General features: G+C 38.7%; 6 protein-coding genes across 8 annotated transcripts; 5 read left to right on the forward strand and 1 right to left on the reverse strand.

The window, feature by feature from the left end:
- The first annotated feature begins 33,134 nt into the window (after positions 1–33,134).
- Positions 33,135–82,030, forward strand: Ranbp3l (RAN binding protein 3 like). The gene is made up of 16 exons (XM_051182686.1): positions 33,135–33,543; positions 54,106–54,164; positions 56,341–56,380; positions 56,668–56,745; positions 57,252–57,326; positions 59,529–59,600; positions 60,379–60,518; positions 64,023–64,117; positions 65,476–65,560; positions 69,638–69,740; positions 70,523–70,647; positions 71,964–72,084; positions 73,674–73,816; positions 75,871–76,051; positions 80,293–80,693; positions 81,755–82,030. The coding sequence occupies exons 1-16, from the start codon at positions 33,411–33,413 to the stop codon at positions 82,028–82,030; spliced, it is 2,127 nt and encodes a 708-aa protein (XP_051038643.1). The 5' UTR covers positions 33,135–33,410.
- Positions 82,031–82,312: 282 nt separating this feature from the next.
- On the forward strand, positions 82,313–121,458 carry Nadk2 (NAD kinase 2, mitochondrial). 3 transcript variants are annotated; one of them, XM_051182525.1, is made up of 13 exons: positions 82,313–82,684; positions 96,600–96,688; positions 97,442–97,530; positions 98,395–98,476; positions 103,558–103,641; positions 104,957–105,093; positions 110,454–110,532; positions 113,400–113,465; positions 114,712–114,807; positions 115,840–115,895; positions 116,028–116,081; positions 117,928–118,051; positions 119,476–121,458. In XM_051182525.1, the coding sequence occupies exons 1-13, from the start codon at positions 82,427–82,429 to the stop codon at positions 119,612–119,614; spliced, it is 1,353 nt and encodes a 450-aa protein (XP_051038482.1). In that variant the 5' UTR covers positions 82,313–82,426; the 3' UTR covers positions 119,615–121,458. The 3 variants fall into 3 exon arrangements, with proteins under 3 accessions (XP_051038482.1, XP_051038483.1, XP_051038484.1); XM_051182526.1 differs by lacking the exon at positions 113,400–113,465; XM_051182527.1 differs by lacking the exons at positions 113,400–113,465; positions 119,476–121,458 and having other exon boundaries at positions 117,928–118,055.
- A 3,634-nt stretch (positions 121,459–125,092) lies between these two features.
- Positions 125,093–151,383, reverse strand: Skp2 (S-phase kinase associated protein 2). Its single transcript, XM_051182528.1, has 10 exons — positions 151,171–151,383; positions 150,399–150,670; positions 140,487–140,598; positions 137,760–137,903; positions 136,315–136,449; positions 135,013–135,111; positions 133,994–134,124; positions 130,934–130,985; positions 130,671–130,778; positions 125,093–126,913 (listed from the first exon to the last, which is right to left on the reverse strand). Exons 1-10 carry the CDS (start codon positions 151,176–151,178, stop codon positions 126,700–126,702), a joined length of 1,275 nt encoding a protein of 424 aa, XP_051038485.1. The 5' UTR covers positions 151,179–151,383; the 3' UTR covers positions 125,093–126,699.
- Positions 151,384–151,516: 133 nt separating this feature from the next.
- Positions 151,517–197,619, forward strand: Lmbrd2 (LMBR1 domain containing 2). Its single transcript, XM_051182530.1, has 18 exons — positions 151,517–151,728; positions 164,854–165,090; positions 165,329–165,426; positions 166,572–166,667; positions 170,271–170,438; positions 171,254–171,464; positions 176,229–176,303; positions 177,121–177,234; positions 177,874–178,057; positions 180,722–180,903; positions 181,408–181,541; positions 182,977–183,082; positions 183,957–184,054; positions 187,743–187,846; positions 189,465–189,511; positions 191,235–191,340; positions 196,152–196,278; positions 197,177–197,619. The coding sequence occupies exons 2-18, from the start codon at positions 164,917–164,919 to the stop codon at positions 197,235–197,237; spliced, it is 2,085 nt and encodes a 694-aa protein (XP_051038487.1). The 5' UTR covers positions 151,517–151,728; positions 164,854–164,916; the 3' UTR covers positions 197,238–197,619.
- Positions 197,620–207,047: 9,428 nt separating this feature from the next.
- Positions 207,048–216,778, forward strand: Ugt3a1 (UDP glycosyltransferase family 3 member A1). Its single transcript, XM_051182688.1, has 4 exons — positions 207,048–207,104; positions 213,413–213,644; positions 214,871–215,090; positions 216,502–216,778. Exons 1-4 carry the CDS (start codon positions 207,048–207,050, stop codon positions 216,776–216,778), a joined length of 786 nt encoding a protein of 261 aa, XP_051038645.1.
- A 3,900-nt stretch (positions 216,779–220,678) lies between these two features.
- Capsl (calcyphosine like) lies at positions 220,679–242,874 on the forward strand. Its single transcript, XM_051182703.1, has 5 exons — positions 220,679–220,735; positions 233,281–233,417; positions 238,377–238,554; positions 238,827–239,036; positions 242,589–242,874. Exons 2-5 carry the CDS (start codon positions 233,281–233,283, stop codon positions 242,688–242,690), a joined length of 627 nt encoding a protein of 208 aa, XP_051038660.1. The 5' UTR covers positions 220,679–220,735; the 3' UTR covers positions 242,691–242,874.
- Positions 242,875–262,154: the final 19,280 nt, after the last annotated feature.

A 262,154-nucleotide genomic window follows, 5' to 3' on the forward strand; every position in this document is an offset into this window, starting at 1 on the left:
CCCAATGGTACGATGGTACAGCATACACTTGAACACTTGGGATGCAGCTGGATAGTGAGGTGATGTTCAAGGAAGAAAGGAACCAGATCCCTTTGGCTCTGAGTATCCCACTTCCAGCCTGGAGAGGGGACAAAGGGAATTTTGCAAACATAAGAACAAACCCAACCTTAGGGACAGGCTCAAGACTATTTTCTGTGGACAAGTTCAGCCATGACTTGGACTATCTTCAAGTTCAAGGCGTTGCATCCTGGAACCAGCATGGTATGGGTAAACCATTGATGAAACCGGCTGTCAGAATTGGATCCAGAGAGCAAAGGACAATGGTAGAGGGGAGGACAGATGGAGCAGCAGGTGATGGACTTTGAGGGAGTGACTGGAGTTCAGGGCAGAGATCTAGTTCAGCAAGAAGACATGGAAGAAGGGTGATGCGGGGACCAAAAGTGACATGGAAGCTGGTGTACATTGTGAACTGTGACACCCAGAGGTGGAAAGGATGAACTTTGGTCTTAAAGTCCTGGCCACACAAATTCCAGGGACAGCTAGCACTGCCCTGTGTGACACCTTATAATTAAAAGCCAGCTTTATTTCACAAAAATAACTTCAATATCCTTTGAGAAACAATGTGACTCACTAAAAGGTTCATCTCCCCAGATATGCAAGTGGGTTCATTCATATATAATCTGATTGCTGGGGCAACTGTAGGGAAAGTTGTTAAAGGCCAGTTCTGTGGGCTTAAGTTTTTGTTCTCCACCCTTTCTCCGGTTTCCTACTCACAACTCATACAGGATATGGAATAGAAATAACCATTTAGTGAATATGGAACCCACCAGGAAAGACAGTCTTTGGTTAGTAAGCCATAGTTGTGGTTCAACTTCATATACACAAACCTGACCCTAACAGGCACACATCTCTCTGGCAGGACACCTGTAAGGGTCAGATACACCTGGGGACTGGAGACACAGAGGCTTGTGGCAAATCCAGCAGGCAGAGCTGAGATTCCTACCTTGGGGACTTTGTCCCATCCTAAGCCCTTTATGGTAGGAAACATAATTTTCTGTCTGATACACTGTCTGTCCCATGATTAGCTCAAGACTTAGGGTGAGGGGAATCCTGGAAGCATGATGTAGCAATGTCAGTAAATCCAGTTTGAAGTTTTTGGTGGGAAAAACCCATAATACGCCACACAAAGGGTGACATGGTAGTTCATGGGAACTCCAATTGTACTTCTGGAAACATTTCCCCTACTTACGTCTTATCAGTGGGTGGAGCATGGCCTCCTTCACACTTCAAGTACATATTTCATTCATTTATACATAAATACATCCACTGATTCATCTAGTAAATACCTTTTGGGTACCTGAGAATATCAGGCACTGTATGAGATGTTGGAGAAACAATGAATAAAACACACACATCTTCCAGTTCTAAATTCTTTAGGAAATGTTTGCTAGAAGCTGAAGGATGTATTGGGGTTTAATATGGGGAAGAGAAAAGGCTCTGTGTTGTATTTGCTGTCATTCTGCATCCTCTGACTGACCCTGTAAAAACAACGTACATCATGTTCCAGGAGATGGAGGGATACTGAAGTGGAAAGTTACTGGTATGCTCAGAAATGAGCTTACATAATTACTGGCTGAGCTCAGGCAAACTATAGTCGTTAATTTCTAGAATTTACTTGGGCTGTGAGTAAACTGCCATTTGGCCCAGGTAAAATATGATGCCTCCTTGGGTGGAAAACTACACAGATGGTGGAAATTTTTTGTTATTTACCAGCAGGAAACTGAGACCTCCTGACTTTCTGACCAGAAGGTTGAGCAGTTCACCATTTTCCTAATAGCTCCTAGCAGAATGGCTTCAGGCATATAGTGCACAGACTATGCTTTGGAGGTCAGCCACTAGAATCAAAACACGGGTCTGAATCTGATTCCAGTCTTCACCAGCTTATGAGAAACAAACAAGAGCTGGGCATCACTGGGTCTCAGCCCTATCAACAATCAACAAAGTAGAAGTGATAATACATCCTACACAGGGTTGGAAAATTTAAAACATATTTTGCAAAGGGTGTTCAGTTTGGCACAGGGTTAGAGCTCAGAGCACATTGACTGTGTGGGGGAACAAAGCAGGAGTGGAGTGCAAAGTGAGACATTTTTCCTCGGGTATTTCTGGGCTGGAGTCACTTAACCTCTGGTTGACATCCTTGTGTCACCTCTGTCCAGACACGGCCTTGGCCTTATCCTCAGCAGGCTGAGCTAGTTCAGTCTGCCTGTTACCTCACTCTTTCTCAGACACTTGCAAGCTGTTTGAGAACATGGAGATCTTCAATTATTTAACCAGAGAGCTGCCCACTGGTAGAGTGTTCATAGTTGAGGATGAGCTGTGTGGGGGGCTTGGGCAGCTCTTGAGGGGCTATGAAATAAGCAGATCTGGGTTCTCAACGGATGAATCTGCTCTGTGAGGCTAGTTGAAGGTTGTTCATAGAAGGTACCTCTAGCTAATGCCATCTTCTCTTTGGCATAAGGAACTACACTGAACTCAGGTGGGATCCAAACTAGTCAAAAGCACCCAACAGCATTGGGGGTGAGTGGGGAGGGGAAGCAGGAGCTCAGTTACTTCATCCTTTGTCTTGGTCCTGCTCTGATGATATGCTGTCCTAGCCCAAAGGAGTAATACTGTTGATATGCTCAAACTGACAGCAGAGGGTAGGTAGTAGAGTCACTTTTCTTTGTAGGTGTGGCCACTGATGGGCTGGCCCTTGCAGTCATCCACTGCCCTGGCTCTTACCCTCTTTCTATGTCTTCATAGGCATAATCCCTGATCCTTGGGATAAGAGGGATGAGATGTGCATTTTCTATTAGGACTGAAATGTTACTGCCCTAACAAATAGTTTTCTAAGCCATACCTCCTGAAACAGCATATACAGGTCTGGGAAACTTGCAGTAAAACTCATATGTTGTACTAAGATGCTCCACTATCATTCTTTACACTGCTTATTATTATTATTATTATTATTATTATTATTATTATTATCATCATCACTGATGCTATGTCATTGCTCAAATATAAATTCACAATGGTTACAACAGCATGCACATGATCTGTGAAAGCCTAAGCTAAACCAAATCCCTGCATGGAGAAAGGAGTTGGTCCCATAGCCATAATGGTACTAACAATGGAGGGCTGTTTTCCTAAAGAGTAGCTCCTGGTAACTCAACCACTCTCCAGGGGAGGGTTATTCCTTCAAAAAAAAACATTTAGGTGGCATAAATTGGTCTTGAGAGGTTTTAAAAAATGATATTGACTTATAGGGAAGAGGAACTAGATCTGGGAAGAGTTGGAGGAAGAGGTAAATATAATTAAAGTGCATTGTGCATAACTTTCAAAAATTTTAAAAATAAAAGGTATGTAACAACTGAGCCCAAATGTGATCACCTCTTAGCCTGGAGGAAGATTGACGAATCATAATAGTTGTCAATCATTAAAAAGTATAATTGAAATCTATGGAAAAGTATGATACAGAAGAATAAAAGTCAAGCATATAATACAACCAAATTGAAGAGTAATCCAGAATGAATGCTGAAAGAAAACAGTGTGCTTGGTCAGCATAGACCAGGAGTTAAATATTTAGTTTAATTAATTAATTTAACTAAATTCTTTACTGGCCACTAATTTGACGAGGGTTGGATTAAAAAGCACAAGTAGAACTGAGATTGAAAGAGACTCTGGAAGGACAAAGGAAGTGAGGAGGTGTAGATGGGCCAGCAAACCACATAAAGTTTTCCTCAGACGAAGATCTATGTGATGAAGAACTCACCTTGCTGATATGTACAAGTTTTGTTGTTACTGACCTACTTGGGATAGGAGAATGAGAAATAATCAAATCAGGTCCCTTGCTTTGAGAAAGTGTTCAGATGACAAAGCATGCCTACGTAGATCCTTTAGTCAAATGCATTGTGCTACCCTGTGAGGATAAGGTTTTTGAAAACTTCCTCTATTGCAGTCCTTGCCCATAGGAATGGATTGGCACTGCATCCTTTGCAAGGTAAGATTGGAGCCTACTCAGACATGGAGCCCTATGAAGACCACAGTGGTAGGGAAAGAAGACACTGAGTTGTGAAACATCAACCAGAGGTAGGAGAAGGGTCTCTTGATCTGCCCTGCAGAGACATGTGTTGCTCTTTGGGTAAATGGAGCTTCAGTTTTACAACATGAGGTCAGGGGCTATGCAAAAACACAGAAACACCCTGGTGATGTTGGAAAGTAGATCTTGCCTTCTATTAAATAATCACAGCTTCAAATTTTTCATGCAGATCAGTTATTAAAATGCCAAGAAAAATATTTATATGATCATTGTTCTATTTCACAGAGCCAAAAGTCCTAGGCTATCACAACACCTGAGAGCTTTCACACTTTTAGTTAGTACTAAGTCTTTTCCTGTGACCTAACACAATCACTGTTGTGTGTGTGGGGGGGGGTGGACTTATATGGTATCTTTTAAAAGCATCCTAACTGATTGTAGTTGCTGCATTAGAGAAGTTTCTACTATCTCCATTTTACTAAATAAGACTTCCCATTTATAGTAAAATCCCCCTTTGTACTAATATTTAGAAGAAATTGTTTAATTGAGCATAACTACACATTCTTGGCACTCCTTTTATCAAAAGATAACACCAGCTTTACTTTCCTCTTGGACCCAGGCTGGCCTTGAGTCCTTCTTTGACCAATAAATGCAGTAAAAGTTATATTGTGCTAGTCATAGGTCTAGGCTTTAAGGATGTCAGCATCTTCTGTCTTTGGTTCCTCATAAGATTCAGCCACTTTATAAAGTGGGTCCAGATGCCTTGTTATAGGGACTACAGGAAAATTGATACATATATATGGTTTAACCATCCTAAAGTTACATCATTTTTAAAAATAGCCTTAAGATTACTGTGGAATGAAGTTCATATTGGCTGTGAGGAATCTACGGCATCATCGTCAATAATCTTGGATCAGCTTCTAGATGAGTGCAAACTCATGGCTGACACAGGCAGACTAGTAGAAGACCCAGTCAATTGCAGAACCATGAGAAACAACATAGTTTTCATTTAAGCCAATAAGCTTTAGAGATGTTTGTTACACGGCAAATATAACCGAAATAGAAAATGAAAGCAGAGAATATATGCAGTCGGCTTTGGATAAGTTTGTCTCAGGCCCTGGGAATGGCAGAGACTGATCATCATGGCGGCCGAGAAAGCAATGAAGAGTAAGGTAGAGTAAGCAAAATTCCTGCTGTGATGCCGAATTATTTGACCACACTATTAACCGTGGTAACTTATTAATGCACGTATATCTATACATATATCTAAGGAAATGGTCAGTGAACACACTAAAAGTGAAACTTGGCTTCTTTGAGTGGCTAAACAATGGAGGACAGAGGCTGACCACAGGAGAAAACTCTTCCTTTTAATTAAGAGGAAAGGTTTCAATTTCAGGGATTCACTGGATCTGCTAGGGAGAAATAAGGCCATGTTTATTTCAGGAGGCAAAGGGATTGGTCCCAGGCAAAGGCCAAATTCAGAGTCTCCAATAAAGATTGACACTGGCTTGTTATATGCAGCCCTTTGCTAAAACCTCACAGGCCTTACGAATGCTGGATCCAAAAACATCAAAACATTTCTCCACAGCACCCACATGCAGTTTTTAAAAGTACAGTTGTATCGAGGGAGTTTATGCCTATGACTTTAATTTAATAAAGTATTAAGAATTTGATGTTCAAAAACATGCAAAAAAAGGAGTTTTGACAAGGACTAAAAGAGATAGCATAGGAAGATGGAGAGATTGCTCAGTCATATTTGGTATCCTTTCTGTGAACCCAAATTCTGTTCTCAATACTCACATGGTGGTTCAAAACCATGTGTAACTCCAGTTCCAGGGGATCTGTCATCCTCTTCTGACCTCTTCAGGTACTAGACACACATGGGGTACACAAACATGTATGTAGGCAGACCACACGTAAAAAATCAAATAAATAAAATGTAAGCAAGACACAGGGTAGTAGTACAAAGTAAAACAGGACTTGTGGTGTATGGACTTTACATGAGCAAGAACCAGGCAGGAAAATCTACTCAGCTACTGAAGGAGAAAGGTGCACCTTGTTTTACGAAAGAGGATGAGGGTTTCTTTTGTGAAGGGTGTCTGGTGATGGAGTGGGGCTGAGTATAAAAACAAGAAAAAGAAGGTAGAAACCAGGGGCTGGAGAGATGGCTCAGCAGTTAAGAGCACATGCTGTTCTTTCAGAGGACCTGGGTTTAATTTCCAGCACCCACAGTAATTAAAGGTAGTCACAAATTCTATACTTACTTTATAAATTCGTTTATCTAGTAGAATGTGGCAAGTGGGGTACAAGCTTATCTAGCCTAGTATAGACTTTAAGAATTAACCGCTTTGATGAAAGTCTTGGGACACTGTGTAAGCAATCTAGCTATCTTGACAGAGAGACCAGATGGCCAGTCCCAAGCTACTGTGGCTATTCCAGCCAAAATGCCAGGCTGCAATTAAGCCACCCTGGGATGTTTGCCTTGAGGCTATTATTTTGTGAGGAAGCCAGGATAGCCATACCGAGACGTCATATGGAGAGAAAGCAGGTGTTGCATTTGTGGGCTGACCCCAGATGTAGTTATAGGCCTGATCTTAGAAAACATTGTAAGAAGTATTATTCATTCAACCCATAAATTCATTAGTAATATTTGTTATTAATTTAAGCCACTTCATTTGGAAGATATTTGTTTTATAAAAATGGATAGCTGACAAATTATGAGCTGCACTTGGCATATTCTAGATGTGCAGTCTTAGCTGAAATGCCAGTTAAAGTGCTTTTGTTTATATTACAAGGGCTTTTCCCTGCATTTCAGGATGACATTAACAAAATTAAGTCTCAGATTTGTTTGTTTTGTGTAAGTGTTTTTGAGACCAAGATGTCCTGGTGCTCTCTATGGAGCTCAGAATGTCTCACTTCAAACACTGGATCCTCCTGCCTCAGCCTCTCAAGTGTTGGGATTACACACTGGGAGGTCCCATGATTCCAATGTAGTGTAGAAAGAGAACTTTCATTCTACTTATTCTATAATAAGGCCTGGATGGGAAATTTTACTCAACAGATATTTACAATATTACCAGGTTTAGCCAGAAGTTGGTGGTGCACACCTTTAGTCCCAGCACTCTTGAGGCAGAGGCAGGCAGATTTCTGTGAGTTTGAGGCCAGCCTGGTCTACAGAACAAGTTCCAGGACAACCTCCAAAGCAATACAGAGAAACCCTGTCTCAAAAAATCAAAAAAAAAAAAAAAAAAAAAAAAAAAAAAAAAAAGAAAAGAAAAAAGAAAAGAAAGAAAGAAAGAAAGATTACCTACCTTATATAAGCAAACAACAACAACAACAAAAAGAAAAAAGAAAACAAAAACAAAAAAAAAAATCACTAGTTTCAGTTTCTCAGGAAAGGTGGGTTTTGATTCTTGAATAATCCAATATTAGCCAGTTCAATGATATACATAACCTCAGATATTAGTGAAAGGGTCTTCTTCCATTTTCTAGAAGACGTTATGTAGAATACATAGTAAATCTGCCTTAAACATATGTCAGAATTCTCCATTGAAGCCTTTGGGCATGAGGATTTCTTGTTCGTGAGCTTTGAGATTATGAATTCAATTTCCCTAACAGTGTTAAGATTATTCAAATTGTACCTTCCATGTTGAGTGAGCTCTTTCCTTTTGTTTTACAAGGAACTGACCCATTTCATCTAAGCTGTCAGAATTTCTGTATAGAGTTGTGGGTGATTTTTCCCAGTTACCCTTTTTTTTTTTAAGTGTTCACAGGGTCTGTAGTTATAGTGCCAACTTTATTTCGAGCACCAAAATTTCTATTTCTATTTTCTATTTTTTTCAGTCTTATTAGAGTTTGTCAGCTTTATTGGCCTTTTCAGAGCACCAACTGTTTTCACTCAATTTTTGTTAGTTCTTTGAGAATTTTGTACAATGTGTTTTGACAACATATATCCCCTCTCCAAATTCCTCCTAGATTCCTCCTTCCCTTTTCTACCCACCTTATCATGTATCTTCTTCCTTTTTTTTTTTAAGCCTATCAAGTACAGTTGTGCTGTTTTTATACTCTAGAGTGTGTGGCCATCAACTAGAGCATAGGTGATCTACCAGGGACACACCCTTAAAGAAAACTGACTTTCCCTCTTCCATCAGCAGTCAATTGTCAATAGCTCCCTGGTTTATGGCCAGCATTTCATGTCCATATCCCCCTGATGCTGGCATTCTGTCCACCTGGAACTTGCATGTCTTGTGCCTGCTAGCCTAACTGCTGTGGGTTCATGTGTGAATCTGCTCTGCTATATGTAGAAGACTCTGTTCCCTTATATTTATCCAGCACCACTGGTGGTGGATGATCTTCAGTCTTTCCACTCCCTCTTCCACATGAATCTTGGGAGTCTTGGGAGGAAGGAATGTGATGCAGATACTCCATTTATAATTGAGCATTCCAGAGTCTCTTATTCTCTTATTTATTTATTTATTTACTTACTTACTTACTTACTTATTTACTTATTTATTTATTTATTGAGTCTTTTATTCTCTACCCCAACCAATTGTGAGTCTTGGTGTTGATCGCCATCTACTGTAAACAGAAGCTTCCCCGATGAAGGTTGACAGAGGCATTATTTTTTGGCGATAACAAAAAGACATCAGGAGTTAGCTTAATAATATGTCCATTTAACAGAATAATAGTAGTAGTATACTCTCTCCTGAAGCAATGACCTGTCTATTTAGACACAGGTTCTTGGCCCAGTAATACTATCAGGTATTAGGCCCATCTTGTGGAGTGGGTCTTAAATATAATCAGAAAGTAGTTGGTTCCTCCCTTTACATCCATGCCATTATTGAACTAGTGGGCTTACCTTGTCATGACGGTCATTATTGTAGCTTGCAGGACTCACAACTCAGTAACTCTAATGATTACTTTCCCTCACTGGCCAACAACTCCAAAAGAGATTGATAAGCTTTTTATTAGTTAGTTTATATTATCTTTTGGGGGCATTGTTAGCTCATAGGGTAACTCCATTTAAGCTCTTTGTGCGTACATATGTATATATTTTATGAAGCTTCTATGATAATAGGCATTTGTAGAAAAACATATATTAGTTATTATAGGTTAATATTTAAGACAGAGCTAGCCTAATAAGAAATGCTAGTAACCGGCCAACAGTTTCATAATTAATATAGTGTCTCTTGTGTGTTATTTTGGGACTGACGCAGCTCTGGGACCAGGATGGGAAAACAGCTTGTAACAAAATGGCGCCTGGAATGGGGCTACTAAGAACTTCCACTTAAAACTTAACAAAAGCTTAAAAGGGGATTTTAGAACAAAAGAACAGAGATAAGCAAGTCTTCTTGGTAGCAGCATTTTTCTTGGGTGGGCTCTGTTTTGCTAGAGAAAAGCAGAGACTCATGCGGCTCCTTTAAGGGAGGTTTCCTGACTCAGCATAAGCAGAAAAAAAATGCATGGCTCTTTTAAGAGGCCTGCTAACAACTGAATGGTGTGTCTGAGCAGCTGGCAGTGGCAGTGCCCACATCTCCAAGCAGGCAGTAGCATAGACCAAGGCGGTGAGCACAGCTCTCAGTACTGGCAGTAAATATACCCCTGTCATATTGGAAAGCCAGCCACCAAAACAACTGTCGCTTTAATTTTAGCAATGCTGTTTTGCAGATATAATACTTGTGGCTAGAAAAAGATAGAGATATACAATAAAGACAGAATCAGATAAAGTAAAACCTAAAAGGTTTTTACAGTGTGTTTAAAAATATACATAGGCTTGGGAGAGAAAATAAAAAGAGTATTTGGTTAAAAGAAAGAAAGAATACCTGGGTGTGGTGGCACGTGCCTTTAATTCCTGCACTCAGGAGGCAGAGGCAAGCAGATTTCTATTATTTCAAGGTGTACAGAATGAATTCCAAGGCACTTAAAGTTACACAGAGAAACCCTGTCTCAAAAAATGAAAAAATAAAAGGGAAAAAATAGAGTATTTAAAAAGCCACGTAAAAATGGAAATTACACATAGAGTCTGGATACTGTATATTATAATGCTGTCTTTACATTGCTTGTTTGCCAAGGAAAGAGCAACAGCTGCTAAAATACATTTGATTATCAACGCTGCTAAATTAATCCACTTTATGTATTTTAAAAATGTTTTGACTTCTAAATTTAAGTCTAAAGACAGGTTACTGGGGAAAAGAATTTCTATTTTTGTTTCCACAGAAAATGAAAAGCTGTGGATTCCTTCCAGACTGACATGGTTTGATCAAGTAAGACCCCCTAAAACAGTGTCCCAGGTGATCCAACATTCAAAACAGCTGGGACAAGGCAGCCTTCCAGAATATAGCCAGGATTTCTGTGCCTTCTTTAGGATTCCCAGCATCCGCAACCAGCAGGAAGCAATTGGAAAGAACAACACCCAAATTCCCAAATATTGTCTGTGTTTGTTTTCATCTAAATGGGGTTGGTTATAAATGGTTAATGATCACAAGCAATCTTTTTTTAAAGGTAAAAAGGGGATTATGGTATAGAAATGAATGCTTTGTTCAGAATGGATTTTCATTTATTGATGCAAATTTAATTTAAGGCCAATTTTGTGATACATATATATTTCTCCTCTTGTTTAGGTATTGTGTTTATATAGCTCATTTAAAAATGTAGTGTATAATTAAGTACAAATTATAGATAGTTACCTATAATAGTCAAAATTTATAGTTAGGTTTGTTAGGTTTTTATAGATACACAGAGATATATTTGAAATGGATAGACATTCTTCAAACCTTTCAAAGACCTACAGAATATGGCATTTAAAATAGTTTAGGGTTTTTTTCTTGACAGTAAGACATAACTGCTCCTGGCAACACCACCTGTGTCACAAAGGAAGATGAACATCGAAGAAACTATAATATGGCAAGACTAACCATTTGGGCAAGATACCACTCTTGTCTAGACTGTTTAACTATATACTTTATAAAGTAGACATTCAGGACCCACAGGAAAGTAACTTTTGAAATAAGATGGGCAGTGCTACAGGGTTCCTGCTTCATGGAAGAGTATGACAGACATTCTACAGGACTACAGAGAAAAATGACTGACAAACTGCCAATAAGGTGGACAGTTTGAAGTTTCCTGTTTTGCTGAGGGGTCTGCCAGATATACCGTGGCCTATGGGACAAAGATAGATGTGACAATTTACAGAAGAATTTTGGATGACTGTCCAGGTAGTGAGATGTCTTTTTCATTTCTAGAGTTTATATACTATCCTTCTGTGGCCTTTGATGGAGTTGAAGGCAGATAGTTATGGTTATAGTTTTACTTAGATAGGATTAAAGATAAGCTACATATAAGACTTTAGACTCACAAAGATAGAATGATGGAATATTTTTTCTTTAAATCTTGCTAAATGTTAATTGACTAAATATTGTTAACTATAGCTCTTACTTGATAACTATTTTGTTATATATCTTACTATGTTGAAGTTAAAACCCTTCTTTTTATTTAGACAGAAAAGAGGAGATGATGGGAGATGTAATTCTATAAATATGTTTCTCTTATTGGTTAATGAATAATACACTGTATTACAGAGAATAGAGAAGCAAGATAAGTGGGACTTAGGAGAGGTGAAGGATTCTGGGAAATGTAGGACAAAGTCATGATGTGATCTCAGGAAAAAAGGACTCGAGTCTGGCATTCTCAATAAGATAAGACCATGTAGAAATACATATATTAGTGATTATGGGTTAATATTTAAGACATAGCTAGCCAAAAAGAAAGGCTAGTAACTGGCCAACATTTTCATAATTAATACAGTGTCTCTGTGTGTTATGTTGGGACTGACAAGGCTTTTGGGCCAGACTCGCAGGAAAGTGCTCATAACAGGCATTCACATGACTTTTGACAAAAAAAAAAAAAATTGACAAAACTAGCCAGTACCATTTTCAAAAGAAGAAATATGAATGACTAAGAAATATTTTAAAGTATTCAATATCTTATCAATCAGACATGTTCAAATTAAAATTGTTTGAAGTTTTATCTTACCTCAATTACAATGACAATGAGAACACATGTGGTGAGGATATGTTGAAAGAGGACCCCTTATTACTATTGGTAGAATGTGAACTGGTGTGGCCTAGGGGATTCAGTGTAGAAGTTCTTCTAAAGACTAGAAACAGATCAACCCTATGCCCAGCTACTCCGCTCCAGAGCATCTCTCCAAGGGAATCTGTGTTGTCCTGTAGAGGTACTTGCTCATCTGTGTTCATTGCTTCTCTATTCACAACAGTTGAGAAATGGAAACAACATAGATATCCATAATGAAAATGTGGTACGTTTACACAATGGGATATTATTCTGCTAAGAAAAATGAAATCATGAAATTCTACAGTAAATGGATAAAAAGTGTTGCATGTTTCATCTCATTTGTGGGTGATAGCTTTGAATTTTCAGATAGGTGTATATCATTCAGAATACTTTAGAGGTCAGGAAAGGGGCCATGGGAGAATTTCAATAGAGGGGAGATTGAACACAGTGATATAAAGGGTAAAATGGGAAAAATGACATCAACTCTTTTATTGGTTTTCTATGTTTTGTTTTTAAATTTTTATTGCATTGTTGTGTGTGTGTGTGTGTGTGTGTGTGTGTGTGTGTGTGTGTGTGTGTGTTCCTTTCTGTGTATGAGTGGGGGTGGAGTTCAAGGACTATAGTTTCTACATATTGGGGCCAGAGGACAACATGCAGTAGTCCATTCTCTTCCTCTATCAGATGGGTCCCAGGGACTGAATTCTTGTCACCAAGCTTGGGGTTAAGTATGTCAACACACTGAGCCATCTTGCTTCTTTCTCTTTCTTTTTTTTCTACTTTTAATTTGACTTATTTATGCTCTTATTTTCTTCCTTCTATTTGTTTTGAAGTTATTTTAGTCATATTTTTATAGTTTCTTGGGGCTTTTATTCTTCAGAAATATTATCTTAGTTAAGCATGTATAACTGTTTCATTAAATATGGTAAGCATTAAATATTATCAAACAAATCATTATTTAGTGACTATGTGAATATGATCCTTCCCACATATTCATGAGAAGCTATATGAGTATATTCAAAAATAATAAAACTTACAAAATGTATGTATATAGATAAAAATGAATCATACTAGCACTTACTTGTGTATCTGTTGTATTGGGAATGCCATCAACACAACTTACACAATGTTAACAGTAGCTCATCAATCTTTTACCCACTGCTCTGAAATTTTCCCCTAGGCAGTAACCACACAGTGGAAAATCTCCAGCATAAAGGTTCATAGATGGTGTATGAAAACATATGCTGGTTTCTAGATTTGTCTGTTGATGGTGTTTCCAATAATGAAGAGCTCTTGTAACAGCAATGTAGCTGAATGGGACAAGCCTCAGCCCAGGGGCCCAGCTGCATAAAGAACAAAAAGGAATGTTTGGCCTCCTTCCTTTTTAAATTTATATCCATGGTTATTTAAAACCATTTGGGCAGGTTTTTAAGACAAAGAATAAACCACTCAATTTAATTTTAAAATTATACTTACTCTTTTGTTTTTAGACACAGAGAACCTGAAAAGAAACAGACAACCAGAACTATGAAGTACTTTCTTTAAATTCATTCACCTGGGTGTAAGTGGAGTATGAGTTCAGAGTCCCAACCTTGTTCTACTAATACAATACTAAGTATTTATTAATCCTACAATATTGCAGACACCAAGTTGCAGAAGAAAAGCTTTTTGAGCCTGTCAAACAGGGTAGGGAGAAGCAATAAATAAGGCATTAATGATGGTGTGTTTTATAGAATGGTGTGTTTTGAATGTTAAAGAGAATGTGTAGCAGAGGGAGGGAACTGGGTGTCTATCAGGGAACTGGGGATCTAGCAGGGGTGGTGAAAAGGGAGGATTCCAAATAGAGTGATACGCTTAACCCAGGAGGGTGCATGGGAATTATATGGGAGAAAGAGTCCTTGAAGTTCCTGAGCTATACCTGTCTTGTTTGAGGAATAGAAGTCAACCATGATACCTTCTGCAACAGGTTATCTAAAACCACAGAAGTGTAGCCTGTAGTGCAGGGAAAGCCTGAAAACTGGTCAAGCCCAACTTCTCAGCTGAATCGTGAATGCTCAGAGAAGAGTAAAGACCCTCCTCTCAGCTGATTCACAGGTGTCAAGCACAGACCACAGACCACACTCATCCCAGCTTTCAGGGAGTGTCCCTAGCCCCACATCACACTGTCTTATACATCATCTAACTCCTCCATCTTTATTTGGCTACAGCTAGTGGCTCAAAATATTTAATGTTTAGTGCAAAGCTGTTTCTTTTGGCCTCACTTGTGATTCAGCCTCTACCCTTTCAGACAACACAAAACTCTGTTCAACCACCATCCATTATCCCTTTGGGAAGGGGCATCTCTGAGGCATCTTGCACAAAGTTATGAATAGGGCTGAAGCTTCATGGGACTGAGTTCAGGTGTATTTGGACATTATGCAGTCTTGAGCAAGCTACTCAATCCCCTCAAATTTGAGGAAATTTTCATCCCAGGGGGCTATTGGGGGTATCTGAGAATGTACCTGAGTTCAATAACTGTCAGCTATCTGTGCATTTTTTTCATCCATCAGGTAATGTAACTCTTCCTTGTGTTCTCTCTCTACTATCACATTTATCCATGGTCAATAAGCAGTGCTAATTTAGATTCAAGAGTCTGGTGCTCTTCCCGTCTGTTCTCTTGATAAAATGATTTCATCAGTCTGGTCTCTTGATTTCATTCAGATACAAAACACTAATAGCCTTGGCTAGCTGCTGGCTGGTTTTATGATTTTCCCACCACAGAATATCTGCTTCATCGATTTGTCTCTCTTTCCTAGAGAAAAGTAGTGAAGAGAGAAAAGGCTTCATGGAGTGAAAAACATCCCAGATAAGCTGCTCTGTTATAAGAACATACTAGGAACTTCCAAAGGGGAAATATAGTCAATAAACCTCTCTTAGTCAGTGTTCTATTGCTGTGAAGAGGAACCATGATCAAGGCAACTCTTATAAATGAAAGCATTTAACTAGGGGCCTGCTTATAGTTTCAGGGACAGTCTATTATTTTAGCAGAGAGCATGGCACAGAAGACAGGCATGGTTCTGGAGAAGTAGCTGAGAGCTACATGCTGATCTGGACAGAGAGAGAAAGAGAGAGAGGCAGAGAGAGAGAGAGAGAGAGAGAGAGAGAGAGAGAGAGACTTGGAGTTTAACATGAGCTTTTGAAACCTCAAAGCCCACCTACAGTGACATGTTTCCTCCAACAAGGTCACATCTCTTAATCCTTCTAATCCTTTCATACAGTGCCCCTCCCTGATGACTAAGCATTCAAACATATTAGTCTATTCAAACAAACAACCTCAACAACTAAAGTACAGACCATGAGTTAGAAGCACAGGGTGTCTACTCAGATGCCCAGAGAAATGTTACATTCACTGAAGAGTCTTGGGACCATCCTGCTGCCTAACTGAATTCCCAAGAATTTGGGGATGAAGACCACAGAGTTTGACAGATATTCTCAAACTAGTGATTATTACAACTGTGATAGCAGAAGTAATTACTACTCATTAAATGCCACCTATGTGCCAGGCACTGCAGATATAAGGAATGTTTCTCCTTGAACATATAAAATGCCCAGTACAGTGCATCCTTGATCAAATTTCCCTTCAAAGAAGCATCCAGCAGAGCAAAGATAGAACTACCACTGGCATCTCCACTTCCTCTTCTCCAAAATCTCTCCCATCTTCACATCCTTCTTTTCATTGGGAAGGTAATCAAGATCAATATAATACATCTAATTCAGGTAGAATTTACACATGTAAAAAAAACCCTCTTATCAATAATCATTGCAAGCCCTTCTCATTATTGAAGCTAGAATCCATGTACAAGAGAGAATACATTTGTTTTTCTGTGTCTGGATGACCTCACTTAGGTATGCTTTGTTCCAATTCTACCAATTCACCTTCAAAAGTCATAACTACACTTTCTTAGCTAAGTAACTTACCTCATTTTCATTACCCATGCATCAATTGATGAACTTCTAGGTTGTTTCCATTTCCTAGCTATTATGAATAGAGAAGCAGTGAACATGAATGAGCAAGTATGGCTACACTACAATACAAATTCCCTTAAATATTTCCAGGAGTGGGAAAGCTGGTTCATAAAGCATATCTATTTCTATTTTTTAAGAACTTCCAAACTGATTTCCATAAGTAGCTGCACTGATTAATATCTCTATAAATACCAAATAAGAGATCTTCTTTTCTACATCCTCATCAACACTTATTGTCATTTGTTTTTTTAATCTTAGTCATTATTGCTGAGGTAAGATAACATTTCAAACAGTTTTAATTTGTATATCACTGATTACTAAGGATACTGAACACGTTCAAAAATATTTCTCAGCTATTTATGTTTCTTCTTTTGAGAACACTGTTCAAATCTGAAGCCCAATTTTTATTTTGTTGTTTTCTTGATACTTTGTTTTATGAGTTCTTTGTGTATTCTAGGTACTAACCTTATTGGATGAATAGCTGGCGAAGAGTGTCTTCACTCAGGGCTTTCTTTTTACTCAGTCTATTGTTTCCTTTGCTGTGTAGAATATTTTTAGTTTCATGAGGTTCCATTTGCCAATTATTGGTATTAACTTCTGAGAATTTTAACAAATGGTTTTGGGAAACTGCACTTCTGCATATAGAAGAATGAAATTAGACCATTACCTCAACGTGAAGCCTGAAACTCTGAAAGCACCATAGGGAAATGTAGGGGGTATTGCAACATGAAGAAACAGGTTTCTGAACAGGACTAGCTTGATAATTAAAGAATAACTTTAACCTAATCATCCATTTTAAAATATAATTAAAGCTGAGTCCCCACCTGCCTGATCTTTGACCCCCATTGACGGCCTCTTCAAGAGCACTGGGCCTCTGCCTGAGACCAGCCTATCCACGTGGGACCACCCTGAGTCCCCACCTGACTGATCTTTGGTCCCCATCGTCCCGCCTCTGCCCGAGGTGGTTCTAGGACCAATTCAGGTTGAACACCCCCCCACCACACACACACACACCCATCCCTGGGAACTCCCTGGGTTAGCCAGAATCTTGCTCCCCCCTAAATCCTGCCCCCAGACAGAACAGTCCTAGTACTCTGATCCACAAACCACCCCACCAAGAACCCTCCCTCCACCTCCAGGTAACTTCCTGGATCTGCTCTGAGCAAACTAGACCTGCCTATACACACAGGACCACCCTGAGTCGCCACCTGCCTGAACTTTGACCCTCATCACTAGGCCCCTGCCCCAGGAGAGACCTCCTAGAGAGCTTGGATCACCCAGAGCTACAGACATTGAACTCCTGACCCACCTACGCCCACTAGGAGAGTAGCATAGAGAGAGAGACTCCACCTGCACCCACTGGAAGAAGTGATGGGAAGACGGCAATACAAGAAAACACCTAACAATATAAAGACAAACACAACACCACCAGAATCTAAGGACTCTACACCAACTAGAGCTGAACACACCAAAGCAGATGAAGCAGAAGAGAATGACTTAAAAAATAACTTCATGAAAATGATAGAGTCCCTCAAAGATGATATGAGAAAATCGCTTAAAGAAATGGAAGAAAAAACAAAGAAATGGAAGAAATGAACAAATATCTTAAAGAAAGTAAAGAAAGCCAAGAAAAAACAATCAAACAGATGAAGGAAACAACTCAAACAGTTCAAGACTTGAAAACTGAAATAGAGACAATAAAGAAAGCACAAACTGAGGGAATGCTAGAAATAGAAAAACTGGGCAAATAATCAGGAACTACAATCAGATGCAAGCATAACCAACAGAAAACAAGAGATGGAAGAGAGAATCTCAAGTGCTGAAGATAAACTAGAGGAAATAGATTCAACTACCAAAGTAAATCTTAAATCTAACAAATCCTTAACACAAAACATCCAGGAAATGTGGAACACTGTGGAAAGGCCAAGCCTAAGAATAATAGGCATAGAAGAAGGCAAAGAAGGCAAGCTCAAAGGTGAAGAAAACATATTCAACAAAATCATTGAAAACTTTCCCAATCTGAAGAAGAATATGCCTATGAAAGTACAAGAAGCATACCAAACACCAAATAGACTAGAACAAAGAAAAAAGACCCCTCACACATAATCATCAAAACACCTAACATACAGAATAAAGAAAGAATATTAAGAGCAGTGACGGAAAAAGGACAGGTAACATATAAAAGCAGACCTATCAAAACTACACCTGACTTCTCCATGGAAAATTTCAAGGCCAGAAGGTCCTGGATAGATGTTCTACAAGTACTAAGAGTCCATGGATGCCAGCCCAGGATATTATACCCAGCAAAATTCTCTATCATTATAGACAGAGAAAACAAGATATTCCAATGCAAAGCCACATTTTCACAATATGTATCTACAAATCCAGCCCTCCAGAAAGTTCTGGAAGGAAAACTCCAATCCAAGGAAGTTAACTACACTCACAAAGACATAAGCAATACTTCACCAAAACCCAAAGGATAAAGCAGGGCAAATATATTCACAATACCATTGCCAACAACAAATCTAAAACAAACAAGAATTAACAATCAATGGTTCTTACTTTCCCTCAAAATTAATGGTCTTAACTCACCTATAAAAAAGACACAGGCTAACAGAATGGATAGGAAGACAGAATCCATCCTTCTGCTGCATACAAGAAACACATCTAAGCTTCAAAGACAGACATTATTACCTCAGAGTAAAGGGTTGGGAAAAGATCTTCCAATCAAATGGACCCAAGAAGCAAGCAGGCGTAGCTATCCTAATATCTAACAAGTTAGACTTCAAACCAAAGTCAATCAAAAGAGATTAAGGTCATTTCATATTCATCCTAGGAGAAATCCATCAGCACAAAGTCTCAGTTCTGGACATCTATGCCCCAAATACAAAGACACACACATTTGTAAAAGAAATGCTACTAGAACTCAAAGCTCACATAAAACCTCACACACTCATAGTGGGAGACTTCAACTAGATAGGACCACCAGACAGAAACTTAACAAAGAAACAAAAGAACTAACAGAAGTTATGTCCCAATTGGGTTTAACATTCCGTCCAAATACAAAAAGAATATACCTTCTTCTCGGCTTCACATGGAACCTTCTCTAAAACTGACCACATTCTAGGCAACATAACAAATCTCAACAGATATAAAAAAAAATGGAGTATCCCCCTGTATCTTATCAGACCACCATGCTTTAAAGTTGGAATTCAACAACAACACAAATCGCAGAACCCTACAAATTCATGGAAACTGAATAATGTGAAATTGCACCATACCTGGGTCAAAGAAGAAATAATGAAAGAAATTAAACGCCTTCTAGAATTCAATGAGAATGAAGGCACAACATACCTGGATTTATGGGACACCTTGAAAGAAGTGTTACTATGTGCCCATATGAAGAAAACAGAGGATAGTCACATTAGAGAATTAGCAGTGCAACTGAAAGCCTTAGAACAAAAAGACACAAAGTCACCTCAGAGGAATAGACACCAGGAAATAATCAATTTGAGGGCTGAAATCAATGAAGTAAAAACCAGGAAAGCAATATAAAAAAAAAACAATGTAACAAAGAGTTGTTTTTATGAGAACAATAACAAGATAGACAAACATTTATTCAAACTAACCAAAATTAACAAAATCAGAAACAAAAAGGAGGACATAATGGACACTGAGGAAATCCAGACAATTTTCATGTCATACTTTGAAAACCTGTACTCCACAAAATTAGAAAATTCAAAGGAAATGAACAAATTTCTGGATAACATCACTTACCAAAATTAAATCAAGAACATATAAGCAACTTAAATAGACCTATAACCCCCAATGAAATAGAAGCAGTCAACAAAAGCGTCCCCCCCCCAAAAAAAAAAAAAAAAAAAGCCCAGGGCCAGATGGCTTCAGTGCAGAATTCTACCAGAAATTGAAAGAACAGCTAATACCAAATACTCCTCAAATTGTTAAATTGTTCCACACAATGGAAGCATAAAGTTCATTGCCAAACTCTTTTTACCAGGCCACAATTACCTTGGTACCCAAGTGACACAAAGACACAACTAAGAAAGAGAATTAAAGACCAATATCCCTCATGAACATTGATGCAAAAATACTCAATAAAATACTGGCAAATCGAATCCAAGAACACATCAGAAAAATCATCCACCATGACCAAGTAGGCTTCATCCCTGGTTTGCAGGGATGGTTCAACATACAAAACTCTATAAACGTGATTCACCATATAAACAAACTGAAAAAGAAAACCACATGATCATCTCAATAGATGCTGAAAAAGCCTTTGACAAAATTCAACACTCTTTCATGATAAAGGTCTTAGAAAGGTCAGGGATAACAGGAACATACATAAACATAATAAAAGCAATATACAGTAAGCCAACAACCAACATCAAACTGAATGGAGAGAAGCTTGAGCGATTCCTCTAAAATCAGGAACAAGACAAGGCTGCCCTCTCTCTCCATATCTCTTCAATATGTTACTTGGAGTTTTAGCTAAAGCAATAAGACAACAAAAGGAGATCAAGGGGATACAAATTGGAAAGGAAGAAGTCAAACTTTCACTATTTGCAGATGGTATGATAACGTACATAAGCGACCCAAAAAACTCTACCAGGGTACGCTTATAGCTGATAAACACCTTCAGCAAACTAGCAGGATACAAGATAAACTCAAAAAAAAAAAAATCAGTAGCCCTATTATATACAGATGACAAAGGAGCTGAGAAAGAAATCAGAGAAACATCACCTTTTACAATAGCCACAAACAACATAAAGTATCTTAGGGTAATGCTTACAAACAAGTGAAAGACCTATATAGCAAGAACTTTGTGACTTTAAAGAAAGAAATTAAAGAAGATACCAGAAAATGGAAAGATCTCCCATGCTCTTGGATAGGTAGGATAAACATAGTAAAAATGGCAATCTTGCCAAAAGCAATCCACAGATTCAATGCAATCCCCATCAAAATCACAGCACAATTCTTCACAGATCTTGAAAGAACAATACTCAACTTTATATGGAAAAACAAAAGACCCAGGATAGCCAAAACAACCCTGTACAATAAAGGAACTTCTGGAGTCATCACCATCCCTGACTTCAAGCTATACAATAGAGCTATAGTCCTGAAAACAGCTTGGTATTGGCACAAAAATATACAGGTAGGCCAATGGAATCGAATTGAAAATCCTGATATTAACCCACACACCTACGAAAACCTGATTTTGAACAAAATAGCTAAAAGTACACAATGGAAGAATGAAAGCATCTTCAACAAATGGTGCTAGCATAACTGGATGATGGTGGTAGATGACTTCAGATAGACCCATGTCTATCGCCATGCACAAAACTAAAGTTCAAATGGATCAAAGACCTCAACATAAACCCAGCCACACCGAACCTCTTAGAAGAGAAAGTGGGAAGTACTCTTGAACAAATTGGTACAGGAGACCGCTTCCTGAGCATAAATCCAGTAGCATAGACACTGAGATGGACAGTTAATAAATGGGGCCTCCACAAACTGAGAACCTTCTGTAAGGCAAAGGACACAGTTGAGAAGACCAAATGGCAGCCAACAGACTGGGAAAATATCTTCAGCAGCCCTACATCTGACAGAGGTCTGATCTCCAAAATATACAAAGAACTCAAGAAACTATCAACAAAACACTAAATAACCCTGTTTTTAAAAAAATGGGGTACAGCACTGAGGAGAGAATTCTCAATAGAGGTAATCAAAAAGGCTGAATCTTAACACTCTAAGATACCATCTTACTCCTGCCAGAATGGCTAAAATTAGAAACACCAATAAGAATTTATGCTGGAGAGGATGTGGAGAAAGGGGAACATATCTCCACTGCTGGTGGTAGTGCAAACTTGCACAGCCATTTTGGAGATCAATATGGTGGTTCCTCAGGAAAATGTGAATCAGTCTACCAAAGGACCCGGCAATCCCCCCCGCCCCTTAGGCATATACCCAAATGATCCACATCCATGCAACAAAGGCATCTGTTCAACTATGTTTGTAGCAGCACTATTTGTAATAGCAATAACCTGGAAGCAATCTAGATGCCCCTCAACTGAAGAATGGTTAATGAAGATGTGGCACATCTACACAATGAAATACTACTCTGTAGGGGTAAAAAAAATGGAATCTTGAAATTTGCAGGCAAATGGATGGAACTTGAAGAAACCATCCTGAATGAGATATCCCAGTCACAAAAAGAGGAACATGGTATATACTCACTCATATATGATTTTAGACATAGAGCAAAGGATCACCAGCCTATAATTCATACCACCAAAGGAACTAGGATACAAGGAGGATTCTAAGAGATTCATATAAGGTCCCTCACAGAAGGGGAGAGGAAATTGATCTCCTGAGCACATTGGGAGTGGGGGAGCTGTGAGTGGAGAGGGAACTAGGAGAAAGAGAAGGGGAGGAGAGGAAAGCACATGGGACTAGGATGATTTAGTTAGGGGAGGAATAGACTAGAGAAAAGAAAGAGAGAGAGAGAGACCATAAAAGAGGGAGCCATTATAGGTTTGAAGAGAAAACTGACTCTAGAGAAATGTTCAGAAACCTACAAGACTGACCCCAGCTAACAATTTGAGCAACAGTAGAAAGGCTACCTTAAATCCCCTTCCCTGATAATGAGATTGATGACTAGCTTATCCACCTTCATAGAGCCCTCATCTAGTAGCTGATGGAAACAGAACCAGACACCCACAGCTAAACACTGAGCCACACTCCTGGAATCCAGTTGCAGAGAGGGAGGAGTGATAAGAAAATGGGGGCAAGACCATATTACAGAAACCCACAGAGACAGCTTACCTGAACAAGGAGGAACTAATGGGCCCCAGACTGATAGCTTGGAAACCAGCATTGGACCGACTCAGACCCCATGAACATGGGTCTCAGTTAGAAGGCCTGGGCAGTCTAAGGGACCTCTGACAGTGGAACCATGATGTATCACTGGTGCATGAAAGGACTCTGGGAGCACATTCCCCGTGGATGGATACTTCCTTAACCTAGAGACAGGAGGGAGGGCCTAGTCCCTACTCCAAATGACTTGACAGATTTTGTTGACCCTCCTGGAAGGCATCACCCTCCCTGTGGAGTGGGATAGGAGGGTGGTCGGGGGGCATGGGAGGGAGGAAGAGAAGAAGGGAGGGAGAGGGAACTGGGATCAATTTGTAAAATAAATAAATAAATAAATAAATAAATAAATAAATAAATAAAATAATTAAAAACCAAGGTATTTAGTTTTCATTACTTTGACAGTCATGCCTTGGTATAAAGAATGAATTTACCAATAAATTTCAGTAGTCTGTTGAATTGCCCCCCACACACATACTCAAAATATGCGGTGTCTAAAGCAACTGAAATACAATCACCTGCTTATATAGTCAAGGACTTTTCCAGGAGGACAGGTAAAATAAGAAGTAGTACACTGCTGTGAGTTATTCTTTCTTTTGTCTGTCTATCCCCTCTTCTGTACTTGTCATTTGCCTGAAGTATACTGGGGAAACGAGTATGACTCAAGCCCTCTCCTAAACAAACCAAACTTCTTCACTGAGCTCTAGATCCTTTCTGCAACTCCTAGTCTCCCTGTGCCACTCCCCATTTCACTACTGGCAACCATTGTAACAACTGGCTTCACTGGCAGATTGATTTGGAAAGAAGACAATTCCATTTTTATTATGCAATTGAAGTTTACTGAATATTTGTGGAATAAGAATTTAAAGAGAAGACAAATAGCAGTTAAAAACAAAACAGAAACCAATTCTAAATTACTATTTTTAGATATTGTTCTTATAAAACAAGCAACTTCCTTATTTCTGGGAACCTTTCAAGCTTGGACTGATGCTATGTTGTTTGAAACTACCTCTTTTCTGGTCGTTTTTCCATAGGCAAGGACTGGTATGCAGGGAAAAAAGTGGAATGCACTTAAAAAGACTGCATAGGATTTATTTGTGAGAGCAGGAGCCCAGATTGCATGTAGTGGTGCCTATCTCTAACAATGAAAACAACATCCAATATTCAACTAGAGTGCTTCTACTTTCTAGGTCTTTCCCCTTTACAAGGCCCCCCTGCTTCCAAATGGATGGGTGCATCCCTCCAAGATTCTTATGCGGATGCCTAATCTCAAGTGTGCTGGTATATGGGGATAGAGGCTTTGAGTGATAATTATGTCACAAAGACAGGTCTCTAACCTACCCTGTTAAAAGGAGCATTAGAGAGACAGTATATTTTCTCTGATGTGTGAAGACTCAGTGAGAACACAGATATCTGCAAACCAGCCACTCTCATCAGACATTAGATTTGCTAGCACCTTGATGTCAGACTACCAGACTTCAGAACTATAACAAATAGTTGTTGTTCTACCAGCCAGTCTATGATGTGTCTATTATAGATGCTTAATTTGACTCACACATCTCCCACAAATTGAATGAATAAGTACTACTCCCTTGCAGCCATGTTCTGGTGTTTATATTTGTGCTTCAAACGCATTGTTTGCAATAAACTCCAAAGGGCAGGGGCTCTCTTTGTTCTACTGACTGATGTAGTCTCTGTCATAATAGCCCCCAAATATATATATTTTGAATATAAGATTACATAAGCAAAAAACAAATCCAACACCCCAGGATTCTGTAACCAGGAAATATGTTGTTCCAAGCTACAGGCAGTAAGTTCTAAGAGAGACAGCTGCAAAAATATTAAGAAAACCACGGCAAGGTAAGCTTTGTTTTCTTATTTCTGGAATGAGCACAATTTGATATACAATTTTTGTATCAAAACATATCCCAAAGTAAACTAAAACTAGAAAATAGTTTTGCTTTGAATGCCTTCATTTGGTGAAAATAAATATCACAGTGATAATATTTACTTGAAAATTGAGCTTTATAAAGCACAGCAGTGATTTATCCAAACACTTTGTCTTCAGAGATTTTTCTAATTGTGTTAGCATTGCCTCTTCTGGAATGTATCTCTCAAACTTCTTTGAGAAGGTGTATGAGAAAACTTTACAGATGAAATAAGAATTTGCTATGTAGTATTTTTGAGTAACTTTCCTTTATCACTAAAATGTATTATTTTCATTTAATTATATATTTCCTGCTTCTGGTCAGCAGCAGCCAAACTGACCAAGATGCTATCATTTTTTCTACTGAGAATTGTCTTAGCATTTCCCCCAGGATATATTTCAGGATAACTTAGTGTATATGTAGATCTATTTATCCACATTCATTTTGGTCTTTCCCTGTTTGGTTCCTACGCCTATAATGAATCTTCACCAAATAGCAACAGTTCTCTAATTTTGTTCTTCTCAAAAATAAATTTGAGACATATTCTATGTCTTTCTGATTTCCACACATTAGTCAAGCTGTACAATCTGTAGTGAGATCATCACTACTGTTGTTTGTGGTTGAAATACATTCATTTGGTTGTCTAATTTGAAAAATTAAAAACTGGTAGCTCACTCAACTAAAAAAAAAAATTACTGGCCTATCAAATTCCAAAGTCTACAAAACAGTAGTTGAAATGTCAAAGCTAAGAACTAGTAAACTCCAGATGGTTAAGAAATCATTAATTTCTGAGATGACCAAAACAACAGAACAGTTGAAGCTTAACATAGTATTCATATCCATCATTTTTATTTCCAGATCCTAAAACATATTTAGTGCCTAATATCTATTTGTTGAATGAATGAGTGAATTTTGTACCTAACCACATAATAGCCTAAGGCTGCTAGTCTGCCAGGCTAAGGAATTTTCCAGTCTAGCCTCTTCCAATAATTGATCTACTTCATTAAAATGGAAACAGTGCAACTAATTGGCTTTGATACAGTTTATCTTCCCTGGTCATTGATAGGGCTGCCTCACAGTTCTCAGGAAGAGAGGGGGGAGGGGAAGGAGGGAAGGAGGGAAGAAGGAAAGGAAGGAAGGGAAAGAGGGAGGAAGGGAGGGAAGATTGGGGGAGGGAGAGAAGGAGGAAAAGAGGGAGGAAAGAAGAAAGGAAGGAAAGAAGGAAAGAGAAGGTTTTGTGAAAAGCATCTGAGGCCAAAGGCCTAATCAGTAGAACAAAGTGGTGAGCATGCTCAAAGCTGAAAACACAGACACAAAGCTGTCAAAGAACTGACCAACCAGATGCCTACCCCAGGGGTTAAAACTGTGATGCCCATTAGAACTACCTGAGCTACTTTTAAGACATGGATGCTAAGCCACATACCAGAGCTCCAGACTCTATATGGAGGTAAAGAAACTGATATTTTGAAGTTCTTAGGTTATTCAGTTGCACAGATATCATAGATCAGTGCTAAAACAATAATAACTTCTGTCTTTCTTCCTTGGTCAATATATGACTCAAAGGGTCCTATTTTCTAGTGAGGTGCTATCAGTAAGTGGTGGGCCTCAGAAAAACTCAAATAAGATGTGAACAAAAGGACATATCTTTATTTTGCTGTGGTTTTTCAGTTCTCCTTTACAAGCCCTGCTCTTGCTATCCGGCTGAAAAATTAAAGCACACTTTGGTTAGCATTTGTCTAATTTCATATATCTGGAGTCAAATTTAATATTTTCATTTCAGTGACTATCCAGTTCAAAACTCCCTTCTCACATCTCACTGGATTTCAAGGGATAGAGTATCGTTCGTATTTGAAGGAAAAGAGCGAGCCTCAGGCCAGTGAAGGAGAGAAAGTGGGACACTGGGCTTTAGAATGATCTCTGCGGACTCCAGCTGTGAATGTCATCCCATCAGGTCTGTGATTATCTTCATTCTGGCTCAGAATCCCTCTGATGCCTCAAGCGTTCTGGAGCAGTCTTCTGCTCTCTACATTTTCAGGATGGTGGCTGTCTATCCTGCACCTCTGATGGTGGGGTTCTTTGATGCTTGTCTAATCTTTAGGAGGTTTGGGATGATGGAAGCATACATTGTAAGTCTATATAAGTAAGTGGTTCTCCCTGCTCCACTTAGGGGTGGGGATCAAATACAAAACTTCATGAGCACTAGACAAGCACTTGACCACTGAGCTATATAGCCAGCCCTGCATTTAAGAGCACTAAATGAATCTAGCAAGTAGCTAAGTGAAAGGTATCCTACTGTCCTGACTTCACAAATACATTTAAAGAGCATTAATGGGAAAAATACATGAAGCCAAGTATCATCAAATTACCAAAGATTATTGAGCTTAAGTATGGTACATGTAATCCCAACATTGGGAAAATAGAGGCAGGAAGATTGAAGATTAAAATGTAATTATATTGCTATAAAATGTAAATGTGTTTTGAAGTAAATTTTATTTATTGTTTTAATTGTATTCTTTCTTTGAGAATTTTTTACATATTTTACTCCCCCCACAATGCTTCCCAGATTCACTTTCCCTTCCCTATCCACCCAACTTTCTCTCGGTCTCTCTGTCTGTCTGTCTGTCTGTCTGTCTCTCTCTCTCTCTCTCTCTCTTCTCTCTATCTCTCAAATTGGTACTGCTAATTCATGTGGTTTTATTGGCTTGAGTTGATTATGTTAGATTTCTTCACCCCCTATTGATGCTAAGGGTTTTAATGGTTTGCTGCGCTGGACATGAAGTATTTCTTCCTAATTCTCCTTTGTTTATCTATCCCTCTTTGGAAGTATATTCTCCTGTACCTGTGAATGTGGTTACCTATCTCTTCCTTGGTGTATAGAGTTCCTTTAAGTATTTTTCATGGAGCTGGCTTGGTTGTCTTAGTTTTTTCATGCTTTGAAGTGTTCTTCTTTCTCTATCAATTTATTTGTTTGTTTGTTTGGTTTGGTTCCTTTCGTTTGTTTGTTTTCGAGACAGGGTTTCTCTGTATAGCAGCTATACAGAGAACTTTTTCTGTAGACTAGGTTGCCCTTGAACTCACAGAGATCTGCCTGCCTTTGACTCTAGTGCTGAGATTAAAGGCATGCACCACCAGGCCCAGCTTTCTCCATCAATTTAAAGAGAAAGCTTTGCTGTATATGGGTAGTTTGGCTACTATTTACTCTGTTTGAAATATATCATTTTATATTTTCCTGGATTTTAGGGTGACAACCTAAAATCCAAGCAATGTGATATTATTCTAATATATTCACTTTTATAGGCAAATTAACATTTTTCCCTTAGAACTTTTAATAATATCTCTTCACTTTGTATTATTGACATTTTGATTGTGATATTTCAGGGAGTGACTTTTCTCTGGTCATATCTATCTGTATTCCTAAATGATTCTTGGTTTTGGATGTTAGGTTTTTTTTGGAATAATATTTTGAGATTGTAATACACTACATAATTTCCCCCTTTTAAGCTTAGGGGATTTTCTTCTAGAATTTCATAAAATAAACTTCCAATGCCTTTGTACTTCATCCCATTTCTTCCTTTCCTGTGGAGTTTTAGGTTAGGACTCTTGAATGTGCCTCAAACTTTTTCCAAGTTTTGACTATCGTCACTTACGTATTTTTCTTAATTTTTTTTTTACATTTACTTATTTATGAGGAGAGAGGGCACATTAATTCCCTATGATATAACTTTGTTCTCTTATAGATGAACACAATTCTATCATATATATCATATATTATATTTCATATCTTCTGTATCCACTCTATTGTTGTTGGACATGCAGGTGGTTTCCATCACTTAGCTATTGTGAATAGTGCTACAATAAATACTGATGTACAAATATTTCTGAGATGTGTTGACTCAGCATCCTTTGGGTTAATATCCAGGAGCAGAAGAATTGGGTCATATGGTAAATCTATTTTCAGTTTTTTGAGGAACATGCATATTGGTGTCCACAGTGGCTGAACCAGTTTACATTCTCACCAGCAATGTATCATGATTCCTTTTAACCACACCATTGTGAGCATGTGTTGTTTGCTTTCTCAAACACCACCATTCTGACTGGGGTGAGATGAAATCTTATCATAATTTTCATTTTGCTTAGCAAAGGAAACAGTTAACTGAATCAAGAGGCTGCCTAGAGAATGGGAGAAAATATTGTTAGCTATACATCTGACAGATGGTTACTATTTAGAACATACAGAAAAACTCAAAATAACTATACAACTACAAGTGAAACAACCCAATCAATAAATGAACTAATAAAATGAACAGTTATCAAGCAATAGATTACAAATGGCCAACAAGGCTATGAAAAAAGCACACTGACCACCAGAAAATGCAATTCATTTCATTTTTAACACATTAATATCATTCTAAACTCAACATAGTTAAAATAAAAGAAACTGAGTATGAGAAGGAAGGTGTAATGATTCAGGCATTATGCTGGCCTGCCCCTGTCACCTGGCAGAATGCACTCAGGCAGTGCCCTGGTCAGCCCAGGTGCAAAAGACCTCTTTAAAATTAAGACCTCTGCCCACTTATATTCTTTCCCTCTCTCTTCCCCTGTGGCAGACAGGACTTTTCCTGTCTCCCTCTTCTCTTCTGTCCTGTCTCTGTCTCAGATAATGGTGGGAATCCAGCCAACTGTACAACTTAGGAAACTCTATGAGCTCAAAACAAAACTGAGAATAACTTAGAATAACATGACTCTCGCTAGACACAGCCCACTTTCATGGCTATTTTATTATATGGGATATACCACTGTAAGATTCTGAAACTCAGAATTACCATCCACAATGTCTGTGGCAAATATACTAAGAATGAATTATCTGAGGGAAAACTAGTATTGGCTTACATAAAGGAACAAGGATCTGTTACTCAAAATCAATAGGAAGCCTAAAGTCGCAGCAGTAATTCATTATTCCTCAACTACAGTAGCCATTTAAACATTCCTAGAGTTAGGAGATCATATGGAGGCCAGACCAGGTTCTCCAGCTTTCATCTTTACAATCTGTCTTTTATCCTATCCTTTGAGGATGAACATGACAAATTTCATACTACTGCTTTCTGCCATGTAACACCTTTCATCAAAGACTGTAAGAGGCTGAGGTGGTGACCAATCCTGGAAACCGGTGTTTCCTGGACAGCACAAGGTAGTGACCAAGTGAGCTCATAGTAATTTCAAGTCAGACCAAATCCCAGTTCTGACAGGGAAGACTGACAGGAAGTCCCACTCACTGCTAAAGAACTACCCACAGCTGATGGCTGCTGGGAGAGGGAGAATCAATTATTATCAAGAGCGTTGCCACTACTAGGTTGACCATGCTGCACTGGAAAGCCACACATCCAACAGTGCAAACAGCAGCACAGATAGGGTATGATGGGGGAAGAAAGAGGACAACAAATTGGATGGGAAGGGAAGAGAAGGAAAGGGAAGGGAAAGGAAGGGAAGGGAAGAGAAGGGAAGGAGTCAGAAGGGAAGGGAAGGGGTAGGAAGGGGAGGGAAGGGGTGGGAAGGGGAGGGGAGGGAAGGGAAGGGAAGGAGTGGGAAGGGGTAGGAAGGGGTGGGAAGGGGAGGGAAGGGGTGGGAAGGGGAGGGGAGGGAAGGGGTGGGAAGGGGAGGGGAGGGAAGGGAAGGGAAGGTGAGGGAAGGGGTGGATTTGAAAAAGAAGGTCGGGGAGAGAGTGCGCATGGTCGAAACTCACTGTATTGAATTCTCAAAACGAAAACTAACAATATATTCATAGACTTGCTATTGCAGATACATTTGAAATAAGGCAAGCTATGAATTAAACAAGGAACTTACCTGAGGTCTAATGTCAAATGAATGCATTTCTGCTTTGTAAATTTGGTTCAATTAAAAGGATAGAATTCTCCAGTGAACTTGGGACTATTTGTATTGTCAAGTTTCTAAGCATCTCATCTAAGAGTGGGAGCTGACAGGTTGCTTACCTGTAACAACACACCACTCCACTCTACCCTTCAGAGAGCACAAAGATGCATGTCTCCAGAAAGGAAATGACAGGACAGAGGAGGAAGAGCCCAAATAAGATAGTTTGTAGGGTCTGGGAGAATGTGCCCAGGGTAAGTACTTGCTGTACAAACATTGTGGATTGAGTTTGAATCCCCACCTAATCCTGGCCAAACACACCTATAATGTCAGTGCTGGAGGCAGGGATAGATGGATCCCTGTGGCTTGTTGGCCAGCCATTCTAGCCAATACAGTGATCCTAAGATTCAGTGAGAGACCCTGCCTTAAAATGTCAGGTGAACAGTAACAGAAGTTTAAATCAAGCCCTGGCCTTCGCACATATCACATCACATCACACACACACACACACACACACACACACACACACACACAGAGAGAGAGAGAGAGAGAGAGAGAGAGTTATTTTTTGAAGAGAGGGGTTCACAGCAAAGGAAAATTACTTTTATGACATTACAACATATTTTTAATCAAATTATAAATAGAAACACCAATGATTATTCAGTTTCTTGACCTAAGCAACATTGCCATTCCAACATCTTGCTTTTCCTTATAAGCAAAAAGCATAGTAAAGCATGGCTGCTATAAAGTTACTTGGTGGGTGTTTATAAAAGTGACTGAAACAGGTGTCTGTGATGAATTTCCCATGCTGCAGCTGTGCTATGCTTTATTCACTGTCACAAGCAGAGTTTATCCATGCTGGATTCACACCAATAAAGTGCATAAAACCAACTCCACAAGAGCAGAAATGTAACTCAACATCCACGGAAAGAACTCAGGCATCCCCTCGATGCAGATGATTAGTTATAGGGCCACTACCCAGGACTGCACAGAGATACCCAAAGCAGACCCTTAAGGGTTCTCAACATCAGCCATATCCTCTAACATGATCGTCCTTGGAACAGGTCTACAGGAAAGCTGTTGTCAATCAAAGAAGGCAAAACCAGCTCTGTTTAAGAAGGCTTCTCTTTATCTGGAACAGAAGAATTAAGAAATACATACATTTGTGTGCATGCACGTGTGTGTGTGTGTGCGCGCGCGCGCGCGCGCGCGCACGCGCACTTGTGCATAGATTCCATGTGCAGGTCTATCAAATAAAAACCAAAACATAGTACAAAAGTTTCATTTTAAGTAGTCATAGGTATTTTAAAAAGAGAAACCATACATTTCATGAGCTTTTAGAAACCAAAATATGCTTGAGAAATTGTGAATTGCCTCATTGAGAGAAAAAAAAAAAAAAAACACAACAGCAAGAGACACAATCTCCCTGCCCCCAGATATGATGAGGAGGGAACCTTACTAGGGCGCTTAATACCTGTCTCCAATCATTAGCAGGAAGCCTTAAGCATCCAGACAGTTCTGGCCTCCTTAATTCTGCTTGTTAGCTGTTTTCTGACTACAAGGAGCGAATGCTGCAGGACAGGACCTACAGTATTCATTATGACTTCGTTGAATTGAAGGTGTTTGGGGTTTGGTTTCCAACAGTAATGAACTGGCCCGCACGAGGAAATTCACCTTGACTTAGAACCTAAAGACAGCAATGGAGGCTATACTGGGAAGCAAAGGTAAGGTTCTGGGTAGTGTTTCATGTGTTTATTTTTCTTGCAGAACTCTAAATAGTTGCTTTGGCCCCATAACTGTCCTCGCCTCGAGCCTCAGAGCTGTTTACAGAATCCAAGAGTTGCAGCAGTACATTTCCATGAGCTCACGAGCAGCCAGCCCCAGCTGCACTGTTTCCATTTCACATGTGCCGGAGAAGATCCGTGCCGCTCAAGCCCTGCTTTGGGCTTGTGCTTTAATGATAAAGCAGCAGAAGTCAGATGGTTAATTACCCCGCTCTCAGGGCTTCTTTACAATCCCTGCTTTGGCCACTATATGAAAGCAATCAGAAGGCCATTTCTTGCTGGACTCTTTATGCTAATTAGCTAGTTCTCTCAGCTCCTCCCCCTGCAGCCTCCCTTAAGAACTGTACACATCCAGCTGTCACAGGGGTAACCTCTGACCAAGCAGAGAAACCTTGACTTAATCCTGCAGTACTTTCCCCCTCGCCTGTGAGTTTCTCTAGCCTTCCTCTCTATGCTTGAGGGACTGGACTCCAGATGAGAGAAGAAATCAGAAATAGCTATAACTGACCAGTGGAGATAGTTTCTTTGTAGGATTTTACATTATAAAAGGAGAGTTTCTCATATGCTTTGAAACAAAGTAAGAACGAAGTCTTGTTTCTAGCCAAGTAAGTTGGCATCTTTGTAGGCAGGAGACATAACACTGGTAAATATTTACTGCAGGATTCTTAACCAGGGAAAACTCTGGCATGTTCTTAGAGGAGTAAATGTTTTACATGTGAGGCGAGATCTTCGTGGGCCTCTGTGTTCTTTCCAAGTGACTTCTGGAGACAGTTTTAGACAACTGGCTAAGACAAAATGCCCTGTGATCCCCTGAGCTGCAGCCAAATTGTTGGTACCATGTCTAGCGCACAAAGGAAAGACGACAGCCACCTGTTCACCAGTTTGGGCGCATGTCAGCTGAATATGCAGAAGGACCAGCAACAGCAAGGTGGGTCTAGTGGGCTAAGTCCTGTGTTCTGTGACTTTCTGACCATTTGCCTGGCCGGGGAAAGGGTGGGTTGCAGAAGCACCTAGGAAGTTCTGATTATAAAATGCATTTTAAACTTTGAGGAGAGGAATAACAGTGAGGCTCAACAGCCGGTTAACATGGTCTCACTTGCTTTGAAGGATTATCAATAATTAGAAGAGTATCAAGAATACATATTCCTTGGAAATGTGCACTTGAACTTCTAGCCATTGTCAGTTGTGTAGTTTGTTAAGAGTGTGTAAAACTGAACACACCCATTGGGGCAAGGCTGACTTGGCTACTGAAGGAATTTAGCAGAGAACAAATTTGCTAGCCTGGTACTGTTCCCCATGTCCTACTACTAGTAAAGGCTTTCTTTAAATATAGTTTTGTGGGGACTTGTAACTCATTCATTTGTGGAAAATACATATTTTTTACACTCTTTTTTTTATAGTCCAAAATGTGCTGGAACTGATAGTGTGGCATTTCACCTGATGGGCAGCTAAACTCCCATGCAAGCAGCAGATGATTGACTTGAATAAACCAACTATTACCCTAGTCCATTGTTAAGGACAGCAGAGGACACTTGTGGAAAGGCGGTGTGCTGACCACATCAGCTCCCCTCACCCCAGAGATTAACTTCTTGGCAGCCTGTGATGGATCTATGATATATGGCACATGAGCTCCTCATTTATTTCCCTGTAGACTTAGCTTTAGCTTTCACTCTCACAGAGAGTAGCAGCTAATTAACTTAAACCTCCTGTATTCCAGGTGGCATCTGTGTGCTAACATTTGGTGAATGTCACAAGCCACCTCCCTGAAAGAATCCTGAGCTAAGCCAAATGATCTCATGCCACACAGAACTTAATATAGCATGGATAGGAGAGGATTCCTGCAAAATGACTACAGTGCAGACATTTCAGAACATTCTACAACATGTTCTGAAAAAATAAACTGTTTTGAACCTATGTATAACCTTATGCAGCACTGTACAAATTGCTCCTCTTCTACTAGAAAGTCTTGGTTTATTATGGTTTTGTCAATGTCCTTATCTGTTGCTTTTTTTTTTTTTTTACTTGAAATGTGTAAGGTCTTACCTCATTTAGATGTAATATTTATAATATAACATTTTGTGACAGGATCCTAAAGAAATCAGTAAAAAGAAAAAAAAAATGGCTGGTAACTTACTACCTGAAGATAGGTGCTATCAACATTTTACTAAGTAGTCTAGCCTATTTTTCTATGCTTATACTTGGATTTTGGATTGTTACTTTGCTTACTTTTTAAAATAAAAAAAAGACTTGTTTGACACATAGTACTCTGTGAACTGCCTTTTAATTAACAATGTATGATGTCCATCTCATGTCATTATATGCTCTCTAGAGCGCTATTGTTTAGTGGTCAGTGTCAGAAATTTTTCACTAAAGTTAACACTGTTGAATGTAATTAATAGTAATATCTGTGCACAGATGATTATTTTCATTAGATAAGTTCTTAGACAAGCATATGTTTAAAATATTACTGCATTTTTAAAAACCTTCTTTCCTGGCCAAGTGGTTTTCCACTTTCCAATAATGAATGAAAGAGTATGATCTCAGTAAAACTGGGCATTCATTTTAAAATTTGTTTCCAATATTGTAAGTAGAAAATACTATCCCAGTGTTGTTTTAATTTAAGGAAGGCTGCCTTGATGGTTTCTCCTTTATTGGCCTTATCCAGAGAAGGCTGGAAATATCATTATGACGACACACTTCTCCAAATAACACAAAGACTGGCAGCCTTCTCTTGTTTTCTCAGCCTGAAGCTCTTTCCTTGGAATGTTTTGAAAGTAACCACATTCTTCCATGGCCAACTCTCAAAATATCTGCCCACAAAAACCATAATCCATAAAGCTGTGAGGTACGCTAATGAAGTCCAGACTAGCCATTGAGTACCACAAGGCATGTCAGCTAGAGGTCTGAAGTGACAAGTGGCACTGTGAAACGTTGTTCCAGTTCCTAGAATCTGCAAGCTTACATTTATTGCCATCTTGGGTTTAAAGGTGACCATTCACTGCAGTTGAATGGTTTTCTGCAAAGCTATGTTTGCACCTTGATATTATGCAAAGTTCAGCAAAGGTTCAAGGAGGCAAAGCCTTAGAGTGATGCCTGGCTACAGAACTGAACATCAGCTACTCGAGTTCATGCCTTTAGCCTCATTTCATCCAGGATGATGTTCTAGCTCTCTCATTTACCATGTACACTGTGATTTATTAACCTGTAACTCTGCTGAAACATGTACAGCTTTAATATACATTCATATTTTTAGTCCTCCATATAGTGTGAGAATTTATTTTATTGTAACTGGTATTTGAGTCTATCTAGGCACTCATGAAAATGTACTCTTTTGGTTGACTGCAGGGATAAAAGTCATTTATTCTTTGACTATTTGGGCAACAACTGTGCAAAGCTTGTGTCAGATGCTGGGCAGATAAATGAGCTAAGCTAATTCAGCTACAGTTTCCTGTCCACCCTGACTTGATTCTCAGTGGCACAGACACTACATTTTTCCAGAACAGAAATTTAACACCTTCCTCTTTCTTTTTCCATATGTCTCAAAGCTCCTTCTAATTTTAATTCATTTATCTGTAATATTGACCTTGTTGGTAAATGTTAATGTTTATATCTGTGGGGTTCATTATGAATTACTTATATTAAACAAACAACTATTCTTATGTTTTCTAGTGCTTTAAAATTTACAAATGACTTCATATATGTTCTCATTTAACTGGTGCAGCAAAATACAAAATAGTGCACTAGTTGGGGTGAGAGGGAGGACAATTACAAATGCTGGCAAGACCAGGTATGAGCTTGAGCCCAAGCAGAGACTGATGCTGTTCTAGTTGATGTCTGTCCCTTGTTGTTCAGGGGAAAGCAATCTTGTTTTATTCAAGCCTTAAGGTAACTGGGGGGAGCCTGCTCACATTGTGAAGAGCTGTTTACTTAACCACACATTTGAATGTTACTCAAAGCACTTGTAGACATGTTGACCAACTGTCTTGGTACTATAGCCCAGATAAGTTAATGCAAAAAAAAAAAAAAAAAAAAAAAAAAACTCTGCTAAAAACAAGTATATTACCTCATACTACCTCATTTTACCTCATTTTAAAGGTGTGTAGAAAGGCTCTTCAAGGTTAAATTACTTTTCTAAGGTTATATAATAATTAAGGGCTATTTTAAATGTTATTTTTGTTCTCTATAACTGTTTTACAAAGTGTATGCCTTAGAGTTACAGTATTTGATGTTTTTTTCATAGGTTCATATCAAAAAAACTTCCCGACAATTATTCAAAATGCCTTGGAATGCCTCTTGATTTTCTTTGTGTGTTTTGATACCAGTTTTATGACATCGGTTCTTTGAATATCCTGTGATTCACTCCAATTCTGACACTACTGAGAGTTAGTAAAGATTCCACAAATTGGCCTCATAATCTCACAAGGATGCTTCATTTCAGACACCCATCACTAATTTCAGGAGTCTGCAAGCTGCTTGCACCTCTGCCAGATCAAGCACAAATTCAAAGTTTCCCAACATTCCTCCAGACTTGATAATTCACTGGGATGGCTCACAGAATTCTGTGTTACTCTACTTGTGGTACTGTTTCATTACAGAGGGTACAGTTGGTTAACCAGGTTAGAGATGCAGACTCAAGGTCTGGGAGGACTATGAGTACAGGAGCTGGTCTCCATAGAATCAGGTGTGCTTACTCCTATATAGTGATATATTCGTCAGCCAGGAGACCCCACTGATCAGTGTCTGAAGTTTTTATATGAGTTTCATTATGTATGTGTGATTGATGATGTCATTGACCATGTTATCAGCCCTTCTCTACATCCCTGGAACTCAGTGGTTCAATCTCCAACCAGAGGCTTAGTTTTGGTTGTGAGCCTAGCCTTTAATGGCTGAGCCATCTCTCCAGCCCTAGTCTTCTTGATGTAGCCAGTCCTACCCTTAAAAATATCTAAGTGTCCACTACTGGTCACTTCATTCACATAAAAAGACACACCTATCACTTAGGAAATTCACAGCTTATGAAGTTCTGTGAAAGGAATACACAGAATACATATATTTATTATATAATATTCGGTAACTTTCTGGATGTGCTTTATTCTCAACATTAATTATTCAGTTTCCTAACAATTAAGAATTGAAAGATATCCTAAGATGTCTGTTTTCTAATGAGAAACAGAAAGGGGTGTGGATTCCGATGAGAGGGGATGTATGGAGAACCTGGGAGGATTTCAGAGAGGGGAAAACATAATTAGAATATATTATATGAAAAAACTTTTCAATGAAAGAAAAATATACCAAAATAAAGACCAACACCCTTAGCTTTTAATTTATAATCAACACATTTTAATTAATACCTACCATGGAGTAGATGAGTATCAGACACTGAGAATGCAAACACTTTTTTTTTCCTAAGGTTGCTTTCAAATGTGTGTTTTCTAAGGAATTAAATATTAAGAACTGAGCAAATATTTTTCCAACCCTGTGGATAGACTCTAAACCATAAAATACACATTACATTTGGATTATTGTGAATGTGTTGTTTTCTTCAAATGTTTCCTGGAGTTATGTATGAATGCCCCTCATTTATTACCTAGAGTACTTATGAAGTAAATGAAATAACAGTGGCACAGAGAGAGCCTTCAGTAGTTACTGCAAGATTGTAAATATATAATTTCTTTTAGACGAGGTTATCATTAAATACTGTTATGGTTTTCTAAATAGATTTGTACTTTCCTTTTGTGAATTTGAAGCACTGATGCTGTCACACAGAGTGTGACATCATGAGTGATACAGTCAAAATGGACTCAGACCTACACTTAGTTCTGTTCTCCTGCAACCAAAAGGGAGCCTTGCAGAGGCTCAAACGACCCTTGTTCTAGCTTTGCAGTACCATTTGCATCTAGAGCCATGGATTGACAAAGATAGGTGGTACTTTAAAAGAGTCTGGAAAGGGAGACGCTGAAAGCCATGACTCTTGTGTTTAAGCTTGTACCTAGTGTAGGAGTCCTTTCTTCAATTAAGTCCCTAGTAGGTGGTGAGCTAAGGGATGGCTGAGTGACACAGTTTCTGTTCTGTAAGGTAAAAAGAGCTCTGGGAGTGAGCTGAACATCAATATTAGTATCATTAGTTCTGAACTGACTGCTTGTCACAAGGATAGACATTGTGGCATGCATATTTTACCTCATTTTTAAAAAGCCACAGTTGCCTAAGTCCATATTAATTACATATTTGAATGGATATTTAAGGAAAGCAAACAAATGTCATTTGTTTCTCTAGTCCTGAGAATAAAATGTCCAGGCAGTAGTCCACATGTCCTTGGTTCTCAAAGGCTGTTTATTTGAAAACAAATAATAAAATTGATAATCTTCCAACTAACAAAAAAACTACAAAACTCATTACTAATACCACGAGTGTCATTAGTACTTTTTCTAAAACAAAACATGTGAAAAAACAAAGTTAAACATTAATTGGGAAAATGGAAATAAAAATATTTAGAAAATAAATGAGCTTTCTGAACCTGATGACAGCAGGACATATATAAGATAAGCAACAATTAATGTCATTGGGTAGAAGACAAAGACTTGGCTCCTGAAGAGCCAAGGGCACTCCCTATCATCACATTTAGTCAACACAATACTAAAGAGTCTAGCCAGTGTACCGTTTCTTTAGGAGATGTAAAAGGCTCACATACTAGAAAAAATTTAAAGTGCCTTTTTTAAAGAGATGACTAATAGAAAATACCCAAGGAGAATCAAGAATATCAAGTCAACACATAAAACCTACATTTTAAAATATATATTTAAAGTATATGCATGTTTAAAATATAATATGTACACTTAGCTATTTAGCCAACAAAATATATATCAAGTCTGTGTACTTAAACTGGCAAGAGAAGCAATTGCTCACTGAATTATGAGAAATATCTGTCCTTGGGGACTGGAGAAACTGCTGAACGGTAAGAATTTTTGCTGTGAAAATATGAGTATTGAGTTCAGACCCTAGCACCCACATAAAAAGTGGGGTGTGGCTTATAGGTGTACCTGTTAACACTAGTACTGTGGTGAGCTTTCTGATCACCAGCCTAGTTCAGTGAGAGAACGTGTTTGAAGGGAGTAAGTTCATTTGCTCTCTCTTTCTCCTTCTGTGTGTGTGTGTGTGTGTGTGCATGCATGTGTGTGTCTGTGTGTGTGTCCGTGTGTCCATGTGTGTAAATTTGGTAAAGGGTGTGACTGCAAAGCTAAGTGTATAAAATTTCTAGATGGAAGTGTAAGAAAGTATCCTTACTATTGGAATGGACAGTTTTTGATGGCAGACATGAAAATCACTAAGCTATGAAAGTATATAAATTAGATTACCAGCATAGAAAATATCTGTTGTCAAAAAGATACTATGAAGAAAGGAGATTGGGAGAAAATGATTGTGTCGCGTATACATACACAACTTGCAGCCAGAATACACTGAGCACTCTTACAATTCAAGAAAAATAATTTGATTTAAAATGTGGGCCAATGGTCTGATACATACTTCTCAAACAAAATGGCCAATAAGTATATCTAAAATGCCCAATACTGTTCTTTCTTAAAGCAATACAGAATAAACCCACCACAAGGCATCACTGTGCACCTGTGAGTGCCATAGTTTGAATTTGGGACATCACCACAGGTTCATGAGTTAACGGCTACTAAGCAGGTGTGGTACTCCGGAGAGGTGTTGGAACCTTACCCAGTGAGGCCCACTGGAAGGCCTCATGGTGTGAGGCGCATGCCCTTGGGGTTAGTGGGTCTTCTGCCTTTTCTCTTCTCTTTAACTGTCCAACCATGGACTTGGTGGTTTCGCTTCCATATGTTCTCCCACACTGCAATGCTGCAGGCCCAGAACGGGAACTGACCACAGAGTTAAACTTCTCAAACTGTTAACCAGAAGACAGTTCTCCTTTTTCTAAGTGGGTTATTGGAGATACTTTGGAAAGATGACTAATGTAACCATGATGGTTAAAATGTAAACCACTGATACTACCATGTTTGAAAGAAGATGAGGAGGTCCCTGAGCTGAGAATTCCTATGCATTGCTGTGCAGTAGTTTAACCAGTTTGAAAATTGAGTTAGCAGTTTTGTTTTTTGTTTTTTGTTTTTTAGTTAGCCCTATAAACCATCACTTCCATTTGGGAAGTATGAAGTAAATGAATGCAAGTTTTATTTATAAGTGGATGTACACAGATAAACACACTGTGTATATTCATCAGCTGGAAGACCATTTATTAGAAAGGAATGAATCACTGAAATATTCAACCATGAAGGTGAGTCCTGGGGAATGCTATTTTGTGTCAAAATAGGCAAGCACCAAAAAGTATATGATTTATTATTCTAATTACATGCAATTCTAAAACAAAACTAGGCCAAGGTGACAGAAATCTTAAGAGTTGTTCCCAAGGTGGCAAAAGTATTCAAACAGGACATGAAGGAACTTTTTGGGTAGTGGACATGTATTAGGACAGAGGTTTGGTTACTTGAAGATACACAGTTGTCAAGTCTTACCCATGCATTTTATTGTATGTTAATCATCCCTCTATGTTTACCCATGCATTTTATTGTATGTTATTCATCCCTCTATGTTTTTAAGTGTGAGACTGCCTGGGAGGCTTTGCTATCTCAAGGTGGCTCCAGGCCTCTTTTGGCAACTTCAGTGAATAATAAAGGGAGCAGAGGGTCTTGGAGAATTTTAAGTAATTGCTGAAGAAGCAAGAAACATAATTGGTGTCTCATGGGCAGTGTAGCTACAGCTTGCTCAGCTCAGGAGCTATCAAGCCTTCCGTATGAAACATGAATCATTCACCCCCTAGATGAGTTTAATAATCAGTACTACTCCTCTGTTTAAATGATCCCTGAGCTGAGAACTCCTATGTTAATAGCACAGTAATGTAAAATTAGCAAATCAATGAGAGTAAGACATATAATTGAAATATAAAAGTCACTATCTCACAGCTTGGGATAGGGCAGGGATTAGTGGTAGATTGTGTGATAAGCATGAACAAAGCATTAAATTTGGTGCCCTGAGTCCCCCAAAGACAGGGAGAGATCTTAGCATTTTGCTTCTTTAGGCCTCTGTCTGGCATGGAACATCATTTGAGTTAATGGATTTTCTAAAGTGTCTTCAAAATTCAGTTTATTTTTCATTAAACCCATGGTATCTCATAAATATGCTTGGTGTAAACAGCAAAAATGGACTATTTCATGAGCCTGCCCATTCTTCCCCTGGCTTAAACTCATGAAGTGCTGCACTCATCCTATTAAAGAGATGTTTTCTGAACCTCTGGCATGAATACCTGTATTAAGGTTCTAGAGAGCAAAGCACTCAGAACGTCCTGCACACGAGACAGCTCTTTCTAACAGGCTGAAGGGCACACAATATAGAAAAGAAATAAAATATATAGTATAGTGTAAGTGGCTATACTACAGATGGAGAGAAATTGAATAGGAGAGATAGAGAGTGCCATAGTTGAGGGTGCCCATTAAGAAACCAGGCAGGCCTCATTAAGAAAGGAATGTGCAGAGGGACCTGCGGGAAGTAGGGAAGAAAGCTGTACATCACTGAGGTCACAGCTCTCGGGGGTTAGTTCTTTGCAGCAGCACAGACGGGGAGGCTCATGAGTTACACTCTGCATGGGATTTTGGTTCTTGATTCTCTTGCGTTAGTGCAACATCACTACACTGTTACTTCATGTTCAAGGGATGACTGCACACTTATGATAAATTTTATTGTAAATTAAGTTCAGTGTAGGGTTAAGATCATTATAAACAAAACTGAATACTCATAAGAATATCTGAGAATAACTTGGGGGGCTGAGAATTTTCCTTTCTAACTTGTTCTCATCTGCTGTTTGTGGCTGCTGCAGGTCACACTATGGTACCAGTGTTTTGAAGGACCAAAAGAGGCCCAAGTTGGCTTTGGTGTGTTAAGGACCCAGTGAGAGCTAAGAGAAGGGATAGAGGGCACTTACATAAGAGCTTTGGTTTTGACTCTGCATGAGGTGGGAGTGACTACATACTAATTTGGCTTTTTGGTCATTTATAGCGTTGGCATTTTTGTGAGGAAATAACCACCAAAAACTTAGAGATGGGGGGTAAAAACTGTTATTCCCTGATAATTGCACTGTCATGTTAAAAATAAAGTCTTAGGCAAAGCTCATTTTAACTGACAGGCACTTATTAAGCAAACATTTATGTGCAAACAAGCATGAAATAGTTAATATGATCCTCCAAACTTCCTTTGCTTTTAGTAATCTGATTACATCTTTCCTACCAAGTTTGCTCAGACAAAACAGCATTCTGCAGATTGTGTTCTGTGTAGTCGGTCATCAGTTAGAAAGTCTTCTGTTTACTAATGGACACTGGACCTTTCAGTAAAAACCAGTGGACATTAAACGGGTACAGTGCCTATCCATTTGTGCAAGACTAGGAGGCAATCCTAAAATATTTTAGATAATCTAAGATTCTTGAATGTCAATAATGTCACCACAAATTTATTCCTAATGCTTATTGCAGTAACTCTCACATTTTTTTTGATGTTGAGATAGATAAGTGAGGAGCTAGTAGTGAGAGTTTCCTGGTGATGAATATAGCCTCTTGGGCACAAATCCCCAAGTGAGCCATCAGATACCACCAAAGGTCATGAACTTTGGCTACTTCCATGCATAAATCATAAGCCTTTGCTGGTATCTCATGAAGCCATTTGCAGACAGATGTCATAGGGAAAAGTGCATTCTCATGGGATCTGAAATCAGGCATATGTACAAGAGTGACAAAGTATGCGCAGCCCTCAGAGGTAGAGTCTGAAGGCTGGTCTCATGGGATGGACAGGCAAGACCTTGACATACCTACAGCCCACGTATCCATGTACATACAAGTGGGCTAGGGAACGTGGTACTAAATCTAACTGCAGTCCTTATTTTCTGTTCTGTGTTATGTAAGGGTGATACCTTCAGACAGGGACTTACAAGATTCTGTGGTTTGAGGAGACAACCACATGAAATAACTAATGTTTCACAACCTTTTTGAGAGCAGAAAAGTAGGTTTGTATCTTGGGCCACACCACAGCACTAGCATGCCATTTATTAACAAATTGTGTTTATAGAACATTTGTTATATGCCAGACAGCACTAAGCACTTCATAGATTTATTTCATTACAAGAGGTAGCTAAGATAACCTTGAGTCCAGCCTGAGTCTGGGTTGACTGAGCCATGCTCACTGCCTGTTAGATACTCAGGAATATTTGTGAAAGTGTTCCCCTGGTGGCTGGTGCCCTTGAACTCAATCTGTGGTTTGGTTGCTTCAAACAGGCTGTTACTGAGTCACTGATTAAATTCTGTATGGATTTTGAACCACATCCAACTGATATCAGTAGTGTAGTTTTTAGTCTAAATAAAACTGGTAAGAAAATGTGTCAGTGCACACCTATGGGCTCTATGCCAGCAAGTTGCTGGCCAGGCTAGCAGCCTTGTTTAATGCTGAGAACCCATGTCTTTTACATCTTACAAAGTATTCAGCAAAGTAATGCAACATTAAAAAAAAACCAAAAAAAAAAAAAAAAAAAAAAAACAATAACAACAACAACAAAACCTGCGCTGAAATGGCTTGAGAGAAACAGTTTGAGTTTTCAGTTAATCAAAGCTACCCATTTAAAGGGAACTAAATAATGCTCATTGTTATAATTCACCTTTTGTTTTTGACCATGCTACAGATTGAACCCAGAGCCTCATACAGCCTCCACCACAGAGCTGCAGCTCTAGGCCCAGCTTTCTTCTTTAATTTAAACAGGAGACTCCACTTCAAATGCTGGGTCAGCTATTGTATTAAATAATTAACTTGGTTTGAAATCTTAATCAACATTTTGGCAAAGGAAGTTTCACACCTGAGTTGCTGTTTAATGAAGTCGATGGGCAAATCTAGCAACATACCCAAAAGTCGGGATTTAAAAGGTACTAAAAACTCCATTCTGGACACTTCACCTGGTGGGGACGGCAACAACCAAAAGGTCATGGGAATATAATCTAGACTTTCAACCAGGGACAGTGATCTGAAGGGATTTGTACAATGGTGTGATTAAGTACTTGGCATCAAATCTTCTCTTGTCCCAATACAATTTGCAAGAAGCTAGGATATAATTGGCATGATGACACATGCTTATGATCCAAGCTGCTCCAGAGACTGAGGCAAAAGAGTCACCAAGCTCAAAGTCTTCTGGCCTAAGAGCAAGTTTCATCAAGGACAGCCTGGGCTGCTTAGTGAGATCTTGTCTGAAAGTGAAAATAGAAAAGAGAACCTGCAAACACATCAAGGGGAAGAGCCCCTGCCTAGCAAGCACTAGGGCTGTGGTTAATCCGCAGAATGGTCAACAAAAACCATGCAAGTTTTAAAAGCTGTGGGAGTATTGCCACTTAAAGGAAAAGAGCAAAATAAGGGGAAAATCTGAAAATGTTAGAAGTAGATCATTTTGATTTGGGGTTGGCTGTGTTGCCCTTTAGTCATCTGCAGAGAAATATGGTTGTAGATAGAGATGTGTGTGTGTGTGTGTGTGTGTGTGTGTGTGTGTGTGTGTGTGTGTGTGCACATGTGAACGCACGCATGAATGCTCATGTGTGTGTCCATATGTGTGTTAACAGGCCAAGCACAGGAAAAACATACTAGCACTGTTGACTCAACTTGATAAGGTGCTTCATTCTCAAATATGGGTAGAGTTAAGGTATTTTTTGCTGGTTTGCTTTTGTTTGTTTAAGAACAGAATTAAGGTAAAATTAGTGAAGGAGTGACAATTTTGATTGTGAAGAAACAATAAAGTAGGTCTGGAGGGAATTTTAGAAACAAGTGTAGCTACAAATTTAAAGATGCAGAAAAATAATGAAAACAAATCCTGTGTGTCCCCTAGAGTTCAGGGGCTGCAGCCTTCTGGGTAGTGAAGTTAATGGCAGGTTGGCTTCCTTTTTGCTGGCTAGGCCTACAAGGACCTGACCAGAGCAGAACACTGTTATTCCCGCCAAAATGGGGAATCAGGGAGTCTATACCCCTTGCTCACTCAAAGACTCAAGATAGAAATGGATGGGTTTTAGAAACTGGAGAAGTCAATTCATTATTTTCATTCTGGTCCTGTTTTGTGAATCATGAAGGAATTTAAAAACAGTGTTATCTTTGTGTTGAAATGGAAGAACGCAAGTTTATCTGAATTCAATGCATCAATTTACAGTAACTTATCAGTAGTCTTTTAGAAGAGTGATTTAATTCTTATGAAGGAGATATTTTTGCATCAAATTTACCTCCTTAATTTTAACAGTAACACTGATGAATGATTAGTTAAAACGAAGATTAAGAATAAGGCACTCTTAACCTATGTAACTGCTCAAGACACATCTTCAGTGTCCCGTGATGCCCTAGATCATATTTCTGCTCCTTCCCTCCCTCAGCTAAGTGAGGGCCCATTTACAGCATATGGGAGATTTTTCACACTGCGAGCTATTCTGAGGGGAAAATATGTGCCTTACAAATGCTGTCAAATGAAATATGTATTTTCAAATGGTTCTGGCTGACCAAACATATCCAGAGATACAGTCTGCCTCTTTATTAGCCTTCAGGCCCAAACAAGGGGATAGGGGTAGAGAAAGAGCAAGCAGGTCACCCTGGAATCACTGCTCTAGCAGGCCACACACACCCTGATAAACACATTTAAACAGATTCCAGGCACTCTTCTTACAGCACACAACTGTCTTATTAATAACAAAATAGCACTTTCAAATTATGGAGAAATGGGCATATTCTTGCAAAGGATAATGCTTTCTTTTGTTACTGTTTTGCCTGTGGCTCAATACATTGACCTGAGACTTAGAGTTGCTGGAGCCACCATGTCATTTACCTGCAGACACTCTGGGACAAAGTTCCTTACAGTCAGAATATGAACATGGAACAGTAAAAATAAGACTCCTTTTGCATAACTTAATTCGTAAAAATTAATATGTAGGGACTCACATGCAGCATTGGATCATTTCTCCACCAGGCCTGTCCAGGTCCATGGGAGCAGGAAAGAGCCATTCTACCCTAGCCATGCCACTCTTCAGAAACAACTGTCCAATCATCATAGACCCTACAGTGGAAGCCCAGATGGAGGTTGGACTAACATGAAAGCTGACAGATTCGGGGTCAGCTGTGAGTGTTTAGAACCCGAGGTACTGTCTGGCACATGATGTGACTTTAAAGCCTTGACTCCTTTGTGGGTAAAGGGTATACTAACTCATTCCTGAAGAGCATATCATGGAATAAAAGCTGGAACTCCTTTCCTATAAGCTAGGCACTGTGCTCAGTGTTCACACAGTAACCTTCCTCAATCGTTAATACTCACTGAGGCAGGTCTTGTGATCCCCATTTCACAGATGAGGAAGTCTTCTCAGAGAAGTTAGTGACCTTCCAGAACTCACATAGCAAATTACCTGTCTCCTCAAAGCACAGGTTTCTATAATCCATATATTCTGGCTCCTAGTAATCACTTATTTATTTGCCAAATATGAATGCATTTAAATGTTTTGCAAAGCTAAAGTATGAAGCAAACATGTAAGTCTTTGTACTATGCCAGTGCATAAAAGCACAACCCAGAGGACTAAGCCAGCTCTAACGTTCACAGTGTTTATTGGGGCCATATCTAGTTAAAGGCTCCAAAAGGCAAACAGGTGAAGACAAGTCAGGACTTGCCTAGGCATTTCATATGTTAGTAAATGCTTTCAGAAGGGAAGGAAACAAAGAAATTACCAAAAAATAGTTACTCGACATTGAAACATGTGCAGTTTGTTGTGAAATCCATGAAAAATCAAATTTATTCATTTATTGATAACAAGTATTTTTTTTTTCAAAATGAGGAAGAAGACTTAAAGAGATGATATTTTTCCCTTTTTATTGATTCATTGCTGGCTCTTTTGCTTTCATATTTTATTAATTGAAAATAGATTTTTAAATACAAAATATAATATATTCTGATATGATTTTCTCTCCCCCACTTCCTCTCAGATCCTCCCCCATCCACCCAAAGCTTTCTTTTGTCTCTCATTAGGACACAAACAAACATTTAAAGAAACAATAAGAATAAAATAAAATTAGATAAAACAAAACCAAACAGACCAGAATAGGACAAAAAGGGACAGAAGAAAAAGACAAAACCCTCAAGAGACAGCTAGATGCAGAGACACACATTGACACACACTGAAACCCATAAAAACCCAACACTCAGAACCATAATATATATTCAAAGGTTCTATAAGGAAAACAAAAACAAAAGCAAAAAACCCAAAGCCCTGACAAAGCATTATGAGAGAAAGGATCTCCAAAAAATGTCACTGATTTCATTTTGTGCTGGGCATGGGGTCTGGCCTTAAAGGTGGTTTGTATACCCAGTGAGACTCCATTGAAGAAAACTAATTTTTCATTTGTAAGCAGTTATCAACTGGAGATAGCTTCTGAATTAAGGATGTGGCTTGTGTCCATATCCCTTTTCAGCACTGGGACCCCATCAGGCCCAGATCTGTGCAGGCAATGTGCACACTGTCACAGTTTCCGTGAGTTCATGCATACACTAAATCTGCTATTTTTGGAAGGCCTTGCTTCCCTAGGGTCTCCATCCTCTCTGGCTCTTAAAATCTTTCCACCTCCTTTTGCACAGGGTTCCTTAAGCCTTGAAGGGAAGGATTTGATGGAGACATTCCATTTAGGACCAAACATCCCAAGGTCTCCTACTCTGCGTATTGTTCTGTTGTGGCTGTGGGTCTCTGTATTTGCTCCCATCTGCAGCAGAAGGAGGCTTTTCTGATGATGACTTAGTGAGATGCTGACATACGGATATATCAGAATTCTATTGGGAGTAATTTTATTGCTACATTTCTTTAGTAGAACAGTAGTATCTGGTTTCCCCTAGGTCTTTGGCTTATCATAGGATCATCGCTATTTCAAATCTCCAGATTCTAAATGCAAATAAATCACTGGCCACAACCATGGGTACAGGTGGCTCATGTTTTGTCTCAGGTGAAAGCATGTACAACAGAGAACTCTCAAGGGTTTGCTGTATTTCCAGAATCATAGCCAAGGAGGTGTTTGACACCATCTGATACTTATGGACACCATCTGATACTTATTGTACAAATAAGACATATCCTTATTCCTGTGCTGCTGTTTTTCAAAATGGGCCTCTATGTCATGACCAAAGAACAAAACCATGAGGAAGGGACTGAGGGTCCCTGGAACTTATGTGGATGGATCCCTTGAAGGCTGTCAGTTGGAGAAGCAAACAAGTTTGAGAACAGGATGAGCTAGGCAGGCTTAGGGTAGTGCTGGTTGCATTCAACGTGACATAGAGTTCTCTCATCTCCCATACAGTTTTCTACTGTGAAATTATTTTGTTTTCCAAAAATGACTTAGTAGTCACAAGGAAAACAGTGTTCTTCACTTTCTTCTCTCTAGTATATTCTCAGATAAGAATACAAACTAAAAATTGCTAAGTTTCTTATATTTAGCATGTGACAAATCCTTTTGAAATAAAAATGGAAAGTAGTGTTTAAAGCTGCAGAATTAGACAGGAGAAAGGGCTTCCCCATTTTGCTTGGCATATTTCTGTATGTCTTACAATCAGCTGATATTTGTAATATACAGCTTGCTCATAACCTCAGCAGGGATGGCCAGGCTGCAACGACTGCAGGGGACCTACTCACTGAGTGTTTTGAGACAGGCTGAGAACCTGCCCAATTCACTCAGGGTCCTATTTTTGGCTTTCAAGCCAGAGCAAAGCATCTCATAAAACAGAAGTAAGAATGCACTGTCATAGTAAATCATGACATGAGACTCTGTGACCCACCATCATCACGAGAGTACACTGTCATAGTAAATAGTGACATGAGATACTATGGTCCCACCATCTTCATCTATGGAGGCATGTCCTTAAATATTATCATAAGCAATTCGCTGCTTATTTAATTCTGTGTGCATTTCACAGAGTTCTCCCTGGTGTGGCTAGAGATATTACAGAAAGTCACATGTGAATTGGCACCAAGTTAGCTATGTTTTGTCTTTCTCAGAATATCTTCAGGAGATTTTAATAAAGCTTTGGGGTTTGCTTATTTTGTTTCCACTTCAAACAAACAAACACCCAACCCTTTCCAGGGGCCCATGCTGTAATTGAGGTCACTTGCCAATTGTCTATTTTTCCTAAAGATATGACCATTTTTCACACCTGAACTTCAAGCGATTCAAACTCCTTTTGAAGACCCAGAACTGTGACAAATGCTTTTGTGATGTGCATGCTTCCAGGCTAATTTTATAGAAATGAACATTTTAATTAATGTTTAATAACCTCATGCAATGACATCTAAGTTTCTTTTTCATGAAAAATGGGCAGATTCCAGACAAATTTTAAAACAGCAAACAAACTTCTACATCTCAAAGGAAACCATCCAAATCTGAATGATTAGTTTCAATATCAATAGTGACATTCCAATATCTGTAATATAGAGATTCCTTTTAAATTGATTAGAATGCCTTATGAATTCACATTGAATCATAATCAGTCATAGTATATAGTTTGAATGGCATCATTTCCTCACTAATTGCCAACATTCTCAGCACATCTACCGCTATCTTTATGAATTTGATCTTGATTGACAGAAATCTACTGTTTTTCAAGACTCCTTGAATGGCTAACTCACCGAGAAAAGGTGTAGAATATAGATTTTAATTCACAGTCCAAATCTCTAACAACCTCAGATCAATGCTGCTGGTTTATCTCAACTACACTTTGTGTGTGTGTGTGTGTGTGTGTGTGTGTGTGTGTGTGTGTGTGTTTGCACGTGCTCATGTGCATATGTGTATGATGCTTCTGCAGAGTACCTATACACATGTGCGCACACACGGAGGTCAGGGGGACAAGTCCAGGTTTTGGTCCTTGCCTACCACTGTGGCTTTGTTGTTCACTGCTTCGAACATCATGTTAGCTGGCCCACAAACTTCCAAAGATTCTCTTGTCTCTGTCTCCCATCTTGTCATGGAACTGCTGGGATTACTGGCTTTAAGGGAGTCTTCAGGATCCAAACTCTGATCTTTGAGTTGCAAGCATTTTACCCACTGAGCCCACCAGCCCAAGGACTATTTTTTGAGGAACAAGAATTTCTAAGATTTCTTCTGGCTACAGCTTGAATATAGGACCATACTGATATTAAACTGTTTTAAAAGACGGGCAGCGGGGGAGAAGGTAGAAGAAAACTCAATATAAGAATAAGGGAACAAATGAAAAGAAAAAGCCATTTTGAGGACAAGTGACCTACTTCCACCAGAGCTACCACAAAGTAGCATGTCCATCATTGACAGCATAGGGCCCAAAGAAGGGGGAAAGGAATCCAAGTTTTAATGAGTTTCTATGCAACTTGTAGCCTGGTTTGTTGCTACACAGAGGCAGGTGCCATGTCTGAGTATGTAAGGAGATCTATGCATACAGGGAGGATCAAGGAGTGATAGATGTTAGACATAGAAATTCTCCTTTGTTTCAAAAAATGGTTTGAAGATGAAGCCGACTCTACACACAGGACTTGCTTCAGTATTCATAACAACCTTTATATGTACAAAATACACACACATACACACACACACACACACACACACACACACACACACACAAATACTCACACAAGCCAGGTGGTGGTGCATGCTTATAATCCCAGCCATCAGAAGGAAGAGGTAGGAGGATTAGTAGTTACAAACAAGTCTCTGAGATATATGGAGAGTGAGACAGACAGACAGTCAGACAGACACACACAGACAAACACACACAGAGACAGAATTTTAAAAAACAAGACAACAGGTCTTGGACTCTCTTCAAGCTTTGACAGTGACAGAAAAGGATGGGGTCACAAAGGAAGGTATTAAAGAACAGAGGATGCCCAAGAAGAAAAAGAAAAAAAAAAAAAAACCAAACAGAAGAAAAAAGGCACAGACACATGGAAAATCCAGAAAGAGGAGGAGAGGAACACACAGAGCCCATCATGGATGAAGTCCAAGGGGAGAATTCCAGTCCTGGTGGCAATTAGAAGAGACCCAGTTGGCAGGGATGGCCTTCTGCAGAGAGGTTGCTGCCACCCTCTTTCCTACAAGGGTTGTGTGGTCATGGCTTTCCAGGCCCGGCTAGGGTAGCTTGGTTTCGGACTGTACAAAGAAGTCAGTTTCTATATCCCCTCAACTACCAGGCTGCAATAAGCAGGTAGTTCCCAGGTGGGGAACAAGCAGCAGAGACCCGAGAGTCTCTAGGCTCTCAGACTCAGGCTAAAGCTGCTGCACTCTTGGTCTCTTTGTCTACCTTCAAGACCCTTCTTTTGGTTCAGTGGATCCTTTCAAATCTCTTCCTCTAAGACGACTCATCAACAAAACCTCCAGCTACTTTCCTAGTGGAGACAGGTGTATTCAACAGATTGAGTGTCAACTAAATATATGGAAATAGAAAGTAGAAGCAAAAACGTATGAGTCACCCTAATTTTTTGGAATAGGCAAATTGGGGTGTGTATTAAAATAAAAAGTTGCATATTTGTGGTGAACACTGGTACAGCACTTGAAGACCCTGAAAAGCATACCCGTAACTCTGAGCTTAACTCTTGCCAGGGGATTAGGTTGGGGGTTCTGGGTAAAGGTGAAAATCTTGGACTTCTGACAGGCTAGGAGTAAAACAACTGGGTTACTTTGCTATCAATATACACAAGGTCTTCCTATCTTGAGTCCAATTTAATCTCTTGTAGGCGTTCTTAGTTCTGTCAGTATTTGAATTGTGGTGTTCCTGGGGACATGGTGCATGAGGATGTTTTCCACATCCCCATTGCTTGCAGCTCAGCCTTCCTGGTTTGCTAATCTGAGTACCACCTGTCTTTCTGTTTCCCAGCTTCCAAAATCTTGCTGCTATTATTTTTCTTCAGTTTTCCTCGACTCTGTGGCCTCATACCACCCCACAACTGCTTGAAACACTTGTTATGTGTTCTGATTTCTGAAGGGAGTGGCACAAGACCTTGGATGGAGTTGCAAACACTGAAAAAAGAAATAAGGAAGGGAGGGAGGGATGGAGGGAGGGAAAAGAGAAGAATAGAGGAGAGTGAATAAGGCTGACAGAGTTTTATTGCTTTGTAATATTGTGTAAGACTAATCTTTAACCTCAATATTGAATATATGGTTTGGTATGTAACAACAATGAAGAAAGTGTGATCCTGAGGGATTGTCTCATGGATGGAATGTAGTGCATGTCTGCCTCTTCTGCAAGTGGGCTGTGTGATTTGTTTTGAGATATTGTCTCCAGTCTCTAAATCCCTCCAATGGAGCTTCACTAGGCTGAGAAATACAATTTGTGCACCTATGGATGCTAAGTGTGTGCCAAAACAATATACTGATAAGGACTTTGTAAGCCTCTTGTCTCTGCCTCCTAAGAGCTGAGAAATAGGCTTGCATCACTGTGTCTACACTCTTGTACCTTAAGGTAAAATGCAAATACAACTGTTCTCCGATGAGATTTCTTACCCACTGAATTTTTATTCTTAAAGATTTCTTAAGCACTGTTGATGAGATTCTAAAAGCAGGCAATTCTGTTTATTTTCTTTAAACTCTTATAGCATGGCTTTGCTGTTTTACTGTACTCAGGTTGAACCTACAACCTGAGCATGTTCCTTTAAAGAGATTATCTTTTTCCTTACATACATACTACCATCATTTTCCATGAGTATTATGCCTATTATCAACTGTATCCATTGGAAATAGTTTATATTTTATCCAAAGGTAAATGTTGTGGCTACTCTTCTGATGCTATGATAAAATACTGTGATCAAGGCAATTTAGAAAAGAATGAGTATACTTTGGTTAATGGCTTCAGGTTAGAGCAAAGAAGCATCTGAGTGCTCACATCTTGATGCATAACCAGAAGGCAGTGAGAGACATGGAAGAAGAGAGGGAGGGAGGAAGGGAGGGAAAGGGAAGGGAAGGGAAAGTCTAATAATGGCACCATTCTCTTGAAACCTCAAAGCCTGCTGTTTTCATTGGGTTCCTATTGCTGTGAAGAGATACTATGACTAAGGTAACTTACAAAGGACAGCATGTAGTGAGGACTTGCTTACATGTTGTCACTGTAGGGAGCATGGTGGCAGGGAGGCAAGCATCTCACTGGGGCAGCAGCTGAGTGCTCATACCCTGATCAGGCAGCAGGCAGACATAGACAGTCTCAAAGCCCACTCCCTGTGACACACCTCCTCTAAGAAGACGGCAGACCCCTCCTAATCCTCCCCAAACATTTCCACCAACTGGGGACCAAATATTTAAATACACGAGTCTATCGGGGCTATTATCATTCAAATCACTACAGCAAGAAATGTGCACAACAAAAAATCTTCAAGTAGTTTCAGGTGGCATTAGAGTTGTCAGTGTGCTTTTAGTTCTTGAACATTCCTTTCTTTTGCAGAAAAATATGTCATTGCTCAACCAATATTTGTTTTTGAGAAAGGAAAACACACTTTCAAGGTAAGATCAAACTATTTTGGTTTTGATAAATAATACTTTAAGGACATAGTTATAATAAGATAGTAGCTGCAGGGTATTATGTTCTCCTTCTCCACTAGCTGAATGTTCATGTAGTTGGGACTCACAGACATCAGTTTGGTTGAAATTTCCAAGTTCAGGTAAAGCAGTTTATCTAAAAGAATATGCTTATTTGGAGTGACTTTAAAAAGGTGACTTAAAAAAAAAAAAAACCATCACCACCACCAACAAAAAACCCAAAACAACAAACAAACAAACAAAAAACAGAACAAGATTAGGAAGGTTAAGGATCTCCCCACATCCCCAAGTCCTTGATACTGAAAGAGACTAAAACTGGGTATAAAAATCTCCAGCAAACAATGTTAGTTTGAAAAGGTTTATCTCATGCTGAAGCATCATCCTGGAACCATAGGAGTTGGGAGGTCAGCTAACCTACTAATTGCCTTATTGTGGCTGTGAGAATTCATTCTTACATGCAGTCATTAACAAATTGTTCACAAAATTAACTACACCTTTGTCCAAAAAGCAGATTCTTGCTCTAGACCAACTGCTTCAGAATCCTGAGAGCAGGTACCTCAGAAATCTACATTTTAAACAAGTTTTCAGAAATGATTTTACAGTCACTGAAATCAATAATCACTGGACTAGACTTCTCTGTTGACATGTCCTTGGTGAAACTGTGGTGTGTCCCTTTGTCCTTTGTGAGCTGAAGAACCACTTATATGGAGGCAGGCTGGAAAAGTGATGCAATGATATCAAACACTCAGCTTTCACTGGCAGTCTTGTGTATCGCGGTAAATAAGGATCAGGATAAACAAATAGGCCAAGTAGATGTTTATTCAGGGAGAAATAACTTACGACCTAGACAGATGAACACCAGGAAATTCAACCCGATCCTCTCCTGTCCGAGTCACGCCAGAAAGAGAGCGCCTTTCCTGGCCCCCTCCGACCTCCTTCCACAGGTCACTTCCGCCCATGGCTCCACCCCCCAATGGGCGTGGTCAGTGCCACAGAAGGACTATCTCACTACAATTCCCCTTTTAGTCTAAAGAAAAGATTTAGGCTTAATACAAAACTATATACAAAACAATGAATAACAAGTGTGCTCTAAGAAAAGGAGAATCGAGAACAAAATGACCTACATATCTAGTCCTAGGGTGAGGGCATAATGGAGTTAACAATAGAGTTGTCCTAAGCTGGAAAACGTAAGTCTAGTACCTAATATATCTAACTAGGAAGAGAGAATAATAGTTGTGATAGTTTAATCTTCAACCTCATCAAGACCTGAGAAGGAAATTAACAATATTAGAGTAGACAGGAAATGCGGATGGACAACTTCCAAAAGGTGCAGCAAGGACAGAAACAGCAAGCACCTGAACAGTCAACCTAGGTCTCACAGCAACGTTGGTACACCCAGATTTGGCTAAGGCCAAGAGAACTTGACAGACCACAACAACAGCAGGGAGGTAGAATGGCTGTCTTACCCTGACTTGGCAAGGTCAAGCAGTCTTCTATATTTGTCTCCTGCAAGCACATAGGACTGCATGTCCAAATCAGTGGTCAAGGTGGGGGCAATTCTATGCCCAACAGGCCATTAGCTGAGGCGAGATTGAACTCCAGCAGGAGCAACAACAGTGTCCAACATATTTTCGGGAAAGTGCACGATGCTGTCAGGAGCAACAGTGTCTCATATCAATGGAGTACTAATATTAAAACATTTAAATGCCATGTTCTGCATGTCTATGAAGTGATTGAAGATTAAGCATCTATATCTGACTAATCTCATAGGTACAGGAAATGTGAGTGAAGATAATCTGTAATACTCGGGAACTTAGCTAAAAAGACTGATTAAAACTTTCCTGAGTAAAGCAGGAACAAATACTTAAACAATATAACTATTTACATATACATACATGTAAATGCCTAAAATAGAGGTAGAGTATAAGTGTCAAGACAAGAGGTAGAACTATAAAGGGCAGCAAGATAAATATCCCAAATTGTATCAATATACAAAATGTCTTGAATACAAGAAAAGTATACATACATAGAATATGGTAAAAAATAATGTGCATAAAACATTGTAAGTGGAAATATTTAACACAATATAACAAAATATAAACTTAATTTTACATAGCTTACCACACTTGTGTCTTTTCAGAGACCTGCAGAAGACAGCCTGGACGAGACAGCAGAACGTGGTAATGAATGCCATTCTGTGTTGCAAAGCCCCAAACCCCAATCGTTATACAAAATAATAATAATAATAATAATAAGTAAAGCACAGTATTTGGCCTTGTGGCACTGACTCTGTAAAATGTAAAGGGTTTCCTTGTTCTTAAATGTGCACATGGATTGCCCTTTGGTTTGAAAGATTTGGGGGAGCTCCATGAGTCAGCACGTGAAGTTATGGCCTACATTCACAGAAGGCTGATTCTAGTCCCGGGCTGTGTGTTATTGTAAACTATTCCTGTTGAATTTCTTTCAGAACTCGGAGGTTTCTCAAGAAAGCGTGTAAGGTCTTCATCTGTCACACTCCATACTACAGATTCTCACTCTCCAGGAGGTAGGTATAGTTTTGACTATTATTCTATATGTGAAATCACTAAAAAGCTTTCCAACCTGCCATTGAAAAGTAAGCTCCTACAGAATAAAAACATGTGGGGGCTTTAAGAATTTCATCATTCGCTGTTTTCTGAGCCAACTGAGAATGAGTTTGCCCATATGTGTATTAACACACCTCAGCGCTGCTCTGCCTAATGGGTTTTTACTGCCTTTGGGCTTTGAAAAGCAGCAGTTTATGTACAAATATCTCTACCCATTATGAATTTACAAGTGGCATTTTTTGTGCCTAAGAGAATGCCTAATACATGGTCAGCACTGAAGAAATATTTACTAAGTTGAGTGGACATAAAGTTAATTTATGATCATCAGTTTATTTTTGACTGATAAGAATAAAAAAATAGTTTTGTTTGAATTGGAGATGTAAATTTTTCTTCAGACAACAGAATCCTAGTCAAACTAGACAGAAGACACACTTCTTAATGACCTGCATTTGCAATCTGCTTTTAGTGACAGCTTTGTCTCAGATGCGCCTGAGGTCTTCATCATTCACTGATGTCCCAGCCTTCCCCCCCTCTGGCCCAGGTAATGATGAACTCATAGAACCTCAACCCTGACACTTTGATGTCTCAAAATCATTCCTATCAATGATGTGTTTTCTTTCTCAGACGATGTAATAGTTTGAGCAACAAATCAGAGAGAAGTCTGAAGAACACTAACTCCACCAGTCCAGGCAGTCAGTGTGTCCTTCATTTTTGGCAAAACTTTCAAGCTTGGAATGTTTTTAGGTCTTTGTATATGAAATAAACAGATGCCCAAATTTAAATTAGAATTTTGACCTGCACTGGATACGCAGTCAGCTGGGAATTTAGTTTGCCTTGTTTCTGTACTAAGGGATGTCTGGAGTTCTCTTCATAATTGGTCTTACAGCCTTTAAGTAATAAGCAGCACTTTATGGGAGGTAGATTTACAAAGTAAAAATAGCTTATTTGTTTCATTCAGTATTGTCTACAGATATAGCTTGCATAGTATTCAGAACATAACCATGCTTTCAAGTAATATTCTGATATTTACAATATGATTCTGTTAGAGATTTCACTAACTAAAATAATGCTTTGCCAAGTAACATGACTTTGTGATGAAATGTTTATCACAACAAAATGGTTGACACTACCTTCACATTAAACAATGACTTATATTCCTGACTATTTTTATTTGTACTGAACAATCAACTGCATTTTCTAGTTTTATCAATATGAAATTCTGTTATCTATCTATCATCTATCTATTTATCCTTTTTATTTCTTTTTGATTGTCCTCTACCCCAAACCAACCAATAACATTTGTAACAATAATTATAATCACAACTGAGCAACAGTGTATCAGACACTTTTGGTCACAAAAGAGACAGTAGATCCTCTGAACTCACATGGCAAGCTGTACAAGAAAAATGGGGAGGTGGCCAATCCCAGAGGCAAAGCATTCTGCTTCATTATGTTTTTGTGTAAAGCAAAGGGACAGCTTTATTTTTATCTACATAACTACTTATTTAAAAAAAATCAGATACACAAAAGATGAACAAGTCGGAGGACATTAATCAGTAAGCAGCATTTCTACTTTATGCTATGCAGAATCATAAATGGTGCTGGAAATGAGAAAAAAAGAACAACGTATGTGTCTATTTGTTGTTATGTTTCAAGAAATAATGATAATAAAGACTAGCAAGTCCAGCTTGGTTAGAGCAGCAGCAATCCCTTCACAACACCCATGGGATGATACGCTGAAGAGCACCTTAAAGACGTGTTTCTATTGGCTTGTCGTCTCCATTAGTCAGATGCTGGCCACTGCCATACCAAGGCAGTGCACTCCCTTTGAAAAGGAGAGAAACCCTTTGCTTATAGCCACCATCAATAGTACCCAGCAATACATCTAGAGGAAAACAATCTGGCATCATTGTTGTCAAAGCTTGGTCTGTTACTGTGACAAAACACTGAGAAGCAGCAGCATAGGAGAGAGGAGGGTTTGTTCACAGCTTATACTCTGTCACAAAGGAAAGTTAGGGCAGGAACTCAAGCAGGAGCATGGAGGCAGGAAACTCAGACCATAGAGGAAGGCTGCTCCCTGGTTTACTCTCTTTAGCATGCTCTGCTTGCTTCTTCAACAGCCCAGGACACTTGCCCAGGGGTGGCACTGCCCATAGTGTGCTGGACCCTCCTACATCAGCCACTAGTCAAATAAATGTCCCCACAGACTTGCCTAAAGCTAAGTTATACAGATATTCTTTAATTGATATTCACTCTTCCAGTGTGGCTGTTGCTTGTGTCAAGTTGACAAAAATAAATAGATAAGTAAACAGTTGCCATCTTTAATTTTCGCTTAAGTATCACTAAAAGGGGAAAGACTTTGTTGCGAGTGTTAGAGCAGTCCATGAGAGTTATATAAAAGCAAGCACACAGGATTCATTATCACTTCAGTGTTTGTGATTTGCAAAATTTCTTATGGCACTACTCTACTTAATACCTCTTCTATAAAATTACCTCTTCTATAAAAGATCTGATTTAGAGTTTTGAGAACTGAGAAGTAGGTAGCAAAACTCACCTGGCAATCCCATTTTTAACAGGACCAACCCTCCCATGAACACTGCTTTCTAGTGGCATTAATGCCAATAGCGACATCTACTGGTCATCTCAGAACAGGCCTTTTCTACAAAAAAATGTAAAATTTCATGCGGACTTTAAAGGGTTTTGTTTTAATGTTTTTTTTTTTTTTTTTTTTTTTCCCTTATAGTGAGGAAAAACAATGTTTTTATGACATCAAGTCTGGTGCAAAGGAATATTGACATAAACAGTGTAGAGCAAGGTATGACTCCAGTTTCAAGAACCCCAGACTTCCTATCTATCTATCTATCTATCTATCTATCTATCTATCTATCTATCTATCTATCTGCCTCAAGGGAAATTGTGTTAGAATTTAGAAGAAAAACACTGGGCAAGCAAGCTATGGAACCCCAGTAGCTGCCTGACGAATAGAAGGGATAAAAGCCATGCCACTGAGGTTGTCACAGCCATGCCACTGAGGTTGGCAGGGAGGTCAGACACGTGGTGGATTTGAGGCCTCAGGTAAGGAGGGGATTTTGTCAAAAGAGTAAGGAAGCTCAGAATATCGGGGTGAGCCTGAAGTGTCAAGGGAGGCATGCTTAGGAAAGAGATGGAAAGAAATAAATGAAACATTAAGCTTTTCTAAAAATTTAGAAAACTAGGCAGACTCAGAACTCTATTGACTGCAGTTTATAAGCTGCATTTACATGCATATTTTAATCTCTTTCTCACCCCACCTCTGTGGTGTGTGTGTGTGTGTGTGTGTGTGTGTGTGTGTGTGTGTGTGTGTGTTGGGAGAAGGACAGAGTGACAAAACATGGGGGATAAAAATATTTGATTAGACAAGTCATGTAATAAAAAAAAGCATGTATTTGGCTAAAGCTAGGTAAGAACTGAGTGGCAGCCAATTCATGGGCTATGTTGACTTCGATTAATCTCTAAAAACTTAATTGTAGTATTTTTTAAAGAACACTATAGTGAAAACAGGGACAAAGGAGTATTTCACCAAAATATTGATCTTTTCATTCTTCTTCTTCAAGGTCCTGTGAGACCTTCCGAGCACGTTCTAAGGCCTGCTATTCTGCAGCTCCCTCAAGCTCAAAGCTGCGAAAACATAAGCAAAACATCTGGGCATGGTGCATCAAAATCCTACAAAATTAAGGGAAATACTAAACACAAGGTAAGTAAATCCCCTTTGGTAGGAGGGACATTGAAATGCTCTTGATGCTCTTATTAAATTGGAGCATGTTCCCTGAACCTGATTGTGTGGTTGCTGTCACTCCATGTGGGAGAGCTGTGCAGCAGGCAGTGGGACTCATGAGCATAGTAGGAATACCAGAATGCTGACGGTATGAAACTTGGGGAAGCAATGAGATGGGCAGGGGCCAGAACCTATAGTGAAATAACAGACAAGGGTTCTGCATCCCCGCTGGCCAACATCACAGAGAGGCTTCACCAGTCTAGGTCACACCAGACATCTTCACAGATTACAGCAGCAAAGATTCCATGCACAGAATCACTGTGGGTAGGGTAGGGAACTTGGCAGCTTCCAGGGACAGATATGAATTCTCCATCCTAAACATGGAAGGGCCTGAATCACTCACTGCAAAGCTTTCCTAAGGCAATCCTCTTTTGCTGGGACATACAGACGTGGGCTTCTGGAATGTTCTATGGCTGCATCTGTAGCTTTGACACTCTGAAGGGATGGGACAGGACTTAGGCGGCTGGAATTTGTGCTATTCCAGCAGCCATTTGTTTTTCAAACTCCTGAGGCTGTTCAACTGGTTTGCTTTGGTTTTCGTTGAACACAATGACAGTAACACATGGAAGTGAAATATATCAGTCATTTTGATTAAGGGAAAAAAAAATCAGAATGGAAGCAGTCTTGACCTGCAACTGCCTGTGCTTATCCAAACCAGGCACTTTCCTTATCAAGGAAAAAAAGGAAGGTGAACTTGGTCATCATTTTCCAAAATTGTTATGCTTCCAAACAATCTTCTTCATTAGATATGATTTTGTGAGGCACATTGTGAATTTTAATAATTTAATCAATTATGTATAGCAGATGATAAGTGGTTTATAAGGTACAACATATTCTTAATTTCAGATTGATATATTACTAAAGTTTTAATTAAATCCAATCTAGTAATTACTTTTATTCATTTAGGAGTGTTGGGGAGAATGGTGTTAAATCAGTCTTAAATTTTGTAAGGAAAAATTGGCTAACTTTTGAACTGCTACATACCAATTTGGGTACCATAGACCAAATTTTTGTTGTTGTTATGACATCCAAAGTGTAGTGATATTTCTTTCTTGTCATGACTTTTACAAATCTCATCCATGTCTGTGTATACATGTATGTGCATTTGGAAGCCAGAGAACAACCTTGGGTGGCATTTCCCAAGAGCCCTCCACTTTGCTTTTTGACACAGGGTTTCTTATTGGCCCAGAGTCTGACAATTAGATTACCTGGCCAGCAATCCCAGAGATCTGCCTTTATGTCTGCCCAGGCATGGAATTATAATGTTTGCTGCTGCACCTGGCTTTCTGGGGATTGAAAGCAGATACTGGTGACTGTTCATTTATTTTTTTTTTTAAATTCTGCTTAAATTACAGAACAGAAAATTTCCAGCTCTAGTTTGAAAATATTTCTTCATAATTTAAAGGTCTAATAAATAGAGATTACTCCAAGTTATAGAGAAGCCCAACTAGGTATGTTTTTTGTTCCATGATGGTCTTTGAAGTTCCAGAGATAACATAATCTATGAAATTTTATGGCTCAAGTTTGACTAAATGAATGTAATCTGTATATAATGTGAAAAGTATCCTTAAGTGAATTATATAGAATTATCATCTTATTGTCTTTAGTGACCAGTATCAGAGTAGATAAATTAGTGTCCACCCAGCTATTTTTTAGTCAAAAATATTCACTGTCACTCATAATTTAAAAACTACAAACCAAATGGGCTACCATTTTAATATACACATTTAATAAAAATATAAAGTTTAATGAAAATATAAACTTTGGTAACACTGTTTCTTATAGTCTTTAAAAAAGTTTCCTTTTGGTATTAGATAACCACATGGTGTGCTTTTCCCCATGGAAGACTTTTTCTTCAGCTCTCAGCAGTCCTTAGTTGCCTGTAGCTCTCTGTGTAGGATTGAGGTCTCATGGGCTTGCCCGCCTACTTTCCCTGACCTAGTCCACTTTAGTATGTCTACTGTTGTCGTTGTTCAGCTCATGTTTAGGCAGTTATGTTGGTGAGACTTTACAGGATGATCAGCCCTGAAAAATACATGCAAGCAACAGTATCCTGACTACATGGGTTATATTTAGGAACTTCTCTCTCCATAGACGTAGATATAGGTACACATATGTATGTAACAACAATTAGTGTAAATAGAGGCTATGAATTTGAAAAAGATCAGACAGGAGTATATGGGAGGATCTGGAGGGAGGGAAGAAAAGATAATTATTATCTCAAAAGGTAAAAGAAATAGTTTTAATTTTCCTTCTACAAGGTTGAGGATTTGGCTCAGTGGTAAAGCACTTGCCTAGCAAGCACAAGGCCCTAGGTTTAGTCATTGGCTCCTAAAAAGCAAATTCCTCTTACTTAGCATATAAGACAATGGGACTCATTATGGCATTTCATGGAGATATAGCATCTTACTTTGCCCTTCATCCCTCCTCCTCTCCAGCTGGTCCCCTTCCTTTTCCCAAACAGTGTTCCCTCTGTTTCCATGAGTCACATATTTCAAAATAAAACTACATTCTGCAGACAATGTCCACTTATTGTGTATAAATTAAACCAAATATACCTAAAACTATTTTAGGCAACAAAGACTTAAAGCAATCATTTAGACTGAAGGATCAATTATTTGAGTGATAAGGTCATCAGCATATACTTTGACCTTAGATAACCGAGGCACATGATCTCTTGTAGATATTTGTCAGCTTTTAAGTTACTGTTATAAGAGGGAAATATTATTACTTTTATTGATTAGTATAAAAATTCAAGAGGAAACAGAACACATTTATTTGCAAATCCCTACAGTGGGAAAAGATGAGTTCTGGTCCCACCGCTGGCTCCACTCCATCTCTGAAGTCCCTCACGCCCACATTTATGGCATCAGTATAGGCCACACACATTATATACATAATGGTTTTGAGCCCACAGGAAATATCAGGATGAGGAGATGAGCTGAGTTTCCTCTTACACCAGGTGGTTGCGATAGCAAAGCTCTTAGGTACTCCCAGACTGAACAGCCCTGAAAAGTCCCCACTGCCGAGAAGTAATCACTAAGCCCAAATGGATAAAACGGGTAAAAGTATCAAAGGCAACAAGTTTGTGAGGTTATAATGAAATACGAAGTCTCTGGAATAAAGACTTGTACTTAATGTCACTTCCACTTGGTTGAGTGATATGGGTGAGTTCTCCAAGTTCTTTCTGTAAACTGTGGGCAGAAGAAGAAAATGCACTGAATTGTGAGGATCACGTGAGATGAGGCACATAAAGGGCTAAGGGGTCTGTTTTCTGAACACAGGATAACACGTGTGACTATAACTGGTTTCTGTCTCATAACACAGGATAACACGTGAGACTATAACTGGTTTCTGTCTGAGATTTCTAGACAGGGCAAATCGAATGAATTTTCAGATGGATTTCTTTTCTCCCTTTTTCAGATATCTGAGTTGAACTCTAGTTTGAGAAGTGAAAATTTACCACGTGCCAGATGTTCAGTCCAGCTGTCTGCTGACACCTCAGAGGCAACATCAGGGTAAAATATAAAGCTCATGTGTTGCTTCTCCGAAGTGTTTGGGACTAGAAGTGTTTCAGATTTCTGTAATATTTGAATGTACATAATGTAATTACTATCTTTGGGAGGGAACCAAAATCTAAACAGAAAATGCATGTACACAGATTCACCTTGATTATATAACCTGAATATAATTATATACAATATTTTTAATGATTTTGACTCATCATACGAAGCCAGGAATTTTCTAGTCATGATCTCATGCCAAGTGGTCCAAATGTTTCAGATTTGGGAAAATCTTATACCTCAGATTTCCTAATCAGGGATGCTTAAGCAAATGGTTAATCAAAATGGAATCAAAATGGTTCCTTTTCATTTTTGTTTTCTTTGACCATTTTAACTATTCATAAGCTGTAATTTTCCTGACACTGTCTGAATAAATTGACAAGATTCTCATTTGAGAGCACATTTTATAAGAATGGTAGTTTAGAAAGCTCTTGAGAATACATCAGCTATTTCACTACCATCATAATAATACTGGATTGCCTTCATTGCCTCATGGACTTGGCTCAGAATATTTAAAAAAAGATATGACTAAACTTCACATACAAGTTATCTTGCTATTAATCTTCCTTCCTCTTTTTTGAAGTGTTCTCTGCCCAACTTTCTAATCCATTTTGATGCTATCTATGATTAATTAGCATTCATTGTTTAGGTAAAAGGAAAGCAGTATACACCTGTTAAGTGAAAAGCTCATGTTACTTAGTATTACTGGTGATGATTCCCTGAGAGAATACTGGAAATGGCTGTGGACAAACACTGGCTCACATGAACAGGTTCCATCCAGGTTGAGTGCTATGGTGTCATGGGAATATGCTGAGAACTGTTAAAACATCTGCCTACAAATGGCTGCATGTTTCATTTTCTCATCTTGTGAAACAATTTTAATATAAAAGTCAATTTCTTGGAGTACAAGAATTAAAACAACGCACATTCAAGTATAATTGATAAGACACCCTGAAGATCTTTGGAGGGCTAAAAGCATCATTGGCCACTTAGGACAAAGAAAATGGTTAGGGATTGCTGGAATGCAGCAAGATAAGGGCTGGGCAGCCCTCCAGCTGGTCATGCAACCCATATAATGAATGGAATGAGGGGTCATCCATGCAGGTCAACTCCAAGGTCATAACAGTAAGCAACAGTATTCTGAACATTATCCCCGGAAGTCTTTAGCTCATGTTTTTCCTTCACTTCTCATTCATTTCATGTGAACCAAGAGGAATGATTATGCTTGAACCACTGGTTTATTTTGCCTGCTAAGGCTTAAAGTGGCTTCATCCATGAATTTAAAATACCAAATACTTATTTCTGTTTCATAGATGCCAACCAAAGGAAGATAAGTGTTCTTTTAAAAGCTGCAGTTCTGACTTCGTTTTTGGAGAAAACATGGTAGAAAGAGTTTTGGTAAGATTGTGGTAAATTATCTTAGAGAAACCGTCGTTTCACATTTCTCAAGGCAAATTAATAGTGTTCAGTTCCAGAGTGCTTCATAGTTCTGGGTTAAAAGTCACAATTTCTTTCTTTAACTACAAAAGGCTTCTGGGAAGCAGGTCCCAGCAGTTTGAATAACAGGTGTGAAGCCTATATTGCAGTGGTCCTCAAGCTTCCTAGCGCTACAACTATTTAATACAGTTCCTCATGTTGTGGTGATCCCCAACCATACAATTATTTTGTTACTACTTCATAAATGTAATTTTGTTACTGGTATGAATTGTAATGTAAATATCTGTGTTTTCAAATGGTCTTAGGACTTCCCCTGTCTGTGACAGGGTCATTTGATCCCCAAGGGGTCACAACCTACAGGTTGAGAACCAATGTTGTAGAGGAAGGAAACTGTACATTCATTTCATTATTACTGACCTTAAGTGTCAAACAGTTCTTTGCCTGTGTTAAGCCCAAAGTACCCACTGAACTCTAAGAAATATGCAGCAACTAGATAAGCTCAATTATTAATATTTTAATATAGTGTTCTCAGCAGGGGTTTAATTTCACACAGTTAACAGTATGAGTTTTAGTCATTTTCACACACACACACACACACACACACACACACACACTTTCATCTTCCTCCCTTCCTCTTCCTTTTCTGGGTGGTCTAATGAATTTAGAGTTTCTTGCCTGAGCATGAGTGGGAGGTTATTTACTGGCTCAAAGGCAACTTCTTAGTGGCTACACCACTAAATGAGTGTTACCCTGTTAAAATAATAAACCAATATGCTCTTATTAACTACGGCCAAACCTTTACTTTGAAAAGAATTATAACCATTTGCATTTTAAGAGAAAAAAATCAGGTGTTTTACTTGTCTAGGAGAACTGCTAACTGCTATTGCTACCATTACTTCCACTGCTGCTGCGCCTTGCCCAGAGCTTTGATTTCGAAGACAGCGTTACCATAAGGCAAGGAACAGTCTAGTGAAAGCCATGACATGCCTGGACATTGTCGTGACTCACATGGTTTTTCAGCCCTTACTTTAACTGGGCTGAGCTTGGCCTAAGGGGGTTGTCTTAGGGTTACCTGTTACATGAGGCAAGTTAATGAAGTGTCAGAGATTTTCATGATCAAAGAGCACGATAAACGTGCATCACAACATCACAATGAGGGCTGGGGAGATGACTCAGTGGGTATGAGCACTTGATATGCAAGTCCCAGAATCTGAGTTTGAATCTGTAGCTCCCATGTAAGAACCAGCTTAGTTAAAATGGCAAGCTTCTGGGTTAGTAAGTGATCCTGTTTCAAGGAAATAAGGTAGGTTAGTGAGTGATCCTGTTTCAAGGGAATAAGGCAGAGAGCCATCAAGCAGTACACCAGTGATGTCCTCCTCTGGCCTCTGTATGTCTGCACCCCAAGGATGGATGCACCTGCACACTCACATGTGCACAAATACCATCCTTGCTAAATACACATATACACACACAGAAAGAGAGAGAGAGAATGCCACAATGAAATGCATTATTTTGTACCAATAGCATATGCTAATAAAATGAAAAGAAAAATTCTCAAAACTAGTTGATTTCAATATTTTTTGAGTTCTCCTGAGTCAGCTGTGTGTGGATCTTGCTCGTTGCAGACATTCCTCAGGGCTGTCCTTAATTCTAAGGGTAGTTCTCGCTTTTCAGCTGAAAGCATGCTTCTGTCACTGCCAAGAAGGCCAGGCCCACCTGGAGGTGCTGCTCAATGCCTTGCATCCTAGCACTGGGGGCTGAGGTAGAAGGACACAGTTTGAGGTCAGCCTGCACTAAACAGTGAGACCACGTCAAACATACAGTCAAAAAACAAAACAAGAAAACATGATGGGCAACTGGCAACTCCACCAATATCGGAGATACTGATCCACATCTTTGGATCAGAGATAGAATGCACCAAGCAAGCACAGGGGAAAGCCTGTGCAATATATTTAAACAAATCTCTCTCTCTCTCTCTCTCTCTCTCTCTCTCTCTCTCTCTCTCTTCCCTCCTTTTCTTTCCTTTCCTAAGTTACCTCAACAATCACTTTACTAACCATTTACCGCATCCCTATGGTACACAAGATACTGAGTTCATAGACTGATGACCTTGTTACTTAAAACTTATGTACTTTATCCTTCAGTTTAAATGATAGTTTTTCACTCTTAGTTGCTTAAAATAATTTTAGGCATATTTGGTTTGACTTATACACAGTAAGTGAACATTGGAGAATGTAGACTTTTTAAAATATGGCATGAAAGCAGAGGGAGCACTACTTGGGAGAAGGAACTAGCAGGAGAAGAGGAGGAGCAAAGGACAATGAACGTATGAAAATGTCATAATGAGTCTTGCTAAGTAAGAGAAAAGATTTTTTTCTCGTGTGTGTGTGTGTGTGTGTGTGTGTGTGTGTGTGTTTCAGGTTTATGCATGTGTGTGCATATCCCATGCACATACATATGGAGGCCATGGGGCCTTTCTTATTATTCTCCTATTCATTCCTGTAAGACTGGGTCTCTCCCATCCTGCAGCTTCCTGGACTGCAGAGCTCTTGTCTCTACTCCTCTCTGCCCCCTGGTGCTGGGGTTATATGCCCATGTGGACACGCTTAGCATTATGAGTGAGCTGGGCATTTGTTCTCAAGCTTTTACAATAACCACCATTACCTCCCCATCTGGGGAGCTTTTAAATGAGATCTTACAGCTGGATCTCACCCAGACTCATTATATTAGAAATGCTGGGGGGTGATGTCAAGGGTCAAGTCATTTTAATGTATAGCTAGGTTTGAGATTCACCTAAGTAGTTATGCAAAGTTAAAATAGACAGCACTCTAGAGAGGTTTGAGATGTAGTAAGAGAGACAGAGAGAAACCTATGAGAACAAAGCACAGCTGGGACCACAGAGGTTTGGTGTGAGAGAGTACCGAGGTTTGGTGTGAGAGCACAGATGTTTGGTGTGGTGTTTTTGGATGTGGCTTATGAAAGGACTGGGGCTTCCCATTTCTCTCAGAGAGGATGTTCCAAGGATACTGGAACAACCCAGATAGTTTGTGTTTTTCTTCTAATTAATCTTGTAACCCGATGGCCTTGTGATATGGGGGTCAAAGTGCATTCCTGACTTGAGCTTTTAGAATGAATCACTAATCTTTCTGAGCTGGTATTTCTGTTCTTTAAAACTGAAAATGATTATACCCCATCTTTACCCAGTTTCAGGGACTATACTGATTTCCCATTAAATAACAAGGAAGAATCTTGAGTTCACAAAGGCAAGATTTGAATGTGATGTTAAGCAGCATTTCACTGTTCTGCAAGGGGTACATACACAGCTGGGGACAGCACAGTTGTAATCTTTTCCATACAGGCTTTTGTGACGTTAGATATGCAGAACCTTGAAAATGACTGTTGGTGTCTAGAGAAGTGGCTCAATGGTAAAGGCAATTGCCATCAGGCCTGGTGACCTGAGTTTGATTTGAGGGACCCACAAGGTGGAAGAAGAAAATCGATTCTAGCAAGTTGTTCTCTAAGTTTTACACACGTGTCTTGACATGTACATAAACACACCACACACACACACACACACACACACACACACACACACACACCATGCACAATGACTGCTGGCTATCACTGATGTTGGAGGAAACATTAGGACCCTTCTGTTCTCTGGGATATCTAGTGGACTTTTCTTTCTGGGGAAGAACACAGCAATAGAATCTCTGAGACCACTGGAAAACACAGAAAATGAAGAGAGTGGCACTTCGGTCAGCTTGTTGGATAGAGTGACAGTCACCTGCTTCCCTGCTTCTTGAGCTTTCCTTATTTCCCTAAAACCAGACCCATTTGGATGGGCTGAGATAAGTGTGTTGTGTTTTCTGAGGTTAGAACCAATGCTTCCTAACCATAGCCAGGTCTCTGTTGAGTTGGGTGGGAGCTGGAAACTAAAACACAGGAGCTGCATTGAAAAAAAAAATCTTTTGGTTTTTTGGCTTACTGCAAATATCTAGGTATAAGATTAAACAATGCACATTTCTCCCTACTTAGGGCACTCAAAAGCTCACCCAGCCTCCTCTTCAAAACCATTCATATGCCAAGGAAAAAACATTCAGATCTGTTCTGAAATTCCCTGACACTGCTTCAGAACCAAGTAAGAATCGTTTGGTTTGTAAAACATTTAACTTCACAGTGCATGGGTGTTTTTAGTGCATGTATGTTGGTGGACCACTGTAGTGAGATATCCACCCCGCCCACACCTGTTGCGCTGACCCATCGGGGTGTGGGCACAGGAGCGGACTTGACCTGTGGGAGGCTAGGTCTCTTTTGGACCCAGGACCCCAGCTCTCAGGTCACCGAGAGTAGCCTGGGTGGGGATCCTCGGAGCAGGAACAGGAACTCGAGGGTCATTGGTTTCTCGTGTGACTTCTCCCACAATAAAATACACAATCCATATTTTATCCTAGTCCCGTGTATCTTTATCTGTGCATCATTAGAGCACATGTGTGACTGGTTCCCAAAAAAGATCAGAAGAGGGCATCATACCCTCTGGGAATGGAGTTATAGCAACCATCATGGAGGTGCTGGAAACAGAAGCTGGGTCCTCTGGATTAACTACAAAGCTATCTCTCCAGCTCTTTGTCTTCTATTTTTAAGGACATTTACTTAACACACTGACAGTTTTTAAAGCCTATAATCCAGTATTTAAAATTGTTTTGGCAAGGATTAAAACATGTAATTATATTATAATACAAACTTTGAAATTGCTGATTTTAATACTATGGGAGAGCAAATTAGGTGGTTTTAACCAACTCAAACAGTTTGACCTTTAAACTACAAGGCAAGAAGATTCATTAATGTGGTTAACACACACCCTTCATGGCAGAGGAAACAGGGTCTTACATATTTTTCCTCCTGCTTTCTTTTTTGGTACAGGCTCTATTAAAAACATATCCCTAATTGAATCAGCTGCTGCTTTTTCTTCCAAACCATCACAAAAATGCTTGCTTGAGAAAATTGATGTTGTAACAGGAGAAGAAATGGAACATAATGTGTTAAAGGTTTGTAAGCTATGTATTACTTTTTCTAGTACTATATAGTATTATATAACATCATTAGAGATATCTTCAAAAATACCTAGAAAAAGAGTTTCATGAAGACTAAGTTGCTTGAATAAAAACTGTTTGAGGTTTGTAAAACCTCATTGTTAAACTAAGATAGTATTATATTCTTAAGTTCTCTTTCTCTGCCTCTCTCTCTCTCTCTGTCTCTCTCTCTCTCTCTGTGTGTGTGTGTGTGTGTGTGTGTGTAGGTTTACAATCACCCATTCTAGTTGTCAAGAAAGAAAGGCAATGAACCTAAGTTTAAGATCCTCTTGCTTTAGCTTCCAGAGTTCTGGGGCTTGTATACATGGTGGGCTAGGATCTTGTCTTCAATAACTTCAGACTTTCACTTTATACTTCTTATGTCTGTTCTCACAGCCAGTGCCATTACTATGATCAACTCTACTAATACTGAAAAGTGACTTGATTTCAGTTTAAGATAAAAAGCTATTTTTGTTATTGTTGTTGTTCATTAAAGTGTAGACATTTGCATAAATAAAGAACTTCACAGGTGTACACTGTACCTGATGGGGGCTGAGTGGTGTTAGGGTACAGACTTCACTGTTTGTTTAAAGGCACCAATCTCTTTACCATTCTCCATCTTCTCCACTCCCCCTTATTTCCACAATGACCTAAGGATACTTTAATTCTAAATAAGTGCATCTCATGGTATAATTTTGGTCCAAGTGAAGTCAATCCCTGGTGCACTCCATTTACATTTGAATGTACAGATGCCTTCTTTTGCATGAGAATATTTGATAAATGTTAACCATTTATCCGTGTCCATGTGTTTGAAGTACTTTAACATGCAAATCCATGATTCATTTCTTTAAAATAACATTATATGGCCAAAATAATATCAACTTTAATGCAGAATTTGGCATATTGAGGCATACTAAGTAAGAAAGCAGCAAGTATACATGGTATCCTCTAGTTTTAGAAAAAGATATGCATTGGTGTGTATCCCTACAACTATCTCCGAAAGGGTAAATAAGATACAGTAGTGACCACCCATTACAGAAGTGGAAGCCAGAGAACAAGGCTTGGGCCCTTTTCATTTCACTCTATGCTGTTATTATTCTATTTTTGCAGTTTGAGATGGACAGAGATTGCATGTTCTTAAAAGTTAACTAAATCTCAAATTCTGGTTTATTAATCATCAACAAAGATTAATTTAGTACAAGACAAACCGGATACAATAGTGTTAGGGCACAAGAAAGGATTTAATATGAAAAAAATTAATGTATCTGACATTTTAAACAATTGTCATTTAGATCAACTGCAAGATCTTTGTGTTCACCAAAATAACCCAATCCTGGACTGAAAGAGGCAGAGGACTTTTGAGACTGAATGACATAGCAAGCAGTGACTGTGGATCACTACAGTCAAGACTAAGTAAGGAGCAATGTTGTAAAGTAAATGGGTAGAATGTCTCATGAAGATGCATGCTGCTTCTGTAGGGTGCAGTGTAAAACACACCAATAAATATGATGATGGAAACAACTTTTCTAACGTACTCTAGGAGCTTCCAATTTCAAGCTCACTATTAAACATCATGGGTTCCATTTTTCCTCCACCACTGACTAGCAACCCTAAAGCTTGACCACACGAATTCAAATATGAAGAATTGTAGTCTGTGGCCTTTTCAGTGTTTGTGGGAGTTTTCAGCAAGATACAATAAATCAAATCTTTTTGAGCAGCTGTGAAAATCTGATGAGATGCTGTGTGGAAAGCACCTGTATCAAAGCTAAACACATACCCAAATAATCATATCATTAGTATCAGAAGGGGTATACAGCAAATGGCCTTGCAACATTTAAAGTTTGGTGTAAAGAAATAGCTGACATATCGTGCATCCTTGGTATCTAAACACAGTCTGTGGCTGGGATGTAGGGTCAGTTTCTGAGGAAACAAGTGTGTAATTATTGTGTTCTGCAGCAAATGGATGATCAGAAGCTGGGGAAAGATTTTAGATGTTTGGCACCTAAAAGCGCTCACTGGGCTTTGTTCAGAGGCCCAAACTGCACATGAGTGAGGGCAGAGGGCTAGTGCAGTGAATTCTCTTGCCAGACAGCTCTGAGAAGTCAACGTTTTGAAGGAAATTTGCACACAGAATCTGCATCTAGGCATATGAGGATCTGTGAGTTTCAAATGTCAAGCTCAAAAAGTTGAAAGGAATGGAATTCAGATCAAAAGAACAAGAGTGGGGGTTTCAACTTAGTAATGGACAAACGGGTGGCTGAATAATCCAATCAAGGCAGTTCTGGCTGTTCTCTACTGTGATTTAATTCTACTCTTTGCCAGAAAAAAAAATTAAAACCAAAACTTCCAAACACCTTTATTGTTGTTGTTATGTGGGCAATATGGGCTCACTGCAGAAAGTAGAAAATAATTCAATCAAATGCTAGATAAAACAGTATCAGTTCTACCTTCTAGTTAGTTTGTGAACACTGCATTCTGTGGATTTCATTCTCGTTACACTTCTATGTAGACTGTACAGTTTGTGGGTCATGGTGCTATACTGATCTGACATTTTTTACATAGTATTCCATGATCGGCTTCCCGTGTGAGTATCTTTCTTCAGTATTGTTAATGGTCTCTTAGTGTTCTCTCTAATGGCTGAGCTGTACTTAATCTAACTCAACACTTTGAACACTTAAACATTATGCTTTCTTTTTTTCCATTTTAACATTTCTTAGATGATCTACATGTCACCAGGTCTTTAAAGAGGACCTTTACATCTAGTCATTTGAAAATTCTAGAAAAAACATAATTCTAACACTGAAACTAAAGTAAATAAATAAACTTCCTCTAAGGTAAGGGCCAATTTAAAAATCAAGTTATAAAATTTAGCTAAATTACCACTCAATAGTGAAAACACATCTGGAAAGACAACTACAGGGTTCACTTTTCCTTTGAAGGTTTTTTTCCCCAGGTTAAGGTATTATGAACTCTAATCTGAGCTGTTCATCTTTTCATCGCAGTCATGCGTAACCAAGGTAGTCTGAGGCTGATCCTCAACAGCAGGCTCTGGACTCAGATGAAGATTCAGAGAGCAAATCACAAAAATCTGAGGATAACTGCAACTGATTTAGAAGATGATGGTATAAAAGTGTTTTTAATTCAGGTAAGATGTCAGCTTGAGGGGGTTACATTGCTAATACAATAGTTAGCTTTTTGCAGTTCCTAATTAATTTTTGACTGTCAAATGGACCCAACATCAGTATGAATCAGCCGGTCCTCATTCTAAGGCATTTGGATGTTATTACCTATCATTTCCATTACTATTGAAATTATGTCAATAAGCTTATTCCAGTGATGGCATTTTCTCAAAGTGGCTCCTAGGAGGTCAGCAGAATCCTAACCTGCTACTTATGCAGTTACCCAGATAGAGGAGGCTTTGTGATCACTGCAAAAGGAGCCAGTGTGGGATGGAAAAGCACAGGGCCAGCATGCCACAACCAGTCCAACAGCCAATTCCAATTCCGAACATGAGAAAATCTCCAGGGCAACGGCTGGAAGCACAGTTGAACTGTCCCCTGCAGCAGGAATGACTGACCTCAAATACAAGACACAGACACAAGAGCGCTGCCAAGAACAAAGCCTTCTTCCTGCCACCCCCAGCAACTGGGTTTTCCCCATAGTCTGAGACCTGGAAGACTTCAAAAATATGACTACCTAAATGATAATGGTTTAGGTAATAATATAAGTGGATAGACTTCCACTAAATAATGAAGAAAAAAATTAGTGTGTTACAAAACCCCAAAATTTTATTAACTTAAAGTCTGGTTTAAGTGACCTTTTGGGTATTAAAATGTTAGGGAAAGTTCAGTAAGCAGTAATATCAAAAACAAAAACAAACAAAAAATTAAGAGTAAGATGATAACTCCTCTCTACCATTTAAGGACATAATATTCCATCGCACTGGTTTTCAGTGGGTAAAGCATTGTGGCAGCAACTCTGGTTGACTCTACTCATCATCACCAGCACTTGATCCAAGCTGGCTTTTAAACTGTGGCACATTCACAAAAGACAAACAAATGGAATACTATAAAGACCATTTGTTGTGATCACCATTAACATATTATTCTACACTAATAGGTTAAGCATCCCGATTTAAAATTTTGAAATCCAAAATGCTCCCAACTTCAACATTGTTTTGAGCTTCAGCATGGAAAATTCCACACCCGACCTTGTATGATGGGTCCTGGCCAACACAAAGATTGTAGAAATTCCCCATAGGCTATGTATGCAAGGTCTATATAGATGAACCACAAATAAGTTCTGTGGTTAGATTTGGGCTCCATCTACAAAATATTTTATTATATATGAGTAAATATTACAAAATCAGGAAAAACTAAATGTGTATATACCCATACAAATGTGCAACACTGTACGATTATATGATCTCAAAGTACTTAACTTTCACTCAACTACTGACTTACTCACATGTAAAATGAAGGCAACACAATATACTTTATAAAACTGTGAGATGAAATAGCTAAACTGGTGACACAACATTAATTTTTTAATGTAAATGAGTTCATTAGTGTTGTAACTTAGACGTACCTGTCCTTTTCTCTTTCCCAGACACATTCTTCTCTTTTGTAAAGGGAAGAGGGATGAGTATATCTGTACTATTTGTTTTTGCTAATGTGAATGGAATAAAAACACAGCAGCTAATGCTACACCAGTATTAAGCTGCTGCTGCCATCATTTTTATATTAATGACAACCAAAAATCAGCTTGGAGAAGTTTTGAGAAGTGTGATGTCTGACAATGTCAGCACTCCTCAGGGGGGAGCTTTGCTTCTCCATGAAGGTGTGTGGACTGGAGGGTGGGTTAGTAAAGAGATGGGGAAGGCAGAAGTACTTTTCCTCCAAGCCTACTGAGCTCTACAGCAGAAGGCAGCAGCGGGAAAACCATCTTAAAGATCTCAATTCAAACAGGTTCCACTTAAAATGTATGCTTTAAGATCTCATTACTCACTTTGGGATACAATTTGGTGTAAAAATGAATCGGCTTTACTTTGTAACATGTTGGGCTATGGACATTTATTTACCTTCCAGATTTATGTAATGCAATTCCTTCCTTTATAAACACTGAGAGATATAAAAGATGTAAACATGGCTACAGTTTTCCATTACTTATAGTCTAAACAACTTAATTTTTCTCACAAAGGCTAGTGCCAAAGACATAGGCTATCTGTATGCAGCAATACATCACCGTCTTGTTGCCCTTCGAAGCCTCAGGAAGCAGGCTGATGGCGATTCAGCAGAAAGCCAGTCAGACACAGTCCTCCAGCAGCTCAGCTCTGATGAGGATGAGGATGACTTCATACAAATCTCTAAAAACGGATCAGGTAAAATAATTGCACACTGCAATATACTGAATAGGCTCTTCCGCTACAAAAATGATTGCTTTAAGTGGGTGGTAGTTGGGGCCTGGCTGTTTGTATCCAGGAATAGGTTGGAAAAAAATCTCTGTCTTCTATCAGGGGCCTTCAAGTCCGCCTCTCTGTGACACCATAGGTCATTTGCCCATAAATTCCATGAACAACTTCATTCACAATTTATTACATTGCTGCCTCTCAAGTAACCACGACCCATGCTCATTTTCTCATATTGCAGTTTATTATTGGCTATAACCAGAGGAAATAGAAATGTATGCAGTGGGGATCCAGGTAGATCTAGTTTTAAGTCCTGAAAATTGTATTAGTTCACCTTTTGGAATTTGATTGCTTAGAGAAACAACTAAATGGTGTAAGTATTATCTGAAAGGTAGTCCTTTGAGTAGGACAAAATTTACTACTTTTTAAAAATTGGGTCAGGCCAGGCAGTGGTGGTGCACACCTTTAATACCAGCACTCAGCAGGCAGAGGCAGGCTGATCTCTCTGTAAGTTCGAGGCCAGCCTGATCTACAGAGTGAGTTCCAGGACAGGCTCCAAAGCTACAGAGAAACCCTGTCTCAAAAATAATAATAATAAAAAAATTGAGTCAGGATTCATGGATGAACTAAGGCTAAAACAGACTCAGCAGTAAAGTGATTGTTTTAGATGTCCTGATATGTGGAATTAAAAGTAACAGCCTGATGTCATTATTGGTAGGGGCAGTGCCAAAGATTTAGTAAGCACAGCTGTGATCTATGGTGGTAGCTATTCTAACAGAGTCATCCGGTCATTTTCAGGGACAGGTTCACTTACCCCAATTCTGTCTAGAAGGACTTGACAATATAAATTGCTATTGCGATGAGCATTTCCCACTTCCAATTATTTTACAATCTTAAGGCTGCTTTACTCATGCATAATTTTAAAAAAATGATCAAAGAACATATAAGACAGGATGAAACATTTAGCTTAATATTAAAATTACAATTAAAAGGAAAATTCTACCGTATGTTCAGATTAGGTTGCTTGATTCAGTGAGCCAGGGAACTACATGAGTATGATTTCCCACTTTAAACAAATCCACTGAATGAAAGGTTTTTGATTCTCCAAATTAAATGCAATAAGTAAATTATCTTTTACATTGCTATGTTTATGTTGTCCACAATAAAATGGATTCTATTAAAAAATGTCAACTTGAAATAAAGATGAAATGGCAAAATTTAATCAACGAGACACAGTCATGAAATTTTACTTTAGGAAAGGGTTGATATACAACCATCAACGGAAATAACATAAGGCAACTGTCAATCACAGGATCTTCCTTCTGCTGCTGTTTCCCCCTCACACAGCACCTTCCTCAGAAGGTACTGCAGACAATGCTAAAATGTTATGGAAGTCCTGTTTGGACTTTGTTGTCCATGAATTAAATAATGTTTTGTTTGTCAGAAAATGTCATATTTAAAATTATTAGTGACATTTTTGGTGAGACGGCTTAGAAGGGAAAGTGTGAGTCAGGTCACTCTGACAACCTGAGCCCCAGACCCCATATAAAGATAGAAACAGAGAACCAATGTCACAGGTATCCTCTGGACTCCACACACATGCCTTAGCACACACACACACACACACACACACACACACACACACACACCTTAGCACATGTGTGCTCCCCCCCCCACAGACAAACACACAGACACACAGACATACAGACACAGACACACAGACCCACACACAGACACTCACACACACACACACTTACAGACACACACAGACACAGACACATATAGACACACACAGAGACACACACACACACACACGGATGATGACAAACCCAAAAACCGGAAAAAAAAAAAAAAAAAAGAGTACACACGTGCTAAAATAAGCAACCATACTTGATATAGGGTAGGAGTGAAAATTATTAGCAATATTTTCCAACATTATCTAAACATATGTTTTATCTTATATTTCTTTATCACTAAACTACTTGTTTGTCTGCATTTGATATTGAGTCTAAATATAATATGTAATAAAATATTTTACATTTACCACAGATCCTTCAAGGTGGAACCACAGTCAGTCAGTTGTGTGTTCATAGCACTCTCTCCTGCAAACATGACATCAACAGAACTGGTCAGTCTGCTGAAATGCCAGACCATCCTAACTGAGAAGATGCTACACATACCTTGAAGAGTTTTCTTTTTAAATTAAAGAAATACAATCTTGCAATTAAAGGTTTTACATTTTATGGTTTGACTATTGTGGATAAAATTTAAGAAATGAACTGCAGAAGATAAAATTTAATCATTTTGTGGATTAATTTAGAATAGAATTTGATAACTAATTTGGACTGTCCATCATGTTGATGGATATAATAATTAAAGGCACAAATTGTTGGCTTTATAAATATCTAACTAAAGTATTTACTTTAGTCATTCATTGGCTATAGAAAAGATAGTTTACTAAATTTATAATCATATCTTTAAAAATAGAACTGCAAGGCATTTCATTAAGTCATGTTTATCTTCTTTTTCATGTTTATCTTCTAAGAAATGTATATTTTCACTTACACTTTGAGTTTCCTAATACATATATTCAAGTAGAAATTCTTTTAAAAAGTGTCCATTCATGGACTTGTATCCATTGCATCATTTGTATTTGACTCAGTCACTCTACAAATGCTGGTGAATAATTGAAATAGTATATTACCTATATGTCAAAAGTAACAAAATACTAATATCAATATGCTTTATTTATGTGATTGTCATTATTAATAGTCTAGAAGCTGTGGCTGTGTAGAAGTCCTTTATAACAAACATATCATATATAGTCAAATGACTATCTCAAATTCCATCATTATGGTACACTAATTTCAATAATTTTTAGCATTTTGTCCTTTTGATATTTCAGAGGTACTTTATGAATTACATATAAAAATCAGTCCCATCATATTTTATTTTCTTAGTAGCCCTAAATAATCCCATCCCGGGATAGAGACTCAAGGATCCTAAATGGTTTCTGAATGTGTTCCGAACCCTAACATACTTGTAATGAGGGTGTAACTGCTACGCTGAAGAAAATATTCTTTGGAAATATACATCTCCTATTCCCCATCCCACAAAAAAAAGCAAGAAAACCGAATTGACTTTGCCATACTAAACCACTGGGATTAGAGTTTAAAATTCAGTAACTTTAAAATTTCCTTTTTGTCTGAGAATATGTGAAACTGATACTCTGTCCAATGAATACCAGGAGTTTTGTGTCAGATCATCCCTCCCATATATACTTTACTATACTGATTGATTTCTTTTTTAAAGTCAGACTTGTAGATATCAAACTGAAATATAAGATCATATTAGAACTCCTAAGACAGTAAACTGTAGTAATGGTAAAATTATTGAAGTGATTGATGAATGGTTTAGCCTAATAAGGCCTTGATGGCTTGATAAGTCTTCTAACTAGAATATTCCTAGAACTTCTTAATTTCTACCTATCTAGTGGATGAAAGCCATTTCACTCTGGCCTTAATTTGTATCTTCCTGATTTTTAATATGTCTGAACATCTTTTCAGAGGTTTACTTACTGCATGTGTTTGAGAAAATTTTGATGATTTTGCAAAGCTAATTATGTCACCCTGTCCTTTTTGTTTCTTTCTAACATGCATGGCACAGATAGAACACTTTGCTGTGCCTGCACCTACTGCATTGCCTTCCAGCGTGGTCTACTGCTCACAGTTCACTAGGAACTCACAATTGCTGCTTCACTGGGTCTCTATAAATTTGCTCATGCCATTCCTTCTGCAGAATTCCTTCTGACACCTGTGTTTTACTGTGTGTTAGTTAAAGACATTTCCAGGATATCTTCTCTCTTATGCTGAATTAAAACCTCCTCTTTTGAATTCTTAGACATACTCGGCAGAATTCTACCATTGTATAATCTCCAGGCTCCTATAGAACAAAAACTCTTTGTCACTTGATTTCCAGCACCTGGGAGAGTGTTTTATTTAAATATAATTCAGTGTCCACTGATAGGTGGTGTATATTTGAACTGAAGAGACTTCCTATAGCAAGCTACAAATACGGATTTGAAGTTCAGGAGAATGATAAATGGGCTAAAGATGCTGGTAATAGTGGAAGTCATTTAAGGCAAAGAGGGCTAATATTTGCAGGGTCTTATTTACAGTGGATACGGGGTTAGGCATTTATTAATTTATGCACAGCTCTACAAGGCAGCTACTGTTTTATAGATGAAGAAATAGACTCAGAAAGGTTAAGCAACCAGTCCAAAGGTTCACACAGCAAAATACACATTAAAGCTGGGACTTGTACGGCCCAAACTCTTCATTACACAACAGCAGATGAATTCACCAAGGGGAATGAAGTGGGGGCAGCAAGTGAGAGGAAGAATGCTAGAAGAGGCAATGTTGGGAGCTACATCGCAGAGATGGGTCTAGGAAGAACCCAAGATGGCAAACTGAGCGGAGGAAGAAACGCCATTAGGGGTTGGTGTGCTGACAAACAACAGCCAAATTCTTCAACGAATCGAGCCCAGTCAGTGCTTCCAATAACCAAGCCATTTAAGGACTGCATGGTATCTTCTGAGTTTCAATCTGGTCATTTGGTAACTTTGGAAATAAGAGCAGTAAAGAAAGCACAGGGAGCCGGGGTTTGGTGGCACAGGCCTTTAATTCCAGCACTCGGGAGGCAGAGGCAGGCCAATCTCTGTGAGTTCGAGGCCAGCCTGGTCTACAGAGAGTTTTCCAGGTCAGGCTCCAAAACAACACAGAACCTCCCCCCCCCCCCAAAAAAAAAAGAAAGCACAGGAAGATGAGAAAAGGTTGGTTGGTGATTCCTTCCACAAATGTAAGCCAACTAAACCCCGCCCCACCCCATTCCCCACCAGTAAAGAAAAGGTTGGTAGCCTGAATGCATCTGCATCGATGACTGATAGTATCTTTATGTAAAGGGGAGAAAGGAGACAAGTAAATAACAGGGGGCTTGGAAGGGTCTTTCAATTTCATCGACAAGGCTATCGACATGGCTATGTATGAGAACTTCAGTGGAAAATCCAGCAGGGAGAGAGAATTCAAGATTCATCCAAGGAAGCAATGCTTTGGGAAAGGCAGAAGAATCCAAAGTAAGGATTGACACCTCAGAGGCAGATGCCATACTAGGATGTGCACTGTCTTAAGATTTTTCCTTCAGAATAACTTTGCCGTCTATTAGCAGTGTTTTTTTTTTTTTTTTTTTTTTTTTGTTTGTTTTTTTTTTTTTTTTCATCAGCCTAGATCTCTATGGTTGCGTAACTGTACCCACAGGCTCTGACAGTCTCTGGGCTTGGCTTCCAAGGCTACCCAACATTCCAAAGCTAGATCAATAATCATCAAACATGCTTTGAACTTGCTTCTTTGTGGGCCGCCTACAGGATAAAGTGCAAAGTGCGAACATTTTAACCCTTCAGTCTGGCCTACTCAGTGTTCCAATCTTTTATCTTCTTCCTGTGTACAGGAACACGCAGCACTAGGCAAGACTCGTTCCTTCCCTCATGATCCTCGACATTTCTCACTGACAGGATTGTCTCTCTAGGCTGGTGGTCTTTGGCGGTCAGAAGGAGCTTAGATATCTGAGCTCGTGTTAATGTTCTGGATCCTTCTCGCTATCTGTAATTCCTCTCTAATAAAGGGCTCTACATCTTCACTTGGCATTAAGCCCCGAAAACTACACCTCCTGGTGCAAGGTCGGTGTCCCCACCTCTTACCGCAGCTAGCCTGCAGACACTGGATAAAATTCACCCAAGACAAGCCCAGGACCAGAAAGCCAGGCAATAATGAAGGCTCCGAGGTGAAGATGCTCAGGGACCTAGCTTTCCCGCCAGAAGCTCAAAACTCCACCCGCACCCCCAAGCCGCTTCAGACCGGTTCCAGCTGGATTTCTTCGGGCAGCTCAAACGCCGAATAGAATTCCTGCCCTTTCCCAGCCTCAACCAATCCCTGCACCCCTTCGGGCTCCCAAACCTCCCCGAACTCTGATAGGCTGTCGGAGCTAGCTTGGGGGCGGGCGCAGGGCGGACTGCAGGGTGGAGAGGGAGGTGGGGCCGGGCCTCGGGGCCAGTGCGCAGGCGCAGGGAGGAAACGGATAAACAAACAAATAAAACCCACCACCCGTAGGCCAGCCCCGGTCCCCGCCCCCTCGCCCCCACCCTCCGTTCGTCTCGGGGGCTCCACGCCTTGGCGAGCGTCCGGGCACGTCTCCCCTAGTGGCGCGTTCCACGCACGTCCCCGCACTTAACCTCTGCGCGCCCGGCGCGGTGCGGGCGTCGGGGAGTGCGAGCCTGCAGCGGCAGCCCCGCAGACCATGACTTGCTACCGGGGCTTCTTGCTGGGCAGCTGCCGGCGCGTGGCGGGAGGCCGGGCGGCTCTGCGGGGCTCGGGCGCGGACGGCCGGCGGCACCTGGGGCACGGGCAGCCGCGCGAGCTGGCGAGCCGTGGTAGCCGCGCCGACGGCGGCTTCCGCCCTTCGCGGGTGGTGGTGGTGGCGAAAACTACCCGCTACGAGTTCGAGCAGCAGCGGTACCGCTACGCGGAGCTCTCGGAGGAGGACCTGAAGCAGCTGGTGGGTCCTGGCGGGGACGGCCGGTATGGGGGTGGGGGTGGAGGATGAAGGGTGGGGTGCGGCGGAGCCCCGCGGGACCTAGGGCGCCCGCAAAGCTCGACGACCTCCCTCCGATTGCCTGTGGGCCTCCCCTCGAGCGTGGAGACTGGCGTCCCGAGCCCTCCTTGGAGGGGCCCCTGGGGCCGGGACTTGGGAAGCCACGTGTGCCCTCGTGTCCTCGCCCGGGCCCCGGGGGCACAGACTCCGATCGCTGAGAAGGTGAATCGGTGTCCTCATGGTTGTTCGCCTTGGGGACTTCTCCGCAGCCGCCCGTAGGAAAAAGAATTCCGGTGCGCGGCTGCTGGCGGCCGAGAGAGGGCCGAGGTGCCACGGACACACCCCCCTTGATGCTCGGGACCGAGGCCTGGCCAGGGAAAGCCCTGCTGGCATGTGGTCGCTGGTCCAGGGTCTCTGGCCACTTGAAAAGCGCCCGGGTCAGCGAGGCAGGAAAATTGACCTGAGATGTGTTTTTGTGTAGGAAGGTCAGACAAGGGACAAGTAAGCAAGGATAATGGGAGAAAGGAAGAGCCTGTGACTCTGAAGTAACATTGCCTCCGCGAAACACTGTATTTGGTGTATTTACTAATAGCCTTGCCAGGTGTGGAAGGGATTGAACCCAGAGTTTGAGCTTTCCCATTTTTGAAAATTTTGATTTTTGTGCTTTAGGAAAATTGGCTGTTAATAATTTATCTAGATTCTAGGTAAGTTTTCTGGATTCTAGAAAAAAAAACATTGAATACATTTGAATACCCGTACTTGTTGATTACAGGCACTTGAAGGCTTTAGACTTAATTGTGTATAACCGTTAGTTATCTAATTATGTACAAGAATAGGTAGGCTGCCTATTAAAATCCGATGATGCTTTGTAATATCATTTTTTGGGAGACAGGAGAAACACATTGTAAATCTTGCCTTAGCATCTTGTCTCTCCTGTTTGGGAAATTGAAGGACCACTTGGTAGAAGTCAGTGTGCAAATTTATTTTCTCTTTCCCCCAAGTGTTTGAAAGTATTTATAGAAAACATTTGCAGTGTCAGAGAGTATCAGCAGTTTGACTGGGGTAGTTTGTACAATTGCCAGAAGTGAATGCAAGGAGGTGGGAGATTGTTGGCCAGATGGAAGTACACTGTTTCTATTTTGGAAAAAGAGGTGTGTCCTTTTGGTTATATGCCCAACCTTGTAAGGTTCACCTTTTAGAAATTGTGAAATACCATGTATGCTTACTAGCCACACACAATTTTATCTAAGACTCTCTGGACTCAAGAAATAAACAAAAGTGAACTGGTACTTACTCTCAAGTCTCCAATACAGAGGGTGGAGCTCAAGGCACTTGCTCCCTGGTTCTGCATGACTGACTTTGCTTTTTTTAACTTCTCTAGATGTCCTCAGTGAAATAAAACATTTGTACTATAGTGTTAGCTTTTGTAAGTTCATTCACCTAGTTCCTGATAGGTTGGGCTAAGTAGCTCCCAAGGCCCTTTCTGCAGCTGGTTTTATGAAATTATTTCAAGGACTCTGGAAATCTGAATTGAGATTAACTCTTGTATCTTTGAACTAGATCACTACTAATAAAACCTTAAAATGTATTGATAATCAACGTCATTGAAAACTTAAATTTCCTCTTTGAGTGAGTGGTATTTGTCACTGGCTGATGCTACTAGGAAAAGAAAGCATTGGAGTATAACTGTGGGCTGTACAGTGGAGTTTTGTAATGACCTAGCCACAGAGCCAGAATAGGTTTTGTTGCTGTAATTTTATTGAATTTCTTCCTTACTGACAGGAGTTGATTTTGCATGGATGTTAAAGCCGTATTTGCACTGAAATTGCATTAGGTGTAGCCTGAATAAGAACCAGTAAGGGATACCTGGCTGTGTGACATTCTTCTACAATGATATTCTGTAGAAGGTAGGAATGGAAAGAATTTTATGTTTTTTTTTTTTGTTTGTTTGTTTTTTTTTTGTTATATTGTTTGAGTAAAACTCAACTAAGGTGCATGAATTAGTTACAAAAGAAAATGACCAATTGCTTATTTCATGACACTGTTACTATGGCTGCTGTGTTGGAACATCATGGTAACATGATTTTGTATGAAACTATTCTCTTTTGTGTGTGTGTGTGTGTGTGAATGTGTGAATGTGCATGCATGCAAAATTGTTCTCTATTTAGGGTACTTGTAAAAATCCACATAGTTGATGTTAGTCAGAGTGTCCATGTAGTTTTTGTCCCAAAGCCTCTGGTTTATGACTTTGTAGAAAGGTAAAGAATTACATGAGGTATTTTTTTAATTGATGAAGCTTGTACAAGAATAGGATTATATCCTTCAGCTTGGGGCAAAGGTTTGGCTTTGAATTGATCTTCCTGGTAGTATTGCATTATTTCAATCCTGCCTTTCTTCCTAGTGTTTGATTAATGACTTATCTTGGGAATGGAAGACTTTTAGTTAAGGATTTTCATTCCAAGACCCATGATCTTGCAAAGTCATAAACCACTATTGGGGTGTGTTTGTGACATAAGCTGGTGGCAGAGGTGGAGCTTTTATTAATCAGACATCTTGGCAGTCACATATTAGACTTTAGATGAAACAAAACTGATTTGGCAAGGATATTCTTGCCAAAGCCACACTTTGTCAGCCAAAGAGAAGGTTTTATTTAAAATACTTAATTGTACAAATCAAATAAGAAATGAGCAGTTTTCGCTTTACTTTCTCTTACTCTGTTGTAATCTCAGAGGGGCCATCTCTAATGGCTTCTGTTTTTAGATACACTAGGATAAAATAAGTTCACTTAATGGCACATCTGTTGGGCTAAATAATTTCTGCTTAGTCTTTTCATAGCTGGTTCTTAGGTGAAGATATAATGCCTTGCTTTTGTTTCCTTTTGTTTGGGGGAAAAAAAAGTGGATGCCTTAGGTTGTAGTAGGTCTTGGGCAGATTTTTCTTTTCTACAGTCAGCCGTGTAAGGAGTTAGCACATTAAAGATTGTGGTCTTGGGTGCTGTCAGGGCCTCCTAACTGAACCTTGTTGCTGTCAGATCATCTAGCCACAGACACCAGAGCTGTCTATCTAAGGGTGAACATCTGGTCGCTTGGCTCCTCTGCTTGTCAGTACTCTAGGCTCCCTCCATCCATCACCCAGGGAACCTAGCAAAGTAGATTCCTGAGCCATCCCTCACCATCTGATGCAGTGTAGAGGATTCCTACACTTGGCTTCTCTGTACCATATGCCTCAAATGCCTCAAATTACTATGGATGAATTCCAGAGATCTACATTTTTGTTATTTAAACCAGTGTCCTGTGTTTTCAAGTGGTTCCCAGAGTATACTGTGTTTCAGTAATTTCGTTGTAGATGGGGACACCTGTCTTCTTGGATTTCACTGCTTGTTATTTCTAGAACATCATGTTTGGCAATCTTAATTTTAATTTTCATTAGATGTGATGCTTTAATTTGAACTATTTATGGATCGGCAGTACATTAAAACTAAATGTAGGGGTTTGGGGATTTAGCTCAGTGGTAGAGTACTTGCCCTGGGTTCAGTCCTCAGCCCCAGGGGGGGAAAATAACAAAAAAGACACAAAGGTCTTTCTTAACAAAACAAAACAAAAACCAAACAAGCAAACAAACAAACAGACCAAAACCTAAATGTAAAGCAATGCTGCATAATGAGCCATTTCCTTCTCATTACTTTGTATTCAGTTTTGGCCCCTGCAAGTAACTTGTTCGTCCCTTTCTTGTGTTTCCTTTTGGAAACAACCTCTGTGTATGAGTAAGTACAGTGAAGTGCTTTTCTTTTTCTTTCTCTCTTTTAAACATTTATTCTTTGTGTCTTTCACATCATGCATCCTGATCCCACACATCCCATCCCCTCTCATCTGTCCTCTGTTCTTGCAACCTCATGCCCCCCAAAATAAAACAAGATAAAATTTGAGATGAAAGAAGATGGAAAAGAAAAGGAAGAAAGGGAAAATCTTGTCATGACATCTGCAGTGTAACCCAGTGAGTCACACAGTGAACCCCTTTATCCACACATGGGTTCACTGCAAAAAATCATTGGTTTGGTTCGAAGCCTCTGATCTATGCTGTGCTCCATTGTCAACACTGGGCTCTCACAGGGACTGTTCTGGACATTCTGTTGGTGCCCTGTGTCATGGGGATCCTGTAACCCCGTGTCCACAGAATGACCTTCCCCTACCATGCTCCAGCAGTGGGCCAACACTTAACCCTGGTCTGGACCTGGGTAGTTGCAGGGTTGGTCAGCCCATCAGCTCTCCCCATCTTCACCACCATGGCGACTTCTCCAGCACTGTCCTGGTTAGTTCACCCTTTTCAGCCATGAGTAAGATGTGGGGTCAGTTCTTCTGATTCACAGCCTGAGGGTCAGCTCTCCTACACCTACATCTTGAGGGCCAGCTCTCCCACCTGGCCCTCCACCTCTCCTGCCACCATATGACAGGGGAGTCATGGGAACAGCTCTCCCATCTGCCTCAGGCATCCATGGCCGGTCTCTCCCCTCATGCTGCCGCATGACAGATGAATAATGGGGATAGCTCTCTCATGCTTACAACTTTGGGGCTGGCTCACTCACAGCTCCACCGACAGGATTGCCTCTATTGTGCTGCCCTGGGCGAGGTGCAGAGCCTGTACTCCTGAGTGTTGTAGCTGGGTGGGTGAGGGGGGTCAGGGGCAGCTCTCCTGCTCTTATGACCTCAGGGCCAGCTGTCTTACCTGCCTCAGCTGTTGATAGGGTGTGAGAGGGTATCTCTCTCCTGCCTCAACCTTCATAAGACAGATGAGTAATGGGGACAGCTCTCCCAACTTACAACTTTGGGGCTGGCTCTCCCACACCTCTGCCAATAGGGTCAACTCTACTGTGCTGCACAGGGGAGTGTTGCAGCTGGTAAGGGGGGAGGGTCAGCTCCCTTACCCACCACAGGTGTTAGGGATAAGGGGGCTTCTTTTTCTGTACTCCATCCCATTTTGCTCATTGATAACATAAATTATTCTTTAGTGAAGCAGTATTTATGCAGATTCTCACACAGAATGTTCACATTCTGTTGTTTAATAGCACATACATATCGTTCCATTTTGTGCACGTGTCTCGTTGAGATTGGTTTAATTTTCTATCAGATATACCTACTGCAATAGCCATCTATTTTTGATGTATATGAGAATGAAGTTCTAGTACAAATACCAAAGAATAGAGTGAATCAAAAGGCATGTGCGTATAAACTTTTAATAGGTCTCTCACATTGCCTCTCAGTATTTTAAATGATGGCTGTCTCTATTGTTATCCTGACTGGGATTACAGTTACCCAGGATACTCTTTTCTGAGTGGGCCTATGAGGATGTTCAGAGTTGATTAGCAGAGGAATGTTCATGCCATGAACTAATGTACCAGATTGAATAAAAAGGGAAAAGTAGAAACTGAACCCAGCATCAGCATTCATCTCTTACTGCTTCTTGATGGTGACCCAAGGTGAGCAGCAACTTACACTCTGGCCGCCATGTCCATCCTGCTAGATTGCACTGCATCCCTTTAAACCTCCATCTGAAATAAGCCATCCCTTCCTTTCTTCCTTCCTTCCTTCCTTTCTTCCTTAAGTCATGCTTTCTTTGTCATGACAACCAGGAAACAACACACCATGTTAGTTATTTCCTAGGGGTGTATGAGAATACCTACCTAACCTTTTCATATATGGCTTATCTAAAGTTTGCATGTTTGCCAACTTCATCTGCATCTGTTGTTGTCTTTACCTTTGCAGCCCACTTTGTTTAATGTTTTTCTCTGTCTTCCAATTCCTGTTCACCCTTTGAGGTCAGGTTCAGACCCTTTCAGACGTCCTTGATATTTGCTATGTTTCTGCCAACCAAGGTCATGGTCACGATGAAGACACGATGAAAAATACTAGTCTGTGATAATTTCTTCTATAGACTGTCATTTATTTAGGGACAGATGATCTGTCTTCTCATCAGTCTCCCTACCCTCCAACCCCCATTGAGATCAAGGGGAAGTGCTGTCCTTTGGAACAGCTTTCAGTTTTTTCTCCCAAAGGCTGGCTCCAGCTTTTTCACATCCTGGGCCTTATCGCCATCTGGCAGTATTCCAGGTTAGTTGGTAAGGCAGAGATTGCCAGCACGGCCTCTTTAAAGAGGTTTCAGGCTTAAAATGTTTGAGAAACTAAGTAAACAAAGGATGATTTTTATTGTTTTGACAGGAAAAAGACTTTAAGCTCTGTGGGACATGATTTGGAAAATAAAGGCTAAAAGTATACCCTATTCCATAAATACTTGCATTCAGGAAACAAAAAGGACAAGCAAACGGTGGGTGTACTTTCCTCTTTTCTTCTCCAGCTTTCTCCTCTGGGCAGCTGCCAGGATTTGCAGCTTGGCTGCCCTGTGGGTTTTCTTTTAAACTGAAATAAGATTGTCACTGAGTTTTCAAAAAGAGAAAGATTGAATGTCACAGTAGCTGAAATGCCCTGTTTGGGTTTGTTGTTGTTGTTTTTGTCTTCACTGTGACCAGCATTACCTGGAGAAACCTTAACTTCAAGTGTGTGCCCAACCATACAAGTGTCTGTAGCTTTGCTTCCTAAGTCCCGCTCACTTTTCCTGTGAGCTGGACTCTGGGAAGGTCTACATCGATTCGTGTGTTTGCTCACTGATGCATGTCTATGTCTTAACCAGAGAAGTTCAAGTTGACTTTATTTCACATTTACTCATATATAACAGAAACACATAATTCCAAATACCAGCCATTGTGGCAGTTATTTCATGCCTTAGAGATATTTTGTTTTTTCTTTATAACACAGCACTAGCTATTCATCATGTAGGAAATTAGACCAATATTTTTGCAACACATTTGCATTGTCATCCAACTGAAAGTTTTATACTTGAAGTGGCGTTGGTTTTCTTTCCTTTCTTTTCTTCTTGTAAAGATTGATTTATTATTTCATGTGTGTTGGTGTTTTGTCTGTGTGAGGCTGCCAGATCCCCTGGAACTGAGTTATAGACAGTTGTGAGTTGCCATGTGGGTACTGGGAATTGAACTGGGTCCTCTTGAAGAACAGCCAGTGCTCATAACCACTGAGCCATCTCTCCAGCCCTAGCAGGCTGCTTTTCTAAGATCATTGAGGTGAGCTAAACAGGTATTGTATTTAACATTGTGAAGTGGTAGTTAATTTTACACTGCTGGCATCAAACCCAGGGTCTTGCTCTTGCTAGGTGGTGCTCTGCTCTTAAGCAACATTCTCTAGATACATGGAGAAGGGATTCTTTCCCTCCCTCCTTCCCTTTTCTTTCTTCCTTTCCTTTCTTTTTTTTTTTTTGTAATTGCTTTGAGGTAGCTATAGTTCTGAAGGTAGCCGTTTTCATGAAACATGTTTGTAATAGAGAATATAACTTAAGTCTATATTATAAACACTAGCTGGGACTTCCAAGATGGCTCCCTGGGTAAAGCCAGACTGAGGTGTGGAGTGTGACATCCAGGGTACACAGAGTGGAAGAAGAGAACTGGCTTCCTCAAGCTGTCTTCTAGCTCCATGCATTGATGGCACATTTGAAATAAATAAAAGTGTAACCACTGTCTAAATAAAAACTTGCTGCAGTGTAACTATTCACTGTCACCAGCATCCAGAAAGGATTTTAGTTGACTAAATTTGTTTTCTCATTACGTTTTTTTCTTTTTTTTAATTTACTGCATATATTATTTTCTTAGTGGGGTGGCACAGGTCTGGAGGGCTGAGGACAATTGGGAGAGGTTGTTCTCTTCTTCCTTTTTGTGGGTCCAGGGTGTCAACCTCAGGTCTTCAGGTAGTCAGCTGCCTTCGCCCTGAGCCACTCCACCAGCCTGACTAAATTTGTTTGTTAAGTTGCTATTTACCCGGACATGTACTGAACTGGGAACCAAAGAATAGTTTCCAGTGTTGGGAGATATTTCATGGTATTCTAATTCAGTAGATAAAGTGGTTCATGAGTGTACAGAAAAGGGAGGGGGATAATTAGGAAGTATAGAGATAAAGGAGGGGAGAGACCCTTGATTTTTTTTCTTTTTCTTTTACAACTTTTAAATAAAATGTTTTAGTGATGTGTTTAGTGATTTTCATTTATAAAATACTTCACGCCTGTAGAAAAGTTTCACTGTACAAGATACCTGTGTATTTAACTACCTAGATTTAGCAGATACAATTTTTCCTTATTTGCTTTAGAACTTTTAAAATGGATGTGCTCTTGTGTCTCCTGCTCCCATGAGGAGTCAGACCAGATTAATGTGTGGATTAACCTCAGGAAACACTTTGTAGATCCTTCTCAGAGGACATCTGTTATTGCCTTGGAGCTTACCAATTAGGATATACTGGATGGTGGTAAGCCCCAGAGGTCCTCAGTGTGTACCCTGCAGCTCTGGGATCCTAAGTGAGGTGCTTGGGACTGAGTCAGGTCCTCATGCTAGTGTATCAAGTACTTTCCCAAATGAGCTCTTGCTGCCTTGCTTAGATGGGCTTTTTGTTTGTTTGTTTGTTTGTTTTTGAGAATGATGACGATTAGAAGTATAGTCCCATCCATCTAGTTAGTCTCTTCTCCTCCCACCGTTCCAAGGGTTATCTCTATTTGTTTGAAGGTGTTAGGCACGTGCCATTATGCAGATGGTTTTATACTGATATGACTCCACAAATTGATACAAAGTTTTATAGATCTTTAAAAAGTTACAGTAACGATGAGGCTTTAGAATATGTGCCTTGTCTTTACAAATTTGCACTTATCTACTATTGTTTTTAAAAAGTTATTTATCTTGACACACATGAATTCACTATGTAGTAATTGATATGTAGTATTCCTCTTTGGGCATAATCACAGATTGTTTGCAGTTATTCTGTTTAACCTTTAAAAGTGTGATTATTATTGTATGTATGTGTCTGTGCATACATGGCTAGTGGGAGTGCCCAGGCCACAGCAAATAGGTGGGGGCCCGAAAACAACTTTGTGGAGTTGGCTTTCCCCCGCTTCCTTTTCAGGGTTCCAGAGATGAAACTCAAATCATCAGGCTTGAGTGATAGGTCTCTTTGCTTGTTTAGCCATCTTACTAGCTCCAGTTTTCATACTGTTAAGGACATTTCTAAGTAAAAAACAAGTTCTTCACTAGCATTGAATGAATTCTCCAATGTACAAATTATCAGCAGCAGCTTTGACATTTTTACCAGTATGGTAAGAGTAAAATGATACCTTGTATTTTTAGGATGTTACAAAATGTTGAAGGATGAAAGAGTTTACATGTGTGAAGAGAACAAAGAATGGAGTTCATCTCTTAGCCAAGAGAACCAGGCTTTGTGATTCAGTCAAAAGCTTTACATTGTGATTCAGTACTAATTGGAATAAAATGCGGCAGAAGACAGTTTAACCCCATTTGATAGAATATATTTTACTTTCTGTTTAATTGAAACACTGGTTATTCTATCTGACTATAATGTATAGCAAGGGCATGGTCAGTGCTCAACTATCAAAGCATGGTGAGATAGACGGATGCTAATTGTGATGCTGTTAGCATCCTGCGCTAATGCACAGATGCTGTAATGCTAAGTGTTAGTTAGCATCCTCTGCTAATGCTTTGGACTCTTCAGCAGTAGAATGCAGTCATTGGCCTGTCTGTCTTCATAGGAGTGGAGCAAGTGAGGAGGATGAGGTTTTGATTGTATTTGAGTGCTTAGGGACTAGGATGAAGATGACCTCTCTGGTCTTGATTAGGTTTGGGATTGGAGTTTATCAGACTTTTAAGGGATTAGTTTAGAAAATCCAGAGGCAAACTTTTCCATTCATCTCTGTAAAGTTGATGTGGTCCAGAGCTGAAGATGGCAGTGTGGAAGTTGATGACACAGTGTGGAAAAAGTGTATGCACAGCAATGTATATGCTGGCTGACTGGCTGTGGAGATAGACTGTGAGAGATTCGAGGGTGGAGGCTGGGTTTATTCAGCTAACTGAAGAAATGATGTCTTTATTGATAGGTGTGTGACTCCCAGAGCACATATGAGAATGGAACTAAGCAGTTGTTACGATATTTTGGGGCGAGAACTAGAACTGGGTAGGGGGCAAAGGAAGACATTGGAAAAGTAGAGTCCATGAATCAAAAGAAGGTAGAGCTGATGGGACAGGTGTCAGTCACTAACTCGCTTGGGAGGCCAGGTCCTGGGTTGGAGACAACTTAGGGAAATGAAGGCAGAGCTGAGAAGAGAACCGGGGATGGAGCCCTGCTGACACCATCATACAGGGAAGACATAAACAGAGTGAACAAAATGAATACTGGTCAAGGCAGCTTCCATGAAGGGAAGGGGCACCTGTGGGATCTGTAGATTTGTTCTTAGTTTCCATTCTTTCATATTTCTGCATGTGTTAACAATGTGTTAACATCACATTGGTGAGAAAAGAGGTTGTGGTTTGGTGATTTTTTTTTTTTTTTTGTAGAGAAACTATCACTTATAATGAGATATTCTGTCTATAGATTTGTTTATTTTATTACATTTGTCTACTTTTCCCACTTGAATAATCATTTATTTATTGATTTTTGGTTTTTCGAGACAGGGTTTCTCTGTACTGCTTTGGAGCCTGTCCTGAAACTAGCTCTGTAGACCAGGCTGGCTTCGAACTCACAGAGAACTGCCTGTCTCTGCCTCCTAAGTTCTGGGATTAAAGGTGTGTGCTTTATTTCTTTATTGGAAACAATACAGACTTTTTTGAAAAATATTATAAACGAATGTTTCTGAATGTGTAATATGAAATATTGCGAAGTTGAGAATGTATCCTAAATTTCTCTAACTTTTTAATTTTACAGGAATTCATTTATACTTGATATTTTTCTGATGAAGGTGAATTTCTAGGTGTTTGAAGCTACATTATTTTCAGGGACATACTTTGTGTTTTACGCTAGCATGAGTGCTATTTACATGGTGGTTCAGAATATTCTAGTTGATGTTTCTAAAGTGTTTCCTGCACTGTTTTGACATTTATCTGCTTAGTTCTTGGTAATGAGCCCAGCTACTCCTCCAGCTACTCCCCTAGCTACTCCACCAATTACTACTCCAGCTTCTCCTTGAGCTACTCCTCCAGCTATTCCACCAGCTAGTGTGGTAAAATACTTCTCCAGGTGAATGTTGACTCTTAGAGTTTTCTCACAAGGAGAAATATGAGATAAAGACATTTCTGCTCCACTGATAATCTTTAGCTTAATTTCCTGCAGCTTGCTGAGAACCAGGAAGTAAGAGCAGAAGTATCTTAGCTTGTTTATGTCTCTTGTTCCAGAGTGTATGTTCTTACAGTCCCACCAAAAGTTGGAACAGAAGATACAATGTTTGGCAGGTTGTTGAAGTCTGAGGGCCAGCCATCCTTAAGTTTTATTTCTGCAAGTGAGAAATGATAAATTTGATGACACAGTTCTGAAAGATTTATTGTACAGTCAAAATGTTTGCCATCACCCTAGGCTATTTGTAGTCTCCATTTAATAAATTTGATTGAGCTCAACTAATATTTAAAGAATCAGTATCCGAGTACTCAAATACTTGCATACATTACATTTTTAAAATCTTAATTTCTAGCTTTGTGAAGTGTCCACTCCTAAAGTGAAATTATGTGTGGTGTTACTATGACAAAACAATATATTCTCCCCCTCCCTCCACGTCTTGGCCTCTCCTCAGTCTTGACCAGGTAGAGATTGTCTGCAAGGCCAGCTTTGTAAGCAAGCTGTCACTCAAGTTGTCATTCTTGACATCTGTTTATGCATTCTTGTTGCTTTTCTGAGACATGCATCCCAGCAGCCATCACCCAGCCAACGAGGGAATGAATGAATAAATTCACTCAACAAATAACTTACCAAGTAACCAAGTCCTGATGCATACTAGTGAATAAGAAAAGATCACTGCTTTTATGTTAATTATATTCTAGTAAGGGGGCATGAACAGTTTTTTTTTTTAATGTTTTAAATAAAATAAATAATTTTAGCTGTAGCAAATTCAATAGATGGAACTAACAGACTTTGGGATAGAGTGATCGGCTCCATTCCAAAAGAGTGTTTTGGTTTTGCGTTGTGAGTGGCGACATGCTCAGGGCCTTGGCTGTGTTAGTGGTTAGGCTGTCCATGTACTTGAAGGTCTGGAAGAGCCAGGATTGGGCTGCAGGAGGGAGCGCATTCTAGCAAGTACAAAGAAAAGAGTGGTGACAGAGTTATGAGGGTGCTCACAGTTGATCACCCTGTGTTAAAGTGAGTGGGTGTCGTGGCCTAGGACCTGAGGAGGCATGTGCAGTTGTCCCAATTGTGGTGGTGACACGTGTAAAGATGTGCATTGATGGCGCCTGTGACTTAGTAACTGGATATGGGAATAAGGGAAGAGGTGGTCTCAAGTGTAACTCCAGCCTTGAGTAGAGTAGAAAATAAAGGGCTTGGTATTGAATATTAAAAGATGGTTGTTAGCCATCTAAAGTAGGCACATGGGCCAATTTGTGCTAGGTCCAAACTCTTTAGAGCTTTGGATAGCAATTGGGAATCCTTAGTATAAACATACAGATTTCTTTTAAAGTCACGAGAAGGGTATCATAGAGAAGAAAGGCTTTTGGTTAATACTTTGTCCAAGGTGGTTGATATGAAGGTTTAGGTCTGAGTAGTGAGGGACAGTAATCTAAAGGTGAATGCTGTGCTTGTCCTTAACCAGAAACAAACTTGATTTGAGTTCATTTGGTTTAGGTCAGTGAAGGGTTTTCTAGTTACCACTGTGGTTGCTGCTGATTTGGCCTGAACTCAATGGTTTTGTTGAACCACATTTCTATTTGTATGTCTGTCTGATGTAATTTAGCATCCATTTATTGATTTTCACAATAACCAAATGTTTCCCTTCACTCTTTCTTTTGGAACCTATACAGTTCTCTTTAAATTGTAGAAGTGGAAAAAAAAATACGTTAAAGAACTCTTAACCCAGTATTTGTAAAGAAAAAGCTGGGAAGGTAGGCATCAAAATATTAGCAGTAATCATTCCTAAGAAATAACATAATCATATACTTGGCCTTATTTTACTTAAAATTGCTATTCACATTAGGGTTATATTTGTGATTTTGCAAAAGCAAAATACATTTGTCAATAAATAAATAAATAAATAGTCTTTTAAGCCAGGCATGGTGGTATATGCTGCTAATACAAATACTTGGGAGGCTGAGAAAAAAGTGTAAATTTGAGGCCAACCTGACTCAGCCATTCCCAGAATTAAAATACATACTAAATTATCTTTTAGAAGTTAGTTTTACTCTGTAATTTAATAAGTAATGATAATAATATATTTATGATTTTATATTGAACACATGCTTTACATTTTACTTTTTAGATTATCTAATCTTTATAATATTAATGGTAAGATAAATATAAAATATTGCTCAACTAGGAAGAATAATGCTTGAAGATTAGAGTTCTATATATGTAAAGTTACTCCTTCTCAGAGGCCTACCCAGCCCTTTCTTTCGATGACGCAGGGCAAATTCCAAATGGGGTCCAAATGGAACACAAGGGAGCAGCAAACCCAAGCCGGCCAAAGGTCAGTTGACTGCCTGTAACAGTGACAGCTTGTCTTTGGCCTTCAGGTAGCCATGCATAATCTGGTAAAGGCATTGAAATAGACATGCAGAATGTGCCTTTTGGAAACTGTTGACTGCATATTTCACAAAACCTAATGCTGTATTTGGTACTAAAATCAAATTATGATTTCGTGAAATCTGGCCTTTAGTTGAATTTGAACTTGTAGGTTTCATAGTAAGTTATTAAAATGTGCCCTTAAAATCTTTATTTTGCATAGAACTTTTAAATGGCATTGTATTATATGCAATATTCAATGTAAAATAGCATTTCTTTTGTTCTAATAGCTTGCATTGAAAGGCTCGAGCTACAGTGGACTACTTGAACGACACCATATTCACACCAAAAATGTAGAACATATAGTAGATAGCTTACGGTAAGTTTGTGGGATGGGGTCTTAGATGGAATCTCTGATCTTATTTTGTACTTAGAGTTTTAGTAATATTTGCCACATTTCCAGAAAATTATATTAATGACTTTATCATTTTCTAAGGAAATTTTTATTTTACTCTTAAAAGTCAAGCTTTTCAGTAAATCTGTGTAGTAGAGAAGTTCCTTTTCTGTAAGTAGTTGTGTACACAGCAGACTTACTCTCTGTGTATAAAGTATTGTTTCTTGAACCAGAGTCGTAGATACAAGTGTTCATGAATCTATTGCTTGTGTCTAAAAGTGACCATTGTAGAATCTTCAGTTTGTAGCTGAATAAGTTTAAGTGACTATAAAAGAGGAATCTAAGAACACGCTAATAACATTTAATCTCTGCCACTCAATGAATATTTGTTGAATTTTAGACAATAGCTATTTGGTTTTATAATGAATGTATGTTTATGTAATGAATATAACACATTTTTACATTAAATTTCAGCATTAGAAACAGGATCAGTCAGTATTACTGGGGTGATTCTAAAATTTGTTTTAAGGCACATGGATATTTCATTCATTTGCTTTCTGATCTGTCATAGTTACTTGGCTATGTAAGGGAGTTTTACAAACTACACTTAAATTTGTTTTTACGGCGAAGATTTTACTTTTATTTTTGCTTCTCTTTCTGGTGATAATCTGTCTCTTAGATAATGTTCGTGTCTTAGCTATGACATCCGTGGAAAACGTGTGCAACTTCTTATCCTAGGGATGAAGGGATTGAGGTTCGCCTAGTGAAGCGGAGGGAGTACAATGAAGAAACCGTTCGATGGGCAGATGCTGTCATAGCAGCAGGAGGTAACCGCCCTGGAGACCAGGCGCTGGGGTGTGGGGTTCTTTCAGTGAGTCCTATCTCCATGTGCTTGGATTCAGATATTTTGAATCCTTCAAGTCCTGCAAGACAGGCTTTTTTGTTTGTTTTTGTCTTTGCATGTTTTTCTTAATATTAGTTAATTTATATTTCTTGATGGCGTGAGGTTCTCTGTGTTCTTTAATATAGATTTATAAGTCATCTTCAGATTCAGAAGATGATTTGTTAAGTGTATTTTGGTTTACTTATGGCAGTCTTAATAAAGAGCCAATTGTGATAGTCTATTGAAGTTGTTTATTATTTGGCCCCAGTACACCAGCATGTACCTTTTCTTGATGTTTGCTGCTAGTGGCCTTTTTATCCAGCTTTAAATTAAAAGTAGTTGTTGAGAGAATAAATTAAAGCAGGACATGGTTAGATATGTTTTCACTAATATATCATAAATCTTTGGATTGGTTTTATAGGTCAGGGAAGGACATGTTTGGGATTAGAACAATGATGCCCAATTGGGTGACATTATTGTCATTTAATGGGTTGTTGAGAAATTCTACCAGCCACTCTAATGTGCAGGATAGCCTGTAGAACAGCCTTCCAATGTAAATATTTTTTTTCCCCAGTCCTGGCACCATTGAAATCCTGAATCAGTGCAACAGGCACAAGGCAGTACAGTAGGCATAGCACAATACAACAGGCACAGTGCAACAGGCCCAGCACAATACAAAGATGTAGTAGGTGAAAGGGGAAGCTGTGTCAGTCAGCCAGGAGGGTGTAGTTGGTAAAACTACTGGTTTTCAAAATAATGTTAAAACTGCTTTATAAGACAAGTCTGGTTGTGTCTCCTACTCTGGTAGGTGATGGCACGATGCTTCTGGCAGCCAGTAAAGTTTTGGACAGACTTAAACCTGTCATTGGGGTCAACACTGATCCAGAACGGTAAGTGAGAACATGTTTATTTTGTGTCTGGCTTGTAAGGCTGATTTTTAAATATTCTACTCATAACTATTTCTGCTTTGTTTTGTGTGTTGCCTATTTTTGATGACTTACACTTTTGAATCTATTCTTCGTTTTCTCTGTATAGCTAAGATGTGGAGCTCTGTTGCTTCAAGGATTTTACCATAGTGTATGATGTTAAAGTGTAAGCGTCTTTGTTCTTGCTACTGTGAACATCATAACATGGCCCAAAAACAATTCAGTGATAAAAGGTGCAGTTGACCAAGTGATTGATTGCCCAGACCCTTGGATGACTAATGCTTATCCACCCTCCCTACAGTTAGTTCTCTTTTACATTTGTCATCAGTCAGTCTGAAAGCTTTTGTTTTCCTTTCCCAGCTTTATGGGTACTTTATTAGCGCCATGGTCATAAGTGGACTTTATAAAATTCAGCTGGATTTCCCCACCTCTGCAGTCTCATTTCTAGGAGCACACTCCATCCTTATGTCAGCCTTATCCCCTCACAGATCTGCCCTTTAGTATTCGGTGCTCAGGTCCCCTCTATTTTCTTCAGTTTATTTATTTCTTTGATGGCTCCATAAATGTTTTTAAATAATTATCTTCCTATTCAATTCTAGATCCATTTGTCATCTTTTTCATTCCTATATTAGGCTTGCAAAAAAAATCACCCAGAAAGAAAATCTTAGAAACTTGGGCTTGCTGGTAAGGCAGTCACTCACCAGGTTCTTTACTTAGCCTTCTCATCTCACCTTCTACCCCACCCCCACCCCTGCATCCCACCACTCAGGAGGGTCTGCTCGCTTTTTACACATCTGCATCCTGTTCTCCCTTGAGTGAGCCCTCCCCAAATCACAGGAAATGAAGGTAGGAGATCTCCTGTCACTGGCTCCCTTTCCTCGTGATCCCTCCTGGCCCACACTCCACCCAGGGCTATGCCTTTCCTGCTGTTTTGCATCCTTGGTTATTGCCCCTTTTCCTTTTCTTGAGCCCAAATGTAGCTTGTGTCCTCACTTTGCAGTTCTAAACCTTTGAGTCTTTTCTGCACTGATGCAGTTTAAGAGACCAACGACACTGAACCTAGCAGAAACTGCCTTTTAAGTGTAGCGTTTATAATATTCTTTTCTTTCTGCCTCTGTGACTGTTTCCTTAAAGGAACTTTTGTTACTCTTCTATAAGGTTGTTTTCAAAGATTGTATTTTGGGTCCTTTTGCCTAGAACATCCCCTGCTTCTATCCTCATCTCTAGTACCCCCATTGCAGTCAGAGAATCTTCATACTGTCTGAGAGCCTTATAGTGATGCCGAATCCCACTGAGTAAATCTATGTCTTAACTGTGATGAGCAGGCCAACTCACTCTACTTTTCCTTGGATTTATTTTAGTTTTAGTTTTAGCACTTAGATCCTTTATCTTAGAAAATGGTCCATAGGTGGTCCAGTGAACCCCAAGACTTCATTATCTGCTGGTTCCTATTTTCTGTTCTAATTTCCTGTTATTTTTGTTCCTTTTTTTCATCCTGTTCTAGCAAACTGGCTTTTCAACTGTATTAAAAAAGCAGCTTGCTGTCTACAAATGGTCATTGCTTTTCTCTTTTGCTTCATTTCTGATTAATGGAACCATTACCTGTGCTGGAGTGTGATTACTTCCTTATCCTCTCATCAAACTGCTAATAAATTCTAAGAATTTTGCCTTTAATTCTTCCTCTTAAAAGATTTCTAGATGAATTCTTTGAAAATGTTATATTGTGAGTTTTTATCGTAGTCTCTGTAACCCCTTTCTATCAGCCCTTACCTCTCCCGATTCCTTCAACAACTTCACTGTTTTTGTTTTTATGAAAACCCATTTACTTCAGTATGTGCTGTCCTCATACATCTGGGCATGGGGCTATTCACTGGAGTTGGTTGACCCACCAGGAGCCACACATTGATAGAAAACTGACTGCTTTCCCCAGAAGCTGTCAACTCTCCATAGTTCTTGTGTTAGAACACCTCTCACTCGGTACCAGAGAGAATAACTTGATTGTGTGCATGCCTTGTCCAGAATGTGCCATGTTTAGAAGACATTGTTGAGTTCATGTCTTACAATTTTTCACTACCACTAACCATAGCTCAGGCCTTTATAAGCTGTTGTTGAAAATATTTCGGTAACACATAGAAACCTGTGGGGGACATTTTATACACAACTCATGGTCTTTTTCTAAAGTGCAAGTCTGATTATAGTTACTCCTTAATTAAAATCTTTTACAATTTCCTCCATGATCTTCAAGATACATTGTAAATCCCTTAGGTAATATATACATTTCTTTTCTTTTTTCTTTTGCCATCTGTTGCTTTTCTGCCTTTCTAGTCTCATCTATCATATATTCAGGCACTATATAATCTTCAGTTGAAAAAAATGCATGAGTGGATTTAAACTTCTCGGAGCAGCTCAGAATCTTTCAAAAAGGCTCAGTGTGAATGCTAACCACGAGAGCATCTGTTCACACCCTGGTTGGAGACTCACACAGGCTAGCTTTGGCTCTGGCCACAGGCTCTGTTGACATATGAGATAGTAGATGACTCAAGAGAGCTCTCCAGAAGGCCTGGGCTGTTTTCATCCTTTTTGTGCTCTTCTGCCAAGCTTCCCGGTGCCGCCCCACCCCCAAGATGGAGCGTCAAAATGTACTGCTGTGGTCCTTCCTTAGTCAGGCCTCGGTGGCCTCCAGCTCCTTTCACAGGCAGCACATGACTAACTGCTCACTGCCCTTTCCTGCCTGTCTCTGCTGTTACACAGTTAATTCTTTTGCGTATAGGACCTTGAGTCCTAACTTCTCTAATGTTAGCATAGGTTTGTACATTGTATTCAGGAAACTTCTGAAGAATGAATGTAATTGATCTCAGAGAGCAGCCCTAGGACTTCAACCTTGCTGAATTAATGTTCTCTGAGATTAAGAAAGTAAGATCATTAGTTTAGTAATTAACTTTTGATTCCTTCCGTGTTGGTGCATTTGGGTCTCAGAAATTCTTAATAACCTGTTTTTATGTCATTAAGTTAAGAAGTTGTTAACTTGACCAATTTTATGGTTGGATTGTATTTTCTTTAAAAAGCTAGCTTTAAATCATGAACGTATCAGATTTTGAGGACTTCAATTTGCCTATGGATGCAAGAAGACAAAGAACTCTTTAAAAATCTGTTGTTTTAAATAGAAAATGGCGAAAAAGGGAAAGCTGTATCAATACCTTGGCACGAGGTCACATCTAGGGCTGCAGGCCTTTAAGGGTTTCATTTGGGCTGGAATATTGGCATCAAGATGGCTCACTCACATGGACTCAATCTGAATTAAAAATAGCATTCAGTTGTTCTCTTCTGTTTTCCAAACTCACTCTGCTAAGCCTGGTAAACAGCCTTTGAATGCCACAGTAGTCAGCCTCCATTGGTACCCTAATATTTACCCCTCTGTGGCTCTCATCTTGCTCTCTGCTTTCAGTCAGGGTGATCATTGAGGCCAATGAAGTGGTGGTGAGACACTGGAAATGCTAAGCCGTGTTCTAAGTGATGTGTTGGACCTTCTGTGTTGCAGCTCATGAACTGCTCAGCTACCACGATATTGAGATCAGTGTAGTGACCCTGTGAGGAAAGGCTCCCATCAGAGGAACTGAGACCTCCTGCTTACAGCTGCCACTAGCTTACAATCTAGGAAGTGGATGTAGGAGCCCAAGTTAGGCCTTCAGATAACACCTGGGGCCCAGCCAGTGTCTGAGTATATGGAGTCATGAGAGAGTGTGACCTTCTGTGGACTTGCACTTGTCTTGAAGAGATGCTTTCTGTCAAGTTACTATGCTACTTTTAATGTAGTAAACATTGGGAAAATTAATGAATATAAAAATTTTAAGTCTGGAGGACAGATGTTATTCCAGTGGTCCAGGCTTACAGTCTCAGCACCCAGACTTGGTAAGCAGTCTGTGATGCTCTGTCTCAAAAACAAAACAAACACCCCCCCCATCAAACAACAACAAAAATGAAGTTCTGTTATTGACTTCTGTAGATAAATTGCTAAACTGTACTTTACAAAATCTTTTTTTTTCTGCTCATTAATTTACCATTTATAATTTATTTATTTATTATCAAGACTTTTTGCAAGGTCTACTCATCCTTTAAGACCAGAGCACCTTGGAGTGATGATAATGAAAATTTCTGGGTATCATTAGGAGTCACATCTTCTGTAGCAGTTTAACAGAAATCTTACCACTTTGTGACTTGCAGTTATTTTCTGTTTTATTGAATTTTTAATTAGGCGTATGTGTATGTATGTGTGTGTGGGGGATGTAGTCATGTGATTTCACGGCCATCAGAATCAGAAAAGGGTGTCAGGTCCCCTGGAACTAGAATTACAGATGGTTGTGAGCCATGTGGCATGGTCCTGGGAACTGAACTCTGGTCCTCTGCAAGAGCAATACAAACTCTTAATGACAGAGCCATCCCACCAGCTTTCCAAGTACTCAATTTGTCTTCCACATCAATCTGTGACTTCCCTGAAGTTCATCTTTAATAATTTTTAAGTAAGTGAAAGTTTATATCAGGATAAGCTTTCTTAATTCTTTTGCTTAAGGATAACTTAAGTGGTTCAACATGTTTTCACATTTTGATTTCACAATTTGATTCTTTGGAATAACCTTGCATGGTTGATGTTTGTCACAATTTTAGAAATAAGAAAACAATTCTAAAGTGACTTATTGTGATGTTAATAGTTAAATAATTTAGAGGTAAGAGGCAAGGATCCCACTCTACCACTGGATAAGTTAACAAGGTGATTAGTAGCAGAATTTTGCTATTGTTTTTACTTTTATCAGTGTGGAAATACTGGCATAGTTGTTTTATTAAAGCTCATTGTGGACTATGATTTGTTCAGTGTTTTGTTTTTTGGGTTTTTTTTTGTTATTGAAAGTATAGACAATTTGTGGGAGAAATGAAATATAGGATTGAAATTTAGAAAAACTGGTCTCTGATTTTTGTAGTTAGTAATGCTCTGATTTTTTTCTCCTCTACTCATTTACTCCCACCCTTTGTACCATCTGAACATCTCCCAGGTCTGAAGGTCATTTATGTCTGCCTGTTCGATACACACATTCCTTCCCTGAAGCCCTACAGAAGTTCTCGCGTGGTGAGTTCAGGTAGGAAGCTCTTACTCTCTTGTTTGGTTCTTTAATAAATATGTGCTCTTGATACTGTTCAAAAAGAGGAGACACAGACAAACCGGGGCACTTCACCGATCCGTACAAAAGCCGTAAAAAATGCAAGGAGTCAGCCACAGAGGTCTTCTACCTTCTTTCCAGTAGAGCAAAGTAGAGAGAACATGACAGATATTAATTGGCCTATAATTGCAAATGATGATTTTACTCCTTCAGCCAGAGTGAGGTTGCCACTATGATTTTTAGTCTTATTTTTAATACATGTTCTTAGCATTTGGTAGAAAGATAGTTCAAGCTGTTTGGTAAAATTGAAGATTCAATTTTATTTTTGTACTTTTAATGAATGGATGCTTGTGAGTTTAATCCAGCCTGGCTGTACTTCCTCATATCTTTGTCTTCTCTGTGAAGTGTTTTTTAATCAATGGGATGGGATTTTTAAAAACATACTTCTCCAAGCTAGAAATGGATCAGTGGGTGCTTGCTTTGAAAGTACGGGAACCACATTTTCAATTCCCAGCACCCACTTTTACTGAGTTATTGTTTATGTCCTTAGGTGTAATAAGGAGCTCACACTTGCCATTTCTTAATCTCTTTTCCTATTGGAGTTTAAAAACAATCATCATTGCCTGGCAGAGGTGGTGCATGTCTTTAATACAGCACTCACTCTGTGAGTTTGAGGCCAGCCTGGTTTACAGAGTGAGTTCTAGGACAGCCAGGGGTACACAGAGAAACTCTGTGTCAAAAAAGAAACCAAAGCAACAACAACAACAACAAAAAAAAAATCACCATTTTGAAGTTTTAGGAGACGTTCATCTAATACGTTTATTCACCTTAGTGGGGGTACTGTTTGCCTTCTGTGATAGACTTTGCTGAGCAAACACATGCATATGTCCAGCTCTTATGGATTTAGTGGTTTATTACTAAGATTTTAATTCAGATTACCTTGTAGGTTTTAGATAAGCTTCCTAGACATTACCACAACTGGAAAGAGAAGTAAACACCCATACAAAACTTTCAGTAGAGACCTGTAGGCTTCAGGAGTTTGTGCTACAAGTTACTCATGGAGTAAATAGCCACTTTCCCAGCTCTGATTTTTTGCCAGGGTCTCATTATGTAGGTCTGACTGGCCTGGAACTCAGAGTTCTGGCTGCTTCTACCTCCCTACTGCTGGTATTACAGATATATATATACACATATGCCACCAAGCTAAGCCTATATAGCTTCTCATATACATTTTTCAATTTGCTGAGGTTGTTGTAGTGTATTTGATTTCATTGTAACTTCCCTTCACATTCAGGTGGCTATGGAGACAACGTATCAGGTTGTATCTGGAAGGGACTGGCATAAACCCCACCCCGGTGGACCTTCATGAACAGCAGCTGAGTTTGAATCAGCACAGCAGGGCCTTTAACATCGAAAGAGCTGATGATGAAAGTAGGTGGAGTGGACATTACCCTTGGGTGGGTGCTATGTAACTTTTAAGGTTTTAAAGAAATCATTTTCATTTAATTTGCTTTTAATGCCACTAGTAACTCTTCCCATCCAAGTACTAACCAGGCTCGACCTTGCTTATTTCCCGAGATCAGATGAGATTGGGCATGTTCAGGGTGGTATGGCCGTAGACAGCCAGTAGTAACTCTTAAAAAATACTTTTTGCTGGTTTAACTTTTTGTCATCATTATTATAATTAGAATCTAAAGAAGTAGAACATGTTTCAAGATGAACTGTCTCTAGCACAGGTTTGAAAACTAGTTGGTTAGGGATACATTATTTAATGCCTGGCAGGACAATTGACATTTAGGAAAAGACCTTTGACAAGTCAAAGGAGAGACGGAGGGAACTGATCTGTTGGAAATCTTATAAGTTTGTGTTTCTGTAGTTAGGACTGCACTTAACTCTCTCACTCACTCTCTTTTAACTGTATTTACTGTAGTTGTCGATTAAAATCTTTCTTGTTGGAAGATTTTTGCATCCAGCTTTGAGATTTCTGTTTAAGGTCAATTAAGGAGAATCCCAGCAGATGGAAATTTACAACTTTTCAGTATGAGGGTTAAAATGAATATTTAGCTTTGCTCTAATGTATGGATTTTTATTTTGTCATGTTTTCTTATTGCTTTCAGTAACTCTAAAACTTAAGTGGTACAAAAAAAAAAATCACGAAAGAAGTATTCATGGACTGTTTGTTATAAAAAGATTCTTCTCCTTGAAAAGTTTCAGGAATGGCATCTTAATCTCCCTCCCCCCACTACACCTCCTTTCTGCTGGGTCCCAGTGATACTTTGTTTTTTAGCATGTTTCTAAGGTCTGAGTTCATGGCATATTGGAAAGATTCTCTTTCCCTTAAAAAAAAAATCATTTGCTTTTAAATGTCTTTTGAGTATAATTCCTATTACTAGTTTTGAAACTCTTTAGTAATTATTAAATAAGATTTCATTGACATAGCTGGAAATTTTATTTTCTCCTTCACCAAAAGAAGCTTCCCCTGTGCTGGGGAGATGACCCAGGGGATGAAGCATTTTTGTTCAAGTGTGAGGAATGTTGTTTGAATCCCCAGAACCCGTGTGGCCCTTGGATCCCAGCACTCAGAGTAGAGGCAGGGTTCCTACCAGGAGCTTACTGTGGATTCTCTGGGATCAGTGAGCTCCCACTCCCGTCAAGAGATCTCACCTCAATCAGTGAAGTGGAGAGAGACCAAGGGTGACACCAGACTATCAAACTTGGGCCTCTACGAGCTCATTTATGTGCATACATGTGCACATTCACCTGCGTATACACCAGAGCTGTGTACACACTTGGAAGCACAATATATCATGACAAACATCGGTATCTTTGAAAGATGGTGAACCACTTCTTTTCATCAGTAGTTACATCTTCTGAGAGATGTAAAAAGCCATACAGAGATCATACCTAGAAATGCGTTATTCACACTAAGTAAGTTGGGGTTCAGTGTCCAGGATGAACATATGACAAATGTTGGGGCTGGGAAAGCAAAACCAACAACAAAAGTTGCCAAAGTAAAGTAATCCAAGAAAATATCTCAGAATTTTAGGTAATAATCTGAATTGAAAGAAGTCAAAAGTCTTTATCGTAAGTAGTGATAGTAGATCCGCAAACCTGATGTGTGTCAGAAGACTGAATGGGATTTCCAGTAGGGGCGAGAGCGCTGATACGGTTCTGTGTACAAAGGATCTGGAATCAACAGTCTCAGGTTTGTCAGTAGCAGCATTGGACACGGAAATCACTGTAATTATATGACTGTCACTGTTAGGATTAACTGTGTAGTATTTACTATGTCAAGGGACTATTTTAGAGGGCATTTTTAGTAGAATTTATTTTTAATAGATGTATTTCTAAGAAAATTGAGAGCCATTTTAACGTGTGTATTTGATGTCTAACTTAAGTCCTCTTTGTGTTGGCAGGAAACACTGCCTAGAAAAGTTGCATAGGTTTGAGATTATAAATATAAATATATTTGATGATTTCTCAGTTTAGAACAAGACTAGTGAGAACACCTTTACATCTTCAAACTTAAAGTAAATGATGCAACTTTGAACATTTTTGCCTTTTGTAGTGTGACTTGACCTTGTCTAGATTTTTTATTACAAGTTATAAAACTGTATGTATGTATAGACATACTTACATATAATTTCTATATCAAAGGAGAAGGTGGGTTGATTTGTTTTTCTTTCTAAGTTTTAAATATATTATTTAATTATTATTTGCAAGGCTAATTTGGTGACATGAATTAGTTTGATAAACAGCATCAGATCTATCATGGCTTTATGCAGTATAGATTATTTCTAGTTCATCTCACTGTGGTCGGGAGTGGTCAGGCAGCCCAGGGTTTTCCCATATTCCAAGAGCTCCTACCATATTTTAAGGCTTCAGAGTTTTCCACTTGATCTCTTGCATTTTGTGGGAAGAATCCAGAGAACATGGAGGATCTTGAAGCTTTAGAAGCCAGTCCTTCCTTTTCATTGCCTCTGACCACCATGTAGTTAGAGGCTGGACCTAGTGCAGGAAGGAAATAGGCTGGTAGTAAGAAGGTGGGAGAGAATTGCACACAATAGCAGTCTCTGCCATAAGTTTTAGCAGTTGTGTATTTGTGTCAATTATGACTTTATAATTGATTGTGTTCGATAAAAAATTAGCTGATAACTCAGTTCATGTTTTTGTATCTTCATATATACACTATGTATCTTTATATACAATGTATTATATAAATATATATTTATATAGATGCAAATTATAAGTGGGTAGTTTTTAACTGCTTAAGAGTTGGTAGTCATTTAGCATGAAAAATAAAAGCATGTGATTAGAGAAAAATTTTCTGCTCTTCTTGACAAAAAAATTCAAAATGAAATCTAGCAAGTACAGATATTTAAAGATGTGGTGTGGAAACCAAGTGTAGTAGCATATGTCTTTAATCACAGCATGTGGGAGGCAGAGGCAGTTGGATCTCTCTGAGTTTGAGTTTGAGGCCATTATGGTCTACAAAGTGATCCCAGGAGAACCAGAGCAATATAAAACAGAAATCCTGTCTCCCAAACAAAACAGAACAAACTCCAAAAAACATATGGTGTGGAGAGGAAAATAGAAACAGGTGAAAAGTTAAGTTCATATAAAAGAAAAGCACATCATGGCAAGAGTTCATGCTTACTAATAATATTTGTTAAACATCTGCTGTGAATTTAGCATTTGTGAAGAATCCATGGGAATGAAGATCTAAAAATTCCATTAATAATTCATACATTTAAGAAAATCTATAAACAATAAGTTTTTAGCATTGTATATTTGTGTAACTGTCCAATATGATATTGCCTTGAAGCAAATTGGGATAATACCAAGTTAAACTGAATTATGGCTTTGATGCAGTAGAATTTAGATAAACACAGACTCTTGGATATAGAACTTTGGGCAGGTATGGTGGTATGTGTCCCTACATTCTCAGTACTCAATGTGTGAGGTTTTTTTCTGTTGTGCTGACAAAGGAGACAAATAGCAGCTGTTCAAAGAATTCTTGGTACTGTAATAGAGACCCTTTACAGGTGAAAGAATAGTCCCTTTAGGAGGTTAACATTCTGGAGGAATGAGAAAAATACTATATTTGACATAATAAATATGCATGAATAAGGGGGTCAGAAGTTAGAGGTCACATTGGCTGTGGCTCATATGTGTATTCAGTGTCTAATGTGAGTTAGGTCTCTAGTCTGTGTAACACATTACTTCGATCTTTATCATGGTAGCCATACATTATTTATAAGCTTACAGGTTGTGAAGCTCAGAATCCAGAAACATCTTAACTGTTAGTTCTAGTTTAGGAGGTGACAGTCAAGCTGTCAAACTAAACAGCAGTGCTTGAAGACCTGCCCGGACTAGAGAGTTCCCTTGCTGGTTCTCATGTGCTGCTTAGCAGAAAGGAGGGTTAGTTTCCAGAGTGAGTGAGTGAGAGACAGAGACAGATAGGCATACATAGCAAGACAGAAGCCTTTTCTGACCTCCTTTTTCTCAGAGGTAGGTGCACGATCAGAATTTGTGTTGCCTTGGTTGGAGTGTAACCCACCCTGGTTTGATGTACTGGACCACGTGAAGGGTGTGAACACTGGATGGGAGGGATAATTGGAGACTGGAGGCTGCTGCCATAACTGGAATGCACTAAGTACGTGTTGATTGAAACTGGGTGAGGAGGGACAAGTGAACTTTTCCCATAGTGCTTACTCATGGGAGATGCTTGACTTGAGTAGTCCTGCCCATCACATGGGGACAGGGCTGGCATTTCCACCTGAAAATTGATCAGTGATAGAAAGTGAAGGGAGTTCTTTAATGGTGACAAGATCACATTTAATTCCCCAATACTATTGTACTGATGGAGAACACTTCTTAAATGGTGCAGATTAAACAAAAGATGGGTATTTTTACAGATGTGGAAGGGAGATGTGCTAATGTTTTTCTGATTATCATTCTTAAAAACGTTTTTGAGATTTTTCAAATGAAAAAAAAAAGTGCTGTTTCCTTTCAGTCTTTTTTTCTTAAACTTAAAAAAAAAAAAAAAAATGAGATTAGAACATTTTCCCTTCCGTTTCCTTCCCCCAAACCCACACATATAACCCTCCTTGTTCTCTTTCAAGTGCATGGCCTCATTTTTCATTAATGGCTATTAGTTACATGCATATGTGTATATGTACATACACATGTGCATTCCTAAGTATAACTATATTATGTTACTCACATGTGTTTTTTTCAGGGCAGACAATTTGGTATTAGATAACCAGTTGCTGTTCTTTTCCTTGAAGACTATTTCTTTGGTTTCAGCATTCTTTAATTTGCCTGTTATTCTTTGTGTAGGGTTGAGGCTTTGTGGGCTCTTTCTCATCCGCCCTGGAATACCTATTGTTATTGTCCTTCCTTGGCTCATGTTTGTATAATCATGTTAGTGAGACTTTGTAGGTGTGGCTCTGACATTACTAGATCTATCTAGGTTGGTTTCCAGTATAAGCCATGCAGGTAATTTGTGTTCTAAATTCGAAGTGGTGCTTTGGTCAATTCCTCCTCTAATGCTGACCAGGTAAAATTCAGTTAATATTGTAACACTTAGAACTTAATTCAAGGATTACATTAGCGAGACAGGTTAGGTTTATTGGTATAGGTTAGGTGACTTTAGACTTTATGAACAATTTAAGGTGCTTCTGTGTTATTAAAGAATGTGATGCCTTTAAAACTCCAGAGCTTGATGAACTTGTAATTTAATAGTTCTGAAATTCAAGGAGCTTTCTTGGATCTCTCACCTACTGCAGGATCCGAGGCGTCAGGACCTCAGCTTTTGCCAGTGCGAGCACTCAATGAAGTCTTCATCGGGGAGAGCTTGTCATCCAGGTACCTAAAAGCTTGTGGTTGTGAATGTGGAATTCAGTGTTTAAGCACTTCTGATATTTTCATTTAATTTCTACAGCCTGGCTTACAGAAGTAATATAAATAGGAGAAATCAATTATTTAATAAAATTACTTCCAAAGCCATCATATATGCTGATATGAGGACATAGAATATTGTATGGGGAAAAACTTGGGAAACTTCCCATTCCGCAGTCCCTCAGAGTCCTTACTGCACTGCTGTTCATTTCTAAGAGCTTGGGAGGAGAGTGAGGTCCTATGTGTACATTTGTGGGTGACTTATTTCTTTTTTTTTTTTTTTTATGCATATAGAGTATTTTTTATTTAATTTTATATAACAAAGTCCAATTAAATGAAAACAAACATTTATACACAATATTTGGGAATTTGGGCGTCGTTCTTTCCAAACTACTTCCTGCTGGTAAGGGGCGCTGTCTTGGGGGATTCGAAGAAGATTCAGATATCCTAGCTGTAGTCTGTAGGGCTGTTGACTTATTTCTTAGATAGCCTGTATTCACATTTCTCTTCTAAAACTGAGTGTAGTAGCACATTGCTACCTCCCAGTGTTCAGGAGGCCTCTAACAGTCTTGTTAAAACACAGGAGCTTAAGGCCCTGGCCTGGGCAGCGTAGTGAAAAACCTATCCCCCTCCTGGCTCTCCCGACCTTTAATTCCCTTCCCTCTCACCTCACCCTTCACAACATAGTAAAAGCCTTAACACACACATACACATTCATATACATTCTCTCTCCCTCTCTTTCTCATACACATACATACACACTCTCATATACATATGCCTCACACATGTAGCTCTCACACATTCATGTCTCTCACACACCTCTCTTACACAGACTCACTTACATACACATTCTCTCTCAGACACTCTCATATATACATTTCTCTTCCCTTCTTTCTCACACCCATAAACACACGCACAAGTGGAGGAAAAATGTTTTATTAATGCTTTTCAAGCTGGTTTGCTTATTTCTTCTTTAAGTACAGGATCCAATCACACTTTTTGCTATTTTGGCTTTCTGCTTATAAAATTAATAATAACTCCTCAGTTTTGTCATTTGTGGTACTAATACTTTCGACCAGTCTGAGGCAGTTGGTTGCAGGACACCCTTATTTTATTTCTGCATGGCATTTGCTGCCTAACCTTCAAATAGGTGTTTTTTGGTCACGTTATGCAATTCTCCTGTGTTTAATGTAACTCTAAGGCAAGTGTATTGACAGCTCAGGGTTAATGCCTTTATTAAAGGCTGGAGATACATCTTAGGTGTAGTCTTTTCCAGCATGTGTGATTCTCTAGTTTTGATTCCCAGTGGTGCACACACGCACACAGATATACCACCATTGTTAGCAAAAATTAATGTAATGTAAAAATGTGATACCTAAATATAACAGCTTTGAAACGCCAGCACTTTCTTCTACCTTTGAAACTCATGGATACTCATTATGAAATGACCACCAGGAAGTAAAGTCAGCTTCACTGGAATACATTGTGCTTGGCTCCCTGTTATGTAGTTGTATAGATTAGGCACAGAGACTGCAGATGAGTTCATGTCCTGCCTTCCTGCTACCAACCACCGTCACGTGACCCATTGAGCACTGTATCATTGAATCCCTAGTTATAATGTATGCTAATACTTTTTTATTGTAAGTTATATTCTGCCATAAGGAGTTTATGAAGAGAGAGTTTTATAATAAAAATGATTTCCACATTCTAGCTAATCTAAAGAATTGACATTAAAATGGTGACCAATGAGGCAGAATCATTTGAACAGTCCTTTCAAATTATTGTAGTTATTTTGAGTATATAATACTTATTCAGGAAGAATATATTTTGTGCCTTTTGCACACTATGTGTTAGTCACTAGGGGTACAAAGATGTGTGTGGAAAAGGTGAGGTTGGTAAAACTAAGTTTTTAAAATTTTAGAACATTCTTTCAAGAAATAAGATATTTACAGGAAATTAATAACTTCAGTATAAACTGTATTTATCTTAAAATGGTAAAACATATAAGCTGTCTGTCCATAAGTTTTGTCTCATGCTACATGTAAGATTTCACACACTATGGAAATGATAATGGCTTTTGATGTATAGAAGAGGAGAAAAGGATGAGAAAGGTACCAGGGAGCATCCATTAAGTTGAAAAGGTTTGATTGTCTGTGTTTCCTATGGGAAGCCGTCTGTACCTTGCTTTACATGTTTGCTTGCTATGTTTCATAGAGAAGGTGTGGCTGTTACCATCATGGCTGCATACTGTGTATTTACTGAAGAGATAGTGTAGAAGACAAGGGACCAGATGTCAGACCTTGAGTCAGTGAAGTCTCATAGGGCAATGTCTGCTGCTGCTTTTTTGTCCTTTGATGTCTCTCCTTAGATCTTTAGTGAGATAAGCAAGCAGTGGTTCTGTTTTGAGGCTGTTGAACACAGTGTAACTATTATAGAGGCTTTAGGGCTTATTTTTAAAAACCTTGTGACTAGACCCTTAGGCAAAAAGAGCATGAACACATGAAGTGTCTGTCAAACTGTGTATATTGTATTCTATTACTTCATGCTCTGATAGCAGCCCCTGAGGAAGGAAGCTGTAGTTACAGCATGAGCAGCGAGATTCAGAAGGGTCAGAGAAGTTGCCTAGGTCATGTAATTATGTAGAAGCCAAACTGTCATTTGAGCCCATTATTCCCAGTCCCAGATTTGGGTTGAGGCTTGCTCTGGAACCTTACAGGCTTTGCTTGGAAAATTTGATATGCAGCAATGTTTCTCCTGCCTCACTTTCAATGTTCTTAGATTGAAGAACATTTAAAAGCCTGTGTTTTTTTTCTTTTCTGTCTGTTCTAACCTAGAATGCCTTATTGTTGGGCTGTAGCAGTGGACAATTTAAGAAGAAGTATACCCAATCTAAAGGGACTGTGAGTTTTATTGCTGCCTTAAAAATAATTTTCCCCAAATAAAAATCCTGTGAATTAACTAATCCCAATAAACCTGCATGTAGAATGACACTAAATTTGCTCATCATTGTGGGCTCAACATCTCTCATCTGGGTATAATCTCGTGTTCTCTTCTGCTCATCTCCACCCTTCTGCACTCTCTTGTTTCGGCTTCATTCTAGCACTGTAGCAGACATTGCTGGGGATTTGCTGGATTGTATGAATAGTAGGCTTCTCATGTGCTTTTTGAGGAAGACATAACTGACCCATGAAATAGATTAAAGGTGACTATTAGGCACTGTTGTCCTTTGTAAAGAACAGTAGCGAAAGCAACAATGAGAAGTTACGTCACACAAAACTCATATTAGGAGCTTAGTGAAGAAATTGAAAGAATTAGAATGAGAAATTACTAGTGTGTTAGTGTTTGCAAGTGTGTTTAATAACTTACTTTGAAAAACTGTATTTTATTGTGAGTTTAACTTCTTAATTTGCTGAAGAAACAGTGTAGTGTTTGTGACACCATTATTTTAAGATAGCATTTACGCAGTAGGCTTTTTATATATTTTAGAAGTTCCTTCTGTTGTCCAGTCAGTATTTAAACAATAGTGTCATGTGTGCTGGTGTTACAAAAACTCAGTTTGTATTTCTGGAATATTTTAAAACATTAATTGCTGAAAAGATTACACTTTGATATTATTTTTAGTTTTTGTCTGCTTATATAGAATTGGTTGAGGATTTTCTTTATGGCCTTATATGTTAGCCCACTACCATTTGAAATGATATACTAGCACATAGCTTAAATTAGAGGTTAGCAGCAATTACTGTTATCAGAAAGAACTAGATGTAGATGGTGTTATGTCAGGGACTAGGCACCAAGAATGACATCCACGTAAAGATGAAATTGTTAGAACCCTGAAAGGAAGCACTGTGTGTGTGGGGTCCCAGAGAGCAGAAGCAGCACTGTTAGAAATGTATGGGCCCTCATCTGAAACACTAATGTATTAATTGTAAGGGGGCATCTAGGTCAGAAAGGCATGCAGATAACTGAATGTTTTTTCCTTCTAATTTTTTCTCTTAATCAGTACTGGAATTAGACTAGTAATGCCGATTAAGTCAGATGTCTTGGTCAAGCTGATTTACTTAGATTTCAGGAATTTTGAAGACTGTTATTTTTCCCTGGGGCCCTAACACAGTTCAGCAAACACAGTTTTCTATTTTCAATTCATAGGGCTTCGTACTATGAAATTTCAGTTGATGATGGCCCATGGGAAAAGCAGAAGAGTTCAGGGCTCAATTTGTGTACTGGAACGGGATCAAAGGCCTGGTGAGTAACTTGGGATGTTACCTGTCAAGGTGTGAAACTATTTTATGCTACAAAATTGACTTTCTATCTTATGTGGATGTACCTGAGTCCTCTGAGTTATAGGGACAACACATTGTTGTTCAGCACATTCAAACCTGGTCTTACCCGTCTTCCATTTTTTTTTTTTTTTTTTTTCCCTTCTGTGTTCCATGTTCCATGCAGTGTTTGCTTCTGTTACTGTTTTCTCAGACTCCATTACTATAGGAAAAACATCATTTTCTAAAGTCTCACTCTTTCCTTCTTGCTGTCCTTCACCCTCCCCTCCACACAAACGGGTCTCAAAATCCTGTGATTTGCAATACCCAAATCTTTGCCAACTTTCTCAGCTTCTGCTGATGCTCCCTTGGTCTGAGTCTCATCTTTTTTGGTAGGTTTTTCTCTGTACCTGCCCTCTTTTTCTCCTGGTTGTCACCTAAACACTCCCAACAGAGTGGTCATTGTAAAGTGCAAAGTGATCTTTCTGAGTGCACATAGAGAATGTCCATTTTTGGCTTTAACACTTTGGCTGGCACTGCTTAGTCTGACAAGAACATCCTGGTAAAATGTGGCCATGGCCATCTTATTTATCCATGTTAAACCCTCACCCTACCCATCAGTCCTTGAGACACCACAAACTGCTTGTAATTCCCAGCACACACCTTGTTCTCTTTGAGCCTTTTGTTTTTGTTTAATGCATCTTCTTCCTGCTTTGAATTATTTCTGAATACCCCTTTCTATCCACTGGTTAAAGCATCAAGCCTTCAGATGCCATTCTCTGAAGGAAATCATTAACCTAGGTTTCTTTCACGAGCACAGTGAATGGGTCCACTTTGTCCTTCACCAGAGCTTCTCTTATTGCTGTCAAAGCAATAGTCGTGTATCACTGATCTAATAGGCTGATAGTATGCAACTAGTTTGGGCATTTTGAAGGGTTTGATACAATGAACCACATACTTTCCATTTTTAGTGTCCTTTTAGGATAGAAGCAAGAATTCTGTGCTTGCTTTTTTCTAGGTCATTCAATATCAACAGGGTTGCAGCTCAGGCTGTTGAAGATGTTTTAAATATTGGTGAGTACTAAAACAGCTATTCTGTATTATAGAATTATTGTGTACCAACGATGTGATGTACATGCTATGTGTTTGCTATTATGTGATTCACCGTAGTAACAGAAGCTGTTTCTATCTTTCCTTTGTCAATAGCCAGGCGACAAGGAAATCTGACTCTTCCATTGAACAAAGAGTTGGTAGAAAAAGGTTGGTACCTTTATTTCTTTATTTCTGTCAGCTTTGAGAAAGAACACTATTGTGTGCATCCACTTAACTAGATGTTACAGCACTGTCTTGTTAAATATAGCTAAAGGAGAGCTTCCAAGAAGAACATTTTAAATTACTATTTATGTATTTATTGTGTGTGTGTGTGTGTGTGTGTGTGTGTGTGTGTGTGTGTAGGTCATAGGACAACTTACTGGAATTGGTTCTTTTCAACAAGTGAGTCCCAGGGATTTGAACTCAAGTTATTTGGTTTGATGGCAAGCATATTCACCTGTGAACTCTCTTGCCTGTCCTAAAGCTGAAGTTTTATACTGTCATTTGTGTTCACCATGAAATACAGCCCATATTTAAAGATAATACAACTGTAAATACATCCTGGGTGATAGAAGACTTATGTACTGTAAGAAAGGAAATCTAAAGGCATGCTGTCCCACTAGGTTTTTCCATAGTCATAGTCTTACTTCTCATGGTATTAGCACTATCAAATACATTCCGCTCATTTTCAATTTGAGACTTAAAAGATTTTAGTTATGGCTTGGCAGTTAGCATTATTACTAAATTGGTATCAAGGAAAGGGAGATTGGCACGGTAATTTCTAGTTACATAATTTTTATGAGAACTAAGACAAGACACATGGTGATGGATATTCGCAATGCTCTGAGTAATGAACTCCTCAGTGCATACATGAGTCAAATAATCACCTTGTTTGTGCCTTCTGTACAAATGTGTACTAACATTATGTCAAATGCAAACCTCAACATAATAGAGCTGAAACTGTATAATTCCTATTGAAGTTGCATCTAGAACACAGGGATAGACATTTAAAATGTGTAAAGGTTTTACGGAGTGAACACTTATTTGAAGATTGAGCTGTCTGCAGAAACTAGAAGGTCAGTAGGCATTGCAGTCACCTAGAACTACACGTGAAGTTTCTTTCACAGCTAGAACATTTCCTATTTTACTTTTTGGTGGTAAGTTAGACTTTTTTTTTAAAGACCCTTAATAAGGATTTTTAAAAGATGACAGATTCATGGTCCTGTGCATGGCAGGGGACCATTTTCAACTTACATATTTTCAAATAATGATGGGTTTATTGAGATATAACTTGATTGCAAGTTAAAGAACATACACATATAAAATTCTAATAGTTCCACAAACAAGGCCCATTATCAGACAGTCTGTCTTTTTAATATGGTACTCTGCTAAACTTTCACTTTTAACTTCTTGTATAGTCGTCCTCTTTTCTTTGAAGAGATAAGAATCTGGGTACACAAACTGGCCTCTTATTATCTTGGGCTTAAGCCATCTTCCTGCCTCCCAAGTAGCTGGGCAGTAGACACGTGCTGCCATGCCTGGCTTGTATAGTTGCCTTTAATTTATGTTAGAAAATGGGTCCTAAGAGTTTTTTCAAATATCTTGAGAAGTGCAGCCTCACTGGAGAAAGCTTAACCACTTTTCATTGGTTGATATTGCATTTTCCTATTGTCATTAACTTTGATGTGATACTTGAGGAATGGCAACTTGTGTTTCAATTTTGAGTTTGTCATACTGCTTAATTCCTAGCTGTGTAGTATTTGTTTCTCTCCCCTGCCCCCAGTTATACCTGTTTCTTCTGTTGTAAGTGATGAATGCTTTTGTGGGTTAATAATTGAACCTAATAGCCATTTATTTCCAAGGCTTTTTATGGTAGAGTATGTAATATGAGTTCCCAAGAGATACGCTTCCAAGTAGCCTTTGAACACATGCTTGAAATTGGAAGCAGCTTGTTAGTCACGTGCTTCTCAGATGTGGCTGTCCTTTACTAAATCTGCTGTTTTTTCCCTTTCAGTCACAAATGAATACAACGAATCATTGCTCTACAGTCCAGAAGAACCAAAAATACTTTTCAGTATTCGAGAGCCAATAGCAAACAGAGTTTTCTCAAGCAGCCGTCAACGTTGTTTCTCATCAAAGTAAGCATCTTGTTCACTTCTTTCACCACAGTGAAATATTTCAAAAGGAGAAACAAAACCCCACAGAAACAAACAACGAAATCATCCCTTTCTTTTTGAGATACTGAGATCACTTAGAAGGAAACATCTTAACCTTCTCTTTATTCAATTGAGATTGAATTTATGTTTACAAATTAAATTCGTTTGTGTGTATTTCTTATATTTTAATGTCTTATGTTTGAATGTTAATTAATATAAATAGAAGGCTTCATGACATAGGTGATTGGAAAAGACACTGTAAACATACCATGCAATGCGCTTGAACAACAAAAGGTTGATAAATTACTCTATATCAGGATTAAGAACTCCAGAGAATATTCCATTAAAGAAACAAAACAGCAAGGTACAGAGAAAGATATTTGCAAAAGATATCTGGTCTATCTCAAGGTTTTTGTGAACAGTGTCTGAGGTCACTGCTCTGGTAGCCAAAACTGTGAGCATAAGTACCATGCCATAGATGGGATTGAGGTTTACTTATTTGGATGTAATTTCAATGCAAGTGCACTGGAAAGTGTGTATTAAGTTACTTGAGGGTGTGTGTACACTGGATGTACAGTGTACATGAAATGTGAATTTTGTTTAGATTTGGGTTTCATCCCCAGATACCTCTTACACACACACACACACACACACACACACACAAATATTAAAAATTTGAAAAATCATATCTAAAAGATTTCTGTTTCTAAGCATTTTGGTTAAGGGCTACTCAGTCTACATATAAAAATTCTAGCAAATCAGTAAAAGGCAGCCCACTGCATTAAAAAAACAAAAAACCAAAGATGTTTGATATTTCCCAAAGGCATATTTAATAAGCATGTAAAAAAAAATGCTTGACCTTATTCATTTGAGGAATGAAAACATCACCAAACTAGCATGGCTGCTGATAGGAAGCTGAGGAATGGACAGTTCCCTACAGTGATAGGTAGTGAGTACACTTGAGAAGAGGCCGGCAGACATAGCAACTGGGAGAAGGTACTGATGCTGTGTTCATGAACTGTACATTAGTGAGTTATCTCTGCCATGCTTACATTATATAATCCCTAAGTAAAATTTTACATGAGCATGCACTCTTGCTCAGGACTTAAAATCCTTGTATTTATATAACTTGGAAGTTACATGAAAGTAACTAGCAACCACACCAAGTCTATTTTTTTCCCCACTGATAAATACTGAAGAGAATGATTCAACCTTGAATTTTAAACTTGAGATTGTGATAGTACACCCATATTGTTGATAGTCAGTCACTGATTGTCAAATTAGAGAGCAACTAAATTCTTAAAATCAAGGCCAAATAAGCTACTGGTTATGCCAACAAAAATCAGTTTACTTGGTGTTAAGATAGTTAATGTTTTATATTTAATGAGACATCTCCTTCCCCTCAGAGTTTGCGTCCGTTCACGATGTTGGGATGCCTGCATGGTTGTGGATGGAGGAACTTCTTTTGAATTTAATGATGGAGCGATTGCTTCAATGATGATCAACAAAGAAGATGAGCTTCGAACTGTGATTCTAGAACAGTGAAGGATTTCCTCAGACGACATATTTGATTACTAGAAATATATTTTTTTCTGCAGATACAGATGACCAGCCATAAACCTACCTTATTTTGGTCCTTACTGAGACTGGCTACCACTAGAGTCAAAGGTGACAAAGTGGAATCCATGTTTTGTCTGTTCCATTGTGATAGACAAAAACTGTTCACCATGTGAGAAGTGATGGACTAAATGGATTAGAATTATATTGGTGAAGTTTCTGTATTATTTACAGTTGGTAACCAAGAGTATTGATATTCTCTAGAGAGGCAGGTTAAATAAAGGGTTTATTTAGAATTTCAAATTTAACTGTACAAGCATTTTGGCTTTGTTTTTTCTTCCTAACTTTGTGGAATTGACTTTATGTTGTTTGATTAATGCATTATTTTTATAGTACCTAAAGGTAAAGATTTTAAAAAATTTTGATGATGGAGAACTTTGATAAATCATGATGTTGACCTAACTGAAGTTGGTAAATGTGTTTTTATATATGCTAATAATTTTCTAATTCTAGGAAATAATGCTAAAATCATTATTGATTGAAAAAAATTGAATCATTTTAAAAATTATTTGTAGATGAATTCTGACTTGGTTAATGTCAACAATGCTAGATAAAATATATCTGTTGGGACAAATGATGCTTTGTAAATGTATTAATTTTTCTGTACAAATTGTTGGTCAGACAAATTATTTTTTTTTAAATAATTTGAGTTCAATAGCCCCTCTCCTGTTTTTGAATCGCTAGCATGAACTCAAGGATTAGAAAGATAACTGATGAATATGTTTTGTTAGGAGTTTGGTAAAACATTCAGACCGTCCTTTTGTTTTAGGATTGTCAGCAAGAGAATTGGACATACTTTTGGAATTGCCTTATTTAATATTTTCTGTATTCCAAGTTTTAAACAATAGCTCTGTAGGATTAAAAACAACAGAGCCCTTCCCCAACCCCAGTATAAAAACCACTTTATTTTTGAAGGAAACTACTTTCATTTAATTCTTGATCTTAAAAGTAACTAGTTTTCACAGAAAGATCCCATTGCTAAATAATGAAATGGTATTCTCATGCCACTTATTCAATTGAGTCGTTTTCACTTGGTGAAATTGGTTTTCATTGACAAAGTGTTTATTGAAGATGCACTCTGTGCCATCTGTCACAATATCATATAATGAAGTATTGGAAGGACACTGAAATAGACTGTTAGTGGGACTTGAGCCTAGTGAGCTCAGAAGTGAGCGCTGAAAGCTAGGATGCATGATCAGATTAAATGCTCTTAGCTTTGCCAAACTCAACATGCTGCTCTTAACAACTAAAACATGAATGTTGACATGCAAGGTAATCTAGGTTTTGTTGTTTATCCAGAATGTGTTCCTTAAGAGTATCTGCAGGAGGAAATATGTTAGGTTTTTGCTGAGCCAAGTCTAATTTCTAGTTTAATTTTTTAAGAAATGATATATTTAAGATACTACTTTATATGGAGGTTAAATTCCACACTATAGAAAATCCACCCAAAGGCTTGAAATACTTTGTGGGGTGGGGATGGGGGATGTCACTTCTGCCCGTATTATATCCAAGAATCTGGTTGTTCATGATTTACCACAGATCTTTTAGTATGTACTATTAGCTAGTAACTAGCTGTGTGGAATTGTTCATAAGCTACATTTGGAAAAGTATTAAAATTACTGACTACGTTTGCAATCTAACTTCTGCTCTGTTGCAGGCCAGGATTTATTTGTAATAGATGAATGGCGGAGGATGTTGGAGTCTCAAAAATGTCTTTTTGAATGGGTTAACCTTTAATGACCACTGTATACAAATAAAATTAAGCCATTGTCTGTTCTTTATTACTTTCTTATTTCCTAAATTCTTATGAGATTACTATGTAAACCAGGTTTCCTCTGAATACCGTGTTTCAAGTTTGAACCCACAGCCATGTCTTCTGCGCACTAGTCTCGGTTCATTGTCATTACTTGGCAGAATGATAATTTGTTTATTCAGAGGGTAAAATGCTTAGTTCAATAATGTGTTTTTATATAATTTAATTTTTTAAATGTTCCATAGTTTCTACATTCTTGAATGGATAGATTTCATGTACAAAACAATTTTGTTACAAAATGTTCACTTGATCTGAAAGTGTCAAATAAAATACAGGGTCTAGGGAGATGGCTCAGCACTTTAAGAGCTCTTCCTGCACAAACAGGAAGACCTGAGTTCAAATCCCCACAGCCACCTAAAAAACTGGCTGTGGTCATACTTTGCTCATAGCAAGCCTGTCAGGTGGGGAGGCAGGTGTGGTAGAGAAAGAATTGCTGAAGCTTGTAGGCTGCTAGTCTAGGTCCAGGTTCAGAGTAAGGTAAAGAAGATAGAGCAGACCACCTGACATCCTCCTGTGGCACCCCACACATGCACGTTCACATATTCCCCCGAGCAATAAGTATTTAAGGACATGTATTGCTAAGCTTTGAAAATAACACAAATTTAGAATTTCAGTCACTAGGAGCTCTTTCTACTGTTTGCATATATATATCCCTATCCATATGCTTAAGGGTACTAAAAATATCCCATGGATAACCACTATGTGAAATAATAATCGTGGGGAAGGGGTAAGATTGTGAGCTAAAAGTTTTGCTTGGGCTATATAGTAAGACCTTGTATCAAGTAGTGAACCCTCCAAAGTAATATTAATTATGTTTTCAAATGATTTGTATTTATAGGGGATTAGCGGGCGTAAGTCAATGAGAGCCTATTTTGTACATTAGGGAAGGTGAACTTCAAGGTACTTTAAAGAAAATCAATGATTAGGTAGGATTGACGAGGATTCAAGTTTGATTCCCAGCACCCACATCAGGCAGTTCAGAAGAACTGATAACTCCAGGTCTTCTGGCCTCCACAGGCACCTAAAGACATGTGCACATGTACTCACACACACATGTAAATAAAGCTTACGGTTCTCACCAAAAATGGAGCCTGATGCAAAACACCATTTCAGGTCTTATCCGTTGTGCAGAAGTCACCCCTGACCTTTTGATGTTAGATCTAACTGGAGCTTATGAAGATGACAAATGTGGCTGGGACAGCTTAACCTGTTAGGCATTTATTTCAAGGATAACACCACTACAACTCGTGGAATATAGGACACGTGATCTGTATTCTGTTTCCAGGGATGAAAGAAAACCTAAAGCCTAACTTTTTAAAGAATCATTGAATGCCAGCATGTGGACCACATTAGGAGACTGATGAAAGCAAACCCAGCACCTGGCAGGCAAAGACCGAGTTCAGGGTCAGCTGGAGCTAATAGCCGTCTTGAGGCTTGTGTGAGATACATAGTGAGCTCTTGTTTCAAAACCAAAACAGTTCAAAAACACAAAGGAAATTGGAAGACAGCTCTTCAATCCCGTCCCTTCACTCAGTGCTTAGAATTAATGCTGAATCTTACATATACTGTGGTATTTATAATTCCAAGGCTGAGTCTTGGAAAATTCTCTTCATAGGAGGGAATGATTGAGATCACACTAATGAGGCTGGCCAGGAATTACACGGTTGACACTGGATGGTAAGGCTCTATGGATGTACTTTACATCCTCTGTCACTTAAAAACAAAAATTAGCACTGTGATTATGCTGTAATTAAAAAAAAAAAAAAATCAGTAAACTGTAAGGAGTAAGGTTTTTCCTCCTGCAGCCGGTCTTGTCCCACCACCGCGCCTGCCCCAATTAACACACAGAGACTCTGTATTAGATATTATGCTGTTGGCCAGGTACTAGTTTCTTATCGGCTAGCTCTGTCTTAAGTATTAACCTAACCCATTTTTGTTAATCTACGTATTTCCATGTGCTTTCATCTTACCAGGGGATGGGGCCTGTGTCTCATCTCCCCAGCCTCTCCATCTTGACTCCTACCTACTTCCTCTTTCCTCCTTGTCTCCTAGTCCCTCCTCTCTTGCTTTCCTATTGGCCAACAGTGCTTTATTCATTAACCAGTATGAGAAACATATTTACAGAATGACATCTCCCATCATCTCCTCTTTTCTGTCTAAAATAAAAAGGGTTTAACCTTAACATAGCAAAAATATATCACACAACAGTTATCGAATAAGAATCACAGCAATATTTAGTCCATGAACATTTAGCAAGATTTGAAGAAAATATTCCATCATCTATCCTATCTTCGTGTGTTTAAAATCTATGTAACTTATCTTTAATCCTAACTAAGGAAAACTATATCCGTAAACCTAGGTGATTTAGAACTACCAGCCTGAGCTGGGCGGTGCTGGCATATATGCCTTTAATCCCAGCACTTGGGAGGCAGAGGCAGGCAGATCTCTGAGATCGAGGCCAGCCTGGTTTACAAAGCTAATTCCAGGATAGACTCCAAAGCAATACTGAGAAACCCTGTCTCAAAACAAACAAAAAAAAGAACTACCAGCCTGGCATTTAAATGGAAAGGTTCAAAGGGACTGAACTATTGCAAGCTCTGGCATAACCTATTCACACCGTTTCAAAACCATGGAAATACTCAATGTAAATCGACCCAGTCTGTACTTAAGTGTCATGACAGCAGCCACTTGAAATCAGGTATTTTGTAAATGTCTTTATTCTTGAGAGCACATTAAGAGCCATTATAGATTTAAGGAGAAATCTGACACTAGGGAAATGCCCAGAGATCTACAAGGATGAACCCAAATAACAATCCAAGCAATAGTGGAGAGGCTACCTTCAATGCCCTTCCATGATAATGAGATTCACAGCTACATTATATGCCCTCCTAGAGCCTTCATCTAATAACTGATGGAAGCAGAAGCAGACACCATAGCTAAACACTAGCTGAACTGGAATCCAGTTAGAGGGAGGAGTGATGAGCAAAGGGGTCAAGAGCAGGATGGAGAAACCCATAGAAACTGCTGACCTGAACAAGGATTCCATGTCATGGACTCCAGTCTGATAGCTGGGAAACCAGCATAGGACTGACCCAGACTCCCTATTTGTGGGTGTTAGTTAAGAGGACTAAGGAGTCTACAGGGCCTCTAGTAATGGATCAGTATTTATCCCTAGTATATGAATGGTCTTTGGGAGCCCATTCCACATAGAGGGATACTCTCTCAGCCTAGACACACGTGGGAAGGCCTAGGCCCTGACCCAAATATGACAGACTTTGAAGACTCCCCATGGAAAGCCTCCTCCCTGCGGAGCAAAAAGGGGAGGTGATAGGGGAGGATGGGAGGGTAAAGGAACTGGGATTGACATGTTAAAACAAACTTGTGTCAAATTTAAATAAAGGAAAAAAGGTTGACAAGCTTGTATTTAGCACTTTTCAGAAGGCTTGTAAACTTTTGTTTGACAACAAACACATAAAGCAGGCAAGACAGGTAGATTGGGGTTGACAATGAAATCTCATTACATCTGACCCAAATAGCAACCCAAACCAATGCTTTCTAAACTTAATGACTGCAGAAAAGTGGGACACAAGTACTTGTTTTTATAAAAATGTATTTTATTTTAAAATGAGTCTATAAAAGTAGAAATCACATACAAAAATACAGATTACTGCGACATGTTGGCAAAAATAGCTCCCAGCTGGACTTGAGGAAGGAAGAACCGGTGTGGCATGTCTGAGGGCAGCTGGAGGCCAGCATCCAACCAGAGCCCACTGGCAGCCCATCACTAATCTGTAAACAATAGTTTCAAGTAGCAGTTAGCACTTTAACTACTCGGGAATTGAAGCATAATCATTCCTGTGATACTTTTAAAAATGTTCTTTAGGTCTGAGCAGATAAAGGCACTTCATATTATTGTTGTAATAGTAACATTTTTTTTTTTTTTTTTTTGAAGAAAAGTTAATAGAAATGTATTTCGGCTCTGATGTATTCAAAAGAGGTAATTGCCTTAATTTATTTTTCTTTTCATTTTCTAAGAAACACCATCTGATCTTTTTGCTTCTGTGTATCAGGTGTTAAAAAATACATCTGTTATCAAAAGGTTTAATGCCCAGTTGAGTCTTAAAAACTTAGGCGAAGTGCAGGTCTTGCCAGCCGCTTGGAAGCTGCACACATACCTGCTTCTCACGTGCATTTCTGATAGAAACAGCAGTTCCACCTAAGGAACTTTAGATCCAGTAACATAATGGGCACTTTCAAGCCATTGTTGTGAAAGACCACTGAAAAGAATTTCAAGTCCTTGACTTCAGAGTGATACAAAAATAACTGCAGCACTAAGAAGGAAGAAATGGCAGACAAGACCAGCTCAAAATTCTATCCGACTTAGAATGCTGATTAGAAAGCAAGTACTTTAAAAAGCTAAACAACCGACAGAACATACATTGATTATAAAGTTTAAAAAGCACATTTAGATTTCCTCACCTAATTTGAGATTCTGGGAACACAGCATAGTACCTAAAAACATTGCAGAGTACTTCATATTAACCTGGTTTTAGGAAACAGCCCTTTGAGGCTTCAAATCCTTTCCCAATTCTGTCCTTCTGTTTCTCATTTAGAGTTCAAGGTACATTATGCAGAACTATGTTTCTATTCAACTGACTTCACAACTGCACACCATGCTGATAGGTGTTAATTCCCAGAAGACATGGCCTCAGACACTACCTACTAGCCCATGATTGTTTCCATTCATCCCACCATACATATAGCTTATTGTTCTTCAAAATCAAGTTTTATAAAATACTGAGTAATTAAATAGATAAAAAGTTATGACAAACACCATGAAAATTGTTAGCCAGGGGGAAATTTTAAAACTTGATTCTAAATAGACTTAATCTGAAGGGCACTTGGAAGAGTTGGCTCAAATTTCGCTTTAACAGGCTGTTTTGAAATAATAGGCTCACCTAAAATTTCCAAAGACCTAACACTTGTGCCCCCAGGGCACAGCACTGACAGAATCTTCTCTATATTCTTGAAAAAGCAACACTTCATAGTTCTCCCTTGCAAATGGTTCCCTAACACACATGCACAATGAAGGCTAAGGCAAAAACCAATAGGGAAGGTAACCAAGGCCTCCAGCAACTGGAATTGCTGCCTGTGTCCCTCTTTCTAAAGGAAGAGGAGACATCATCCTGCAGCAAGCACTTCATACACAACCGGGCTTTTGCAGAGTCAGTCGGCACTTGATACCCCAAATCTCCGGGTTCTTTTTGTTGTCCATAGTTGGCCTTGCAATGGTGGTGAAATAGGCACAGTTAATCTGCAGATGAGGAAGGGCTTCTCTCAATAGCTGCAGGGTCGCATCTGGCACGATTCCAAAAACTTGTAGCGTTTTCAGTGTGGGGATTTCTCCAAGTTCACTGGAAAGGAAGAGAGAACTTCAGGATGTATGGCAATTGTTAGACTAATTATTGTAACCCATTGTCTGTAATGTGTATCAGTCTACAAAAATGCAGCCTAAAAACATAATTTATGGTAAATGATTTAAGGAAATACCACAAGGAGATAATAACTGGGAGGCACAGCAACCTGACCCACGTGTGTACAGGTAACAAGCCTGTGTGTCTCATTCTGTGTAGCTGCTATGAAACTATGAAGTTTATTGTTATCTTTAATTGAATGAATTTGCCTCCTTTCTCCATTCTTGATCTATATAAATCTCTGGAAGGGTTATTGTGATGTGAACTATTAATCGAGTAATGGTGAAAGTAAATGTTTCACTGTGGTGATAATTGGAACCACCCCAAGATACATGTGATTTAGGAATCTGGACATGACTTTTATTTGAACTAGGCTCTCTCAACAGAAGACAATAGCAGCATTAATGACATTAGTAATAATGCACCATTAACAAGTCCTTACTTCAGTGGAACCCACCAGTGACTTCCCTTAAGGTATTTTTTACGTGGGATTATATAGACCATAGATGAAAAAAAAGGGGGGGGGAGGGATACCAATTTATAGCAAAGACCTCCTCCCTACATATTCATTTTTTCCCTGTTCCTGATAGGACAGACCTTTTTATATGTGTTTCATATTAGGTGACATATAGTTGTGTTAACAGATGATGGGGGGTGGGGGTCACACTTAAATTGACTTTGTTTATCAAGGAAAACACTTTGTGGCTTTAACATTGGTTTGTATGCCCAGCTTCATCTCTCTGATCCATGTTTGTTTAGGTTGGGACACAGTGCAAAGTCTCAGGAAGGGGAACATTTGTTTTGGATTTTCAGCAAAACCCCCTGGTGATCAGTGTGCACAGCAGTGACCTTATGTTGTCACAGTCAATACATATTCAAACAAAGCAAGTTTGTAATGTCACTTGGTTGCCAATGTCTCAGCCTTCCAGCATATTCCATGTAGCATTCAAGACATCCTCCTGAACAGTTCATGTTACTTACCTACTTCAGAACTACTGATGGCTCCAGAATGGTTCTAAAATCCAGACGGTTTATTAGATCTAAGGGCCATCTGTGCTGACCAGGTTCCATGGGGCTTCCCATTACCCCTCTGAATGTATGAATGGTACAGGTAAGCGCCACAATATTTAGTGTATGTTGTGGATTACAAGACAAAGGGCAAATAAAAGCACTACCTAAAAATAAATGTGTTTGCTTCTCAGGGCAGTGAGATCAGGCCCTAAGAAATCAAAATGAAAGTCAAGAGGAACACAACACATCTTTAACTTCTGGAATGTAGAAACAAATATAAGGGCTGTGCACTGTAGACCAGGTTATATTCATCAACACCAAGATGACAGCAATCCTTAGCACAACTCCTATATGAAATGAGCGTTTGAGAATAGGGTCGGACTTGGGAGAATTCAGGCTCTGGGATAAGCAGACAGGCATGCTGTGATTCATCTGCAATGGATGATATCTAAAAGAGGAAACTGGGTGGGAGGAAGAGAGAGAAGAGTGACAGCAGATACAGATGGTAGAGGAAGATGCATTTGTGTAGCAGCACTGGGAGAAGGCTGGTGAAGATGGCTGTCACATGGTGCTCTCGCCATTAACACGCAGAAGGGAGCTGCAGAAGATGGGACAAGACCCAACAACAAAAACCATCACCTCTTGTGTGCATAAGTAACAATGCAGAAAACAGTCACAAAAGGGGACCATTTACAAGCCACTCTTTGTGTAAGATAAGAACATCTTTTAGGGCTCTTTGTTCAAGTTTAGTAAAAGGCATTCATCGAACAAGAGGCTAAGGCTGGATCACAGGCCAGCCTGGGGATAAATACTGAAACCCGATATCACAAACATGAAAAAAGACACTGAGAAACTTGGAGGTTTTCTCCTTATCTCATCTACACAATCTTGTTTCTTTTCTTTTCTTTTTTTTTTTTTTAATGCAAAATACCTTATCCACTTCCCAGATAAGACAACTATTTCACAATATAGATGGCTGTTCTGTGGATAGTATTCCCTGAGACAATAGGATTTCTATTAAGAACTTCTCAAATGCATTAGTTGCTAGAAAGACTCATCTTATGAAAAGGACTCAAATGAACTCATCTTATAGGAAGTTCAACATAAACCACTAGTATGTCCATGATGCTCAAAGAAACATACCGATGTTCAAGGACAACGTCATATTCTACTCTGCTGCTCAGATGGGAAACTAAAGTCCTTGATGATATTATTTCTTTAAAGATCAGGAGTTGACAAGTAATCAGGCTGAGGTTCATACCTCCGCCAAGGGCTTCAGCTTCATGCTCTGACCTCATGGGACTACTATGCAGGTAAACCAGATTCCAATGGACAAATGTAAGACATCATAGCCTCCCCTTGCCTCTGCTAGAGGGAAAGCAAGCATTTAGGTACTGCTTAGCTTCTTTTCACAGTGAAGGAGCAAAATTCCAGACTCATTAAAGAAATGAGAAAAGAACAGTTTCCTAGCAAGCTGCCCAGGCAAGATGGCAAGAATGGATAACAGAGAAGCTTTTTTGTATAGATACTAGAAGTTCCTAGGAGTTCTGGATGCTAGAAAATACAGGCAGGGATGTGGATCCAAGTTCCATGCATATGAATTTGAGTTGCAACATTTAAGATACATTCGAGAAAGAACAGTATCTTTTTTAGGCAGTGTTTTCCCAAACAGCACACTACTAACTAAGGCTAATGAGACTAGTTAAAATGATTAATTCAGTCACATAATTACTAGACTCCCAATTTTATTGAATGCTTCATAGATCATTTATTACTCAAATTGTATGATCTAATCCATATGAGGAATAAATATTTTTTTTTTTTTACAAATTTACCATTTCAGATTAATTATTGCTGACAACTTGATAGCAAGATAAATAAGTCTTACTCAAGCCACATGACCCTCTGCAGGAAAAAGGGCACCTGACCAAGTGCAAGATACTGACCTCTTGTGGTTCTCAATGAAACTGCTATGCATTCACATTTAGTATAAGGAAGACTATTACATATAGCCCTTTGAAATGAAATAAGCAATGACTGGAGATAAGAGACTTAATTTTCATGGACCCACATAATATATCCTCTGTTCAGATAGCATCAGACTCTCATACACCTATGCCAATTCTTCAACTTCCTTGGCTATTTGGGACTCCTATCACTAGATTATAGATTTCTGTAAGCACAGACACAGCTTTAAAAATGAACAAGAAACATTTGAGACAACTCCTCTCACATTGGGTCTGTCTCCCAGGCTCAGTGAGTTCCTGAGTTCCTTTCTTCTTTTTGTAACTCCTTTACAAATACTATATAGCATTCTAACACAGTGATGCTGACAGATAAATAATAAATGTTAATGAGCTCAGCCAGTTCAACTGTACCAGATTTTGTTTTGTTTTGAGACAGGGTTTCTCTGTGTGTAGACCAAGCTGGCCTGGAACTCATAGAGATCCACCTGCCTCTGTCTCCCAAGTGCTGGAATTAGAGGAATGCGCCATCACTGCCCAGCTCTTTGGCCCTGTACCAAACATTTTAAGCAAACATTCTATGAACTATTTTGATATTCCTTCCTAGACATTTTGTATCATATTAACATTAATGTTCACATTTCAAGAATCCATTAGTAATGGGTTTTACTACGGACTGTTAGTCCCTGCTGTCCACTAGCACAAATGCAAAACATACTTACAGTAGGGTTTCAGGTATTATATCATAGCACCGGCTGAGTGAGAGGTGTTGGAGGTAGTTGAGTTGAAAAAATTCTGGAAAGCAGTCATTCTTTAGCATGATACTGTCACTGTAACAGAAAGGAAGATTGGAAACCATCCGAAAGGAAGAAGATTGGAAACCACCCACAGGTGGAGAGTAGTACTGCTTAACTCCTTCATTATATCCTTTCCCATTTCAAAAACAGCCAACATATTCCAAAGTATGATCTAAAACAAACAGTACCTTAGGTCGAGGCGGACAAGGTTGGGGCACCGTTTAATTAAGGTACAAAGATCTAGGAAAAACAAACAGGGTGATCACTGTTAAATAAGGAAGGAGAAACAGGCATTTGCTTTCCTTGCTATAATTCAACATCACACTGGAAGTTGGCAGCAAGGCAGTTAGAAAAGTTCTTCACATAGAAAGCTGCCTGCTGAGAAAATCCAGGCAAGTACCTGGGAATCTGCTGAGCATGCTACGGGAGCTATGTGAAACCCCTGGATAACAACTATTTATGTAGCAATAGGAACTGGTTGGAAAAAGAAGAAATCCCAACCCATGATGGCCAAAAAAACCAAAACGCCAACAAAACTAAATGCCAGTACACAAGGGCACAGGATCTTGTATCAAGATAGCTCTTCAAGTTAATGAGGCGGAATCATGAGCTATTGACTAAAAAAACTGGTGTACCATAAATGTAGAATGAGTTTCCAGTTCAATTTACAACCCAGTCAATCCCACTTATGTTTAAGTTTTAAATGCAGTTTTCAAGGAATTATTTGCAGAATCTTGGGTCAGGTAAAGAGTGTCTAAACAAAGAAAAACCATGTAATCTAAAACAAACAAAACAACAAAAAACAACCTTAAAATTCTACCACTTATACCAGGCATGGTTGTGCAGACCTGCAATCCCAGTACTGGGGAGGCGGAGACTGAGAACTGTTGAAAACTGTAGACCACTCTGGTCTATGCTGCTAATTCCAGGTCAGCCAGGGCTAGATAGTGACACCTGCCTCAAAAATCAAAACCTAACAAAACCCCTGCATGTGAGAGCATTTAGAGAATTATCAGAAAATGGTGGGTACTCAGCATAAGTTAAACAGATTGATGGTCTTCAGCAAGAAAAGTGTAAACAATAAACCAGGGGCATACACATGTATTTACAGGACAGAGAACAGGAAACACTTAAACAAATAGTTTCTGGGTTGGAGAGGCGCTCGGAGGTCTGACTGTGGTCATCCCTGAAACCCACAGGTGGAAGGAGAAAGAGTCCAGCAAGTTCTCTGATGGCCACACGTCTGCCATAGCATACTCACCCAGAGACCCCACTTCCCAAGATGAAATGTAAAACAAATGCCAGGAAATGTTTTTCATGCGAAACAGAACGAAACAGTTTCCAAATACTACTTAAATGTTTAGAAGCATTTCAAGATGTTTGCTTCAAAATAAAAACTTCAGTAAGCAAATTACCACACCCAGGTGACCAACAACACCCTTGAGACAGGGCTGATTTGAGCACCCAAGCTAATTTGGCTTTGTACAGCCCAGACTGAGTGTTGGCTGGAGACCGAGCTATGAAGCTGTTAAAGACAAATTCCTCTTGCATCCACTTTTGTGTGCAAATTAAGACTCTGAGTGTCACACTCAGTCAAGTGTTAGGCTTTATCAGTACTAAGGCTGCTACCTACCCTACTTCAAGTGCCAGTGTTCATCAACATTGTCTTAGACTGAACCAAAAAGTAGAAGGTGTAAATACGAACCTATTAACTGGGTTTTAGCAGGAATTTCCTTTAGTTTTTTTTGAGTTATTTTATTTAAATTAGAATCAATCTTATTTTACATGTCAATCCCAGTTCCCTCTCCCTCCCATCCTCTCACCCTCCCCCACTCCTCAGGGAGGGTGAGGCCTTCCATGGGGGATCTTCAAAGTCTGTCACATCATTTGGGGCAGAGCCTAAGCTTCCCCTACCCCTCTATTTATGATAAGGGAGTATCCCTCCATAGGGAAGGGGCTCCCAAAGTCCATTCATGCACTAGAAATAAATTCTGGTTCCACCGCAAGAGGCACCATAGACGGCTCAAGTTTCCTAACTATTCAGGGTGCCTGGTTCAGTCTTATCTAGCAAGAATTTTCAGTCTTAATGGTGACATTTTGGGCCAGATGAGTCTAGATTTTTCTGTGCTGTTCAGCAGCAGCATTTCTGGTTTATGACCACTAGATGGCAGCAGAACCCCTGCACTGGGACAAAAAAAAAAAAAAAAACTCCAGACTTTGCAAAGCTGTTCCTAGTTGAAAAGTTGAAAACAACTTCTCACAGTCATCCTTTTATATCCCAGGGGTTTGACTCCAGGATCCCTTTGGATGCTCAGATCCAAGGACACTGAAGTTGCTCTACACATCCTCTTGCTGACTTGAAACCCTAAATATGATGAGTGAATGCATTTTTTTTTTCATGAATACTTTTGATGCATTAATAGTTGAATCTGGATGCAGAACCCATGAACACAGAGGGCTGACTCTACTGTATTTACCTACTTGTATATCAGGGTTCTGCATAGTAATTTGTTTATTAAAAAGTTCGGGGACAGGGGAGATAGGTATAAAGTGCTTGTCTGTAAATACAAGGGCTTGAGTTTTATCTGTAGTACCCTTGTAAGGACACTGGGTAGGAAAGCATCGACCTGTAATCTCAGGGAGGGGCAGGCAGACACAGGATGACCCTGTGGGCTTGCTTGCCAATTGGCCTAGAAAAACCAGTTCAGTGATTCTGTCTCAAAAACTAAGGTAGGAAGGCCATAAAGATAGGTCCATAGTTAAGAGCACGTGTTGCTCTTGCAGAGGACCTGAGTTTGGGTCCTAGCATCCACATAGCAGCTAAACTGTAATTCCAGTTCTAGGAGGCCTACTGCCCTTTCTGGTTTGTGCATACATGTAGGGTACAGGCAAAACACTCATACATATAAGATAAAAAAAATAAAATTACATCAGTTTTTATTAAAAGGTGGAGAGGCACTGATGAAGTTACCCAGTGTTGACCTCTGGCTTCCAAGTACACATGAGCTTGCGAGCACAGACAGACACACATGTTACTTTAAAAGATCCTCGGTCTAGATCCTGAACTCACAGCTGGATTCTAGTTCAGGAGCTGTTTACCTTTACCTAACACTTCCTCTGTTGAAGCTATAAGCAGCATGCACACTGGACTATGGGAGACAATCAGGCAGCAGAAACTTCACAGGTGTGCCGTAAAGTGAATCTAAGACTGTCTCGGCCCCAGTGGCCCCCCGCCTCGAAGCTCTAACCTGTTTTCTGGAGGTTCTTTCGGTAGCCACTGAGGTTGAGCTGGGTGATGGTCGCTGATAAATGTGCCACGGCCGCTTGCACATGCTTTTCAGTAAATTCAAAGCACCAGGAGAGATTCAGTTCATCCAGTCTGCAGGAGGGGAGGGTGGAAAGGAAAGCATGAAGCCATCAGAAAGACGGATGAGGGTGACTTGAGCTGCACACGCCAAAAATATAAAGCTAACTTCTTTACCACTCCACGCACAGACCACCTGTTCTGTGCCAGCCATCTGAAACTGCAATCTCTCCTCTAAACACCTGGGTACCTGCAACTTACCCGGCAATGGGATCAAAGGCCAGAGCAAACACTGCCTCTAGGGAGGCAGTGTTTCTGGGGAGGCAGGATGAAAACTGTAGCCTGTATGTTTCTTTCTCAAACCACCTAGGTTGTTGTTAAAAAAAAAAAAAAAAAAGAAAAGCACCTGACAGCTATCAACTCAAATGTTTTATGAAACCCATAGAGACGAAGATGATACAAAAATCTGTTTCATCCAGTTCTCCCTGCTAGGAGAGCCAATGAGTTTCAAAGTCAACATCAACATCCCTCACGCTCCACGTCTCCGCTGACTGAATGTAGTGCTGCATATTTTGTCTGCTTCATCATTTCTGATCCAAAGACAATTTCTGTTTGAGAGATCACTAAGGAGACATAGATACAAATGGTATACCAGAAAGACAAAGAGATAGTTAATACAAAGAGCATACACGCACAGCATTGTGTATTCTGTACACACCATGTTGCCTCTCACTTAGCAGTGCATGGGATCACCCATATTAAATATGGGTGATTAAAAATGAGAACCATTCCTCCACTTCCCTTTAACAGAAGCAGAGAAAAGGGATCGCTATCCAAGTATCTTTCCCTTAGAGTTTAGCCTGAATGTTTTTGTGGCAGATACTACACTACTCAAGTCAAGAATGTGGCATTCACTCAAGTCTATCCAGACACCCAGACTTGAAGCTTAACTGTATTTCCTACCTGCAACAGCTGCTCAGCAGAGTCGCCACTGCAGACTCAGAAAATCCAGAGCACCCACAAAGGTTTAGTCGCACCAAGTTTTCATTCTGTGAGAGAGTGCTAGAAAAGAGAAAAATGCCAGAGGAAAAAAATTGCATCAATGCTGATGAGTGTGAGTGCGCATGTGTGTGTGTGTGTGTGTATCTGTTGGGGGAAGCAGGCGAATATAATTATAATTAAGCACACAAGCTTGTGAGTCAGAAGTGAGCTTAAAAACTACACCTCACTCTCCTCAGACACAGCAGAGTGATTTGGTTCCGTTACTCACTTGCAAACTGGCAAGAGGAACCTGAGGTATTGAGGGATTTGCAAAGTACTTACAGTGTAAATAAATGCACAAGAAACGCCAATGAATGTATCTTTTAAGTTCAAAGGCTTGCCTTCCCCCTACTACGGAACCTTGGTGATGAAAAGCCACTGTTTTAGAGGTAAGTCTTATTTAGAGTTAAATACTGATTAACCATGTGAACTTGGACAAGCCAGTCAGTCTCTCTGTGCCTCAACTATTACAGATGGGGGGGGGGGGGGGGATTATGGCAGGTGTTTGCTCTCAGGGTTACTTTTAACTTAGTGTCTGCCACATATTTGCTACCATTCTCATTCCATTCTTTCTATCAGGCTTCATTGGATCTCATCTGAATAGCTCAGTGGCCTAACCTGTATGTCTTACTAAGCCTATGTGGTACCTAGCAAATTAATCAAATAAGTTTTAATTTGACATGACTCTTCCGTTTTCAGAACCATGATGCACCAAGTTCATGGCCTTTTTGCAAACTACTAGTCTCCACAGAAGTCATTATAATGCAGCCACTGGTTCTCCTCATCTCCCTGATCACCATGCTCCAAGCAACCACCACTACTTAGGAGTCCAGGGCAGCAGTTTTTCGGAGGCTGCATCCAACGTCCTATCACTTCTCCTACCTGGATATCCTTAATGGCCAGCCTACTCTGAGAAGTCCATCCTTACATTCAATTAGGCCTCCCTGGACGTTGCCGCATAACCACCAATGCATTTAATGAACACTCTGCACTGTAATTACCTGTCTCACCCATGAATGAGGCACAAACCACATGCTTTTGGCATTCTACCTATCACACCTACAGTAGGGCCAGGCAAGGTCACTACCTAAAATTCCACTCTCTTGAAGGTCCTGGGCACTTGGTATGTGCTTCTGGACATGTATATAAGGACACTGCAGTCATTCAGAAGAAACACTGCCATGTATGGCAATGTCTTTGTGAGATACTTCAGGTACCACTCACTTGACAATGGGATCCGAAAGCTGCAGGCCTTCCAGGCTTAGATTCTGCAACTTGGAGCACTCAGACAGAATCCCATGGAGGTTTGACACGTTTATAACTGAGTTCGACAGGTCCATATGCTGCACACGAAAAGAGCTAAATACGGAGGACAGAAAAGACAAGCACATTCAGATCCGATCTGACCCCTTCCTGACCCCACATGAGCAGGCAATCACAAATAGGACTAGATACACATTTTAAACACTGAATAAAGATCTGGCCATTAAAAAAAAAATTGTTTCTAGCTAATTCCCATCCTCATTCATTTATAAATTCAAGATTTGCGAAGTGTAGATGTTGCTACCAACATGGTCCCAGCGAGCAAATGAATAGGCGGATATCACGAGAATGAGCTAGGAACAGGTGCCCAGGGAGTGGGGTAAGCCTGTGATGCCTCCTGGCTGTTGGCAGGGGCTCAGTGGGTGAGCACCAGTGCTTACTAAGACAGGGAGGATAGTGAGTGGAGGAACCAGTTTTAATGGGAGGGAGGGCATGTTTACTTTTAGATAGCCTAATATTGAAGCACTCAGTAGATGTCCAGGGGTGGAAGCTTTTAGGTAATTAGAAGTAAGGATTGTGAAGAGGACCAGGCTAATGTAAGCACTTGGGAGTCCTGAGCATAGATGTGGGCCCACAGGACACAGCTTGTCGGAGAACAGCATGTGGAAAAGAGGGACAAATCCTGGCATGAACGCAGGAGAGGCTGAGGAGGAACAGCAGTGCGGAGAGGAAGGAGATGGACAACAGAAAGAAGGTGAAGGCACTAGGAAGGAGACACGTTCTACTGTCTTTAGCTTGCTTTGCTCTTCCATATCTAGCTATTCTTCTTAGTCATCAGAGAGCACGAAACCTTAGTGTTGCAGCACCAAAGAAACATTTTTTTCAAAGCAGTCTACAAAACAAAAAAAAGAAGGCAATTTTTTTCAGGTTGCCAGTCTGTCCGTGACAGGACAGAAAGCCCATGAGGCAAGTATGAAAATACTCCCCCCACTTTGTTAAGGAGGGCAGTGGGGATGGCAGTGGCAGGCTTGCCTTCCCTGATATGCCCCCAGCACAGCTCTGGCTCTTGATTCACCGCCCCATGTGCTGAGCACTCACACTGGGTAGCTAACGGAGCAACCTTTTCCTTGTGGAGAATGGGATGGACCCAGGGTCTTGCATGTGCTAGGTAAGTACTCTACCACTGAGCCACACCCTCTCAGATGTCCTATGTGAACATCTCTGACCCTAACGAAAGGCCACCAGTACCTCTTAAACCCATGCCATGCTTTAAGCCAAAAGCCACATGGCACAATATGCAGTTGACAGCCCACACTACAGACAGCCCCTCACAGGCTTAAGTCTCAACAAAGAACAAAAGGAGTGTCAGCTGTTTGCACCTCAACATTCTGATGTTTCTCTTTTACCTGAAACTTTCACCCAATGGTTGTTCCATAAAGGACCGTGGGCAGCGGAAGGCGATCACCCCTCGGGAAAGCAAGCGAACAGTCACATCTGGGTGCAGATTTTTGCCTGCGAGGTCAAGGGACTGCCAGAGAGACTCATCGAGCCTAAAACAGAGAAGGCACTTGATTTGGTAAATTGGCCACAGTGAATTCTGGGGACACATAAAAAAGTGACTACAAATACCAGAGCCACAGCCACTGAATCTCCTTAGAGTAAATCTGAAGAGCTTTTGCTTCCAAGTTGACAATGCAATACTAAACATTTCTTTCAATAAGTTTCCATCTGTCTCTATATTTTCAATCTACATTAGCAAATGCTAAAGCAAGAACTGTAAATAACCTGGAACCAGAGAATAAAGTCCTATCATTAAGTGTAATGTGAAAAGTTTAAAAAAAGATCACTTAAAAATGCTTATTACTAGTTGAGTAAGTTCCAAACTTCCCAAACAATCCTACTTTCCATTCTGTTAAGTGTTGACAGGTTGCCATGGTCCACGAAAAACATTAAGGAAGAAAGAAAACCTGGTATTACTTTATGAGACATCAATCACACAGCCAGGGAGACGTCACTGATTGGTTCTGTTCCGTATTCATGTGGACAAGTGTGAGTGTACATATTTATATTAATGTTAAAGGAAAGAGGTAAATACTGCATTCTATATACTTTCTAACATAAAAGGGAGGTTCCAAAACTGGATTGGGCTTCAATCAGTTTCTTCTTTAAGTTTTATTTTGTTTTTATTTACATGTATAATGCCTGTGTAAGCAGACACTGTATGTGTATGGGTGCCCTCCAAGACCAGTTGGAGTTACAGGCTTTTGTGAGCTGACTGAAGTGGGTGCTGAGAAATGAACCCAGGTTCACTGGGAGAGCAATAAGCCCTCTTAACCACTGAGCCCTCTCTTTAGCCCCTACAGTAAGAGTTTAATATCCACAGCTGAATTCAATTAAGAAAGCAAGAGGAAACGAGAAGTGCAAGCACATTAGGGAACATTCTAAATGCCTTAGCGCACTCGAAATTTCTCTTTTAAATACATCTGAAATAAACACTTGATTGGTCACAGTTGAAATAATTTTACTACAAAAAATTTGCAATGACTATAGATATGATATCCTTAAGAAAGTGGGATGTGTTGTATCTTTTTCTTGTCCATACTGAAATCTACTTAAAAAAAAAAATAAGCAAATCAATTCAATTTGATTATCTCAGATCTCAATGTCTCTCCTTTCAAAGTAGACAACAGATGGCGTAGTATTCGATACTAACCCAGGACAAGTCTGAAACATTCACTTTGTTCACTTTGCCCCAAATAACACAGTGTTAACGTGGAAAGGGAAGATGAATTCAGCAGCCACCCAAATCCTAAGCCAAATGTAACTAGAAATGGTTAAGGCTGGGGAGCTGACAAGACCTTAGTCTTATTTTAAGGTTCACTCCACAAACTACTGATCTTGACCCTGTAGTTTAAACAAATCATAAACTAGACTAATGCAAAAATGTCATTTCAGCCCACAGGGAAGACTAAATTGCTATATCGCCTATTATTCTAGCACAATGGAGATGATTACTGAACCAAAGGGAGGATGTAGGTCAAAGGCACTAGGTAAAAACACAGAATAAACAAGTCTTGGGAGCTAATGTACTACCTGAGGACTAGTAACACTGTTCTGGCTTTGGAAATTTTTGCTAAAGGGCATATTTTATGTGCTTTAGCCACACCCACAGAAAATTAATTATGTAAGATTATGGGTATGTTAATATGCTTGAATACAGTAGCTACTTAGTGACTATAGCAAAACACATGGATTACATACCTTAAATATGTGCAAGCTTTTATAAAGGTTAATAGATTTTTTTTTTTTTTTTTTTTTTTGCATGATATGAACAAAAGCATATCTGATGAGAAGGAAAAAGTCCCTTGGGTGGGAAAGGTGAAATGTAGCCAATACTATGCAAAAATTTTCGTCCCCTAAAATAACTGCCTAGGCTTGGGCCTGGGGTGGGGGCGGGATGTAGCTCAGATAAAAGCTCTTGTCTCACATGTCTGGGGCCATGGGTAAAATCCATAGCATACCAGAGAACAACACAACAAAAATTCCTGATTTCATCTCTGTCACTGCCTTCCTGGTTCACTCCCTCCCACCCCACCCCAAATGGCACTTGTTCAGCATGCCTATGAGCCAGGCAATAAATGTATTGGCACCTTTCATGTTATCCTTATGACTATCCCACCATGAAGGTGCAATTATGGTCTTCTTACATCCAGTGTAGCCAGGCTCAGAAGTGACACATATCTTGTTTAGGTCATGCAGAGCATATATAAAAGAGGCTGAGTTCACACCCTGCCCAAGGTCAGTCTTGTACCCTACGCCTGTCTCCCAGGTTGGTCTTGCCACCTTCCAGAACTCCCTGATCTTAGTACACTGCCAGGCCCAAGCAGGTATATACCTCACAAATGAGTGCAGAGTTAAACATAAGGCAGAGAGGAGGTCAGGAATGGGGTAATAGACCTACAGGAGACTCCTCCCTCCAACTGGGAAATGAGGAAACAGACTTCTAATTACAGCAAAAAGGTGGCTGGTTGGCTTCCTTCTTCTTGCTTGTTGGTTTCACCAGACTCAAATGAGCACATAACCTTCACCCTTCCCTCGCCCACATATTGTCCCAAAGGGTGAGAAATACTCACGAGAGGCGGTACCACCTCTTGCAAACCCCAGACACCCTCAGCAGCTCAGGGAGGCACAGGCAGGAAAAGATTCCAAGGAGCAGCTCATCTGGAAGGGAGTCCCAGGAGACACCTGCAAGGAGGCAAAGCAGAGTATCCATCTCTGAATTCTTCTTGGCCAAGTCACGGAGTCTCTCCGGGCCCATGCCACTTAGCTTAAAGTGGGTTTCAAGCAGCCCGAATTCTTATCCACATTTATTTTTCCATACTATACACTGACTTATACACTGCCGTGGTTTGAATGACAAGATCCCCATATTCTTGGACAGTTAGTGGTACTGTTTGAATAGGTTTAGGAGGTGTGACTTTGCTGGAGGAAGTATGGCACTGGGGTGGGATTTGAACATTCAAAGCCCCATGCCACTCCCAGTTAGCTTTCTCTGCTTCCTGCTTGTGATTTGAGATGTGAGCTCTCAGCCTGTCGTGCTACAATGATTGCTGTGTGCTGCCAGGACTCCCTGCTATCATGGACTCCTCTCCCTCTGGAACCGAACGCCCAAATGAACACTTCTGAGAGCTGTCTTGGTCATGGTGTTCATCACAGAAACAGAAAAGTTAACTAAGACACATACCCTACAGTGAGCATCCTACCTTCTCAGCATAAGAAACAAGACTATTTCTCCTATTGTTATTCCCCTGGGCACCAGCTAGCCAAACACTGGCAGGGACAGCTTGAATAACCCTGGCACAGAACAAGTCCCCAGCTAACCAATACACTGTGATGCTTGAAGCTATAAAGTGGTCCTCTAGTGTGGACTTGTATAATAAAGGCAAGTGACCCTTCCTCCCTCTTAGTGAACAGAAAGCACATCCTGGTCCATACACCTAAAAAAGTTTTGGAAAAATGTTCTCGTTTCTTTTTCTTTTAGTTTTGGAGACAGCATTTCTCTTAGTAGCTATGGTCATCCTGGAACCCACTCTGTAGACCTGGCTGGACTTGAACTCAGATATGCCAGCAGCTGTCTCATGAATGCTGGGATTAAGGATGTGTGCCACCACTGCCCAACAACTGCCTAGCTCTCATTTCTTAATTCAACAAGCATTTCAAGATTCTCTACTACCTATGGTGCCAAGTATTTCAGGTGTTAAGAGAAGATTGGCAGATAAAACTAAGACCAATGAAATACATCACATGATTTCATTATTCAATCATCTCCTTAGGTCCCATTTATCCACAAGATCTTGCAAAAGAAAATCTGACTTGTTTTTACACACTAGGAACTAAAATTTGATCCATTCATATATTCATTTTACATGAATCTCACGGTTTGTTCTAGGGATACAAAGAGAACCTAAGCACAGGCCTGATCTTTATCCTATGTAGAGAGACAAAGAAGACAGAAGACATTCCAAGGATCATTGTGCTCGGACACAGGAGGGCCCCAAAGTCTAGTCAGCAGCTGGGGCAGAGGAGTGTCAGGAAAGTTTTCCAGGAAGTAGTGGCTCCTCATTGCTCAATCAAGGCCTGTTGTTGTCCCTTTCTTTTCTTTTTTTTTTTTTTTTTTTTTTTTTTTTTTTTTTAACCATTTTTCATGTTTGAGACATGAAAAGGGTTTCAATGCTGTGTACTTCACTAGCATTGAATTGAGCTAAAGGCTGGTTCCCCAGCTTGAATTCCCGATCCTCTTGCCTCTATTTCTCAAGTGCTAGAAGTTGAGATTTTCCTAGGATTTACAGAGAACACCCTGTCCCATCCACAATGTATCTGAGAATTACTATAAGGAAGAACTCAGCTCTCATTGGAATCCTGGCCATGATGCTCCTAGTCTGTGAAGTTGAGTGAGTAATTGAGCCTGTAGGAATGAGAATAGTTTTACCTTACAAAGCTATTTGGTGCGGAGATGAGGTGATGCAAGAGATTTCAAATAATGAATTTAGGGAGGCAAGATTTCCTGTCCAGATATCCCTGTTTTCCTCACTAATCAGCCCATTTTCTTTCTCTGATTTTTTTTTTTTTTTTTCCTTTTCATTGCTGCTTTGGACATTCATGAACAGGCAAACCCCAAGACCAGAAGAGGGCTTACCCAATCCTGTACCTCCCTCTATCTGAGCTGATGATCTCCAGAAGCAGGTCCTGAGGGTCTGGCTTCAAGGAGTTCATCTGGCATTTACATAATGACAGGAAGCACCAGAGACAGAGGGAAGCCAGACAAGGAGTGGAGGGAGACAGCTGTGGCATGCTAATTAGCAGCTTGTTGCTATAACCAGTTTAGACCTTCAGGGGTTCCTGGAGACCCAGTGGGACCTGCCTCTGAGTTGTCCCACCTGAGGGTATGGGTACTGGAGTTGAGTTCCCCAACTGCTATTGATCATTCATTCTGGGCTCAATGTCAACCCCTAAGCATCCCTGCCCAGAGAAAAGCCTTGGAGCACAGCTGCATCTGTGCTTAGGAGAGAGCTTTGGTCACTAAGGAAAAGGTGAGTTGCAAGGGACTACAGGCCAGCCTAACAGTATCCATTACAGATGGTGTGGGGAGGGAAATTAGAGAAGCATGCAAGGTGGGAAAGAAAACTATATGATCATTATTTGTTGTTTCCTATTTTATTAGGAAGATCTAAAGCAGAAAAAAATAGACCAGTAGGAAATGGTCACATGATAGCAGGAGTACCAAAATCCTGAATGCAGAGACCACAGACCCAGGCCACAAAGCCTTGCAAAAAAACAGTCCAATGTAAGGAAGGCTTTGTAGTATAGCTTGTGCCAGATTTCAGCTTAAAAGACACCTGCTCAGAGAAGCATTTCCAGGTCGCCACCAAAGTCCTGCTCCTGGGTTTGCATACCCAGCAGCGTGCAGTGGTCAGCATGTGATTGACATTTGATAAATATTTGCTAAGTGCATCGAACCTTTATTCCTGTTAATTCTTAGTGTTACCGGCAAACCTTTAACCAATTAATTACCACATGTGTAATGCTAAGAACAGAGCTATACTGAATATTAGAAACTACCTGACTGATATTTCATGTAGGAATGACTAACACCTCAGAGAAGAATGCTGGTTTTATTTTAAATATGGGCAAGACCATTGGCCTCATTGAACCAATTTCCTCATTTGAACAATAATAAATGGGCTCGCAACAAAAACCATAGGTGGTTTTCTGATTAGTAAACTAGTTTTGAGAACTGGTTTTTGAGGCACAGCTCATGTTCAATAGCCTCAGTGGCAAATGGGCTATTGAACAAATATATAACATAACAATTAAAACGGCCATCTACTAGAAGCCTGAAAAGCTCTTGCCGGTAAAGTACCAGTGTAAAAGTACACTGATGCTAATCTTTGCAGCAACCTATATTTATAATTGTCATATTTATATATGAGGATATTTATCTCAATGATGTCAAATAATTTCACAAAGGTGACATTAATTATTAAGGAGATGGCAGAACCAAGAGGCAAACTTGGGTTTCTAAATTCCCATGCCCCAAAGTGAAGGCCACATGATCCGGAAGAGGTGGAAGTGTGATGGAGTCCCTGGAGGCAGAGGGGACTGCAGGCACGGGTGTCATTGCGGGAAGACAGCACCGCATACATACCTCCAGCACAAGGAAGGGACGGAAGACCAGCTCAACAAAGTATGTTGAGATGCTGAGAGGTATCCATGAGTTTACCACCAAAAGGAAGGAGCAGGTCCAGGACCTAAGAGCCTTAGCTAACAGCAGAGTGCCTAGCTCCATTCAGTTGGCTATACAGGACAACCCCAGTTCTGGGGCCCCTGGGTGGAGGTGGATGAGCCTGGAACTGGCTGCTATCCCAGCAGATGGGGCAGAAATTTGTCTCCAGTAGCTGTGCTGGTGGCTGAAATCCAGACTGTGATACATTTAATCTAATTTTATTTGCCATATTTAATTCTCAAAACATCAGCCATCTGTTTCCTGGATTCTTGACAACATGGCTGCCTGATCTGTTTGCAAGCACAGGAAGGGAACATCCAGGTCATTTCTCCATTTGCAAAACCCACCAAGGCTTCGCCCCAGTGGTATACAAAGGTAGCTAACGCTACTGCTTCCAATGTCTCCTTAGAAGCAAACCCAGTCTCCTCTTCTGTAACCAATCCCCATGCCCTTCAAACTCCTTGGGAACAAGGAGTATGTAGGATCTCTATAGTATAGCTAACTTGTCCTATTTGACCAATTTATTTCTCAGAATATCATCAACACTCAAGATTCAAACAGGCTGTTTGTGAGCATGTATGAATAAGTATAGGTGCCCACAGAGGCCAGAGGGCTGGATCTTCTGGAATTGGAGTTACAGGAAGTTGTGAGCTGCTAATAGGAATCCAGTTGGGATCTTTTCAAAGAGCAGTAGTGCACTTCACTGCTAAAGCCATCTGTAGCCTCCTCAAATTTGACTTTTAAGATTGCTTGCTCTTCAGCAGGGCTCTGCAGTACATAGCTATAATTCCAGTGCTTAGGAGGCAGGAATAATCACAGGTTCAAGAATAAGCAGAACAGTATCAAAAAACCAACACACACACACACACACACACACACACACACGCACACACACGAAAACACTACATACACACTGTTCTTCTATTTAACCTTTTATAATCAAATTGCATGAGAAGGCACTGAGACCCTGATACTAATGTTTTTAAATGATTTTATTGAGGAGATGCACATCTTGATCACGTTTACTGGCTTTATTGGTAGGATGTGATACTCCATGATTTTTTCCTAGGGAAATAACTGTACAAATTTCGATCATTATGCATGAATTTTCCCACAAACACTAAAAAGACAACATGAGGCTGTATTAGTTATTATATATTTGTATTTTGGGTGCAGCAGGCCAAATATTTCTATGAAAGATTTCCTTACTCTTGTGGGATGTGAGAAATAACGAAGAAACAAGATAAAGAAAAGTATGATAATTTAGCCTTTTGGTCATTGTTACTATTATATTCCTAATCCTAATCCCTAGAACAGCATTTAGTAAGTATTTGCAATGCCAGGGTTGGTGGCACATATCCATAACCCCAGCATTTTGGAGGAAGAGACAGGAAGACTGTGGGATGTTGAAGCCAACCATATCTGAACAGTGAGTTCTAGACATGGTACATAGAGACATCTAGTCTCAAAGTGAATAAACAAACATAAATAAATAAATAAAAAGGATGAATGAATGCAAAGAAACTATAAAGCAAAGATGAACATAATTGTGCCTAAAATGACTCCTACAAAACAGAGATTTGGGAGCTATTAGCTAAAGTCACTGATGTGTCATGCCCTCAACTTGGTAGGTCTATTATTATTACTTTATTTCGTTTTGGATAAAACATTTTTTTTTTAAGCAAGCAAGAATAGGGGTGTAAGGTTGTAGTAGTTGGCTATCTTCTTCAACTTTGTGGATTCCAGGGGTGGAGCTTAGGACCTCAGGATTGATGGAAAAGCCTTCACTTGTGGAGCTGTCTTCCCAGCTCTACTATTACCTCTACTATTACTATCATCTTAAGAATGGAGTAGAATAGAACAGATAACATCTTAGGAAAAGGGAAATGATAGTTCTATGAAATGCTTGCTTCAAATTCCTCTACGGCAATATGAAATATATTTCTTACAAGTTAAAAAAGCACTGAGAGAAAAATGTTTGCCTTGGGGTACTAAAACAGATTCTCAGGCTCAAGAAAGTCTTGGATCAGAATCTCAGGAATTCTGCACTTTAAACAAGATCCCTTGTGGATTCTGATGTACTCTCAACTTGGGAATTTCCAGTTTGAGGCAGAACCTTTGTAGGGTCTGGAATGTGAAGCGGTTTAACAGCCATGGACGGAGCTGATCAACACATTAGTTCAACCACATTAGTTCATGGTCTTCACCTATTTAAAGGACAGGGAACATGCATTTAATGACCATAAATGAAATGGGATTGCCCTATTTCCGCTGCTGGCTTCACTTCTGGACTGTTTCCTCCCAATTCCTTCCATACACTGGCCCCAAGAGCCAGCCAGAACTGTTCTGCTATAGAATGGTCACATAGCTTTAATCATCCCACATAGACAGATGAGAAGGAATTAAGTGCCAGATGTGAGGATGGAATGCAGCCCGTGGGGAAAGCTTGCTTAGCAAAGAACCAACAAAAGTCCGGGGCCAGTTACCAGATCTCTGTGTACAGCAGGTGGAGCCTGTGCAGCCCTAATCCTGGCAGAGTTATTAGCCACCTGTCCTGACAACTGCAAACCTCCCTGCAGGGAGAAGCCAGCTACACTGGCTTGCTTCTAGGGATTTGGAAGGACTCCTTTCTAGCAGCTGTCTCTCTCAGCTTACAGCATAAACCCACTCCTCATCTACAGTTCACCAGTGTATGCACGTGTAAGGCCATGTCCGAATAAATGTATGCTATTGCCTTCATTACCTCCTGATCTCAAAACTGCTAAAAGTCATCATTTTAGACAGACATTTTAAAAGTTAATCTTAACATCAAGGCTCATTCTGGGCTGATGCACTGTAATTCAAGCACCTGGGAAGCTGAAGACAGTATTGCCATGAGTTCAAGGTCATCCTGGACTACAAGAGTCTTTAAACAAACAAATAAACAAACAAACAAACGCTGGGTGTGGTATCTCACAGCTGCCATCCTAGTACTTGTGAGGTAGGCTGAGACAGGAGAAATGCTGAGATTTCAAGACTATATAGTGAGTATGAGATCAACCAGGGTTACACAGCAAGGTAAGAAAAGAAAAAAAGCAAAAAGAAACAAAAGACAACGAAAGGGAAACTTATTGATTGGACCAGTTCAGTTCCTCTCCTCCATTCTTCATTTCTGCTGAGTGGAGAAGGGCTGTTGTCCTCTACTGGGATGGGAGGTGAGTTACTGTTGCACAAAGGGCCCCTCCCTCCGTCCAGCCCCAGGGCACTCAAGGTCTGAGTTCCTCAGAGCTCCTCACACTGCCGCCTTCCTGGCAGACATATTGCTGTGGGGGAGCTGCTCTGTATTTTGTCTTTCCTCAACTCCATTTTTAAACTCCTAGGAGACAGCAATCCTCCCTTATCTTCTGTGTGGTCCTCAATGTGCTTGGTTTCAAAAGTGACTTCTGACTCACATCCGTGGGCATGCAAATGTGGCACCAATACAGAGCAGCCATATTCCAGACCCTAAGCTACTCACAATGGGCAACTTAATCAAAATCTGCTCATCTTAGCAAGAAGCATCTCTTGCCATATTTGGCTGGTCAAACACCACACTACTAGTGTTAAAATTCAGCTGCTAAAAATAGAAGTCACATTAAGTTTCAAAGAAAAGGAGTTCTCTATGCACAGAGTAAGATTAACATTATTACAGACAGTTTAACATTATATCATTTTACATAAGTCAACTGGCTTGCCAAACCAGTGTCAGAAATTTTGTCGACCAGTATTGAATATTATATGCCCTTTCTATAATAAGAACTTTACAGTTTTATTTAATCTTCACAGCAACCCATTAAGTAGGAATTATTGCTCCATTTCACAGATAAAGAAACTAAGGCTCAGGAAGATCAAGCAATTTTTCAAGACAGAGAAATGACAGCACCGGGATTTAAATTCAGATTTGTGTGGACTTTCTACTATACCTCTCTAATCAATCTTATATATTATTTATTATCTATTCAGTTATGTTTCCAGTTCTGAGACAGCCTCACTGCAAAGCTCATGCTTTCCTGGAACTCCCTACCTTCCCACCTCCGCCTCCCAAACCCCAGGACTATAGAAGTGTGCCCCCATACCTGGCATTAATGTGGATTCACATGCTACAACTTGAACAAGACTCCCTCCTTTCCTACAGAAGTTTTGAGAACCCAGAACAGATTTCTTTCTTTTTTTCTTCATTTTGAGACAGTCTCACTAGCCCTGGCTGTCCCTAACAGGAGATCTGCCTGCTTCTGCCTTCTGATCGCTGAGACTCAAGGTGTGTATCACCATACCAATCAGCCTACCTACTACCCCATCTGCAGATTATGCCAGACGTGAGAACCTAAGCATATACTTATTTACATTGTCTTTGCGAGACTTCACTCTAAAGTTTTCTTCAATCTCAATCTGTTCTCCAGTTTCTGTTTACTTTGTTGACCTCCTCCACTAACAATCTCAACACCCTTCTAATTCTAGTGTCTCTGAATTTGGGCTCTATCTAGAATCTGACCACGGCTTACCACTCACCATATCTTAACATCTTAACAGCTCAGTCACAGTGTTCCTTTAAAAAGGGGCAGTGAGCATCTGGATGGTGGCCCACATCACTAATCCCAGCACTGAGGCAGGTGACTCAGTAAAGGCCAGCCTGGTCTAGAGTTCTAGGATAACCAGGTCTACATCGAGAAACCCAGTCTCAAAACAACAGGAAACAACAAAAAAAGGAGGGCAGTTTAATGAGGTAAGATCATTAATTATTCAATTCCCCAAGTGCCCATACTTCTTTGTACTCTGCTTTTACTAAATGCCCCATCCTTCTCTCTGGGTAATTTTATGGTGGTTGTTCCTTTTGTCTGAGGTTCTTTACACCAAGAGACATTTCCATGACTTATTCCTGCTCCCTCCCCCATTTGCCTTTGTTTGCTTAAAGGTCACTATCCAATAAGGGTCAATACCCAGTTACAGTCTATCTTCTGATTCCAGGACTTCCATTCTCCATGGCCTAACACATTAAGTAGAATAGCATGTCTACTGTGTTTTTAGTATTTCTTCACTGGAAACAAAGTTCTAAGATTTAAAAATGTATATGATTTGTTCACTGCTGTATTCTTAGCACTACACTGTGGAAACCATAGTGTATTCTCAGCAAATACTTGACAAATCACTCCTTAAAAGACAAAATAAAACACCTCAAAAAAACAAACAAACAAACAAACAAACAAAAAACTCCAACAATGCCTTGGGTCAATACATTATATTTACCCTAATGCCCTGCCTGGGTGCTTGAGTCTTGATCTACCCTGGAAGTACTTGTTTAAAATGCTTGGGAAATCAGGGAATGGGATTCAATAGTAAGGGAATAATTTAAGGTAAATTCTATTTTTTTTTTTAGTAAATTCTATTTTAATCCATTTTACCTCCAGGAGACAGAACTGAGAAAAAAACTGAAACTATAAACCCATTACAATAATTCAAGAAGCCAGGCGTTGGTGGCGCAAGCCTTTAATCCCAGCTCTTGGGAGGCAGAGGCAGGTGGATCTCTGTGAGTTCGAGACCAGCCAGGTCTACAGAGCGAGTTCCAAGACAGGTTCCAAAGCTACACAGAGAAACCCAGCCTAGAAAAACAAAACAAAAACAATAATTCATGGAGAGATGGTGAAAGCTTGGATCATTTCTCACAAGGAAGGAAAGGCACAATGAATAGTTGGATATAGGGGGATCATTCTAAGTAATTTTTAGTGTTCTATGACTGTAACTATAATAACACAGTACTGGAAATACAACATCCCAAGAGCCTGTTGGAAGTGGAGCAAGGGAGTAACTCCCCCCCCCCCCACCATTAACATTTCCCTCTTAATGTGCCTACAAATAACCTAAGCAATTAAGATATAAAGTTCACTCTGGTACAAAGTGCATTAGAGACTAAAGGAATCCTCTAAGATCCTTGCTTATATTCCCATTTATCAGTGTGCTGAGCTGGACTTTGAGCAGAGAGATTTCCTTGTAAGGAAAAGGGCAGGAATGCTGTCTAGTGGGTTAAAAGTTTCAAGCCAATTGTGAACCAGAAGATAAAAGACCTACCAAGATTCCAGGACACTTCAACGACTGATTTCCATTTCACTGCAATACTGGAAAACTATGCAAATTTAGGTACCCATCCTAAAGATTTCCCCCAAGGAAACGTTCGGTTCGATCAATTTAGTTCAAACAAAGCAGTTGAATCCATTTCTTACGAAATTTTAATTTTAGTGTCATATTTTACCTGGAAAGTTCTCTCGATTGAGCTTAGGCCTACGGATGATCACAAAGTCTTTGTCGCTGCCTTTGCTCTTTAGCCGTTTCCTTGGAGGGCTCTGGGGGTGGCCGAGGTTCGAAAGCAGTCCATGTGGAATGTTCTCACTGTCCACCTCCTCCTTCTCCAAGGCAGAGACACCCATGCCTGAGAGCAGTTCAGAGGTCTTGCTGGAATCCCATCCCCACGTGAAGCTGGTGGTGACGTTGCTACTCTGGTCCGGAATCTCCTGAAGGTGCTTCCTGCATAAGGACACACATTCCCCATTCCTTTTGAAAGTACACCCCTAAATAATTCCAAGATAGGAATGAAAGAAGCGTCAAGTATGCTGTGTAGAAAAGTCACAGTGAGTAACAGTACCGCATTTTTAACGTGCCTACAGCCAGCTTCCAAGAATGAAAGAGAAAATCGGAAACACATACACACCCCACTTCGAAAGGCTTTGGGATTTATGGTCCCGCAGAAGGCCTCAATAATTTCTTCCCGTGGAGGGAAAAAGAGGGGTGGCATTCATATCATAATTAAAAATAGTGGGAGGAAAACCTATTCAGGAAGCCAAATTAAACGGCACATAGATATGTGTGTATTTAGTGAGCTAAAGTATGCATCCATCCACTTTCTTCAAAAAGGGGGCTAAGCAACGATTCACATAATAAGATCATTTGAGCAAGAAGCAACATTCGCGGCCTAAAAGAATTCAAACGGTTCATTCATGCTTTGCCCGTTTTTGCAATCGGTTTACCTGTGCATTGCGTCCACGGATTGAGGGGTTTTGGATGCGTATTAAGACCTGCCTGCCTCCCAGACTCCGTTTCCAGCGCGCGGCTCAGAGTGATCCCCGGGGGCCCCAGCAGCCGGACCCGCGAACTAGCAACGTTCCATCACCACCGCGCGCGCGGAGTTCTGCATCCCGCTCTCCAGCAGCCGCCTTCTGACGCCCCGTCGCCTGCTGGGAATTGTAGTCCTGGGGCCTGGCTCGCAGTCGGACTAGGTTTACTCCTACTTCCTCCACTCCTACTTTTTTTTTTTTAAGCCAAACCCTCCAGATACCCACAACCCCCCGCGGCGCAGGGCGTCACTGGGGGGTGGGGAGAGGAGGCGCAAGCGGAAGTGGGCGGAGCTCAGGCTGACTGGGAAATGTCAGCCGATTGACTGGGAACGGGATTTTCTTTCCCGGGAGCCCACAGGCCTTCGGGTGAGCACCGCCGCGGGCGGTCGCCTCGGGGTGCGGGTCTCTGACCCCGGCAGGTTGCGGCGGACGTGAAGCTTCGCAGTCCCTTCGGCCTGGCGCGACCCTACGGTGAGCCTGGGCGTGGGGGCGGGGGCGTCGGGGTCTGGGGTCCCGGCCCAGCCTGGCGGAGATGCACTGAGGGACTCGACATCCGAGCGGCCGCCGCCGCCCGGCACATCTTCCCGGTCTCGGTCGCCCGCCAGGTGAGAGGCTGCGGGTGACACGCCTGCCCTGCCGCGGGTCGGCTGCTCCTCACCTGGCTGTGGGCGGCCCTTAGGACTCGGTCTGTGGACACGATCCTTGCCTCAGCTGTAAAATAGGCTAGGGGGCGACGCACACCCCACGGGCCCGGACTGAGGATCAGATCAGATCAGGTGCTTGTGGAAGCCCTTTTCAGCTAAAGAGCAGTCCCGAAAGAAGCAGTGATTTAATTTTAGGGCAGCAGGAGCCAGCAGTGGTTCCCGCGTGCATCCTTTTGTATCCTTGACGGGTCTCTCAAATGCAACCAAGGGAATAAGATGACGACGTTACGCTTGCAATGAGAGACCATCCTGAAAAGCTGTTATGGTGTCTCTGACTCAACCCACAACCTCCCTTTGATTCTCTACCTAAAAGCTAGGCTAATTTAGACTCTCTGAAGAGATCGGGGACAATTAGATTAGACTGGCCATGCGAAATTCTGGTCTGCAGACTGCTAAAAATTTAACTCCAGGGCAACAGGGGAGAGGGTAGGGGGATGCATTTCAAGTCCAGTAAAAAAATGAAGAGAATTTATAAAGTTGAGAGAGAGAGAGAGAGAGAGAGAGAGAGAGAGAGAGAGAGGGGGGGGGGCAGGCAAGCTTCACCAAAAAAACTTAAGAATATTGGTTCATATGTTAGATGACATGCCCTTGTGTTTCTTTGAGGGGAGGAGGCAAGACTCGTTTTATAAAGGAATTAACTTTCTCTCAGGTGTGTGTTTGTTTCTAGTGTGGTCCTTACATCAATTACTTCTTGGCAGAGGAAGGAATTGGTGTAAAAAAAAAAAAAAAAAAAAAAAAAAACTAAAGTGCTCTGACTTGGCGCACTGGCACACACCTTTTAAGCTTATCACTCAGGAGGCAGAAATAGGCAGAAGCAGTCAGATCTCTGTGAGTTCCAGGCCAGCTTAGTCTATAGAGTGAGTTCCAGGACAGCCAGGGCTGTTACACAGAGAAGCCCTGTCTTGAAAAACCACAGAGGGGGAGGGGAGAGGGACAGATTTGTTTGCAAAGTGATTCTAATAGAAAGAAAGCAAAGTCTATTATTACAGAGGCAGAGGCAGGCAGATTTCTGTGGGTTTAAGGCCAGCCTGGTCTGCAGAGCAACTTTAAAGACAGCCAGGGTTACACAGAAACACTGTCTCAAAAAAATAAAACCAAAACCAACCACACAAACAAAAAGAAACTGACAAGTATTCACAGTTCATTTGTTCGTTCATTCATTCATTCATTCACTCACTCACTGTTACGGTAAGAAAGAATGTTAAAATGAGACCTTCTGAGGTTTTATATAAAGTTACCTTTTGTTACTTTGGAAAACTCATTTACCTTCTCTTGAACTGTGTCCCTTCCTTTATGATTGTAACTCACTCAGGAAAAACAAATGCAGTCCACTCTTTAAGAAGAGTCAACAAGACAGAGCTTGTAAACTAATAAAAGAAAACACAACAAAAATAGTTTAACACCATGATGATAAACAGTGCTGAGCTAGAAAGTAATTAGTAAAGGCTACCTCAAAGATCTTGCAGGTGGAAAGGTATAATAGATATTTCTAAATTTAATCATAAAAATAACCATGTTCAGCCCTAAATTTAGCTAAGAGTTACCAGAGATTGTATAGAATCTTTAAATTAGTGGACACAAGGTCCTCTGTATGATACCAAGGAAAGACTATCAGCTTTGAAATTAGGAGCCTCTGCTTTGTCTTGATAATGGAAGTATTTTTCTTTTGGTGGCAGTTCTTCTTTATTTATTTGTATTTCTTTTCCATGCATTTCTTCTAATCATAGCTGTTTCCTTAATATGGTAAGAATTTAAGGTAAGGTTTAAATTGGCACACATGATTCTTTTTGACAGAGGAAATCTGTTCATTGAAGATTTGAGATTATTAGCTATGTAGAGACTGCCCTCTAGTCTCTCAAAGGACTACATTGTGATTGCTGCTAATGTAAAATATTTCCTGATTAATCTTATTTAATCTTACTCAACACATAATCACATTTCATTTTAATAAGTCTTGAAACATATTTTTAGCATTAGAATTAATCTGAATACCAAAACAAAGAATCACATTTTATATAACTAAAAATATTACTAGGTTGAATAATAGCCAGTGCTTTTTGGGGCCTTAAAATAGAACACACAGTCACATTATAAATTGAGAAACATGAGCTGTTTGGAAAAGGAATTAACAGTGTACTTAATACAGCTAAAATTACATGGCCATCAATGTTTTCAGGGCCCAGGAGAGGCTAGAAAAGACTGGCAATTATAACTGGCTATGATATATATGTACATGTATATGACATACGTGCATATGCATATATGTGCAAAACTAAGTCTACCTAACCATCTATTCAGTACTAGTTGGTCTCATGTTTGAAAATCAGATATAGCCAGAGAGATACAGTTAAGCATATGGGCAATGTTGCATCATAGAAAGAAATTTAAAAATTTCTTTTTCCCCTTTTTGTTATTTAGCTTAGGGGAACAAGTACTGGAGACAGTTATTTGTTTTCAGTTGCCGATCAAATATAATTGTCCTTTTCTCTTACTTGGTTTTAAAATTATCTTCAGTTTTCTTTGATTTAATGATTGGTAATGGGCAGGTTAGATCAATAACAAAAGATTATTCTGTTTTACTCTGTACTTCTTCCATGAAAATTAGAAAAAAAAATACCATAGTCTAAATCAAATAATTACTCTCAAAATAAAAAGTTAAATTCTATATTAAGCATGGCATTTTGTTTTGTTTTGTTTTTGCATTCTGTGTTAATATGTCTGGAAAAAATAGGAATATTTTAAATTTATTTTTTATGAAAATGGAACCATAGAAATTCTTTAAAACAAATTCATTTTAAAGGATGTCTGGGTTGGAGGTGAGACATGAAATTGAAACTCATCCTCAGTGGACAGATTGCCTCAGTTTGGATCTGTTTGGCCACATACTAGCTGTGAGGACCTCCATAAGCTGCTTATCCACTCTGCCATCTTCTCATTAGCAGCAAGAATTCTAGCAATCTTTCCTCACTAGATTGTGGGAACTAATTCAATAAAATAAACAATGTGCAGTGTAATATCCTAAACATTGACTAAACCTTAGAGTTCCTTTGTAAACCCAGTACTTTGTTACAAAAGAATCTCCAGATATCAAAGTAATTCTTAGAGTTTCTCCAACTGAAATCCTCAAGAGTTTGTTAAAAGGTTAGTGTTCCCTTTACCCACTGACCTGGTTGCTACTTCAGCCTTTCAAGCCAGTGCCAAAGATGAGTCACCTGCTTGTGCCTCTTGTCACACTTTGGAATCCTTGTTACCTGGTTTATTGATTCCTCTCTTAGGTGAACCAAAACAAGACCAAAACTTGCTTGTGCTATTGTTCTGAATGGAGCTCTAGCCATAAAATCTCTAATCACAAGAATAATGGTTATATTTAAGACATTTTCTATTAGCAGTGGGAAATTGCTTTCTTTTACATTTCATCTTTCACTTATTCTGCTCCTTTTGATTCTTTGTTGTTAGGTTCTTGAGTTATCATCTAGCTTTCATTATGTCATATCTGAGTTAAAATAATTATTTAAATCAATACTGCAGCTGGGATGTGGCTCAATGGTGGAGAGTTAGTATAGTACCTCAAGGCCTGTAATAAAAGAGTAGGTTAAAACCAACTCTTCTGAAGAGAATATTTTTATTGGTTTCAGAATTTTTTGTCATTTTTTTAATGTATTTTCATCAGTTACTTCAGTTTCTTCCTCTTATTTATATATTTACTTAGATATTTTTATTCTCTTTTGTTTTTGATCCCTCTCCTGTCCTCTTTGGTTTTTGAACATTTGGAATTCCTCAAATTCCAAAATTATTTTAACCTTTAAATTTTTCTTTTACAGTGGGTTTAGCCTGTATAACCATTATCAGCCACAATCTACATAGAAGACAGCACTCCTGAGCTATTAATTTTAGCAAGATTATTATAAAGACATTTGAAAATAATATTGAATAATATTTTGATCATTGGAAAATTATGGAACTGAGTTTTATATATTTAAGGCTTTTGGACCTGGTGTTTTTAAGGGTACAATCTGACTACATGTTAGGTGCTAAATTTGACCAATTAAGTCAATTGGCACTTTCATGTGAGTAAATTTAACTTTGCTCCTATGGTGTTAATGCCAACCCACGAAAACTAGGATGTTTCCAAATATTGACCATCATCTTGTCCCCAAACCTGTTATTTTAATATTTGAAGAATATAGTAAGTCAACCTTTGTTGTGGTCAAAGGCATATATAGAGTTACACACAGTTACAATTTAACAAATGTTATGTAATAATTAACTCACCCTGATTATGTGCCTAAATTGAAGGCATCGTGTTGTCTAGCAGTGGTGTGCTAGGTGCACCTTCTTGACATGATTCTGAAATGTATTTAGTCTCTTGCCAGCAAACAGATAAATAGTTTGGCTACCTTGCAAACTGAAGGAAATAATGCTGGTTTGTTGCAAGGGAGCAATAATCTTTTTGAGCCAGGCTCATTTCTTACAAAAGGATGAGGATGTACTTTGGGAGTTGTAATCACAGAGACTGAAAAGTAAAATGCAGTTGCTTTCCTTTCTTATATATATATATATATATATATGTGTGTGTGTGTGTGTGTGTGTGTGTGTGTGTGTGTGTGTGTGTGTGTGTGTGTGTATGTTCTTGAGGAAAGCAGACTCTTGAGGCTAAAACCAATGCTTTGAGACCATTGGGGCAAGTAGGTCCTTTCTAGAAGACAGCAGAGGTAAGCAGCTAGCACATATTCAGGACTTGCTTTGTGTCTGGAATTCTTCCTTAGTGTTTATGCATATTTGATCTTTATAGCCACAGGTGGGAGGTACTCATCCTCATTCAAGAGCTTATATTGAATAATGTTGCACAGTTTCAAACAGTATGGTTTTAAGCCCAGGTTTTACAAGATGTAATAAAACATGTATTTTAAAAGAGTTGTAACACCCAGCACAAACCTTAATTGTCTGTGTATTTAGTACTACATAAAATATTGACCTTTAAAAAAAACTCTTAAGTACAAAATACTGTTACTTATTACTAAAAATTAAAAACACACATATACAAGGAGACGCAAAGAGAAAATAGAAACCATTTTTTTATACACCATCACCACTTTTTGTTTTATTAAATCTTTGTCCTTATGTATTCAATTGGCAATGGTGAGACCTGAGGATTTCCTGGACTAGTTATTACAACCATTTAGTTGTTCTGTGTTTTTATATATACTGCTATAGTGAAAATGAACATTGTAGATAAATCTTTATTACCCGTTTTTCTGTTTCTTTTGTCTATGTATGTCTATGTTTACACACACAAGCTTGTGTGTATACATGTGTATTTATGTGACTGTACAAGCATGTGTTTGCATGTGAGGCCAGAGAACCACCTCTGCTGTTTTTTCAATGCTGTCTACCTTATTTTTGAGAAGTCTCTTCCTGGAGCTTGTTGACTATGCAAAGCTGGCTAGCTAGCAAGCCCCAGGCATCCACCTGTCTCCTTCCCCTTAGCACAGGAATTATAAGTGTGTGTGTGCTCTCACAACCAGCTTTGTGCTTTGGTTTTTCTTTAGAATGAGTAATTAGAAAAGGAATTGATGCCACGAAGGTACAGTTTTTTTTTTTTTTTTTTTTTCTTCCTTCCTTTCTTGCTCTTTTAAGGGTTTTGATATGTATGGCCAAATTGCTGTTCCATTGTTAACAGGACCAGATTTTAAAAAAACTGACACTTACTTTTACAAACTATAATATATAAATAGCTAAGTTAGGTAGAGAATAAGATAACCTGCCTTTTAATGGAGTTATTCAGTTGCAGCCAAAAAAAAAAAAAAAAAAAAAAAAAAAACAAGCTACATGAATCCATAGGTAGTCATAGAAAGTACTATCATTCTGTATTTAAAAAGTAATTCCTCTTTTGAATCTAGGAATAAGATCAAAGATACTGACTTTAAATCTGTATTCTTTCAGGTTAGGGAAACCCAGTGAATCTCCAGTTTCATTGGCTTCACCTGGCTTGTGATGACACAAAAAGAGAAATAAATGATGTGGTTAAAAAAATAGTGGAAACAAAAATAACCACTCCTTAAACTCTGGAATTGAAATGAGAGTATCCAGTGCCTGGACTCCAAACGTCACATCAGCCTTGATGAGGGGAACTAAATTTTGCCCGCTGGGAATTCTTAGATTCTTCTTTAGAGAGGAGTGCAAACCTGATGATGCCTTGAAACCCTAAATAGAGACTCAGTTGAGTATTCTCTGCTGGGAATTCTGATTCATAGAAACTAGGATGATAAGTAGTTTTTTTTGTATTACTGAACTGATAGAATAGCACCTGACTATGAGGAGAGGGTACAGCCAAACCTGTCTTTTACTGAGATGAAAGACCCACACTATGTTTTAATCTATAACATTTTAAAGTACTGAGATTGAGAAATTGAGAAGCATAGTAAAAATAATAATATGGCAGATTAGTAACTGATATTGTTGTTTACTTCTGCCCATTATAATACCACATATAGGATTTTTAAAAGTATTTTACTATTCTCTAATTTTTTTCTGCATATCACATGAGATGTGTGTCTTAATTTTTCAGTTTATGTGGGCATATCTTTTTGTTATAAACAATACTAGACATTATTTCTTTTACTTTGGTAATATTTGGCCATTAGGTATTAATATTTAGGATTTGGAGGATAATCTATATTTGTTCTTTTTTGTATTATTATATTCCTTGCACTGAAAAATTTCAGATAAGTAAATAAAAGTATATAGAGATTTTCTAATAATTATGTTGTACTTAGACTCATACTGGGTTATATTTTTTATTTTTATTCTTTAATTTAAAAAGTGTTTTCATAAATATATTTTGATAATGTTTTTTTTCCTCTTCAATTCTCAGGCCCTCCCACATTCCTATCCACCCAACTTTATGTTCTTTCTCCAACAAACAAACAAAAAACCCACAGAAACTAATATCAAAGCAAGCAAAAGATCCATAAGACAAAAATAGTTAAAACAAAGCAAATGAAACAAAAAGCACACACAGAACAACAAAAACAAACCAACAACATTAAATAGTGAGTTCCTTTTGTGTTAGACAACTACTCTTGGACATAGGGCCTGTCCTATAGTGTGGTTGAAATCCCAGTGACACTCCATTGGATAAACTGATTTATTTTACCTGACTGACACTTTTAAAAAGTTGAATCTTGGAGGTAGCACCAGGCTTCAGCATATTCCACCTTGCACTGTCACCTAAAAGTAGTTGATTTGAGAATATGGTATTTAAATTATTCAGTAGCAGTTGATAAGGTACAAAATAGTAGACATTTATAAATTTGTTGTAACAAGTCAGAATTGCTTTCAAACTAAGCAGTAATTAAAAAAAAATAGTACTGACAAATACAGTAATCACTTGTAATGTTGGCCAGTGACTAGGGTTTCTTATTGGCTAGCTCTATCTTAATTATTAACCTATTTCTATTAATCTAAGTATTTCCACGTGGTCTTATCTTACCTGAGAAGGGTCCGGACCTGTAACTCCTTTGGTGGCTCACATGATGATTGCCCAGCCTGTCTGTAGAGAAAAGAACGATTTCCTGTTTGCCCCTGCTTATATCCTGATTCTTCCCAGCTTCGTCACTTCTTCTCAGTCTGTACAGACCTACAGACCTCTATGGTTAGCTAGTGGCAAGCTTCTGCCCAGCTATGTCACTTCTTGTCTGCCCAATTAGCCAATCAGTGTTTTATTCATTAACCAATAAGACAAACATATATACAAAAGAACATTCCCCATCAATCACTTATTTGTTATTTCAACAGATATGCCAGATAACTACCTTAGAGATCTCTTTCAGGGAGGCTAGCTACAGAAGGCTGTATCGCCTTCTCCAAGAAGTTGATCTTGGGAGATTTCCATACCTCTCTACTCTGTTATTCAATGGCCTTAGCCTCTTCTATCCACCAGGTCTTACATTGTAATTATGGATCAGGCTCCAAGACTGTAACCAAGTCTCTCTAGTCTTTAGGGAGAATTCTATTACAAGTTGACTGCGAGTTCAACATCTGCTTCACAAATGGCAGATGCATACCATATGAGACTACCACTTCCTTGAATCTCCTTAAATCTAACATTGGCATAGGAGTCCAATCAGCTTTTATAGAGCCTCTGCCATTTGGCAATTCCTGTAAGGTTACTGGAAATATTAAGGTTGGTTGTTTGAAAACCTTAGGCTGTTCCTCTCTAACCTTATAATGCAGTGCTGAAATTGGTTCTCCTTTAAATTCCTCTGTCTGGGTTTGAGTATCTCTATGATCTGTTTTATTAAGTTTTTCTAAGGCCCCTATCTTGGCACTCATATCAGACAACTTTTGAAGAGATAAACCAAGAATTATCAAAGCAACAATAAGGATTATCAAAATGATAATTAACATTATGTCAGTCCCAGTTAAGTTGATTATCTTATCTAATTGCCCCATTTTTAAAGTCATGTATTGTATAATCATACAGAAACCTAACTTTCTCTATCATAATTGTGTTTTCCATTTTTTAACGTGGGAAAAAATTCTCTCTTTCAGCTAATTCCTTCCTTTAAGGAGTCCTAATTTTCTCACCAAATCAGCTGAGGAAGATGTTGATGTGAGGCTGACTGCTGCTTTATATAACAGTAAAAGCATGACTGCATTTTAAGGCAGCTGCCTGGTTTGGCAGCAGCCCAAGAAGGGAGTACAGTGAACGCCCACCAGGAGAGAAGAAAGGAAAACCTAGCTGGTAGGGCGGTGACTCTGGTGACTCCGGCTCTTTGTAGCTACAGCCTATATAGCTCCTGCAAAGCCACAGGCAAACGGCTTTTTCATGAAATTGTACCCCAGAAGCTGGGTGCCAGATGTTGCATGAATTATAATTGTTTTTAATGCTGAAGATCAGAGAAGCAAAGTGGTCAGCCACTAGAGAGAGTTCTTTTTTTTTTTTTCAAACTTGTTTATGTATTTATTTATTTATTTTGACATATCAATCCCAGTTCCCTCTCCCTCCCTTTCTACCTTCCTCCCTCTTTCCCTCTCCCCCCCCCCACATGCATCCTGACCACACTCCCCCCTACTCCACATGTAGGATGATGCCATCCAGGAGGGGTCATCTAAATCTGTCAAGTCATTTGAGGTAGGGACTAGGACTTCTCTCCTGTCTCTGTGTTAAGGGAGTATCCCTCCATGAGGGATGTGCCTGCAAGGTCTTTTTGTACACCAGGAATACATCCTGGTTCTACTGTCTAAGGTCCCTTAGACTGCTCAGGCCTTCTAGCTGATCTAGAACCTGTTGGAAACAGAAGCAAACACCCACAACTAAACACTGAGCCAAACTAGAATCCAGAGGCAGAGAGGGGGGACAAGACCACGTTGCAAAAACACATAGAGACAGCTGACCTGAACAAAGAGGAGCTAACGGGCCCCCAGACTGATAGCTGGGAATCCAGCATGGGACTGACTCAGACCCCCTGAACATAGAGAGAGTTCTTACCTCTACCGATGCTCACACCAAAGGGGCCATCCTGTCCTCAGACTGCATCCTCAGACTACTTAGACTGCACTGTTTTCAGACACTGCACTGCTCCTCAGACTGCATTGCACTCCTGTCTCCTCTTGCCTTAGAAGATAGTATATATTTAATAAATATAATAATTAATAAGCAGAAAGGAACTGAGAAGATGGTTCAGTGGAAAAAGCGCTGATGCGCAAGCATGAAGATTCCCAGAACCCACACAAAAAGCTAGGTGAAGAGGCAAATGCCCCATTGATGAACAACAGGGATAGAAACAGGAGAATCCCCGAAGCTATTAGCCAGCTTGTTAGCCAAACTACCAAGCTCCAGATTCTTTTCTTTTTTTAGAAGTGAAAAATCATTTGCTGATGTTTGTATTATACATTTACAATTAAAAATATTTTCCATCTGGGTATGGTGGCACTTGCCTGCCCTCAGCACTTAGGAAATGAAGGCAAGAAGTATTCAAGATTTGTTTTTGGTAGAACTAGTCTAGGACACATGAAACCATGTTTCAAACAAACAAAAGAGAACAAAATTGTCTCAATACTGAGGAGTAGAAGTAGTAGAGTTACGGGTGCAAGGCCAACCTAGTCTATATAATGAATTAGAGGCTAGCCTGGTCTCCATAGCAAGACCATATCTCAAAAACCTGGAAACAAAACAAAAGAAACCTAATGACTTTATCGAGTAATTATTGGTAAGACCAACCATGGTACCACATGCCTTTAATCCCAGAATTCAGGTAATTTATAGTAGCAGATTGATGAGTTTGAAGCTAATCTAGGCTATATCATGAATTTCCAACTGACCACTGTGGTCTAGATAGTTTTTTAGTAGTAGTAGCAGGAGCTTCTTTGTACATAAAATAGAAAAGTAGCTTTCTTAAGAAGTAAGATTTATACAGATTAGTGGAAAATGTTAACCTATAAAGTAGATCATAACAAGCTTTAAATCATGAAATTGAGTATGACAAAGCATAAAAGGAAGATAATGTTTCTAAGAAGTTACTTTTAAATGTTCCTGTTGGTGACTTTCAGGAAATCTTAAGTTCTTGGCTATAGATGATCTTAGAAAACTTTTATTAAATGTCTAACTTCCTAAGATAGACTTAATATCTAATTTTCTATGATAACTTACTTCTGCTACAAAGATCCACCCCTAACCAAGAAGTTATTTGCAGTTGATACCTGAAGGCAAAGGGAAAATCAATTTTCTCCAGTGGAGTGTCAGCACGAACAGGGCAGGCTTCATGTCTAAGAATAGCTGGCCAACAAAGTGGACTCCATGGTTTTTGTTTGTTTTGTTCTGTTTTTGTGTTTGTTGCATGTATGTGTTTTGTCATTCTTTTTTTAAATTTAAATATTTTTTAAATTAGAAACAATTTTAGTTTACATCAGTCCCAGTTCCTTCTCCCTCCCATCTTCCCATTCCCCCCACTGACCCTTCCCATCTCATCCCCCATCCACTACCTAGAGAGGGTGAGGCCTTCAATGGGGGATCATAAAAGTCTGTCACATCATTTGGGGCAGGGCCTAGGCCCTCCTCCATGTATCTAGGCTGAGAGAGTATCCCTCAGTGGGGGAGTGGGCTCCCAAAGTCTATTTCTGCAGGAGAGATAAATACTGGTTACACTGCTAGAAGCCATAGACTGCCCAGGCCTCTTAACTGTCACCCACATTCAGGGGGCCTTATTCAGTCCTGTTCTGGTTCCGCAGCTGTCTGGCTGGGCCCCATGAGCTCTTACTTATTCAGGTCAGCTGTTTCTGTGGGTTTCTTCAGCATAGTCTTGACTCCTTTGCTCATCACTCCTCCCTCTCTATAACTGGATTTCAGGAGTTTGGCTGTGGGTGTCTGCTTCTGCTTCCATCAGCTGCTGGATGAAGGCTCTGTGATGGCATATAAGTCAGTCATCAATGTCATTATAGAGGAAGGGCATTTAAGGTAGCCTCTCCACTATTGTTTAGATTCTTAGTTGGGGTCATCCTTATGGATCTCTGGACATTTCCCTACTGCCAGATTTCTCTTTAAACCTATAATGGCTCTATTATGCTATCTCTTTTCTTGTTTTGCTCTAATCATCCCCCAACTCAATCTTCCTGATCCTTCATGTTCTCCTCCTGTTCCTCTTCTCTATTTCCTCCCTACCCCATGCTCCGAATTTGCTCAAGAGCTCTTGTCCCTTTCCCCTTCTTGGGGGGGAGGGGAAGCATGCATGTCTCTCTTAGGATACTCTTTGTTTCCTAGCTTCTCTGGAGGTGTGGATTTTGTAGGCTGGTAATCCTTTGCTCAATGTCTAATATCTATATATGAGTGAGTACATACCATGTTTGTCTTTCTGGGTTACCTCACTCAGGATGGTTTCTTCTAGTTCCATCCATTTGCCTGCGAATTTCAAGATTTCATTGTTTTCCACAGAGTAGTACTCCATTGTGTAAATGTGCCACATTTTTTAAAATCCATTCTTTGGTTGGGGACCATCTAGGTTCTGGCTATTACAAATAATGCTGCTATGAACATAGTTGAATAGATATCCTTGTATGAAGTGCATCCTTTGGGTATATGCCTAAGAGTAGAAATGCTGGATCTTCACATATTCTTTATCTTATTGGTATTATTTATTTTTTGTTGTTGTTGTTTTTGTTTGTTTGTTTTATACTCTTTGAGAGAGAGAACATGAAATTGGGTAGATAGAGAAGTGGTGAGGATCTTCCAGGAGTTGGGGGAGGAGAAACAGTATGATCAAAATATATTGTATAAAAAGGTTTTAAATTAAAAATAATTTAAATATTTGGCTAGCAATTATATCATTAAGAAACCTACTCAATATTATATTAAAACTGTTCCTATCTTAGTATTAATAATTTAATTTTTAAATATTTTTAAGAATGAGTATGACTTTTATTACAGTATTTTTCCCCAAAGGAATTATATATATGCATGTATATATTATATATATATATTTTATATTGAGATTTTAAATATGCATTAGTATGCATCATGGCAGTGAGAAACATAAAGAATATATGACATATTTAAGAATAATGAATATGTAATATATATAAAATATATACACACACACACACACACACACACACACATACACACACATATACATACATAAGTAGTCCAGGCTGTCCTCTAACTCATGCTTCTCCTGCCCTGGCACCCATAATACTAGGCTAAGGGTATGTGTTAGCACCCAGCCTATTTGTAAAAGTTTAAAAATACTTGTCATTTCATCTTATTCCCAAGCCAATGTAAAGTTATACACAGTTTTCCAAAGAGTATTGATACATTAATAAAGTAATTAAAACATTTCCAGATTGTTGTTTCCTGTGTTAATGGTACACATGTGTTTTCTTTTTACTTGTCTAGTGAACAGATATGCTCCAGAACTGTACATGAATCACTTTGGCTGGATATCGTGAACATTCAATAATGAGTGGTGCAGCTTTAGGACTTGAGATTGTTTTTGTCTTTTTTCTGGCATTGTTCCTCCTTCATCGATATGGAGACTTTAAGAAACAGCATAGACTTGTAATCATTGGAACACTGCTTGCTTGGTATCTCTGCTTTCTTATTGTCTTCATCCTGCCACTGGATGTCAGTACGGTAAGAGTGAAATTGAGATACAGTTGTAATCATATAATTTGAAATATGCTTTGAATATTGCTGTGTTAAATTGACAAAACTATGTAATGTTATCTTTACATTTTGAATTTCAATGTTTTAGGAATTTAGTTATTAGACAGTATAGCCCAGAAAATAGGTAGGTGGATTTATGAAATATCCTTTAACTACTTGGTGAGTTCTTGGTTCTCATTTTAAAACTTTGTATTCATTGCTTTAGACAATATACAACCGATGCAGACACGCTGCTGCAAATTCCAGCCCTCCTGAAAACAACAATGTTACAGGAGTGTATGCACCTGTCACCCCAGCTCCAAGGTATTTTTTCCATCTACTTTGCTGCGTAATATAAATACTGCAATATTGCAATTGATAGTCTTACTACTTACTTGTATATTTATAGTTTCCCTTATTCCCTATGTTCCCCTACTTTCATCCATGCTATTATCTTTATTATATTGCTTCTTTATGCAGCTTTTAGAAGAAAATATAGGGCCTAGTGAGATAGCTCAGTCAATACAAAGCTTGCCTCACAATCATAATGACCTGAGTATGGTTCCCAGAATTCAGGTAAAAATGTTGTGCTGGTGCACTTGTAATCCCATTATTGGGTTCACTGAATGATAACCAGTATAGCCAAATTAATGATCTCCAGACCAATCAGAAACCTTGTTTCAAAGGAGTGTAATATTGCTACTGAGGAAGGTTGTCCTCTGACCTTCTTGCACACAGGCACTTAGTTCACACACACAAACATGCACATAGACATGTAAGAACATCTGACAAGTAAGGGAAAAATGTTAGTCTTTGTAGATCAGTAATAGTTTGAGGATTTAGACATCCTTGAATTAAAAAGAGAGCCTCGTAATCTGGAAAACTTTTAAATGAAAGAGTTTATGGTCAGACACTTCGTTAGAAAATATGAACAGATTGTGTATACTTGCAGGTGCTTTTCTCTGCAGAAGCAATAGGATATCTAACTTAATTAGCATTGCATCGTTCAGGAATCAGTCACCTAAATTTCTGTTATATTGAATTCCTTTTTAATTCCTATTTCAGCATTCACTACTATATAACAATAAAATATAGCCAGCCCTACAATGATTACAAATATTAAGTGTAATCATTGAATATTTGGTTCCATAAATCCATTTATTTTCTAAAGACTTCCACACTATCAGTCATTTAGTTCAAGAGTAGAGCTTCTTTTCATTAAATAACTAAGAAATACACTGGAAATTGAAAACTTAAATAATATTCCTTTTTAGAGGAAACAGTTTCATTCCTTTTATGTATAATATTTTGTTTGACAGCTTTGTTTTTAAATTTTTCTCAGATATTATGATTTGATCAATAATTATTAGTTTGATGTAAATGAACTTGGCTACTCACAAATTTATATAATCTCTCAATTAAGAAATAAGCCTTTGTGATTATTAATTGACTTTAAATTGTTATAACAGACAACATCCATGTTTCAAGCCATGGAGTTACATTCCGGATGGGATCATGCCAATTTTCTGGAGGGTAGTTTATTGGACATCACAGTTTTTAACTTGGTAAGTGGCAGTATAGGATGCATTTTTGGCAAAAGTGGTTAATTTTTAGTCAGCCTTAATATTTTGAAATGTATATATTCCATTTTTACTGACTCAAATTTCTGCTGTCTTTAAAAGACAGAATAAAGGAAAGAAAAGAAAGGCAGACAAAAATAGAAAACAGAAATGAAAATTTTTCTTGTAATTCTTTCCTTCCATGTCATTCTTCTTGTTTTGTCTTCAATCCAGTCCTCTTTTAGCTCTGTTATTATATGAAAGTGCTTTCATTAATGACATCACTTTCCCTTGGTTTCCTTTCTTTACTGTGTTTTTGATTGAAATAGAATGACTTAACTTCCTTTTTCTTTCCTCCCTCCAGCCTATCCTAAACATCCTCTCTCAGACCCATCCCACCTCCCATCCCCAAACCTCAAGTAGATAGCCTCTATTTCTTTGATTACTGATATTACATAAATTAGTTTTTTTGTGTGTGTATATGATTACAGGATTGACCACTCTGCATTGGACAACCGATAAGGGGCTCATCCCTGGGAGAGGCTGATTTAATTTTCCCTCTTGTAGCACTCATTAGTTGTCTGTAGCTCCTTGTCTTGAGCAGTGGTTCTCAATCTGTAGGTCATGACTCTTTTGGGGGTTGAACAACCCTTTCACAGGCATCACTTAAGACTATCGGAAAACACAGATATTTACATTATTATTCATAACAGTAAAACTATAGTTATGAAGTAGTAATGAAAATTTTATGGTTGGGGGATACCACAACATTAGGAAAGTTGAGAACCACTGGTCTAGACATAGCACCCCACAAAAATTTTCTCTTTTTGTGTTAATATGTCCATAAGTATTGCTATTGTTCTGGTTTTATTTATACAACTATTACAAGAGAGACTGTTTCACCACAGATTTCTGATATTCTGACTCTTAAAAATCTTCCTTCTTCCACAATGACTCCTAAGATATAGATGCTGTGATATAGACTGGGTTGAGAATGGGCCCCCCACAGTCTCTTGATCTGCATTTTGTCCACTTGTATTTTTCTGTAGTGGTCTCCAATTGCTGGAAAGAGAGGCTTCTTTGGTGAGGCATAGTAGCTACACCAACCTGTGGGTATAAAGATTATGTTTAGAATATAATAAGGAAGTATGCTGGTCTAGCAAAGTGGTGGTGGTAGATTGTTCTCTAATGTACAAGTCCTCACTAGCCTTAGGAAGCTGGATAGGTTTTCAGTACCAGGTATGATTTCCTTCCTGTTGAGTGGGCCTTAAGTTCAATTAGACAGATGTTGGTTACCACCAATAAATGTGAGTGCCATTTACTGTGCCATTACAGATAGCTTGCCATGCTTGTTATTGTGGTTCATAGATGGTGCAGTGGGTAGGACGATTTAATTGCTTCTCTCTCTTGGCAGCTTGCATAGTATTTTCTGAAGGAAGCTTAACTGGAGGAAAGAAGCTTTCAGGTTAGACCCAGCTCAAATAATCAAGTCTTGGATCCTAAATATGTAATGTCTTTAGCAATATGGGCCCACCCTCTAGCCCTGCCTGCTTGCGCATACATTCTTATTTCCTTTATGGATGTTTTCTTTATATCTGTGACCCAGTTCCTAAATGGTGTTCTTCCCTTGAGCCTTGTGTTTAGTCATCTTGCCTGCCTGACCCCACATAGCATTAATTACAGCTGTGGTTTTAATAGCCAGTAATGTACTCCAGGTCTATTTCTCTGGAATCCAATCCCTCATGTTCCCATCTCCACTGGTTCCCAGTCTACCCAGGAGTTTTCTTGTTTTTCACCTTTATGGGGAAATCCATGAATCCCTGTTGCTCTTCAGGCCCTCCTTGTTACCTAAACACTCTGAGGTTGTGGATGGTAACAGTTATCCTTCATAGCTAATATCCACTTATGAGTGAGTACGTGTTTGTCTTTCTGAGTCTGGGTTAGCTCAGGATAATTATTTTTTTTTCTAGTTCCATCCTTTGCCTTACATTTTCCTGATATTATTTTAACAGCTGAATAATACTTCACTGTGTAAATGCAGCACATTTTCTTTATCCATTCTTTGATTGAGGGACATGTAGGTGGTTTCCAGGTTCTGGTATTTTAAATAACACTGCTATGAACATAATTGAACAAAGGGCTCTGTGGTATGATTGAGCTTCCTTAGGGTAATGCCCAAGAGTGGTATAGCTAGGTCTTGAGGTAGATCGATTCCTAATTTTCTGGGAAACTGCCATATTGATTTCCAAAGTGGCTGGACAAGTTTGCACTCACACCAGCAGTGAAGGAGTGTTCCCTTACTTCACATCCTCTCCAGCATAAGCTGTCACTTTTGTTGTTTATCTTAGCCATTCTGACAGGTGTAAGATGGAATCTCAGAGTTGTTTGATTTGCATTTCACTAATGGCTAAGGATGTTGAACATTTCTTTAAGTGTATCTCTGCCATTTGAGATTTTTCTATTGAGAATTGTTTAGATCTATACCCCATGTTTTAATTGGATTGTTTTTTGTTTTGATATCTAATTTCTTGACTTCTTCATATATTTTAGAGATCAGCCCCCTGTCAGTCATGGAATTTTCTCATTCTGTAGGCTGCTGTTTTGTTTTATTGATGGTGTCCTTTGCCTTATAGAAGCTTTTCAGTTTCGTGAGGTCCTATTTATTAATTGTTGATCTTAGTGTTTGTGTGTTCTATTCAGGAAGTTGTCCCCTATGCTAATACATTCAAGGCTGTTTCCCACTTTCTCTTCTATTGGGCTCAATTTAACTGGATTTGTGTTGAGGTCCCTGATCTACTTGGACTTGAGTTTTGTGCAGGGTAATAGATATAGCTCTATTTGTGTTCTCCTACACGCTGACATCCAGTTAGGCCAGTACAATTTGTTGAAGATGCTCTCTTTTTTTCCATTGTGTAATTTTAGCTTCCCCGTTGTCAAAAATCAGGTGTTTATAGGTATGTGGACTTATGCCCGGATCTTTAATTCGATTCCATTGATCTACCTGTTTGTTTTTATGCCCTGTGTTGTGGAGATCCTGCAGTCCTGGTTCCACAGGACTGACCCATCACTTCTACTCCCTGTGTTTCAATAGATCTCCACTCCATCTGAAATCCTGTCCTTAAAAAAGCAAAAGCAAAAACAAACAAACAAAAAAGTCATGCTTCCTTATTCTTTGAATATAGTCTAAAGGTTGCTCTAAAGGAATTATGTTGTTATTTATGTCTTTGTTTCTGCAATGGGGCTGTAATTTTATAACCCAGGTTGTCCTCAAAGTCAACAATCTTCCTGCCTCAGTCTTCCAAATGCTAATATTACATCATATACCACAACTCTGGCTCTAAGGCCTCATTTTAGACCTTTTAGAGAATCTGAAGTCACTCATGCTGTTCTACTCCGCATGCTATTGCAGCCTCATTTGCTGTCTTCTTTGTTAAACCTAATTTGATATTATAAAAATATTTATTGTGGCTCATTCAGTATTAACATGTAATTACTCAATAAAATTTATTGGGGTGGAGAATTATACATAGAAATTTATATATCTGGAATATTTTAAGATTGTACAGATACATCATTGAGTCTTTAATCATATATTTTCTATCCAACTAGGATTCTGTTACCTTTTATGCAGTCATATGCAAGATCTGGAGGGTTTTCCATTACTGGGAAGATAAAAACAGCCCTGATTGAGAACGCAATCTATTATGGCACTTACTTGCTGATATTTGGAGCATTTCTAATTTATGTGGCTGTAAACCCACGTTTACATTTAGAATGGTAAGAAAAGTAGTCTTTTTTAACACTGTTCTGTGTATGTTCCTACTGTTTTCAATTAACTTTTATTGTGTACATACAAGTAAGCAGACACACATGCCAGATTATATGTCTTATAGATATCCCTCAAGGAATATCTGAATAAGGTATATTACTAAGAAACAAAATCCAGAATGGCATGAAGTATCACTTTAGTTGGTGAATTAATATTTTGGCAAGTAACCATATGATAAATAACAATATTTTTAACCAAATTTCAAATTTTATAAATGTTCAAAAATGAATCCCCTCCCCCCATCCCAGCAACTTATATTTTTTTCTTTTTGACTTGTAGTTTGACAGAATAGTTTTCCTATTGTTTTAGGTTCATATATTTCAATAAATTAAAATTCATTTTAATGTATATAGACTAGTAACGCTAGGTCTCATTGTTGATGTAAGTCAAACATAACACAAGTTAATTCAACTGTTTACAGGGATCTTTTAGTTAATCTTGATTTAGAAAGCACCTAGTGAAAAGTGGCTGATGTGAAGGAAATATGTATGTGTGTGCGTGCTATGAATTACCCTATATTCTAATTTTGATCATAACTTAAGCAGTACTTCCCATTTTTTAAAGCCTATTTTTTGAGTCACACTCTGTCTACACATTAAAATATATGGTTTATCTGCTGTGATTGAAAAGAAGAGTTGAAAATTTATTTATATGAAATCCTACTTTAGAGTTTTTTCTAAAAAAAATCCCACTTATCCCTTTGGACAGTTTTCTAGAAATTTATATTTATCACAGATGTCTGATTATATTTTCTATTTCTTAGGAACCAACTTCAGACTATTGGCATAGCTGCTGCTAACACATGGGGTCTGTTTCTTCTTGTGTTATTATTGGGGTATGGCTTGGTGGAGATTCCTCGATCATACTGGAACGGAGCTAAAAGGGGTTATCTACTTATGAAGACTTACTTTAAGGCAGCCAAACTGATGACAGAGAAAGCAGATGCAGAAGAGAATTTGGAGGATGTAATGGAGGTAAGCAAATTTAATCCTACAAAAGCAGTTCTGTTTTAATAACACTCTGTTTCTGTTGACAGTTCTCTTGACTGCAAATGGTGCCATGTGCAGCCTGTAAATGTCTTATCAGTGAATAATGATCAATTTTAATTTTAGTGGTAGATGTCTGTTTTATGATAGTAAATGATAAAATAGGCTACCCTATCTGTCAGTCAGTCAGTCTGTCCATCCATCCATCCATCCATCCATCCATCCATCTATTTATCTTTTATTCATCAGAAGCACCAAATTAGAAGAATTGCTCAACATTTCTAGGATGTGCTGATCCTTTGAATTTTATTAACTTATCAGAGATTTAAAAGAAATATATGCATGCAAGTGGACATGCACAGTTCAGAATTGTTTTTCAAGGGTCAACTTTATTTAATTCTTACAACTTTACAAAAGAGATTTTCTTTTTAATCCCCATTTTATAAATGAAGAAATTGAAGCCCTGGGAGTTGAAATAACTTCCTTTTGTACACACAGCTAATAAGGGGAGCCAGGGAAGTTAACTTTAGTTCACACTTTAACAGCAACCAACCACCTTTTTTAAAATATGAAGAGGCAGATGCTAAGTGTTTGAGTTTTGTTGCCATGTGGTCTCTACTGTGGTTTCTTGGCGATTGTGGTCTGAAAGCAACTGTAGACTCTACATAAATGAAGGAGAGCAAGCTTGTATCTCAGTCTGAGAACAGGTGGGAGACCACTAGATTTGCTTAGGTTTGATGACCCTCGATTCTTAACTATTATCCCTTTTTTTTTTGTCTCTGAACCTTCTGTTCCAGATGCCTCCCAAACTTTAAAAATTAACTGTTGAGTAAATCTTAAATTTATAACAGATAGCAAATGTGTAAAGTTAACTGTTTCAGTCCTTGCTTTTATTTAATGGGGCTAAATAATTTCAAAGGAAAACATACTATTTTACATATATGGTTAGATTATATAGTTAACATTTCAAATAAATAAATTTGTGCTAACTACAGACTTTAAAGCGATGTAGAAATGGTAAAATATAATGTCAGGCATCCAAGGTGAGCCTTGAAAATACTGATATGATCTGGGCATAGTAGCGAAAATGCTTGTAAACCCTGCTAACTCAGAAAAGTAACTCCAAGCGCAGCCTGAGCTACACAGCAAACTCAAGTTAGAAAAATCTGTGTAGGGAAACTTCTCAAAATATTGTAAATAAGTTAAAAAATCTAAAAATAAAGATTAAATTAAATTTTACCAGATATGTACTTATAATGGCCATATCTCAAAATGAATTGCTAGTAAGATTTCTGGGAGGTCTTGGATGTTGTCTCTCTAGCCTAACCACACTTTTTTTTTTTTTTTTTTTTTTTTTGCCTTTATTGTCCTTTTCTCAGTAGTCATGCTGTTTGTTCTCTCTGATACAATTCTTTTCAGTTCTGTCTGGAGACCATAGTACTCACTGTCCTTGTCTCTCTTGGGAATATTCTTGTTCTTCCTTTTAGTTTACTGAGTCTTACTCATTTTGTTTTGTTTCATTTTAAATGATCAGTTCATCAGAAAGACTACTAAACTAAATTGTGCTCATTCAGAACTTCCTGTACTTTTTTTAAAATAGCATTTCTATATCTTTTTTGTTTAATTGTCTGTTTTCCTCAATAAGCCAAGTCCCTTACAGTAGCAGTGTCTGTTGATATCAATTATTCAGAGTATGAATATATTAGATTTTCATGATTTCTGGTAACTCCGGATAGATCACTTTTTTTCTGTAAATGATGTTGGGTTTGATTACATGATATAAATGTCTTATAATTTTGTAAGAAAACTCATTTGGAATTTGGGATATTTTTTTGAAGCTTGAATATCCTTTTACATATTTATATTCCAATTCTATTTTGTATTCTCATTTTTTTAATGTTTGCTAACAAGAAAGTTCACATATTAAGGTAACTCTGCCATATAAATTTTTTTTTGTAATTTTCTTAGTATATGAGATGGTTTTTGATTCTCATTGCCTATCATTTAAAGCCCTCCACTCCAAATGTTCTCTTAAATTTCCTTTGTTTTTTTTTTCTTTATTCCAGGACTGTAGTATGTAGGATTCTTTGTTTTGTTTTGTTTTTGCATATAGAATAGTGATCCCAACATTTTATTTCACCAATATTATAGGATATTGTGATTCCTAGGAAATACTAATTCCAAAGACTCTGTTTCTAACCTACACACACCTCTCTCTCTCTCTCTCTCTCTGTGTGTGTGTGTGTGTGTGTGTGTGTGTGTGTGTGGTTGTTTGTGTGTGTGTGTTTGTTCATATGTGTGCACATTTGGAGGCCCAGTGTCAAGATTGCATTTCTTTTGTTGGTTGATGTCCACTTTTATTTTTTGAGATAGGGTCTCTTCCTGAACTTGAAACACATTGATTCAGCTAGACTGGTAGGCCAATGAGCTTCAAAGATCCCCCTGTCTCCACCTTCACTGTTCCTGGGTTTCAGTAGAGCATCATTATCCTTGGCTTTATACATGGGTTCTGGGGATATGTACTGAGATCCTCATGCTTACACAATATTACTTTATCTAACAAGCCACTTCCTTTTCCCTTTTATGCCTTTTAATACTCATTAAATGCATTGGTTACTTTTTGCATTGCTGTGATCAAAAGTAACTGGCAAAAACAATTTAGAGAAATATGAGACTATTTGGGTTTACAATTTGAAGGGGTAGTCCATCATAGCAAGGAAGTATTGGTGATAGGAGTGTCAGGCCACATGATCTCCAGATAGGAGGCAGAGCAAGAAATGTTGCTTCTTAGCTTACTTTCTCCTGTTTACTCAGTGTAAGATAAGATGGATCTCTCCACTTCAGTTAACCTAATGTAGAAATCCTTTACAACATTTTCACAGATCTGTGTACACGTGTACAAGTTGACAGTGTTATCCATCACAAGTCTATCTATTGCCAATGTGATATCCAAACATACCACTTTTAAGCTAGAACCTTCTACTCTTTGTCCTCATGGATAATGTAAAATGAATTAAGTCCAACATCAAAAGTCTCCATAGTCTTTAACAATTCCAACATTGTTCAAAAGTGTAAATTCAGAGTCTCTTCTGAGACTTGAACAATCTCTTAAATGTGAGTCCCTGTATAATAAAAATGAAGTACATACATTTGATGGCACAAACTAAACATTCTCACCCCAAAAGAAAAAAAAGTGGGGTCATAGTAAGGAAAGCTTATATTAAAGCAAGACCATAATACAACAGGAAAATACTAAATCCTGTAGTTCTTCTTGGTCAGGCATCTGGGGCTCATGGTAGAAATATCTGGGCTCTAAAGAGCTTGCATAGCTCCTCTCCTCCAGCTCTGCCATGAGTACAACACACTCGTCTCTCCTTTGGACTGGTCTGATTGATATATGCCAGTGCTTTCCTTGGTAGAGTTTCCATGGTCTAGAATCTCCAGCATCCTTGAGTTTCCATGTCAACTTAGGCTTCACCTTCACAGTTTCATACAAGTGGCCCATAAGTGCCTTCTTATAGGGAATCTGACCTTGCCACATACTGACTGTCCTTAGTTACCTTCTGGAACCTATGCACATGCTTCTGTGACCCTTTCATTCTTTCATCCTTCATGCCTCTAAAATCTGTACCATATGAATGAAACAGCCAACTTTTGCTGCCAGGTCAAGATGAAGCCCAACCCTTTGGGACCATTGCTGCTGTGTTTTCTGCCTGCTTAAACTGTTTTTCTGGAGTAGAAAAATCCCTTTACTGGCATTCTTAGTTCAGATTCTCTCTTTCCAAATGATTTTACATTTTTCTATTAATGAGCCTTTATGGGTATAGCTTCTCACAATCCTAGGAGAAATGACCTTACATCAACTCTTTAATCCTCTGGCTCTTAGTCTTTCTGTTGTTACCCAACCCCCACTTGTTCCACAGTGATCCCTAAGTCTTTAGGTGAGGAAGTTATTTATAGATGTGCCCCTTGGCTTGGCACTTGACTCTCATCTATGCATTTGATTCATTATTGTTTTCTCTTACAAAGAGAACTTTGATGAGGAGTGAGGACTACACTTGACTTGAGTTTAAGGAAACTTGCTATCATGTCATGCCATTCGATGCCATAGGCATCCTGACTGAGTAGGACTGTTGGTTGCTTCTCTCCCTTGGAAGATTTCATGGCATCTTCTGGAACCATGAAGGCTAGTCCCCGTGGGTGAGGCTTTTCAAATCTGTTCTTAGTTCAGCAGTTTCTGAGTCCTGTGTCTTAAGTGCATGGTGTCTTCAGCAATAGAGATTTAATAATCTCTAAATAGAGATTTAATAATAACAATAGCCTAACCCTGATCAACAACAACTCAAAAGGGGCTTCTCATATTCGGTGTTGTTAAGGTTTTTGTTAGATGTTCTTTGGCTCTTGGAGGGAGCATTTGGGAAAATTTTATTTAAACTATATATGTATATTTACACACACATGTATTACAGCCTTTTAAACAGTTAAATAATGCTTAGCACTTATTGTATGAAGTGAGCAAACAATAGAGAATAAATTTAGAAATTCATAAAATAGTAAGAATATAAGTACAGCTATTTGAATACTTTGTAATTTTACACCTGTTCTTAATAACTTTTTTTCTGTAAAAAAGACTTCTTATGATGCTAAATAATTTGAGGTGAAGTTAAAATCTGAGATCTAATAGCATTTACTGTATTTAAGATGTCTGATTTATAGAAATTCAATATTTTTATTTTCTCACTGTTTTTATAGGAGGTTCGTAAGGTAAATGAAAGCATTAAGTATAACCACCCATTGAGAAAATGTGTTGATACAATACTTAAAAAGGTAATTATATTATAATATTCCCTGTATTTCTTATGAATAAACCTTATGTACTACTATAAATTAATATTTTACATGAGAAAATATGTTAAAAACATACAGTTGAGGTGTTTGAGATTGAGTTTCATGTAAATCTTTACCATAAACAGAGTGATTGATATATAGAATTTTTCTTATGCATTGTAAGTTTTGTGGTAATTATTGACAGTGTTTTCCCTTGAAATGTGAAGGTAGCACTAATGTTGAGTAACTTGCAATAATTGCATGGCATGGTGACAGAAGTACATCTTTACTGTACCATCATGTGTTACCATTAAAGACTGTCTCCTGTAAATGAAGGTCTCAGTAATTCTTGCAAGCATCTTCTCATATATAATTTTATGATCTGTGTTATGAAATAAATTACATGCATATTTAATAAATAAGCCATATTGCTATGATTTTGATGGAGCTGTATTGAATTGCAAGTATATTTGTGTACCTCTAAAATAATTATTTGTAAGTTCCACAATTATTTTTATGTACTCAAGTTACCACTGAGTTTTTTCCCAGTCTCCAGCTAGTATATCTAAGCATAATGATAAATACTAGTAGAAGTGAGAAGAAACTCAGCTTTGAAATATTGTTTTAAAAATGTTAGCTAGTGAAAAATCTAAAATTAGAGATGTTAATAAAAGAAAATATTTTTGAGAAAAATAAAATTTTCCAGAATGAAATTTTTAATAAAAATACAATTTTATTAAAGATTTATTAAGATTTAGTAAATTTTAAATTTTTATTAAATATTTATTAAGATTTTATAAAATGTTTCTTCTTTTAGTGCCCTACAGATTATCAGGAAAAGATGGGTAGAAATATGGATGATTATGAAGATTTTGATGAAAAGCGTAATACCTACCCCAGTGAAAAAAGTTTGGTAAAATTGCATAAACAGGTAACCTTAATTATTAATTGTATCTATTTTAATGCAATTAGAGGATATGAATTAGTTTAATAATTATTGCTCAGATAAAAAATCTGCATGCATGTTGGCTCTGCTGTTAAACCCCTTTAACTCAAGTCTGAGAAACTGAGCTTAGTCTCCAGCTCCTGTATAAACCCAGGCATAGTGGTATGCACCTGTTTTCAGTGCTCGGAGGCAGAGCTAAGCCTAACACTGGCCAGGCCGGTTAGCCAGGTTCAGTAAGAGACCTTGTGTCAAAAACTAAGGTGGAGAATGGCTGGGGGAAGACACCTGATACTGGCTTCTGCTTTCCACATGCACACAATCATACATGCAAGCACCCTATCTCCAAATGTGTATGCGTGCAAATGAAATATATAATCAAAACTATTGATCTTTTTCTTATTATAGTTGAAATGTTTTAACTTTGTGTTTCTGGGCAAGGATACTCTTGGTAATTCTACAACAAGGAAGTAATTTGTCAATTCAAAACATTAACACCCTTGGCCACATTTAGAAAATGCCATTAGTGCTACTTTATTAAGACAAAGACAAACCAAACCCCATTGTCTAGCAGAAAGTTGACCCATTGATTGGTCATACTGACAGAAGTATCCTTCTTTTTGTAAGGTCATTTATTCAGTTCAAAGGCACCGAAGAACGCAAGTACAATGGCAAATTCTTTTGGAACAGGCATTCTATCTAGAAGATGTAGCCAAAAATGAAACCAGTGCAACTCATCAGTTTGTCCACACCTTCCAGTCACCTGAGCCAGAAAACCGATTTATCCAATATTTTTATAACCCTACAGTTGGTATGTAATTTGACATAAGTTCCAAAGTTAATAATGTTTCTATAAGGAAAATGTATATTTCATCAGTATAATACTTTTATTTGTATAATAATTTGCTTCATAGGGTAATATTAGAGATCTGATAAACTTACCCCAAAACAATTATTTTACTTCTAATTCTCCTCCCAGAAGTCGTCAGTTGCTTAAATTCTTTGTGTAGTGGTGGGACCCCATGAAATTTTCCTTCTTCTAAGTTACATGTCCATTGCTAACATCTTTTAAGTTAACATTGTCCATTGTCATTGTTCCTGTCTTGTTGAAATAGCCATTGATAGGAAAGACTTCCTGTTATTCTGAGTTTTACAATCTTTCTGGTTCCTCTCCCATGATGTTCCTGAGCCATAGATATAGGAGCTGTGATATATTTTTAAAGAAAGACAGAGTGAGATTTACAAATAAAATATTTGATAACAGAATAGGTTATAATTCCATAATAATTTTATAATTCAATAATTTTACTGAAGCTGTTTGAAATATCCATTGTCACTAGTGATGAATCTCACTATAAATGTGTATCATGACTTGGGCTATTGATAGTATAAAACTTTATTAATTAGCTGTACTTTAAAAACTAAGCATCCTGAGTATTAACAGAAACTTCTAAAAATTCATCAACAGTATTTAAAATATTGTCTCCTTAATATTTGATGGTATTTCTTTCAACACAGTGATTACTTTAAAAGGTTTTTGAAGTTTCTTAATATATTTATGTCTGTGATTTTAAATATATACATGTATACAAAATACAATTTTAAACTAGTTTGCATACATGATCAAACATTTGCTTAGAGACCAAAAATAAATAAATTAATAAATACTAAAAGAAAAAAAATCAGAAAAGGGTAATAACTGTTATAGTGTGGGGGCCAAGGGCTTGAATTGTAGCTTATAATTGGAGAATAGAGAACTCTGGAAAAGTATTCATGGATAATGGAGATGAGATAGGAAATAGTGAACAATAAACAGAATGCCCTTGCACTAGGAGGTGAGACAGACAGACATATAGCCTTAGTAAAAGTGAGAAAATGTAGTGGTAAAAATGTTGGTAAGTCTTCTGAGTGCTTATACTCTCTTAGGAATGTACTGACAATAAATATGAGAAGTGACTACAAAATAGTCACATAGGAAATGGATGTGGAAGAAAATGGAGAATTCCAGTAAGCTATCCAGTTGTCCTAAGGATCAGTTTGAAGTTGCCGATAGTTTAAAGTGAGAATAGTCAGTAAAGATGTGTCTTTCTTCTGCAGTGTACATGTATACAGACTCAGAGTAACCAAGGAGTTGGATCAAACAGTGTGGTTTAACCAGACAAATACAGTGAAGCAAGAGAGGGTAAAGAAATTGGGACTGGAGAGTAGTTATCCTCAAAGACTGGAATCTGAGCTGGGAAAGGAAGGAAGGACATTAAAATTATTCAATAACAGTAAAAAGGTAAAAGAATAAACGTTTTGTTTGTCCTGATAGGCAGTATGGTTGGATACAGATGAAGGTACTGCTTGGGGGTGAGGATGATGGAATTGGGCTTTATAGAAAGATTGTCCTTGTAGCAATAAAAGGTTAAGGAATGGCCATTGGAATGAGTAATCAAGTTAAAGAGGATTTTAAAAGGTAAGCTCATTAGAGAGAGGAGATGGAAGCAATGAAAAAAAGAATTGTCTGTGGATATTTAAATAATCAGGAATTACGCTGAGGTACAGTGGAAAAGTCAGTGAGCCTAGAACTTAGCTTTTCAGTAAATGAAATGAAAATGTAGCCATGTTGCAAGCTGTAACCCAGTGACAGATATGTTTAGCTCACACCAACCCTGGGTTCAGTCTTCAATGGGATGGATGATGGATAGATGAAGATCTTTTTCAGTTTATTGAGCTTTCTTTTAATCTTTACTGAAATTCAGACAATAAAACCAGAAACTTCACAAACTATTCTCATATAATTAGCCAGATTCTTCATATGTTAACATTTTATTAGATTAATTTGCTCTTCCTTTCTCTATATACATTTTTTTTTTTTTTTTTTTTGTCTTAATCTTCCAGGTCTTTTGCCCCTAGGAAATTCAGTGTATACTTTCTAAAAATATAGCTTCTCAATTATAACTCTAATTATTAGAGATTAACAATTATAATTTACTATTACTTATATCCCTTATGCATATTTTGATTAATTATGACAGTGATACTCTTTGGAAAAAAAAAACTAAAGCTCACACATTGTATTCAGTTGCCATTTTTCTTAGTTGTTTTAAATCTGGAACAGTTTTTCTGTCCTGTGTGCTTTAGCCTCTGTGTATTTTATAACATCAATGTTTATGGACAGCACAGGCTAGTTCTTTACTGATTGCCCCCAGATTGGAGTTTGTCAAGTCCTCATGATTAGATACAGCTTATGTAACATTTTCAGGGATACCTCAAAGGTGATGTAATGCTCTCCTGAGTGCATCAGAGCAGGAAGCACATGGGAAATCAGTTTATATACTAATGTCGATCATTTGGCTAGAGTCATGTCTGGTTTTCCACTGTGAAGTTACTTCCTTTCTCTGTCTTGTCTGATTGGCAGCTTGTTTGAAAGTCTGTAAGTACTCTATTATTGATGTAGTTTTTCTAATTGTGTTTTTCTTGTATTTTCCAGAATGGTACTGGGAATGCCTGTTACGTCCATGGTTTCACAGGATCCTTGCTGTGGTTTTGTCCATCTTCTCTGTGATTGTTGTGTGGTCAGAGTGTACCTTCTTTAGCACAACTCCTGTCTTGTCTCTGTTTGCAGTCTTCATACAGCTGGCAGAAAAAACATACAACTATATTTATATTGAGGTCAGTTTTTTCATCTCATAAATATATATCATTTTATGCAGAAGCTTTAACTGTTGTATCTTTTCCCATGTTTCTTCTAGTAAAATGAAAGTAGTGGAGTTTTCCAGAGTTCTGTTGTTCAGACTTCCAAAACTGATGTTTATCAATTTACCCAGACTATAAATACTAGGAGCTGTAGTTGAAGATCAATAAAAATGTATAGGATAGCATAGGAGGTTACTTTGGTCCTCCTCTGTCATTGAAACTATATAACTTACTGTCTTCCTGCAGAGTTGTCAAGAGAATAGGTAAACAGTTTCCTTCAGGGCTCAGAGTCAAAACTTTGGATCTAGGAGGATGAACTGGTTGAAATACAGATTTATTTTCAAAATTTCATTTAAAAAAGACAACCGATGTATTTATATTTCTATTTTAGAACATCAGTAAATGTAGCCATGCTAATGATAATTCTTGTGGCAGTAAATAAAGTAATAAAGTCTTAAATCAAGTTTTAACCTTTTCCAGATTGCTTGCTTCCTTTCCATCTTCTTCTTAAGTATCTGTGTTTACTCTACTGTGTTCAGGATTCGAGTGTTTAATTACTACTACTTGGCTTCACATCATCAGACTGATGCTTACAGTCTTCTTTTCAGCGGCATGTAAGTAGACGAGCGTAGGAAAAGGAAATGTTTCCATGTGAAGTGATAATTATAGCTCTTTTGTTTCTTTTTCATGGATGTTGCGTGAACATACATTTGTAAGCTAACTGATTGGTTTTTGTTTTGTTTTTACTATTGGGGGGTATTTGTGATCACCAGCTAAATGCTGCTTGATGTTTATGGCTAAATTATGAATGCTTTATTAGGAAAAAAGATACCAATTTGAAACTTAGTATATGAACAATTGAGAGTTTAGAGGCTATGTCAGATGTAAAGAGTGTTCTCAAAGTGAGTAGCCTAAAATTGAATTGAAGTTCTATGAACGCTAAAAGGAATATTTCTTCCCTGGAGAAATGTAGAGGGTTAGCTTTAGCTATAAGTAATCGATACAGGCTACTTATTATTAGTCAGGTATATTAGGTATAAATAAGGAATAGGCTCAGAGAAGTTCAAAGTAATGTCTGGTCAAAACTTTGTCTTATATAAAATCAGCTGTTACAAAATACCTGACACAAATAACTTGGGGGAAGAAATATTTATTACATCTAAAGGTTTCAGAGACTTTAGTCTACTATTACTTGTTTGGACCTAACGTGAGGCTACACATGGCAAGGGGAGTGCATTGGAGCAGAGCTGTCTACCTCATGGTACCTAGGAAGCAAAGTCAGACTAACAGGATCTCAAACATGGTGCCTTTCCATTTATAATGCCAGGTAACCTGCTTCTTCTAGCTACATCCTACTTCCTAAACATTACTCCATCTCCGAAAATAGAGCCACTGAGTAAAATAGAACCCTTCAACACATGATCCCATGCCATTCCTTCCATATTTAAGCTATAACGTGAATTTTTAGGACTTTACAGGTCCACTGTATAACTTCCTCAAGCTTTCCATCATGGTCTGTAGTTGCTGTACAATACCAAACTAGGAAATTTATACTGTATAAAACTATTAGCAGCATTGTAGACTTTAATTAGTTCTTACATTTCATCCTTCATTTGTGTTTAGATTCACACATCTATCACCACCAACATGGAGCTTTCTCTCACTACAAAAGAACTCTTGTCGATATCAACTCCTTATATTTAATTTAAACCTTTCCATTCTCCCAGCCTCCAATTTTCCAACCTAGCAACGTAAGATACTCATTTTATACTCGATCTTAGCCAGAATGCTGAAAGCACCTTGGGATTGCATCTAAGTATATAGGTACCTGTGTTCTTAAAGAAAATGTGATTTACTGGGGACAGAATGTGTCCCCATTAAGGGCAGTTCACATAAATAATTAAAGTATATATAATATGCAAATATATAAAAATTATAGTTATAATTATCTAAAATGTTATGTATAATATAAATATATATTTACTATAGTATAAAATTTATTTTGTTATATTTAAAATATATGTTGGTACTTTTAAATGTTTATCGTAGGTTATTTTGCCGTTTGACTCCCCCTTTATGTCTTAATTTCTTGGGATTGACCCATATGGATTCATCCATCTCTCACCAGAATACCCAGCCAACTGCATACACATCTGTAAGTATGACTCTTTAGTTCATTATCTACATCAGATGTTGTTATGCATCATCTTCTACTGTCAGTAGACACTCTGTAGCATTATTGAACTCCTTTTAATCACTACAGTGTAAGGAGTAAGGTTTTTCCGCCCACTGTTGGTCTTGTCCTACAGCCGTGCCAGCCCCAAATAATGCACAGAGACTCTGTATTTGATAATGCTGTTGGCCAGGTACTAGTTTCTTGTCTGCTAGCTCTGTCTTAATTATTAACCCATTTCTATGTATTTCCACATGGTCTTATCTTACCAGGGAGAGGCGGCTGACGGTTCTGCTCTCTCCAGACTCTCTATCTTGACTCCTCCTTACTACTTCCTCTTTCCTCCTTGTCTCCTAGTCCCACCTATCTTGCTTTCCTATTGGCCAACAGTGCTTTATTCATTAACCAGTATGAGAAACATATTTACAGAATGACATCTCCCATCACTACAGCCTTCACTTAAAGGCTATGTGTATAATTACTAATGAGAGGGGTAAAGTAATTTTCTTTATAGAATTATAAAAAGTGATTTTCCTTTATATAGATTACTTAGATGCACTGCATTAAAAAGCTGCCTCACAGTAGCATTAGCATATATATATATATATATATATATATATATATATATATATAATCTTAATGCCTAACGTTTTATAGTAGTTATAAAATACTAAATTTCTTTAGAAGAAACCCTTAACAAAAAGGAAGTTTAAGAAATGCATACCACTTGGTACTTTGTTTCTAAGTTTTGAGAAGTTTAATTTGTTGATATAACTTCCTGTGAGTAAATTTTCTAATGATAGGAAGGAATGAAAATGTGAAACTGTGCTGATTTAACTCTTCTCTTGCTCTTCAGATCATGGGTTCCATGAAAGTTTTATCCTTTATTGCAGATGGATTCTATATATATTATCCTATGTTGGTGGTAATTCTCTGCATTGCTACATATTTTAGGTAAGAAGCTTAATATTGCTCTTTCTCATGCTCTTAGTTGGATATAAATCTACTTTTGCCTTAAAACTATCTTGAGTATTTACTGGCTTGGTTTTAGTTGTTTGTGTTTTCAGAGGTTATGAGAACAAGGGTAGTTTGAAGGGCCCTTTTGAGTATTTGAGTCATTCTGTTGCAGTTATGTAGGCTACCAAGTGATAAGATTAATTACAGGATGGCAAAGTACTGGTCTCTGAAACTGACAACCAGCATGGTTTTTAATACCCTTTCACATCTAGCTTCTTTACACTAACACAATTTAGTCTTTGGGCTTTTCCCATAATTGTTGCTGGGTTTCTAAATCCTGCAGATGATAGCCAACACAAAGGGAGCACTTATAATTAGTGAGTATGTATAAAGTTGGAAAAGAAAGAGAAAAACTTCTCTATGCCTCGAAGGTACACAGGCTACTTTTCTTGCAGACTCAGAAAAGATTATAGACTCTTGGCAGAGGTAGATTCAAGAGGGTTAAAGCTATTACAGTAATGAACTCATACCAGCCATAGTTACCCATACAAGACCAGTACAAAATCAAGCCAGCAATAGTTCCTGCAGAGATAGAGATTGATCTGTAGGCTCCACCCTGCCTGAGGAATGATTGACAGTTGATAGATGCTCTGGAAGGAAGACATTCTTATTTGAGGCTGAGGTAGGTTTCCTATGCTCCAGTGGCTGGCCCTACATCCATGCATATATGGGAAGCACTCATTGGATTTAGTGGATTATTGTTTTAGAAAAAGATGCCAGGTTATGTGGGGAGGTAGAAAGTGGGGATTATGTATAATCATTCATTCCATACATGTATCAAATTCTCAATAAAAGAAGTTAGAGACATATGTTTGCCTTAGCACCCTGTCTCTTACTTTCTCATACACATTCCACACCCTTATACTCATGCCCCTGCTTACTGCTTCAATGTCGCAAGATATGTTCCAATTTATAAAAACATTTATTAATATAAATCAGTTTGCTTTTCTAATGAAAGGAAATTTTATTAACTTTTATTTAAATCTTATATTATTAGTGCATAAATATTATAAATAACATACCAACATACTAATATTAGGGTAATAGGCAATCATGTTGTTTAAATTCTTGTTTAAATTTTTTTACTTTTTGATAAAATACCTAAAAGATTATAATTTAAAGCAAGGCTTAGCTGAGCATCATGCCACATGTCTACAATCCTAGGGTTTTGTAGTGTAAGACAGGAGGATTCCAAGTTCAAAGTCAGCTTGGACTATATATAGTAAGACCCTGTTTCAAGAGAAAAACAAAGTAAAATAAAATAAAAATATTAATGTGAGCTGACATTAAAACTATTGTTTTGAGTTTTGCTTTTAAGGTAGAAAAACAATAGCAGACTTTATTTGTTTAATGCTGTTTTGATTATATGGTTACGCATTTAAAATTTTTATAAACGTGTTAATGGGACATCATGAATTGAAGTACATCTTTTCCTGTTAGTTGTATTGGGAATATTAGCATTTTGAGATCAAATGTCTCTATGGCTCAATAAATAAATAAATAAATAAATAAATAAATAGGATAGTGCTTTGTCAAATGTAAAATCTTAATATAAGAAATCAGAAGGGAGATTGTTAAAAAATAGTCATTATGGGGCTGGAGATGTAGCTCAATGATGTATTACCTAGAATGCCTAGCACTCTAGGTTTGATCTGCAGCAATAGTCCAAGCATATGCACGCGCATACGTGTACGGAGCCTGAGCTGCATAGTGATCTTAACATGCCATTATGAGTTTCTCTCAAAGAAAGGAGAAGCTTTCCTCAAAGCCACACACATTCTGAGTTAGTCAGATATTTACACATTTCTGAGCATACATAAATCAGAGAGTTTCACTTTAACAGTTGTTTTCCTTTCTTCACACACATACCATTCTCCAGTCCCTCAGTTGTGTTTCCATGCATATAAAGGATAAATATTTATTCCTTAGGGTTATGTTGTAAGCGACTGAGTGTTACAGCTCTGGAGCTGCAAAGGTATCCTGACTTACTGGGAAGCCAGGCTATACCTAGAGCCGCAATAACACAGCTGAGCTCTGTAGGGAAAGGTACCCTGACTTGTTGGGAGTTGGGATAACCTAAAGTTGGGGTGCAGTGGGGGATGGTCTCCCTGCAGGGTATAGCAATCCTGCTTCTGTCCCAGAGACAGTGAAGAGGTGAGCTTTGCTCCATTTTCTCCCTTAGGGAGCTTCCCAGCAGAGCCCCACTTCTCTCTGGCTCAAGATATTGTCTTTTCCTCTTCACCTTGCTAAAGGGGAATCCCCTGCAGAAATGTAGCAATCTCTTCCCACTCCAGGGAGAAGTTGTTAATTTTTCTGCTTATCCCTGAGGGATAGTCTCTGCAAGGTTTTTCTGCCCAGTCCTCTAAGGGATGTCTCAGCAAGATTCTTCTATTCTGTTATGGCGAACGAAGATCTTCACCCTAGACCCTCTTGAGAAAGAGATTTATTTGGGAAGGAGGAGTCCAGGAGAGTGGCTGCCTCTGCCAGAGTGGGAAAACATAGCCCACAACAGAACAACCAGAAGGGCTTATATAGGGCTTTTTAGGGGTGGAGTTTTCCCAGGGGGAAGTTTTTTTCTGCTCAGGGATTGGTTAGTTTATTGGTCAGGGGCAGAGCTGGCTATGATTTCAAGGCCAAACTGCGTTTCTTTCACTGGCCCTTTTTAGCTTTTTGCTCTATTTTGTATGTCTTTTCTCTGGCTGTGGTTCTAGAGCCACAGTAGGAACTGTCTCGTCCATAGTAGGATCTTAGCAGTATGTATTAATCCTGCCTATCCATCTCTTGCTTCCTCCCTTGTGTGCCATGTTTTTAAAGTACATTTGTCCTATATGATAATCAGATTAAAATGCCAAATAACATTTCAAGTAACTAGCCTCCAGATAAGATATAATGATCGTTTTTGTATATAATAGAAAATGTTTAATTCTTGAGGGAAAACAAAGCATAACATTAAAATTTGCATAACTGAGATATTCCTAAGCCAAGCACGGTGTCTAAGTGCTGTAATCACAGCCCTTGAGAGGCTGAGGGAGAGGGTCACCATGAGTTTGAAGCCAGCCTATTCCATATAGTGAATTCTAGGATAGCCTGAACTTCAGAGTAGCACCATGTCTCAGAAACTAAGATTTTCTAAACAAGAAATCACTTTATGTAGAAATTCTGATTTTTTTTATAGGTAGTTTTTGGTATTATAACTGTTCTTTAAATATTTTTAAAAGAACAGGTTGATTTTTATTATAGCCATTGCTTAACATTCTGGTATAATTATTTTCTAAAGATAGTTTATGTAAATATAAGAAGTCTTACTCTACTGAGTGAAATATGTAACATTAAATTTGTTTTGTTTTGAAACAAAGTTTCACTATAGCCTCAGCTGGCCTTAAATTCATGACAATTCTTCTGCCTCAGTCCATCAAATATTGCACTTATAGGCATGAAACTTTATGCAATGCTAGACATAAACATTTTTTAAAAGAAAGAAAGAATGACTAACTGCATTGCTGTGCAAATTTCCATGATAACTAATGGTCATGGTTTCTCTGGGGGTGACAATAGTAAAAAACAATTTATCAAAATATTTACAAAGTGAAATAATACTTACTGTTTTGAAATCTGCTTCCATTAGTTTGGGAACCCGTTGTTTGAATCTGCTTGGTTTCCAGCAGTTCATGGGAGATAATGATATGACATCAGATCTAGTTGATGAAGGAAAAGAACTAATCAGACGAGGTAAGATTTGTTATTTTAAGATAAAGGGACAGTTTTAAGTGCTAAGACTCAAATACAAAATTAATGTTTGCAAAATTTGCTTATACTTTTTATCCACTTTAAGAAATATAGTGGACCTTTTTCCTCCTACTGGGTTACCTGTCCTGCCTTAATATGAGGGGATGTGCCTAGTCTTATTATCACTAAATATACCATGTTTGTTGGTTGATATCCCTGAGAGGTCCGCCCTTTTCTGAAGAGAAAGGAGGAGGAGTGGATCTGTGAGAGTGAGAAGGTTGGAGGAGGGACTAGATTGAGAGGAAGGAGGAGAAACTGCAGTTAGGATGTAATATATAAGAGAAGAATAAAAAATAAATGCATAAACCTTTTTTAATTACAAAAAGAAATACAGTGGTTTAAGGTTTAACCATATATATGTATATGTGTATACTTATGGTTTGCTTTACAAAATGTAATGTAAGATTTATGGGGAAGGAATTCTACAGAATAAATTATTAGTTTATCTGCAACTAGGTAATAACCATTTATGATCTTGGAGTTTGTGAATAAATACCTGAGATAGTTTGCAGGAAGGAAAGACAGTTTATTTTAATTCTCAGTTTTATTGATTTCAATCTATGATCACTTGCCTTTAAACTAGTGTAATATGTAAGAGAGCAAGCCAAGCCAGTTTATCATATAGAAAAAAATGAGAGACACAGGAAGTTGCCGTGATCTCAGTAAACTCTTCAGGTTTCCCCAGTGACTTAACTTTCTTCCACTAGGCACTTACTTTGAAGGCTCCATCACCTGCCAACAGAAACATAACCCAGTGACCAAGACTTTAGGAAATATCCAAAATCAAAACCATAGTAGACCTTTTTTGTCTTTTCCTGAAACATATTTGCCAAGTGTTTAGAGTTACTAATTTGCTACTATGTGGGAAATTATTCAAGCTTCTTTTTTTCCTTCTTGGAATATAATTATTATTAGTAATAGAATGTGAGTACTATTAAACTATATAGAGCTTTCCCAAAACCCATTCACAAAGTAGAATGTGTTATAGTAGGATGGGTGGGAAAACCTTGATTTGGGGACATTGTATCTTAGTCTCCAGAATCTAGCTTTCACATGCTCTCCTAGGTAAGTAGTGTCTGTATGATGTGATAATTCTGCATTTGTCATAGCACCTCCCCTTCCTAATATTAGGATGGTAACTTGAGAGATATTGAGAGAGTGACTGACAGAATCACGACTCTAGGCTATCTGAAGAGGAAGAGAGCCCCAAGCACTGCAGATATAACCTGAAGAGCTCATATGAGAACAGGGTTATACTGAAAATATTAATTTAACCTAGAAGAAAAGTCCAAATGAGAATAGAAGCTACAGAAAACCAAATTTCAGAGCACCATGAGACAGGAGGTTCTTCCCTAAAAGTAGATAGTCTACAGAGCCATCTCCAGCAAAACAGGGAAACATCACCTGTCATAAGGGAACTTGCAGGCCCTTTCTAATAGTAACCTATTGTTTAATTGTATAGTAAGATGGAGATATTATAGTCTGCTCTCCTTGCTTTGGTTATTCTGTATCTAATTAAACCATATTATACTAAATTTGAGGCCATTTTTCTTATCTTTAGAGAAAAGAAAAAGGCAAAGGCAAGAGGAAGGTGAAAATAGAAGAAGAGTAAGTACAATATTTTGTTAAATTGCTTTTAACTGAAACATCTAGGAAACACCATAAGAATCTTACTTGGAGTAAATGGTTAAAGATGAGAAACAATAGGTAAATGTATATGATGTTTTGCCTGAATGCATGCCTTTGTACCATGTGCATACCTGGTATCCAGAGTGCACAAGAGGGCATTGGTCACTTAGAACTGGAATATCAGATTGCTAAGAATTGAACTCCATTCATTTGGAAGAACAAGTACTCCTAACTACTGAGCCACCTCTCTATCCTGGGTTATTTTTAAAGAAGGGAAACTTTATACTTTGACATATACACATTATCCTGTCACATTTGTTCTTTTAAGAAGTCATTAGTAGTTACTTGAGTCCAACATCCATCAGTTTGTTGACTAAATTATGTATACAATCAATTTTTATTCAATGAATAAATTCATGCAGCATTGTTAACAAAATAGTTTGGGTCACTTTAAAGTTAATATTCTTTTTTAATATGGCATTTATATTTTCCTCTTTAATTTCTCTTGAGTCCTCCATTTGCTGAGACAATCTTCTTTAAGAGGATGAAAAAAAGAAAGAAAATCTATTCACAATTTCAATATTTTAACACAGATTTATTTAGTCTGGAAAGTAACTAAGAGGAAATGTCATAGTTGTCTTTGCATGTTCTAGTATATGCCACGTAGAAGAAGATTTGTATATTGGGCATGGTGCACAAACCTTAAATCTCAGTACAGAGGCAGAGACAGGCAGATCTCTGAGTGCTAGGCCAGCCTAGTCTACATAGCAAGTTTGAGACCCACTGGGGCATAGTGAGATTGATAGATTTGTTCATTGTTTCATAAGTAGATTTGTTCTTTATTTCATAATTAGAACAAAACATTAGATGTTACTAGAGATATATTTCACCTTCTCTTAGGACAGTGGTTCTCAACCTCTGGGTCATGACACCTGGGTCAAATAGCCATTTCACAGGGATCACATATCAGATATTTACATTACAATTCATAACAGTAGCAAAATTATAATTATAAAGTAGCAATGGAACTAATTTTAAGATTGGGGGTCACTGCAACATGAGGGATTATATTAAAGGGTTATAGCATTAGGACTTGAGAACCACTGTATTAGGATTTCTAAGTGCCACAGTTTACCAAAATTGTAATAGACTGACTATATAAACATAAAAAATAATGTATTCAAAGTGCCAAAAGTACCTGGCATGAATATATCCCTGTTTGTACAAAACACTGGATAGGTGGCTCTCAAATGACCATTCCAATTAAATAAGTAAATATAATGTATAGACTCTCAGTTAATGAGACCATACTGTCTTTCATGATATCTACTAAATCTATATGAGTCAGTTTTACTATACTTGTGTACAACCTTAGTTGGTTACAAAAAGTGACTTATCAGATCTCTAATATTTGTACCTTGTTCAAGTAAAAGAAGTTTTTTTTAACATCATATCTTTTATATGGTCAAGGTAAGATTGCTATTATAATTTTTTTGAAGTTTTAGATAGACTAATATGTTAACATAATCATAACCAGCAAAATGTGTTTTTTAAAAATGAAGTTATAAAAATTGATTACAAAGATGCTATTAAAATTATATTGATTTTATGAATTTCTCATGAAAAATGGTTATATTACTCTGCATATAGACTGTTGACAGTGTAACTTTTTGTTACATATTTGATTGGGCTTCTGCTCTAGGAGTGGAAAGAACGTTATGGACATAACAGAGAAGATTCCACTAGAAACAGAAATGTTCATCCTGACCCCAAAGAGCCAAATTTCTCAGATACTACTACCAATTGGTGTAAGTAGCTTATTTTCTAGTTTGCTTAGGAATTACTTTCTTAATGCTTGTGCTACATATAAACCAAAGCCTTACCCATCTCTGGACTCACAAATATGTCTACAGTGACTTCCCTTTATCATAGCTCTTAGTGTGTACAAGGAAAGGGAAATAGGACGTCAAATAAGTTGTTGTAAGTATATGAATCTAAATAACCAAATTATTTCCAAGGCATGTTCTAGAGAGGTACTTATTTCTGCTTTTATCTTGATTTATATTTGTTTTTCTACCCATTGATTTATTATAAGTATTGGCTGACTCCTATTCAAGTGCTTTACAGTGTATACAGTGAAAAAAAAAATAAATTTCTTGCTCCCTGGATGTTCATAATTTAGGAAAGGACTGAAGTTAGCTATAAACCCTAAGAAACCTCTATGTGACCCTGACACAAAGAAGAAACAAGTCCTTTGCCCTTGGGAACATGCCAGGAACCCTGTATTTGCACTGAAATTTACACTGTGTAGGAGGCAAAGTTTTGTCTTTGGAGAAGATGAGATATTGCTGAAGGAACCGCACTGCTAAGGTTTCTGTGAATAAAGTTCTGTTTGAGATTGAGGCTGAAGCAGGAAATCTGAGCATCCTCTTCCACCCAGCTGCTCATTTATACAGCAATAATGTTCTTTAGAGGAGGACTGTAAGCATGGGTATCCTTTTAGTGGTCTGAGAATGGACAAGTACCAAGAACATCCATTTGCACTTGAGGACCATCTACACTCAAAGAAAAACCAAAATTTGTAGAGACTTAAGAGAACTAAGGCAGAGTCTAAATTCACAGTAGGTACACATTAGATTAATTCAGTCCCACAACACGGATGACCTAATAAAAAGAGATGTGCCCCTTGAACTTAATTTCTATATTCTTTTCAATGAAATGTCTACTGTAACAAAAGGTTCTAAGGAATATAAGACAGTAAGATATGACCCATCTTTAAAATATGAAAAGGTAAGCATACTAGGCCTAAAATGTGACTCAAGTATTACAATTACCAGACAGCTCATTGATGAAAATAACCACTTAGCATGTTAAAAGATATAGTGGGGAGTTTGGAAAATGTGCATAAAAAGATGAAGAGAATTTCATCAGGCAGCTGGAAATTATAGAAAGGAACTAATTGGAAATGTTAGAAATATTTTAATGGCAGACTCCAGTGATGCTGCACATGTCTCATGAGAGTTGTTACCAAAAAGTATACACCTGATGCTGAAGGAAATTACGTTGGGGAGTAGAAAAAGTGTTGTGTTTTAGGAATGGATATTTATACTAAATATTTCTGTAATAAAAAATTGATCTGAGTATTTAGAAATGAAGGATAGTTACCCAGATGAAGGGGGTTTTAATTATAAAAACAGTAAGAAATAGTGATAGAAGAGAATGTTTGGGAAGCTGTGTTTTTCTCATGACTAAAGTTTTAAGTATGAAGAGACTCTTAAGAGGAACCAAAGACAGTTTAGAAACAGATATGTTATGCTCAAAAGTATGGATTTTATATTGTTGGTAAGATTTTTAACTTGAGAAGAGACATGATCTTTTTTAACTTTAGTTTTTATTATTTTAAATATTCATACAATATATTTTGATCATATTCTTACTACTTTCCCATCTCCTCCCACATCATGCCCCTCTGCCCACCCAACTTCATGTTTTTTTTTCTTTCTCTTAAAACAAAAACATGAAAAAACACACTTAAGAAACATATAATCAACCAAACACCATAAAGTATGTTTTGTGTTGACTAACTATTGGTGAGCACAATACCTGCCTTGGAGTCCGGTAGATAGACCCATTGTTTCTCCATTTGAGGAAAACTGATTTTCTCTCTCACAGCAGCTGTCAGTTACAAATAGCATCTTGGTTATGCGTGGGACTTTGTGCCTCCTTTTCCTTCTCCATGCTGGGATTTTGTCCACTTTGAACATGTGCGCATCCTATCATGGTCTGTGTGAGTTAATGTGTGCATCAGCCCTTTTGTGTCTGGAAGATGTTGTTTCCTTGGAGACATTCAACAACTCTGGGTCTTACAATCTTACTGCCCCCTCTTTTGCATAGGTCCCTGAACTTTGAGGAGAGAGTGATGCGACAACATCCTTCTTAGGGATAAACACCTCAGAATCTTTCACTCTCTGCACATGGTCCAGTTGTGGATCTCTTTATTAATTACTATAGGAAGAAACTCTGTGGTGATATTTTTGTTTGTGCTCTAACAAATCAGGCTTCCCTGGAGATCAGAGGGTGGAGCCAGTCAATAGTTAACCATAGAAACCAGGCAGTGGTGGCACATACCTTTGATCCCAGCACTTAGGATCTCATGCCTTTAGTCAGTAGGGATAAAGCATCTAATTGAGAACCAGCTCAGTTTCTCCATGTTCACTGATAAGAAGCATCATATGTTGTTTTTGTTTAGAAAGATGAGTTTAATGACGGTATAAAATAGGATTTTCAGAGAAATGAAGCTCAGAATCCATTTAAAGTCTGTTTTTGTAGTAAAGTCAAGGAGTGATGAGGGCCTAAAAGAAGGCAGTCATACTTGAAATAAAGACAGAGGACTTTTTGAAGGATATTTAGGGTAGAATGAATAGTAAAGGGCAATAGTTTTAGGTAGAACTCAGAAACATAAGAATCTGTAAAGGAATTTAGATGTTTACCATTTAATTAAAGTCTTCAGAATCTAAAGATCTGAAAGTATGAGAAAATGGTTAAGAAAAGAACAAACACAAAGCATTAGATAGTAAGTTAGAAAACCACTATTTGCTGCAGGAATAAATACATGAAACAATGAATAGACTTAGGGTAAATGGACCAAACACATTCATGATTAATTCTGAGTCACCAATTGATGTCACATTAAGGAAAAAGAGGAAAGCACTTCTCCATGGACTCATTTAACCAAGAATGATTCCAGATGTGAATTCTCTACTTCATGCTTACTGTCTTCCATCCTCTGTGTTTATGATATGAGTCTGAATCTATGCCCTCCTGAAGGCTGCCTTGAGAATTTGTCCCTGTATGACTGTAGTCTGTCCAAGGCGCTCTCTCTCTCTCTCTCTCTCTCTCTCTCTCTCTCTCTCTCTCTCTCTCTCTCTCTCTCTCTCTCTCTGTGTGTGTGTGTGTGTGTGTAACATAGGGTTTCATTCTTTCTTTATTGAACAGCATTAGAAAGAATCACATAGGGAAGGAATAAGTTTGGTTTTTTTTTTTTTTCCAAGACAGGGTTTCTCTGTATATTCTTGGCTGTCCTGGAACTAGCTCTATATACCAAGCTGGCTTTAAACTCTCAAAGATCCACCTGCCTCTGCCTTCCTAATGTTGGGATTAAAGGTGTACACCACAACCATCTGGCTATTTTACAGAAATCTTTAACAGTTTGTCAAAGAATTCAGTCACTGGCTCCAAATTTCCCCAACAGACCCAGATTACAAGCAGTACCTCAAACATCAGTATTTATCAACCAATATCCATGGGTAGATAACTCATTTTAGAAGATTGCTTTCAATCTTTGTATTTATTGCTTTTAACAAATGATATGCATACATTGTTCCTGGTCAGGGGCATGGAAGAGTACATGACCTAAGATTACAGCTATGTAATACCCTAGATTGTAAAAATTGATTACATGAGAAATCCAAAGCAAGTAAGATTGTTCCATTGCTGTCTTAAGTGAATGAACTTGAGTACACATAGGATAGCAGTTTAAGTGATCTCAGGGTACGTTATTAACACTGGTTATGAGGTCCAGCAAAGGCTTCAGTCTCTTAAAATGTGGTTGATATTTTCATAATTGTATCACCACTTTAGGAAAGAGACCAAGAAGACAAATATATGATGCAAACATCTTGCCTTAAGTTTTCCAAAAACTCTTTCATAAAGTTGAATCTTTTAATGTCTGTGTATGTATATGTGGTTATATGCGGGTTGTATGTGTGTATGTACCTGAATACAGTGCAGAGGGCATCAGATTCCCCTGGAGTCATGTGGCATGGGTGCTAGGAACTGAACTCTGGTCCTTTTAAAGAGCAGCAAATGCCCATGACAGCAGAGCCATCGTTCTAGTCCCATTTTTCTTTTTTCTTTTAAAGATACTTGTGCCTCTTAAATGAAGACTTGAATAAAGTAAATTGTAAGAAATTCATATGGAAAAGGTAGAGTTACTGACTCTGTAATGACCTACATGGCAACCAATACCTACGTGGGACCAATAACACTTGCATTGTAGATTCCTCTGGGTTGGCAATATTTTGAATCTATTAGGTTAAGAGTAGATAAGTTATTTTCAGCAGTATCTTTTTATTTTTTAATATGGTGGAAATTCAAAGTAAATGTAGACATATATTTTATTTTTGTTGGCCAGTGTTGTGCCTATTCTTGCTATGTACAAAAATATTGTCTTTTCTTCAAGAGTTGAAGTGATTATATCTCAAATTTCTAGCCAAAATAAATAAATAAAGGTTTACTATGAAACCAAATGAAGTTTGGTTTAATGATAAACAACTTCATTGTGGTGATACCAAAATTCAATATAAATTCTAATTTTTATTTTCTAAGTCTTCATACTACCTACTTTGAGCTTAGACTAACTAGATGACTCAAGAAATTGTCTTTATTGTTTTTGTCTTTATTATTTTGTATTACACTGTCATAATTTGAGTATGATTTTTCTAAGAACAAAACAATTTAAGTTTCTTGTTTCCATAACCAACACATAAATGCAGTCTGTGATCTATAAATTAAGAGATCATGGAGAAGTAGCACCCATTGTTTTTCTTCTTTTGAGCAGCATCCAAGTACACCAGGGCTAATAACAGGACTGAAAGAGACCGGATAGAACTTCTCCAGGATGCAGAACCTTTGGATTTTAATGCAGAGACATTCACTGATGACTCTCTGGAACCTGAATCAGGAAGGTAAGTTCTGGCTGGGTCACTGATAGAACTTCTCCAGGATGCAGAACCTTTGGATTTTAATGCAGAGACATTCACTGATGACTCTCTGGAACCTGAATCGGGAACGTAACTTCTGGTGCCTCTGAAATTTTAATGATGTGCGGAACTTGAAAACAAAAGATAATTAAGTATGAGAAAAATATTGGGCTATGGATAAAGCTTGGTGGGAATATGTTTGTCTGGTATGTGCATGCTCAGCATAAAAAAAAAAAATCCTTTTCCCTATTCAGAAACTTGAAGTAACATTTGATACCTTTTTTTTTTTGTTTTGCTTTGCTTTTTGAGACCAAGTCTTATACAGCCCAGATTGCCTTCTAGCTTGCTGTGTAGTTGAAGATGATTTGGATCTGATCCCCATGCTTCCACCTCCTGTTGTAGTCATGCACCACCACACTCAGTTTACCTAGTACTGGGGTTAAGCCCAAAGAATGTATATGCTAGACAAGCATCTACCAACATTATACCTTTTTATAACCTGTAATTATTTTATTTTTGAGGAATTGTGATATTCTGCCAAGTATGGTGACAGCTGCCTGTAATGTCAGTATTTGAGCAGCTAAGATAGGGGGAACAAAGTGAGTCTGAGGACTCCCTAAATTTGTGCAGTCTCCTAAATGTATCTTACATCCCCCATTTTGTTTATGTCCTTCACTCTGTGATTGATGCCTTCAAAACAGTTGCTGGTTGATTTACAATTAAGTCCTTTTGGATTATAATTTTGGGAGATAGGTTCTACTTTTGACTACTGAATAAATTTTATAGTCTTTACAAATTTTGTAATTACTTCTGTTAATGTTTTCTCATTTTTCTTTTCCCTTATTTTTGATATTTATATCATTTTTCTATGTTTCTTTTTTAGATATCAACCTGGTGGACGCTATCTCTCCATGTCTTCCAGCATAATATTTGAAGATATCTAAAGACTGAAGAAATTCATGGCTCAAGTAACCAAGGTCATCACATCAGCTCAGCCTTTATGAACATCTTTGTGCCCTACAATTCTCTGTTCTCTCTGTGAATAGTAAGGATAACAAAAAATGGCATGGCAAATGGATCACATCTTAATATTAGGTTATTGTTTGTTGACTAGAGTATCATCTTTTCTGGTAGGATTTATTATAAACCATCTAAAGTGTCTGCCTTAGAAGGATTCAATTCATGATAAGCATAGAACATGGTTGGTTTCAAGTTAATTTTTTTTTCAAGAGAGTTATTTTAAAGTTCAAGGAAATCATAAGTCATACTAAATATTACAATTTCATAGCTATAATTTAAATTTGTTCACTCTACATTTCCCAAAGAAGTGACAGCGAATTGAGACCTCAGATAATTAAGTACCATATTCACAAAACTCATGTCTTAAAAAAGCTTCCTTATCAGACATAATTGAATGTAAACAACTCTTCTTCCGATCTGCATACAAATTAATGGGATTTTGCATGTGTAATTAAGATTATTCTTCAGTTGACAGTGTTAGTGTCTAGCATGTGTATTCTAATTGGATGATGTGTTATTCTTTTCATTCTTTGTAGTAACTGGATCTTTTTATGGTTTTGATATTATTACTGTGTAAAAGATTTTTATTTCAGAGCAAAACATTCACCTTTAGCATTTAGCATATTGACATGACACTGATCATTCCATCCAAGAAAAGAATCATAAATATTAATGGCAAGTAATATATATATACATATATGTATGTATATATATATCACATATTTGTATATATGTGTATATATCCAAAGAGTTTTCCAAGTTCTCTAATGCTTAAAAGATGCCTGTTAATATTCCTTGAAAAGAAAATGTCTGGCTATTCTGGCTATTCAGAGATAAAAAGAAAAATGAGCCATTTACGATTATTGCTAGCACTAAAATTATAACTTAGAAAAAGCAGAAAAATATATTAGAATGGAAATGTATAGTGATAATTTTTTTTGTTAAACATGCTTTTATTTTAAATTGGTAGTTTCAACCTTCACATTTAAGCCAAACTTGAGTATTACATTTTTAAGAGCCAGTGTTTTATTACAAAGTCAACATTGCTGAGCACAACATATTTGCAGGGATTGTTTTATGGTCATGAAATATTTGTGTCTCTTACAGAATCATTCTATATGAATGATCAGACTTGAACTTGTCCAAGACAGTCTCACACCAATTTTCCTTACAATTATTACTAGGGCTCAAGTGTTGAGGCATAGTTTTATATTGGTACTAAAAGGAAGGGTGCATCATCCTCATTTTCTTTTTTAATGATTGCATTTTTATGACTTTTCAAATAGATTTTCACCAATCCTATATCCAACAAAGGGCTGATCTCCAAAATATACAAAGAATTCAAGAAACTAGTCAACAAAACACCAAATAACTTTATTAAAAAATGGGGTATAGAACTGAAGAAAGAATTCTCAATAGAGGAAATCAAAAAGGCTGAAAGACACTTAAGAAAATGCTCCACATCCTTAGCTATCAGGGAAATGCAAATCAAAACAACTTTGAGATGCCATCTTACTCCTGCCAAAAATTAGAAACACCAATGATAACTCATGTTGGAGAGAATGTAGAGAAAGGGAAACACTCCTCCACTGCTGGTGGGAGTGCAAACTTGTACAGCCATTTTAGAGATCAGTATGGTGGTTCCTCAGGAAAATGGGATTAGTTTACCACAGTACCCGGCAATCCCCCTCTTAGGCATATACCCAAATGATCCACATCCATGCAACATAGATTTCCCCTTTAAATAATTATCAATAGAAAAATTTACTCTGAACTGAAGGTTGCATAGTCTGCTTAATTCAAGGACACATAACACATATAAGCTTTTAGTGTGAAATGTGGTCAGAAAGTAGTTGACCAGAGCAGTGATAATGTAATGCTATTCATAATTTCGTGATTGGTTCCTGGAATACCTTGGGCAGATCATGGAACCTTTCAGTGCCTCACTTTCTTCATTTTCAGAATGAAGGACGTATTTGCTACTTAACTACTGATCTACCTCACGAAACTGTTGTGAGGGGTTAGGTTGATGACTGTGTGCTGGGCCTCTGCTGTGCTGCTTTGTTTGTTTGTACTTTCTAAGTAGTCATTTGAAAGGGATGATTTTCACAGTAAGGGTCTTTGAGAAGCTTTAAAGTTCCCAAAGCAAAATGAACTAATTTGTCTACAGCCCCTGAAATAGTTCTTTGGGTTACTTTGAAGTATTTTTCCTAAATATTTTTTTTGTTAAAATTTCTTTCTTAATACTCAGATGCTGTTGCTGGAATAGAAGGATAAAAAAAGAAATGTCCAATTTTACAACTAACTTTGATGATGCACTAAAGAAATGGATGGGAATGTGTAAAGGAATTTGGGTATTTACATATATATGCTTCACAAATAATACTAGGTCTTGTTATACCTTTTCACTTATTTCCACAGTGAATTTTTGCAGTTTCTCTTATAAGATTTTGTATGTAACCATCTAGAAAAGTTACCTTAATGGGTAAATTTGAGTTTAGAAAGCAATGATTTCATGCTGGAAGACTGAATTTATTTCTGAGGGATTAAGTTACTATTTATTAAGCCACTTTGTGTAAATCATTGGTAGTATGTACATTATTTTTATTTTTTGAGACATTTATTAATATGTATTGATACAGTCACAGAAATATTACTACAGAGTTCTCCTGCTTTACATGCAAAATGATTTTCTTAAAGAATTATTTCTGGTACGTTTTTATATCTTTCTTACATACTAACAAGTATTTGATTAGAGTTACCTGAAATTTTGGTTTTTTGAGACAGGGTCTCATGTAGCCTGGGCTGGCCTCAAACTGTCTGTGTAACTGAGGATGACCTTGAATTTCTGATCCTCCTCCTCCGCCTCCCAACTTCTAAGATTAAAGACATGTGCCACATCACCCAAATCAATATTTCTAAACAATTAAGAAAACAAACTAATAACTCAAAATAAGCATTATAGAAAAATATCTATAAATTTCAAGAATCATTTATATGTATTGTTAATTTACTTTTTAAAACTACATAATCATTTTATTAATTGTACATTTTTGTAAAAGAATTTTAAATAAGAATTAAAATATAAGTGTAATTATAAATATTTTCTATTGTACCACATTCATACAAGAGTTTTAGAATAATTTCATCCTACAAAAGGGTCTCATTTCACATAAGCGGTTAAGACTTAAGTCAAAGTATGAAAAATTCCCATCATAAAAATAGATCAGATTCAATCATCTAACCAAAAAGAAGTGTTTATTGCTTGTTGGCCTCTACCATTTAACTAATGTAAAATCAAAGCACAATATGTGTTCAATTTAAGTGTAGGTGATGTCACTGGTTTTTGTTTGTTTGTCTGTTTTAGTGTATTTTAGCATGCTAATGGACAAATTTCATTATGTTTATTTACAGGCTTCATTTTATATCTTTAATAGGCATAAAGAATGTTTCTGATAGTATATTGATTACTATATTAAGGGAGAAATAAAACCTTTAGTTACAGTTCAGTCTATAAAGTAAGATTTATGCTTTTAGACTAGGCCATGTCTGAAAAATCACAAGGATGAAAGTATATTTGTACTAAGAAACAAAACATGTCCTTGAGAAGTTATAGCACACTTGAATTTTCAATGTTCAATGGGCTATGTAAGTTTAACTTTAAACTTTAAAACTAAACTTTAAAAACTAAGAACTTTAAAAGTTAAACTTTAAAAACTAAGAAGTAAGAGTATTTAGGGTTTGCCTTTCTTTTGTGCCTCCCACTCTCCGATCTTTACTCCTTCTTGCCGCTCTTTATTTTTTGACTTTCAATATGCTGACAGGTTTTTCTGTTTAGTTTGTCTTATGTGCACAGTTATTTTTGATGAGCAGTACAGTCAAAAGGAACTATTTCTGACTTAAAATCCCATTACTTGAAATAGTAGTATTGTACCTAAAGTAGTAAAACAGATTGCTGCACAACTGACCAGTGCATGTCTGTACATACTAGCTCTGTGCACTTTCTTTTAGGTTACTAAGGAAGGCACTGCAGTAAAAATTATTTTCACTGTAAAAATGTCTTATACTGTCACTGTATAAAATGTCTTTAAAATACCCAACATTAAGAACTGTGAGGAATTTTATCGTAAAAAAGAACTCATAAAAAATACTCATGTTTAAAAATGGAACAAAGGGTTATAGGGGGCTTTATGAAATCTGATTTTTTTTGTTTGTTTGTTGTTTTTTGCTTCTGGATCAGTGACTTTTTGTGGCTAGAGACTTGGAAGAGTAGGCAGGTTTAGTCCAACTTCCAGCACCTGGATCCCAGCACTGAGCCCTCTGCCCAGTGGGGCAGGCACTACCTTCCTTTCCACTGCCAAGGAAGCAGGCTCATCTCTAATTCCTTCCTTATTAACCAGTGTAACAACACGTCAATGGACTTACCATTGAGATCAGGTGTCATGTTTCTGTAATTTAAATTTTTCTTAATAAATAAGACTTGGTGTAATTCTGTCATCACTATCCTAAAAGATGATTTGGTTTCTTCCCCTCAAACATTGTGTTTGGCAGTTATATTGATTGCAGATAATGTTGTAAAGGAACTTTACTGTGTTTGGTGCATAAGGGTACGGAAAATAAATAGCTGACTGTGGCAGACATGTAAGGCAAGTCCACGGTGCATTAAAGTGCACAGCTTTTGGAGTTGGCACCATGGCATATGTCTTCTGTCTTTATTGGAAGAATACTGCTAACCTCTTCCCTCTTTGGCATGCCAAATTCTTGGAAGGGACTGTTATTTATTTATTCTGTTAAGCAATCCAATGGATTTGTTTTTGTCTGTATTTTGGGAACAACTTGAAGGATTTTTCTCATTTTAGAAGATAGAGCATATGTATGTCTATCTTTTAAATACTATAACCTAATATATAAATTATAGCATTTAAAAGTAAAAACAAGCTCTAATTATTGATGTTGTTATTTCCTGGTATTTAATTTTTATAAATGTTTTGTAAGTAAGTAATTGTAGTATTCCTTTTAAATAGTTTTAAAGGCATCTTTAAGTTCTGACCCAACACACTGCCTTAGTATAATATTCTGAAGTACAGTACTCTGACATGGATTTGAAACATGCCTGCATTTCTTTAGTTTTTTTATGTGTGTATACATGATCCACACACCAGTACCCAAGAAAAGCATACTATAAGCCTAATTTCCACATTGCATTGATAAGAGCTTGGTAGTTTGCCTTCATATAACTCAGTTGACTAGGTAAAATAGAACATAAATCTTTACAAATTGTATCTAATCACAATTTTCAAAATGGTAACTCTTTATTTTGGAGTGCATGATGCCAAGATTATCTTTCATCAGCCTTTATTATTGGGTATTACTGGATGTATTCCTATCTAGCCAGTAGGTTATGGTTGTAACTACTTTTCTGTAGATTCTCACTACATTTTCAAATCTATATTTGAAAAAAACTGCAAAGTGCTATCAGTAAGTAAGTTAGCATCTTTTGCCTTATCTATGCATAATGTTCCTTTTTGATTTTGACAAACTCATTGACTCACAATTCCTTTGTAGTATTGTAACTAAATGTGCAATGAATTTTTTTGAAGTGTTTATATGATTCATTACTAAAATATAGGATATTATGAAGCTTTGCATGAAATAAACTACATTTCTATGAGCTACAAATTGCTGGTTATTTATGTACCTTACTTCATTGAGAAGATCTAGCTATTCTTTATTACTTACAATTTGCTGTCAAATTTCATAAAACATTTAAAAATGAATAATTAAATAGGCATACTTTTAGTATCTGCTCTGCTTTGTGTTACAATGAAAACAGAAGTATATAGAATCTTGATGTTAATGACAGTGAAAATGGAGAAGCAGTAGAAAGTTAACAGAACCAAAGTTGGCTGTTTGAAAAAGATCAGTAAAAGCGATAAAACTCTAGCCATAGTAACCAAGAAAATAGAACATGTTTCTTTCCTGTGTGTCAAATATAAACAATTGGGATTTGAAATTTAAAATACAGTAGCATTCCTATTAGTCCCCAAATGAAATACTTAGGTGTAAGTCTAAAAAAAAGTCTGTGCACAGTATATTTCAGAAAAAAATAGAAAATTGATTAAATTAAACAGCTAAGTAAGTGAAGAGATAGCCTTTTGGCTTAATAGTTTATAGATGTGAATTTTTTTTTCTAACTTGACCTACATACACAATGCAGTCAATTCAAAAATCATAGTAAATTATTTCATGGATATTATCAAACAGTTTATGGAAGAGGCAAAACTCTACAGAAGCCAAATCGACATTGTCCAGAAGCAAAGCTTATAAATATTACCTGACTTCCAAGTTTATTATAGAATAGTAAGAAAGCATGGTAGAATTGGTGGGAAAATTACCAGATCATTTAATCAGAATAAGGAACCTAGAAATGAATGCACATGAATAGATGCAGCTGATCTATGACAAAGGAACAAAGGCAACTTTGTGGAGAAATGAATGTTTTCCACAAATACAGCTGGAATAGTTAATTAAGAAAAGCATTTTATTGTAGATGCCAATCTTACACTTTCTACAACAATTAAAAGCATGGTCCTGAAGCACAAAACTATAAAAGTAAGCTACATAGTGGATAATATTGATGATACTGGTGATAATAGGTGATCTTGGGTTTGATAATAATGTTTAGATCTAACACCAAAATGACTCCACAGAAGGAAAGCTTGAAAAAGAGGTTAGAAAGTACTCAGTTCTTTTTAGGGGCTGGAGAGATGGCTCAGTAGTTAAGAGCACTTACTGCTCTTGCAGAGGGCCAGTGTTTGGTTCCTAGCACCAACATGGCAGCTCATGACCACCTACAAACTCCAGTTCTGGGGAATCTGGTGCCCTCTTCTGAACCCCATGGGCACCAAACCTTCATGTTATACACATACTTATAATCAGGCACACACACACACACACACACACACACACACACACACACACACATAAAATAAATATAAACTTTATCTTTTTTGTTGTGTGATATAGAAATGATTGTATTTAATAGCTTCCATTGTCCCAATGGTTTCATTCCCAGTCTGTCATATTCCCCCTTCTATTTCGTTCATGTCTTTTTTGAAAGGTTCCAAAGGTAAGTGAGAACACGTGACACTTGTCTTTCTGCATCTGGCTTGTCTGACTTAACAGGATGGTCTCTAGTTCCATCCTTTTCCTTCAAGTGACATACTATTCTCAGTAGGTCAGTAACACTCTTCTATGTATATATTCCACAATATTCATTAATGGACACAGACTGTTTCCAAAGCATGCCTATGGTAAACTGTTACAGTGTTTGTAAGTTTTCAGATCCCTCTTTTGTATGATGGCTTAGAGGCTTCAAGTACACACCCAGATTCAATATGGGTAAAGTATATGGTAGTTCTTAGTATCTGGAGGAACCACTATGCTGATTCCCATAGCAGCTAAACTTTTTTATATTCCTACCAACAATATACAAAGATTCTTTACCTCAAGCTTCTACATTCTTACCGTTTTTTGAAGACAGAGTTTCTGTCTCACCTGTTCCCACAGCCGTTTAGTTCCAAATAAACAAACAGATGCTTACATTAATTATAAACTGTTTGGCCAATGGCTCAGACTTCTTATTGGCTAGCTCTCTCTTAATTATTAACCCATTTCTGTTAATATATGTATCTCCACATAGTCTTGGCTTACCAGAGAATGCCTAGGTGCCCTATCTTCCTGATAACTACATGGTGTCCTCTCTCACTCTCATGTTTTCCTCTTTGCAGCATTCATAGTCTGATAACCTATACTTCCTGCCTGGCTACTGGCCAGTCAGCATTTATTCACCAACCAATAAGAGAAACATAGTCACAGCATACAGGAGGACATCCATCTTTTTTTTTTTTTTTTTTTTTTTTTTGATGGTAGCCACTCTGACTAGGATGACATGGAATCTCAGTGTAGTTTTTAACTGCATTTTCCTGATGGCTAAAGATGTTGAGGATTTTAAATGTATCTATGAGCCATTTGTATTCTTTTAAAAATGTTCAGCTTATTTTCCCTTTTATTAGTTGAATTCTTTATTCATTTGCTATTCAATTTTTTGAGTTCTTTATATATGCTATGATATTAATGCCCTGGTGGATGAATAGCTGACAGATTTTCTCCCACTCTGGGCTGTTTCTTCACTCTTGTTGTTTACTTTACAGAAGCTTTTTAGTTTAATTCAGTCCTGCCTGTCAGTTTCTGGACCTGAGTTAGGGTTTCTATGGTTTCTATTGTTGTGAAGAGACACCGTGACCACCGCAACTCTTATACAGGAAAACATTTAACTGGGGCTGGCTTACAGTTCAGAGGTTTAGTCCATTATGATCATTGCAGGAAACATGGTAACATGCAGGAAGACATGGTGCTGGAGAAGGAGCTGAGAATTCTATATCCAGATCTTCAGGCAGCAGGAAAAGAGACTGAGCCACTAAACCTAACTTGAGCTTCTGAGACTTTAAAGCCCACCCCAATGACACACTTCCTCCAATAAAGCCACACCTACTCCAACAAGGCCATGCTTCCTAATACTATTACTCCCTATGACCAAGCATTCAAACACATGAACCTATCCTATTCAAAGCACCACAGTGCCTATATCTTGAAGTGTCTCTTCCTTTTTGGTTTTTTGAGACAGGGTTTCTCTGTAGTTTTGGAGCCTGTCCTAGAACTATCTCTTGTAGACCAGGCGGGTCTCGAACTCACAGAGATCTACCTGCCTCTGTCTCTCGAGTGCTGGGAATAAAGGTGTGTGCCACATCTCCCAGGGTCTCTTCTAGTTTTTCCCTTTATTAATATCAATGTTTTAGGCCTCATAGTCTAAGTCCATGGGTTTATTTTTTGTTCAGGATAAGAATTAAAGCAAAAGACTGTTGAATTGATGAAACGACAAGCCACAGCCTGAAAGAGTGTTTTCAAAAGATATAGAAAACTTAAAATAAGAGCCAAGTGGTCGTGGTACTACACACCTTTGATGCCAGCACTCAGGAGATAGAGGCAGGCAGATTTCTGTGAGTTCAAGGCCAGCCTGGTCTACAGAGCTAGTTCCAAGACAGGTTCCAAAGCAATACAGAGAAAACCTGTCTCAAAAAACCAAAGGGGGGAAAATAGCTAACAAATTAAGAGTGGCCAAATCATAGATGGTTGGAATCATATTTCAGTGGAATGATTCTGTTATGTCCAGATTGTATGGTCCCCCAAAAACTAACAAGGAGACTGAGTCCCATATGTAAAGGCAAAGAGCCTTTATTCAAACTCAAGCATGTACTCTCCATCCATCTGACATAGCAGAGAATGCCCGGGCAGGGTAGGATTTTATTTTTTTAAGTTTATTTATTTATTTATTACATTCCAATCTCAGTGCTCCTTCCCACCTCTTCTCCTACTACCCTCACTACCCTCCTCCCATCTGCTCCTCAGAGGGGGTAAGGCCTCCGCTCGAAGTCTACTAAAGCTATCCTGTCATCTCGTTGAGGTAGGACCAAAGCACCTCTCCACGTTCCACACCCCTGTGTTAGGCTGAGCAAGGTATCTCTCCAAATAGAATGGGCTCCACTAAGTCAGTTTGTGCATTAGTGTTAGATTATGGACCCACTGCCAATGGCCTCATTTATTGTCCCAGCCTCGCCATTGTACAGAAGTAGCTGACTGGAACTAGTGAGAGATCCCTGACTCCAGTCTGACAAATGGGGAACCTGTGTAAGACTGAACTAGACTCGCTCAATATAGGTGACAATAGTGGGGTAGGATTTTTATCACAGTAGAATTTGGGGGGAATTTTCAGGGTTCAAGACCCTGATTTGCTGACATTTGTCTAGGGATGTCTTGACAAAAGGGGAATAGATGCATGCTAGGCTCAAGAACATCTGGTAATCTTATCTAATGGTTGGAACATTTGGAATGCCAAGTACTTCCTCTCTGGTTGGTGTCAACTTATGGCTTTTCCTGGAACTTGATGCTACCTGCAAGTAAACTGAAACCTAGGCCTACATTTTAGCTGATTTTTTATTAAGGATGCTTTGGCATCAGTGTGCCCAAGTTGTTCTGGACCCATAATTCTAGTACACAGAAGAAAATAGTGTCTTCTGAAAAGCTATCCTAGTCACTGTTCCATTGCTATGAGGAGACACCGTGACCAAGGAAACACTCATAAAAGAACACGTTTAATTGGAGGCTTGCTTACAGTTTCAAAGGTTTAGTTCATTTTCATCATAGCAGCAGCATTATTGGTAATAACCAGAACCTGGAAACAACCCAGATGCTCCTCATCCGGAAAATGAATAAAGCTAATGTGGTATATTTACACAATGGGGTATTACTCAGAGGTAAAAAACAATGACATCATTAAATTTACAGGCAAATGGATGGAACTAGAAAAAAAATAATCATCCTGAATGAGGTTACCCAGATCCAGAAAGACAAACATGGTATGTACTCACTCATAAATGGATGTTAGATGTAAAGCAAAGAATAACCAAGTTACAGTCCACAGCCCCAGAGAAGCTAAGTAACAAGGAGGACCCTAAGAGAAACATGCATGGATCACCCTAGGAAGGAGAAATAGATAAGATCTCCTGGGTAAACTGGAGGTGGGAGGGAAAAGGGGAGGAGATGGTGATGGGAACATGAGGGAATTGGATGATGGAGTTGGGGGAGGGACAGAGATGGAGAGCATTGAAAGAGACTTCTTGATAGAGGGAGCCATTGTGGGGTTAAGAAGAAATCCAGTGCTAGGGAAATTCCTAGGAATCCACAAGGATGACCCCAGTTAAGACTTCTAGCAATAGTGGAGAGAGTACCTGAACTGGCCTTCCCCTATAATCAGACTGGTGACTACCCTAATTGTCATCATAGAACCCTCATCCAGTAACAGATGGAAGCAGGTACAAAGATCCTCAGCCAAGCCCTGGACCGAGCCCCTGGAGTCCAGTTGGAGAGAGGGAGGGGGGATCATATGAGCCAGGAGGTGTCAAGATCATAAAGGGGAAATTCACAGAGACAGCTGATCAGAGGTAGTGGGAGCTCATGGACTCTGGACTGACAGGTGGGAAGCCTGCACGGGACCCAACTAGGCACTCTGAATGTGGGTGACAGTTGTATGGCTTGGTCTGTACGTGGGGCCTCTGGTAGTGAGATCAGAATTTATTCCTGGTGCATGAACTGGATTTTTTGGAGCCCATTCCTTATGGTGGGATACCTTGTTAAACCTTGATGAAAGGGGGATGACAACTTGGTCCTGTCTCAACTCAATTTGCCAAGCTTAGTTGACTCCCCACAGGAGCCTTACACTTTCTAAGGAGGGGGGAGGGTCAGGGAGAGGGAAGGGAGGTGAACTGTGGTTGTTATGTAAAATAAAAAAAAAAGAAAGAAAAAAGAAAAGAAAAGAAAGAGCCATTCTTTTATATATATATATATATATATATATATATATATATATATATATTTATTTTATTTAATTTTATATAAAAAGTCCAATTAAATGAAAACAAACATTTATACACAATATTTGGGAATTTGGGCGTCCTTCTTTCCAAGCTACTTCCTGCTGGTAAGGGTCGCTGTCTTGGGGGGATTCGAAGAAGATTCAGATATCCTGGCTGTAGTCTGTAGGGCTGTTTTGTCCAGCTGTTTTGAATGTAGAATTAACTTGTACTCTGTTTCAGGCAGTCTGGCATGATCAAACCTCATTAGTCTGGAAGGAATCCACATCTTTTCATTTTCTGTGGAAACAAAAATAGAAATACTTTTCCCCAGTAACTTGTCCTTCAACTTAAATTTTGGAGTCAAAGCATTTTTTTAATTTAATTTATTGTTTTACATGTCGATCCCAGTTCCCCCTCCCTCCCTTCCTCCCCCCCCCCAACCCTCCCTCCGTCCTTCCCTCCCTTTTACCCTCTCTGCCCTCTCACATGCACTCTAAACACCCTCCCCTCCCATCCCCCCACCCCAATTCCATGTGTTGGGGAATGCCATCCAGTTGGGGTCATGTAGATCTGACAGGTCCTGTGAAGTAGGGACTAGGGCTTCTCTCCTGTCTCTACATTAAGGCAGTTATCCCTCCATGGGGGATATATTCGCAAAGTCCTTTTGTGCACCAGGGATACATCCTGGCTCCACTGTCTGAGGTCTCTTAGACTACTCAGTCCTTCTGGCTGAGACCCATATTCAGGGGGGCCTGAGTCAGTCCCATGCTGGCTTCCCAGCTTTCAGTCTAGTGGCCATTAGCTCCTCCTTGTTCAGGTAAGCTGTCTCTATGTGTTTCTGCCGCATGGTCCTGTCCTCTCCATCTGCATCTGGGTTCCAGTTCGACTCAGTGTTCATGTATGGGTGTTTGATCCCCTTCTCAAAAGGCATTAGTTGAGGGCTCCATGGAGAAGTTAGTTGTTGATCTCACTCTCCGGGAAGGGCATTTATGATAGCCTTTCCACGGAAGCTGAGATTGTTAGTTGGGAGCAGTCTTGTAGTTCCCTCGACCTTTCTTTGTGTTCAATTTTATCTTCAAACCAATATTGGCTTCCTCTTTTATGTTCTCTCTCTCTGTCTCTGTCTCTCTCTTTCCTATCTTCTATTCCTAACCAGGCTCAATCTTCCTGGTCGCACATGTTTTCCTTAACTCCCCCTCATTTTCTCCTACTTCTCTCTCCATTCGCTGCACCCCCCCCCACTTCACCTAAGCTCTGGGGGACTTGTCCATTACCAGTTCTGTGAGGGACTTTATATGAATCTCTTAGAATACACCTTGTATCCTAGTTCCTCAGGTGGTGTGAATTATAGGCTGGTGATCCTTTGATCTAGGTCTAAAATCCATATATGAGTAAGTACATACTGTGTTCCTCTTTTTGTGACTGGGTTACCTCATCCAGGATGTTTTCTTCAAGTGCCATCCACTTGCCTGTGAATTTCAAGATACCATTATTTTTTTCTGCAGAGTAGTATTCCATTGTGTAGATGTGCCACATCTTCATTAACCATTCTTCAATTGAAGGGCATCTAGGTTGCTTCCAGGTTCTTGCTATTACAAATAGTGCTGCTATGAACATAGTTGAACAGATGTCTTTGTTGCATGGATGTGAATCCTTTGGGTATATGCCTAAGAGGGTGATTGCCGGTTCCTGTGGTAAATTCCCATTTTACTGGGGAACTGCCATACTGATCTCCAAAATGGCTGTATGAGTTTGCACTCCCACCAGCAGTGGAGGAGTGTTCCACTTTCTCCACATCCTCTCCAACATGAGTCACCATTGGTGTTTCTAATTTTAGCCATTCTGGCAGGGGTAAGATGGTATCTCAAAGTTGTTTTGATTTGCATTTCCCTGATAGCTAGGGATGTGGAGCATTTTCTTAAGTGTCTTTCAGCCTTTTTGATTTCCTCTATTGAGAATTCTTTCTTCAGTTCTGTACCCCATTTTTTAATAGGGTTATTTGGTGTTTTGTTGACTAGTTTCTTGAGTCCTTTGTATATTTTGGAGATCAGCCCTTTGTCGGATATAGGATTGGTGAAAATCTTTTCCCAGTCTGTGGGCTGCCGTTTGGTCTTGTCGACTGTGTCCTTTGCCTTACAGAAGCTTCTAAGTTTGAAGAGGTCCCATTTATTAATTGTTTCTCTCAGTGTCTTTGCTTTGTTGTTGTGTTCCATTCTAGTTGGTGTAGATTCCCTAGATTCTGGTGGTGTCATGCTTGTCTTTCTGTTGTTAGGTGTTCTCTTGTATTGCCTTCTTCCCGTAGCTTCTTCCAGTAGGTGTTGGTGGGGTCTCCCCCTCTCTCTATGGTACTTCCCCCGTGGGCTTATGTGGGTCTGAGATTCAATATCTGTAGCTCTGTGTGGTCCAAGATCTCTAGGAGGTTTCTCCACAGACAGGGATCCAGGGATGGGGTCAATGATGAGGATCCAGTAGAAGATGCCAGCAGGTACTCCCAGTGGTCCCGCAGAGATAGGCGGATCTCTGGGAGGGGCCCGAGGCTCCAGCAGAGGAGTGGAGGTGGGGTCAGAGACCAAGCAGGTAGAAATTACGGGTGGTCCCGCGTGGATAGTCAGGTCTCCTTTGTTCAGAGTTGCTCTGAGAAGTTCCCGAAGTAAGGTGGACTGTTGGCTCTACCCTCTGTCCCAGTGCTCAACCCATATATGTTTCTCTTATTGGTTGATGAATAAAACAGTTTGGCCAATAGCCAGTAGAGCCAGGAAGATAGGCAGGACTAGTAGATGAGAAGAATTCTGAGAAAGGTAGGCAGAAGGAGATGCCATGGAGGAACCAGGATAGGACATGCCAGGCATTCTCCAGTAAAATAAGGTCATGTACAAATACCTAGGTTAGTAGTTATGGATTAATAATTAAGACACATAGCCAGTAAGAAGCCCTAGCCATTTGGCCAACAGTTTTCTAATTAATATAGCATCTCTGTGTGTTCATTTGGGGTTGAAGCAGTGGGACCTTGCAGGACAAAAGAAACCACCAGCAACATATAGGTTAACCAGAACTATTAGAAGTACATGGAATGTTCTTTAAATTTATTTTTATGTCATTTTATGTGCCTGAGTGTTTGCATTGCACACACGTCTGTGTACCATGTGCATGCTTGGGCCCAGAAGAGGGCATTGGCTATCCTGGAGCTAGAGTTGCTAGACCTGCTATATGGGAACTGAACTGTGGTCTTCGGGAAGGACAGCTAGTTGTCTTAGTGCTGAACAATCTTTCCAAACCCAAGTGTTCTTTCCAACAAGATCAGAGCATGTGTTCTTCTATAATGCTCAAAATAACCTTGTTGGGTCATATTAGACAACACACAAACAACCCATAACGTTCAAAATTATGAATTAATGCAGATATCTCTTAATCACAATGGGTTGAGTTACAAATTAAAAATATATAAAAATAGACTACACACTATAAAAATCCAGTGAGAAAAATGGAAAAAAATTAAGAGAAACTTTGGAAATATTGCATCAATGAAAATGAAATGAAAAGAATAGAATAATGGAGTCCAGTAAAATAAAACTTAGGATATAATTTGTAGCTGTTATTATCTCCATTATTACAAAGTATTGAAATTGGTAACCTAACCTTTCAATATAAGGTATGGATAATGAGAGAACTCAATAGAATGCTATCAGAAAAAAGGGGATTAAAAGAATCACAGTATAGATGATTGAAAGAATGAATAGAAAAAATTAGAATCAGTAAAATCAAGAGTAGTATACTGACAAACCACTAGAGTTACTGAGAAAATAAATAAGAACAATTGAATAGTTATGTTGTCCAGTGAAAAATTACTCACTATTACATAAAACAATAAAGATTAAAAGGGAATTATACAAACATGATGTATCATCAAATTATGTCACATACATGAATGAAAAACGTCCTATTCATGTCTGTTAACACAACTGTCTGAAGAACAAATAGAAAATCCTATGGGATTAAATTAGACTGAAACAATAAACTCTTTTGTTAAGAAATTTTAATATAACATGGACTAACTGATAAATTAAGTGAAACACCGAAGAGTTAATTTTAGTTGCTCTATGAATATTTGTGGCAGTTCCACGGGAAAGGAGACTTCTTAACCCTTGTTATAAATCTATTATTCTGTAGCCAAAGTTAGAAAACACCATCAGAGGACAACACGTTATACAACATGGCAAGGGAAGAAATTTTATATACTATATTTCTAGCATGAACTTAAAATAATACAATTGATGATAAAAACAGGAGGGGCCTGAAGTTACTAAACAAAAAGTGCCCTTAAAAATCAGGTTATTCCTGAGCTTATACTTTAAGCAATGGAAATTAGTTACTAAAATAAAATCTTGTATATATATATTTGCTTGGAAGAACAATCCATAACAGCCCAAACATGATAAGATGGTTGCTAATCAATGCAGTAAGCATGAATACAGTACTCAGAACACAGCTGTAAAGAGGCTATGAAAGGAATTTTGCCACATAGAACACAAGCAGCTAAAAGCATGGGTTTATTCAACCTGGTTTTGTGTCATAGCTGCTTTGGTTTTTACAAACAACTTCTTCTGTCTTCTTTCCTTTGTTTCTTCTAGGACTTGGAGGATTTTTTCACTAAGTTTGGAGAATCAGGTTTTGTTCTAGTGGCCCTGGGTTCCATAGTAACCATGTATCAGAACAAGGAACTTATTAAGGAGTTTAACAGTGCCTTTGCTCACCTCCCTCATGGGGTACTGTGGACATGTAAGGAAGGTCTTTGGCCCAAAGATGTCAGATTGGCCCCAAATGTTAAAATCATGGATTGGCTTCCACAAACTGACCTTCTTGGTAAGCAACTCCTAGACCTGTTGCTTTATTTCCATTGAAGTGCTTTTTGGATTTAATAGGTAGTGGATATCTGAGCATTTGGACTAGCAGAAGGAAAGCTGCAGATAGGTAAAGATGTATCTCTAGCATGCAGGCAAAAGCAGCTAGAGTTTTTGGGGGTATGAAGCTGTGCTCTGGACTGTCAAGAGCAGCAACTTACTTATCTTTTCCAACTCAGGTCTCAAGTCCATAAATAGATATGTAGCCTTGATTTATCAGTATTTAAGATTTTTCACCCCAATACATTCTTAAACAATACGTAAGCTATAACTGCTCCATGGGGGCAGTGGCCACTGTTTGTTGCTGCTATTCTCATAATATTGTGACAACCTTTTAGCATTTTAAAGACCTAAATTTGAATGTAAGCATGCAGACACATCTTGATTGTTGGAAAATGGCTGAAAACTCAGACACTTCCAACATGGTTGGGGGTATGAGGGTATAGGAAGCTATTTGAGTGCCAACCCAAGTAACCTTACAGTGACTTCACCAACACAAAGAATTCCCTAAAGCCACCTCCCCTCAAATTGTTTCTATGTGATTGTTCGGGAGACCCATCACTTCCACACTCAATGGCTGACATCAGAGGTTTGTTCCAAACACTGTGACAAAAAATAAATTGGAAAATTTTGCAAGTAGATTTATGTTCAGCAAAATCACAGGCTACACAACAGGAAAAAGACTCACTTTCCAAGGTACATGAATAGATTTTGTGGGAGGTATAGTTTGCGATGATTTCTTTTCTGATCATAAGAAATTTTTGGTTGCTTTCACTATGGAGCAACAGACAAGACATGAAAACACAGAAGTGTCTGGTCTACCAGCCCCTTTTGTAAGCTTCTTTTAAAGTAGAGGAGACAATACTGAGAATAGAAGCTTCACAAGAGATCAGATGTATGAGAGAAATGAAGAAGAAAGCATCAGTGGAGAAGATGGGGATGAGAAGAATAGAGAAACATGCTTGCATCTGTCCCTGGGTTCTACGTCCTTGATAGTTTTGGATTGAAGTAAAGCATATCTCTGCAGAGGCACAGCTAGATATCATATTCTATAACACTGCAAATCTCAAAAACAAAGTCAGCAAATCCAGTCTCTCTAGCACATTGGTATTTCTAAGGTCACCTGATTTACTTAGTATCTGAAACTTTCATACTGAAATATTGGATCATCTTTCTCTTTTACAACAGCTCATCCTAGCATTCATCTTTTTGTCACCCATGGGGGAATAAACAGCATCATGGAGGCCATCCAGCATGGAGTGCCCATGGTGGGGATTCCCTTTTTTGGAGACGAATATGAAAACATGGTCCGAGTGGAAGCCAAGAAAATTGGTGTTTCTGTTCAATTACAGACACTCAAGGCAGAGACATTTGCACTTACATTGAAAGAAGTCCTAGAAGACAAGAGGTATGCAGCTCTTGGGGTTGTGGTCCCTTAGACTGAATGCAGGGTGAACGTTAAGGGTTCTGTGTAGTCTGTTTATCAATGACACCAGAATTTTGTGAGATGTGTTATATAATACATGAAGTGGTACTTGAAAGTCCTGCTTTTTCTTTGTTACTAATCCTCATTTTAGGTGAGGTGCTAAGAATATGCTTTTACCTGATGTGGTGTGATCATTTTTATACACACATTATCCCCACAGCCTCATATTTTGGGGACCTACAATAGAATTCCAACTGAAGCAGGACAGAACAGTTGTATGTTCTTACGGTTGCTGCTTTCCATGACTCATCGTATGTCCACAGGATTCCAATTGAGTCAAAAGAGGACTTTGTAGTTACTAGTCTGTTGTTGTAAAAAAGTACCATCACCAAGGCAACTTCTAAGAAAAAAACCTTAATTGGATCTTCTTCCAGAGGGTCAGTCCATGACCATCTTGATGGAAAGTGTGGCCACAAGGATGTCACTGGAGCAGGGGCTGAGAGCTTACATCTGATCTGCAGCCAGGAAGCAGAAAGATCAAGACTGGGCTTGGAAATGCCCCAGTAACAAATCTCCTTCAACAACTTCATGGCTCTTAATCCTTCTTAAACAGTCCACCCACCAACTGTGAAACAAACATTCAAATACTTGTAACTATGGGAACCATTCCTACTCAAATCACAAGGACATTTGCATGTTCTTAATATGGCTAATCTTCCCTCATCAATGTCTTTGTGTTGACCTCAGGATACTATCTCTCTAAGGATGTCTCCTTAGGAGACCATGTACTATGCTATTATCTTTTCTGTCCTTGAGCACAGCCATCATACACTAGTTTCTTTTTGACACTTTGAAAGATTTGCAATATCTTCATCATGTGTGTCATTATTGTCTGTCCCACATTAGCACATAGAATGCATGCACCATGAAGAAGCAGTATCATTTCCATTCTATTTCTAAGGCCAGGACAGGTCGATTGTAAAGGAAGTTTACACATGTCTATCACAAATGAGACAGGAACGGAGACAACAATTGCTCCACATATCACTTGGCCATCCAGCACAATGATTTCACAATCAAACAGGAGTAAACACTCAAGTTTCAATGTCCTAATCACTTAATTAGATATACATCCGGTCACATATGTTGAAATATATTTAACGTGAGCATACCTTCAGCACCCTTCAAGGGTTAGTTTTGATTCTTCTTGTAGAAGGTTTTTCTTTTTAGACTTTTATTGAACATTTTAGTTGGGACTCAGGTAGACAGTGTCAAGTATATGCCAACAATTTTGTTTGAAGCTGACCTGTGGTTATGTACTAGGAAAAAAAAAAGGTGTGTGTCTCAACTATTGGCACAGCACATTGGTAACATAGTCTCTCTTTGCCTACAGGTACAAATCTGCAGCAATGGCTGCCAGGGCCACCCAGCGCTCCCACCCCCTGACACCTTCCCAGTGTCTGGTGGGCTGGATTGACCACATCCTACAAACAGGGGGAGGAGCACATCTAAAGCCCCGTTGCTTTCAACAGCCGTGGCATATGCAGTACCTGCTGGATGTCCTACTGTTTCTATTGGGGCTCACTCTGGGCACCTTGTGGCTATTGAAGAAAGTGCTGGGCTTGTTGCTCAAGTCCCTGGGTATGGCTAGGAAGGAAAAGAAGGCATAATGTTAAGTTTGACCTGGGGGAGGATGCAAGGAACTCTGGCTTCCCCTTTCCCTAACCCAGGGGACTCCCAGGTTTCTCTTCCCCTCTTTCTCCTGGTGGACCTCCAGTTGTCCTCACCATTTTCTGCCTTTTTCATATTACTCATATAATACATTGACTGACCAGTGACTGTTCATTTGCTGGATCCCCTTGCTCTAGCACAAACCTTCCTTTTCTGGCCATTTCTTCTCTCCACTCTTTTCTTCCTTCCCAGTGCTATGACAGTTTCATTCTCTCTGCGACTTCTATTCTCTGATTCCTTTCTTTGTTATCATTTGAGACAAAACCACACATATTTGACAAATTTTATTTACTCCTTTTTTTCTTATAGCCTCTCTTTAGAGTTCAGAATGTCTGTCTGGTCTGCTCCATTCTGTTTCCGTTAAGCAGGAACAGCCACTCCCAGGATGTAATATGAGCCAATATACCTGACAATGACAACTTATAAATGAAGTCAATTCATTTTTCTTGGTAGAAATCAGAATTAAAGTTCATAGAAAATTGAAGGGTTAGGAGAAATAATTTTTATGATTAATATGGTAGATTTATTTCCTTATGTCAGAGAAATTAAAATAAGACTACAGTCTATTCTCTTAGTGGAGTAACAGCTGAATGTAAAATAGAATAAGCCAGAGATTTATAAATTGATACAGAATGAACTTCATTGTTAAGTAAGAAGATACAAAGAGATGTGATAAATACAGAATGTCATTTTTTTTTTAATAGATGGTAGGAGTTGAGGGATAACAAACAATGTCCGGCCATTCTTTATAAAATATTATTTACTCTTGAAAACAAGTATATATGGGAAAATCCTGTGAGGGATCATGTGTAGTGTGTGGATGAGGGTCACATTACACAGGACATCAGGATTTGCAGGTGTGCTAGTATTTTATATACAAATATATTAAAATAGAGAAAGTAGTTAAACCCTTAAAATATAATATACACAGTAATGAATGCACTTCTCTCCAGCATTTTTGTAAATATGGAAAACATAAACTAATATGATGCCAGTTGAGAAAGTTTAATTTGGTCATTAAGTTCTCAGATTAAAGACAAATATAATTGCAAGTGACCTTATAATGTATTGCTTGTGTTTCATAGTTGTGTAGATTAACATTTTAGGATGATTATCTTTACATAGGCGAGAAAATACATAAGTAAATAATTTGGTAACATTGAGAGGTTTCATAGCTACTAAAAGGGAATAAATTGGGGATTTGAGAAGAATAACAATGTTACCATATGGGCCTATGTTTCAGCTTAAGGATTAACCCAAAATTCTTAATTTTATCTGATCAAGATAGGAAGAGTACAATACAGAGTTGTAGATATGAGATTTTTATAATTAATGCTAACCTATTATTCCCTAGATCTGGCCAGCAAAAAAGATAAAAAATAAAAGCAGCAGTCTTTCACTAGTAAGGAGTAGACCTAGGTAACATGTTTCAGTCACTAAATACATTTACACATGCAAAGGAACCAAGATTCCTTGAAAGTGTGTGATTTGAAGAACCCATTTCCTGCCCAGCAACCCTGCCTCCTCTGTCAGACTGATTTCAGTCCACACAAGCCATACTGGACTTTCAGACCCCATCGTGCTCCTGCCCAATCTGCTCTTCTCATATATGAAACTGAACTGACCAAAGAAGTCCACATGCTGGGATCTCATCACAAAGTACCAATGTGATGTATATAAGTCAGTAGGCAGTATCTTGCCCCTATATCTGTCAGGCCCATCGAATATTTGCCAGTCAACATTTGTAATCTGGGTGACTCCCAGGATGCAGAATTTAAAAGGAAATTTTATAAACTTCATCAAAATTCATGGAGTTTAAAGAAAACTTCAAAATTAAGAACTTAAGAACAAACACCTGAGTGATACCCATTAACAGACTGGCGTGGAAGAAGGAGGGGAAAAAGGGTCTCTCCAATGCTGACCTGTCTGCTGATGACACATCCTGGGAGAGAGGAGTGATTGTCTTCAGTCATGTGTCCCCTGGTGATTCCACCAGACTCCAATGGACAGCTTCAATCCAGTGGTTACACAGATAGTCCTCATCAAACTAAATTAGTCTTAAAACAAGACCTGAGGACATGAATCATGGAAAATGACTGATGGGAGGGGGTGATTGGAGAGAGAAAAGAGGATGGCAGAGAGTAATCGGAATGTATTATGTACATGTATGAATTTGTTAAAGAACTAATTTAACTGATTAAAAAAAAAAAAAAACTAAGGAAGTAGCTATTTGTGTAAGATTGATTTCCATTTTAAATGTCCTGAATATGAGTATATTTTATTTGGTTCAACAATTTGTTTAACCACCCTTGATTAATTTCAAGGTGGTCCAAAGCACTGTGATGGGGGAACTTCAGGAGACGAAAAGATGAACAAGACTCCCTTCTGACCCTATGGGAGCTCCCAATTGACCTTCATTGTTTACTGGTCAAGTAGAGGCAAGGTTTGTCTATCCTTGGTGGTGGTGCTTATTTAAGTGGTCAGTGCTTACAAATGAACTTTGCTAGCTCTTAATTTCACTCGGTGAAAGTGGCGATGCATCTGGGGTCTCCCATGCAATTCAAGATGCTCAGACTCCTTCGGGATGGAAGTGGGAAGCACACCGAATCCCTGCTGTGTCTACACTTTCTCTTAAATTGTTAAGTACCATGTCATACAGGAAGGACCCCCTGAAATGGCATCTGACATAGAAAGAGATAGAGAAAGCAGTTTTTGAGCAGGTGGTGCTTTTCTTGACCTTCATATTATTCCATCAGAAATTGCCTCAACTAATACTGACTTTTTAAAAATAAATCTTTGTGTTTGATGTCTATGTTATATCTTTGAATCATACAGTTTATTTTAATGATCTTAAAAAAATCAAGACCACCATTCTTTGAGAATACACAGGTAAAATCTGTAACAAGAAGCAGAAGGGCGGCCTTTCTGGAACCTTCTGGTCCCAGTTCCTTGTATGATTCCAGGATGGAGGGACCCTGTGGGAGGGAGTACGGAGGGAGGATGGACTCAATAGACACTTAGTGTAAGGAATGTGACTTAGATTTTTCCGCCTACAGCAAACAACTAACGAGCCTGCTTTTGCCCTGGCAAAGGTGTTGCTAAGAACGAGTGTGAAGTGAAAACAGAATGAAGAATTAAATAAAGAAGCCAAGGAGGGTGGGGAACAGAAACAAAACAAAATACTAGGATGTTACCTATAATTAGCCTGCTTGCTTCTAAAGGTAGTGGTTTCCGGCCTCACCTGGCATTAAGCCATTCATGGGGGTGTCAGTCTTGTAGAGTCAGGAGGGAACCGCCTGAAACAAGTCAGACAATTTACTAAACATTTCTTTTTTAAACATGGGAGACCAGTTTTGATGCTGTGATAAGAACTGAACAATTGCCGATAGACTTCTGCCTCTCATTTCTTCCAGAACAAACAGCTTGGGCTTTCACAGTAGCTGGGATTTCCTAGGTAACAGGAGTGTAAACTCGAGGAAAGGCAGGACCAGCATACAAATGACAGCGAGCTGAGCCAATCAGACCATGAGTCTGTTGCAGGATTTCCAGGCCATCCAATTAGCACTGAAAGCTTTGAAGGGCAGGAACACCTTAGGAAGACAGGTAAGAAGGAGGAGACACAGGGCCAGGTGCACAAGTCCGTTTCCATAGTTTCAACTTGAAGCAGCCTGTGGCTACAGATTAGCATTCAGGTAACTTAATGTTATTTATTCTATTAATTCTGGGACTTTTGCTTCATTTTTAACTGTGAAGTTCTATTATCTAAAAGAAAAGTTAAAAGTTGTTGAGAAATCATGTCTATCCCTAGGCTGTCAGTGCAAAATCCAAGGAGATAACATTTTCTGAGTGGTGTCTGCGTGCTGGGTCTTGGAGGAGAGCTGTTTAGGTGATTTGCTGTAAGTATCATGATGCTTCTGGTGAAACCGAGCTTAGGAGGATTCTAGTTCCAAATCACAAAGCAATCAAACAGATATACACCTTCATTCTTATTTATTTTGTGGTTTAGTTTTTACTGACTATGCCACACCCCATGGATTGATGACAGATTCAGAATTAAAATTAGGGTTATTCATTTAATTTTTTGGTTGATTATTTTGTTCACAGAGTACTATACTAACATAGATTCCCCTTCTCTCTCCCTCATCCCTTCCTCCTTTGTTCTGATCACTCCTCAAATTCTTGCCCTCTTCTTTATCATTGTCACATGTAAACATCTCTCTCTCTCTCTCTCGCTCTCTCTCACATACACACACACACACACACACACACACACACACACACACACACTCACTGAGTATACCCATTTAGTAATGCCAGTCAGTTCTTGTGTTTAGGGTTGACCACAATGTATAGTCAACCTATCAGGGGACTTTTCCCTGTAGATAAAGGATTTCCCCCTTTTCTCCATCTATTGATCACTTGTGGCTCTTACGATTTTTAATTTAAATAATTTTGAAGAATAATATAATTTTACCGTTCCCCCTTTCCTTTCCATTCTCTAATACCCCCTCCCCCATAATCATTTACTCTCTTTAAAATTGGTGATGTGTTTAGAAACACTAACAATATTTTCATGTCAGTAGGTGATGGCTGTGATCAAATCTGTCTTAGCGCTTTTGTTGCTCTGAAGAGATGTTATGACCATGGCAACTCTTATAAGGGAAAGCATTTAGTTGGGGCTCCTATATAAAAGTGTTTTGCTGATGAAAAAGTGAAAGGGTACCTTGGCAACTGGGACCAAGGAATGCCACAAAAATCATACCACACAACAGACATCATGCAAGAGATTTATTGGGGATTGGGACACAAAAGGCTACCTCAGAGCAAGGATGGAAAATGAACATGACTGAGCAAGCATCTACAGAACTGAACATTCAGTCTTTTTAGTATATGCCAAGAAATGATATATATATCTGGGTCATCTGGTTAGATTTATTGTTTGCATTTTGAGAATTTTCCACACAGATTTCCCAAGGGGCTGCAGCAGTTTGCAATCCTATTAACAGTGAATGAGGGCTTCCTTTTCTCTGCACCCCACAAGAATTTGTAGCTGGTTGTTTTGTTGAGCTTTGCCATTCTGAATGGGGTAAGATGAAATCTCAAAATTGTTTTGATTTGCATATTCATGGTTGCTAGGGATGATGAAAATTTTGAGATATTTTCTAGCCATTCTTTTCTCCTTTTTGAGGGAACTTGCTGTTCAGATCCAAGGCCCATTTTTTGAGTGGGTCATGTTGTTTTATTTGACTTGTTCTTAAAAGTTGTTCTTTAACATTAATCATTTCTCAGATGAATAGCCAACAAATATTCTTTCCCATTTTGTAGGCTTCCTATTTACCTGGGTATTTATTTCTGTAGCTGCAGCTACATACAAACTTCCCAGTTTTATGTTGTCCCACTTTTTAGTATTGGACTTATTTTTGAGCAAATGGAATTCTATTCAGGAAGGTTTTTCAGACATCTGTATCCTATAGAGTACTGCCATGTTTTCTTCTAGCAGCTTCAGTGTTTCAGGCCTCATGCTTTGGTCTTTGATGTAAATGGAGTTCTAGTTGGTCTAACTAATAAAAACCCAGAGTCTGGTCTAGAGGAAAATGCTGAGAGAAGAAGGAGCAAAAACCACTGCCACACCTTACCTCCTTAGTGTCTCAGCAGGCCAGGGAGTGAGTTCCTGTTTCTCCCTGCTTATATCCGGTTTCTGCCTAGCTATCTCAATTCCTGTCTGTCTGTACAGACTTCCAGACCTTCAGATAGGCTTTATTTAAACAAGTAAGATATCACCACACTTTAATCCTTTTGCAGAGTTTTTGTGCATGATGATAGGTATGGCTCTAACTTCATTCTCCTGCATGTGGATGTTTAGTTTGCCCAGCACCATTTGTTGAAGATGCACAGAACCTCTGGCCCCCGAGATTGTTTTTAGTGTCTTTGTTAAATATTTAATGGCTAAAGTTACATGTCCTCCTGTTTGGTTTAGTCCTTTGCTTTTGTTCCATGACCAAAAACAAATTGAGGAGAAAAGGGTTTATTAGGTTTGCACTTCCGTGTCATAGTCGGCAGGAACTCAAACATGGCAAGGACCTGGATGTAGGAGATGATGCAGAGAGCACTTGTAAATGGTGCCATTACCTAAGCAGGTGGTCATGGGCTGTATATAAAGGCTAGCTAAGCGCAGCATCTGATAACAAAAGTGGTTGTTCTTCCCTGGCTGTGAGTGGGGCCCTGGTTAGAGCTGTGTGGGATACCAAACAGCAGCCTTGGAGTTTCTGTTTGAATGTCTGGCCCTGGCTTCTGCCAATGTGGGATTGCAGTCTGTACGCTACAAGAAGTACTTCTTTTTTTTTTTCAGAGGCTCTTGGTCAGTGTCTTTACGACAGATGCATATGAATTTCAAAGGCAGCTCCCTGCAGAGAGCTGTATAATGTTTGAGGATCTGCAATGTCTGCTAGTATCTGCATAAGATGCTCAGGACCATCCTCTCTCAGGGACCCTCTGCTGATGGCAAGGTGTTTGGGAAGAATGAAAGTGTCGACCTTATGGAAGTATGATAATTTCTTTCCTCCCTGTACTCTGGTTTTAAAGTAAAGCTTCACCCTACTGATTTTTTTTTTCTTTTAATAAAAATTTGCTCTTGATTCTGATCTGACAGATAGCCTTGGGAACACAATCTCCCATGTGTCTCAGGCCCCCAAAATCTTGTTTTCCCTCTAGATTGAGAATAGTTTTTCCTCATCTTTTGTATTTTGCTCAATCTAAAGGCAAATGGAATTACGCATTTGTAAATATTGCAACTTAGAAGGTATACTCTGAGAGCATAACAGTCTTCTGTTGGGGAGGAGATGGCAATGTCCCAGTACCTTGGGCAATGTCTCCTCTGAGGCAACAATGTGAGCTGTTAAGAGGGAGGACACACTACTCCAAGAGGCTATGGTGTTACCTGATTTGCTAGGCATGCTTTGTTCAAATTTTTTGTCCTAGACTTTGTTCTGTGGAGACTACAAAGGCTCTTTGTTGACAAAAGAATGTTTTCTAAAATGTGAGTAATTTATACATGAGTATAGATAACAGTATTGATTTGCTCTTAAACCCTTGTACAATTGTTTATTTAGTTTGTAAAATTGGTTTAAACTCAGGATTTAAATATGGGTTTTCTCTAATGCATGGAAATATAAGTTGAAATCTCTAAGAATTATTATCAGGATGTACTTTATCTTTATACTAATGAGAGAGGGGGGGAGAGGGTTAGTAGAAAGGAGAGAAAGAGATTTCCTCTTATTACATTACTATTTCAGTCAGGGGACTGAAGTCATGGCATGCTTGTGGAAGACAAGGGAACACTTACTATAATTGTTTTTGTCCTTCAACCCTGTGGGTCCCACCTCCTTTTGCCAGACTTAGTGGTGAGCATCTTTGCCCAGGAAGCACCACAATGGCCTCAAATAAAACAACAGAAGCAAATCAAAAGATAAACTCTTTGTTAATTATTTGCAAAACATAGTTCATGCTATAGCAGGTAAAGCTGACATGGTGTAAGTGCTAAATGATATTCCCTACTGCTCTTATTTTTATCTTTTGCAAATTGTTTCCCCATAAAGGCAATAATAAATACTCCAGGCTTTGTGCCATAAAGTCTTTGAAACAACTTTCATCTTTGTAGTTGAAGCATGAAGATAGAAACAGGCACTATATAAACATGGTACACTGATTTCCAGTAAGTCCTTATTTGTGGAAGAGGGTAGAGGGCCAGATTTGGTGTGTGAGCTTTGCTTTGATGTTCTAGGGCAAATACCATTATTGGCTATGTTTTTGTGAACATAGGGAATCTTGTTATGGTTATCGGGTAGTTCAGAGATGCACCATGACCATGAATAAATTTTAATAAATAAGAGGCTTTATCAAATACTGGCCAGACCTATGGATATTGGACAGGACCACACTCTGAGATTCAAGACACACAGAGGATGGCTCTGCTAGTACAATTTTACAAAGTTACTGCATTTTGTGTATCAAATTAGCTCACATCCTATAGTGCCTAATTTTTACAACAAACACCCTGCAGATGCCTCAGTTATCTCCAGCATGCACATCGTTTTTTACAAAAGCAAAAGTAGTGCTCAGTTCTTCCAAGAAAAATAGAGGCAGTAAAATTTATAACAATTAGCAGTTTATTAAGATTAACTTGATTCTTCAGGGGAAGTCATATATCTTGGCAAGTTTGCGGAAGGTGCATTTTACAAACTAACTCCATAGAAGCTGCAGTAATTTCTTCAAGTATTCCTTAAGTACAATGGTGTTCAAAACTGAACATGTCCCAGGATAGCCAAAACAGCCCTGCACAATAAAGGAACTACAGGAGGCATCACCATACCTGACTTGAAGCTCTACTATAGAGCTATAGTTCTGAAAACAGCTTGGTATTGGCAAAAAAAAAAAAGACAGGTAGACCAATGGAATCAAATTGAAAATCCTAATATTAACCCACACACCAGTGAACACTTTGACAAAACAGCTAAAATTATACAATGGAAGGAGGGTCTCAACAAATAGTGCTGGCACAAGTGGATGATAGTGTGTAGACTGCAGATAGACACATCTCAACATAAATCTAGCTACACTGAACCTCATAGAAGAGAAAGTGGGAGGTACCCTTGAAAGAATTGGTACAGGAGACTGCTTCCTAAACATAACACCAGTAGCACAGACACTGAGATCAACAATTAATAAGTGGGACCTCCTGAAACTGAGGAGCTTCTGTAAGGCAAAGGACACAGTCAACAAAAGTAGGAAAAGGTCTTCACCAACCCCACATCTGACAGAGGGCTGATCTCCAAAATACAAAGAACTCAAGAAACTAGTCACCAAAATACCAAATAATCCTGTTAAAAAAAAAATGGGGTATAGAACTGAATAGAGAGTTCTGGAATCCAAAATGGCTGAAAGACACTTAAGAAAGTGCTCAACATCCTTAGCTAACAGGGAAATGCAAAGCAAAACAACTCTGAGATACTGTCTTACCTGTCAGAATGGCTAGAATAAACACCAATGACAGCTTATGATGGAGAGGATGTAGAGAAAGGGGAACACTCCTCTACTGCTGGTGGGAATGCAAACTTGTACAGCTATTTTGGAGATCAATATGGCAGTTCCTCAGGAAAATAGGAATCAGTCTCCTACAGGACCCAGCAATTCCACTCTTAGGCACATGCAACAAGGACTTTCAACTCTGTTAATAGCAGCATTATTTGTAATAGCCAGAACCTGTAAGCAACCTAGATGGCCCTGAACTGAGAATGGATAAAGAAGATGTGGTACATTTACACAATGGAATACTACTCAGCTTTAAAAAAAAAAAAAAAACAAAAAAACAAACAAAAAAATCAATGGGATCTTGAAATTTGCAGGCAAATGTATGGAACTGGAAGAAACCATCCTGAGTGAGTGAGATAATTCAGCCACAAAAAGAGGAACATGGTATGTGCTCACTCATATATGAATTTTAGACATAGAACAAAGGATCACCAGCCTACAATTAATACCGCCAGAGAAACTAGGATGCAAGGATGTTATGAGTAGTCCCTCCCCAAGCCTGGTCCCAGAACATTAGCCCCAATAACACATGGAGCCACTCTATTAGATATAAAACCATTGGCCTGTTACTAGCATTTCTTATTGGCTAACTCTTTCCTAAATATTAGCCCATTTCTATTATTTCTAAGTATTTCTACATGGTCTTGGCTTACCAGAGAGAGGGTCTGGAGCTCTTCTCTCTCAAGTGTCTACATGTTGAATCTCCTCCTACCTCTTCCCGAATTCTCCTCGTCTCCTTGTTCTGCCTATCTTGCTTTCCTACTGTACAACAGGGCTTTATTTATTAACCAATAAGAGAAACATATTTACAGAATGACATCTCCCATCATATCACATGTCCCATCACAATGAGGAACCTAAGAGATTCATACAAGGTCCCTCACAGAAGGGGAAAGGGACAAGATCTCCTGAGCATATTGGGAACAGGGGGTGGGGGGCAGTGAGTGGAGATGGAGTTAGGAGAAAGAGAAGAGGAGGAGAGGAGAACATGTGAGACAAGGAAGATTGAGTTAGGGGATGAATAGAGGAGAGTAAGAAAAGAGATACCGTAATAGAGGGAGCCATTATAGGTTTGAAGAGAAAACTGACTCTAGAGAAATGTCCAGAGACCTACAAGGATGATTCCAAATAACAATCTGAGTAACAGTTTAAAGGCTACCTTAAATGTCCTTCCCTGATAATGAGATTGAAAATTAACTTATATGCCATCCTAGAACCTTCATTTAGTAGCTGTTGTGAACAGATGCCAACAGCCACAGCTAAACACTGAGCCAAACTCCTGGAATCCAGTTGCAGAGAAGGAGAATTGATAAGAAAAGAGGTCAAGACCAGGTTACAGAAACCCACAGAGACAGCTGACCTGAACGGGGGAACTCATGGACCCCCATACTGATAGCTGGGAAACCAGCATTGTACCAACTCAGACCCTGTGAATGTGGGTCTCAGAAGGCCTGGGCAGTCTAAGGGACCTCTGACAGTGGAACCAGGATGTATCCCTGGTGCATGAAAGGACTTTGGGAGCACATTCCCCATGGAGGAATACTCCCTTAGCCTAGAGGCAGGAGCGAGGGCCTAGTCCCTACTCCAAATGACTAGACAGATTTTGATGATCCCTCCTGCAAGGCCTCACCCTCCCTGTGGAGTGGGTGGGGAATGAGATGGGAGGGGGGTTCCGGAGGCATGGGAAGATGGGAGGGAGTAGGAACTGGGATTGCTTTGTAAAATAAGAAAAAATAATAAATAAATATAAAAAATAAACTTAAAAAAACTGAACATGTTATTCACTGTTACAAATTCAACTCTGGGATGTTGAACAGTATATGGTTTGAAGAAACAGTGGTTGGAAAATGTGAAGTCACTGCTGTAGTAAATTGTGAATCCTGTCTTCTAAATGTGAATGTTGTGGGTGCTGGGTGTGCCTGTAGGCAGTTTAGATTGTAGAGCAGTGGCTCTCAACCTCCATAATGCTCTTTTTTTATTATTATTTTATTTAATTTTATATAACAAAGTCCAATTAAATGAAAACAAACATTTATACACAATATTTGGGAATTTGGGCATCGTTCTTTCCAAACTACTTCCTGATGGTAAGGGGCGCTGTCATGGGGGATTCGAAGAAGATTCAGATATCCTGGCTGTAGTCTGTAGGGCTGTTTTGTCCAGCTGTTTTGAATGTAGGATCACCTTGTAATATGTTTCAGGCGGTCTGGTGTGATCAAACCACATTAGTCTGGAAGGAATCCACATCTTTTCGTTTTCTGTGGAAACAAAAATAGAAATCCTTTTCCCCAGTAACTTGTCCTTCAACTTAAATTTTGGAGTCAAAGCATTTTTTTTTTTAATTTTACATGTCGATCCCCGTTCCCTCTCCCTCCCTCCCTCCCCCCATCCTTCCCCCCTCCTTCCCTCCCTTTTACCCTCTCACATGCACTCAAACACCCTCCCCTCCCATCCCCCCACCCCAATTCCATATGTAGGGGAATGCCATCCAGTTGGGGTCATGTAGATCTGACAGGTCCTGTGAAGTAGGGACTAGGGCTTCTCTCCTGTCTCTAGATTAAGGCAGTTATCCCTCCATGGGGGATATGTTCGCAAAGTCCTTTTGTGCACCAGGGATACATCCTGGCTCCACTGTCTGAGGTCTCTTAGACTGCTCAGTCCTTCTGGCTGAGACCCATATTCAGGGGGGGCCTGAGTCAGTCCCATGCTGGCTTCCCAGCTATCAGTCTAGTGGCCGTTAGCTCCTCCTTGTTCAGGTAAGCTGTCTCTATGTGTTTCTGCCGCATGGTCTTGTCCTCTCCATCTGCATCTGGGTTCTAGTTCGACTCAGTGTTTATGTACTCCATAATGCTCTTTAATGCAGTTCCTCAGGTTGTGGAGACCCCAAACATAAAATTATTTCATTACTACATCATAACTGCAATTTTGCTACTGTTATGAATTTTAATGTAAACATGTGATATGCAACCCTACGTTGAAAATTACTACTAGACAGTGTTGGGGCATAAGCTGGTCTAGAGCTGCCACATTCTAGCTTTCTGAAATCACTGCTTCTTCTGCCCACTGTCGTAGACACTGTAGCTTGCCAGTTCAATTTCAAGGTTCCTTTTTATGAACAGAACCTTGGGGTAGGGTAGGGATGGGAACAAAGTACTCAGCCAAAAATCAGGATCTCCATTGCACGAGTGACCCACAGATTTCCATGTAGAAGTCGAATGAACTTTCTGGAAAACACAAGGGGGCAGGCTTTGCTAGGCAGTGTCTCTCCTACTACTTGGGGGTATGGATGTATTTACTGGTGTTGTTTTGTTATTCTAGACATTTAGGAAACTTTGAGTATAAAAGGCAGTCTTGGAGGATGGACTGACACTAGTATCTTGGGACTCCCTCCAGACTTTTCATACATTGAAGGAGATCAAACTCTTATTCTCTGCTACGAATAATGATTATGCCAACAATCCATACCAGATATGCCAGCCTATATCAATATTGCACTATGACATTAGATTTCTATCTACTAATCCTAGTCAGTTTTCTGGAAATGTCAATTGAAGACACACACACACACACACACACACACACACACACACACACACACACACAGTTCATTGGATTTATGAGTGTCCATTTATTAAATCTTATATAGCAAATGATTCCCATAGAAACACTCTAAAACATTACACAAGTGACTTGGTGATTTAGGTGAGTAATGGCTACAAAGACAAATGCCAACTGTGCCTCTGGCTCTTCCTGCCTCTGAAAATGTCTCTGTGTAGCCCTGCCTGTGTGTGCCTAGCAGACCCCATCCAAGTTTTTGCCCAGTGGGGAGTGCTAAGACACAGTGCTCTCAGCTACTTTCCTCCCAACCTGGAGTGAGCATGAAAGCACCTGGACAGAAGTGGGTGGCAGGTCACACGGTCTGGCTGTGGCCATTGGGTTAGCGCCAAAATGTTTAGGCACATTCAGATCTCACTCCTGACACCAGAATGTAGAGAGGAGATTTTCTCCTCCTGCCTGTTCATTGGCCATAACAGCTTTGTTCATCAACCAATAAAAAGCAGCCCATATTTGCAGCATAAAGAAGGGCCTCCCACATCAGGCCTGTGGCTCTTCCTGCATCTGAACAAGGTGAGGAAAAGCTTTGCTCTGAAGTGGAGTTGATACCACTGCCTGAGACCACAGAGTTTGGAAACATACATTTCATTTTTCTTTTCTGTAGGCTTTGTTAATCTATTTCCTGTCTTGTGTACAAATCTCCTAGACCTGTGCTCACCTTGGGTAGAAATTATATATCTTCTTACTTTGTTCCTTTAAGAGTTTTCACTTGGTAGGCTGATTAGACTCAGAATAGACTGCAAGTTATGTTCTGACCAAAAACAACAGAGGCTCAATCCAGTCCAGGGGAGAGTCAGACAGGAGGAACAACAATGTGAGTGTTCACCCATACCTCCTGGACACTGCCTGGTAATCCCAAGGGTGCTCCATGTGAGGAGATCGGAATGTAATCTTTGTGTTTGACTAAGCCTGGATTGTCACTGCATGTATGTCTCAGGAACTTTCGAAAGGCATGCTGAGCAGGTTTCTCTCTCTTTCATAGTCAGTAGTGCCAAAGAGGCTGATATCAAACAATTAACTTCTATTGAGAGTAGAATTTATATCAGCCACAAGAGGGCAAAGGCAGACTGGCAGAAAGAAAATGAGACCTAGCCAGGCATTGTAGTGTGCATTCTGCCAGCCAGGAGACCAGGCATTTCCCTCCTTCGCACGTATTCCTACTGTGTAATTCGCCCTTTCTCCTCCCTGCATCTTCCCAAATTGACTCTGTTCTTGTAGTTTTATTTGAGTGGGACAAAGCTGCTCTGGTTCCCTTGACCACATGCCAGAGAAACCAAGGGCAGGGTTGCATTTTTGGAGATGCAGTAAGACATTTCTTTGGACTTAATAATAATGTGGATGTCATTTTTTGGTGTTTTAGGGTGTGCCCGTTAATATGCTAGAGGGCACTTTGATGATGGGGTCTACTTTTGTGTTTACAGGTTGCTGTCTATGTAGTGAATGAGAGAGGGAGAGGGAGGGAGGAAGGAGTAGTTTAATTTTCTGCCACCAGGTAGCACTAAGGAGAGCCCAATGAACTGCAGAAGTGTAGGGCAGGGCCTTAGAGCCTCTTTCTCCTAAGGGGCAGCCTGAAAGGGTCAGCCTGAACAGAACCTTTAAGAAATGCTCCCAGAAGCAGATGTCTGTGTGCTTTCACATCCCATCTGGGAAGAGTGTTGGAAATCCAGCTGAGAACTCTGTCCGTGGGAGTCAGCTGTGTGAAAGAGCAGTTTGCTTTGAGGATGGCTGTTCCACTCAGCCTCTGCCCAAGACCTTCAAGGCCAGCCTTTTGCCGCACTGTGAATGTTCCTCCACCTGCCATTGTGTGTATGGGTTGATGGTGTATGGGCAGAGGCAACCAACAGCTCTAGATACAGCCCTCGTCCTTTTTTCTCCTCAAACCTCAAGATCAGTCACTTGGCATTTTAAATGCATCCACCACAGTCCACAGGATTCAGACAGCATATTGGACACAAAAAACTCATCCATCCTGTATGTCCCATAATCTGTGACTTCTCATAGCTGTGACATACATGCACAAAGACGCACATGTGCAAATGAAATAAAAATAAAATGGCGTACTTCTCTCCTTAGGCTATTTACACTTTGCTTTGACCAAAACATGTGGCACATCAGTCATCTAAAATGTATGGTGACCTTCCCAGTTATACACTCCCAGCCCCAGCTTAGGTTTTTTTTTTTTAACCTTTCTCTTATGAGTAAAATATGTGGGCATCATTTCCTCTCTGGTGTCTCAGAAAGTCTCAGTGTAGAAGCAGTGATAGCTGTGCTTTTTTTTGGGGGGGGGGGTGAACTGTAGTTCAGGGTTGGGACTAGAGGGATATACCTGGCAACGAAGACTGTGTACCTCCTGTTGCCCCAAATCTAACAAAGTGGGCAGAGGTTTGTGGGAGGAACGGGCTGAACTGAAAAGGGAGCTGACTCTGACATGTGGTGAGCCAGCACATGGTGGTGCTGTGGCCACACACTTTGGGAAGGGCTGCTTCCTAAAGCTAGTTCAAGCTGGCTGATTATGCTGCTGTGACCAGTCAGTCTTTTGGAGTCACACACACTTTAATTGGGCTTGTGATGACAGTGACAACATGACATCATATAGGGAGACTACAGCACATGTGTTATTCAAACCTCAGAGCTCTGTATATGTCTTGCCCTTCTTTTTTGGAGATAATTCTCTGTCCCGACTTTCTCTCAAATCCCAGGTCTTGCAAACTGTATCTTTTTCCTCTTTGGCCTTAATTTGAGGCTTCAGAATTCAAATGAAGACTCTATGCCATTCAAGAGATTGATTCTTTGAGTTACCCTTCTCACTCCTAGCTTTTGCCCTAGCATGGTAGATTGCAAAGAGGACATAGGTAATATTGGCTGTTTTTTTGATGAATTCAGCGACTAAATGATGAAAAAAGCAATGGTATATTGTGCATCTTAAGTAACATGCTTGGCTATAGTTTTTCCTCTGAATTTATTTCCATCTGAATATTTCTGGAAAAGATCAACTAGGGGAGAAAGGTAGACGGGTGTGTGTGTGTGTGTGTGTGTGTGTGTGTGTGTGTGTGTGTGAGAGAGAGAGAGAGAGAGAGAGAGAGAGGCAGAGAGAGATAATTTTTTATATTTTTCTTTCATTTAAATCTTGTTTGGTATTAAAAGGCATTAGCCTACTAAAGAGATTGTGTGAGTTACTGGTAAGCATTACTAACATTCATGTTGAGAATCTCAGTGAAAACAGTAGCAACAGAACTCAGCATTTAAGCCACAGAGGAGAACATTAAATGTAGGATCAAAGGGATATAGGGCATTATAAATAAATAACTGTAACTGTAAATACATATACATATATTTCATAATTGGTTCAAATAAGTGAGTACTAAGAAATTTACCATTAATTCTTACTAATGTTAGAGGTCAAATAGTTTCTCTAACTTTCATGTATACATACATCCTGATTTGTTCAAATTTAGCATCCTTAGCTGCTGCTGAACTCTTTCTTTTGTCCCTTTTCCTTTCACTATGGGAGGGGGTGTGGTTACATGGAGGAAGACAAGCTTCAGAAAGATTAAAGCATATTGGGAAATGGCTGTGTCCAGAGTGAAGAGAACACATGTCATTGAAACTAGATACGTTGTAAATATGCCAGGCACATAATTGGCATAGTTAAAAATTGTAAATTCTAGGAAGTTTGAGACTATTTCCTGAGGGCAGTAGGGTCTAAATTCCAATAACATCCTGTGGATTCTCCTTTCAGATGGCAGGAACAGCACGCCATGACCGTGAGATGGCTATCCAATCCAAGAAAAAGCTCTCCACGGCTACTGATCCTATTGAAAGACTGAGATTGCAGTGCCTAGCCAGGGGCTCTGCAGGTATCAAAGGTCTTGGCAGGTAGGATGGTGTCTTCATTACTTTTCAATTGCAGTGACTAAACTATGAATAAGGCAATTTACAAAAGAAAACATTTAATTTGGGTTCATGAATGGTTCTAGATGGTTAGAGTCCATGACCATCATAGCATGGAGCATGCCAGCAGGCAGGCAGGCGTGGGACTAGAGTAGTAGCTGAGGGCTTATATCCCAATCCATAGACAGGTATGGTGCATGCTTTTAGGGCACACTTATTAATCTTTCCCAAACAGTTCCACCAAATGGGGACCAAAAATTCAAGCATATGAACCTATTGGAACCATTCTCCTTCAAATCACCACATTTGGGGTGAAATGAAATAGACAGATCAGAATTTTCTAGGTGAGCCTTATGCTGACTTTGTGATATTGGGCAAATCATATCCTCTTAAGGCCTCAATTTCTTATCTGTGAAATTCATCATTGGGAAAGCTTATCTCTGAGTCTTCATGACAGTGTTTGGTTCTTAACCCCTAATTCAGCAAAGCATGTGTCTGTTCCAAGGAAGGGAAGCTCCTGGGGCACTGGAAGTAAAGAAAACATGCCAAGAGTATGGACACTTGGAAGGACAAGGAGAGAGAACCTCCCCAAAGCTGGGGTAGAAGAAGGAGATGGAGCAATGATTAAAGAATTTGGAAAAATAGGAATGGTGGCTGTTACAAGCAGTTTGCCCTCCAGCCTGGTCCCAGAGCCCTGTCAGCCCCAAATAATACACAGTGATGCTGTATTAGATATAAAGCTGTTGGCCTGTTACTAGCATTTCTTATTGGCAAGCTCTGTCTTAAATATTAACCCATTTCTATTAATCTAAGTATTTCCGTGTGGTCTTGGCTTACTAGAGAGAGGGTATGGAGTTCTGTTCTCTTAAGTCTTTACAAGTTGAATCTCCTCCTACCTCTTCCCGAATCCTCCTCATTTCCTAGTCCTGCCTATCTTGCTTTCCTATTGGCCAACAGGGCTTTATTTGTTAACCAATAAGAGGAAGGTATGTACAGAATGGCATCTCCCATTAGGTGGCACATAGCTGTTACCTAGCACTTGGGAGGTGGAGGCAAGAGGATCAGCAGTTTGATGCCATTACTGGCTTAATAATGAGTTGAGGCCAGCAGCAGCCTTGGCTACATGAGATCTTGTCTAAAAGAGAATTTGTAATTTGCTCCCAGCCAGGCTTTCATGTCTCACTTGCCACTGTAACTGCCCAAGGGATAACTCAGTGTTCATCCTCAGTATTCTATGTGTCAGGGATCCTTATTACATTCCCTGATATTTGATAGCATGAGTAGACCTGAGAACAAAAAATTCAAGGAGAAAGGAGATTGGGATCCTCCTAAGAATGGCTGCTGCATATTTTAACAAATTATAATGAATGTCTTCCATAAGCCTGGCCTTGTACATGTTTTGGGGGCCTTACAGGTGGACAAGCCTCTATAGGTCCCATGGAAGTCTACAATTAATGGAGTAAACATGTTCTAAATGTGCCTTTCAGTGGTATGAGATGTCTGATAAAGAAGTACAGACTGTCTAAGTAAGGAGAAGCCAACCTCACACCCAGGGGCTGAAGAAACTTTTATTTCCAGTACCAGGCACCTGGGGAAGCCCCTCCAAAACATCCCAAGAAACACATACACAAGTCACTTCCATGCCTTTCTCAAACTAAGCTTGGCTCTGTTAGAGTTTCAAGGCTGTAGATACATGGACCTTGCTATTCATGCTCTCACAGCCACTGCCTTTCAGTGTTGTGTGTTTCTAACCTCCAAGTCTATCTTAGGTTCACTTCCTTGTCTTGAGTGCAGACCTCTGAAGAACCCTGACATGTGTTCCACTAATGATCATGCAATTGGATTCTTCCTGCTGCCCATGCCATTCCCATCTTTTGTTACTATTCTGAACTAACCCCTCCACTGTGAGCTGCTACCAACTCACCCTAAGCTTTCTGCTTAAACTTCCCTCTGTTTCCCTTATTGTTAGCCTTGGTCTCCCTTAATATGTCCTCAATTCATGTAGACGGAAGCCCTCTCTAGACCCTTGCCTTAAGATATTGAAAGGCAGGCACTCCCTTTTCTTCTAAGTCCAGACCCTAGTAAATATACCCCCACAAACACAAACATTCTCACCAATTTTTCCTTTGAAGAGTATCTTTTTAGTTAGTATCTGCCATCTACCAAGCTCCAGAGTGCTCATTCTGTGAAACATACGCTTGTGGAAGTATCAGTCTACTCTGTCTTAATTATTTATTCTGAAGGTCAGCATCAAGATGACTCTATTATCATTTTGGCACCTTTACTTTTCGACGCTGAAATCTGGAAAATTTAATAGTATATATTCTTCCTTATACACTTCCTGCTGTCCAATAATTACAGATAGCTATTTCCATTGCTAATATCCTGAATTCAACTTATGTTTTATACATGACAGAAAGACCTCATCTTTACTTTGTCTCCCTGTACATTCCCAGGAGAAAATTCTCTCTTGAGCTCTAATTTATATTTTATATCAGAAAAGACATTCTAAGATTCTAACTAATTGGCAACTAGTGAAAAATCTCACATAGTTGCTTTACTATCCAAAAGCAAGATGAATCACTCTTTTCTGTAAATGGAGCTATCAACACTCATCATCTCTTGAGTTGGAAAATTGAGAATTATCTTCATCAGTCCAACACACTGATGATTTGATTTCTTCAGCATTTTGAGGTCTCTTCTCATACTGTCATCTCAGTTGCTTATGTGCAGACTCTCAGCCTCTTCCCCCTGGACCTTACCACACCAGCATTACTGCTTCATTCACCACCAAATTTTCTGTATTATAATTCTTTCCACCAGCTCTTTCTAAGGGCCTCTAAAACTTACCTTGTTGATATTCTGCTTATGAAAATTATGCATTAAAATTCTTCATATTCTTCTATCAGCCTACTTGTCCATGCTTACTGCACCTCCTTTAACCTTTGGTAGCTGTCTTCTTGCTTCCACAGATGGGCAAGGGGTGTTCCAATTGATCTGAAATGCTTCTTTTTCCAGAACTCAGAAAGACTGATTGCCCCATCCCTCCTATATATCTTTGAATAAAGTCCTTAAGGATAGAGTCTATGTATACATGTCCACCTATGTATTTCATATTACAATGTTTAATCTAATGTTTGTCAGATTATAAGATGCCTAGCTGATGCTGAAATTTGTTGAACAATCCAAGATATGTTAGCAATTTATTTATTTCAAATTTATCATTAAAAAAGAAACTTATCAATCTATTTCTTGTAGTGGGAAAGTTTATTCATTAACTCATCCATTATCATCTGGTGAATGTTAATAGAGTGCCCTACATAGTAAATTTATAACAATAAAACACATAGATATGGGCTCTGCCACCCTATAATCCATGTTCAAGTCTGTATGATGCACTTATTTACTTATACAATATCCAAAGTGTTCTTTCTAGTTTTTAAAATGAAATATAAAATATAAATGAGTAATAGTCTAACATTTTATTTATTCTTATATTTTTCATTGCCATTCAGTGTAAATAGTTTCATCATAGTATTTTATGCCCTTTTGTTAATCCCCTCCCCATTGTCCCCTTCTATTTACTTCTTCTTGCTGGTTCCCTTCCTCCCGACAGTCAGGCATCCGCTTTTATGTCATTTGTATCTGAATCTCTCACCTTTACACAGAGCTAGCAGAGAAAATTGTAAGTCATGACTTAGAAATTGCACATTATTTTAGCATTAATTAGAAGTGTAAACAGTATAGACTTTTACGGAAAAGTGAGACCCAGTTGTATTCAAGTTTACATAGCTATTGTTACTGTAGAACTAGAACTCAAGTTTATCCCTTTGAAATCTCAGATGATAATTCTATCTGCTATAATTCTAGCAAAAATATAATTCTTAGGGCTTTAGTATGGGGAATGCTGTATGAAGCAGGAGAAGGGAAGAGTGGAAAAAAATAAGATCATTATAGTATGGTATGACATTTATAGAAAGACCTTAAGTATCACAAGGTCAATGAAAAGATATAGCATTGCTTTCATACAAGTTGTAGGTACCATGTATTTGGAATGATTAGACTCCTTGGCTATAATATACATGTTTCTAAGCAGAGGCTTCCTGTGGACAAAACAGCATCTATAAGGTTTATGTGGTTTGTGCACATATGTTAGAGAATTAGAAGCTTTATTTATGCTTGATATTATTTTTTGGAGATTTTACCCATATTAATATGATTAATAAAAAAACTATACTTCAATTGCTTGTTTACCTTTTTTGGCATTTGTTTAAGTGGAAGATGAAGAAACTATGGATTTATTAGCAATCATGGATTCCTGAAAAGGGTTACCCTACATTAGTAGCTCTTTATTATTATAACAAGATACCAGGGATAGTAAATGTACAAGGAGAAAAAGTTCATTTTGACTCATAGTCTTAGAGGTTTCAGTTTATGATAAATTAACTTCATTGCTTTGGGCCTGTGACAGGGCAGTGCCTCAGCACAGGGAGCATGCAGTAGAACTAAAGCTGTTTCTTTTTGCTGTCTGGGAGGGAAAACAGAAGAAAGCAGGCAGGGTCCAGACTATATCCTTTGCAAGGTCATGACTGCAATTATCTAAACTACCAACCTCCAGCATTGCCACCACACCTGACAGCCAAGCCTTCACACCTAGATGTTAGGGAGACAGAAAAGATAACTACTGTAGATGTCATGCAATTAGACTCAAACAGTGCATTTGTAGCCTTCTCTGTGTGTATGCATACCCATGCACCTGTGTTTGTAGATTTGCTTTCCCATAGGAAATGCTGAAAGCCTTTGATCTCAAGAGTGAGTCTGAAGAGAAAACTCAAAAACACTGTAATATATTTGAAAGCAAACAGCAGTGGTTCACTTTTTTATCTTCACACTTACACATTGTTCTTTGTGGGTTTTTTTTTTTTTTCATGTTGTTATCTTTAGAGTGTTTCGGATCATGGATGACAATAACAACCGAACCCTTGATTTCAAAGAATTTTTGAAAGGGTTAAATGATTATGCTGTGGTCATGGAAAAAGAAGAGGCGGAAGAACTTTTCCGGAGATTTGACAGAGATGGAAATGGGACGATAGACTTCAATGAGTTTCTTCTCACATTAAGAGTAAGTACGTTCCCCAACCCTCACCCCAGGAATCCACGTTTTCATGTGGTTTGGGTTGGCTACTTCAAGGTTTTGTTTTCAGAACTTGCTAGTATATTTCAGAGGGGGTGTGAGTAGAACACTGAGCCAGCTGAGAGACTTTCTCAAGTATCTCACTTAGATTTTCACATCACGGATGGGAATAATGAACCACATGTGCCATAGAAGAGACTCATTCAAATGTGTATTTATCCGAGTGTGTGTGTTTATTTTTATTTTTTAAATTTATCTAGCCCCCAATGTCCAGAGCCAGGAAAGAGGTAATCATGAAAGCTTTTAGGAAGTTAGACAAAACTGGAGATGGCGTTATAACCATTGAAGACCTTCGTGAAGTTTATAATGCTAAACACCATCCAAAGTACCAAAATGGGGAATGGACAGAGGAGCAAGTCTTCCGGAAATTTCTGGACAACTTTGATTCACCGTATGACAAAGATGGATTGGTAAGTGAAAAAGATGTATCCAGATAGAGTTTATCTACCCACATTAAAACTGGAAATGGGGAATAGGTTCAAAGCCTTAAAAAAAAAAAAAAAAAAAAAAAAAAAAAACCTCAACATGTTGACACCATCCCTGTTACAAATAGAAGGAAACATTCCTTTGGAGCCATCTGAACTATTAAAAACTAAAGTGAAAAAAAAATGTATGTTTCAAACATATACTGAGACAGATATATCTTTGTTGTTAGGGGATCCACAGGCTGCTAATTGCTCATCAAGGAAAATGTAGTGTTTTGAACATCAGTTACTGTTGTCTTCATATACCGCTAGCTATATTCTCAAGAATTTGATTACAATAAAAGTGTGCTTAATTTTAAATAGGACCAAGATGCTTTGGTATAGATATGCAAGACATTTCAGGACATCCCATTCCTTTTACACTTGCCCTTAGGAGCATCATTTGCTATCACACTTTGCTGTGTGAAAAAGCAGCTCATAGTAAAGGGAATTCCAGACAGCAGAATTGACTCTGACTCATCCTTTAGTAAATTTTGAGATTAGCTTGCACATCTAAATGGCAGTGAACTTCAAGAAAAAAGTATTCACTCTGTCTTTACAAAAATGTTGTATATTGGAAGAGATGGGTTGAGAGACCTAAGCTACTTGTTTAAAAACTTGGAGGCAATTTTTGCCTCAGAGGACCTGAGAGTTATGGTGATGGGGGAGGGGTACCTATCAGCCTAAGCCTCAGCAGCAGCAGCACTTCTTAACCTTTGGGCATTACCAGTAAAGGTAAGTGGGGCAGTGACTAGGAAGGGGCCGTGCTTATGGGAAGAAGAGGCAAGCCTTCTCCTTCTGAAGGGAATTTCCCCCTCCCTTTCCCATAAAACTTGATGACTTGTCTTGTTATCTAGGGACAGGATGTAGGAAGGGGAAGCTCCCTTGCCACTGACATTTTGCTGGTCAGAGATGGAGAAGTAGTTGAAGTAGTGTCTCGTAGGTTGAGGAATTGTGACAGCAGATATAGAAGGGTCCCAGCTTCTGTTGGACAGCCAAATGTCTAGGAGAGAAATAACAGAACTGTGTATTTCCTCTAGGGCTGCTGCCTTTGATCTACCAAGACGTCAGAGAAAAATAGCCAACTGCCATTTCCCCTAATAGCTCAAGTCTACTTGGATCCCTGTTGTCTCTGGTTCTTTCTGCAGGTGGTTCCTCCTTGTCACCAGGGGAAATGTCAGCTGCCTTTGACTCTAACAAGTCCAAGTAGTCCTTTGTGATTCAACTGATTTAACGTCCCCACTTCAGCTCCTTCTGACATTCATCTCAATCAGCCACGCTTATCTCTCAAATTCTCAAAAGGTTATTGAGGGTTTTTTTTTTGTAGTTACAGTATTTGATATTTCTTGAATACCATAAACATTTTAATAATGTTGAATATTAGCTGTTCATTGGCATTGGGTATATCTTGAAAACTCAGATGACTAGTTAAACTGAGAGAACATGAAGCCTGATGTTTGGGGAGGTGTACCCCAAGTCTTTGTATGGTTAATGTATGCTCTGTTGGTGCTTACACAACCATATTTGGGATCATTAGATGTAAAATATTGAAAGAGCCTCATTTTTATTACTAAACTTAATATATATTCAGCCTTATTTTGTACGACAATGAATCTGAACAGTGTTTTTTGAACACTTATCAACTGGTTGTTGTGCTAAGGGCTTTACAGATATCTTATTTAATAGACATAATAAAATAAATATGTTCATAAAAATGATTCAACCTTTTGTGGTTTCTGGGAATTAAACCCAGGTGTTTTTAAAGAACAGCCAGTGATCATAAAGCTAAACTATCTCCCCAGCCACCAAACTTCCGTGGTTTCAATAACAACTTAAAAACATAAGTAATTGGTTTTTGTTTGTTTGTTTGTTTCTTTGGTTTTGGTTTTTGGAGATAGAGTTTCTCTGTGTAGCTTTGGAGCCTGTCCTGGCACTCACTCTGTAGACCAGGCTGGCCTCAAACTCACAGAGATTGGCCTGCTGCCTGTCTCTGCCTCCTGGGTGCTGAGATTAAAGGTATGCACCACTGCCACTGAGCTAAGGAATTGTAGATACACACACACACACACACACACACACACACACACAATTTTTTTCATATAGACAGTAATTCCTATGTGTATGTTTTTATTTGTGTTTACAGATGAATGACCACAGATCCACCATTCTGAGTTTAGGGTCATTTTCCTGGTATTTTTTACTGGTTTTGAGGGAGAAGGTTTGGGAAACACTATAGGGAGACATTGTAGGTAACCTGGTTAACTCACAGCTTTTTGTTTGGTTTTCAAAAAAAAAAAAAAAAAGGCATATTGTTCAATAAACCCCTATAGTACATGAAAGAGATAGCAATGGTCCCCAAAATTAAGCTATATGGACTAGAAACAATTCTTCATTTCTTTATGACTTTCCTTTCTTGTGAAAGTCTTAGTCTTTTGGCTGAGAGGTTGTCCAACTCTTATTAACTCATGAGACTTCCTTCCTTTTTTCCAAATGGAGAGTCCTCTGAACCCTAGTGTTGTTCTTTTGCTGCAGCTAATGCCTATAAAGCACAAACATGAGACTCAGGGCCCATGTGGAGTTTATTGAGAGAGGGGAGAGAAAGGGGGGTAGCTGGTAGCCAACCCAAAGCAGGAGAGAGAGAGAGAGAGAGAGAGAGAGAGAGAGAGAGAGAGGGAGAGAGGAGAGAAAGAGCAAGAGAGGGGGGCCAGAGAGAGAGAGAGAGGGGGCGTGCTTGGGGAGCTTGCTTTAAAAGGGGGGCTTGTGCATGCATAACTGAGTCCTCTGGCAGCCAGGTAAAGCCTGACATAGTGGTAACATGGCCATGAGTGTCCTGCCCATCGTTGGGGGCGGGGTCAGCAGGCTGCTAGTTCCTAACACCTAGTATGGATAGACACCTCTGCTGACATTCCAGTCATGTGCACAGAGTAGAGCCTAGGGAGGAGTGGAAAGAGAGAAGCAAAAGGTAATGATTTTGCTCACTCTCAGACTTGAATTAGCAATTCATATCTAAAAACACATGCAAATTACATTTTTTTTTTTTTTTTTTTTTTTACTAGAAATTGCTTTCTTTACCCACAGGACAAAACATTCCTTGAAAGGTGAGACAGTATTCTTCTGACATTGGACATGACTTGCTTCCAGCATGTGCCAGAAAGACAGCATTAACTGCAGCTGAAGACCACCTACTTCTTATTCTGAGTTTAGTCTCTGTGTCTGAACCAACAGGCCCCAGTTCTTAAAGAAAAGATGATAACCCATGCCTCACTCTCCACCGAGGGTGACTTGGACATTTTCAAGGCTTACTTCTGCCCTGAGCCACCCTCACCACTATCCTTAACTTGGTTTGGTCTTTACTTTTGTTTTAGGTCTGTTCCTCAGCAAAATCATGCACACAGAAATCCTTGGTGGTCATGCCCCTTCTCTTTACAGGGTTGGAAAAAGGCCTCCATTAAAAACAGAAGCAAAGTATCTCTTCTCTTTCTAACTTTTCCTCTACAGGTGACCCCTGAGGAGTTCATGAACTACTATGCAGGTGTGAGTGCATCCATTGACACGGATGTGTTCTTCATCATTATGATGACAACTGCCTGGAAGCTCTAAATGCCTGAACCTGGGGACCCGGCCGTGAAGATGGCCACATGATTCCAAATGATTAACCCTCAACTCAAAAACTCATAATGATCTTTTATCTCATCTTCATTGCACAGCTCCTTCTTTGCCAACACAGTGTATTTTCTAGGGCTGATATAAGGGCAGAAATAAAGTCACTAAGTGGTTAACTGTGGACATCTCCTCTGAATTTGTTTTCTCTTCTCTAAAATAGGAACTATTAAAGTTACATCTTTAAATCTAACACTGTGGCTGCTGGGTCATGCAGGTGTTCAATCAACTTGGTCATCAGCAAAATTTTGAGTATTGTACCTAGGACCTTACATTTGCCCAGATAGCTGATATTTTTTTTTCCATTTAAGCTAGGTGTGAGAATAACTATTCTATTTGTATATCTATAAACTCTTACAGGTTTTAGACTCAATTTTGGGACTAGAAGGAAATAACATACAGGATTCATAATTTCTGCAAGTGAATCTGGGTCTATGGAAGTCTCCTTTTGGCAAGTAGACTAAACATGAGTGTTTTGTTGATTTCTATCTTACTGATGTAAGAATGAAGGCCATTTTGTTGAATGGTAGACCTATGACTGCTCAACACCTCCCTGTAGCCAGACTTGTGAACTTCGTATGAACTCTACTATTTTATGTGAACAGCTTTACTGTGGTAACTAGCAAATTTTCCTTTGGTACAATGTTTGTCTAACTCTTCCTTCCCTGTTGTCAGACAACCATGTTGACAGTTCTAACAGGATGGGCATGGCCCAGATTAAAATCACAGAACATTCCAAAGCAGAGTCTTCATGATACTCGATACTTCATAATTCAAATCCTCCTTCCAGCACTCATCTCTTCCTGTATATTATAGAGGGGAGAATCAACCCATGAGGTACTAATAGCTATAAAGGAAGCCTCAGAAATAGAGAGAAATAGAGCCTGAAGCTGCAGATCCTACTCTGTATGATCTATACTTGGGGCCACAGACAACACAGTGAGCAGCTGTGTTGTGGTGCTGGGATGAATACCTAGTTGCATTTGTTGCTCAGAAGTCCTTTCTACAGACCCCATCTTTGGCTGTCTTTATTTATTGGTTTAGGGACATGAATTTGCTTGATGGTGTCTTCAAGATCTTCTTGAATTAAGTGGCTCAACAGAGTGAGTCTGAAGATACTTTGTAATTTTAACTTTTACTCCCATTATTTACCTTTTATCTTACACATTTTTCTGGGTTGAGATCATGATAAATATTGATTTAGAACCTGTGAAAACAGGTATTTCAAGATAATAATTATATCAGCTCTGTATTAATATATGTGTTTCTTGTTGGAGAAGCCTAATTTATTTACCTTAATGACTGGCTGGAGGAGAGACCTTTATCTTGATGTTGGACATGTCTTCATGTCATAGGAAGCCAAATTTCCCCCCCATTAATTGTACAAACCATGCTTTCCATTGTATTTTCTAACTAGTCTTCTGTAGAGAATGATAGGGCAACCAATACCAAACACAATAAGTAAATATTTAGAAATCACAAATATGCAGCAAAGTATAAATTTTTTTTTTGAGGCAGGGTTTCTCTGTATTGCTTTGGAGCTTGTCCTGGAACTCATTGTGTAGACCAGGCTGACCTTGAACTCACAGAGATCTGCCTGTCTCTGCCTCCCAAGTGCTGGGATTAAAGGTGTGTGCCACCAATGCCAGACCTGCAAAATATAATTTTTAAGCTTGTACCCTGAAAATTGTGGCTAAGGAGGAGTGCTGTTTCCTTGGCACAGTGGATTTCAAGCCTACTGCTCTAGATAGATTCATGTCTTTGATTATGTGTATGACTCATGTCTTGCTTAACGTGGGCTACAGAGTGAGCATGTGGTTTGGGTTGCAGCTATCAGCTCTGTCTCTTCCAGTGATATTTTGTTTCCTGTCTAATGAGGGTACAGGGTACAATGATCTGATTTTAGATAACTGTTGTGGGATATTTGTATACTGTGTGAAGGTGTTTTGCTGATTGGTGTAATAAAACACTGAACAGCCAATAGCTAGGCAGGAAGTATAGGCAGATTTCTGGGGAGAGAGACGAAGAAGAGGAGGAATCTAAGTTCACAAGAGATGCTAGGCCATGTGGAGAGGAAACAGGAGATGCAAGATGGAAGAGATGTAATGCCATGCACTAGAATGTATATTAGTATAAATGGGTTAATTTAAGTTATAAGAGTTAGGATCAAGCCTAAACTACAGGCTGAGCTTTCATAATGATTAAGAAGTCTCTGAGTCATTGTTTGAGAGCTGACTGGCAGGACAGAAAGAGACTCCTTACAGATAACCCTCGTCTGACAATACAAATTCAGTTGCTTCACCTCAGAGCTTCAGGTGCTAGAGTCAGGAGGAAGATTCCACCAAGGTCTTTTCATCTTAGAGAAACGAGACCTCTTAAGAACCTAATGTCTGAGAAACACTGTGCTCTTATTTTTTTAAAATCTCATTTATGATTTCAGAATCTATTTTTTAAGGAACACTGCACTCTTATTTCTTATTTCATCTACTATTTCTTATATACACAGTCAACCCTGACTAATTCACTCCATCTAGTAGTGATGGAAGGAAAAAGATAAGAACCATTTAAAAATATTTTCTAACAACTTATTGAATACTTTTCCAATTTATTTAACTTTTAGATTTTGAGCACAGTTCCATTTGTAATATGAAAGGTTCAGAAGGCTTGGTTCAGAAGACAAGACACAACAAAAGCCCCCAGAGCATTTCTAGGAAGCACTAGCCTACTGGATTTGAACCTTGTTTGGAAAAGAAGAGAAGGTAGACTTAGCAGATTTCACAAAACTAATGCCTGCAAACATTTACAAATTAGAATCTTCAGACCAAACCAACCTTACTGGTACTGAATCTGGACTATCTCTTTCAGAACATAATCCTGTGTAAGAACAGGAAGGGACTTATATCCTATCAAGAACTGTGTATAATGTACTTGGGTTTTATTCTCAGTGTAGATGAGAAACAAGATGTGCTGAATTATGTATGGACTGGAGCAGAATTCCTTCTGTCAGGCTGAAGGACTACGTTTTCACCACTGTCTTGGCCTCAGCAGGATCTTTCTATCCCTGTATGGCAATTAATTTTGCTCTGTGATGTTTATACACATGAGCATATTTATATTTCAAACTCTAACATCAACATCTCTGATTATTGAGATCCATGCTCTTCTGTGGAGTAGGGATGGAGCAGTGAGTTAGATGCAACCAGTGGCTTTTAAACTGCCCTAACATCCAACAACTGTTAATAGATCAGAGAGGGGAGAAAGAGAATATGACACTAGCACTGAAATTTCCCTCTCCATCTCTCATCCAGCCCTTCAAGCCAGATAGCAGCAACTCATCATATGGCACTGTAAGTAAACTATAAATCTTGAAAGTCTATCAAGACAATGCAAGCATAATCCCCTCCTATTCTTGGAAGTAGATAGTTGCTCTATCCCTTCAGTTGTCTTGGGCAATATAGATTGCTTCATTGGACCATGAGAGTACAAGCAGGAAATGACCCCACCCTCACAAACCTATCTACAGTTGATCTGTTATGCTGATGTTTAATCAAGGAGAGAGATTAAATTGATCAAATATATTATTAGCTAGTGTGTGGGTACGCTTCTATTTCTGCTTGATAAAATTGTATTAACATCTTTCTCTTGATTTATGAAAATTTGTTTTGAGTACAGAATGCAAAATACACAACTTCCAACTTTCCAAATTGGCCAACATGCATTCTTTCTTGGAAATTACTGTCATTATTTTAATTTAAAAAAACCTATTGGATGAAGGAGAGAATAATTCAGTCACAGAAATGCTCATGACCCAAGGGGAAAACAAAGATTTTGAAGGGTTTTTAAAATAAGAGTTTCCTAAATACAGCCCCAAGGTTTTAAATTTTAAAAATGCTGTGACTCAAAGTAAAAACAAAAGCTCTAAGGGTCTGACATACACTTGATTAGTTTGACAGACAGCTTTCTCAGCAATGGTTTGATTCCTCCAAGTCTATCTGAAAGCTGTGTACTAGGCTAGATCTGGTTAAGTTCTTCTGTTCTAGCAGAAAACCTCCCCACATTAATGCTTCGAATGGATTCTTCTAAAATAGATGATGGGTGGAATCTGTTGAAAGATGTATAAGCAAATGATTTATGGGGCTTCTGAGAACCCTGCTGTGAGAAGACTTCTTTCTGGCAGTCTGGGTTGATGCGGTAAGAGACTGTGGTGAAACAGCCCTTCCTCTCTGAGAATAGCACAGCCTTCTTCAGTTCTCACACCTGCTTTTCAAAGCCAGTTTTCCCTTCCCCTCAGAAAAATGTAGTGGAAGTAGAGCTCACTGAGAATATAAGCAGCTGGGTTTCTGACATGGATTTCACATCTAGCAGTACGGTAAAGTGCTCTGCTGGAAGAACCCTCAAAATGTCATAATTATTATTTTTTTTTGTCACTTGTATTGAATTCTTCTCCCGACTCTTTATAACAGAATTCAGAACAGAATTCACTGACCTAATCACTTGTCACCGGCATTGATCTGGGAGCATCTTGCCCTAGATAGATAGAGCTTGGAAGGTCCCAGGGGCTGGTATCCTAGAAACGCTCAGGCTGTGTGCAGAACTCATAACAATCAGCAGTCTAAAAGACTCAGAACAGAATGGGGACTGAAAAATTGAGAGAAAATGATGGATGGCAGAGTGGCTTGCTCCTATCAGGGCTCTCTTGGGTCTTGGTGCTTCTACACTGATGGGATAAAGTACTTCACAAATGTGGGGTATTATCCAGTGGCAGGCATTGCCTTACTAAGTTCAAGACATTCCTTTCATTTCCAAGGGAACAGAGAAATAAAGTACCATTCCACAAGTTTCATACTTACTCATGTCTCAAATATCATTTAGCCATGTCATTCAAAATCTATTTACATCATTGAAGCTGCAAAGTTCATGCGGTAAATCACTGAGAATTTCAACTCCACTAATTGAAATTGAAGTCATTTGAAAAGTGTTTGAGTAGAAATTCACTTTTATTTCATCTAAACTACAAACAAAAGCAAAGTTGTAAACACTAGTAATGTGACAATACTTATAAAGGCTGTGTCTGCCTTTAACTATATGTTTATGGGAGATATCTATTTGCCTATAACTATAATCAGAATATTAGTTGTGAAAAGGTCCCACATAGCTTTGAAACAGTCTGAGGACAATAGTAAGTAATCATTTTATCATAAACTGTAACTCAAGCTATTTTCTACACAATGAGATGTTCCCATATGTAAATCTTATCTTGACAGCATTTAAGAGGAAATGTAGTAAGCATGGGTTTCAAAACAGCTTAATGTTTGGTAAATACCAATTTTTATGCTATTTATACTATAAATACTAAATATTTTATTTAAAATAATGTGTGTCTAGTGATAAGTTCCAAGCATATGAAGATATCAGCTTGTCATAATGGAAACAACTGAGAAACATCTGTCTTATCCAGAAATTGAGATTTCTGTGAGCTACCAGTTTAGACATGAGATATATATATCTCCTTATCACTTGGGTAATTTCTCAGTGATTTGCCTTTAACAAGTTCTGACAATATTTTTTAATTTAAAGGTTGTAGCAGTAATTGTTTCAGTAAAAGAGAATGTTCAAGTGTTTCAGTAAAGTTTAAATCTATTTTCAAAGTATGTTTTCTCCCATTATGTTACATGTTACTTACTCAGGTTTCATCACTGTGCTTTTGTTTCATTTCACTTTGTTTTGTTTTTGATAAAAATGTTATCACTTCTTTATAATTAACTATATAGAAGTTAAGTGAAATGTGTAGAGTTTTGGACTTGGCAAGTGTTTATTTTTGTTGCTACTTTATTCTAGCTGTATGATGTTTTTATTGATGAACTCATTATAGTAAAGTGATTGTACTTTTATATTCTTTATAATATTTGTAAATATTATTGGTTTATACATTTTATTTATAAATGACTTATAAATATTATTAATATGATGTTTCTGTTACAGGTGATAACATTTTATTTTGAAAGTGGTGAGTCTTTCTAAGATGTATGACATAATGGTGCCAGGCACTGATGGAGCACACCTTTAACCCCAGCACTCAGGAGGCAGAGGCAGGTGAATCTCTGTGAGTTCAGGGCCAACCTGGTCTACAGAGCGAGTTCCAGGACTGGCTCCAAAACAATACAGAGAAACCCTGTCTTGAATGCCCCCCCAAAAGATGTATGACATAATTACTCAGGAAATTACTATTTTAATAGCCAAGAATGAGACATCAAGAAGTGATTTACTGTTTACTATTACTATTTTATTTTCTTTCCACAAAGTCAGACTATGCTCACCTAGCAGGTTAATCAATTTTTCAGCATTTTCAACCTTAGGTCGGGCTTCTAGGACCAAGAGGGAAAGAATAACTCTATTACTAGTACAAGGAATGGGGGGTGGCTGACAGGAAGAAAGGGAAGGGAAGAGAGGGAGGAACAGAGGGGAAGAAGGTGGGGGGAGGGGCTATGCCATTGCCCAGCATAGAAAGCACATGTTGACCTAATTATGGTAAATTGACCCCAGTACTACTATATAGCAATTGTCTCACACCTGCCTATTGCCCATTGAATAGTATACATGCTGTTTTCCAGAGTGCTCCCTGCAAGGTTCTCCTTCCTTTAGTTCTGTCTTTACATGTTTGGTCTAGACTCTCCTTCCAAAGCAATTATTTCCTCATTTATGCCATAAAATTTTTATCCTAAGGTATAATCATTAATCATCTCTTTTTATCCACAGAGTATTTATTCCAGGACTCACCACAGATAATATAATTCTTAAATGCTCAGGTTCTTTATATGAAATGCTGTTTTTGCTCATAAACTACATGCATCTTGTACATGTACAGTATAGATATAATTTTGTTTACTTTAAACTCTTCCAATAAAAGCCGAGTAAATCAATGGCTAAAGAACCCACAAATAATTAATAACGGTTATTAATAACAATCACAAGCGTGTCATATATACTCTAGAGCAGGATTGTCTCATAGAACTGGCTGTGGTGACAGAACTCTTCTCCATCAGGGTTTTCCAGTACGTCAAATTTGATGGCCAAATATAGCTGGTGAGCAGATGAATAATGCCCCCAATATTGGTGAATAATGCCCCCAAGGAGTCTTCATTAAGTTAGACCTCATTTTAATTTAGTGTGAACTTGAACAGGCATATGTAGGCAATGGCCACCTTATTGGGTAGCATGGCAGATATCTCTAGATTTTATTTTACTATAAATATGACTGAGATGCAGTGGAGCCTTTGGCTTCCTGCTGTAAATATTTCATTTGAGAAATCAATTTCAGAGGGGAAATACAAGGCAAGTTCTTCTTGACGTAGGCAATGCTGTGTTATTGCCTGTTACAAATCTCAGCTGTAGTTAGCATCTCAGGAAAAACGAAGTGTTCTGTGGCTCACATATTTTCATACTTGTTCCTTTTCCCTTTCCTTTTTCCTTCCTCAGGTTTCAAAAGAAGAGTTCCTGAACTACTATGCAGGTGTTAGTGCTTCTATTGACACAGATGCTTATTTCATTTTGATGATGACAAAATCATGGAGATTATAAATTTTGTTTAAACATCCTCTTGGAGGGAGTTGGGAACTCTCAGAGAGCAGAATGGGTTTGTAAGGAGTCCAATATTATGGATTTTAAATGAGGTGCAACTGATGACTGACAAGAGAAGAATTTGCCTCCCAGCAATGAGACCTCTGATTGGTTATCCAATATAAAGTAGTCAGCCCATAATCATATACTCTTATGCCCTTAAACAACAAAAAATGGGTTTAGCAAGTTGTATTCATGTACTTGTGCATATCTATCTATCTATCTATCTATCTATCTATCTATCTATCTATCTATCTATCTACCTATCTATCTATTTATCTATCACAATAACAAAAGAAAAAAGGGAGAGGCATGCGAGGGGTTGGAGGGAGGTGATATGGAAGATGTTGGGGTTAGGGAAGGGGAGAAGTTACATAATTAGATTTTAATTAAATATATTTTAAAATATACAAAGTAAAGTGTTTGAAAATTCTGGAATTTTAGTTGTAATACATCTTCGGTAATTTATTAAGCACTGAAATGCATTCATTACCACAAATGCTTGGGAATCTAGTTTTAATTCAGTGTGAAAGGAAGGAAGAAACAAGTGAAAGAAATTATGAACTGAGATTGGGAAGTGGTTTCTGTATAAAAATAAGTTACTTGCACTGGATATTTCTGTTGTAGACTTAAATATAGATGCTCTCCACACTTACGTTTTTCTTTGTTTTGACGGGAGTAACATCTAACTGCAAAATTTCATGAATATAATTATTTTACTGTTTCTCTTGGAAAGAGACAAAGCATATTTTATTCTGAAATTTATGATTTTATTTAGTTCCGAATTTTAATGCAAAGTTTTAAACTCAGCAAAGTGCCTTTCCATGTAAAAGAGACACAGCCGTTTGAAGAAAGGTAGGTGTGCTAAGGTAATCTACCTAACAAGACAGTGGGCTTTCATAGAATGAGATCCTTATCAGCTCAGCAAAGGAAAAGGGAGTGCTAGTTACAAAGTGGATGCATTTTGGAGCTTCACCTTAGGCTACAGAGATAGGTTTCATACTATTTGGAGAATTTTTGTCTTAGAATTTTATGTAAGAGTACTGTATTTACATTTTCCCCACATCTCTCAGTCCCCTCAGATGCCTTACACTATCTCTTAAATTCATGATCTCTAATTATGATTGTTACAGACAGACAGACAGACAGACACACATGCACGCACACACACACACACACACACACACACCCTACAAAATCCATTTAATTTAGTGTTTAGGGATGGCCATTTGGATTGTATAGTTTCTTGGGGGGTCTTGTCCCTGGAGAGAACTGATTCAACTTCTCTCAGAAGTTGCTGGTTTACTGTAGTTCTCAATCTACAAGTGGGGCCTTGTGAAATTTCTCTCATCCACACTGACATTTTGACAGGTGTGGTCCTGACACAAGATTTGTTTATACAAACATACTGTTGAAACTGCATAAGTGCATCTAAATGACTTGCAGGTACCCCACAAAATACGTGTTATAGGTTTGGAGGTTAAATTCTCTTTCAGTCATAACGTTGTTGATTGGCAGAGCAAGCTGAACAAGGCTCATGTCTATAGGCAATTCATGGCAAAGAACTAGAAGAAATGAGTGGTAGAAGACATGGAAGCATGCAGCAGTACCTCTCATACTTCATTGAACTCATGACTACCTGGAAATTTTGTTAGCATGCCATTTCTGATCCACAAGTTTAGGGTGGCCATGAAGCTTCAGCCATTTAAGAAGCTGCATTATGATGTTGATGTCTCTGGTCTTCAGAGAATATTTTGGGAAGAGAAGGGAAAAAAAAAAAAAAAAAAGGATTACAACTGGGTACAACGGGGGTGGTTTCTTTTTTTTTTTTTTTTTTTTTTTTTTGGTGTTTGGAATAACATTTTCCCACCTTCACTTGTTCAGCATAGTTTATAAATTTTGACTACTGGGTCATCTAGTTCTTCCTAGTCTTTAAAATCATGATACTATAAAAACAATTTTACATAGGCATGGGTAGGGGAGAAACAAACTTCCAACTGGAGGAATTTTCAAAATTCAGAACTTGACAATGAAGACTGTTAGCTCATAGCAGTTGGTGCTAAGACTAGAGTTCTGGCCACTGACCAATTATAGTAAATACAACCTTCTTGTTTATTGATTGGACCAATGAGTTTCCTAATTGGACCAAAATAATCATGAAGGCACATTGAGATCATGTCAGTCCCACAAAATGAGAGTAAAGTCCCTCACCAAATTTTTGGTGGAATTAAACAAGATTTATTTTCTGCCAGGCAAGGCTGTTTCCCTAAATCAGTGTTTGAGTAAATAGCAGTGTACACAGGAGATAATGGGTTTATATAGCATAAAGAACCTGCAAAATAAGAGGGCTTCCAAGGGTTGGGAAATATTTTGGTTATGTAGGAATTTGGTTGAACATTTCCAAATTATTTGGCAGAATATGTTATCATTATCCTGTTTTAAGTACCCTATATAGCTCTCAGTCAGGATGAAGAAGTAGTACAAAACTGAGGTCTTCCTATCATTAGCAATTTTAGCAAATAAAAACCTAACGTATATAACTTTGCAAGATAAGGGTTTTCCATTTAGCAAATACTATCATCTGGGCCTATTTGTATCATTCCAGTCTACATATGCATGTTTGTATGTATGTACATATGAATGTATATATTTATCTATCTATGCTTGAGATACCACACTACCTGATTTCAATTTGAATCATAAAGAAAGAAATATGGTAACGAAACCCAACATAGTGAAGATACATGAGTGACTGTATAGGCAATGGAATTGAATGGAGGACCCACAAATAAGCCCACAAAAAAGGTACCCAAAACATACATTGTAGGAAAAAACAGACCTTTCTAAAAATGGTGATGGGAAAGCAGGGTACTTATTATAGAAGGATTAAATTATGTCCTCTGTCACCATGACAAAAATCAATTCAAAACAATCAAACACTTTCAGTCTTGAACCTTTGAAACCACTGGACAAAAAGCAGGGAAAATTTAAGATACAGGCAAAACAAAGACTTTCTGACCACAACTCTGATATTAGAGGTCGTACAGTAAGAACATGTAAGACTGAAACTCAAAAACTTTTGTACAGTGAAGGAAGCTGTTGAGTGCGGAGACATACTGGTGAATGGGAGAAAAATTTTGCTGAATACTCTTGTGAAAAAGGATTGTTATTAAGAACACATATAAAGATATAATAAAAGAACAAATAATCCACCAATAAATCTGCAAATGAACTGAGCAGAAAGTCCTCAAGTGAAGCAAGAATTATCAATGATTACATGAAAAAATTTCAAAATCCATTGCAATAAAGGAAATGCTAATCTAAACTATATTGGAAGTGTATCTTATCCTACTGAAAATGATTATCATCAAGAAGATGAAACAGGGCCTTGAGAGAGGCCTCAGGGCTAAAGAGCAATTGATGCTCTAGAATTCGTATAGTAGCTTATAATTATCTGTAACTCTATATCTAGGGTATCCAATAACTTCTGACCTACACGGGCACAAGGCATTATGTACACAGTACACATACATCTATGAAGATGAGTACTATACATGAATACATAAATCATTTTTAAAAGAAGATAAATAATGTTGAGTATATGGTGAAGAAACCCATAACCACCCTTCGTGGGAACTCAAATGTCCACAACCATAAAAAATCAGCACGAATGGTCCTCAAAAGATGAAAAGTAAAACTACCATATGATTCTGCTATAGCACTTTTGCTATTTACATACAGGAATCAAACTCAGCACATAGTAGATATATCTACACATCTGTGACTACTTCAGGATTATTCACAATGGAAAGAAAGAAATAAGTGTAAGTACCCACCAATAAATGGGTAGATAAAGAAAATGTGATTATATGTATCATGTGTGTACTTACAAATATACATACATACAAAGTAATTATTATTTAGTCACAAAAAAATACAGCCATAAAAATTTTGTAGGCAACTAGTTGGAACTGAAAATATCATGTTAGGTCAAGCAAATAATCTGAATATATTTTTAAAAAGAAAGAGCTGTAGGAGAAGCTGTTCATCTTACCCTAGCTGTACTTGCCCTGCTCGGGTGCCCAGGCCAGCCTGCATGAGCCTGTGCAGCAGGCACTTCCTTCTTGAGCCACGCCTGCCTGTATGCCCAGAAAACTACTGAGGAAGAGACATCTGACTGGAGTCACTAATGAGGAAAGGACAGCACAGTGTGGCCTGAGCCCATGGTACCTGGGGAAAGGGTATAAAGGCAGGCCTAACTCCCTTAATAAATGAATCTGTAGCATGCTTTGCTACCCATTGACTCCCAGTGCTTGAGTCGTTGATGCTGCATCTTCTCACTGCCTCTCCTAAGGGCTGTCTGACCAGGGTCACCTGCAACAGATAGATGCCACTTTCCTAAATAAGTATAATTTCTAACTGCACTCTAAATATGTACTTGTACCCACAGAAAAGTATGGCTCTTATCTGTTATCCAAGAGGCTTCTTTTTATAACAGATGGATGACAACAGAAATCCACAACTAGTCAAAATTCAGGGAAGCCTAACTGATAAATCTACAACACGACTCCATAAACACTGCAAGAGCCAGAAGACCAGGACATCTGCTGTGAAAGATCATCTTCTGGATACAATAGGGGAGCAGCATTCATGAAATCTCAACAATGTGATTGTCTAAATAAGACCTGCCTAGTGACAACACTAGTTGATATGCTAGCATTGAGGGGGCAGCTGAAAGAAGGAGAATTAGTCTTCTTCAGGGACTTGAAATACTTGTATACACATATGAAAATGTCACAGTAAAACCAATTGGGTAGTCATAATAATATATACTCATAATATAGTCATTTTGACATGAATAAAACCTGACAAGCAGAGATGATAATAGTGATTACACTAGCAAAGCATTAAAAAGTTAACACATATGCACCTCTGATAGCTATGTATAACAACCATGGAAGATCTGAGCAATTGCTTGCTATTAGTTGATGTCACTTATTAGAATCAACTGTTTATACTTTTGTGATTCTTTTTCACTTTACATTTTCAGTTCATCTTAAATTTTGGAACACATCCTAAAAAGTTTATATGCCTTACAGTCTTAACACCTTCTACCAATTCCCCTATAATAGTTCTCAAGCCTAATGTCCACTCACATCATTTCTTAAATCATTAATAATTGTCTATTGTAATATTAATTTACAAGTGCTGTCTCACTTGTAAATTCAGACATCTCAGCTGGCAGTTAGGTTATCCACAATGTACTCTAACTTACATTTTCAAAGGTATCTTCTATGTCATTTCTGATGCTTCATCTAAATGTGTATGGATGGAAAATCTGCTTAGTGTTTTGATCTTTGTCCTGAGTTCATGAAAAAGAGCTTCTAAAATACTTGTATTTACTCAATGATGAGCATTTATTAAATGACACCTTCATAGATTCAAAATATGGCTTATTAGTAGAGAATTCAGTCTTCTGTGTAGAAATCCTGGGTGTTGATTAGCTTATGCTCTAAGGAGAGAAGGGGTATTAGAGTTGAAGTTCAGTCACATGAAAAACCATATATTGCATCATCTCTGTGGTAGGGTACCTACTAGGAAGTGTCATCTGGTCTAAACAGGTTTTGTATGTGTAAACCAAAAGAGAAATTCAATGAAAGGCAACTTGAAGCCAGCTGCTTTCCAGGTGTTCTTTGTGATGTAACACACATCTGTGTCAGCTTTCTGAATGAAAAGGGCAACATTCATGGACAATAAGATAATTTCTGACATAGGCGTGTCTCCTTAAGTGTATAAATACAAACATGGTGACAACCTTTATGAACAACTTAGTGGGTGGCTTCCAGGAAAGAAGCAGCAGGAGCCTTCCTCACCAGGGACAGCCTGATCAAAAGAAACATAGTACCTCTGAAGATACACAAGAATATGTGAAAAATATGGTCACTGTGCAGATCATTGATGTGGTTACCATCATGTTTACTTTAGTGGTCAGTTGTAGTGTTTACTATGAAGTCAGCCATAGTAGTCACTATGGTTGTCTCTGTGGTGGTCAGTTATAGTGTTCACTGGAGTAGTCAGTTGTGGTGGTCAGTTATAGTGTTCAAGTAATAGTCAGTCATAGTTGTCAGTGTGTTTGTCATTGATATGATCAGTTGTAATATTCATTATGATGGTCAATCATTGTGGTCACCGTGGTGGTCAGATGTCGTGTCTACTGTGGTGGTTAGTGATAGTGGTCACTGTGATGTCAGTTGTAGTGGCTACTGTGGTGGTTAGTGATAGTGGCCACATTTACTGAAATTATGTGCTTTGGGATATAGTGAGTTCCTTATCTAGAGTGAGTAGAAGTGAGTGTTTTGTCACCACAGGAGAAATTTGCACACAATAACTACTAAGCTATTACTGAGTAAAGGTGTAACTTGTTTCTTTCCTTTTATCCTATTTCTCATTTTTAGACATAGACCAACATCCTTTTGCTTTTCCTGACACTTTGGGCATCTCACATTTTATAGAGAACATCCCTATTGTCATACTGTGGCTCACAGAGTTCCATTGCTGATCTTCTCTCCTGAGCTCATCTATTAATATTTCATTTTAAAAATCTGCATGCCAAAGAACCTGAAAATGTGAGGCTGGCAAAGCTGGGAATAGCTTAGTGACATAGGACTCTGCCTTGGGCTATATTCACAACCTTCTAATTGGGATGCACTTGGTAGCCTGATGACTGCCACCGGCATGTACTCTGCACACACACTCTGAATGACATGTACCTGACAACCCCAGGCTCCTCATTACATTAGGGTACATATATGTCTATCTCTGAGCAATGAAATTGCTTCTCTAACAAGAAACTGGGATTTTGTTCTATTGCATTCTCATTTTGGCTGGGCAGAAGAAAGTCTCATCTGGTCTGAACTGGTATGTGTAAACAAAAAGACAAATTGTATATCAAAAAAACATCTTTAAAGAGAATCCCTAACTTACCATCTTATGCTAATGCACAATTGAGAGTTCTTACAATTAGAATCAGACAGATGCATCAAAGAAAGCTCACGTGAAGTAAAAAAATGATTATTTGACCTAATCCATCAATCAGAATAGAACCACACTCAATATTCCCAATTTTATAGAGAAAAAGGTGAATAAGAATTCTAATTTCAACTAAGAATTACATTGAAAAGTGTTTTATTTTTATTGTTGCTATTATTTATGGTTTGTGAGGGGGGCCATGAGTATGGATGGCAGAAGGCAACTTTTGGGGTTCAATTCTCTTTTCTACCTTGTCGTTGAGACAAAGTCTTGTTTCTGTCATGCTGTGTGCTCCACACTAGTTGGCCCACCAGTTCCCTAGTGATTCTCTGCTTTCCATCTTCCATCTTGCTGTGGGAATGTTAGCATTACAGACGTGCACCACCTTATCTGGCCTTTTCACATAGGTTCCAGAAATCAAACCCAGATCATCAGGCTTGCATAGCAAGCCAATTTTCTCACCAAGCCATCTTGATGGCTTCTTGTTGTTGTTGTTATAAATAAAAAAGCAAAAGGAATAGTAGAAGCTTCTTAGTTTTTTATATTTTGTTTTCCTAGCAATGGTCCCCGAAAACACCTTGAAACATTTGATGATCTGTCATGGAAGGCTTTATCCTCTGGGGGAGTGGATGCGGGGAATGGAATAGGGGGTGGAGGGCGTGGTAGGATAGAAGAAAGAGGGAACTGGGATTGATATGTAAAATAAGAAAAAAATACTAAATACTTGGAATAAACGGAAAAGAAAAAAGAGAGAAAGGAAATTCTTAGAAACCTTCATTTTGTTGTCATTTTGTGTGACTGGGCATGTTTTCATATTCAGTTTTATTTCATCTGTGAGCCTATTAATATGCTTTTCTCATTTCCCTTTTGGACACTTAACATTGTAAGAACCTGTAGACATTAAGGACATTCCCCCCCATTTTATCGTGGTACTATTCTTTCTTAGTTTATTATCTTTTCATTTGTTGAAAGTCTGTTTAAAACTTAACAATCAAATCACCAGCATTCTAAATCTTTTTATTTTTTTCTCATAGGTCTTTGGCTATTTTTATTCTTTAAAACTTTTCTCTTTTTTTTAATTTAATTCATTATTTTACATGTCGATCCCAGTTCCCTCTCCCTCCCTCCCTCTCTCCCTCTTACCCTCTCTGCCCCTCACATGCACCCTGACCACCCTCCCCTTCCATCCCCCCACCCCAATTCCACATGTAGGGCAATGCCATCCTGGTGGGGTCATGTAGATCTGTGAGGTCATTTGAAGTAGGGACTAGGACTTCTCTCCTGTGTCTAGATTAAGGCAGTTATCCCTCCATTGGGGATGTGTTCGCAAGGTCCTTTTGTGCACCAGGAATACAACCTGGTTCCACTGTCTGAGGTCCCTTAGACTGCTCAGTCTTTCTGGCTGAGACCCATCTTCAGGAGGGCTTGAGTCAGTCCCATGCTGGATTTCCAGCTATCAGTCTGGGGGCCCATTAGCTCCTCCTTGTTCAGCATTCTAAATCTTATGTGAATTTTTTATCCTTTATTCTTTTACTTCTATGTTTCATGCCTTACTTAGAAATGTTTCCACATCCAAAAATTATAAGACTGTCCAGTCACATCATCTACAACATTTGTTTTCATCTTTTAAATGCTCTACTAAATGATGTGGACTTTGGTTTAGAACAAGAGGTCAGCGTTCAGATAGCTTTCTTCTTTACCCATAAATGTATAGTGAACTTCTCCAAATTCATTTATAAAATAATCTTGTTTTTTTTTTTTTCTTCAAAGCTTGGAAATGGGACTGGAGAGATGATTCAGCAGTTACTAGCACTGGCTGCTCTTCCAGAGGACCAGGATTTGATTTCTAGCACTCACAGCGTGGTTCTTGATCATTTGTAACTCCACAAGATCTAATGTTCTATTCCCCCTTTTAGCCTCCATAGACATCAGGCACACATCTGGTGCATAGACATACACATTCAGGTAAAAACACCTATACACATAAAATATAAACAGGTCTTAAAATTTGAGGCTAGATTGACTTTTTGTAAATAGACCTCAATTCAAATATTGTGCACTCTGTAAACTGATTATTAATTTCTACAGAATCAAATTGTAAAATCATCCCAATAATTAGCATTTTTGATTATTTAAAAAATATTTTAATTTATTTTCTGTGTGTATGAGCATGCTTTGTGCGGATGCATGTCTGTTCACCACTTGCATGCCTGCCTGGTGCTCGCAGACTCTTGGAAGAAAGTGTTGAAACACCTGGAACTGTATGTCCAGGTGTTTGGGAGTCACTGTGTAAGTGCTGGGAAATCTACCTTGGGTAATCTGGAAAATCAGCCTTTGCTCTTAATATGCAAGCTCTCTCTCCAGCTCCTATAATTAGTATTTTTATAAATTATTTTCTTCTCTGGAATTGTACAGGCTACTATTGAACATTTATTTCTCCATGTGATACTCAGAATAATAGGACATATATAAAAATGAGACCCTTAATTAGTTATTCAATATCAAGTGGTGAGTCCTACAAACTCACAAGTGAGTGACAGTAATTAGACTCAGAATGTTTTATTTATATATTTTTCATACACACACACACACACACACACACACACACAAATAACTAAGGAAAAGAGGCCACATGTTTGTGAAGTGGGATGGGGTAGTACAATGCAAGGAATGTAAAGGAGCGGTATGGAATGAGTAAATATAGTACACACATAAGAAATTTAAAACAGATTGTTATTAACCACAATGACTTGTTAAGAATGAGATTACAAACAGAGTACCAGGTGATCCTAAATTCAAAACAGCTGGACAAAGCAGCCTGACAGACTACAGCCAGGATTTCTGAATCTTCTTCCAATTCCCCATGACAGCACCCCTTACCAGCAGGAAGTAGTTTGGAAAGAACAACGCCCAAATTCCCAAATATTGTCTATAAATGTTTGTTTTCATTTAAATGGACTTGGTTATATAAAATAAAAAATGAATGAGATTAGAAGGGCTTTATTGGTTAAATTATAGAGGTTGATGCTCATTGAATATGGTGTAAAATCAAAAAATTATCTTGGTGTAATACTAAAAACCCAATAAGGATTTAAAGGAGTAAATGGAAAAATTGCAAGTGAAATATTATGAAGTCTCAACTCTTTATTTACTCTATTCTTTGGTATTTTCCAAGCATGAAGTAACTCCAGGTTCCAATGGTGATATATTTGCTACCCTTCTACTCAGTATACAAGTCTTCTTGCTTTATTTTCTTTAGCTGCATTCTCTAGGATTTCTAGACCAATTTTTGTTCCATCTTTAAATGTGTTGATATATTTAATAGTTCATAGCTGAGGATGACATTGACTTAAATTTTATTAGAATTTTTATAAGTATTTAAAAATAAAGTGATTAGATTTATTGAAATCTGTTTTGGAAACTTAACATTAAGTTTATAAAAATTTATTACTATGCAGATGTAAGGTTTACAGTGTTTTGCCAATGTCATGTTATAACACTTATTGAAATTTGCATAATTAAATTATTGATTTCTTGGGCTCTAAAAGAAATAATTCACCCCAACAGCAGATAGGCTCAACATTAAAATACTTAGGAGTATTCTAAAAATTTTTATATAATGCCTAAATCAGATAACATATTGTAGGAACAAATTTTACATCAACAGAAGTCTTTTTCGATCCTACAAGAGCTACTGCATTTTAGGTTGATAAATATTTATCTTGAATAAGGGGAGATTGGCACAATAATTATAGTTGAGGAGTGTTTCAGATTAACTCAAGTGTTTCAACAGAAGTGAACTTTCAGGTTATTTTCCTAACCTCAGGGAATTTGCCTGTCATTTCCTTCACATTTTGTTTTTGTCAGTTTTTTGAGGAGTGTCAATATGTTTTTTGGACTCACCAAGTTTTATGCATAACACTTACTTTGCCTTTACAACTGTTATTTCAAGCTATATGCATATAAACACACAAAGGAACACAGAATTGTGATTCAGAAGGTTGACTTTAATGTAGATCTTAAATAAACTGAATTTATCAATTAAAAAAACTAAATGTAGATAATTATCAAGAAGTGAAGCTTGGAAAATTCTTGCCCATTCTCACTCTATAATCTTTTGTGGTCACAGTGGTTAAGAGCACAGCTGGGGAGGGAAATGTGGATGGGGAAGGCAACTGTCTCCTTGCACGTGGCTGCCCAGATGTGATATTTCTCAGGGATGTGGGGCCAACTCTTTCTGAGCAGCATAGCTTGCCTTTTTATTTAGAACAGTGATGAAGAAACAAGTTGAATAACACAACATTATTTGCTCATGGGTTTATGCATTCTTTCCTTTGGTATTTGTTTAGCAAGGGATATAAACTGCAGTAATTGTAGTCCCTTAAAGTCCTTAGAGGAACCACTGAACAAATAATTACAAATCGGTTTGAAGCCACAAGAATAAGCATAAACTGCAAAGGGATATATAGATCAGCCAAATCCTGATCTATCAGAACATACTCTTCCAGAAAAGATCATATCTGAGATGTGACTCAGAGAAGTCAGGGGAAATGCAGATAGAATGGAAACTGGGCAAGGTACATTACACAGTCAGCTTCTGAAGATGGACAAATCATGATTATGAAAGTATATGCACAAGACAAATGGGTTCTGTAGATGTGATTACAGGAAAAACATTGAAATGGGGAGATTATTGTTCTCTGAGTTAGTTTAATATAAGAACACCAGTTCTTATAAGGGGAAGGGAAGAGGGCAACA

Source organism: Phodopus roborovskii, unplaced genomic scaffold, assembly GCF_943737965.1.
Source record: "Phodopus roborovskii unplaced genomic scaffold, PHOROB, whole genome shotgun sequence".
Classification (NCBI taxonomy): Eukaryota; Metazoa; Chordata; class Mammalia; order Rodentia; family Cricetidae; genus Phodopus; species Phodopus roborovskii.

Excerpts from the sequence above, each read along its gene's own strand:
- Skp2 (XM_051182528.1), bottom strand. Across the intron at positions 137,904-140,486 it reads AAGAGGTGGTACCGCCTCTC|GCTCGATGAGTCTCTCTGGC; the intron begins GTGAGTATTTCT and ends TCTCTGTTTTAG. Across the intron at positions 134,125-135,012 it reads CTGCTGAGCAGCTGTTGCAG|ACTGGATGAACTGAATCTCT; the intron begins GTAGGAAATACA and ends CCCCTCCTGCAG.
- Capsl (XM_051182703.1), top strand. The coding sequence starts at position 233,281 with ATGGCAGGAACAGCACGCCATGACCGTGAGATGGCTATCCAATCCAAG. Across the intron at positions 233,418-238,376 it reads GGTATCAAAGGTCTTGGCAG|AGTGTTTCGGATCATGGATG; the intron begins GTAGGATGGTGT and ends TGTTATCTTTAG. Across the intron at positions 239,037-242,588 it reads CGTATGACAAAGATGGATTG|GTGACCCCTGAGGAGTTCAT; the intron begins GTAAGTGAAAAA and ends TTTCCTCTACAG.
- Ugt3a1 (XM_051182688.1), top strand. The coding sequence starts at position 207,048 with ATGGGGAACCTGTGTAAGACTGAACTAGACTCGCTCAATATAGGTGAC. Across the intron at positions 207,105-213,412 it reads ATATAGGTGACAATAGTGGG|GACTTGGAGGATTTTTTCAC; the intron begins GTAGGATTTTTA and ends TGTTTCTTCTAG. Across the intron at positions 215,091-216,501 it reads GAAGTCCTAGAAGACAAGAG|GTACAAATCTGCAGCAATGG; the intron begins GTATGCAGCTCT and ends CTTTGCCTACAG.
- Lmbrd2 (XM_051182530.1), top strand. The coding sequence starts at position 164,917 with ATGAGTGGTGCAGCTTTAGGACTTGAGATTGTTTTTGTCTTTTTTCTG. Across the intron at positions 171,465-176,228 it reads ATTTGGAGGATGTAATGGAG|GAGGTTCGTAAGGTAAATGA; the intron begins GTAAGCAAATTT and ends CTGTTTTTATAG. Across the intron at positions 181,542-182,976 it reads AGTCTTCTTTTCAGCGGCAT|GTTATTTTGCCGTTTGACTC; the intron begins GTAAGTAGACGA and ends TGTTTATCGTAG.
- Nadk2 (XM_051182525.1), top strand. The coding sequence starts at position 82,427 with ATGACTTGCTACCGGGGCTTCTTGCTGGGCAGCTGCCGGCGCGTGGCG. Across the intron at positions 97,531-98,394 it reads TGCTGTCATAGCAGCAGGAG|GTGATGGCACGATGCTTCTG; the intron begins GTAACCGCCCTG and ends CTACTCTGGTAG. Across the intron at positions 98,477-103,557 it reads GTCAACACTGATCCAGAACG|GTCTGAAGGTCATTTATGTC; the intron begins GTAAGTGAGAAC and ends AACATCTCCCAG.
- Ranbp3l (XM_051182686.1), top strand. The coding sequence starts at position 33,411 with ATGCCCTGTGATCCCCTGAGCTGCAGCCAAATTGTTGGTACCATGTCT. Across the intron at positions 56,746-57,251 it reads AGATTCTCACTCTCCAGGAG|TGACAGCTTTGTCTCAGATG; the intron begins GTAGGTATAGTT and ends ATCTGCTTTTAG. Across the intron at positions 72,085-73,673 it reads ATCACTACAGTCAAGACTAA|TCATGCGTAACCAAGGTAGT; the intron begins GTAAGGAGCAAT and ends TTTTCATCGCAG.